General features: G+C 40.1%; 5 protein-coding genes and 1 long non-coding RNA gene across 18 annotated transcripts; 1 reads left to right on the top strand and 5 right to left on the bottom strand.

Annotated features, from left to right (window-relative positions):
- Nucleotides 1-20,408: 20,408 nt before the first annotated feature.
- LOC122875530 (hepatocyte growth factor) lies at nucleotides 20,409-41,191 on the bottom strand. Of its 2 annotated transcripts, none has more exons than XM_044194781.1 (18): nucleotides 40,979-41,191; nucleotides 39,194-39,353; nucleotides 38,767-38,879; nucleotides 38,019-38,133; nucleotides 36,239-36,387; nucleotides 34,652-34,772; nucleotides 32,962-33,080; nucleotides 30,242-30,407; nucleotides 30,014-30,147; nucleotides 29,023-29,116; nucleotides 27,651-27,781; nucleotides 26,548-26,577; nucleotides 25,872-25,977; nucleotides 23,941-24,015; nucleotides 23,534-23,683; nucleotides 23,282-23,388; nucleotides 22,673-22,815; nucleotides 20,409-22,180 (listed from the first exon to the last, which is right to left on the bottom strand). In XM_044194781.1, the coding sequence occupies exons 1-18, from the start codon at nucleotides 41,025-41,027 to the stop codon at nucleotides 22,001-22,003; spliced, it is 2,142 nt and encodes a 713-aa protein (XP_044050716.1). In that variant the 5' UTR covers nucleotides 41,028-41,191; the 3' UTR covers nucleotides 20,409-22,000. The 2 variants fall into 2 exon arrangements, with proteins under 2 accessions (XP_044050716.1, XP_044050717.1); XM_044194782.1 differs by having other exon boundaries at nucleotides 39,194-39,270; nucleotides 40,979-41,117.
- A 10,792-nt stretch (nucleotides 41,192-51,983) lies between these two features.
- Nucleotides 51,984-112,642, bottom strand: LOC122875527 (voltage-dependent calcium channel subunit alpha-2/delta-1). Of its 5 annotated transcripts, XM_044194776.1 has the most exons (41): nucleotides 112,391-112,642; nucleotides 102,135-102,216; nucleotides 101,771-101,887; nucleotides 88,746-88,805; nucleotides 87,968-88,003; nucleotides 86,903-87,032; nucleotides 82,652-82,783; nucleotides 81,614-81,683; nucleotides 80,739-80,789; nucleotides 80,428-80,527; nucleotides 76,570-76,728; nucleotides 75,565-75,669; nucleotides 74,746-74,824; nucleotides 74,218-74,267; nucleotides 74,029-74,118; nucleotides 73,825-73,899; nucleotides 73,657-73,737; nucleotides 73,227-73,301; nucleotides 68,725-68,796; nucleotides 68,397-68,468; nucleotides 67,884-67,945; nucleotides 67,320-67,396; nucleotides 66,421-66,432; nucleotides 65,055-65,063; nucleotides 64,640-64,700; nucleotides 64,460-64,551; nucleotides 63,287-63,368; nucleotides 62,665-62,727; nucleotides 61,973-62,076; nucleotides 61,358-61,447; nucleotides 61,202-61,269; nucleotides 61,055-61,093; nucleotides 60,730-60,801; nucleotides 59,348-59,500; nucleotides 58,937-58,989; nucleotides 58,473-58,528; nucleotides 58,194-58,323; nucleotides 57,307-57,419; nucleotides 56,323-56,405; nucleotides 55,908-55,987; nucleotides 51,984-54,032 (listed from the first exon to the last, which is right to left on the bottom strand). In XM_044194776.1, exons 1-41 carry the CDS (start codon nucleotides 112,477-112,479, stop codon nucleotides 53,996-53,998), a joined length of 3,261 nt encoding a protein of 1,086 aa, XP_044050711.1. In that variant the 5' UTR covers nucleotides 112,480-112,642; the 3' UTR covers nucleotides 51,984-53,995. The 5 variants fall into 5 exon arrangements, with proteins under 5 accessions (XP_044050711.1, XP_044050713.1, XP_044050712.1 ...); XM_044194778.1 differs by lacking the exon at nucleotides 66,421-66,432; XM_044194777.1 differs by lacking the exon at nucleotides 55,908-55,987 and having other exon boundaries at nucleotides 112,391-112,640.
- LOC122875529 lies at nucleotides 112,574-114,278 on the top strand. Its single transcript, XR_006377833.1, has 3 exons — nucleotides 112,574-112,668; nucleotides 113,027-113,108; nucleotides 113,668-114,278. It is a non-coding gene; the product is annotated as an uncharacterized LOC122875529 (long non-coding RNA).
- Nucleotides 114,279-117,029: 2,751 nt separating this feature from the next.
- Nucleotides 117,030-178,988, bottom strand: pclob (piccolo presynaptic cytomatrix protein b). 5 transcript variants are annotated; one of them, XM_044194771.1, is made up of 37 exons: nucleotides 178,853-178,988; nucleotides 176,050-177,292; nucleotides 174,279-175,127; nucleotides 171,817-172,605; nucleotides 170,743-171,648; nucleotides 169,592-170,548; nucleotides 168,445-169,329; nucleotides 167,263-168,117; nucleotides 165,762-167,015; nucleotides 164,159-165,436; nucleotides 162,211-163,311; nucleotides 149,272-150,168; nucleotides 141,642-148,536; nucleotides 139,587-141,148; nucleotides 139,115-139,380; nucleotides 137,909-138,737; nucleotides 136,518-137,568; nucleotides 134,523-134,591; nucleotides 134,195-134,221; nucleotides 132,547-132,635; nucleotides 132,335-132,410; nucleotides 132,100-132,225; nucleotides 130,273-130,381; nucleotides 129,983-130,050; nucleotides 129,643-129,884; nucleotides 128,641-128,688; nucleotides 128,428-128,558; nucleotides 127,500-127,526; nucleotides 126,968-127,061; nucleotides 125,986-126,057; nucleotides 125,275-125,575; nucleotides 124,687-124,881; nucleotides 122,380-122,521; nucleotides 122,168-122,226; nucleotides 121,334-121,471; nucleotides 121,073-121,218; nucleotides 117,030-120,285 (listed from the first exon to the last, which is right to left on the bottom strand). In XM_044194771.1, exons 2-37 carry the CDS (start codon nucleotides 177,025-177,027, stop codon nucleotides 120,142-120,144), a joined length of 23,655 nt encoding a protein of 7,884 aa, XP_044050706.1. In that variant the 5' UTR covers nucleotides 177,028-177,292; nucleotides 178,853-178,988; the 3' UTR covers nucleotides 117,030-120,141. The 5 variants fall into 5 exon arrangements, with proteins under 5 accessions (XP_044050706.1, XP_044050707.1, XP_044050709.1 ...); XM_044194772.1 differs by having other exon boundaries at nucleotides 129,643-129,881; XM_044194774.1 differs by lacking the exon at nucleotides 127,500-127,526.
- An 11,949-nt stretch (nucleotides 178,989-190,937) lies between these two features.
- sema3e (sema domain, immunoglobulin domain (Ig), short basic domain, secreted, (semaphorin) 3E) lies at nucleotides 190,938-212,091 on the bottom strand. Of its 2 annotated transcripts, none has more exons than XM_044194768.1 (17): nucleotides 210,976-212,091; nucleotides 202,028-202,188; nucleotides 201,642-201,701; nucleotides 201,124-201,243; nucleotides 198,884-198,977; nucleotides 198,486-198,602; nucleotides 197,811-197,953; nucleotides 197,602-197,716; nucleotides 196,873-196,942; nucleotides 196,646-196,790; nucleotides 196,085-196,310; nucleotides 195,520-195,611; nucleotides 195,047-195,088; nucleotides 194,651-194,817; nucleotides 194,243-194,313; nucleotides 193,760-193,893; nucleotides 190,938-193,037 (listed from the first exon to the last, which is right to left on the bottom strand). In XM_044194768.1, exons 1-17 carry the CDS (start codon nucleotides 211,094-211,096, stop codon nucleotides 192,537-192,539), a joined length of 2,379 nt encoding a protein of 792 aa, XP_044050703.1. In that variant the 5' UTR covers nucleotides 211,097-212,091; the 3' UTR covers nucleotides 190,938-192,536. The 2 variants fall into 2 exon arrangements, with proteins under 2 accessions (XP_044050703.1, XP_044050704.1); XM_044194769.1 differs by having other exon boundaries at nucleotides 194,243-194,310.
- A 14,672-nt stretch (nucleotides 212,092-226,763) lies between these two features.
- sema3ab (sema domain, immunoglobulin domain (Ig), short basic domain, secreted, (semaphorin) 3Ab) lies at nucleotides 226,764-270,994 on the bottom strand. Of its 3 annotated transcripts, none has more exons than XM_044194759.1 (18): nucleotides 270,829-270,994; nucleotides 250,716-251,062; nucleotides 241,952-242,112; nucleotides 241,441-241,503; nucleotides 238,714-238,833; nucleotides 237,610-237,700; nucleotides 236,705-236,824; nucleotides 235,619-235,761; nucleotides 234,098-234,212; nucleotides 233,925-233,994; nucleotides 233,674-233,818; nucleotides 233,337-233,556; nucleotides 233,094-233,185; nucleotides 232,964-233,005; nucleotides 232,045-232,202; nucleotides 230,653-230,720; nucleotides 229,683-229,828; nucleotides 226,764-229,397 (listed from the first exon to the last, which is right to left on the bottom strand). In XM_044194759.1, exons 2-18 carry the CDS (start codon nucleotides 250,831-250,833, stop codon nucleotides 228,858-228,860), a joined length of 2,412 nt encoding a protein of 803 aa, XP_044050694.1. In that variant the 5' UTR covers nucleotides 250,834-251,062; nucleotides 270,829-270,994; the 3' UTR covers nucleotides 226,764-228,857. The 3 variants fall into 3 exon arrangements, with proteins under 3 accessions (XP_044050694.1, XP_044050692.1, XP_044050693.1); XM_044194757.1 differs by lacking the exon at nucleotides 270,829-270,994 and adding an exon at nucleotides 251,173-251,539; XM_044194758.1 differs by lacking the exon at nucleotides 270,829-270,994 and adding an exon at nucleotides 251,294-251,539.
- Between the last annotated feature and the right edge of the window lie 17,364 nt (nucleotides 270,995-288,358).

Below are 288,358 nucleotides of genomic sequence, written 5' to 3'. Positions count from 1 at the left end.
GTTAGATTGTATATGTTAGCTGTGAGTATGAATGTCAAGAATAGAAGAGCAACAGGGTTTCCCCCTGCTTTTCATATAATGCAAGGATGGATAAATCAAATCAACTGAACATATGCACGTTTCTGAGAATTTATAGAACAAATATCCTTTCCATACATTTAGCATCGTAAAAATGATGAATGTGTTTGCTGCCAATCAGAGCAACAAGAAAACATTACAGATACATAATAATTTGTAAGTCGGTTCTAGTTGTGGCAATCCATCACTTTAGTCCAGACTGAAATAACTGAATTATTAGTAAAGGGATTGCCATTAAAATTTTGTACAAACATTCATTGTCCCTAGAGGATGAATTGTACTGACTTTTGTGATCTCCTGACCTTTCATCTGGCATCACCTACTGGTAACATTTTTTCACTATCTGGTGAAATATCTCACCATCTACTGGATGGATTGATGCAAAATTTGGTACAGACATTCATGGTTCCCAGATGATGAATCCTAGTTAAATGGTGATACTCTGATTTTTCCTTTAGGGCAACTGTGAAGTTGACATTTGTGGTTTTGAGTGAAATGTCTCAACAGCTGTAGGATGGATTGCTATGCAATTTGTTACACAAATTTATGCCCTCTAATAACTTTTCCATTTTTTTCCAATTATTTGTACTGTATTGATGTATTTTAAATCATGTTGTTTGTTGTTTACTGTGTCCTTGCTGTTTGTCCGCATCATTGTCCTGTATTGTCAACTTACTTCCTCTAGCGCCATTTTGTCAGGTCAAAATGTAATTTTTTTCTAGTACTTGGTTTTTGACCAAATACCTGCAAAACTAATGATATTCCCATCAGCCTCAGCTGTACTTTGTGTTGAGTACTAATTAGTAAATGTTAGCATGCTAACATGCTACAATAATAAGGGGAACATGGTAAACATTATGCTAAATATAAGCATGTTAACATTGTCATTGTGAGCATGTTAGCATGCTGACATCAGCATTTATCTCAAAGCACCGCTGTGCCTAGCATGGCTGTAGACTCTTATTGTTGTTCTTGGGGAGGTGTAACTGAGACATTAGACAGGTGGGCTTGTGACTGTTGCTGATTTGAATCCCTGGAAAGTGTGAAAAAATTTGGTCAGGAAGCAGCTACCATCACGGTGCCCTTTGGCAAAGAGTGTAACTCATAATTTCTCTTGTGTGCAGCTCTTGGATAAGTATATTTATCTGGTCTCCTGTATATTTGTCAGGTTTTGTTTGGCTTAGCTCTTGTGTAATAGCACAGTTTTTGCTCCAACTACACACTGAGCAGTGAACATCGAGTGTTTACTCTAGGAGTTCCTCTCACTCTGATTTCCAAGTGACTTGTTGATGTTAACCAGCAAACAGCTCCAGCAACCCTCCTACACACCAGCTAGAGCTGTTGACGGTGTGTTGGATTTCTTCAGGTGAGACAGAGAGAGAGATAGAGAGAGAGAGAGAGAGAGAGAGAGAGAAAGAGAGAGAGACACTGACACAGAGTTAGGAGAACTGTGTGACTGTGTGTATTGTGATGAGTGCTGCTGTGTATGCCGTCACTCCAAGTTCAGGCTTGTGCTGCTGTTTTTCTGCTGCACTGCAGAGGCCTGCGCGCCTCTTGCTCACAACTTTAGACTGGTTTCCCCGGCAACCAGGGTGTCTGCACATGGAGAGCAACCAACTTCCCCAGATTAGAGCTTTTGTCAGTACAGTCACGATCACTAGGAGAGAGCGAGAGAGCGGGAGAGAGAGGGAGACAGAGAGAGAGATGGGAGAGCACAAAGTAACTCTTACCCATATATCACTTATGTATCTTGGTGAGGCATACATTTCTATTTTTACAACCAAGTGGCCAAACCTTCCTAAGTTATAGTAGTAAAGTATCTATCGCTTTCTCTTTCTCTCTCTGTCTCTCTCTCTCTCTCTCTCTCTCTCTCTCTCTCTCTCACACACACACACACACACACACACACCAAATTATATTTTGCCTTTGGTGCTCTTCTAACTACAGTAATCTGGATGTCAAGTTTAACTCACAGGATAAAATTTGAAAAGTAATATTTCAGCCCAAGACTGTGAAGAATATCTCAGCTAGTCTGAGCTGTACTTACCGCAGCTGTATCGCTGTGTGTAAAAATAGGTGGACTTGAAACTTTAAACAGGATCCGGAAGAAAAAACAATGCTAACGGGAACCAGAGTAGAGGAGCCCTGCAGTTGTTTGTTTAGAAATAGCAATGTAACAATTTTTTTTCCTCAAGTTTATATGGTTGAAAGTAAACAGTTGATGATGGTAGTCAGCTAGCATAGCTAAGAACTGGACAAATATCATTGTTCCGCCATTATTTCAGTCATTGTTTAGTTCTTTAAGACAGTATTACACTATGTTTGCTAATTTCAGGCAAGCCTAAACCCTTGCACCATTCCACACAGGTCAAAAAAAAAGTTAGCATCCTGAAGAATATCCCAAGCAGAGCCATAGTTCTTGTGTCAGCTGAGGTGTGTAGCTCAGGTCTCATAATGCAGTACCAGAGTCTGCCGGTTATTGCAGGAACAATTGGAAACAATCTGAACTTCACTGTAAACAGAAACTTATTCTTTACCAATACTGAGTACATTTGAAAGACAATTTCTTCACATAAATAATTCAAGATTTAAATATCTTTCACAATAATGACAGTAGTCAAATATTTTGTAAAATTGCTGTTTCAGTATTTCTACTGTATATTTAAAGCATTGCTCACTATGCAGTGCAGTTATTACATTTAAAAATAAGACATCTTCCTTTTCTGTCCTCTCTTTCTTCTTCCTTTCCCCATCACTGGCTGTAAGACTCACACATTGTCTAACTGGGAAATATACTCAACCACGTTTGTGGGCACTTTCTACAGAAATGTTGTAAACACTAAATGGAAAGGACTTTAGGTCTGGAAGTAGCATAGCTATGTTTGGTTCAGGGCCATTGGAAAACAGCATTGATGAAAAGAGTAACCTGCACACAAACTCCAAACCAAAGACTATAAATAGACAATGTTTCTGAGATCAGAACATTATATTAAATGCCTTTAACTCTGAAATAATTATCACACTTATCATTCTGTCAACCTACTTGAAAAAGAAGAAGCGCAAACATGTAGCAACCAGTGTAACCTGACTTGTATAATTATGTTGTAAGTATGTCAAACAGGCTGGTACTGGGGACCATTTGTAGTGTTTGCATATTTCTGTGATACAACAGGTGTAACTGACACACGGGAGAAACTTACTGGAACCAACTGAAGAAATTGATTTGCAAAATTGTCCATAAAAAAAGTGCAACATTTTCAAGCTATGTTCGCTGGCAATGTCAATGTAATTACCTTGTTCTCTCTCCCTTCTCCAAAAAAATTAAATCTGAATCTCTAAATTGCCTCACTATCTACTGTGAAACTCCACAAACCTTTCGCCAAGTTTCACAAGTTTTATTGCAGATTTTAGTGAGGTAGCACATTTGGTGATCTGCAGTGAAAGTGAAATTAATGACCATGAGTCATTTAGTTTTGTCAGTTTTTGTGTTTGTTAGACACTTTATTGTTAGGGTACATTTTACAAAGATTCACTTTTGGGATGACTCCCTAAGTATTAAGATACTAAACCTGCAAAATGTTTCGAGGCAATTTGATGCAACAAAGTCCACCTGTCTGTCGTATGCCTGATTTCTGAACCCAAATGCCGAACACATGGAACAGAGCTGGGTATAGTTGGAACAGTTTTTGTTGTGCAGATAGTTATCGGTGTACGAAGAATTGGTTCATGGTCGCCCCGAGGACTCGACCGGACCGGGTCGAGAGAGAGACTGGTGACACTCCGGACGGAGACAAGGTGAGCTAGCTCTGGACTGGCGAGCATAGTGGGAAGGCCTGGGCCGGCCAGGCGGTGAACCCGTGAAGCCTGGAGGTTGGTCCTGGTAGACAGCAGGCTCCGGAGGCGAAGTTGGCCGGATGGCGAGGGTGACGTGGCAGTTAGCGTGGTAACAGATATCCAGAAGACCCAAGGACAGACTGAGGCTGCGATCACCGGCAGAGCGTAAGTCTGTGGCAGAGACAGAACGGGGTTACCACTAAGGCAAAAACAAGAACAAAACAACACCTTTCTTGAGTAGAGTTGGAGCCGTTACGAGGTGAGCGTACACATGTACAGAGACGATCTGGCACTGGTAGTGTGGTGGAGCCCAGTAAATAAGCGGTGGAGACTGATGATGATGCACACACAACAACGGACAGGGGACAGCCAGGAAACACAAGGAAGGGCAAATACACTAGAATATACGAGGATCAGAGGGCATAGTGGCTAACTATGACACTGTCATTATCTGACAACTGGAATCATGGCGCACTGGGCCATCGTTGTTTTTTCCTGGAATTGCCATACACTAAGATTCGTATCAAACTAAAATTTTACTGTCCTTTTATCCTGTTTGTGGATTTAATAAACACTGGGTGGTTTTTCCTCACCTTACCACTACTTAGTGTCCCTCCTCTCCCATCCAGCTGCTAGGTCAGAACAACTTAAGGCAATTAGTTCTAACAATCTGTACCAGAGTTGAGTGAGTGTATTTTGGCTGTTTGGTGGGGGAAAAAACTACAATGACATGTATGGAACTGCCAGTTATTTATCAAAGGGGAGGGAAAGCTGTTCCAGATTTTTCTGCCCAATCCTTGACAGGCATGAATTATTTTGCAGTCTGAAAAAATCCAGATATGTACAAGCTGACATGAATGTAATTGTGACAAGTGAACAAATAAAGAAAACAGATACCTTATTTTCCAGTGATCTAAAAATACACTGGTTGGGTAGAAAACCTCCTTGTGTGTACTTCCGCTACATTGTTATGTTCTGCTCATTTGTTTGATATTTGTTTTCTCCATTTGGATGTGTAAAAAGAGCACCGTTACAGTATTCTGCCCAAGGGAAAAACCTGTGCCTGTATTTCTAAAAAGTCCATAGGGTACTTTCCTACCCCAAACCACCCCTACCCTTCCACCTTCCTCTCTGTCCCTTTTACTCTCCTTGTCTTACTCCCCTGTTCATTTCTCTCCTGCTGTATTTGTCTCGATATATGACTCACCAGACTCTAAGGCTCAGCTGCAATTTAGCTTTTCTGTTTCATTCAAAACATTCTCTCTCTCTCTCTCTCTCTCTCTCTGTCCCTCCACCCACTCTCACTATCTATCTGTGTTTTGTGGCCCCAGCTGACCTCTCCTCTTATGAATAATAATGAGTTTTCCTCCGCACACATTGGTCATTGAGATCCAGTCAGCAGTTGCTTGATGAAGACAGGGCAGCTTGCTGTCTCTTTAATATAGTAATAATACGATTAATATGAGGATGGCTGTATTTGTATTCATATTATACTTGGTCGTGGCCTAATAGCACATTCATGTTTGTAGGCTGGTCATTACTGCCACTCACACACTCATAACTCTTCATTACTGCTAACAAGGACATGAGAAGCCCTGCGACAGAGACACACACAGGCACACCTCCAAGAAGACAGGGCTGTTATTGCTATTGGTGCGTGTATGTGTGTGTTCCTGGGACAACTCTTCAATCTCAGAGCAGCTTCACTGTTGTGATATACTGTCTGAACCGTTAACTCTAAAATTTTTCTCCTGCCTTGGGCCCTGGTTTTGTCATGTCAAATGTAACAAGGTTAAACTTTGGCTTATGTAAATTTTGAAATCATGATAAATCTAAAGTGTGCTCTGTTCTCTGATCTATAAATGCAGCCTAAGCCACATTGTCTTCCCTAGGCATCAGATAGGCATTATCTTGAATTGTGACACAACAACAGAGACTAGTGGACATGATCAGGCAGAAGCACAAGTAGATAAAGATCATCTCTCTGACATGACCTCTGCCAATGACACACACACACACACACACACACACACACTTGCTCACCCTCTCAAACACAAACATTTCCACATCCACAAACACTAAAGATTGTAGACAGTGTTCACAGTGGTGTCAGGTCAATAGGCTTTTGAGGGACAGGTGAGGGACACACTCTTTGTGCACATACACACACACAAGACCAGACAGAGTGAAGGACGTATAGATGTAGCCTCAAACCAGGTTTCCAGGAACAGACAAGCCTCTAGTGTAATCACTCTGATCCTGGAGGCTTTTCAGCATCTCAGAGTCAACTTTACAAAGCACTGGCTGTATGCACCAGTTGAAATCATTGGTGTAGACATCCTTAACATTCTTAGTATCTGAAGACATTATGTAGCTATTACTTGTAAAAGAATAATTTGTTTGATCACAGAAAACAAACACTCTTTTATATGTTATGTGTCTCCACTCTTCACAAACAAAGGAAGGTAAGAAAAGATTGGATGATTATGATAATCCAAGCCATTTAGAGGATGCTTTAATCTATTTTTGGGTGGCTCCACAGGCAAATCACTTTGTTTGCAAGTGTTGGTGCTATGGTGGTGATCTGCATAGGTTCACAAATGTTCTTTTTTAATGAAGGATGTCTCTTTGATCCGTCACTCTAAACTGGTAGGTGGCAACCTGATAGTGGGACATGGTTTCACTTCAAGTGGATCATGTGCATCCACGTCTTTAAAAAAAAGAGTGCTTTTGTTTTGAAACACATTAAAAGTAATCAAATTCTCACGGCAGCTGGCTATCTAGTTCTTCTCTTGTGCTGCCCTCTGATGATTCAAATCATGTGTCAAACCGTTGAATTGTGATGGCCCAGCTCTTCCAGTCAGAGGACAATATTAGGGGGCGGGTAAGAGAGCAGGATACTAGTTCTTTTTTCTGAGGATAAATTACTTTGACATGTTGAAGGGCCTTCCGGAAAGTGGCTACAGGGACAAGCCATCTGACAACCAATCATGTGTTATGCTTGGCTGGTTGGGATGACCCCCAAAAGTGTGAGGTGAGGTGGTGATGAGATCTCTGGGTCCTCCTAATTGTCATGGCCATCATCCTTGCCACCTTCATCACCATCAGGGTGGCCTGCTGGGGCTGACTTCATTCAGCCAGATGTGGATTGAAAGCCATAGTAGGAGGCACAGCCAAATACAGGATCCTGTGCCTCTCTCTGGTCTTCATTGATGCCATGTGATTTCATTGTACTAGTATCCGGGGAAGAGATAGGGGGCCTCACTGTGAGGGCAAGATGATGCCACAGCTGTGCTGAATCCAGCTCCAGCCTCTGGCACCAGTGAATAGAGTGCAAGATAAAGGCACCAAAGGATCCATCCAGGGAGAGCAGGCATCCACCAAATCCCTCCAATCCTGACATTTTAGGGCCGGTTGTCCATTATGTTGGAGTTGCTGAGGAAGAGTGAATAACGAATGAGGTCACGACTGCTCTTTTATAGGGACCCTAGGGTTGAAAGGCTCACCCAGATCAGCTGGGCATGTACAGTACATGTACATGCAAGGTCAAGCATATAGTCTGTTAGAGGGTGAAGAATGTGTGGAACAGAACAAAAGTGCTTTTGTTCTGACAAAAACAGCTGAGTGCATTTATTTTTGCATTACATTTGCAAGGAGTCTCATAATAGCATGAAGCCATCAAAGCTAAAGCAGCATACAAAAACAAAACAGTGAGCCTATCCAGAGAAACTACACTTATCAAACACAAAGCATCCCCAAGGGGGTATTTTACAAAACAGAATTAGCAAGATTATTATTATCATCCATCAATATGCATGACTGAATCATACTCCTAAAGCTAATATTCACATTTTGTGTAACAGATGCAAATCAGGGGCACCAGTATGTACAGTATTGCCAGTAGTATAATTGTTTTTGTAGTTATCTGGCTGTATAATCCTGCTTTGAAAAACACCTCTCAGCTTTACCATTAGTTCACAGATGAGCATGGAACAAACTGACTGAACATGATTGTGTTATAGTAGTTGAGACTTTGACCTAACATGACAAATCATTGGAATGCAAGTCACGTTTTCAAGAATTTCAAGAATGGCACTGACCTTTTCATCTAAGCAGTCACTGATTGAAGTGATTGCCTTTTTGATTACCTGTTCTTGATCTGGTATGCTGATTAGATCTGCTGTTGCTCTCTAGAAAACCAGCATTTTGGATCAATTAATCTTAGTTGCCATTTGAGAACAATGTTTACAAAATGGTGACCTGGTGTGATGTTTTGACTTTTGTGCAAGTTGATTGAAAATGAAGAGCATCAATACAGCTGACAATTTCTCATATTTCTGAGTCAATGTCATCACAGTGCTTTGGGGGGAATTCAATATACTGTATCAAATGATGAATAGACATTATTAACAGCAAGCATGTTCTAAATGTGTAGAAGGAGATGTTCTTAATGTTCTGTTAGAAAGATTTCAGTTTCTTAGTTGATGTGAACAAAAACAAAGAAAATTCAATTTAATTTCCCAGAAATTTCAATCAGCTTGCCCCGACCACACCCCACCAGCACACACACTCCCCTGATTAACCACACTGTTACTAGGCAACTGCTGCAGCCAAGCCTGTATTCATCCCAATCACGCTGCCCTAAGGGCTGACACAGATGACAGTATTGGTGTGTGTGTGTGTGTTTCCTCAAATAGTTTAATTTGGCGAAATAAGTTCCATTAGGGACATAAAATATGTTGGTCTGGTATTTCAATTCACACAAAATTAACCTTCAATTTGAACAGCTCTGCTTGTAAGATGTGTTGTTTTTTCTGAACTACTTGTGTGATGCCTGACCGTTAGATATTGTTAGATTTTTGTTTATCAGACGGTAGTCTGACTCACAGGAAGTAGGCTGTGGGTATAAGCCTGCCATTGTCCAACTATTTCAGTTGGAATTCTCCTTCCCTTCCACTATCTGTGTGTTACTGTTTGTTTTTTTTACCGTCACTGCATCCCGGGCTTAGCGCCGCCCAAGTCGATTGTGATTGATTTAAAGAAATACAAATAACCCAGAGCATTGTTCCCCCGTACCACAATGAAAATGTGTTCAGCCAGACCTGTCTCCAGCGCTGGCACAGCACTAAAACGAAGTGTGGAGATAGGTCTGGCTATGTGAGACTAATCAGACAGTAAAACACTGCATAGAGGTTTATCATACTATGAGACAAGATTTTACTTCTCTGGAAAGTTATCACAGCAGAAATTATTTTATCTTGATGCGGCAAAAGTCGAGCCAGGTTCAACTATTTTTACCAGGAACCCTTCTGGGTTGACAGACTGGCCTCATTCAAATGATTGAGGAGGCTGAGTCTATTCATGAAAGGGCTAAAGTCGGTCTGAACGCAGCCTAAGCAGTTGTGTGTGTCACTCCTAAAGAATAACATGGCTCTCTATATCCTTATTTTAACTTAGCTTTAAAATGGCCAAATATCTGTCTTTCTCTATCTCTTTATCTCCTGCATAACCATCTCCCTTTCTGTTTTGCTGTTTTTGGAGGTCAGATGCTTTTGAGTGTGTTTTATTTATTTTTATTTTTTTTACAGATATTGTATAACAAATTGCATTCTAACTTGCACTGTGCACTGGCTTATTTTGAGAGGCAGAGGCAGAGACATACTCAACATGAAAGATCTGAGGCAAATGGTCAACAGGGTGCAGGCTGGTCAGAGGAGAGTGGTGGGCCAATGTAAGTCCTCCAACAACACTGTTATGAACATAAACTGAGAGAACTGCCCAATCCAAATCAATAGACTACAAAGGCGACTTACACAGACTTACACACAGACAAATACACAAACATAAACATAAATATACACACACACGCACAGATAAAGAGATTCTTGTGAAAAAGTGACTCAGAGGACAAGTAGAAGGCACAGCTGCCTTCAGAACCACATAAAATCGTTTAGGAACATTACAGGTATGCATCAGAACATGGCATGTAAATGAAGCTGATCTTTCATATTCACATTTTAGTTTTAGCTTCTGTGTACAATTTAAAGAAGCAAAAACAGTTTTACAAGGGTGTACTGGGCATTTCCTTTTAGATATACAGTGCAGTGCTCTAAGAGGCTGTGATAAGGTTCTTGTGATGTTTGAGCTCTGTTTCTAAAATCTCTTTTCTAAAAATGGATTTTATGAGATCACATCTCTGTATATCCACACTCAACCTTAAAATAATAGCTAAGCAATGCAGAACATGCTATGTGGAGCAGTCATCCTCTTTAAGATGCTCAGATGAGCTGTTCATTTGTTTCAGTAACAGAAAGCATGGCCGGCCCCTGTCCAAACAGAGACTCACTCAGTGAGTCACTGTCTATGAGCTGGTTCACCCTGCCAGGTGCAGTGAGGGTGCAATCCACTTAGAGTAAGGCTACCTCAACAGCCCTCTTTGCTGAATACAAGTGGTGGTGACCTAGTGTACACCTTGTCCCTTCGTTTGATTCTACTTGCAGGATGTTTTTGGATCCTCCTCCAGGCCCTTCGCTTTTCATTTTTTTTTCAAACTACAGGTGGGTGATGAGACTTGTGATACCTCAGTCCATGTTTTCACACTTTAACTGTTGTGGTTGAAAAAAGTGCACAATCTTACTGGGGTGCACAGTTCTCATCTGCCAGATAGTAATGTTTCTAGGTTTTCTACAGGTGCTGTGTGTTTACACAGTGCCCTATTACATAAGCACCTCAGGTCTACCTGTGGCTTACCCAGCTGTGGAAAGGTGCTAGAGTGGTGCCTCACATTTGCCCCCATTTGGGTATGACGGCCATTTATACAGCCAACATCAGGAGAGATTGGTTGGCCTGTCCTTGTGTACAGAACCTGTTAGAGGGCTTTCTAGTACTAGAGTTACAGTGCATAAGCTTGGTTATTGTAATGGATACAGTGAGACCAGTGAGTTTTTGTCTCAGGTAAAGCTACTGCCTTACAATCTCTATTAAGATTAGAGTGGAAACAAATGTAATGTAATGTAAACAGATTGTGTTCCAAATTATGCGATTAGCAATGTCACCATACTATGTGATACCACAATGTTATAGCCACTTGCAACCTAATACATATTAAACAGCACTGACACCCAAGACTTACCATCCTGAATGAAACCTTATAAATAAAGATACAGCCATTTATTTCCTTTTCAGAGATAACATCTCCACAGATCTGAATGGAAATGATCAGGTCTAAGCAATGTTAGCTTATCTCTCTCCTATTCTCCCCACTCATTCCTTAAGAGAGACAAATAACTGGGCATTTCTCCAATCCATCAGTGGTATAAACTAAACTGACAGTCTCACTGGGGGCAAAAAGAAATGGAACAAGAACTTATATTATAAGAGGAAGTGGAGAAGAGATGGGGGGGCTAAAAGAGGAGGCTAATTTGAAATGCAGTCAAGTACTCAAGGGCCCACAGCTTTCTGCAGCCTGGCAGGCTATTCGCAACACAAACGCCAACAGACAAGATTTCACAGAGTGCAGCGAACTTCAGGTGAACTCAGTGGCTTTCACCAGGGAACGGGCCAGGGAAGAGGGACAAGAGCACAGGTAGTTGTGGAGCTGTCTAGTGATACTCACATTAACTTTAGTCACACACAGTCAGCACTCAGTGGGTCACATGTCTACCTCCTGCCTCAGAAGAGAATCCACGATTAAGGTAAGGCAGAATAAAGTACACAATAAGGTATAAATTGTTAGCAGATAGTTATTTGTTATAATAAATAGTTCAGTCTGTTATTTAAAACCAACAAATACAGTTACTTTTAGCAAGATGCAAAGATTTTCCATCCAGTGGTAGGGGAATCACTGGCATGCGACATATGCTTTAGCGTCCTCCCAGTGCTGATGCCTTGGATGGAAGACATGAAGCAGACCTGGGAAGTTAGCAGCCAGCAGTGCGAATGTGGCCGAGATCTGAGTCAAGCCAGCAGCATGTTTGGCATCAGTGAAACTCCACAAGGTCACCAGCAGTCAACCCACATCAGATCAGTACGGACAAATTTGAGAATGTGGCCTGAAGGGGAAGACATACTGTATATACGATTACATATGCATGCATGCAGGAGCGCAGGCACATACTGTACTCACTCAAACCAGCATGAGACAGATCGAGGGACATGCTCACATGTGCACTTACTGTACAGTTGTATTTACCGTCACAGCCATCGATGTGAAGAGACACTTAATAGATCATACAAGCTTCAACAGAAACAAAGACACAGCTGCTCTGTTCTCTAACTATCATCAGAGTAGCAATAAATGTCAGTCATGTTGTGGATGTTTGCCATTATAGTGCAGGATAATGAGCAGTATTGGTGATTGACCTGATTTTCCCCATGTCCAGAGCACTCTGCCTCTCAGTACCACAACACATGAACATATATAAAAAGACATTAAATCTTGTTTACATTTTAAGGGAGCACAGTCAATGCCATAATAAAAGACTGAATGGCTGAATGAAAGCAGGGGCTGATAAAAGAGAGAGTAGAGCAGAGAGGAAAAGAAAGAGGTCAATCCACAAGAAGGGAGGCATTCTTTATGTAAATGCCCTCTGGTGGGGTACCGTCACTTAGTGTGGCTGTGTGTTTATGTACATGTCTGTTAAATCCTACATTTAAAACATAAAGAATTGGCACAGTAATGCAATTAGTAAGACTTGGAAAAACTGCAGAGGGAGAGATAAAAGACTTGACTTGATAACATGTGCTGTGACAGACAAACCACATTTGGAGCAGATTGCGCATTCCGAATGCACAACAAACAAAATATCATTGAAAAATACTGCTCAACACAGAGAAATATATGCAGTGTTTGCAGTGACAAAATAGACCTACTTATCGGGTGCTTATTTGTCGTGCTCCAGCACAAATGCCAAAGTTGTTTTCTGCTGAGCTGTGCACATTTAAGGAGGTCTTCTCACCCTGATTTCTTCTTAGACACATATCCCAGCTACCAACTGCTTCCGTCAGCACACACATCACCACAGACACAAACACAAGTCCAAGGGCATACTCACACATGCATGCAAAGGCACATGTACAAGCATGGCATTATCACGTACACACACACACACACACACACACACACACACACCACCCACACACGGCAAATACCCCATGGCACCTGAATTATAACTGTATGGGCCATTTTTAGCTCTTTAATAATACTTATAGTTGTTACCTGAGATAACCCCAGGGAGAGGAAAAACAATTCCAGTCTCCCACAAGCCCTGGAGTTTAATCCTCTCTAGTATCCTAGGGAAATAATGCTTCCTCTAATAATTCCTTTGGTCTTTCAGTTTAACATTGATGTCCTTTTGTGTTGGCTGGGGCCATTAGTTCTGACACATGTATAATTGATTATCATATTAACAGCTAAAATCATTCAGCTCATTTTTGCTGAGGCCGTGGGGATAGACAAGGTGCATAATGGCTTCGAGCAGTTGGATCCATAGCTTGTCCCCTTTGCTTTAGTTGGAAATGTAGCCATTTGACCACAAGACCCTGCAGTGTTGTTCTTGTCTTTCAGTCAGTTTGAGCCCAGCAGTTTAGCCTACTCCAAAGTCTCATGTTTGCGCGGCCAGTCTCTGCTAGAGGAGTGGGGGTTATACTGTATATAGTGGTAGGGAGGAGACACGGTCGTCACAGAGCACTGTTCTCTTTACTCAAGTTCAAAGGTCACCAATCAACATTATTCATATGGGCTAAGGGTTCAGTCAGAGCCACAGAGATAGAGAGAGAGAGGAGAGAAGGGAACAAGAGGAAGTAGTTTCTGTGCCACCGTTCGATAAATGAGCAGAACACAAATTACTTTAAGTGTGTTGCCATGAGCCAATTCAAAGGGCAGTGCTGGGCCAGCACTCTTTGACCTTATCTAAAAGGGCCGATTACTGAGTAGAGTTTAAAATGTGTCCAGTGAGAACGCATACACACAAATGTGCAAGCGCACACATATTTATACAGACAGCTATCTGAGCAATTTCAGATTTAATTGATACTTTTACTTTTACTTTACTGTACACCAAATGAAAGCCAATTAATGTTGTTATCGAGGATTGAATCTAATCAAAGAATGATAAAGAGATGTCAAATTCCTAATGCAAAAAGGTATGTGAAGAAGGTTAACCCTCCTAGTGCCACCATCAGGTCAAAATTTTATTTTGTCCAATACTTTGGTTTATGACCAAATAACGTATGATGTTCCCATCAGCCTCAGCTGTTCTTTGTGTTTAGTGTTAATGTTAGCATTGTCATTGTGAGCATCTTAGCATGCTGACATTAGCATCTAGCTCAAAGCACAAAGCTGTACCTAAGTATAGCCTCACAGAGCCGCTAGCATGACTGTAGACTCTGTTTTCTTCCCTGTTTCGAACCTGTCTCCAGAGGGGAGTTGGATCAACTAATCAGGTTGCTAGACACTCAGCTCCACACAGCGTACTGTTGATATTTACCTTTATAAAATATAAGAAAGTGTGGGACTATTTAGAGAAAGTGGAAATTCCTGCACTATATCAGTAGAATTGTCAAAATTACATAGTTTGTAAAATAAGAAATGTTCATATAATAGTTACAAAGTTATATAGTTTATAGCCATATAAAATTATCTTATATTTCGTCTTTCTGAATTCTCAAAAAAGCCATAATGAAAGGTGACTATTTTGATGTGATTATTTGCCTGTTTGTAAGTGAGTTTAACAGAGCGAATTAATTTGACCCATGGATGTCATTTTTTTTCAGCATATTAGGAGGGTTAAAGAAAAAGCAAGGAAAGAAGGAGAGGAGAGGAGGTCTATGACGTCAAAGGGTAGTTGGTGGCATACATAGCCTTATCTGTAGCCTGTATCCCATGGTTACCATATGCCGAACACAGCTGGGAACCTGGGCCGAAGAAAGCAGGGTGACGCACTAGACACACACACACTGCAGGATGGCTGGCACCCAACACAAATGCACGTAAACGCACCTATACCCGCACCAGTGCAGTTCCACTGTACCTGAATAAAGCACTAACGCCTCGCTCACACAGTGGGTGATGTTTCTAATTCCATCCTGGGTTAGAGAGAACACAGAAGGCTAATATCTGCAGAATCTCCAACTGGGAGAGGTAACACACCTCTATCCCCACGAGATCATCCTGACGGAGAGAGATAGATAGAAACAGGGAGACATAGAGAAAGATACAGAGAGAGACGGAGAGTGACACAGACAGACTATAAAAAAAAGGAAAAGACAGTCTGATACAGTCAAAGACAGAGACAGACAGAAAGGAAAATAGGAGGAAGAGAAAAAATCACATTATCTCTGTGTAAAGTCCTGGGAGGAACAGCCTGTTTGTAGAGTGATACCTATCAGCTCCCAGGCTGTCTCGGGAGATATTACTGCACTGTGGTGTACGTTACCCAGATAAAACATCCCTGCGTCTCTGATAGAAAGACTCAGACAGATAGTGGCAAGGTGAAAGGGAAAGAGGCAGAAAGACTGTCAGACAGATTGACAGACAAAAGATTGGTGGAATGGCTGATCACTTCCTTTTAAAAATGCATGTTACAGCATAATGGATAAGGTTATGCGGAACATGTCATTTGGCAAATCCTTGTATCAAAGGTTATATTACATGACAGACAGTGCAGGCATTGGCAGCAAGATGTCCTGGCAGAAATCAAACACAAATACTGTGGCTGTATGGTCCAGAAGTGTGTCATATCAAGTCTGAAAACAGTTTCAACATGTGTGTAAAGCAAACAAAAAAATCCAAATGCATAAAATGTACAGTTCTGTACGTGTACATATACACAGCATGTTTTTTTTTCACCAGTGTGCAGTTGTCAGGGAGAATCTCATCATCATCAAATCAAAAATGCATCAAGTTTTCCATATGGAAAGTCATTTTTGAAGTGAGAAAGACTTCTGGGCATAAACTTGGATGTTGGTGATCTCCCAGACTACACTGTTTAATGTCCCCCAGTCTTTCCCCCCCTCTGATGATTCACCCTGCTGTGTGTCTGCCTGTCTGCCTGTCATGCTGCCTCTTGGGCCCTGATTGAATAACTAATGATTAATATCAAAACTGCCACAGCGACTGATATACCGCACCCATTGATCCAGACCTTGAGATGTCATGAAAAAAAAGACACAGATTAAACTGCAGGCAAGGTTTTGTGAGACTAAATTATCTCAGCTTGACAACCAAAATTTGGTATGCACTGGTAAAAATACTGCCCAACTTTTCATTCCAAGTTCCAAGCATTAGAAATCAAACCCTTTATTTAACCAGGTGTGTCATGAAAAATAAAGTCTAATTCCAGGATTGTATATGTTTCCACACCTGGTTGCTGACCACCATGAATATAATGCCAATTTGTTGGCCAATGAGCAGCTTCATTTGAACAGTTGGAGATTAACTGCTTTTCTCCAGGGTGTTTGCAAAGCAGTTGCTAAACAAAGATAGAGCACTTTATTCATACTTTCTTCTGCCAGATTTTCTAAATCCATAAATATGAAGCAGGGACTTTTTGGATACAAGTTAGCTTTTCTAAACATCAGGATAATGCCACACCAAGGTAACCCATCACTGTTCCTAAAAGATCTATCAAAACTAGGACTGAGAGTTGATTTGTGGTAAAATTAATAATTGGATTTCCAAATGAACATAAAATAGGACTTGGCAAGCATGGTTCAATCTAGTTGTATGATTGGAAAGCAAGCTGTTACAACACGGAAAAACATGTGTGCCCACAAATATGATGGAAGCTTAACGTTTGTGACTACACACCCAATTGTTGTAAACAAATTATTGCTCACCTTTCATCTCTGCTGATATAATTGATTCTTTCTTGTCCTTTCCCTTTCTTCTCTCTGCCTGTCTTACCTTCAATTATCAATATGACATATTTTCAGCAATCTTGTATGAATAAAAAAAAATTATTCAACAGTGAATATCTCCAAAATGTATTCAGGCATATACCTTTTTGTCCAAATACAACAGTCCCAACCCTTTCTATACGGAACTGAAAAACACTATTGAAACAATACTAAATGTCTAATGCCTCACGAGTGACCTCATGCCAGAGAAAAGGCCATGTTGTTACCTGATCAAAAGGATTTGCCCTCTGTACAGTGGCTATGTTGGGACATCAGACTCTCAGAACTCCTTATTATCAGACTTTTATGAGCCTCCACTTTGTCAGGAATTAGGTGTCATCTAGTTTTACTTGTCATTTGTCAGCCTCAGCTGTTGTTTGTCAGCCCTAGCTGTGCTTAAGACTCAGCTAATGTTGCCTGTTGACATTAGCATTTTAACATGCTAAAAGACTACAGTGTTGCTGAGGTCACTCTGCAACAAAGTATTAGACCAAGAGGGTCAACATCTCCCTTACGAATGCCAAGCCAAAAGTTTGGCTAAAAATTAATTGACATGGACATTATATGGAACACGATTCACATACATTCTTCTTCTTCTTCTTCTTCTTATTATTATAACCTCTTGGGGGCAGCACAACAAGCTGTAAACACAACACTGACATTATATGACATTATAACTTACAAAGTTTTTATGGCAAACATGTTAGAAAACAGTGTCCTATTTACATATTTATCAGCAGACACAACATTAGCATTCATTGAAAGTTGTGTGTCTGGCCACCTGGCGAATATAGCTTCGGTATTCACACTTGTTCTGTTTTGGCCTTCACATCAGAAATGAATAAAACTAATTATTCTAAAAAGTATAATGTGATCAAAAGAAAAAGCTGAAGAAAACATCTAAAAGGAACTCATTTCACCAAATCTGATTAATGACGCTTTGCCTCACATTTTCTTCTAGAGTTTGCTTGCTGCATGCGTCAACGAATGCATGAGCATTTCTACAATGAGATGTCAGTCAGTCTCTAGCAGTCCAGACGTTTTTTGAACACTTGGTTTGATTTGGACAGTTAATTTCATGAGCATTGTGCTCTACTGTGTGTGCTGCATATAGATTGCTCTACCTTCCTGAGTTTCTGAGTTACAATTTCGGGCAAGCTCAATAAAATCTTATTTTGTAAGTTGGTAGGAATCTTAATAACAGGCACAATAGTCTGAAAATACATTTTAAGATGTGAGAAAATTCCATACAAATTTGTCAGTCCCCAGATAAATGCTACAATTCAATGTAGTTGATGTTATTGTCAGAGTTAAACAGAGTATCTTTCCTTTCTGAAGTGTATGAAAAGGCAATACATTTCTACTGTCTTTGTTGCGTTTGACTGTCTGGTGGTTTTTAACTGAGCATACTATGAAAAGTGAGAATCATCTTGATGGTAAACTAAGTGTGAGGGTAGAAGTCACAGGATAAAATACTGATACTGGAAGGATAATTTTAAAAGCTTTACTATTATCCCACACACACTCTCTTCTGCCTCAACTGTAGTAATCCTACACGTGACAAATGTGCACACACACACAAACACACACAGACTGAAGAGTCCACAGAGAGGGGAGAAAGTGCCTAAAAAGCAGTTAAATGACATTACAAAGACAACCCAATTAGATTATGAAAGATATTCTTAACTAAGTCTGAAACTCAATGATGTGTAATGGGAGTCCTGTGGCTAATAAAAGCCTTTCCCTAGAATAATCAGACTCTCATTTTCCCTCTTTCTCTCTCAACCCTCACTCTCCCTTTCACTCACTCACACACGTGTAACACATACACATACAGAGGGATTGAGATGCCACCAGTCACACTTAGATCTCTGCATGCAATCATCCGCCAACTGTGGCAGCATGTGAGCATGCCCTGCTACTTTGTTTGAATTTCAATTGCCAGCCAGCTAGAGATTTAGTATATGAAATATATCAGGAAATGCCACATTTATCCATAACACCAACTCAGTCTGAATCAGTTCATACAGCCTTACATGAACAGCAGAAAGTGCAAGTTCTTAGGTACAAGCTGTACATTTCCCCTCTGTGTAACAAACCGCATTAAACTTTAAACATACTGAATTTACTGCTGTAATGTTACAGAAAACATCTGTATCTGTCTCCCTTTACCTGTTAATCTGTCATATTGCAGCACTGCAAATAAATGTTTTCTCTATCTCGTCTCGTCAAAAATTGCCAATAGCTGCTTTGAAGGTGATGAAGATTCTAAAGAATAAATTGTTTGGAAATTGATTATTGTTCTTAATCAATTACTTTCTTTTGGGACAATGAAACATCTAAAGGGGTTTATCCTGATATAATACATTTACTATTTGTCATATGAGTCATTTACACGTGTATAATTTTAACATATTTGTAATCAAGCAACTTTGTTAAATTAGGCTACATACTGAAAAACAAAGCCTTTTGGTTTGTGACTGAATGTGCATTTCTCCGTCTGTTCTCTTTCTAACACTCTCTCACTTGCTACAAGACACACACACACACACACACACACACACACACACACACACACACAAATGCTTTCACGCCAGCCTGAGCAGCCCTGACACAAGCCATGTTCTCTGGATCATTATCCTCATGTATGCTGTAGATCTCACGGTGCACTGAGCCAGGGTCAAGTCAGCCACTCAGTCTGTGTGTGAGTGTGTGTATGTGTGCGCGCATGTGTGTGTGAGCAATTGTCCTTCTGTCTGTCTTGTTTATATCTACATTTTCTGTCTTTCTGTCCATCTAGCTGACCTGCAGATAAAAGCAAACTTCTTACACATCATCTCCCTTTGATGCTTCTACATTATCTGTTTTCAGAGGGCTCTGTTCGTGTGTCTGTGTGTGTGTACTGTATACATGTGTGTTGTGTCAGCATCAGCGCACAGCGCACACAGTGTGCATAGCAACAGAAAATGTCGATCCCTGTGTATTTTCTGCTTGCTCTTTAAGTTCCTTAATACAGCATCAATGGATTCACAATTAATCTCCAGCTTTCAGTCCCTGCTTTCCTGCGCACTTTCACCTTCAGTCACTCTGCTTCTCACCCCGCCATATACACACACACACACACACACACACACACACACACACACACACACACACATTCTTATACCCCTCATATTTATTTTTTCACTCCCTGTCTATTAAACTCTGAACAGGGAGACAGCAGAATACTGCCATTCTGTAATATTTGATCCAGATCAGCTCCAAGTCTGAAATGGGTGGTGTGTGTAGGTGTGTGGGTCTGTGTGCATGTAAGTGGATGAGAGTGTGACTATATATGTGGGAATGTGTGTGTGTGGATGAGAGTGTGTGTGAGTGAGAGAGAGGGAATGAGAGCAAGAGAGAGAGAGAGAGAGATTATCAAGATTACCAAGACATCTTTTCTTTTAAAGTCTCTGTGCTACTGTGGTGCCATCTTCTGGTAGGGAAGCACAACAGCCTTGACTTAATTATACAGCAAGCAGGGGAACTGCCTGAGACGATAAACATTTGCATTCAGAACACTCAAATAGGTTTAAATAATTTAAAACATGAAATGAAAATGAAACTTTAGATAAAAAAAACATTTAATATAGTGACAGACATAAAACATTTCAAATAATTGCTGAAATTGGGTTTAATATTTAGCATATCGGATAAGATGAAATGGAATTTATAGTGAATGTACATTATACAAAGAACATACAAAGACAGTACTGAACAACCTGTATAATATAGCAGCTTGAAGCATCTTTCGGTGCACACACATATACACACACACATATTCTCTCACTCTTATACAAACATAATGTAGTTGTAATATGAAGCCTTCTCAATCATTTACACTGCTAAAAGAGATGTGTTAATTTGTTTCAAGGGCCATTCAATCATCTCAGTGAAGCATCCATTACAGACAACACAGTTACAAAGACCATCCCTTCTTTTCCATGACAAAGTTTGAAGTGACAGACTTTGTGACGCTAATATCCAGAGTGGATTGGAATTGGAGGTCTGCCAAGGTCTGAGTATGGGGAGAGGATAATTCATTCAGCTCTGGCCCACACGCACACACAATCTTTCTCTCTCTCTCTCTCTCCTTCTGCAGTTTTCTTTTTGCATACTGACACTGCTGCAGAAAAACTTACAAAAACAGATGCACGCGCGTGCACACACACACACACACACACACACACACACACACACACACACACACCCACACGATGAATTAACACATGCTTGTGTGTACACATGAATGTTACATTTTCTTCTTTTTTTCAAACCCTATAAAGGCTGAGCTGCCATACATTCCTTTCATCTACACAGAATGCTAAGAACATTTTCATATATACAGTCAGTGGCTTTGTGATAACATTAAAATACTGAAAATGGATTTTATTTGGGTGTATCCATACATCTGACATCATTATGACACAGAAACTTGACTAAAAGCTGAACCGTAGATAACACTGCACATCTGCCTACCACGACATTCATTTCTCTTGTCATAGATCTATAAGACCCAAATCACCTTTAGAGTGTCACAAATACACTCATTAAAATACTATGTACAGTAAGGACCACTTTATCTATGCCCCTGGAGATACATGGAGCTTGGTATGAGTGCCCTTAACATTGCCCTACCACTGGATAGTCTTGTAAGTGGCCCATTGATGTACTCTACAGAGGGAGCTGCTGAACCACTGCACTTTGGTGTTCAAAACATTCAAGTAATGCCAGGAATCAAGAGTATTCACATGCACACATACCGCTCTGGTGGATTTGCTGCTAAAAGAAAACCATGGGAAACGGATGAAACCAAATGTTTGTTTGCCCTTTCTGCTCCCAACTCAATCAAAAACATCCTTCTTTGTTACTGTAACATTCAACTTGTGTTGGGTCCCTTCTTTTACTACTTCCATTTCCTATGTCTAAGATATGAACAGTATCAGTTTTTACTCTTCATTATTACATCACAGTGTTTACCCATCCATTCATCTATTAAGAGTGCATCCTCATATCAGATTATTTATCTGTGGGCTATGTAGGTATGAACAACATAGAAACCAGGTGTCCTGAGTGCACTGCTGGATTTACAGAAGTAGAGGCTCTAGGTTTGATTTAGTCCCCGGGTTCCACTCTATTCTCTATTGAGTCTCTAGACGATTTCAGGGTTGGGGTAATATTTGAAGACCTTGTAGATCCACTGTGTGTAGAAGGGCACATTGATGAAGATGCCAGGCTGGTTTGCCCGAGCACAGCCTCTGCCATGGACACTCACTCCCACAATAACCCGGATCTCACCATCCTGACACACAAGAGGGCCGCCATAATCCCTCTGCAAAAGAAGAAATAGATAGCGCATTTTTCTTTGTCACTGGTTGAGAAATGGCTATCATCACTGTTTACGTTTATGACAGGGTTAAATGAAAGCAAAATTAATTTTTACGCTTTCAGTGACAGACAGCACCACCAGTATTGAACATGAACAGCTCTCTTCCAAAGCTAGAAACCACAAAACCCAAGGCTTTGATCGCTGATGAAATTTAGTGCAACAGTCTCCAGCTGCTCTGTTTACAGCGGACTGAATACTAAGCCTACAGATTCAAAGAACATTTGTTTGAGATGTGAATCAAACTGAGCTTTGAAAACGCTGTGTTAAATAAATTCACACTGGGAACAATTTGTTTTTCCAAAGGTCTAAAGGTCTGTTCTTGGAGGACTGAACTCACTTCTAGTGTGGTGTTTTCCTTCTGAACAATTATTTGGCCTGATGTTTAAATGGTAAAATACTTCACTAGGAAAATAATATGAACAACTAACAGTTTACCTCACACACTCCCTCATTCCTCTTGCCTCCTGCACAAATCTTGGTGTTGGTGATATGGAGATTCCCTCTGTGCATCTCTCTACACCTCTCATTGCTGACAATGGGCAGGTGGACCGCCTTTAGTACATCATCATGGCCAGTGCCTGAAAGAGTCAAAGATTGCACTTTATTGACTCTTTTCTGTTGTAGCATACACAATACAAGATAGTACAGTAATGTAGAACTCCTACATTTTTGGCATGAATGTAATATAGTGCTATACCATATTTAGCATATTTCTATTTTCAAGAGCATGAAGGGAAGTCTGAGTGGTTTATACAGAAAGCATGGCACATTTGAACTTTTATTAAAAATATCAGTCTTTCTGTATATCAAGCCAACCAACAAACAGTACTGACCCCGGGGTTGAGTGACTATACAATAACCAATTATTTAAGAGAGGACTGTGTTACAATATACTTTCTCCCTTACACCTTATATCATTTTAAAAAAGAATATACAGAGTAATCCAGGACTGCTGCAGGAGAAATGCAATATATTGCAAACCTGGGAGACTTGGAGAGTAGGTATGTACAGCTGTAGTGAATGTAGAATATAGAATGTCAGTACCTTTGGTCTCTCCCCATCCATACATTTTACATATTGTTCCTTGTGGGATGGAGCACCCAGCCACAGGTAGCTGAATTGTATGGACATTGTCTGCAGGAAGGGCAGGCCTGGACACATTTAATGAACACAGAAAGTACAAAACATGATCAACATCACACACACACACACACACACACACACACACACACACATACACACACACACACAAATATATGTCAATATATCTTTGAGATTATTTTTCCAGGTACTAACTTAGACAGCCTTATGAGGGCTAAACTGGAGCCCTCAGGACCACATATCACATGAGCTATGCTGACTTCCTGTCTCTTGGACCAGTCAGGAGCTCCCTCTCGAATATCTGAGACTCCTAGCCACACCCGATACTCACTGAGGTCTGGAACACTGTAGAGGCACAAGAAAGAGTTAAGACTTAATCAAACACTCCACATGTATTACTCTACAACCTCAGACTGATCAGGACAGACAGACAGTAGCAACTGAAGAGAGTCCGGTACTTATACTTGAATATAGAGAAATACATATGAACATTTAATCTTATATGTAATACACTGAGGGCATAAAAGAAAAATGCACTGACAGTTCAAGGTTCAAGCAAAAGGAAAGAAATGACATTAACAGACAGTGAGCATTAAAGTTACCATGAGGAGAAGCACTGTCTGTCAGTGAGTACCCACTCCTCTCGTATCAGTGAACCCCCACACCAGTGCACCAACCTGAAGAGAGCAAAAAAAACAACACAAATGACACATCAAGGACTAATCTAAGACGTCAAAAGCTGTGAAATACCGTACATGAACTCATGCTGTCATTGTTAAAAACTGTACGTTGACAATTCACAGAAATCCAGTTGTTCCCCTTATATGTAAAATTTGAGGAGAGGGATGTATAGTAGTACTATGAAAATCTAACAATACAATGTTAGTCCATAGAACCACATCAAAAAATGGCCTTGATCTAGGGGTGGGCGGTATACTGGTTTTGTTACTGTCACCAGTGTCAAGACGCAAACTCTGGTAACACAAAGATGTGGAAGTTAACATTATGAGCAAAGCATTCCAATTTCTCTGTTGTTGGCTGCAAAAACCAACACAAAAGTCTTCATCTACTCACACCATCCGAAGAAGTGAAGACCCAGTGGATTAATTTTATTTTTGATGGAAATATCCCTACAACAACTGGAAAACTCTTTAGCTTTGGACTGCTTTAGCTTTGACTGCTGTAAGTTACAAAGCAGGCTTCGCTTCAAAACTGAAGGATGGATCGTTACCAACTTTAAACTTGGAAGCTGTAGGCTTTGCCATTTTTATGTTGCTTTACTGTTTATTCTGCAGGTTGGCCTGTTGAACTTTGCATTAGCATGTTACTGGGCTAATGTGGCTAGTGTCTATTGTACTCAATGTTAGACTAATGTAATTTTGAGGGAGAGTCAAGAGAAATTATGTGAACGTAATGCCTCATTTGAAGCCACTTAAATAACTAGAGTAGTAGGTTCACGTTGCTTTTTGTGGAACTTCATACTGCAACCCTAACGTTAGCTCAGCTGTCTCTGTTGTTACACGAAAGCCCCATCTGTTCTCGCTAGTGTTACGTCCCAACTGGTTTTCAAAATAACTGGTTCCAGTATGCATGCACATGTTGTGTTCACCTAACAGAAGATTCCTTTTTGGTAGTGGCTGTGATGTAGTGCTTACTTATACAATCATATTCGCTGCAGTAGATATGAGATGCGACTTGAAAATCGGCAGTAATATGTTTGCGAATGTGTGACGAATCTGGTGACAGACCATATGTGAATGTTCATGATGATAGACATGCCCCATGGTGCTTAACCTAAATTATGGTGCAGGCTACGCCTCCCAAAACACATGTAGGCCTATACCTCATTTTCATTCCTATTTGGAGCTAATAAACACATCGTTATTTTTTTCTTTCTTAAGATATGTTACCATACACTATCAACACTGTCCCTTTTAATTTTTTTGTAATACCGTAAAAAAAACAAAAAAATACAGTGATATAAATTTTAGGTCATATAGCCCACCCCTACCTTGATCACATCTCAAACTTTACAGAGGTGGTGTATATATTAATGTATAGCATTTACAATGTTGACAGCTGTGGATTTTAGAATTCTGTCTTGAAGAGCTGTTTCATTGCATTGTTTGGAGAAGAAGTAAGAGTTCTATAAAGGTTTATCTAAACTAACTAAAATTGAGAATGTAGGCTTTGCACAACCCAAAATTGCCGGGTAATTGGCTTCTTACAATTAGCTGAGTTCTATTTCTCTACAAAGCGACTGATGGATTATGAATGTTTGGCATCAAAGCTGCTACTGTATCTAAAAACCATACAAAAACCCCCACATCTGCTCAAATGTTTGCATGCATGTGTTTCTCAACATAGTGGAAAGGCCTCTGAGACAACATTTGAACCCTCCACTGAAAACAAAAAGGAAAAGAAAAAAACAATTCTACTGAAAGTTTTATGAATTCAAGGGTGGTCTGGGCAGGATTGCCTACTGTTCTTCTTCAGTGGTCGACGAAAATGTGTAGAATATGCACCGCCGTACCCTTTCTGTATGCTGACCATCCAGCTGCCATCTGATATGCCCACCGGACCTCCTCCCACAATCCTTGTTCTCTTATGGACAAAACACCCCACAGAGGACAGCTCACCTGGAAAAGCAGAAACACACACACATACAGATTTCAATATATCTCATGTCATATAATATACATTTAATTTAAGACATTAATATGCATTCACAGGCACAGACATAATGTATTAATTGTGACATATTGTTTACACAGTCGCACTACAAGAGACACTTGAGCTGCTTAATGATCCGCCATAATCAACATTATATACGAAACATAACCAGTTATACTGATGATGCCATTAATTAAGGTAATTATTGAAAATGCTCATATAACACATGGGTGTAATTTCTATACGTCAAGAGATTGAGGGGTTCATCCTCTGTTCTTGAGTTGTTATGTGTAGAAGAATGAGTCACACCAACAGACCAACACATACATACACACTCCTTTAGACACACACATACACAGAAACAGATGCTACCATGACAACATGATGTCCTGCATCATGTACCATAATACCTGGACATAAAAAGGACTCAGTCAGGTTCTGAAAACACCACTACTTGACTTGGAGGCTATCAAATACAGATTAGCAGCTGAGCCACTCGCAAACATAGACAGACAGACGATCTGACAGACACTCACCCAGTGGAATGGAGTTCAGTGAAGCATCACCTGCAGAAAGGAGAAGAGACAAACAAAGGATCAGAGGGTATTAACTGATACAAGATAAGAGGCGACCTCACACCGGGGTATAAATTTCACGGTGGCAATACAGCCATGGCCACCAGAGCCCTTGTGTTTGTGTGTCATGTCACAGTAATTTTCGAATCTGGAGGGCTTTGATTAAATGTAACAAGCTTTAAAGCACCATACTATGTATTTGTAAGTTGTAGCTATTTAACATTTATGCTGACCATTTTCAAAAGCAAGATAAACAGTTTTTGATTTTTCAATATACTGGGCCAGCAACTGGTTTCAGTTAATTTCAGTATGAGAATCAATTAGTACACTCTTAACCTGCTTATAATGCATCATAATGAACATCAAGTTTAATATGTTGTCAACTTTTCCATTTTTCTTGCATGTTAATGCAGTTTACATGACTGTACTGCATTTCCTCACAACATTAATGGAACTTGACGCATAACAGTAGGCAAAATATATCAACATTTCAGCAGCATTGTTTAAAAAAGTATTAGCTGTGATGTGAAGTATAAGCAATGTGTAATAAAACATGCAAAATCACTGGTATGGTCTTTTAACAGCTGACACAATTCCCATATACAATTTTTAAAATTATTTTTATTAGCCAAAAGAGCCTACCTGTGTAGTTTAATATAAACACAGTACCACCAACACAGAATCATGATTGAAGACACAGGCAAACACACACACACACACACACACACACACAGACACACATGCACATGCACACAGTCATGATGCCTCTGACTCTTGGTCCATGTGGGAATAGTTAGAGGGAGTCCTCCCCTGTCTTCCTGATGAGTTGTGAATCTCCTCTGACACATACTGACCTGCTAGCGTAGACATATGTACACACTGCAAATACAGTGGGTGTGTGTGTCTATGAGACAGACAACCAGACAGACTGCAAGCAGATCTACACTAGCTCTGTCTTAGATCAAGAAGTATGACAAACTTTCAATTTCACACTGTCTCAACTGTGTGTATATAGGTATATAGGTGTATGTAGGTATTGCATGTACACACTTCCATGCACTCACATGGTTTTACATTGCAGTAGTCCCAGGAAATGGCAGAATTGTTGGTGTGACACCATGGACCATGTTTGTCTTTATCAGGGTTTCTGCAGTAGTTTCCCTCCAGGCCAGCCATCAGCATGCCCCTCTCGCCACTGGACAAACACACAAACATAAAAGATCCAATAACTTATCTTTCACATTCAGTAAGGCCCAAAAACAAAGGATTTTTTTTTCCCCTTTTAAGCAGATAATTCTTTGTTGATGAAACTAAAAATGATTTGCCGGTGATTTATAACTATTAGTAAAAGCTTAACAAATTTAGCCAGATAGGATCTGGATAGTCAAACTACACAGCTGTGTAGGCTTTGTCCCTCTGGACAAGATAAGGTGATCTGCAAAAGAATTACTCACTGAGACTGTATGCACCCACCTACACTCAGATACTGTATCTAATACATGGTCATGCAGACATATCCCACACATGAGGGTATTCTCATGATAATTTTAAAACCACAAGCTGAATTCCTTCCCACACTGAATTCCTTGACAGATAAGGTGGAGAACTCTAAGGGAAAAGCAGGACATAGGAGAGGGATGCTGGGTACCAAATCACAGCGATCCAGAGTTTCAGTTTGTGTGTGTTGTATTTCTAGCAGCTAGCATAACAGCCAGCTCTCACTGTGACTCCCTAACCCCGACTTTTGACCCCTGGGCAGGAGCCAAGCAGTGGAGCTGATTGGCTTTGAAGTGTTCCTACAAAGGAGGGGTTTGGGGTCAAAGGTGAGGAGTGAAGTGTATATCCCCCAGCCAAGTTATCACTGGGAGTCATTCCTGCAGTGTTAGGTCATCTTCAGGGAAACACTCCAGCCATTAGAAGACGCTGAAGAGGCTAGTCACAGCACCCGCAGGAGCCGTTTTCTCCTCTGAGAAACACAAAGCCTGACTTAATCTGCTAACAACAATAGGACTTAACTAGAGGTCAATAATAGGTCGCCTCCCCACACTAACCACCACTTCTCAGGTTCGCACACATGGTTCTCGAAAACAGAGACACATTCCCCTGCACACTGAGACTGTCATGCACAAGTTTGTATCACAAAGAGATAATTTCTCAAGCATTCTTTCTCTTGTTGAAACCCATGAAATTTGTATAGATTTTCTGCTCATTATCAGTCGTTTCCTTTGATCCCTTTGAGGTTTAAAAAAAACCCCTCTACATTATGTGAGACTCTCTGATGGGTTACGTGTACTAGAGCTGTGTAACATCTTGATCTCTATTTTAGGCAGAGGCGCTTGTCTGCAGTTTATTAATGGTGCAGGTCTGTCTTGTACATTATAGTGGAGTTTGGGAAAGTTATTAGGTTAGAAAGTAGCAGGGATCCAGTGGGCCGACCTGTTGCTGTGGTCTCTCCAGGGAGCACAGGGCAGTTTTGATCTAGTCCTTGTCTGCTCTCCTTGGTAATTCTCTCCAAAGCCTTCATAGCAGTCTGTATTTGAACAAAAAGAGGAAATAAAATGAGACAATCATTCTAGACACATACACATTCATGTCTGTACGACCAAACCGCTTTGAACAAAAAACATGCACAATAGGCAGTACTCAACATTACAAAGCTTCTATAAACCTGCATCACCACAACAATAGTTTTGTGTGCATTCTTTGCCATACAATATTGTTGTACTACCAAATATAAAAAAAAATGAGGCCTAGTCAATAATACACATAAGAATAAAAATAATCCTTAGTTTCTGTGTTATCGTGGTTGTCATTGGATCTAGAATATTCTGAGCTGAGGTGGGAACACAAAAACATCATCCACAATGATGCCTTAGAAAAACACCTGTCATAAATAAGGTTTTGAAGTTGTCACCCTGCATTTCTTTTCTATATGGGAACGTATTCAGCCCTCAAGGGTAGACCACAACACAACCTCAAAGAGGGTTTATAATCCCAATGCAAGGCCACGTAATCTCAAAGGCATATCCCTAAAATCCCTTGAGAAATTTGCATTTGTGTACTCAGCCATAGATCTACGTCTTTTACTTCTAAATCTCTTGCTACCCCAGAAAGAATCCCATCCAGCACTAATCCTTCGACTCCATCTTTCACTGTCCAGTGAGACCTGACGATGCTGAGCTGCTGTCAGAGTTTGTTTATGTGAGGCGAGGTGGTCAGTCCTTCCCACAGTCCTATAGGGCTACAGTTCTCCGCAGGGACGGAGAAAAACATGGTTACAAGCCAATATGTGTGGTTACAGGGTCTCATGTGAACTCCACGGTCCACAAAATATGAAAATGCAGAATATTTCTCTGCTTCAGATATAGATACAATCAGCTTTTCCTTTGCTGTTTTGAGTGCCAAATAAAGCTGTTGAGTTTCTCACCAATGACGTGCTCATTTTGGGTGCCGCACTGAGGGATGTTGGTGCAGAACATTGTGCGGACTCTTGGGTCTGTAGTAAAGCACCAGGGGAATTCTTGGCCATCTGGATTCCGACAGTAGTTTTCTCTCAGGTCCCTGGAAAACACAGAGAAAGTCTTCCTGTAATCTGCTTGGTTTTAAGTGCATGCAGGTGGGTGAGTGAGTGGATGCATGTGAGAATCTGACTCACTTGCAAGGGTAGGCTTGAGGTATGAATGTGTGGTTATGGGGATACTGAGAGTCCCAGCGTTGGCAGGTGAGTCCGGTGGGCATCACGTCTACTGTCCCCCTATAACCCTCTCCTCTGCCCTGGTAACACTCGGTTGTTTCCACCACATTACTTTTAAGAGGTGTTGCTGTGAATGAGCAAAAATATATTAAGGGGTGAGTGTCATTGGTCAAGGTAACATACAGCATGTTTATATTTACTGAAATAAGTTGTGTGAACACCCAGATTAAGGAAATTGTTTGATTAAGGTCCTAACATAGTTCTTCAGCCTTTTCCAACAACCCAAGCTTAATACAAGTTTTACAGGGTAATAAAAAAACAAGTATAGTAGTTAAGGCTCTAGATCTTGTGGTGTTATAATTGAAACATGAAAGGTATTTCAACATCACCCCAAAAAACAAGCTTTATATTTCCACATTTGCTAGCCATGCCGCTCTTTTCTCAAACGCATCCACTCAATGGCTGTTGGAGAATTAAAACACTGATAAAAATCTGAAAAGGCATATATTATTAATGAAAAGAGACATTAAAAAGACAATTTATGCTTAATCCAACTGAGAAAACTTTAAGATAGGAACAGACATTTAAGATTATTGAAACCAACAAAGACTAAACTCCCTACATTGACTTAATTCCTTCAACATACACAAATATTGAATGACTGAGTAAATGAAGGACAACACAGGTAGCCTATGATTACAGTCGTGTCACTATAGGCAACCCCCAAATTCCACGTCAGCACGAATTTTCACTTGTGATTGTACCAAAATAGAAAAGGACATTTAGCAAAAATAATTTGTCTTGCTAATTTATGTTGCGATTTGCATGGATGGAAGCCAAATTTGTTTGAAATGGTGGATGGAGAGATGTGGGAGGACTGTGAACTGCAGAGAGATCTGGGGGTAAGTGAACTTTGAAAGAGCAAGGTGAACTTCAGATGAACTGTGGCACTGCACTGAAACCTTGATGAACCGGACTATGGATTATATAATAATTCTCTGACACGCATGGCACACCGCATACATTTTCAATTTGCCTGCCTGTCTATTGTTATTTCTCCCACTCACACACATGATGTAGAGGTCCCAAATGCAGTCGTAAAAATCACACAATGCAGGACTTTATCTCCCAACTGTTAACACCAAATGGTCCAAACTGTAACAGATAATTTGCTCCGATCAGGAGTGATGCCCAAATCAATTGGCCCAAAAATTCCAGTGTGTCCGCATCCTCAAGTCTTAAAGTGTTTACATGAGAGTTGCAAATACTTTACCTTTATCTGGTTATAATCAGGTTGGTGTAGTACATGTACTGAATAGTAAATGATTTAGCAGTGAGGAAATATTCTGTGTGACAGTGCCTTTGACATGATGAATGGCTAAACAGCCTCAATGTCTTGGCCACCTGCTTTCCACAGAATAGCTCACACTATGGGTTTAGAAGAGCTACAGTATAATATGGCCAAAATTGTAAAAACAAGGCAGGACACCTTATCTGCTCTACTTTTATTTATAGAAGGGCTGCTCATTACACATGAGTTACACAAGTTCATTAGCCCGAACATTGTGCATGATTGTATCCAACAACGTGTAAAGCTGCAGATCTTCAAAACTCTAAAACAGATATTTTCTGTCAATGCAATATGTCTAAAAATAGAAATGCACTATTTGTGACAGTGAACAAAGGAGCAGGCCTTGACAAAAGAACACTTTGTCTCTGTCTCTTGCTCTCTCCTCTCTGCCTTGTTTTGATTAAGACTAACTGGGTCGTAAACTTGGTCTGTTCCCAACAAACTCCCATATCAGAGAGAGAGAGAGAGAGAGAGAGAGAGAGAGAGAGAGAGAGAGAGAGAGAGAGAGTGCAGAGGGGGAGACAATTTTTAGAGGGGAAAAAGAAAAAGCAGGGGGGAACAGTGAATCACTGGGTCCACATGGAGAAGTGCCATCTAGTAAACATGGTGCCAGGACTGCTGATGATTCTAGAAGGCAAACAGGCCAGTTACAGACTCAGGAGAAAGAACCTCAGCCCAACAATAACACCAGAGCTCTCTCTGTTTTATGTTCTTGAGGACCACAGTGGCTGTCTCCATGACTCGTCACTGATTATAGGTCAACTAAGAGCATACAGTATCTGCTGGTTTACTACAAGTGTATATACAAATAAAACACGAAGCCAGACGTGACACGTACAACTAGCTCTTACACATCAGTCACACTGCTTCTGCTAAGTGTACGAGGTGTAATAAAACCAACCTGCTTATAGTGTGTGTGACCCTGGTGTGTGTGTGTGTGTGTGTGTGTGTGTGTAACAGGAGGTTAATGTGGAGCAGTAACTGAGCCCTTTGCAGTTTGAACACCACACATGAGAGCTGGCATAGAACAATAAACAACAGGCCAGTGGTGCAGGGGAAAAATAAACATTGTGGCTATTAGAGAAGACATAACAGAGAACCAAACCTAAAAGGGAAACTCAGTGTATGTGTGTGTGTGTGTGTGTGTATTCCATAATGTCAGCTTATGACAGGGAAAGGAGTGGTGAAATGAAAGGTACAGGAAGCTATAAATGTTGGTGCAGTCAGTCACACTTCACACACCCACGCACAGACATACATAGACTTCCACTTAACATGCATGACAAATGCTAATGCGTTCAACCACACACAAACATGCATGCATGCTTACCACAAACTTTGATGCTGCAGTACTCCCAGAGTGTGTTTAGGTCCGTGGTAAAGCACCAGGGTCTGTGGCGTCCGTCTGGGTTCCTACAATAGTTATCATCCAGGCCCTTGTCAGGGTACCTAATACAAAACATGCAGTATAACAACGTTAGTGTATAGACAAAAGCTATAAAAGAGTGAAAAGCATAGCACAAAAACACTACCACACTGTTGCATGGCCCATAGCACAACTCTCTGACCTGAAGTTAAGTAATAGTGGCACAAAACACTAATTGTCACATCATTCTTAAAGGGACACTTCACCCCAAAATCAAAAATACCTGTTTTCCCTCTTACCTGTAGTGCTATTTATCCATCTAGATTGTTTTACTGCGAGTTACCGAATTTTGGAGATGTCTGCCTTTTTTGAATATAATGGGGCTATATCGAACTCGGCTTGTGGTGCTCAAAGCACTGTGGATTATCAAGATAATACACAGACCTTGTTGTGAGCAGTTTCATGTAGGAACTATTGGTAGAAAGAAAATAGCTCCTGCGTGAAAATGCTCACAACAAGGTCTGTGGATTATCTTGAGTAACCGGGTCATCACCGAGTTTTTCAAATGTAGTTTTTTTGGTGCTTTGAGCACCACAAGCCAAGTGCCATATAGTCCCATATATATTCAAAAAAGGCAGACATCTCTACGGCTGATATCTCCAAAACTCTGCAACTCACACCAAAACAATCTAGATGGATGAATAGCACTACAGGTAAGAGAAAAAGTATGTATTTTTGATTTTAGGTTGAACTGTCCCTTTAAAGTCCAGAGATACCGGCAAAGAGAATCATATTTCCATTTTCCTTCTAAATCCTTAGGAGAACAGAGTAGAAGTGCAGAGACAATTCACCATTGCATGCAACTGAGGCATTAATAACTGGAATGGTGCAAGGACTCCATCTGTGAATCTGTTGAGAGCTCAGGGGAGTGAGCAAGATAATAGGCTGCACCACTACAGGTGTTCTACAGTAAGTCATCCCAAAGTCCCACATCTCTCCAGGCCTCCAGCCTCCAGGCGTGCAGTATCAGGCTGTGGGACCCTCTCATTACATTAGTGCTATGAGCAGTCGGGGCCTCGTTTACACAAACACTGGGATGATTAAAGATGTGTTAACGAGTCCCCACTAATCCAGACCACCTGCCATCTGACTAGCTGGAACACTCTCTTGACACAGATGCATGTGCACACAGCAGACATGCACACACACATACACAAACAAAGATCATGTAAGGAATACTAATACAGACTAAAATATATGGCCTCCCTAAAATAGGTATAGGATTATCTCACAGCTGGACATGGGTCTGCTTCATAATCTACCGCAAGTTTAAAGGAATTTGAGCCAATTAAGTCAGAATGAAGAGCTTTTCCAGCATAGTGCTGCTAGAAACACACAATTACACTTTGGATTCTGATGGCATTCCTTCAGGGAAAGGCACACTGGCTGACTCCAAATCACTTCATCTCCAGAGTTAGTGCACCACAACCACATGGAATTACTGGATGAACATATTATTACATAAAGTATTCTCATGCTTTTTTCTATTAAATTATATGCATCCATGTGTGTGGGCTTAAGTGTGATTGAGCATGCACAATTTAGTGCGATGCTGAGTGATGCAGATGCATGTGTGTGTGTGAATGTGTTTTACCTCTTAGGGTGGTACAGGTGTTTGTGTGGTACATCCAGGTCCCAGCGCTGGCATTCCTTTCCACTTTCTGTGTGGTCCATGGGTCCTCTGTAATCTTCCCCATTACAGTTCATACATTCAACTATTCAACAATGACACACACATGCACACATTGACACACACAAACACAGAGCAACAGCTTAGAGAAACACAGAATCAAACAACAGAAATGCAGTATCGTCTATCAGTGATGCATTGCTTTCACAATGAGATACTTACAACTTAACAAAAACCTCCAACCAAATGATTTAAAACACAGAATGAAAATAAATCATGATACTTGTGGGTTGTAGGACAAGCAATAACCTTGAACATAGTGGATTTAATACATTTTAGGTCATGATTTTCTTTCCCAAAATTCTTATGTAACATTTTGCAATAAAGTTCTTCATGAATATTAATAGATCTCCCTTAAGTTCAGACATTATACACATACACATAATGTATGGAAGCACATCATATTATGTGGCACACTAATGAAGGCGATGATCGCTTTGATGTAGAGAAGGCACCATTTGTTGCATGGTGAGTAGTACACACTGTCTAGTGTAAACAACAGAGAGCATGCAGATTAGAAACAGATGTTTATGAGTCCACTGCTGTCATGACAGAGCACATTTAATACCACTGGCTGCATGCGTATGTGTATTTGCGCACGGCATGTTTGCGTGTCTGGATGTATGTTTCCTATTAGGACCAGTTAATTTCTGGAGAAACCCTTCCAGTAATTTTCTTCTGAATGAACGCAGGCTTTCTATGAAAATAAAAAGTTATTATCTCTGTTGTACAACTTGTGATAACCCAGTGGAACACCGTACGTCAGTTCGAGAGCAAGAAGGATTCTCATCCTCTCTTATCAAACCACAGCCTGGTTCCTCATTAACGTGATCCAGTGTCATGCAGAGGAAACAACCCCTCTGACAGCATGAATCCCCAGAGATTAGATAACAGAGGTCATTATCATCCCCTTCTTCAGGGAGACTGATCAGTGCCTGACAGTAATATTGTGTAATATAATATAGAGGCTGAAACAACGGTGGGAAAGTGTTTTTCTTTCATCACAACCGGATAAATATCAAAGTTTTACTTATACAGACCTATTACTCAAACTCAACAATTTCTTTCTTTTCTATAAAATAGCTAACAATTTATCCATATGAGACGACAGGGGATTAATATCCTCCTTAACATTCTAACACCAGCCTCTTTTGGTTCAAACCATTTACAAGACCTGAACCTGATGGAATGAGAGAGGACAGCATAAACTGAAGCACACACCTGGAAACGACTGCAGCTGGCCCCAGCAAATACAGAAAACATGTGCCCCACACACATATAGACACACAGATGTAGAGTGGAGCACAGTTAGAGCCAGCATTGCTTAGTCCAATGCCCTGTGTGATAGCCTAATTTGCTTCAGCTCATTTCAGACTATCAAGCCTCAGCTGGTGAGGCAATTTGCAACGTGAAATGGGCATTATTTTAAGATGAATGTCTGCTCAGATGGATACAAAACATATTTTGTCTGTGTGTGTGTGTGTGACATACCCTGTGAACACTGTGGTATGCCACACTCCTGGTGTCTGAGGTGTGGCCGTGGGTCAGTGGTAAAGCACCATGGGCCAACGGTGGAGTTGTCTGGGTTGCGACAGTAGTTTTCTCTGAGGTCCATCTTCTTGAACCTCTTAGACATGAATCTGTCAGGAACAGAGCTGTAGTTACACAAACAGACACATGTACCAAGACTGTTTGCCAAATAGTTCAGCTAGCATGTAGAGCAGCCTCTTTTGAAAAACACCCAAGGCCACAGTTTCTGTTTTTTTTTTATCTGCGGGAATATGATGACTCCTATACTGATTTATGACAGATTTGCTGCTCTGATGGCTGAAACCTGCCAACATGACCAGTGAAAATTGTGTAAAGAGTGTAAAAGTAATTCATGGCAACACTAAATGATCGAATCACCAATGACATGATGTTGTTAATGAGAGAAAACACATTCATATGTAGAAGCAATGTTAGTTTTCCATGAGGCTGGTTCTGAATATAGTGTAAACACATTGACAAATGACTCATATCTTCTACATCAGGCAAGCACATGGCTGTGGTCACCAGTTGCGATGATGGACACAGTGTAGTCTTTGAGTCAAACTGTGTTTTTCCACATGACGATGAAAAGATAAGGTTCTGAGGCAGCCTTTCAGTTGAGTGGGTAATGTACAGAAATGAGAAGGCCTTTGCTGGGCAATCAAAAAAGAGGAGAAACCTTTCACTGATAAAAATGCAATTTGTTCTGAGGCAACAGACTCAGCACTGACTCCCCTCACTGTGTCTGTGTGTGTGTGTGTGTCAGAGTTTCACATGCCTTTAAGCCGACTGATAAAACATACAAAGCGCCTGGGTTTAATTACCTGATCTACAGACATTAATAGCAGTCTGATAGTGCAAGTTCACTGAAGGTACAAAGGTACACTGCCCTCTTTGATTTGTCTGCTGCAGCAACAACTCACTACAAAGCAAGATATTGCACTGCAAACATAGCCACTATAGAACTGAGTATTTTTAAATTTAACATGGTGGGAAAAGATAAAATACTGTATGTTGTTTTCAAGCAAAACCTTTGAATACCTTTAATTGGACGCCATGTTATGTGTTTTCTTATTACCAGTGTCATATTGTTATGTTTCAGAAACCATGATGGCAAATTTTTCACTTAAGAGAAATTACATCTACAGTAGACTGATTATGAGACAAAATACTTTGTTAGATATTTTTGTAAAGGAAAACTGCAGTTATCTTGTTGCTTATCAGGCAATTACTAAAGATTAATTGCCTGATAAGATTATAAAAGATCAGTGCTAATTTAAGTTTCATAATAAACTCTACTTAATTGGCTCTTTTTTCTATTGGGAGCTACACTGTATCAGAAAATATTCCTGCATATTGAAAAATTTGCTTTAGCTAGGAATTTAGCTGGGGGATGTACCTAAAGCTTAACCAAAGGCTGCATATTAGATATGATCCTAATCCCAGAAACACACACACGCACACACACCTAGATCAACAGTAGGGCCACAGCAGGAAATGATCTGTGATTCTGTAAAGCATTGAGCAATGAGGTCAGTTCTGATGAATGACTGATCCCAGGAGCCTAATCAACCCCTAATATTTCATACTCATATACACATACACACACACACACACACACACACAGACTAGCCCCTGGCTACTAGCTAACTGCATCACTAACAGGCCAACACTAACAGCAAGAAGCAGCTTTAACACTACTTTGTTTGACATTGTGGTGAAAAGTACATCAGATTCTTACTTGTGTTCATGAGGAATAGGAGAGGCCCAGGCCTGGCACAGAATCCCACTCACTGTCATCAACCTCTGCCCCCTGTAGCTCTGACCTGTACCCACAATGCACTCCCTAACATAGTCTGAAAGAGAGACAGAAAGAAAGAGGATGGGGACAGACAGAGAGACAGTAAATGACAGTAAAAGAGTCATGAGTCAGCCAACAACCTGATCGCAGTGTGGTGTACACAGAGCCAGTATGGATGATGAAGAAAACAGACAGAAGGAGATGTTCAGCTATAACACTGAGCCTAACAAGGACATGACAATGCCAAAAGCTGAATCTGTTTTCCTAATCTTCTGCAATACATTTGGATGCAGTACAATAGGCTACACAGCTTGCATGTGCACTGTTGTGGTCAGTCAGAGTCAAGTTGGGTGGGGGTTTCCATCGTTTACACAAACACTGCTTAATGACAGAAAATGAACCATAATGTGCTGCGACACAATAAACACTACAATGGTTCTTCCCCTTCCTTGTCTTCCTCTTGAGGGATGCCATCATTACAAAGCTGCAATCACTCTGAAAATAGGTATTTATAGACTTATAAAATTTTCTTACATATTTTAAAACAAGTACTACACTAAAGCAATGTTGCTGATTGGAAGTGATGACTATGTAGAGATATTTTGCTTTTGGGAAAGATATGGTGACAATGGGAGACACCACTTTACTATCAGCTGGTAGAGAGACAAGGTGGAACAGTAGAGGGCACCTTTCTTTTGATAGAGTTGGTAGTTGAAGTCCTGTTGGCCCTGGGCTCCTGGTGAGTTCCTGTCGAACGACAGCCACTGGCATTTCCTGTTTTTATGATCATAAAGGAATGCTCTGGAGAATAAGGAGGAATTGAAAGGGGGAGGAGAGATCAGGGGAATAGTGAAGTATATAATGATCAGTTTTCTTTAACTTCTTGAAGTAAAAGGCAACCCAGTTAACACAGATGTTACATATACAAAGCAGTTAGGAGGCCTGCTAAACCAGATGGACAACAATGCATTGTAACTGTGAAAAGCATAATTAAGGAGCCTGAGAAACTACCACTTTACTCTTTGTGTATTGACAGCCATCCACATTGAGTTACTTTACCATGTTACAAAAGGAGCCCTGCAGCTGAAAGGGTAATTCCATAAGTGCAGACATACTTGCAGGTAAAGGGGAGTCTTCTGTTGCGGCTGCAGGCTTTGGCACACTTGGCCATGCTCAGCTTCTTGGTTTTGGTCTGGTGGGAGGAATCAGGAGACATGACAACCAGTCGTATACCATCAGTCTTCTGGTAGTCCTGGAGCGCATTTCTCCTGCCCTCTGATACACAATTACATAATATGTTCATGACCATTCAGCATTATTTACATTTTAGAGGTTTAGCTGACACATACTGCAAATTAGAGATATGCATTATGCAGGACAGAAGCTGTTGTTGGGGTCAAACCAGTTAAACTAATGACTGCTACAAGGCCTATGGCTCTGATGACAATAATGTGCCTGACCATTACAACAGGTAAGTCTGCCTACATTATGGTTTGTTTTTATTTTATTTGACCTCTTATCTGTACTATATTCTTTAAATATGAGACACATTTGCAGTTTACTTGTAAGGTGCTATACAAAGTTTATTATTATTATTATTATTATTATTATTATTATTATTATTAAACATTCACACAAACACACTAGCAAATCCCTCTCTGTGGTCTGGGAGATAATTTGGACAATCTGCTAATGAGCCCAGCCAGAATGAGAACATAGGGGAACAGCATTACAATGTGTGAATTAGTCTGCCTTAACTGTTATTAATCTACAGGACCTAATAGGATGCACAGTCATTTATCGCTGCCCCCAATGAGACCAGGGCTGACACACACACACACACACACACACACACAGTGAGGGGAGTCAGTGCTGTGTCTGTTGCCTCAGTTGTTGGCAGGTTCTCTGCATCTCTGCAAAATCAGAGAGCCAGTTAGACATTTACATTTAGGCAGAAAACTCATGTCAACTCCTCATTTCCCCTCCTACCAACTCTCTGCCTATATCCACTTCATTCAATTCAAGAGCTTTTATCAACACAGAAAAACTTCATCATATGGCGGTCGATTCTTGGAATTACGTATCATGTAAACAACAGAAACACATCAGACACCAGAGCTGGTGTTTCAGATTCAGTATTTGGGTGTTTGGGGGATGTAGTGAGCAACCTGAGGATCTCAGAGGACTAGGGGCATCACGTTTGTCCGATCCTCAACTTGACTTGACCGTCTCAGGAGTTTCTCTGCCTGAGTGCCTAGGAGCAATGATCCGCAAAATCGCACTCTGTTAGGACTACAGGAAGACTGAACCACTAGTTTGATTTTAGTGACATTGTGGGATAGTGGGTTATATATATTCACTTTATCATAGAATTTAATTTGAACCATTCAGATAATGTATGTCTTAATGCGTCCCAATGCCGTGCAATGCGCTCTGGCACAGAACGGTTGCAATGCTATGATGGCTACTGCAGGTTTAAAAAACCCTGCTGAATCGTTAATAATTGCAAAAGCATCGTTTTTATCTCTGTCCATAAGGTGACTATCTCTTCCAGGAATGGCCAACTTAAGAAATGTTCCTATGACTGTGTTCTGACACTAAGAATCACTTAAACTAGGCTACACTTGTTAGAATTAAATGCGAAAAATAACTCATCATTTTCTAAGAGGATAAAAATATCACAGTTAACAAAATACTAGCATATACATTGCACAGACGATTGTCGGAATAGTTCATACAACAGAAGATAATAAAGTTATATTAATAAAGCCTCTCTTAACTCATGTTTGACAGTCTGTTTTACACGGAGCGCAAACCAAAGCGTTCAGCACCAGCTCCAGCCCAGTGGCAGACGTTGGAGAGCAATCCGAGCAGTTGTAAATGGCTTTCACCAAACTTACCAGAACAAGAAATGATGAAGAGTCCAACAATTAGCTTGTAAATCCACATCGCCGCCTCACAAAACAACAGTTTCTGAAACAAATTGGAAATGCTGCTTGCTGCGCTGTCCGACTGCAACCAGGAGATGTTGCTTCCACCACTGCACAGATGATGCGTCTCCTCTCTAAGTACTTCCTCGCCTCCCTCCCTCCCTCCCTCCCTCTCTGTGATGTGTGTATGACTTTATCTCTCTCTCCCTCTCTCCTTTTCTTTCTCTCTTTCTCTTTGTATATCTCTTTATCCATCCTCACCCCTTCAATTTTCAATAAAGTGTTCTTTATTGGTCTGAATATCACATACAATATCGTCAAAGCTTCAGTGTTGTGACAGTGTTGAATATGGCACACATGGTCATTTTCATATCCTTATCAGTAACCTATAAGATCTTTACTGCTGTGCACTGTTTGTGTGTGTGTGTGTGTGTGTCAGTGATTAGGCTATTACCTATTGTGTGTTACTATATGTTCCATAACCAAGACCTCAAGCAGATTGTGGTTCTTTTTCTCTTTCTTTCTTTGTCTAACTTTGTTCCCCACCTTAGTGTCTTCCCATCTATACAATTCAAAACCAATAGAAAACAGCATGCTACACAAATATACAAGTTATAAGAATATTACACAAGTCTTATAGTGGCACCACACAAGAGCTGAGATCCAATAGGTATAAAAACATATGAAGCATCTGCACACTGATCTGCACAATAATATCTCTGTCAGAGTTCTTCAATAAATGAATACTACAGAGATTTAAAAATCCCATGAAACACAATAAGGTTATCCCATTCTTATAGAGGCACCCTTTAAATCCCTGTGGAAAAAATTAGAGGAATAAAATAATAATTGTATTTATTCAACCAATTCTGTGTAGATCCCTCTCTGTCACACAGCAGCATCCCACTCAATCATCATCTTGTATCTTTTTTTCCCCCAAGATCACCAAGCCGCACAGTGTGCAAAATGAAACAGATATTGGCAGGCACTTGTCAGCGACGGGGAACTCTGTGGGGATGTAAAAGATGGGGGAGGAGTGAACAGGGTTGTTTATGCTATTTTCCTTCTCCCCCCGTCAGATAAGAAGTGAAGTTACTGGTGGGGGGCCTGGATGAGGACAAGACATCCCAATCCATCTCCTGAGTGTCATCTCTATTTCCAGCGATGACAGCATGAGATAGGAGACTTGACACTTAGCTGGCCTTAGCATTTTCTCTAAACATCTCTGATCTGGCAGTCGCAGAGGAATGCTCCTGTCCTCCAGTGACAGTCTGATGGGGTGCACGGTAAATAGAAATCACATTAGTTATCACAGTGCAGATCGAGAGTTACTGTATCATGGGGATTCCCAGTATTTTCTTTAAACTCACACCATGCCTGCAAAACAAAACAGAGGAATAGATAGATAAATATGTAGGAGAAGACAGACTCCATGTCTATCTTCTCTCTAGTTCAATGAGTAATGCTTCTGCGGCTTCCTGAGAAGACCACAGAGTCATTCGCAATAATAAACAATCAGCCATGAGTCAGATACTTTCACTGGAGCGGAGCACAAGTCTCCCTGTTTCTCTTGTTCTTTCTCTTTCTCTACCTTCCCTTACGTACATACACATACAATGCGACCACATACACTGTCTCTTGCAGGCAAACATGCATTCTAGACTCTTTTTCTTCTGTCTTTCCCTTCACGTTCACAAATGCGCCTGCCCATACATAACGAGCAGCAGATGACAGGATAACCTTCACCACTTTGAGCTTGCAACAAAAAGCCCTCATCACCACAATCTCATTACTGACTCTTCTAGCAAGAATCCAGTGGGTGTTTTCAGTGCGTCTGAGAGCCACAGCTTCTGCTAGAAGATGGAAATTAGAGAGACCCAGTAGCCCACTGCTCGCTCATATGACTACCGTCACCATCCAAGACTCCTCACATCTGTGGCTGGTTATTGCTAGAAACTTCATATCTTCATGCAGCTGGTAATGGTAGGAGGAAGTTCAGTGGGAGATGGAAATGATATGGAGAATGAAGAAGTTGATACTGAGAGAGTGTAGATGAAGAGAGAAATGGATTGACTGTAGCAGGGAGTTACAATATAGACCAGTGTACTCAAGGCTTGTCTGAGTACATATTTGTGGAGAGTGTGGAGTATTAATAGACTTCCTGCAGATTTGTTTGGAAGTTTTGTGTGCATTGTGTGAGTCATGTATTATTTCTCTGTGCATGCGTGTGAATGAATACATCCATATGTGCAAGTTTTCATTTGCAGCAAATTAGCTGGACCTCATTGTGACCTCTAATCGTTCCAGCCTCTCTTCTAGATTTCAGCCATATGTACAAGAGATGGAGTGGAATGGAAAATTGAAAGAAAAGATGACAGAGGAGTAGGGGACAGATAGTGTGATAGTTTGAGTGAGACAGTGAGAGATAAGGGAAGTGGAAAGGAACTCAGATTGAGGAAGTGTGGGAGTACAGAGCAGAGGTGGCTCAGGTATTTCACTATAATGAGAAAAGGAAAAACATTTAGGGGTTGTGTGTGTGTGTGTGTGTGTGTGTGTGTGTGTCCGGGTTAGTGATGACAGTGCTGGGCCTAGATGCTGTAAACACAGATACTGTGTCAAGAGATCCTCCTTTAAACAAACACACACTTCCTGTTGTCAGTGCATGCGATTGTAGTTACTGCTCGTAATTGAGATCTGCTGACAGTTACGCGTAACACAAATAAACTACGCACACACACAATCTGTCCATACAAACAGTTTGAAAATATGGCTCCTCTTATAAGACGTGTGTAAAACCAGACTTTTTTTTTTTCATTGCAGTCCTGTGGTCTGCATTCAAGTCACATTTCCATTTCATTTTTCAGATTGTGACACTGAAAAAAGAGAGTGGGCAGCAGACATAAATGCAAAACTGGAGTTATAACACATCAGCTCATTATCATGCACATTAGCAGACTGAGTCACAGAAACATCTCTAGAAATAGCTTTAAAGAGGATCAGAGGACCATAACAGATATAAACCACTCAATATGTAATAGATTTTTTTTAAGATAATTAACTCTCTAACAGTGAACAACTGCTTTTGTCATTGTCACTGACATACAGAAACTCACTCTATTGATCACAGAAAGTATAGAGCAAAGTTTTACTAATGACACATCTCCATTATGTTGAATCATTAAAAAGTTAACAAAGTTGTCATGTCTGCAGATGTGTCTTGGAAAGTGGATCTTTTTTTTTCTTCGCAAAAGTGATTTTACTTTCCACAAAAGAACCTTTTGTGAGTAAAACTTACAATAAATATTGTGAGCCTGCAGTCAGTTTCTCATTAGACAGCAACTTTTCAACCTCACAAACTTTAACAAGATAGTTCTTATGTTGAGAGATATTGAGTCTTAAGACACACTAACCATTTCAATTCAGCAGAACACACAGTCCTTATTCAGCCTTTTGTCTGTCACTCCTCCTGTGTTTATGGGTGTTGATGTGAACGTTTGAGGCAGAACCTTGGAACAATTCATCAACAAAATGGCCTGCTGAGTTTGTATATCCACACAAACCATAACTGTTTAAATGACACATCCTTTAGCATGGTACACATGAAGTGTGTTGCACAAACACATCAACATCCCACACGCACTCTATTGTACCGGCCCTTTGACAGTAGCTGTCAGTCACTCATAAGTGCACAAGACTGAAACAAACTTGAAAATACACACAAATAGGTCTTGTTTACGTGCAAAACCTATTTTGTAAAGGAAGGACTATTTTTTACTATTGTCTTGCTTTCAGATGCCAGTGTTTATTTTTAAAAACAACCTTCCTGAAGAAAGTGGTCTATAATAGTACCTATACTTCCCTGTTAAAATGAGCTTCAAATTTAATTAGAAATATAACCGCAAGCAGCAATTCCGGCGTTCAAGCCAACACAGACTGTTAGAAATTTAAAGCTTTTGATCTGGACCTGGTCAAATGTGGCCTAGATGTGACAAAAGCAGTGAAATCTCCCTTTTTTGCATTTTCACAAATAGAATGAAGAAAACAAACAATTTCTGATTCATAGTCTGATGCGTGTTATGCCACTCCCAGTTTTTTGCATTTGTAGCACCCCCCTGGCAGTCGATTTGAAGGAAACTTTCAGGGTATGTTTAAGGTACTTCTGTGGACATATGCTGTATGATTTGTGATGATTGGCCCAACAGTTGTTGACTTTGGTCTATTTATGTGCTGAGCCACGCCCTTTTTGAAGTTAATTGGTCATTATCGTGAATACTAAATAAGATATCAACAAACTTTATACTACTTTTAATAAGCTTCGTCCAATGATGATCCACTGAAAATGTAGTAGCAATTGGACAAACGGTTTAGGAGGAGATGTTAATAGTGTGTTTTCCAAAAATTCGAAATGCCGGAAAATCTAGTTCGGCTGACTTTAGTGGTCCAACAGGATTTTTTGTAGAGCAGATTGAGCTGGACTTGTGAGAGAAATTTCAAGTCATTCGGACTTACGGTGTGAGGGGTGTGGCCTGTTCAAATAGCATTTTTGGGTCTTAATTAACAGCTCCACCATGTGGCAGATTGGGCTCATATTTCTGTGGAAGCACATGCACATCATTTACAGTTATTTGGCCAAGTTTTGTGTTTCTAGCTCATTCCAGCTCACGGCAATTTGAGCCACAGCAAGACAAATAATAATGCACAAACACAATAGGGTTTCAGCCCCTAGGCTTGAACCCCTAATTACTCAAAATAAAATGTGTCACTAACCACACACTATGAATTGAACTCCATCAAATCACTGAAGAGATTTAATACAGTAAAGTGTTTAAACATTTCACTTGCACACAAAGAGACCATATCCCAAATCTGGCTTCAATTGAAACACTTGAAGTGAAACACTTCGTAGAATTCCAAACATCTATCACTACAAAAGAATAACTACTGCATAGTCACAAAATAAAGCCAAGATAGGAAACTAAACACTGCCTGAGGAGAAGTGGAAAGGGGAGAACAGGTCTTAAAATAGTGCCCAAACCTGTGTTTCCTCATTTCTTACACATCTGCTAACAGTCAGCTTGTCTTGTCTGCTGCTTACTGCTAATTTACCCCCGTATGACTCACGTAGAACTGGAGACACACAGGGGAGGGAGGGTGGTCGGTAAAATTAAAGAACAGGGGAAAAAAGCTGCTCTGGGGCAGCAGGTACATTTCATCCCACATGTGTCTGTGACAGACCTCATATGTGTAATTAACATGATGATGGTGAACATTGTGTAGGGCGAGCGGGACAGCATGCAGCCTGGGTCTTCAGAGCCCACCTGAGTGATTCGCCAGACAAGCACACAGGTAACTTGAAGCATGAAAACACACAAAGCACATAACTATGCTCTGTGGGGCCTTTAGGAGCCAGCTGCTAATGTTTTACCACTCCACCCCTCTTAGTAGAAGGCCTGCACAGCAAAGTTGCAAGTGAGACAACACTCTCCAAAGTGTATACAAACAATAAGGTAAACTCTCTCTCTACAGTATCCATTGATCTATCTTGTTTTCCATGTGTATCTAATTTTCTCACTTAGTGTGTCAGTTTTGTGAGCATATTTATGTGGGACATGGACAAAACTAAAAATCGAACAAAGAAACAAACAAACACTTGTTTGTGGCCCAGATATCACCTTTTTTTATAAGACATACTGAGTAATGTCTTTATTAATCAATTCCACAAATAATAATGTATTTGTATAGCACCTGACCACCAGGTTAGTGCAATTCAAAGTGCTTCACAGATGACTGACAAGCTGATATTTATGTTGATAAATCATTTGTTAATACTATGTAAATCAGTCATAACAACATTTGAGTTGCCAGGTGGTTAAAAATCCCCTTGGATGGCGTATATCCGTCTCCAGCAGAGAGACAGGAGAGAAGGGATGACATGCAGCACAGGGCCACAGGCTGCATGATTAAAAATAACCTGCAGAGTTTTCTTGAAATCAAACAAAAGTTCTGTTTACATTCACTGTTACTCACCAAAAACACATTATATGTATCCTTAAACCTGCAATAACAGATTTTTTGGGGGCACTTGGGGGCAGCGGAAACAAGTTGTGACACAACATTGACATATTATCACCTTTTAAATTAATATGGCAAACTTGTTACCACACACATGTTTATTTACTCATCCAGCAGTTACGGAGCAACATCATTCATTTGGAGTCATGTTTGTGTCCACCTGGAGAATGTAAATTCAATATTCACTCTCTTTTAGCTCTGTTTTTGGTCTCTACCAACACCTGAGGGAAATATCTGGCTCTTTTGCTGCTAAATGCTCCACTATGTTCACCAGCTAATTGATAACTGTGTCTGTCTGCTGTTTGATGCTGAGAAGATTGAGAAGATGACTGTGGGTTTTAGAGCTTTTTCACTGAAAACAGCTGCTTGCTTTGATACGCAGATTGGGGTGATAATTCTTTTTTACAGCTGTTTTTATAAAGCCTAACAAATGTGTTAAGTGCATTGTCTTTGTCATAAAAGTTTACAAGGCCAATTTTTAAAAGTATTTTAAATTCTGCATTGTTTACTAGCTTACCGTCTTCTTCTTCCTTATCTTTGTTGGCATATCTATATCAATAAAGTAATTCTGATTCTGATATCTACATTTCTTTGCACCTTACCGCCACCAACTGTCGATCAGTGGAAAAGCATGAAACCATCTGCATCTTTGTGCGTGCACCATACAAACAAAACGTGGACCTAGAACATTACTCCATCGTGCTACTAATGGTCAAAAACTCACAGGGTATCTTTAAAACACATACAGTTTTAATGTCATATTCACAAAAATGTATTAATAAAGAGACTTAACAAAATACCTGATTCCATGAAGAGAATGACATCTACTCTTTAACCTTGTGCGTGCCCCCCCACAAATCTAACACCTCATGTTACCAGTTAATGTATGTCAGGCCCCACTGTAAACACAGATAAAATCCACAAATCAATCCCCAATCTGGACTGGAATGGAATGTGTCACATTGAGAAAGTTCATCTGGACAGAGTTTTCCAGTGTTACGCCTGCCAATCACACTGAGCACACACACTCAGACGCATGCACAGTAGGCTTACAATCTGAGAGAAGAGGAGTGAGAAAAACCAAGGTAGTGAGAACAGACAAATGTGTGGTCATGTTTATGGGTTTGGAAAAGCCTGTGGCATTTCCTGATAATCCATGCCAAGTCTGTGTTTGGTGTTCTTTCCAACCCCAGTTTGTCTAACACCATCTCTCTCGCTCCCGCCATTTTGCAAATATATTTTAAGATTTTCTTTGGTTTACATTGTTGCCAGATTGAGTGGGGGTTTGTAAGAACAGGTGCCAAAAAGTTTGAACAATCACAGGAAAATATCTGAAGCCTATTCAGTATCCTTTTCTGTGATTAAGAACTTATTTGACGCTATCTGTATTTTTCTTTTGCGGCATTTGGAGTTCCACAATGGTTAGCAAAAACATAAGGATTTATCTACAAATATTGTTTGATCCAAGTCTGGGGAGAAAGAGTGTGTCTCATACAGGAAAACACACAGTTAATGTACCCATGCACTCAGTCACTGACAATACTGGAAGACTTCAATGCGCAGTAAGGGATTAGTTTAGCTTTTTTACGGGATGTCAGAGCTACACTACAGAACCTTAGTGACCCTGATGCCCCTGCCCTGCTATGTTTTATGGTGACGGAAAAACTGTGACCTCTCTGTTGCTACTTACAGGAAGTGTACACTTTTTTCATAATCAGAAAAAACAAATGGTGCCAATTAAAAATATTTCAGCTAATGTAAACCACATTAAAGTTGCCAGATTGAGGGAAGTTTATTCAGACTTGGGTTGATTGCCCCAGAGGTGTCATGACCCAGAGGCTGCTGAGAGTGTTGGGGCTAAATTTAGTGCTAATGGTACAATCAAAGTGTCATGGAGTTGCAATACTGTTACAAAAATAGCATTTGCTGGTAAACGGTCTACGCAAATGGATGTTATATTACTATCAAAATAATGTTAATGAACTTTAGAGGGGTTTACTAATGACATGCTGATCCTTGCAGATCTGGTCATGGGTCATGTTGTTGATGCAGCATCAATCTTATGTGTCACTTCCTGCAATTAGTAGACCAAATTTAAAAAGCCACTCTCAGACTTTAACTTAACCACCAATGTGTCATATGAGTTTCAGTTTTGAAAGCTTTAGATTGGGTGAAATGCTCTTTCTCAGAGAACCCAACACTAATGGTCTTCTGCGTGTGCTGGATCAGCAGGCAAAAAGAAAAGCTGATGGGCAGAAAAAACATCACTGTGTCTGAAAAGTGGTATTTGGTAATGAGGTAAAAAAATTAAAAAAATATATCCGTCACTCAAATTTACATGCCTCTTTTGTATAAGGCATTGTTCTGTTTGACATCACAACAATACCAGAACAATTGCATCAACATCTTGATTGAAAAGAACAAGTCAGAATGGAGTTTTCCGGACAGTTTTTCAGACAAGTTTTAAACAAATCCCCAATTTAACACGGTTATCTAAACCATTCATTTGAATGCAAAAACAAGGGTGAACTAAAACTGTCCATTATAATCATCCTTTGAATTGTAAATCTACATGTAGATGTTTAACAGACAGACTAGGTAATTATTTTAATGTTTGTTTTTGCTTTCTTTTCCAAACATATTGTTTAAATAACATGGTAAAAATATGGACTTGTTTTGTGTTTGGCCAGAGGTCTGAGACACATGCCAATCCCACAGTTTGATTAAGACCTGCAAACTTTACTGCATTTCATCCATCTTGCTCTCCAACCATGTCACCTGACACTTTTGACTGTCAATTATCTAATATAGAAAAAATGAGAAGTTAGAATAGAACAGAGCAAAAAGGGAAGCTGTTGCATGTGCTGAATTGACTCAGTTAAACCGTGATTAGCACAGTCACTGTGGGCACACATGCCAGCAATGAAGTTTGTAAGTTGTTATAATTAAAAGAATCGATTCCCAGAACTACAAAAATAAGACACAAATTGTAAAACAAAACAACCCCCCATTTTCATTTTATAATGCAACTATTATTTTCAGTGGAGTTCCTTTATTCTCTTATTGTGGTTTTTTGATGTATGAAGTCTTCCAAATTACAAATTGAAAAGAGATGTAGAACTTATCCCTGCTTTTCTTGCGTCTGTAAGTTCTTAAGCCAGGCATGTTAAAGGGTACGACCTCGTCCCCATTTACAAGAGTATCCCGTTACAACCTCCCTTCTCTATATCGCTGTATAGCACACATACAAAGACCTCCCAGTTTGACCCATCTCCAAGAAAAACAAACGTTTTTATACTCTCCACTCCAAACTGTGGCCATATTGATTCTTAGATAATCATCAGATAAACACAAATACCATCAAGTAAAGCACACGTTACAACTACTCTGTAACTCTGGTGTTAGCATCTGGTGTTCTAATGCTGCTCCAGGCAGGAGATGGCAGAGCTGTCTGTGTCAATAATGTTGCCAGAGGCGTCACAAAATTAGAAACACAGGGCTAAGACCTCAGTCAGAACTCACTGGGACACACTTGGCCATACTGTCACATTTACAGTTAAGCTTTTCATTTGGAGGGAGCTTCTGTTGTCCTTCTCACTTTGGTATTCATGTGAAAATGTGTGTGTGCTTGTACTGGTTTAGAAATAACTAGAAAACTAATTAATGGATTTTTCAAAATGGCAAATAGGTATTCTCCTGGATGGCCATTTCTACTGTACATTAATGTATGTATGTACTATATGCACTCATGTTTGGCCAAGTGTAAAAGCACTTAATTAAGCAAGATCAAAATCATTGGACTTAAATTTTACATTATATCACATTGGAAAGAAATAAATAAAAATTAGCAGCTTCTTTGAAACTGCAAACATTTCCACATTTACCTTTAATTTAAGTATATGAATATCTAACTGAAGGGTAACTTAACCCCTAAAAATCTTCATTGGTTTAACTTCTCACCTTCCTGCAGTGATGTCGAGTGTACCCTAGGGCAGGTCTATTCAATTGGCGGCCCACAGGCCGCATCTGGCCCAGAAGCAACTTCCAGGTGGCCCAGCATACATAAATTTGATATATGACAAAATAAGTAAACTACGTATATAGGCTAGTGTATGGAACTAGCAAACGAGTGAGCCATCTCGCTTCTTTCTCATCTCTGTTGAGAATTCCACATGCACAGTACCGATCGGGTAGGATGTTTACGGATGTAGCGACACTGCCAACCATATCTTCCACAAATCAATGTCTTCTCATGTGAGCTCCGACCATGCTTAGTAGCTTTTCAAAACATCTGGCTATTGACAGTCACAAATAGGGGAGTGCTCTATTGAAAATATGTCTCTGCCAACCCTAAAACGTAAATTTGACAATGAAAACCATCAGTTTGACCCTGCCTGGACTGGCAAGTATTTGTTTATTTTACCTTCCATCTCCAAACACCTGCTATTTTTTATTACATTCATTTGCATTTGTTTAAAATTTGTCATTACCAAAAACTAAAAAAAAAAAAAAAAGGTTTTAAATAGGCTGCTGAAAATGTCTGGCCCATCTACATTTCTTGGTTTTAAAATCTGGCCCTCGCGTGGGACGTGTAAAACAGACTTGAAACTTTCAACCAGACAGGGTAGTGAAACACTGCTTTTCAGCCTGATGTTGTTATTCTTTAATGCTTTTTTTTAAAATATTTGATATTACTGGGCAGTGAAGAAATTATCAAAATGAACAGGGATATTTGACAAAGCAGCAATCACCAACACTTACTTCATACAAAGACACAGATGTGGATGCCCTTCCCTTTTTCAGCAGCTGTCTCTGCCTGCAGGAAGGATGACATGTTTGGTCTGCTCCCAGTGGAGCCAAAGCAACTGGCCAGATGTGACAGAATATAAAGGAGCACCTCAGGTCATAACAATACAACACTTTTATTGTGAATATATTATATTTGCACAATAATCAACACCATATTATAAACATTTTTCTTTTCTTTCATTTTCTCTTTTATACAGTAAATAGTATTAGTGTACAAATGTATACAAAATTTATTCAGGCTAGTCAAGTTCCACAAAAGAGTAATTCATGTACAGTATTAAAGCACAATCAGATATCCAAGGGACACGCACATGCCTGCACATAGACACGGGACCCCCGGGGGTAAAACACGAGTTAACACGCAACTTTGATAGACAGGCATAACCTGAACACCCAACACCAGCAAGTCACCATGAAGGCGAGGTGGAGAGAACTCAACTTTAATTGTTAAAATAGCTAAAATAAATAAATAAAAGGAAAACTACAATACTTGTGTGATCTTTATGAATTATAGCAAAGTAAGGCAATGCAAAATTACCACAGGTAGTAGTGTATTCTCAAAGTTCTCTCCAACAGGCCCCGATGCTGACCATGGGCATAGACAGCGTTCAAACACAGAACAAGCTCATCCCATGACATTGCAGCGGTTCGACACTGAGCCTTCAGCGTCTGCTTCACAGCACTCATAGAGCAACACAAAAAGGAAACAAGCATAAGGAGAGGAGAACATCACGGAGAAGAAAACAAAGAAACAGTCATTTTGATATGCTGATCTCATTCACAAGTCATCTTGGCTCCTGAGTCTGGTGATCCAGAAAGGTAACAGAGACAGGACTAATAAAGCAAGGTGTTGGAACGCAAGCTCAAGTCTGGTTTAGGTTTGTTTTGACTATGGAGGAAAATAATATTCCTCTCCCATAATCAAAATCACTGGTTGTTTCTACTGTTGTCTGGCCCACATAAAATAGAATAACTGCAGCAGATTTGGCCCGTGTTAAAATGTATCACTGCAAGGGCTACCCTCTCTGCTATACTGCAGCAAGCATTAGCATAGAAGCACATGGTAAGAATACAACTCTGATGCATTGCTTCATTCAGATAACAGACTGTTTGAGCTACTGTGTAGGCACTGGGAATTTGATGTATCAAATTGAAGACAACCAAAGCTGTCAGACGAGTACAAATATATTTGAAATTGTAATATCCTAATAGATTTTAATTCACATGGGTGCTATCTGATCTCACTTATTTATCAGAGAGGTAAGATATCTATCTATCTAGCTAACGCCGTAACTTGAATACTGATGCACACCCACATCTGAGGAATCTCTTAAAATAAACTAGCCTGCAGATTCTCTGTAGTAGGTTTGTGTGTATCTATGGTCCTTGGTACTGTGTGGAGCTTTGGTGTCAGAGTATTGGTGTTGTCTTTAGCTCTGTACTGAGCACATGCTGCTACAATACAACACCTAGCTAGTCACAAAATGCTAGTTGATTTTGAGTACAAAAAAAATTCTAGATAAATACATAGGTACAGTACATTTAAAAAACACTCAAACGAAAGGGATATTCTATCATTACAGCATAATGATTCATATGCAATAAATATAATAAGCAACAAACAATATTGACAACTACACAAATCAACGCTGTCAGTGAACATACAGTCTTTGAATGATATTTAGTTGGCATAGTGGGACAACTCTTCAAACCTCCACTAAATAAATCAGAGAAACAAATGAGGCAGAATTAAAGGGATAGGTTAGCTCTTACTCTTGCACCATAAGAGAGTATTAAGGAGTATATCATGGAAATGAGTGCAGCTGAGCACAGTAAATGTGTCTCCATTTTTGAAAATGACAAGGAGGAAATGAATGAGCACCCTTTGGCATTGGAAAATGGAAATGCTGATAAAAACGTCTTGTTGCAAATATTCTGCATACATCTTGGATGGCATAACTGGAGTGTCCTCTGGCCTCTTGTGAAATGAGATGATGATCAGTGTGTGGGTGTATGGGTGTGTGTGTAGGGGTCATGAGTGTTGTAAAGATGTGACGAGCCACAGCAGCAGTATTTGGAGCCCAAGCATTGGCCAAAGACACGGGCTTAGGCAGGTCCCTCCTCCACAATCAGAATCATCTTCCTGTTGGATAAATCAGTTGTCAATACATTAGATAAACAGTCTTCTCATCTAGTAGCTCTACTACAACTACCACCATCATCACTACTTCTGCTACTAACAATAATGAGCAGTTCATGATCGTATTGTATCTTATCCTATGGTATCTTACTCTACCTGCTGTGTTGTAGCGTATTATATGTCATATAAAGGGCATAGTTGGACATTTTAGGATATATGCTTATTCACTTTCTTGCTGAGAGTTAGATGAGAAGCTCAATATCACTCTCATATCATATCGTCATCTCATATGTCATAAATATAAAGCCAGGAGATGGCTAGCTTAGCTTAGGTGCAGAGCCAGGCTAGCTGTTCCTCGTTTCCAGATTTTCTGCTAAGCTAACTGGCGCCACCTTTATATCTATTGTACAGTGAGAGTGGTATCAATATTCTCATTTAACTCTCGGCAAGAAAGCAAACAACCATATTTCCTAAAACGAACTATTCATTTAAATGCTCTGTTGCAGTTATAGAGGTGTTCCGGACCTCCTTCTGCTTTTCGTGCATGTGTGTGTACGCACATGCACCTGCCTACAACAGTGTGTGGCTTTTTTGCATTTGTGGGGCGTATTCAGGATATCTGTGCATGCCAAAGTCCTAGGAGAAAGAGGTAGGAGTCTTCTGTGTTCAAAGGGCAGGAAAGCCATGTGAAGCTTCCTCTGTTTACACCAGTGACAAAATGGACTGGGCTGGACACAAACTGTTTTCCTATGAGGAGTTGAGCCAAAAGTAATGGGACAGATGGAAAGAGGAAAAGGGACGCGGCCTACTTTTACTCTGTTCATCTACTTCCTCAGCCATTCCTCCCCTTCCCTTTGCTTCCCAGCACAGTCTCTCCACAATATAAACATGCAGGCACATGAATTAGTGGCCTGTTATGTGTGTGATCTACGCCTTCAGAACACAATGAAAGGCTGAGTTCACAAAGATATGGGAAATAATTTTTCCAAATATTTAGACGTCTTATAAACTGTTCAAACTTGGGTGGTGATGCAATGATCTCACACATGATGTATCCACCTTGTTCCTTTTGTTTTACTGATTTAGCTCAAATTGAACAATACGTAAATTTCCATCAGATCTTTTCAGGTTTGAATGTTGCATTGCAATCCCTGAAACCCTAAAAGACATGCAAAATAGATCCAAATGTGCTTACATATTTCTGAAATAAATTTGGTTGACAAAGCATTTAGCAATGCTAAATAAAAGAAGATGGTTGCAGATATATTTATACATAGGTTTGTGCTGCTATTATTGAATGTCGATGGTGCTATTATATATATCTATTATAACACTTTTCACTGCCAAGATTCAATCTGCTCTCCATCTGTTGGTGTAAAAAATTGAAAAAAACCCCAAAACATAACAAAAAACAAAATGCCAAAGAAAGATGTAGCAGTATATTAGGGAGATAGGCATGCAACAGAAAATAAAACCCAACTGTGTGTTATTACAGTGTGTTATTTACTTATTCTAGTAAAAGTGTTTGAGAAAAAAATTAAAATCGTAAATGCAACATAAAATATATGGAAATAATGTGTAAATGTACATAAATCCATGTGTCTGTGAGAGAGTTATTCAGGTCGACTAGCCTGAATAAACAACCATAGAATCATCATGTTTTAGGTTGGTTATAGTCTGGAGTCCATGTTACTGGGAAGGGTAGAGACTGAATGGCAAGAATAAATATAAAATTTACATTACATGAAACCAACTGTGAGGATCGGAATGCAATCTTAGGGCCTGAGTTTCCCGTTTGCGATGGCCCAGAAACAGTAAAGATCATAGTGGTTAATAAGTCAGTAATGAAGCTGCGTGAAGCTGTGTGAGGACACTGACCCTGAACTCAGCACCAGTAAAAACATAAGAGGTGTGGGGCTCAATGTTGAACCTCTGCTGATTGGGCACAAGGGCTCATCCTACCAGTCAAGAGCAGCAGCCATTGAGATGCAGAATTATAAAACAAGAATGAAAGATGAGTGAAAAGATCATATGCAGCAAGAGAAATAAAAACAATTGAGTGTTAATCGCATGCATAGGAAATGCAATAAAAATAATTATAAACTGACAAATAAAAAATAAACTAAATGAATAAATCAAGTATGGATCAGAGTGGAAGAGCAGGCAGCCAATAGTGCTTTGAATCTATGCAGAATGCTGATGAAAACCAGACAAAAATTGACAGTGAACTGTGAAGCCTCACTAATAGCAGCAATATTCTCTGCACAAAGGCACATGTGTGGTTGTGTCTTACGTTTTCATTGTTGTCAAAACAGACGTCAGGCCCTTTGCGGTATCTGGGATTCTGAGCCAGCTCGCATGGATCTGGACCTTCAGCTGAACAGACATTCAGGAAAAAGTGATTTACCAACAGCGGTACACACTTAACACTTTTAACAACAACAATCACATAATGTGCTGACCAAAAAGCCTCATGTAGTTCCAACTCATCAGAGACACCCTAACATATTTATTTTTTCCCCAGATATTTGCTGATCTTCTATTCACGTCTAAGATAAATTAAAATAAAAGAAAAAAAGGGCAGTCCTTTAAATAATTATACGTTTATGTGGTCAAGCAGTACTATGGAGCCAGTGATTACGAGTCATAAAACAATGTATTCTTATAAAGCACAATTAAATGAATATTTATCATTAAGCCATGCCATCTGTGTGTGTATATATTTAGTGTGTTACAGCAGCATGTGTGTATTGTATGTGTGTCTGTGTGTGTTGAGTGGTGTCCTTATTAGCAACTGGAGGCCCTTGTTGTGACCCCATGGCGACTTCTGATGATGACACCTGTACTGTTACACCAGCAGGAAGCTACACTCAAGACACATGTGTCAAACAGATATCCTGAATATATATATATATATATATATATATATATATATATACACACACACACACACACACACATGCTCATATTGTACATACACACAAACACACCCCTGCTCTTAACCTTAATTCAACCTGATGGCAGCATGCAGCCCAGATGAATTTAAACAAAGAAATCTAATATGAGGGTAATGTGAGACAGGCTTTCATATGCCGTGCATCTGGTTTACTGTTCACCCGTGAACATTCAGGGGGGACCTACTGCAAACTCCTTAGGTGTGTGTCCTTGTATTGAGAGTTTAAAGCCCCGCTGTCATAAGGGTGATGGATGGAAGGCTGGAAAGTAAAAAAGAAGTGTAACTCTATGTTCGATTTTTACGAGTTGAGTACAAGGATACAGGGTTGTTCAGCCTGTCGTAGCGGTCTGGGGTCACACGACAAACACGTTGCCTTGGCATCAGTGATCAGGAACACTAAGTTGGTGTTTGGCAGCTTCTCAGCACGATACATCCTAGAAAGCACACATGGCCACACACACATACTGGTAAACAGTCTGTACAGTATTCATATAGTAATATACCTGTGGTGTATCATGCAGCTCCAATTTTCATGCAATAAACAAATTCTCTACAACAGACTGCATTTGTATATATGGTATATATTGCATACACACATGTATATGTGCAGTTGTGCACATATATACACATTCATACATCTTCTCTCCTCTTGGGATTGGCTTTTTATGGTAGTCATGAAAGTTTCTGTGTCTACAGTCATTAACATTGGGGAGTAAAGCACCAGACACGTGGGACTCATAACACCCAGTAATTACAGCCATATTTAACTCCTTCCGACAGCCCAAATTGACACAAAAGGAGGTTAGAGCAAAGTAAATGTGCAGTGGTCTGCGAATGTTTGTATTAGTGAGTTTGAAGTATAGCCAGAGAGTGAAGGAAGAAAAACAGATAAAAGAGCTTTTGTGCTTCCCTCTGCAATTCCGGTCACTGACAGATCAAGGTAATCTGTGTCTGATCAGAACTCATCAGAAAACAGCTGCCTGAAACCAGGCTGGAAAACAGAAAGAGGCCCGGAAACTAACACTATTCTGGATCCATCCCTGCGGACCATTAAACAGAAGGATGTCCAGGAAGAAGATACAGTATAAGGTGGAAAATCTTTAATGACACAACCCATTTACAGTATGAGTGGACAGAGACACTGAAATGGGAGCACATATAGATTTGTACACACACACACGCACTCACATGAAGAAACACCCACATACCTGGAACAGTTTCCACAGTCCAGGACACCTGAGTAGGATCTTTCATCATTGTCAAAGAAGTACTGAGTTTGCTCTGTGATGCAGCTTTCCTTAAACATGGCATCTGGTATGTCTTCATCTGCTGACTCCACTGGAAATAAGAGACAAGTTTAATAAAGAAAAACGCAGGAAAGGATTAGTGAGAAAGTAGCGGGATTAAAATTGATCAAATGAAAAGATAGGTTGCCAATAAGGCTGACGGCTACATTTTACACATTTTATGCAGCTGTTGTTGCTCACCTGCCTCTAGAAAGTTGGGGAACATGAGACCAAAAAAGAGCTGCTGGAGTATCGACCTAGACACAGAGAATGAAAAAAATTAAATGAGTCACATGGATGAGTCAATAGACCATCTTTAACTTATTTACAATGACCAACCAAACACTGTTTAATAACAGCAACACATCTGTTTAAGGCTAGAGTCACTGGTGATGTAAATGTCATGGGAAGTATCAGTCATTCTATTTTATCTGGTTATATTGCAGTTGGACAGTCATACAGATAGTGATGCAGTATAATGTTGTGTAACTGCCCTTGTCCTACACTGACCCAGCCAGCTTCATCCCTCAACAATATACAAGCCCACTCCCATACAAACTCCTACAAATGTACTCCCACTCTAAAACGCACACGCAATCACAAACAAACACAAAAAGTGGAAGAAACAAAACACAGAAACACAAACACACAACCTGTACACTCACCAGGCAGCACTGGAGGCCCACCAGCCAATACTGAGCAGATCTGCGATGGTAGGCTGGAGAAAGACAGGAAGAGAAAGTCATGTAGAGTAAATTCCAAAACAAAGCAGATAGGGATGGAAAAAAAAATCAATTCGGTCATGAATCATTATTTTTTCATTTGGCCATTTTATATTATTATTATAATCTCCAAATAAAAAATAAATAAACGCAATATACAATTACAATATTAGAAACTAGAAGAATTAAGAATCAATGTAGTTTTCTATCAACATTTTATTGACCAAGTCCCATCCCTTCCAGCATGTAGAACAAATGCTAAGTTACTGTAAATGCATACATGTGTAAACAATAATTATCTGAGAGAGGGTGAGTGACTGCTGTCATGGCAGCTTGTGTGAGTGAGTATCTAACCACATAGATGGAGCGGGGTCCTGCTGCAGCCTTGTTGTCTCTCTCTGGGTCGCAGACAGACTGGTAGTCATAAGTCTTGTTGAAGGAGTACAGGGAGGTGTTGACCAGGTTGATCATCAGCACAGGATCCACCTCGCCAAAGAACTGACCTATCTAGAAAAAAAACAGTCAAAAAACAAAACATACAGCAGCATGCTACTTCCTCTGACAGGGCTTTATAGTCTTAGCCATTCACCGGTGCACATCAGTGCACTGAAAATGTGCATTTGTGTGCTTAGCCAATCAGGATGAGCCCATTCAACCGTTTTGTGGCAGGCCATATAAAGAGATGGCAGTCGCCCTGTCACTCTTCCACTTTGCTTATGTCATGTCATGCTTATGTTAAGAACCAAAAGACCAGTTTAAAGGTGAAGCCTTTGTAACATAGAATAAAAGGTAACCATATTTATAATCCTACGATTACAGTCAGAACAGGCCACTCTGTAGTTTCACAAGTAGTTGAACACCTGGTGGATGAGCAATCTGGGGACTGGTCTTCTTTTATAGGGCCTTTATAGGGATGAATAAGCTTAGTCCAACTGGCTGAGCATATAAAGTGTATGAAAATGCTTAATAAGCTGATATACAAAGATGGTATGTAAAGAGGAATGGCTTAGCCCTGATAAAGGGCTCTGGTTGTGATTATAGAACTATCGTTACAGTACGTAAATTTGGCATGATCCCAAGGGACGCCAAATGTATCACAAGATGTGAAAAAAAGAGGTGCTTATTTAAATACTTGAAGACCAAAAACTGTATTTCTGACATTGTGATGGTAGAATGGATCAAAGACAGCAGATGTCCTGTCTTGACTGACATGAAATGTTTCCAAACCCACTGTATATCCAACCAGTGACAGACAGGGGCCTAAAGCAGCCTGAAAGAGTGGAGTTAACAGAGCAGAGTTGACTTCTTGCATACACAGGGGGCTCAATTCATTACAGCTTCCATGACTGACTAAAACCCATCCGAACCTTCCCTTTGATCCTCCTCCTGTGTCTAGTGCTTTACATCACCTGAGAGATGTGGATGTACTGCTGTCCTACAGGAGCTTTCAAACAGCTCAGCGCTAACAGACCATTCTCATAACTTAGCTGAGTCATAAGCCCTTTTTTGACCTCTATATGAGATTGATGGATCCCAGTGAAAAAAGGAAAGAGAAGCTAGGTATGTAGAAAGGCAGAGAAAAGTAAGAAATATGAATGCTGAATTTTCTGACTATGTGACTGAGATGTTTTATTGTGTGATGGTTTATTAATTACTGATCATTCTGAGAAAGACAACAGCGAGGTGAAGCATACATGGTCATGATAAGGTGAAGCAAAAGGTTGCTGGTAACTCACCAGGGTGATATACTCATCCTGATTGGACATGAGAAGAAATCCCCCATCATCCAGGATCACACAGTCTACATGCTGCAGGGTAAAAAGGTAAAAACAGTTTAAAAATGCAATAAGTCCAAGTGGTATAAATGAGGAAATTGAAAATCATCTGTCAGTATTTTAAAAAGAGAAACTAAACAAGCTTAAATCATATTGGCTCTCTCATGTAATGTAACATAAGATTCCTAATCAAGGCTGACAGCCATGGGTCTTAGAGAAGACGATAAACAATATGTTTAAAACAAAAAAAGGTCTCAGATTAGATTCAGTACACAATAAACTGTACCTTGTCATTTCTCAGACAGCCACAGATCTCGTCCTTACACTAAAAGGTAAAAAGTGAGCCAGACAAGAAATTAGTAATGTATACCAGTAGACAAAGGTGTCAAAGATAGTGTATACAATACAAATACACTTTATTAACACAACTTACATTCAATTTCAGTGTAGCATTCATGAAAATGTTCATCCAGAATGAGACATTGAGTTTCACTCCCACCACTGCAGCACAAACCACAAAACAACTTTGATAAATAGCTGTCAAGTCTTTTCATTTCTGTTGCATCACAAGAATATTAGCAAGACTGACCTGCTGGTTTGAGTGTGACTTTGTCAGTCGTGAGGTCCACTGCTTTGCTCACAAGAATACCTGACTCAGAAACAGGATCCCTGCCCTCTGCTGCAATTGAGAAGGAATACACAAGGGGAGAGAAACAATAATCATGGCAATTTAACTGAAATCACGTTTAAAAGTACATTTCAGAATATGAATCACAGTTAAGTGGGAATAATCGCTATCCATTGTGGAAAATTCCATACATTTTTAGCTGCTTGTAATTTATGTGAGTGGAGTCTGTGAAGCCAGTACATGTGTTAATCCAGTCAAGTGTATCTATAAGCATGGCTACATTACACTGACGTTTGCCTGTCCTGATGTCTGTTAGAGAGATCAGTGGAGATAACAGGAAGTATACAGGGCGGGAGGGAGGAAGGGTAGGGATGAGCGCTGAAAGACGCAGCGGGAAAAGTAGAAGGATAAAGAGAGTGATATCAGAGGCCTGAGAGTGTGATCTTTGCCAGTAGGTTGGGATGATGTCCAAAGGCAGAGAACAAGATGGGCTCAGTGCCAGGCCACACTGAAAATCCTCATGCACAGAAAAGTGCGCACACACATACACATACACAAACCTTTCAGAAAACTTACTGTTGAAAGATGGAGCTGTGAAAATATAAATTTCATTGTCCAGGGTCCTTTTGTAGAAGCTGGATTCATATGTCTCAGGATTCTCAGTCCACTCTTCCCCAGCACTGAAAACATTAATATTGTCACGTAATATTATATATGAACCATTATAGGCATAAAACACAGAGCAAATGTGTTTGATCTATCTGAAGAATTTATATTTTAATCTGTAGCCAAATGTTAGTCATTGAAATCAGTCACAGCCAATGCAGTTGATACATGTCAAGGGCATGATCCAGTAAAAGCAATAACTGATTGTATTTCATGTTTTATAGTCAGGATGAATATGCATTCATCTTCAGTTGGAATGTTATATTCTGACCAAGTGGAACCCCCAAGTGTAATTCAGACAAAAGTAGCAGCAAGGAAATTGAGAGAAATGAGCTGCATTTGGCTGCTGGATCTGTGGATTTGACCCATGTCCTGTTCTGGTCTGGCAAGCTCTGGGAGTTCAGCTGAAAGGGTCTAATCCTCTATGCTCTGGAAAATAACCCAGTGGAGCAGGTGAGTAAAGCAGCCAAAAGCGCTCAACCTAAGAGTATTACAGTCTGTATCCATTTTCATCTCACGCATTTACGCCACCGGATATTTGGGCAAAGCTTGCCATGCTGTTTCATAACGCCAGAGTGTTGAGAAGAAAGAGGGGAGAGTACCTTCTTGGGTAGACTCTTGTGATTCCTCCGTCTGTGGCAACAAACCTGGCCGTTATCCCATCCCTGAGAGCATGGAAAACAACAGCCAAGCATACATCAAAGTCAATCGCACTGACGATATTAGAAAAAGTGTTTGTGAACTGTGAGACCAAGCTGCAACATGACACAAATTGTTTTATGCCCACAGTCACTTGTCTCTATATGTCCTAATGTTAAACAGATACCCTCCAGTGTGTGTGTAAGTGTGTGTTCAGATTGTTTCAGACAAGTGGGCATACCATGAAAGGAAACACACTGATATAATTATTTTATTTTCCTCTCAAAACAGCATGTGTTGGCAGAGCTCAGTATGGTTGGGTGTGATGTGCATTTTGTGCTTTAACATGATCACATTACCCAGAAAAGAAAGAAATAAAACTCTGGCTCAGTTACTCAGTAAATCGTGCATTAAATAAGCATCAGCTATGTAAGTACAACGCAACAGCAGACACATGCAACACAGATTTCCATATAAAAAGAAATACTTATTCCAACAAGTACAGTTAAATACGGCAAGGTAGAAAACAAGATTACATCTTTGCATTGCTTAAAACAGAGAAGCACAGAAAGGTTTGGCACTCACACGGTCTGCTCGTTCCAAAGTTTAACCAGTTCAGCTGTCAGACCTGCATCCAGGATCAGTCGACTCACCAGGGACACATTACCTATGGATCAAAGACAAGACACACCACAGTGCTTAGTAGGGAAATATGGCAATGGAAGCAATGGCAGGCTATTGTTTACAATTCTTATGCTTTCGGCTCACACAAGTTATCACATCAAATTACTACTGATGTGCCACTGAGCACTGCACTTAACTCAACATTGTTTTCAGTAGATCTGTTCACTGGCTAACAGTAGGAATATCTGAGAAGTGTATGAAGGTGAAAGTCAGGCTTAAAAAAGAGCAGGTGTGTTCAGCCAATCTTCTCCCTGGATGAATGAGGAGGGAAGAAAATGATTTCATGGCACTTGTCAGGAAATCATCCAGCAGGGAGACGTGTTTTTGTAGGTCTTCTCCGAGTGACCACTAGACAGTCAGACAGGAGGAAGTTCTCTGTAAAGGATTGGCTGTTGTAGCTTTAGGAGAGAGATGATGCCAAGGTGCTGAGTTTTGTCAAGAAAAGTACTTTTTAAAAAAAGAACAATGTTAGCACAGAGTTTCAATACAGCTTCCCTTGAGTGTTGTTTTCAATCATGTCCATAACTCAAAATAAATTGTGAAACATACTGCACAAACAGCAACAAGAAAAGCATTAATACCTAAGTTTATGGCTTGACCTCGGGTTAAAATGGATCAAGGACACCTAGATCCATTAGCTGGATGATGGTGGTCAGCCATACTAGGGGGAAGATCCATTAGATGATGACAAATCAAACATCATGAGTCATTGTGTAGCATGACAGCATCAGGCTTCTAGGAAACTTAGTCGATCAGGCTGATGTCACTCTGCTTAGACCATACTAAGCTAATGACCAAAGTCATGCTCTGACCTTCAGATGCTGATCATCATGATATCAGAGTGGAAACTTTCACCATACTAACAGTAAAACATACCATTCATGGATACACACAAACTTCTACTCTCATTTCTGCACATATAACAATGCAACACACTGTATATTGATTTAGGTGACATTGTGTGGGTCAGTGGTATTTTAACACTCATATGAATACAAACAGTGCAGCAAACTGACATCACAACTAATGCAAATGTGTCAAGTGAAATAACAGTGAAAAAGATGCATGACTCACATGCATCTGGAGTGTTCCTATCAATGTACTGGCTGAAGTCGAGGAGAAACTGGGTGTTGTTGAGTGACAACTTCAGCTCTTTGCAGTACTCCCTGAAGAAACAGTATTGATCAGTTTCAGCCCCTTGTTTGTTCCTGTATAGCGAAAGTGGGTTGTACAATAATGTTGGGGATCACTCACCTTGGAGCGATGTAGGTGTAACCAAACTCATCAAACCTCTCCAGCTGTATGGTTTCCATGGCTTTTGAAAACACAAAAACACCTTTAGGCTCATAATAGGATTGTGGATATTCCACACTGGAGATTAGATGCTTGAAAGTGTGATCTCTATTCATGAAATGATGTAAATGCACTGGTATTTGTGCTGTAAGATGACTACATGAATCCAGAAACAAGTGGATGGTCATATCGCATTTTAAGTAATGCCAGTGGGCAATACATGAACACAGTAGTACACATACTCTACCTGAAACATCCCCCACACATGCAGACACATAAAATATTGGACTGATATGAGGTGATGGATTAGGGTAGAGAGTGTGGTTGGAGGTGCAGTTTGGAGCCATGAGAGAGTAACTGAGTGAGAAATACTTGCCTTCTTGCCCTGTTGTGAGATGAGGAGAAAGTAGGAAAGACAAAGGGTGATAAAAATGCATTCATCATCTGACAAATGATGTCATACCTGGGAAAATGTGATGAAAATTGTAGGTATTTCCCACAGTAGGTAATAAAATACTGTGCGTTAGTGAAAACATGTTAGATCTAACAGGCAAACTTTGAATATAAAAAAAGATTCAGTGCACTTTTTAGAAATGCAGAACAGGAAATGATCCAAGTTGGACTACAGCATGGGCATGCAAGGAAATAATATGTAAACATACAGCAGTAATAAAGAAAATTCCTTCCACTCTATGCTTTGTCTGTTCTGGCTCTGGATTCCATTTAAATTACTGTCTGGTAATTCGTATCTCATAAATGACATGACAGGCATCAACGGCCATCATTCACTGGTCTCTTAAAATGAAGACATTTTGGACATTGCCTTTAAAATATATTGAGTCATGTGGTGCAGTCTGCAAAAAAAATTACTGAGCACTGAGTTTCCTCGGGGTCATGGAAATCTGGTGCAGGATGAAACAATGCCCTTCACATAAAACATAACAGGCAGATTAATTGTCCCTCTGTCTCTCTAGTCGGGGCAGGGATTCTCTGTGTCCAATTGCTTTCCACACCATGCATTCTTTCTTGCTCTTTACTTCTCTGTCACCATCTCTTCAACCCCAGTATTAGGTCATTTATTCAATGCATGCAGCATTCCTGCTATATGGATGAAAAAATCTAAGTTCATCCATCACACCCTCAGCTAGGGACCTTCTCTAATGTATTAGGAGGACAAGTGGCTGCAGGAACCACCTACTGCAGGAAAGTGGTAAGATGGATCGAGGTACTGGAGGTCTGGCTCCAGTGTGAAACTCTATATGGCTGTACAGAGAACTTTAGAGTCCCAACCTCACTATCAGAGCAGCAGCAAGGCATGGTTTGTTACTTTCTTTAACAGGCCTGTAAACGTTCTGACAGCCTTTATGGCACAGTGACAGACTCACTATGGCAGAGAGGGAGTGATACAGAGGCCGGAACTCTCATTTGTTGGAATAACTGCACCATTAGCTGTTTATGCTTTGTGGTGTCACATCAAAGTTATGAAAAATCCACTAAAGCCAGATGGTTATGTGCTGATTCTGGTGTTTTTCTATTAATTATATTCCTTGATCAAAGCGACTATCCCCCGATGCATCTATAAAGTCATGATTAAGCATTCATACCTCAGTCTGTCCATCCATCCTTCTAACCATCCACCCATATGTAATCACACAAACATATAGAGGGCAAACATGCTTATGCAGTGGAAGAGCATCACATGGCAAGCGAAAGACAGAGGACACAGAATAGTAAGTACTTGCCCCAAGAAGAAGCTGTAAAATTCCAATGTGAAAGCAGGACAGGACAGAATAACTTGCATCAGAATCAAAATGTAATCAAAAGAATTGTATGAAAAGTGAAAAGTGTGTGTGTATATGAATGAGATTTGTCCTTGTGATTATTAGCTATGTTCTGAGCTGTAAGGAGAAGCCAGAGTGTATCACACAGTGAGACAGCCTTGAGATCACAAAAAAGAAAAAGGGGGGAGGGGAGAGGGATATTATGAGAAATAAAGAGAATGAGGTGAGGACAGGTTTACAGATTAGATACAGAGAAAAATAGAGAGACAGAGGGTAAAGAGTAAAGTCTGTCTGGCTTTGGATAGCCTGTTACCCCATGAAAAAATTAGGAAAGAAAAGATAGAAGGACAGGGAGGTAGATGAATGGAACTGGCCACTGAAACATTGTGAAAAGGGTGGAGTGCAGAAGAAGAAAAAATAAAGTTTGGTAGGAGAGGCGATAATGAGCAGGGAGAGGAGGTGTGGGAGGTTTTGTCTTCTCCTAAGACAGCAGGAGGGCCAGAAGAGGGGAGTGAAGAAGCAAAGAAGAGTAAAATGTTGACAAGATCAAAAGAGCTAGTGCCTGGGCTAGGTCTGGGAGAAGGAAAGCATGTGGATGAGTGTGTGTGGGAGTGCAGGGCGACTGACCAGTGGGTTACACTACAAAAGAAAAGCACCGTGGGGATCCGCTGATCTGAGCAGCAAATACAAAGGAGTGGTTGTGGTTCCAGCTAGGAGCAAATGATATAACGCAAGAGGAGATGCTCAAGAGTACGACCCAAAGAAAGTATGCATGGGAGTTGGTTGTGAGGCACCAGCAAAATTAAATCTGACTGATTTGTTTGCACACTGTTTATCATGAGGGTGTATGCTATACTCACACATAGCTTGTTTCATGTCATCCCCCAGTTTAGCTTGAATGAAGTGTTCACTGTACTTAGGCAGAGCAAGAGCCAGGCTGCAGAAAGGACAATCACAGTCACACTGGTGATAAAATTTTGTGGTTGTGGTCATTTGAGTGAATAATTTGTTTAGGAAACTGAAACTCTTCTAAGTTCCAATTAAAAGGTTGTTTAAATCATGCAACATTTTCCAAAATGTTCTGTGAAGTACTTTTAAAGACTTTAGTTGCATGTCATTATAGGGAATTTCTATCAACCAAAAAAAATGTACAACTAATTTACGTTTCCACGTTTTTCAGAAAGCCATACTTTGCTGCACGTTCAGTGAACTGCAGAAATGATCTAACTCTATCTTAAATGTATTTTCCATTAACAGAGCAGAACCTGTTGTTAGAAACAAGAGAGTGACCCCTGTTGGCTTAAGCAGTGTCCTCCATCAACTGGAGTGCTCTCAGTAGTTAGTGGTAGTGAATTGTCTGAAGTAACACAGAGACAGCTTAATGAACCATAAAGAAATATCACAAAATCGCTGCGGTGGCTCACCTGTAATCTGTTCCATTGACTGGTGCCCACGTGTAGGTCCTGACTCCTCGATCAATGTACCTCTGCCAAAGATGATATACACAGGAACAACATTCAGAATTGCTTTGTAATGTTAAAGTAAGTAGTGCTTATTTTTTTCATGTATCTGTATAACATCCAGGTAAAAAAGAGATTATAAAAAGACCATTTTCAGCTCAAACAAGGAAGTCTGACACATAATCAGCAGCTCATTTGTTTTTTCTCTCTATGAAATCTGTGGGAAAAAAAACAAAACCAATGAGCCTGACAAATGTTGGATAATGGATAAAATGTTGCACTAAAAATATATTGTTATTTCAGCCCCAGTTAGTCTATTCTACAATGTCTGAAAACATCTCTGCAGCATTACTGCAGAACATGCAGCTGCAGGGCAGAAGCATGATAGGAGACCTCTACAAAAGCATAGGAAGAAATGTAAAGTTCCCCAACATACTGTAGTGTAATATGTTAAGCACCTTCCAGTATTTTTCTTACCTCATCCTGAGTTTTCACCAGTGTGTGAATGGTACGTTCACCTGTCTCACCATCAATCATCATTCTCCGGATCTATAGGGAGAGACGAAGAAACAAACAGTATACATGTAGTTTCAGTGTCGCTGGATCTGATTCACTGAGTATCAGCTGATTTGAAAACATTCTGTCTCATAACCTCATACTACGAGTTAGGGACACTAAATAAATCTCTTGCAGGGACTGATCATGATAGCTTTATGCCTGAATACCTGCCTGGATGTGTATGCACATCTTTACCTTGGCTTTAGTGTGTGTATGTCTATGTATATGGCGGGGGTGTTCACTCTACCTCCACTTTGATATCATTCTCCAGCTCAGCATCCAGGAAGTCTAGGGTAACAGGTTCCTGGAATTTAGGATTCTGTGGAAAGGATGATATTTCAGTGTGAAGTGTGACACTATTAAAGAATACTACACACAAACAAATCTAATGACAGATAACAGGATCGATGTGAACAAAACAGAAAAGAACCCTTTACTTTAAGCTTATTCTGAGTCATTTCGCTGGAAGCAAAGTTTATTATGTAATAACAGACTTTCATATCACTCTATCTAAAACCTGCTAAGATGATAAAGTAAAATGTTATAAAAAAGCAGTGGACCATTTTACATTGTTATTCAGAGATGGGTTTTTACTATGGCAATCAGCCATAAAGAAGAATATACTTCTGCATCTTAGTACTCCCACTGCATTGAGTAACATATAGTGGACTTTAATTATTTGAGTCACAATGTTCTTTTGTATTCAATTCAGGAGCAATGCCAATCGTTTTCTTTAACACATGAATCTAATCAAATCCATGGCATAAAAGATAGAGGGTACCATATGGCAGCATTTTGACAACATATCTGTGACACCAGACACAGCTGAATCAAATTTGATACGAAGTGACACTGGACCCTATTAATGTCCTCTCTTAAAAACCCTATACGTCTGAGTGGCTTTATGGTGGTATAAAATAGTAGCAGTAATCTAGTGCTTCTCTATAAAACAGCAGTACATGGAATCTGATACCAGTCTGTCCTCCACAGCGTTTATTCACTCTGTGACTTAAAATGTGGGGTGATGCAGTGAGATCATACTGTGTTGATACGGTGTTTTCTATAGTTTCTTGTTTTTATGTTGACATATAGCAGTGACTGAAAATAAAGAAACATTGATAATAACAGTTTTAACTTGAAAGGAAGCAAGAGAAAGAAACTTAAAGCTTAAATTTCAAAAGGAACTACTAGTAGATAAAGTGTGAATCACCACACGGACAAGAAAAGCAATAAACAAAATAATCAATTAAATGGCATGAGCTGAGTTCCTTACATTTGATGGTAAGTGAAATGAAATGGAGCAGCAAAGAAAGATGATTAAGATGAAGCATCTCAACATGAAAATGAGAAAAGAAAGAATAAAAAGATCAAGAGGTGTAACACTGGGTAATACAGAATGAAACATCAAACATATATACAAGAAAGACAGGAGATAATATGGAAAGAACGCAAAATGGGAACTCTGGATGGTGTGAATAGCAAAGTGAAAGAGATCAAATGAGAGATAAGGAGTGAGAAAAGCAGAGCAACAAAATTTAAAAAAAGAAAAAGAGAGTAGGAGAACACTGTATGTCAGCAAGAGATTTGTTGAGGTGAGCTGGGGTATGAGATCAAAATAAAAATGCTACTACAACATGGGAGATTTGTGTGATGAATATAGAATATGTACAAACATAATCATATACAGAAAGAGCCACTGCTGATCCAGAGAGATGGGAAATGTTCACAGGGCCCAAGGTCACCATCAGCATCAGTATTCACACGATCTCCCATTTGGCTGATTTAATGAGACAATGATTGATTGACAGGCAGCCCTCCAAGCCTTATACACACACACACACACACACACACACACACAGACACACACACAGAGTGTTGATGGGAAATTAATAATAATAATAATAATAATGCTGTCTTGCTTGAATGCTACATTAAACTGATAGAATTCTGACAATGCCTTTGTGTGTGTGTGTGTGTGTGTGTGTCTGTGTTATAACACTAAGGCTGTTCGCAGCTGGCATTGCTTTGTATACATTAAGTTACATAAGTTACCTTATTAGTGATATCAGCTACAAAGCATAATCTCAATACAAAGTTATGACAACCCCGTCCTCTTCCCACTGTATTTTCTCTAGTATCCACATTGCTGCACTTCTAAAATCAAAGCGCAACAAGGAATGAGTACATGGAAAAAGGAGGCAGAAGCGAAGGTAAAAAATACCAAAAACACTCGTAGAAAAACTTTGGTGGAAAAACCAACAAAAAAACCTGATGTTTTGCACAAAAACAACCATTTGTATATTTCTGTTTTATAATCATTTTTTATTTTAATTAGTTAATGCTGAATCATCATATGTCTCAAATAGACCATTAAGAATAACTTTCCCCCTCATTTAGGTATGCGCCATCACCAGGATTTACTTTCTCTCAGTACCCTGTCACAGAATATGCTTGCACAAACGCATGTGCACAATTACAAAACATACTCACACTTTTGTGTGTGAGCCAGAGTGATCATTACAAGCAACAGAAGAATGCACCATCACTTTAGTTTGGGGGAATTCAGACATAGGTTTGTAGATCACATAATTGATGCATAATATCCCCTGCAAAAAATAATGATTTCCTATGGTGACTGCTAGTATATCTATTGAAAAATATATCTATGGGACTACAATACAGAAAATGCTACATTACTACCTTTAGGGACTACTTCTGCAATATACAGTACTTCTACTTTGTCTCACCTCATGAAAAGTGACAGCATACTTATTACTGAGCCTGAGCTTCCTGTTACGAATCCTTTTCTGGGAAAAGTATGAAAAGATGCACAGTGTTGCATTTTGGAGTTTCACAGTTTCATATGTCACAATGTGTGTGTGTGTTTGGGGGGGGGGGCATTTATAAATATCCTGCATGCCTAGATACCGCAGTCTACTGAACAACACCATTGCATTTTTTTCCTTGTTTACAATTATATATTTTTCACCATTGTCTCTGTACAAGTAACATCTCATTTCATGTAACTTCCAGGAGCCCAGAGTTATAGTTATATACTAATACTTGATTTACTGTGCTTTGACAACATGTGAATTAACACACCAATAAAACCAATCAAAATGAGGATCAAAATAATTGGATCCATAAGTGTTTGTCTAAATGGATTAGATTGATGGATGGGATGTAAGTGTGTGTCCCCAAGGATCCAGTGTTTCAGATCCAGGGAGGTGTCGCTCTGAATATCATGACCTCAAACACAGAACTCAGTACTGGGCAGCACATGGCCACTGTGCAGCCTGTCAGACCCTGCTTGCCTCGGGCTGAAGGTAGCAGGTTGGAACCTCTTGTGGGGTCATGGCTAATTTTTATTGTGTCACATCTTAATACCTGCCAGTGGCTAGAAGTCCTGCATTTATTTGCAGAGTTGTAAGACTACTCAAGGCCTTTGGCCGGTCAAGACAGGCAGCATAAAATTGATATGGTAATTGTTTGAGCCTTGCTGTAAACATACTTAAAATTGTTATCAAATCAAAAATGTTTAATGAATTGAACTGGCTAAAAGTCCAGTAAAGGCTACCCTAAAAAAACATATTACTCTTTTTATCTTAGAAAACTATCTATGTAAATAAGAAATACAAACAGCAGAAGCATGACATATTCCTACAGTATGTTGGAACAAATTAAATTATATTCTGGGGTGTAATACTTCACATTAAAACACATTATCTCTACTATACACTGCAGTTCCTCTTTTTATCCTTCATTCTTAAACATACCAGATTGCTGCCAAGTTAACACACATCTATTTTATCTCACATGGTAATGAGTGACCTTCTAGCCGACATCTGAGAGCTGATGATATCAAGTCATACTCTAACTGGGGAATGAATTCTCTTTACAAAGATTGATGAGGTGACGGCACATGGAAAAGTTTGAAAAGAGCCTGCACCATCTGCTTGTGGTAGTTTAAGGTTTTTCGTTTGCTGTTTTATTTTGTAGTATTCTCCTTCACTTGTGTGTCTCGTGGTTTTACTTCCTGGCTTTGTTTTCCCTCCAGTTTTGATTGTTGGCTCTTCCTTAATTGTTTGCACCTGTGTCTCGTTGTCTCACCTCCCCTAGGGTATTTAGTCCGTGTCTCTGTTCAGTGTTGGGTCATTGTTGTTACACATGGTGTTGTTCCTTGATGATGTTGGTCTGGCATTGAGTTTTGTTCCAGTCTAGTGGGTGTTCCTGACCTTTGTGTGTGTCATCGTTTGGTGCACCTTTTGTTGTACCTATTTCTAGTGCCCAGTTCCCTGGCATTTTTACAGAGTTCTGTTTTGGATTCTTTGTCTCCTGTGGATCTTGGTTGGATTCTGGATTTTTGTAATTTGCATGCTCCCTAGTGAACTGTTTGCCACCTTGGACTCACTTCCCTGCTTCTACCACTGCCAGCCAGTAACCTATCTGCCTTTTGTCTGTTTGTTTACCTGTCTGCCTACTGGTCTGCCTGTACCTGCCTGTAAACCACATCGCCCTTAATAAACACGGTAGCCATCTGGCTACTTCACCCTGATACCGCTTCCTGGGCATCTGCTTTTGGGTCCACATGCTACTACACAGCACATACGACACTGCTAGCCTGCATATTATTCACTGAATGTAAGCAGTTATTGTGTAACCTTGTGGAATAGTCAGAATATAATGTAATGCTTCAAGACATGGACCTGGTGAGCCACATAAAGTGATGCATAGGGCCAGATGCCATACCTTTGGCTGGAGATTGGGGTGCAGCAGGACATATCCGTTGGGATCAATAGCAAAGTAGTATCCATTTGGACCAATCTGAAGCAAAAGATGAACAGAGGAGGAAAGAAATTAAATATTTGTGTCCAGAAAGTCATATGATGCCAGCATAATGGCAAGACAACTGGTAATATGGTTAAAAAGGTATGTAAAAGAAGGGCCTTAGTGGCCCAAAAAACATGCAACAAAAGGATTTTTGGCATGTTTTTTATTTGTGGATGATTTTATATAGATGTTAGAAAAGAATAACACACATGGTGGAATCACATCACTCACTAATTGCACCAGAGGGAAACCTTTGTGCAAGTTCCTCACAAGTGAGCAAGTCACAAGATTTGATTTCATAAATATGTTTGTCTGCATGCATGTGATCACAAATGGCTGTTAAACTCACTGTGAAGCGTGGCGTGAGTTTCTTGATGTCATCCAGAGACACATCAATCCCCATGACGCCGAGAATCAACTGGTTCTGGTGCTGAGAGAAAGGGATGTGGAAAAACATATTCATCAGGTCTTGATACTGCTGACTCTACTCATGTGTTCAAGCATTTATTTACTGCACCTCGCCATTCCTGTCATCTTTGGTCTTCGTTTTATTGAAGACAGGTAGCGTTCCAGTGATGACCAGACCCAATTCCTGATGGAGAGTCAAGCAAATGCACTATTCAACTCAGGAATCTTATGTTAAAATTAAACAAAGCGGGGACAATATGTCATGTGTCATTTAACTTGTGGAATGAATCATAGCACACAAAAAGTGTTATACCAGAGCATCAAGGTATACATTAGTCCACTGGACTTGTTTGGCCTGCTTGTCTGCCAGAACCATTGGTCTTCCCAGGACATCCAGGTACTCCTAAATTTGACAAACACCACATTTTCCAAATTAATGCTTCCATGCCAGCAGAATCTTAAGTGCTTAATGAATGTGAAAAATAATAAATCATGCACTAACCTGTGTGTTTATTCTGATGGCCCCAATGGAAGGAATCTCATAGAAGTAACCTGGATAAATTATCAGACACAATCATTTAACAAAAACTACTGCATCACGACTCTTTGTTTAGTGTCAGGTGAGTTATCAGACACAGAAAAACAAAGTAAATTGACATCCAGGCTTTTTGCTTGTGCATGTGTGATGAGATTCTTTCCTGATTAACATATGAAAGATTATGATTAGAGTGCAGTCATCACTGTTTGAGTTGCTAAGGACATTTCAGCAGGGTAAAAAGCGCTTAAAAGCATCACTTTTGTTTCTCAAATGATGCTCATAATTACTTCACCATCCTGTCTTCTTTAAACATTCTTGAACTTTATCTGTTGTTTTATACCATCCTTGACCACCTGAGTAGGTTGAAACAAGGTATAAAATGTATTTGAAATCACTGCCAACATCTAGTCTACGCGCCTTAATCTAACACAAGGACTGTAACAAACTGATAACAATACTCAGTACGGATGTGTGTTATGATCTGTGCTGTACCTTTGTTGGAGCAGGCCATCCACTGAATGGGTCCTTTATCATAGTTGTGCTGTCCTACTGAGAAGGTGAAGATCCTCACCTGGAGCATAAGATTCAGTTCAACAATAGTTATCATAACATAACCTCTTACAATGTTAAAACATATTCTTTATAATTCTGTTAGTAAAACAGATTTTTCTCATTTCGCTTCATTTAAAATTCATTTTGGTTGATTGATGATTGTATTGTCCCTCATATAATGTTATTATATACTCTGAATACTATGTTGAACAGACAATTAATTTAAATGTGTTAGATTATTTACATATAATCTAATCTAATATAGAAAACAATCGATTTTCTTTAAAATTATTTTATTGTTTTAACATATTATGATGCTGTCATAATATTTCAGATAAACTGGAATTAGCATTCAAAAAGTCACAGGCAAAATATGTGACGCATTTCAGTTTTAAAAAAGAATTTCTCAACTGCATGTGCTGTTTTGACAATGATGTTGAAGTGTGTGTGCAACCTGCTCATATCCTCAACTTTGTGCATGTGCACATTTGTGTGTGTGCATGTGTGTGCGTGTGTGTGTGTGTGTGTATGTGTGTGTGTGTGTGTGTGAGTAGGTTTTTTCTTTCACACAATATATCTGCCTTCTGCATAAACTTTTAGATATGGAGGATATGCACACGGAAGTTGCAACCCAAAGGGAGCTCCAAAAAGCTGAGTCTAACAAAAACTACAATGGGAAAACATCTACATAGATAAAAGCAAACAATTCACAATGCAGTATCATATGCCCCAGTCTCTCTGTGTGTGTCATCAACGTACCTTTTTGTCAGCATTGTACTTCTCCAGTATAGCCTGAGCTCTTTCCTCTCCTCCATCAGTGAACAGCATGATGATCTTGTTGCAGTTTGCTCTGCTCACATTAGTCTAGTCAAAGGAAAATATGATGACTTTTTAATGAATGTGTAATGTATTTTCATCCAGGTAGCGGCAAGGTATAATAAGAACACTTTTGGTCCATCCTATTTTGGCCCAGAGAAAGATGCCTGTTCACACTCTCATACACTTTGGCATTCGTGTTGTTTTGATGACCTTGTTTAGTGTCATTATCAAGTCAAAACTCCCACTTAATCAACACTCAAGATATCTAAAAAAATAATGGTTCACAGCAATATTTTGCTGTGAATATGCATGGTCCCCAGAGAATGAACCCCAGTGTCTCTGGTGATCTCCAGAACTTTCCTTTTATCTCTACCTCAAACACATTTACGCTCCCAAGGGATACAACCTTTTGAGTTGGATGAGCAAATGGTCTTTCCTCTAGTGACATCCTTGTTTGTCCAATCCAAAACAGTGGGCTGTTATGAAAATTGCAGCTTCTAGGAACTGCTAGCAAGACTTCAGACTTATTGATCCTTGTTAACAGTTCCTATCAAATCTTACCTTATTAAGGCACATATCTTAACCTACTGTATCACTATAATTCTGCGAAAGACCAAGTTCAGAGTTTATTACACATATCACTTTAAGCAGTACTGTTAAACAACCCCACTTGAGGATAATGCTTTGCCATTTCAGGGTGGTCATTCATCTGTAACAATCTAATATTTCTTTCATTGTCTGGACAGTTGAGGCGAGGTAACACATTCAACCAGCAGATGGCAGTGAAAGACAATGTTCTACTGCTGCTGAAAATATGGCGGCATCAAAGGTAACATTCATTCAAAACTTGTTTTAAGCCTCTTGTGCTCTCAGTTACACTGTGAGACAAAATGATTAATGAATTTTTTTTTTACATTAACAAAACAGGAAACTGGAAAATCTTACTGCAGAGAGCTGCTCAAAGGCAAACTCAAAGCCTTTTGTGTAGTTTGTAATTCCTTTAGCTGTTATGTTCTGTACAGCATCCTTCAGCAGCTTCTTGTTCCTAACGTTGGCTTGAACCAGATGGTCGAAACACGCTGTCTTCTTCACCCTGGTGTTAAACTGGGGAACAGTTGGCAAAGAATTACAACCTACAAATCATTCAAACAATTACAACATGTGTGCATATGTAAGAAATTATACAAATGCAGCACGCACACACACACACTCACACATACAAACACTTCCACCTGGCCTTGGCTGTTATCAGGCAGTGGTAAACAGACACATTCATCAAGCCCCACTAATTGCTTCTCATCCTCAGAGCTCAATGATTTGGTACCCATGGAAACAAGATTCTGCTATATAAGGATGAGGTTAAGCAACAACACCATCTTTTTTATTTATTTATTTATTTTTAAAAGGTGAGACCACCTCATTTCCACCCCACAGCACACATATGCACACACACACACTCCACCCAACATTAACCAAAAGCCTACCTCCTTCTATACTGAGCTCCACCAAGTGTAACTGATGGTCCACATTTTCATTGTTAAATATCTGAACTGAACCTTTTAGATTGTCCAGAAGCGAACAGAAAGGACAAGGAGCTCACAATGACAATAAGTACAAATGACTAATATATATAATAACAATATAAATTATATAATAGAAAAGAATATGTAATACTGGTATATGAAGGACACGGGACAGCAGAGTAGTAAACCAGCACATCTATTGTGTTGCAGAACTCTTCTAAAACAATACTACACCTTGTCGATCTCAACTAATCAATGTGTCTCTATGAAATGGTCAATAGGGAGGCTGAAAACACTGATCTACACAGATAAGCAATGAGGCAAAAAGAGCCCTGATATATGTGTGTGGGTGTATAAATGTGTGTGTGTGTTTCCAAAGAGGCTGACAGCCTTACAGTTCCTTTTAGATTGACAATAACAGACACACACATCGCTATTGGTCTGAAAGGCAAAATCACAACAGCTGTGGTTTGACAAAAAGAATAAATCAAGGTGACAGCACATAAACACACACAAACTCACACAGACACACAAACACAGTGGAGGATCTTTTATCACATAATCTAAAGGAGTAGTGAGGAAGGTGAGATGGGAATGTGGGAGGGTGAGGAGCAGAAAGTGACAGGAAGAGGACAGAAAAAGAGAAGGGGGAGGGTGTGAATACAGTGAGACAGTATATCTCATATACTGTAGAAAATGATGAGCTCACAAATTCCGATTAGAAAGACACTATTTTTGTAGATAAGCCCATTATGTCAAAATAAAGAAAAAAAAAAACTACTGTGTAATTTACTGAAAAAACACATTCTTGCTTTGTAAGATAGTGTTACTGGCCTTGTACACAAATGTGAATACAATCTACCACAAATTTCACTGTTCCCTTGTGATCTTATTACAACACCCGTTGTGTCTGTCTGTGTGTGTGTGTGATGGTTCAGGCCTTGGGAATGGATTAGTGATGACACAAGGGAGAAGGCTAATCTTTAAACCCTAATCCCGCTGGACTCTCTTTCTCTGGTTTGGTACTCTGGCTTGCCCACTGGACTGACGCTGCCAGACAGCAGTGACACCAGCTAACACGGCTGAACAGGCTGGATAAAAGTGACTGAGGTTTAGTGAGGTGGGAGGGTGAGGGAGAGCCAGAATACAAGTGAGAAAAAAATAGAGAGGATAAGGACAGAGAGGGAAAGAATGAGCGGAAAGGAACAGCCATCAGCATTCTTCTGACCTACCGCAGCTGTTGAGGAAGTGTGTGAGCATCTTCCATGACCAAATGCCAACTTAGTCCCTGGGCTACTGTTAGTGAGGAGGGATTTATGGGTAATATCAGAGATTAATGATTTAGTGTCAGGTTACACCCTCAAGGCCAGATATAGGGCGCTGTGTGTGTGTGTGTGTGTGTGTGTGTCTCTGTGTGTGTGTAAGTATGTATGAGTAAGTGAGTCGATGACAGAAAAAAAACAGAGAGAGAGAGAGTGTGACAGAGAGAAAGAATAATGAGTGCTGGCAAGGCTATTAAGGGATGATTCTGATTTATTATAACTTATTGTTTTATTTTTGTAGTTTTGTAAATCCTTCCTTATAACATTGTGTTCACCCAGTTACGTGGCAACATTGCTAAAAAAAAGTCAAGATGGAGCAAGAAACACAAGCGATCACATGATCATACAGGTTGTAAACAAAGCCCAACGTTAACCAAACTTATTTGGAAAAGAAAAGTAAACGTTACAATTATGATCCAAACTGTCTGTTGTAAACATCCATCACAGTTTACAAATCTCCCTGGATCAACTTTTACATACTGTACTTCCTGTAGTTGTGCACACCCAGTTTTCCTGTGCAGTAACGGATTAGTACCAACATTTTCGTTGCGGTCACCTTCAGTTGTACCTCCAGATCAAGTGGTTTGGATAATCTGACTAAAGTGTTGGCTTGTTTACAACCTGAACTTTGTAGCGATGTCTCTGTATTTCCAGTTCTCAGAAATTACTTTGGTAAGAACAATGTTATTGTATCTAATTGCACTGGCCAAAGCTACAAATATAAGACCCAAATTGTAATAAAGCTAAATGATCCTTTTAGCACCTTAACGCATCCATGGGTGCCTTGCATCTTCCTCAGGCCACTAATGCATTACAGCACTGTAGTTTTTACAGATAGTAGCAAAACATACAAACAAAAAAAGTTCTAAGTCAAAACTGAGTTGGACTTCACTCTTTGAACTAATTTCTCTCATTCTGTCTGACTTTCTTAGACACACACCTTGACAGATTGCACATATTTGCAGAATCACATGTCCACCATGAAACAGAATACATTGTGCCCAAGACAAAGGGTGCCCGGAGAGAGGAAACAGAGTCTGAATGGCTGTCTTTGTGCAAGGAAAACGAAGACAGCTTCAATCTCTATAAAGACCCATCTCAATAAACACCTCCACAGGCACCCATCTATGCAGCACACAGTCTCCTGATTGGCTCTTTCTGAGTGTAATCACAAGTGTGGAAGGCCTAGAATAGATGGTCAGAGAATGAAAAGGTGGAGAGGGAAAGCGATGGAAGTGATTGGTGGGTGAGAAAAGTAAAAACGAAGGGAAAGAAATTGGGGGCAGCGCATAGAGGAAAGTTTCGGTATTGTATATAGAAGAGGAGAGGTGTACAGTGTACAGATCATGCACTGACACAAAGAGATGAATGAAGGTATATGGTGAAAGGCTGAGAGTAATAGCATGACTCAATGATGAAAGGAAAGAGTGATGGAGAGATCATGAGGGTGATGAATGGGTGTTTCCTAGGGTTCACTCCAGTCAGAGGTGCAGCTTTAATACCTTTAGGAGCAGTGGGAATGTACACAATTGCACGTACACGTACACACACACACACACACACACACACAGGTAAGGAGGTGGGTTGGGGGCATGTAGTGCAGAGTTTTAATCCTGTACACCAAATAGAGCTGTGGGTATTTCATTAAAAGTCTGTTTCAGGGTGGCCAGACCTGAGAGAAATCCATATTTCATTACTTGTCAGCCATCTCTCTGTTTCTGTGTGTGTGTGTGTGTGTGTGTTTGGGCATGTGCGCAATGTCTTCATGTGTATATCTTCATTCAAATGTATCTTAATGTAAATGAATGAGCGTGTAAATGCATGAGCCCATTCATGTGCACATTCTGAATCTGTCTGTCACTCTGTCCCTTTTTCTCAGCATGCACCATGGCCCCCCCATTGCCTCTCACAAACAGACCACCCAACGTTCAGCAAGTGGAAGGTTTAATAATACTCACATAAACTACATTGACGTAATCGTCATCAGACAAAGTCTCCAGCATCTCACTGACAGAGGTTCTGATCAGTTTGAGAGTCAAGCCAGACACACTCCCGCTTCTGCAACAGCAAAAAAAACAAAAACCCTGACAGCTTCTCACTGCAATCTGTCAGATCAGTTCTTGTCCTGTGAGATTTTACTCAGTGTAATTAGAAATGCTTCTGCCTTGGGAAATGCATTGCATAATCTAGGAACGCATGCATTATAATCAGGGGAAATCATGACTGATATGGGAAGGTTATGGATCAATGAGGTTTTAAAGTAACTCACGCATCCACGAGGATTAGCATATCTTTGGGTGAGGCAGCTCCTTGAATGTACCTAGATGGACATTAATGAATGAAAGACAAGCTGGTCTGAGACACATGGTCGACAACGACTTACATAATAATTTACTTTGAACGCAATATAACTTATACTGTGTTACTGAGTGTTACATACAGGGCTGGACAATGTTGCTGAAATTAATATAACAATGTTAATAAGAATATGTTTCGATATCAATTTATATTCTAATATATTTTCATATCTGAAATGATGTACGGATATAGATTACATCACAAAAAACCCTCAACTCAGAGTCTACTTACTAACTTTTTCAGAGCTTTAAAAAAGGAGCTATATGCAAGTATTGGCCACCTTGAGGTACAAAGTGGTATTACGAGACAGGACGGGCCGAGGTTAGCATGCTAACTTCAGTAGATATATCCGCAACACAATACATAGACATCATTGACACAACATTAAAACTGTTATTTCTTCACATTCTGTTGATAACTTTAGTTAAATTTTGAAAAAACTAAAATTCTTACATTTAGCTCCTTTAAACTGCATTATACAATTATTATAATTTACTTGGTTTCATTTCTAATTAAACAACATAATTCTGTAAGGCAAGTACATAATATGATTATATTGTCTCAATTCAATTCAACTGAGAGTTGATAGGCAATGATATTGAATTATTACCTAACCCTTCATACACTTACTACACTTACTATAACTAAAAGCCACATTTATTTCCTATCATAAACACCTACATCCAAACAACTAAACAAGCAACTACATAAAAGTAAACAATCATATATACACGTGAATGCATAAAATTTGAAATTTTAGTCTAGCAGTCTTAGCAGTGTTCTTACCATGGCCTCCTGCGGACGTCATACAGGTCAATTTTACTGGGGGTCTTACGAGCATCCATCCACGGAGAGGCTTTAGGAGGATATTAGATATGTGTTAATTATAATTTTTCATAATTAAAGGAAATAAATTATTAATTCTGACACCTGACTGTCAGACTGAAGTGTTGATCTGCAAATATCTGGCAATATGCAGTATCATATTCAGCCCAGCAGTGTCTAGTCGCTGTCAGTCATATTGTGTAGATAAGAAAAGACACATTTTGGGAAGATATAAAAAAAAGCCTACATTTGTGCCATAATGACAGTTGGTTTGTTGGCATGGAATCCTACATTTTTTTACACCATCTGCATTATAATATGTTTAATGCTTGAGGTAAGAGGTAAACAGCAGGGCAATAAGCTAAAATATTCATCTGAGATGCAAAGTGCAGAGCACTGGATTAACTTGCTTTGACAATAATCAGCTCTTTCTATCTATATGCTATTTGTGAGGGGTAGCATGAAAACAAGCCAGTATGAGAGCGTGTAACTGCATACTAAGAGGTAAAAAAATAAAAGGAACAAAATAAATTCAGGGCCAATGAAAATTCATGAATATTAGACATAAACTTTTCCCATAAAGCTATATAGAGTCTATGATGACAGGGAATTGAAATAGCTTGGCAGAGAAAACACTCACGGTGGAGAGCAGCACTAGACTAATGCATTCAAAGATAGTATGACACTATCTATGGCACCACATATAAAATCAATGCAATGTTGAGCAATGGAGATTATTTATTCAGTTTATTTGCTCAGTGATGTGTGAACAAAAACAAACTCATGAATATATTCCCTGGCTGCTTGTAGTTTTGATTAAACACCACATGCTGTATCTTAGGTCAACCAAATAATAATCTTCTGATGAGTGCACCTCTGATTTGATAAGGAAGGAAACACAAACAGCTTCAGTGTGATATCAGCAGATACACAAACAACTTAGGAAGCCGAATAATCTACCTCTGTGTTAAATGTTAAATGTGTTGATGTTTTTTTTACCTGGGTAGTAGCGAGCCAGGCCTGCAGCGCTACCAAACACCTGCCATAGAAGGGTCGGGTCATCCTCTCTATTCGTTCTAAACACTTCTTCCAATGCCTCCGTCCAGTTCAGCTCATTTAGCACAATAGTGGCTAGAAATCCGCACAGATACACACATCCACAGACATTTCAAAAGAAAACATATACTAGAAAAACAGACATATCCAGGATACACTGATATATAGTATACTATTGTAATTACATCTTGATTTTCCACAACTCTGCTTACGTGTGCATGTTTGAATGTGTACTCTGCAATAATGATCAAAGGATATAGCGGTGTATGTAAGCAGGCCAATGGAGACTGTCAAAGACATGTGGATATCCCAGATTAACACATTCATTAAGATTCACACACACAGGCCAGCTCAGTGTCAGCCCACTCGCCCAGTGGGACACATGAGCAAATATTAGGCCAGCTCACCAAGCCGGTGCTGAAATACAGAGGAATGGTTTTCTGGCAAGTAAAAATTAAACTGTGCTTAATTTTACCTGAAACACCGGATAACCTGTGTGTGTGTGTGTGTGTTTGTATGTGTGCATGTGTGTGATTGATAGTGTGTGTTGTGAGAGGCCACAGGCATTATGGATGTAATGACACAGCACCCAGACAGCTCAGAGCCACATAACACTCTCTATGATGGATGGAGACACAGCACATGCTGCCCCAACTCTATATTTGCTCTGTCTCCCTACTGCTCTTCTTTTTTCCCTTCCTTCATTCCTTCTTTTCTCTTTCTTTATACTAATGTAGTACTGTATATCTACAGTATATGTGTGTATGTATGTATGTGTGTGTGTGTGTGTGTGCATGTGCAAGCGTGCATGTGTGTGAGATATATTGGTATCCTGTATTGAGTGTGATGTGGCTCATTGATGTGCAACGCAAACACTGTTCATTTGCATGCAATGCCTCTAGAGGGGAGAGTTAATGAAGCACCGGTTGCCAGGAGTGCATGTTTTTTATAATAGAAAGAGAAAGAGAAAGGGAGAGAGAGAGAAAGCGAGCGAGAGAGAAAGAGAAAGAGAGAGCATGCAGTGTGTGTGCACAGTAATGTATTTCCCTCATTAAGAGTATAATTTTAAAAGGAAAGGGGGAGAAAATAACACCACAGCCCTTGTCAGATAAAATAGAAAATTACAAACTGTTTGTGTGGTTTTTGAGTGAAGACTGATGAAGACAGACAGGTAGGTGGATAGCCATATACACAATGGCCCACTCATAGCTATTTACATAGCTAGATTGTTATAGAAGATAAACAAACACATACACATACACTCTAGGCTAACAAACCGAAATGCAACTCTAAACAAGCAAACCAAAAACATCTAACCCAGTAGTAATACGTTGCTTGTTAATGTTTCCATTGGTTTTGAGTACTCCTGAGTTAGTCATAATATTTAATAATCTAAACTCCACTGCTGCTTCATAAGGGATTCAGTATCCTCTAGTCGCCCATATTGCCACTGACACTAATGAATTCCCTGGCTCCACACTCCCTGGCTTTGATGTCACACTGAATCACTCTGTGATGACTTCATCTCTGTGGGATATCAGCGGTGCAACATAATTCACTAACAAATACAACATGGATTAGCTTTTTTTTTAACATTAAAGAGTACATAATTTTTCAGTGCTTTAAATAAGGATAAGTAGTCCATCCCCTTTACACTCAAACAATCATCATATACTTTTTGTCTAGAAAAGAATGCTAGCGCTAAAGAAAACTCACTCTGATATCGTGGTTTGTTTAACCTGGAAGTGACAGTGTGTTCAATAGAGGACTTGTAAGGACTAATCACTTACTAGATTATCAAAATTCCAAGCATTCATGTTTAAAGGAATAGTTTGGCATTTTGGGAAATACCCTTATTCACTTTTTTTGGTCGAGAGTTAGATGAGAAGATCGATACCACTCCTAAATCTGTGCGCTAAAAATGAAAACTATTTGGGGAATGTCATACTGTATCGGACCGAAAAAAGATTTTTTTTTCTGTGAATTTGAAAAACTTCCTATATTCTATAATCTATAATCTATAATCTTCCTATATTAAAGGACTAGACATAAATGTAATTCAAAACTCTTTGTCTCTTTCTATCTCTCTCTGTTTTGTTCTGTTCTTATGGAAGAGAAAAACTGCTAGCTAGCATGACATCCTGAAGATGAATAATATCGTATATTCTCTAGCCCTGGGGTGTCATATATAATTGTATACATAAATTTTCAGCTTCTGTATCCAAAAGCAACACCACTGAATTCAACCACTCCTTTTCTGTCTGTGGCTTTTGGGATCTTTCTGTCATCTGAAAGTCTCCGTTTCCTATCCTACACTCGTCTCAGACACGTGATGTGCTGTGGCCTATAGAAGGTGATTTCATAAACTTGCCTCCCACTTTACCCAGAAAATCCAATTTTCTCCAGCTGAGCAAAGGCTATTCCTGGAACATTTATAGGGTGGAGATCAAATTGGAGAGTTGAAACCTCAATAACGTATGAATCCTCTGTCTCTTTTTTCTCCAGGCATACAAAATACACACTCCTGCACATGTGCCCGTATTTGATACAGTATACGAGCGTGTAGACACTCAAACACACACACATTTTTGAATACATTCATTCCTTAGCCCCTTTTCATGTGTCCAATCATAACCCAAACTAATTCCAACCTAAATCCTAAAACATTATCTCAACCTTAAAATAAACTTGCAGGGACCTGCTTTTCATGTCATCATAATGGAGATTGTTCCCATACCACATAAGTGTGCATCCTTGAGAGAAAGGGAGTGTGAGCAGTCATGGCACCCAGCCCAGATTATAGCCAGAGATATGTCTCAGGGAAGAAAACGACAAAGTCACAACGACTTCAAAAGCATGCTAATAAACCAGGCTCACACTTTTACAGATAACAGTCTCCCGACAACAGTGTGTGTTCCTCCCCATTCCTCATTTCTGCCTCTGAGCCTGGGGTCAGCGGAAAGGTGAAGTATGTAACCTTGGGGCCACACGGTTCCCCAGCAGGCTGAGGGCCATGCTGAGAAGTCACTCCATTCTGCTGTCCTTCCAAGTCACTGCTGACGCAACACATCTCACTGCACGCTAATTACTGAATATCTAAACACATACACTACCCAGCCTCACATAGCCACAGATAAAAATGCACAAGCACAAGCCAAGCAGCAACAATGCAGCCTGAAATCCTGTAATTGGACTCATGTTCAAACTCATCATGAACCATGTGTCCTGGTGAAGTATCCTTAAGTAAGGCACTGAACGCTTTATTGCACTTTCATTGTAAGTCACAGTATAAGAGCATCACCCAAGTGCTTAAAATGTAAAAAGAGAGGAAAAGAAAGCTGTTCAAATATAATACATAATTCAGACCGCAGTTAAGATATTCAACAGACCATCCTTAAGTCATTGACATTCAACTTGAGCTGTGCTAATGTCACAGGGACTCTAGAGAATCAAATTATTCTGAACCACTCAAGGTAAATGTCACCACATGATGATGAAATGATCAGAAATTTACTTTTATAACAAAACAGGGCAAATGCAATCTGTAACAGATGCACACATGTTTCATTAGAATGTTAAATTGTTTTACATAGGCCATGAACTATAATGCCAGACAGTTCAAACACAACTGACAACATGAAACATACACAGGCCCAGCAAACAAGCAAGCATGCTGATTTATTTCAGCATTGACATTACTGTTTCATAAACACAGCCAGGGATGTAGTATAGGGAAAACGTTTAGCCACCATGTCTAATTTCACAGTATAAAGTATAAGCAGTAAGTATAAATAAGTATAAGTATAAACAATTCAAAGCCTCAGACCACAAGAGCCGATTGAATCAAGAGACTCATTATCAAAACTTTCCTGAAATAAAAAAAATAAAAAAAATTAAATGAATGCCTCACACTCATGTTTGGAGGTCTGCTCAGACAAAGGCCAAAAGCACACATCAATTTCAGTTAGACGACCCTTTGTTCATTTACATCCCAAGGACACGCAGCTTAGCCAAGGGACAGTAGAGTACAGGAGAAGATCCTATTATGCTGTATCACTTTTTATAAACCATCATTTTGCCATGGGCAAATTTGCTACAGGCACAATCTGTAAACAACTTTATATGGGTCATAATGGGTTGGTATGTCAGTTGTATCTATGGTTACCACTTGGGTTTGTGTGTGTGTGTGCTCACAGCCGTCATAGATGTCAGTGGGGATGTGGACAGCCGTGTGGTTGTGATCAGTCAAACGTTTAAATGACGGGTCCTCTTTAAAGTCTGGTCGAATCCTGTATTTTCTTCCTTCTGTCTCATTTGCATCCAGCTGAGGGGGAAAACAAAAAAAAATAAATCAAAATGCAGACAGTAGTAATGCTGACCGTAGGTTTACGATATCATACATAGCCTCTTCTATTTGCGGATTCATTATTTCATGCATGAAACAGTTTGTATGTTCAGTTAAAAGACCAGGATTTTGAAGACAGTGACGATATATCGTCACCAACTCCTGTCCATGTCATCGCTGCACTTTTCACACCCTCCCGGCTCGTTTAAGAAAATATAGCATCATCGACTGTATGCATAGCGATATCTTGCTTTTTCTCCTTCTTATCATTCTCATTTGAGAGGAGTAGCAGGAAACAGCCAGATTGTCTATGCCCCTTGTGGAGATTTATAACTCATACTGTGCATTCACCAATTTACATCAATGACAGCAGTAGAGACTGGGCGATATATGAAGAAAAGCATGATGATATATGGAGGAAAGAATGCAGAGTAGAGAGGGAGTGAGGTAGAGAGAGAGAGAGAGAAAAAGCAAGAGGGGGGAGGGAGAGAGAGCAAGAACAGTTGCTTCCTAATAAAGCAATAGTGTAGCCAGCTCATACATCTCATCTGTCAATTAGAGCAGAAACATGGTAGAAACCTCTTTACCTGAGAGAGGGTGGGAGGAAGGATGACGGAGAGGAAGCTACACGGGAAGAAAAGCCTGAAGAACAGGCAAAAGAGGGAGGGATTGCAGTAAAAGGCTAAGGCAATGACAAAAAACCAAGGCTGCAAAAAATAAGACATGAATGTGGTGAATAGGAGAGGGAAAATGGAGGAGAGAAGGGAAGATGAGGAGGTGAAAGGGAGGACAAGAGAGAGAGGTTGCTGTCTAGCAAAACCAAATTACTGGCCCATGTCCGAGTGTGACCTGTGTGTTTGCAGGGGCTAAAATGGAAGAAGAGGAAATAGGCAGAAGGAAAAAAGCACACTCACATTGTCCTTTGCGTTGTAGTAGGCAATTTCATCATCCTGTAAACAAGTCACACAGAAGCACACATATCACTTTGTGGTTGCTTCTGGGTGTTGCACAAAGAAGCGTAACATTTATGTAATCATTAATCCATGTATGTTCAAACAGTTCTTTATTTTGTTAATGGCATTAGTAAATTCTCCAGTTTTATGTTAATGAAGACATGGTCTGTGCTACCAATCTTTATGAATCGAATATGAATTAAGCTGAGTCTGCAGTGTCCTCTTTTTACATCTATGTCTGCCTTCAGCCATTTGCAATACTCCAGGGAAGCATTTTCCTGCTATTGATAAAGCAATAAGGCAATTCACAGCTTAGACACATATATAACTGTCTCTGTGAAGTATTTTTCCTGGCCACCACTTTACTCTACATTATAATTGTCTGCCACTCTGGTTCTTAAAAAGCAGAGTATCTGTCATTTGAAATGAGGGGTATAATGTGTCATAACACAGTGTATAATGTGCAATAAACCTATTTACTAATGGGGCTGTAATTACTGCTAACGACACACAGACGCAAACAGATTAAATCTATCTAGACAATGAAATGAATTTATTGGCACTAAATCCACACTATGTGCATGACCATTAATGTTTGCGTACCTGTGTGTCTCCCTGTGTTTTACCCATATGCATGATATAATACACAGCTAAAACTTACACATACTGTATGTAATGTATGCACTTTTGCAGGTATTGCTATAAGTGTGCATGTCTGTATTCTGTGTCCCTCTGTTACCTCAAACTCATCTTTCCACTGATGCTGCATCTGGATGTTTTCAGCAGCTGTGGCCAGTTTCTGGAGAGTGAAATATGACAGGGATTTAGACTGGATACTGCATAAGGTACGCCTCCTTCACAACGTCAGTCTAATTATAGAAAACCTAAGCAAAAGAGAGTACGTTAAAAAGCATGATGGAGACCATCCCAGAGACAGAGAAATTATTATGATCTCACTTGCACAGCTCAAACTACAGGGCTATCATGGTCTTACAGCACTGTCTGCTAAAGGCCACACCACAGTGTCATACTGTCAGAATGAAAAGGTTGAGCTGTGTGTGAGAGAGAGAGAGAATTGAAGAGAAGGGGGGGTGTCAGCAGTGTAAGAAATGGCAGATAACTGAATAAAGTCAAGTGCAAATGGATTAGCAACTGAGAGGCTGTTAATCAAATTGAATGCTACTAAATAACAGGGGGATATAAATCTAATTAACCTCACCTTTGCTCTACTCATCTCTCTTAACACGCACACACACTCACACTGAGAAGCAATAGAGAACAAGAGAATAGTGGCAAGAGTAGTTCATTTATTGCACTAGAAAATTTCTTACACAGTCAAAGCAGTAAAAAGGACAAGCACAAACTAAACAGCACTCTGGGAACAAATGACTGCTCTGTAGACATCCAGGGACGTATTTATTTATTACTGAAACATCATGATTTTAGAATTACACTTACAATTGTGTGATGATACTGTGATATTTAGACATATTTAGACATTGCTTTCCAATTGCACAATACATTCAATGTATGGCTTTCTTTATGATCTTTCACAGTTTCATTCCATCTTCATTCTTTCCTTTGTATGGAAAAGAGGGCAAAACTGAGAACAACACTAATAAGAACACAATAACATAGAAAGGGGGAGACAGACAAATCTGATTTCTACATTTTATAGTTGATGTGTGAACTGTTATTTAATGCGTTTTTAAAGATTTTGCTCAGAATTTCACTACTAACACCTAGTGCATTGAGATGCACTGTAAAAATGCCCTATTAAATTTAAGTGAAAACATTTTAGATATGAGCTATCTTTTGCTTGAGACAAGAAAATTTAGCTAACACTGCAGTAAGTGATTTTCACTTGATAAGATTTCTTAAAATAAAGTCAGAATGTCCAGCTACCAGAAGTCTTAAAACAAGATGAAATTATTTTAGATTAGCTATATTCTTGTTTCTCAATAACAGCCAACTACCTAACCAGGTTTTGAACCTACAATCTTTACGTTAGAAGATGTGTTCAAACCACTGAACCACCATGCCAACTGACTACTGGTGTGCTGGCTCTAGTCATGCCAGTGTCGATCAGTTGGTCCACCACTTTGGTCCAGACTGACATATCTCACCATCTATTGGATTGTCTTGAAATTCTGTACAGACATTAATGTACCCCAGATGGAAGGACTTTGGCGATCATCTGGCTTTTCCTCTACTGCCACCATGAGGTTGACCTTTTGAGTTTCGAGGCAAATGTTTCACCAACTATAGGATGGATTGCCATGAAATTTGGTACAGACATTTATGAACTCATGTGAACAAAAGTCTAAACCTGGAAATTAGATATTTTGTCTCAAGATAAAATTGAGAATATACCGTCATGCAAGCCAAAAGACTAAAACTTGAAATAAGATGTTATTGTCTTGAAACTTCAGAGCTTAAAATAAGTGTCAAAGCATTCTTGAAGTCTTGTAACAGATATGCCCCTTGTATCTAGCTAAACATAACCCCAAATAAGATAATATTGCTAATTAAGACAAGGCAAGTGACATTTACTTGAATGAAATCAAACAGCCTTGCTTAGTCAGCACTACATAATCCAAGCCATTCTCAAAACAAGTCAGGTTAGATTTTAAACCTAAATATAAGATTATTTCTAAGTAGGTGAGAGAGTTTTTGCAGTGTGGAAAGGATAAGGGGTTAGAATAAAAGAGCAGTGAGATCCCATGGCAGACAGCAGACAGAGAAACAAAACAGAAACTGACACTATGACTGTGTATATGTTCACCCAGGCAAATCCCCACAGATCAAACCTTAGCCTGGCCCTAGCCTGCCCTTCTCCAACTGTACTGGGTAATGACAACACAGTGGAGGAAAGGATTGCCCTTAAATAATAAACACACCTGTCTGACACACTGACTTCCTTCACAACAGCAAGGTTACCATAGCCTCAGAGAAACTCCACTCAGGGATGTATTTTCAATTAACTGCAGCAATAAGAACTGATGAAGGTAGATTGTATTTATAGCTGAATCTACTTGTGATATCCATCTGTTGAAGTTTGCAAGTAGGAAAGTATAACATCAGGCATTTCGGATCTGTGCATGTGCAATAACTGGATGAGATGCTCATAGTATGTCATTGTGTGCTTTTACTGAGTGTGGGTATTGAATGTGTATATGTGTGTCTATGACCATGTGTCTGCTGTCGGCAATGGTTCCATTCTTGATCAACATTCCCATCTCTTTGGCCTCCACTCCTGGGCTCTGTTCCAGACCTGTCTCCACCTCCTCTGCACTGTCTGTCAGCAGCTAAATATACACCCCATTTGAGCCACACATACAGACCATTAAGTTATTCAAATGCTCGACGCTTTCACCAGACATTGACAGTGTTTAGACTATTTCAGTGATTTCATCTAGAGATTTACATCTGAATCAATAGCTCAAATTCAAGTATCACATTTTTATGAGTAATCTGAAAACATGTCTGATTTGGAGCTGCATAATGCCAACAGATATTTGGTGTCTTGTGATCCACTCTAAGAATTTACACATGGTAACAGGCCAGTAACTCCATTCTACTGTAAATCATGTGCTAGTCATACAAGCCTCTGTGCCACTGGTGCCATTGCACAGACAAGATCTAACCCTGCAAAAACAAGTATCAGTACGAGATTGCTTTGCCAATGTTTTACTGTGTTATTAGAGATTTTAACAAAATAATGTGAGGAAAACCCACATAGAACTGGGTGGTCGTATAAAATCCCACTCTTTTCTTATTAATAATTAAATTCAGTGACACCTCAGATGCAGATACATCCAAGGTTTGAAAACATTCAAAACAAAAACCTGGTTCTTCATATTTTCATTCCATAAGAAAAAAAGAAAAGATAAGATTTAAGACTGTAATAATGTGCCACCTAGGGAAAAGGCCAAGTGTAGGAGGTCTTGCCATTAGGTTAATGTCAGCTAATGTCAATGTAACATCACATCATGTTAATGTCACACCATTGAGCTAACCGAGTTTCATAAATCTAGACCATCTCTCAAAATATTTAATATTCAATTTGCTAAATACATATGTATTGTACTATCGTAGAAAAGGTTTCAGTCGTAGTCATCTGGACACTGTTTTCAGAATCAAGACGTTTCGGCTCCCATCCGGAAATCATTCTCAATTGAGAATGAGGAGCACATGATTTACAGTAGAATGGAGTTACAGGCCTGTTACCATGTGTGGATCACAAGACACCAAATATCTGTTGAGAATGACTTCCGGAACACTCCTGGACGAATGAGGGACTACACCGTCTATGTATTGTACTGTAGCAATGCAAATGCATGCAGAAACACACACATAGAGCACTGCATGAACATATGGATATCGATTACAGATCTCTTCTTTGGTCCAGGATTTCTCTCTCGGCATGATGTTGTATGGGATATGATACAGGAGTACAAGCAACAGCTGTTCAATACTTGATCATACTCAAGTAATTTGTGTTACATTAACTGAGAATATAGGACTACAGTATTTTGTGTCAATATACCCTTCTCCCTCACACATGCAAATCTGCACATACACACACCTCCTAAGAGAGCAGACCGAGAAGGCTGTTAAAAATTCATGACAGGGCTTTGACGAGGCGCCTCTCCCCTCTGGGAGATATGGAGGGGGTGTGTGAGGAACGATACCTAATTACCCTTCTCTTTTTACTCTTTTTCTCTGTATCCCTCTACACTCTCTCTTTGGCAAACACATACACACAGAGGGGTTACCAGGCTACCTAAAGAAAGCAATGCCACAATCAAATCCGCTCTAAACTACAGAGCCTTGATCTGATGAGACCACTCCCTGAGTGACAGCTAACCTCTCTAAACTGGCATAACAGTTCGTTACAGAGCCACTGCAATTTGCTGTCTCTGACAATTGATTAGAAGCCAGCATTTCTCTTTTGAAACACACAAATTTAGCAGTACAATGGTTTAGTTAATGGGAGTGCATAACACACTCCCCGTGGTGTACTTGATCTAACTGCTCATTAGTCTCCCTCTCACATATTGTAATATAGATACCACATCTCTACACCATAATGAGTCCACTCTGTCACTGGAAGACCACTGGAGACCTGAGGAGAGCCACCACACCCCTGCAGGCTTAATAGGGGAAGAAGAATACATGGATACGAGGAGACTGGGAATTTGATCTATGGCCATATGGAAGTGGAGTGGTTTAAGGAATGAGGTTCAGTGAGAAAAAGGAGCAAACAGGAGAAGGACTTCAAAATAATCATGAAATCTAATACCAGGGGGCAAAAACATCCAATATGATCAGCAGGCAGCATTTCTGATGCATGTTGGTTGGCTATATCTTAATCCCAGTTAAACATAAAAACGGCCTAATGATGGCCGCAACAACTGTTGTGCCTATCAATATTCCAACAGCCAAATAGGGTACATAATATAATATTTCTCATTTCATGCACCTTCCACTGTTCACGCACCCTGATTTATGACATCATTACACTGCAGCCACAGAGAGCACAGAAACGTTTAGAGCTGAGTGTTGGATGGCAGTGGAGTCCTACCTGCTAGCCCCACAGAGAGATATTTCTGCCCTGCTCTCACCAGTCTTAGTTGTCATTCTGCCAGGGCAGCCCAGCAGACCACCATGCATTTAGTGAGAAAGCAGAGCACAGCTTAAAGGATAGACAGGGAAGATGAGACAGGCTCTGCTAAACCTCCCAGAGCCTCCCAGACTCCCTGTGTGTGTGTGTGTGTGTTGTGTGTGTGTGTGTGTGTGTGTGTGTGTGTGTGTGTGTGTATGTGTGTGTGAGTGTGTGTGCACATATGCGTGCATGTGATTGTGCATATGTGAGTCTAAAGGCTCCACATGCCTGAAATCAATGGGCCATTCAGAGCACACTGCCTTCTCCCCCAGACAACAAAGCAATACTCACAAGAGTAGATACAGCCTAAAAGATCATTAACACCCACATCCAATTTTATCTTTCCCTTCCTCGTTTCTGACAACGTGTCCACATTCATGAACGCTGGTTAGCTATTCGCCATAATGAGCCCCAACTCAAAAGGGATGGCAAGAAAGTAAAAATGGAGATGGAGATGTGAAGGGTCAGTATGAGAAGGTAAGAAGAAAAGAGGATTATGAACAGATGGATTAACAGAAAGGACAGTCCAAAGAGAGAAAAACAATACTCTGTTTAGTGTTCCTAGTTCTCATTAAAACTTTGCTTATGAGAATGAACAGTGGGATAATAAAGAAAGAGATATATACAAGGGTGGATGAGGGTTGTTTAGTAAAGAACAATGGAAGCTTTATCCAGCAATTCTTTTGTTTGTTTCCTGAGAAAAGGACAAACAAAAGCACCCTCCTGTGTGCGGCTAATAAATACATTGTGATAGCGTTTGTGTTGTGTTAGCATTATAAAGAGTACGGTCTAGACCTGGTCTTTAGAAAAAGTGCAACGAGATAACTTCTGTTATGAATTGGCACTATATAAATAAATTTAATTGAATAGTGTGTAAAAAAAGAGAAAGAAGACAAGAGGAAACAAGCAATGGAGAATAGGGGAGATGGACAGAATCAAATGGAAGAACAGAGGAGACAGGAGGAAGTGTAAGAGAGGAGCAATACAAAAGAGCACAGAAGAGTAAAGAGGAGAGTTGGAGGGAGAGGGAAGACATATGCAGTAGGAGAAAGGAAGGAGTACGATAAGAGAGAGACAGAGGCCAGAAGAGTTAACGAATGGTTGATTTCAAATTCCAGTTTGACAGAGAACTGTGGCAACAGGTCAGGAGCAGGACACAGGAGAGATACAGTAGACCGGAGAAGGAGGGCGACAAAAAGAGAAGGATGCAAGGATTGAAGGAGAAGGAGGTGGAATGAGTAAAGGGACAAAGAGCAGAGGTAGATGCAGCTGTGAGAGCCCAGGGGAGAGCCATGCTTCTCCGCATGGCTTCTCTCAGAGGCCAAACCCTCCGATGGGAACAGTAAATCTACAGCTGCTCCCCATCTCATTCGCTCTCTTTGGCTCTTTTGCGCTCATGCGTGTATCTCAAAGATATGTACAACTAGTGTCCACTTCGGAGAACTTAGTCACCTGATCAGATTTCACAGGGAATCTGCTGGATTTCTATACAACACAAGCATTGAGAGTCTTGATCTTCTAATTCAATAGGTAAAAAGATAAAGGGACCACTTTCTAAAAAGGCCGTCTTTATCAAGGGTTTATAAGTTGTAACTACATAATTTACCAATGATTAATAAATCATTTACTGATGGTTATAGGTCATTTATAAGGCATTAATAGAAGCAACGTTTGAGTCACCAGGTTGTGAAAAATCCTATTGGCTAGTGTTTATCATCCATGCTATTTGGTAATAATGTAGTTATAAATATTGGTAATTATTAATAAATGCTCATTGGTTTTTCACCTTTAAATAAGCAATTATGTCTGCAGTTAAAAATGTTGACAAGTACTTAAGCCTGCAATAACTGATATTTTTGGCCACTTGGGGGCAGCATAACAAGTTTTGAACACAACATTAACATATCATCATCACCTTTTAAGTTGATATGTCGAACTTGATAGCAAACAGTTGCTTATTTACACATACAGCTATTATGGAGCAACATTATCATTCATTTGGAGCCTCTATAAAGTTCCGTAAAGCCGATGGGAGTTGCAGATTCAGGTGACAATTCTCTGTAGGTTCATCACTAAAAGTGATACATTTCACATTGTTTTCACATTGTCATTTTATACATTGTTATTATAAATAGCGATTATAGACACTTACATCTACAACATGTCAGTAGTTGTTAATAAATGTTAATACATCGTTAATAAATGGATTTTTATCCAGATTGTCTGTGGCCCTTTTCTTGAAATAAGCGGTCAAACAATCTAATCAGTCGAAGGGAGTTTTCACAACCTGGCAGCCCAAAAGTTGTTGGATTTGAACTGACCTGTAAAGGAATAGTAAATGATTTATTAATTATTGTTAAAGCCATTAGTTACAACTTATAACTCCTGTATATTGGGTGCCCTTTTAGAAAGACAAATTGAAGACAAAAGTGAAACAAATAAAATACAGCTTACCATTTCCTGTAAAACAAAAGGTAAAAACAATAGTGTCATAAGGCAGCAAGTTCACATGGATTGTGGCTATCTCAAACTGGTGTAAGAGAGAGGCTACTAATTATCTTGTCACATCTCAATTACTGTAATTATATCAAAGTATCACAACATCGATTCTGAAAAATACTACCTGTCACATTTTATTAATGTTGATTATTATTAGATATGAAAAAACTGCATCTGTTGACAGTGAAATGTTGTAACTGTCTCCAAATCAAGTATTCAATGGCCTACCATAAGTCTAGTTAGAATTCTGCACTGCTCCCTCCCACTCCCTCTATTTCTGTCTGTCACACACACACACACACACACACACACACACACACACAAACACACACACACACAAACATACACACACATAAACACGAACATGAACACACAGATAGACACATGATGCAGACACTTCTTGTCTGTGCTTAATATGATCAGCACAGTGCGGAGATGGGAGGTTGAGTAACATCTGCTGTGGGACTGGAATATCTCTGATCACATCACAGCCTATGTTTATTACTGCATTACGTTGGCACACAGACACACACACACACACACACACACACACACACACGAAAACATCATAATGTCTCATCTTGTGCTCATTATTATAACATTGTGACAGCAGACAACAGATTAATAAAAATTTGGTCAAACACCCGGGGCACATTAAACAATTGCACAAATAACACATCAAACACTTAACACACACCTCTAAATAAAAGGGAACTGGTGAACTGAACTGTTTCTTAAGAAATCTTGAAGATGATAACATTATAAATATAACAATTAGAGGATATAGTTGTTGTAACATGGTTACAATTTGAAAAGAAAAGATTACTGTATCGTGTTCACAATATAGGGAGAGATTCTGAAAGGCAGCACTGAATGGTTTAGTGTCTGACAAGCACAATTATTTAAGATAATTTATAGACGTATTCCAGATATGCATAATCTGGGAGCAGGTTTTTCACCTCATGTTAAACCTCTTTAAGACTATGCCGAGTACTTCAGTAGTCCTAGTACAGTCCTGAGTGGTATAAAGAATAGAAAACCACTGGGTAAAGGGAAGGAAGAAAACAAATATGAGTCCGGTTGTGTCATGCAATGTGCACGTAAGGCACAGTGTTGGTGATAAAACAGATTGCTTTTGTTTTGAAGAGCTTTTTGGTGACTATGGCACGCTGTTAATTTAAGAGACATAGTTTGCAAAGCAATCTTGTAAGCCTAAACTCTTTACACAAAATGTTTAGTGAAGCTGGGGAATCAGCTACTGTTCTTAGTGAAAAATGGAAGGTTGAATATCTAGAGGAGAGACAATATTTCAGAAAATTAAGTATGATCAAATTGTTAATGTTGTTAAATATTGATAATGATATTACCCTGTCCAGTAAAATGGTGCATGTAAACAGTTTTACATATTATATCTTACTAAAGCCTGCAACACAATATCACAAAATTTTGGAAAGAGGTCAGAAGTATGACTGACTGTATCATCTAACATGCATGCATACACTACTTATTAAGCCTCTGAGCTTTAAGGAGCACAACACATATGCTGTGTTTAGCCATATTCTTTTTACTAAGAGTGTTTGGAACATACTGATTTCATCAAGAGCAGAGAAGTGGATTCTGCCGCAGGTCAGGTTTGAGAATTTGGACATGGACATACAGTATATATACATTTATACAAACATAGAGTACATATACATGGGCATTTTTATATATTTATACTGCAGTGAAAGTGGATCATCATTGGAGGCAACTGATTAAATTCAAGTTAACCACAATGCAAGCTGTCAGTGTACAAGTCGAGCAGAAACAATTGCCAAGGTATCTATTACTAAATTCTGGCATTATTAAACAATTGTAATCACTTCATGTCCATTTTTAATACACAGATGATTGCCTCCAGTAAAATATTCCTAGTTCATAAATGACAGCTTCACTGAAGCCCATCATTCCAATCATTTTCAATAATGAACTCAACTTGTATGCCAGCACTGGAGATGGAAGCTATGTCACACTCACTTTAAGCTACACACATATACTGTAGGTACCCACAGACACAAGTTCACATACACACTAATGCACACACACACACAATACTGGGCCCGCTGTGTCCTATAGAGTTTTAGTGGTGTTGGTTGAGGTATTACTCTAAGTAATGTTGAAGACGGGCTCATTAATCACTGGATTGAGACCTTCAACACAAGCGAAGAGAGGGAATTGCACAGACACACATGTACTGCACACACACAGACACACACACACGCACACACACACACACACCTCATGCAGATTGTTCAAACAAAAGCAAACAACTGTGACAGACACATGGCTGCTGGCTGTTAGTAAGAGAAAGAGGTGGACTGTGGACAATACCTTGATATGTGTATGCGTGTGTAGATGTCTGTCTTCAGTGTTTGATCAGTTTGCCTTTTGCCTTAACAGTTCTGCCGCATCAATAATTAAGTGATTAATTACAGTGCACACAGACAGACAAAGAGAGAACAGGCTGAGGATGGAGGAGGGAGAGATGCTTTGTAGTAAATGGATCTAGCCTCGGGCACATCACACACTTTCACTATATGGTCAACTACTTTTGACAAACGTTTTCAGAATTATTTCTCTCTCTCTCTCTCTCTCTCTCTCAGAGGTAAAAGTTGACTCAAATGACACATGCATAGCTCCATACTTTTTTAAGCTGAGTACATGTCTATATTAATGTACAGTATGTATGTAGGGGTGTGCACTGCACTGTCTGTTGTCACTGCCTACTCACATGACATGTTTCTTTACTAACAATGGTAACTTAATTTGGCCTAATAAAAACTATAATATAGGTTAGGGGCCTCTGGAAATTTACAGCAAGTGGTCTGAGTTGACAGAGAAATGTGGCTCTGATTAGAGAGGACAGTCATGTCAATGGACTTCATTACAGGTAAAGTAGATATGCATACTATGTATGGCATATAATAAAAATAGGTGAAGCAATTCAGCTATACCTTTTTTGGGCCACCCTACTTGCCATTACTGTCTTCTTAGCATACAGCTACATTAACCTTAGCTTACCACATGCAACAGTTACAGTGGGTGATTATATTTATTATTATTATTATTATTATTATTATTATTATTATTATTATTATTATTATTATTAATAATAATAATAATAATAATAATAATAATTTTAGGAAGGGCACTTCAGCCAGAGAGGGAAAAGGGGAAGTGGCTACTATAGCCACTATGTGTGCACATCCCAATAGGTGTGTGAGTGTTGCCTGTTGAGCTCAAACCCCAGTAGCCATTGTAAAACCTTTGATAAAGTGATCTCTCAGAACAGTGTGCAGCCAAGTACTCATTAATAATGTATGTTACACTCTGCCACAAACTAATTTATGGAAGCATGAGTAAACACACAGACACACACTTGTTTCACACACCTGTGGCTAGGTAAACTGTGGCCTTTCAAAAGTCATCCATCATGCAGAGTTAGAGATCAAAGAAGACGAGACAGGGAGGACGAAAGAGAGAGAAAGACAGAGGCAAAGAGAGGATGAAAGTTTGAAAGCAGCTGACAACTAAGTGAAAGTGGCTCAACTGCCTTGGGCTATCTCCAATTATATTGACATTGAGAGTCACTCCCAACCTTATATCAAAGGCACTGAACAAGAAAGGATCTCCCAACTGCAATGGAGATTTATCTTCCTGTATTCTGTCTGACAAACTTTATAGCCAAATCCCTTCATTTAACTTAGAAGATTAGTCAGCAAAAATCAGCTCAAAGCACAACTTTAAAATCCACTGGGACAAAGTATGTCTAAGTTCTGATTTGAGTTTGCCGGTGTTTATTGCCACTGCTATGTGGTGTACCCTAGAAAAACAAAACAAAAAAAACACCAAAGGCAGGCAATAGGATTTTTTTTCTCTCACTGTACCATCCTGTGCACCTATCTTTCTTTGCTCAGTCTATCTGTCCATCCCTCCATGCCGCCATGGATTATGCCCTTCTTTCACATCATCCAGTCATCCATTTATCTCCTCATCCATACATCTCAGGACAGAGAATTCAATAACAGAGTGCCTTGAGGTTACTCGTAGGAGAAGAGGAGACACAAAGACGCAATAAAGAGCGAGAAGTAAACGATGTCCAGAGGTTGGAAGGACTGTCAGCATCAGGCTAGCTGACCCCCCACCCACCACCTCCTACCTACCCGTAACACACACTAAAACACATACACATGAACACACCCAACCCTCGCAACCATCTCTCTCTTCTATTACTTGGTTAATGCACTGAAGCCAAGCTGCTTACGCATCTCATGGCACCAGTACTCAGAAAAATGATAAGAACACCAGAGTGTTTACTTTATATACACAAGACAGACACTTGGCAGGGGTTGTGTTTATGAACGTTCATAAATACTCCCTCTCCATTACTAATAAGACAACAATGGTGATGCCTTATAAGGGTAGAGTAAAGGGTGTTGTGAACTGGGGGGGATGGTTCCCAGGGTTAAAGCTCTCATTATCACATTGAGTCCAGCAGAAGAAATCTCAGTCGTCACTTTCTACTCTTTTGAGTGCATGCTTCACCCACTGTTGTTATTGCATATACTATAACTATATCTATCATTCATAAAGTCACACAATTAAGTGATCTCTTCTATACATATCACCTCACCATTGAAATATTAGTGTGCTGTTACAAAATGAACATTCATATAATAGCTTGTGACAATGTAAAGGCCTCCAGAATTGTGAAGGTTGTTGACTGATTTCAACTAAGCCTTTAGGTATGGAGAAGGACTAGGGATCCTGTTGTCAGAAGATCATTAAAATGTTTTGCATGTGACTTCCTCCATTTAAAGGATGATTTCAACCAAACCCACAGCAATCACACTTGGAAAACTGGTGTGAAACCAAAGCCAGACAAATAATTAAATAAATAAATAGCCAGAGGGCAGTGTAACTGCAATGGGATGCTTGATTTTACTATTATGATCATATAAGTACACTGGAGCTAAAGCCCTCAGGCTCAGTGTTGTGGGATAAATCCAGGTCTGTCCTTTTTTGAAGTCAAACTGCCGAGAACAAAAGGCATATTTTCCAGGGGAAAGTTTGAACATTTAAATCTCTTTTCTTAGTTTACCCTATCAGTCTAGTAGTTTTACCATCAGTCCACCAAAATTCACATGTAAGCTAAATGCACTCTGCTTGTTCAGTTCAATAAAGAATTTGCCATAGATTAAAATTATTATATAATTCCTTTTAATTACCAAATTTGTGTGATTATGTCACAAATGTTGCCATGCCACAAAAAATGTAGTACTACATTATATCTTCAGTGTTTTTATTTCTCTTTCAACTTGTGCTTTTCAATACACATTTAGAGAATCAACACAATCACCAAAAAGTGGATTAAACACATGGTTCACCACATACACTTTGGTTATTGAATAAATAAGTCTACAATGTCCTAGGAAGAAGCAGATGGAAAACTTCTGCTTTCACTGCCCTGGTTAATAAAGATCTCATCCTGTATAGCTTTAAAACCAATGTAAAATTGCAAACTGACAGTTGGTTCCTCTAAGTGGGGTGAGTCTTACCTCCAAGGCAGTAGACCTCTTCCGCAGCAGCTGTTCAATTTTTGTGGCTGCTCTGGCCACCAGCTCCTCTGCGTCGTTTTGCTCCACACTGTACAGGTGTTGGTTTCTCAGAAAAATCTAGACAGAAACAGAGAGTAGTGAACGTATAAAATCACACACATAACTGATGATGTGTCAGAAATTGATTGGTTTTATTTAACATAAAAAAAATCAGAACCATATAGCAACTGAGTAGAATATAACTTTTAAACAAGAATTAGTGCAACTTCTTTGATGCACTGATATATGTGGCAGGTCCATAGCAGTGTTAAATTTGGATTGTACTCTCTCTTTATGCATGTGTGTAGCGTGTGGGTGTTTATACCTGAGTGAGGCTCTTCCCAGCTGTGGCTGCATCTGCCAGGGTGACAAGCTCTCTTTGCATCTGATCAACCCATTCTTTAATCCTATGGGACAAAGCAATGCACACAACCGATTTTGTAATTTAGATGTAACCAGTTTAGAAGAGACATCACAGACATTTCACAGTGCAAACTGTCAATCAAGTTATCTTAAGCGTATGTGGAGGTGGGTATGGGTAGCTGTCAGCTGCAGAGGGAGAGGTGGTGGAGTGGCTCAGGTGAGCAGCATCGGGGAGAGGTAATTGGCACAGCTGAAACTGGTTAATTATGCTCTCCCTAAATACAGTAGCATGCTGGACCTGAGGAGACCCACGACAGCCAGCCAGGGAGGCTGGCTTTTCTGGACACAGAGGAAGAAGCAGAGGTGCGGTCGGAGGAACGGCTGATGCTGGAATGAAAGATTGTGTGTGGAGAAAAAGAATAAAGATTATTGCCTGAAAACGTGGTCTCAGCGTGTGTCTCAAAGCCAAGGGAATTCACGGTAGCACGATTCTGCTACAGCATAAAAACAAACAAGGCCAAAGAGAATCACTCTGATAGGTCAAGCAAAATGGCAACCAATCAAACTCGAATCACCAGGAACAAATACAATGTCATCTAATCAAACACGTGTCATTGGGTGTCAACCAATCGACTTTCTGAACGTTAAAACATGAAGTCAACCAATTCGATAAGTGTCAGCCAGTGTTGTGACTAGTGACAGTGATATGAGTGGACAGGCGAAAGGTGGGAGGTGGCCAGGACCGACGTGCTTCTTTGTATATCAAAGAGCTCCAGGGACATCGGGTACAGCCTGCTGGTGCCACATACCTTCCTCTCATCCTCCTCCAATCATCTTGTCAAACCACAATAAGCTCACAGCATGCATTATAATAAACTGACACAGTATATCACTCCGTTCCTCCTGAACACAGTGGTCATGGAGAGAGATAGGCATGAGATGAATGACAAAGACCTGACTGACTCATCTTGAGGAGAACCTGGTATGAGAGACTTGCAGGAGCAAAAAAACTTGTGTCCATGTGGATGCATTAATTCACCATATATGCTTCCATGTGTGCACACACATACACATGCACACTGAGACAGTGCCATTAATATTGTATGAGAATGATAACAAGTTGGCATGGGATACAGATGTTCTTATTGCCATGCATTCACACTAACACAGACTCAGCCGTGATCCTACCCAATGGCAAAGACACATGTTATACTCACATATACAAACTGGAATAAGCATAGAAAAACACATATGCATACCTAGAAAATATTCCTCAATAATTGTCATTGCAGCAGTGTAATGATTGTCATTCAAGTTACAGTATGTGTGCAAAACATCTACTCTGACACTCAATACAGCTGAGGGAGGTTGTAAGATACAAACAAAGAGAGAAATGTACAGAAGATCAAGAAGCCAATAAAGAAATGGGAAAGCTGCATCAGGGACACAAAATTCACAGTGGATGGGTAAAATTCAGAGCAAGTACGCTTGTGGAAAAAGATGAGACACTTTGCAAGAGTGGGAATACCAGAGGTGATAGCACAGTGTGAAATCGTTTAGGAAAAGAGAGGGTAGGTGGAGATATTAGAGCAGGGTTGGCTATAATTCAGCTGCTATCCCTTAATTTCCAAAGCCAGATGGTTTAGGGATTGTGGACAACACTGCAGACTGAGGCTTGGCAGAGCCTATGTGAAGGAAAACTAACATAGATGTCCAGCTACTGTACTGTATGTTATAGTACTCATCTTGCAGCTGCCAACAGATGCAAAGGGACGAGTGATGCTGTCTGACCAGGGGCTGCCAACCAGGTGATCCGCAACCATAAAAGCAGAATTTTCATTCTGTTTATACAGTTCTAAAACATTGGAGAAACAAGAGTGGAGAAAATTGCCTGATGATACTGTATTTTTGAGGCTGATAGTATCAATATTTGACTATTTGAAAAATGTAACAATATGTTGGCCGATATTAATTTCTTTACATTGATACATAACATGCAACATTTTTGTCAAGTATTCCTTAAATTTTCAACATTTTACAGTTGAAAAATAAATTTGTCAGTGCTCTCTGGCAGTCAAACTAGGTAATGACGACACTGTTTCTTAATTAACTCAATCGTATCTTTGTTGTTTCTGTACTTCGGTTGTTTGTTACTTATTGGCCAACATATACGCCAATATTGATAGTGATAAGCCGATACTATCAATGATCTCACCAGGGTTAGCTCAGCAAGGCTTGGACACAGAAACCATGTGTTACAAACTGAAGCATGGAGTTCGAAAGGTGTGGGTGTTAACCAAATGGGGAGGGTCTAATGAAAAGACCGTATTGAGTTGCATTATGGGAAGTGTAGGATTGAGTGTTTTTGGAGCTCGAACCAAACTAGCAACTAAAAGTCAGGATATCTCCACCTCTGCTGCTCCAATTTTGACCATTCTGTCTCTTGCGAGTCCCCCACTTTATGGAAATGTAATACTAAATCACTGACATGCTCTTTTAATATGGTGGAAATGACTGTTGACTTTATTGCTACAATAAAACTAGCACACTAATCAACTAATATTAAATAAAAACAAATCTTCTCATAATGTTATAAAGAATGGACTGATACACATGTTTGCAATTGAGTGGATATGGAGCATCAATGTTCATTCTTGACTTTGGAAACAGCAGTTGAGAAAACAATATCACCACAACATCCATTTAGCAGCAGTTCTGGAGCTTTTGATCACATCACTGAGTGTGCCCTGTTGTCATGGACTTGTAGATGTTCACATTTTCATTTCTTCTGAGGACTTCTCATGCAGGTTGGCTTAAATGCGGAAGTCCATTATGACTAAGTCTATCTGCCGATGAAGATTAAGTGGACGGGCGCCCTCCTGACCTGTGCGCTGGGGTATGCACATACTGTGTGAACATACTTGGCCAGTAAATCAATAACTACAACGTAGTTATACTAACTACATCTAGGCATGAGGTGTCTCTTCTCTCTTCTCCTCTTCTCACCTCTCTTTCATTCTCTTCTCTCTTAAATTGTCTTCTCTCCTCTCCTCTGCCCCACCCTTCCTTGTCCCCAAATCTACAAACAGCAAACTGATTGTAAGGCATTTTAGTGGTGCTTGGACCCCTAAGCTCTCAAAGTCTGAAGCATTGACAAGTCAATTGTGAGTTATAGTTAATGTGTATGTGTGTGTGTGTGTGTGTGTGTGTGTGTGTGTGTGTGTGTGTGTGTGTGTTTGTGCTTCCAGGGACTTGACATTCAGAGAAGCAGAGGGCCGTCTCTCCAGAGTTTAGCTTCTGTGATATCTATTGCTACCAGTATAAATCTCTATAACAAAAACTCTCAGGTGCTGACAAATGGATGAGACAACCCAGTCTGTGGTGCAGTATGTGCAGTATGTGAGCATGTGTTCTTCTGCATGTCCAATATGGATGGTATGGACCTTTTTCTGTGCACATTATTTTTTTTTTTCAAACTCTATTTAGAATATTTTGTCAAAGGCTTCATAAAAGTGTCTGCAGAATAACTGAGCCCAATTCTCACGATACTGAATCCCTTGAATATGTATTTGCTTTGTGTGTGTGTGTGTATGTGTGTGCAATGTGCAGACAAAGAAGTCTTGACTCTAAAGTGATCACTTGGCTCATTATATACAGTAAAGGACCATAAAATACAAAGTTATGCTACTACTCTCCAAAGCTGTACGCCTGTTGCTTTATATGAATATTTGCAGTCAAATCATCACCTTAAATGCATTTCCAACCATCCCTTGAGGTCCCAACCTAGTTTAATGGCAATACTTCATAAATGCCATAAGGTGAGGCCAGCTCTCAGCCCGTCATGGTTGATCTATGTGAAGTCAGATCACCTCCAGTCAAAACTAATCTCATTTTAACTCTTTCCATACAAATACACATTAGGCGGAGTACAGAGATGCTTATTATCTTATCATCATCACACAGTTATCAGTATAATGTAAGCTCTTTTCAATGGCTAAAATAATATAGCGATTCAGAGATGCTTAAACAGTAATAAAGTCATTGTTGTTGAGCTGAGGTAGCCACATTTTTCTGCTCTGGTTGCTGGGGTTTGATTACTGCAGCCTCTGGTACAATGCTGGATAATTAAACACACACACACACAAACTCACATACAAATGGCAACTGGGTCAGACACTGCCCTACATTGTTTTTCAGACACAGGAAGAGCAAATGAGAGCAAAACAGAAAGAGAGGCGAAGAGACAATACAAGAAAGAGAGAGACAGATGTTGTGGTAGCATCACTTTGGCACTAAAGAGAGTAATGTGCTGGCCCATAGTGTGTATCTCAGTTGGAGGCTGTGTTAAACTACAGTCTAATTACACATCATTACAGAGGCAAAGACAGAAGCGGCCCAGTCCAGACAGCAAAGCGGAATGAGGCATGGTAACTCCAACAGTAATGCACCAAAACAACCCACAGTGCTCTGCTCACGCTTTGTAGCCTATACACTAACACCCAAGTGGCCAATTCAGTCCATCTTCAGCCTGGCCCAGATATTACCTAAAAGTACCTTGACATGAAGAAGAGGGTTTATGGATCAAGCTCCTTCTGTCTTTCAGACAACATCTGATTCTGAGATATTCCTGGCACAGCCAACATGAGTTAATTGTTACAAACTCAAAAAATCCCAGATGATATGGTATTTGTCCCATTGTTGTTTTTATTTACTTTGAAATGCTGCTCTAGACATCTAAGGTAGTGCAACATGTTTTTCATCTCCACAATAGTTACTGCAGCCACAGAGCTATTTAGGATCATAATGAGACACAAAACCAGCTGGTTACAATTTGCAAAACTACCTTTACAAAATCAGTATTTTTCTCTCCATCCATTTGATCATTGTAATCCAGGAGAATGCACTTGATGAATTGAATGTTGTGCCCAGTTAATTTAGATTTATTTTGGCTCATGTTGTTGATGCAACACTCTATTGCATCTCATATTACAGCCATGATAAGATATATTCCCTTCGCTATAGTGGTATCTAGCCATGCAGGCAGACAAGCAAGGTCATTAACTTAGAATATGAATTTGGACACAATCATGTATATTTACTACATTACACACACACATATATATATATATATATATATATATATATATATTAGTTGTTATTTCACATTGATATGCTCATCATTAAGCTCAGGAATATGGGGGTGGGTGGTTACTCCTACAGTGATGAACAAGAGGGACTATCTGGACTGGATTGAAAAGAAGAGCCTCTTCTTCTAATAGAAATTGAATTCAGCAGCCACTCAAAAAAGAAGAAAGGGCATGGAAATATAAAGATGGTGATATTGAATGGTCACCATCACCATAGCAAACCCAAGGCAGACTGTCAGAGCTTACTGTAATGTGCAATTAGAATGGATGCTGGTTTTCTTAGCACTCAAATCCAAAAGAAGCATCTGAGGTCTTCATGCTACAACCCACAGAGAACATGAAACTGTACATAAGCAATGTGGGTGAAAGGCACAGTCAAATGTTATCTTTTTTTAATTGTATATATCTCATGAATCAAATTTACCTGCAAGATGATGGATGCATTTTGTAAATACGAAGCACCAAATGGTATTGACTTTAAAATGTATTCATACACTTACTAATTCGCAGATTCACACTGAGCATCCAGCAGATTTAGCACAAGGGGCTGTTGAGTAGTTCTTCTTTGCTTTTGTCACAAAGTGTAGCCAGGAAGCTAGTGTTTGTCATTTTTTTACAGTGTAAATATTCTTGAGTGTGGTGTTTTTCATTTTGTTGTTTATTTCTGCTTTGCCTGGCAGGCAATTAAGACACTCCCCAAACACACCTGAGACAGATCACATAATCAAGAGATATGTATGATATTGAACAATACTGACAAGCACTCTGCTTGGGGAGAGCAGGACCTGGTGTGGTGCGGCTCTTGGAGAACAGCAGACAACCACTTAAGACGTCCAGCACAACAAACAACTGAGCTGGCGTGGATGTTGCCGCCGGTGACTCGGAAGTTGAAGTAGAAGTTGCCCCTCTACTATTGTTTATGCAAAAGAAATTGTTTAATTGATGCTGCCTCTTTTAAAAGACATATAAAGATATTTTAAAACCATAATCTTGCTGTGTTTGTGTACGTGTCCCCAACAGCATCCCCCGCTGGGTCTTCCACCCAGGGCCTGAAAACCTCCTCCTCTCTGTGGTTCAAAGCTCCTGTGCTTGCGATGGAAATGAACACCAACACTGCCCCGGTACTCCAAGCTCCCAGGCCGGGTAGAGTCAATCATTATGATCGTTAAATTAGGTAACTAGCTAATGGCAGTTAGTAGAGTTAGTAGCAGTGCGCCGGTAAGTGACTTCCTGTACTACAAGTATAAACGGTCTGTGTTGCAACAATCCCCTGATAGTTTCGTCCTGGTAACAAGGTGCAGCTCCCGAATGGAGGTTGAGGGTCGTCTTTTTTTCTGCCTACGACTACCCAACTAATGAAAACGTGGTCAACTAAGACTCTTCTCATTGACTAACGGTTTAGTCGAATATTAGGGGGCAGCCCTACAAGACTAGGGTCCAAAATGTAACCTGGTAGTGTCTACTTTTTGATACTAATTTTTCTTGCCCTTGTCAGCAGGATACCCCAGTTCCAGTCTGGAAGCAGAGTCATCACTAAAGAGCTCTTTTGTCAGGGAATGTCCAGCAGTAGAGGTGTTGGCGGGAGGAACACACATCCCCTGTGTTTTGGACTCACGGGGTAACCCTGTTTAGCAAAACCTTTTTAAGGACTCGTTTTAATGATTTAGAAGCAAAGAGAGACACTAAAATAAATTGGTTAAATTTGAAAGCAGTAAATGGCCTGTAGATTCCTTATGTAGGCTACACAATGTTGGATTTTAAAGTGGAGGGGGTTTATGTTCCACAGAGGGGGATCCTCATTGTTTCTGATGATTGCATGAGCCCCCACCAAGGGCTGTTGGGCATGAAGAGCAGTGTGGGAGGCTGTAGAGGGAGGGACTTGCCCAGGATTCAAAGCCTTTAAGTCCACCTTTGATCCACATCTTTTTCACCTAGAACAAGTGTTTCAGAAACGTAAAGACCACGGACTGAAATTGCAACCAAAGTGAAGAAAAAGTGCAAGGTGCAAGCTGTTTCAAACCGAAGTGCATTATTTGGGACACCTAGTGAGCCAACAGGGAGTGTTCCCTGACCCAGAGAAGGTCAAAGCTGTGATGGATTGGCCCCTACCCACTACTGTATGTCAGGTATGTTACTTCCTTGATTTTGTGGGCTACTATAGACGTTTTATTCTTGCCTTTGCAAGAGTTGCTGCCCCCTTGCGTGCGTTGACACATAGAGCTGAATAGCTGTGTTCAAAGACCTAGTCTGTTGAGTGGGACTCCAGTTAACAAGAAGTCTTTAAAGAGCAAGTTAGTATGTGCTCCTATTTTGGTTTATGCAAATTTTAACCTGTCTTTCAGACTATACACTGATACTAGTTTTGATGGCTTGGGGTAGTCCTTTCCCAGGTGCAGGAGGACGAAGAGCGGGCAATAGCTCATGCAAGCCGATCCCTAAGACCTAATGAGAGAAATGACAAGAACTACAGCTCGTTTAAATTGGAACTGCTATCTGTGAGGCTCTGAGATTACTATTTGAACACTGCAAATCTTGGGGTAGCTGAGCAGAGGTGGGTGGCAGAGTTGGCAAACTTTAACTATGTCCTTAAATATTGCCCAGGGAAAGAAAATACCAATAAGGACACCTTATCATGTCCTGGAGACCACCCGAGGCCTCTGCCACCATGGCCATCGCACCAGAAGATGCAGAGCGCCAGGAGCAGTTGGAGCTTTGGGCAGCATGCGAGCAAGACCCCACATTAAATCTTGTGAAAGCCCTGATGCTGGAAGGTAAAAAAATTTTGAACACACTCAGGAACACAGGGTGAAGTTGTTGCAGCCCTATGCCAGGTCTTGGGCCCAGTTGAGTGTTAAGGGGGGTGTTCTATTGAAGACTGCAAAGGACAAGGACACTGAACTGCTAGAGCAAATTGTAGTGCCCCCAGTGTGGAGAAGACTGGTATGGAAACAGTACCATGAAGCTGTTGGTCATTTTGTTGGCACAAACACTTTATCTGTGTTGCAGTGCAGGTTCTATTGGCCAGGCAGGGGGAGGATGTCCACCAATGGTCAACCAACTGTGGCCACTGCCTGCACCAGAAATTATATCGAGAAGTAAGGACACCCCTAAATTCCACCTCTTACCCAATTGAATTGGTAGCTGTGGAATATTTGGCATTGGGGCGGCCTGGAGAAGTGTAGCCCTATATCTTGGTTTCAGCGGATGTGCTTTCCAGGTTTGCGTGGGCCATATCACCAAAGGACCAGACGGCTGGTACGACAGCCAAAGTACAGTGGACACACACACAATCAACAGAGAGGATCGGTCCAGGCACACCACCGGACACTCAGAGGAGAAATGGCAAACTATTGGGCAGTAAGAAGCGTGTACCAAAGATGTCTGGAAGGATCGGAATGCCAGAAAGGAGGTCTTTTCAATCAAGAAGTGTGTGCCAGTAACTGGACAACATAGACAACGCCCCCTCTTCCCCTGCCTGTTGTCAGTAGTAGTGTAAAGACTGGGTCGTTATTCCTTTTTTCTGAGCTTAAAAAACACTGTTTGTTGAGACTGCTTTTTAGAAGTTGCCCCTCTACTATTGTTTATGCAAAAAATATTGTTTAATTGCTGCTGCCTCTTTTAAAAGACATATAAAGATATTTTAAAGCCAGAAACTTGCTCTGTGTGTGTGTGTGTGTGTGTGTAAGTAGTCTTTACTTTTTGACACTTTCACCATCAGGCTGCACAGAGGGAGCAGATCTGATGTTGAAATGACTGGTCAGCAGACCTGAGTGACCTAGTTAGGGTATAAGGGGTTAAGAGGTCAGATAGGTAAGGGGGAGCCAGTCAATGAAGTGCTTTGTAGACAAACAGTAAGGTTTTAAAATGAACTCTAAAACAGACAGGGAGCCAGTGGAGGGAGGCAAGTATGGGGAAAATATGCTCATGCTTATGGGAACCAGTTAAACGCCTCGTAGCAGCGTTCTGCACAATCTTGCAATGATAGGAAGGATTTTACTTTGGCTAAGGCTTGCAGTTGGAAAAAACTGCCTCTGACCTTGGAGTTTATCTGTTTGTCAAATTTAAATGCAGAGTCAAAAATCATCCCATGGTTATTTGCATAGTGGTTCACAAAGGATGACAGTGGGCTGAGCTTCGCACACAGAATGCTGGTGGATTGAGGGGGGCTAAAGAATGAAACATTTAAAAAAAGAAATTAAAAAATATATTTATTTGTGGTTATCTGCATTAATCTCTGATCCAGATGTAAATAAAAGTGCAGCCCCACCAAGCACAGTTAAATATTTTCTGATGCTGTTAAAGTTTTGTTTATAATTGTAAACACAGCATGCTGTTTTCCATCTATGACTCAAACTCTTGAATTATATGTGAATACCTCAAATTAATATGGTCACAAAATTAGGCCCTACTGGTTGAGCCTTTAATGCTGTAGAGTGGCTCTGAATTAGGTGTTCAGGTGAACAACCCAAACATCCTGAATGTGAACTGGATTTTAAGAGAAGTTTGTATGGAATCTAAAATGCAAAGGAACATATAAAAGTCCAATCGCTCTGATTTTGCAAATTAATAATAGCCTAAGGTTATTTTACCATATTTGGGCAGAACATTATTTTATTATTACAGGGGAATTAATAAATTCACAGACAAGGGCCACTTTTGTCATTTAACATTAGGGATCAGGACCAGGCGAAGCCACTGTAACTCCTCTACAACTTCATAGAGGAGCTGTCACGGCGCTCCGTGGACACAGCCATCCACCGGCGACAAACTGCCCATTATGGTAACCAACATTAATCACCGGTTGGAGGCGAGCTGCCAGAAGCTGAAATATTAACTACCCTCAAGCGTGTCTTCCTCAAGATGACCACTGGTTAATGAATGAAACGACCTGTCCAACTCACTCTCACACCCCCAAGCGCGCACGTATTGTCTACTGTACAGCACTACACACCGTGAGTGGCCCATTAGATGGAAGCTAATACTTGTCTCTAAACGAGGAGCACTTGAAACAAGGAGTCTGCAAACCAGAACATTTATTGCTCGAAATTGGATTACAAGGGGCTATACTTACATGAGCTGTGTCGGAAACTGCGATGCCAAAGACCCGTCCTGCCATAACAGGACCAGAAACACCCAGGCTCGTACCCTGCAGGTATTCATTGTAAAAAAAAAAAAAGAGGGGGAAATTCCCCGACGCGCGTCAATAAGAAATGTGCCTCGCTCCCCTTCGCCGCCGATGAATGGGAGCGGTGTGCAGAAGCAGCGTGAGTGGCAGTCTGACGCTCCCTCACAGATTAACGCACCCTGACGCCTCTAATCTGATCACCCAGCCATCTAGTGCTGTAACAGGTACTGAAGCTGGATATTGCAGTCTCTCTCTCTCTCTCTCTCTCTCTCTCTCTCTCTCTCTCTCTCTCTCTCTCTCTCCCCCCACCTCTCGCACTCTCTCACCCTGTTGCCCCCCTCCTTTTCAATGTAGCGAAAAAAATCACATATACTCCTTTTATCTTGTAATATGAATTTTGTCAGTGATACTCTGTAGTGACTTGACCTAATGCAATTTAGACTATCCCAATTTCTGTATTTTATACGATCTAATAATGATAGTAATATAACCAAAACATTCAAATGTCTGTGATATTTCAAAAGAAGCTGTGATATTTGTTTTGGTCCAAAAAGCATCACTCTATTTTTTCCGTTCCTCAAGGTGTACAGCATTCCATATTGGGAGCAACACATTTTTTTCTCCCTATAAAGAAACACCTGCTAAAAGGAGGGTCTCACTACAGGTACCACACACACAAGTGCATGCAAACTGAATACAGATGCAGGTTTGGCTCTTTAAAACGCTCTACAACCTTACAATTCCTAAAACCTGGAGGAATGGGAGAATTTACTGGTTGCGATAGCACAATCTTTGCCAGTCACCATCAGTCATCCTGGTTGCATGATTGGCAGCAAGCAGAGAAACTGTCCCACATGGGAATCAGTGCTAGTGTGACAGATCTATTGATTTCACACATATAGTATAAAATCGTATGAGCAAAGTACAGTAAAAGCCCAATAAATCTCAGTGCCATCAATCATGCCAGTTTTATAAGATTGAATTTGCAGCTATGTGCTGCGCATCCCAACGTGAATGTATAAATTATAGAACATACACAAGCTCCTGCACCACTGCAGTATCTAAAATCACAGTTTCTGCCATCATTTTAAAATAAACGAGCATGAACACTTTGAATTGATTGAATAATTGAATAACAAAGTGAGAACATAAACCTACTGTGTGTGTGTGTGTGTGTGTGTGCGTGTGTTTGGTGTGATCGTGTGTGTGTGTGTGTAATTCAGGCCTGGAGGGACGGCAGGGCAGCACAAGCAGGATGCTTGGGGATTTGGTTATCAATTGTTGCTTGGCAACCACACACCATCTCTCGTGTCCTCTCACCCTTCTCTCCTCCCTTCCCCCCCATTTCTCTCTTTGTCTCTCCCATCCCCAACTCTCCCCCTGCTCTCACTGTACTGCACTGTTGCTCTCCCCCCCTCAGTTTTTTCCACTATTCTCATCCCTTCACTCCCTGTCACACCACCCTCTCCACATTCTCTCTCAATGCACCTTTCACACTCATTTCCCCCAGCAGAGGAACAGATGCACCTGCTGATGGGATGGAGACAAGAAAGTGAATGGTGAGAACCGGAGAGGTGGCGTGGAGGAACATAATAGCAAAGAGCTGTGTGAAGAGGATGGAGAGGTAGAGGCCTCCTCTGCAGACATTCAATACTTTTTTTATTAATTGGGAACATCTTACACTACATCCCGAATAGGAAGAAATGTCAGACTAATGCCTGCACTGTAACACCTCTCCACATGTATATAGTCTAAGAAATGGATAGTAGTAAAAGACCAGAATAAAAACTAATGGCATCTTTCTGACAGACCCTGACAGACAGTGTATCTCTGTCTAAAGCCTGCAACACGTGACAACACTGATACATTTCATGGAGTCTATATGGTTACGTGACTCCAATTACCAACTATAATACAATTCATTTCACTTGTAAAACAAAAATGCTTAATGCAACAGTTTTGTTTTACATATAAGACTAATAACCTGGTTTGTCCTATATTTCTTTACTCCACACAAAGTGGGAATTCACAAATAATATAAACATAACTATTTTTTAAACATATTAATGGGTCCAAAATGTATAAGCACATGATATATATATATATATATATATATATAGGCTAATCCTGACTTCAGAAGAGAGAACCACCTGTAGACATGGACAGCTTTGGTAATGATATTAATGTAATAATGTGTTAATGCACCACTGGTTAAAGATCAGTTATACTCTACAGTGGAGGTTGAGGTTATTTGATAGAGCATACTGCCATCTGGAGGTAATTCATTAAAATCACAAGAATCAGTTGCTGTTAAAGGCCAATGCTTTAAACCAGTTTAAACATTACTGTAAGTTGGAACATAATCTTTTTACCTCCGTATCTTCAAGATGTTTGTTTTGTTCTTTTTCTATATATATGCAGTGTGCAGGTACAATAACAATATTATAAATCATGGAATTTCACAAACATAAATAAAATATATTTATAAAATATGTTCATATCCATGCACACATACTGTATGTTGTACATATACATGTAGTAAATATTCATATTTGAACACCCATTATATATATTTATAATAGTATAACAAGTAATGAAAACTAACAATCCAAACATGAATGTAAATTTTTATATACAGTGCCTATGAGGCACTAAATACTCCTTTCAATCTCCCAAACCCACACAAGTCTTGTTGTCATGACCCACTATTACTGTAAACCATGATTCTGTTGGTTAGATAGAATCAATTAAATTAATACAAATATAAATAAGTAAATACAATTAAGTCTAAAAGAACAGGAACTAGCTCCTTTAGATATAAAAGCTAAAATAAATATATGTTAAAGTCAGGAATTGCCACGCACCTGCTTGTTTATTCCTATGCATTAATTTCACCATGATAGAGTGTTTACCTTTCTACATAAAGCATGTAATAATGTTTAAAATTTAAAGATATCCAATATTTGATAGCAGAAAAGCAGAATGTCCAGATGCAGGGTGTCCAGATTAATTGGTGTGATCATTATATTTTTTATATATATATATCGTTATTTTATTGTCTTAATTGATTATGCATTAATCAGTTATGCATTGTCTGTAGGAGGAGCTTCCTATTTAAAAGCAAGGAGTAGAACCTCCTCCAGGTTTTTTTTTTTTCATTGTTGGAGTTGAGTCAGTTCAGGTCAGGTGCAGAACTGCTGGAAGCCTGCTGCTAGCTTGCTGCTAGTTGCCCAATAGCCATGGGCCTAGCTTAACTTTTCTTTGCTGACTGATTTTTTGTTTTTTTCACAATCTCACCAAAACCAGAGTAAACTGTTGTTGGTGTTATGTAAACTACAAATAAAACATACACTGGGTGAAGATTACTCCAGCTCTGTGTGTTCTCCTTCCTCCACTCGGCCAAACCTTACAAACATTTACATTTATTTGATCACATTTAAATTCATCCAACTCTATAGAAACACTAATGTTAGAGTTAAGACTCACCCTTATATGTTGTTGGCCTTTGGCTCATCCTTATTTTAGATTTATCCCTTCTTCATTTGTCATATCAGGATCACAATTTCCAACAATCATCAGCTTTCTGCTTTGCTTGACCCTTAAACTCCTGCTTGTTTGACATGTTGTTGATTAAACCATTTAAGTCCTTAGTGCTGTTGTATGCAGTGACTGTGTGAAAATAATTTTAGTTTAGTTAGAGTTTTGTTGGTATTTCCCAATTATAAGTCCTAAGATGTATTATTATTATGAGTGTTATTCTGGTACTTTAATACCATGCACTGCTTTTAGAACCAGGAAGCTCTTCTTGGCAACAGCCAAGCAGTTTCTCAGATGTTAGCTTGAGTCGACTCTGCCTCAGAGTGGCCATGTTTTCACATTACAGCTAAATAAAGCATCATAAAGACATGACCAATAATGGATGTTGTCATATGAATGAAGTATGTGACATTTTAGTTCCAGGTTCTACTTTACAGTAGTAATGGCACTGACTTGAAACTCAATAAAAAGAAAGGTAAAGTATGCTAGGCACAGTCAGTTTAGTCTTTTTAGTTAAAGCTGATAAAGATAGTGATATGGAGGATAATTTCATCCAAAAAAGATCATTACAAAAGAGAAAATGTGCCATTAGAAAAACGATTAAAAAAAAAGATTAAAAAAAATCTATATTACTGGGAACTGGCACCTTATAGACAGCACCACAAACTGGCAGCAAGGCTAGGTCCACCACTCTGTATGCAGCTCTGTTAATATATCCATATTTTCAAGTTCCACAGTGTACATACCTCATGTGAGTGGCTATTTGCAGAGCAGTGTTGCAGAGGGATTAGTTTGTTTTTTTTTTTTACTGTAACTGTGTCCTTTATAATTAAAACCACAATATACATCACTTTGGCACCTTCTGGTGGTTGTATCAGGAGTGACACTGTGGCAGACAGGGCAGACTTCTTTGTTGTCAAAATGTCTGCTCTGTCTATTATCATAGAAAAAGCAGTTTGGCCCTTATGTAAGAACAGAAAAATGTTGGTATACATTCTTCAAAGCTCAGTTTCATAATTCAAAACAAAACCAAGCTCAACTCTGCGTGTGTAATATAGCTCTTCTTAATATTTATTCTTTAGACTCAGGGGAAACAGCTGATTTTTTTACAGCACAATTTGCATAATATCTCAACACATCCTGTGTACAACCACAAAACCATAACATTAGATTCTTTCTTTTTACACTGAGTGAAAAACAAGACAATTTTACAAGCATATTTCTTTACAGTCAGCATACAGATAAATCTATACATATTCTGTCTCTTTTTAAACATAATCTGTAGGCAAAATATACTGACAAACCATCAACAAAACATGCAACATCCAAAACAGAAAGTCTCAGACAACTATTGAAGTTGAATAGATTTTTTTTTCCCTTTGTGTTGTTTCAGCCGTTTACGGGACGCGATTGCACAGATAGTCATTGGTTGACAGCACATGTTTTGATTACACAGTCAACTCCCCTTATACAACTATAGACTCACATTGCTGTACAATTATTGAGTCTTTTGTGATTTTTTTCGACACTCACATGCTCAAACTTCAGACATATAAACATTCAGTCTTTGTAGAAAATAAACACTTTATGTACACATGTCAAAGGACTTGAGTCACATTCACACCCCTCAGAACAACAACAAATAGATGGTTTCACAATTACAGGCAACAGTTGATCTTAACAGTATTTAGCTTGAGGGAAGTCTAATGAAACACGAGGGGTTAAACAGTCATGACTGAGCATTAAGGGACTATGTCTTATTTACTGTACTTTACTGTTAAGTAGACTATGAGCAGGATGTAGTAAGGGTGAATTCTCCCCAGATTGTGCATTGTGTTTAGGAACCCCATGTCTGCATGTTTTTCTTTTGCCACATAGATACAAAATGCACACCACAATATTTTCTGCCAACACATACACATGATTCAGTTCATTTCAGTGCAGAAACACAAAACACATAATCTTGCAGGACAGTTAAGATGAGACAAGAAAATAAACAATGTAATCATAAAGTGCACAAGCAATTGATGTTAATAGCTGTTAACATCAATTATATTAAAATCAGTAAAAAATCAATATATTTAATATTTCATCTTTCAATGATGTACAAATTAAAATTTTTTTCTATAAGACATATTTTTAGACCACATGTTCACAGATATAACATTTAGTTAAAAAAAAAACCCAAATACATCCAAACACATCTGTGTTGCATAGAATTAAGAACCAATGGGTCTGGAATAAAAATAAAAAAAATCAAGGTTGGCACAGCAAAATAATTAACTGAAAAATCAACCACATTCCCTTTCTTATTATATTCTCTTTTTTGTTATCCTTTGCTATAAGATTTAAGTGACATCTTGTTCTAAGTGTTTGTTGTTTCCTCTGTTACGTTTGATTATTAAAAAAATTGCATCAGCCCTGTGATATGCCTAAATACACCGACAGTAGTTCTGAGGGTCACTTGATAGTGTTTTTTAAATTCTGTAGATATGGTGGCAAAACCTTACAAGATGGATACATTGGTCACCTGCTCCACATTAGTGCTGAGATGTGGCCCCATGTGTTCTTTTGACTTAAATATGACTGAACCCAAGTGGGCCTGAGTGAGTTTTGGTCACAGGCAGTGAAAGAGGCTGGTTCACTCTGTTGCAATGGGAGTCACTGACACAAAACTGCATGGTGAGTTTTACAGCACAGCCAGACACACAGAGGAACCTTTTTTTCTTCATTTTGAATTTATTTTTAGGTCAAATTCAGACCAGGGGGCTTTACTAATACACAGAAAGCAGAGCTGTCACACTGAAGTAATGACAGTTACAGATCTACGTGTGGTTTTGACACAACAACAGCCATAGAGGAAAATGTTATACACATGACACATGTGATAAACTCTTGTCATCTACAGTTGGCTTGTAACATTCAACACAAGTGTTTTGGACTTTAAAACACAAAATGCTGTTCATGTTATTGTAATTATAACCTGCCTTATACAATAGCATGCCAGTGAAGTAGGCATGCTATTGAAGAAATAAGTCACTGGATGTTTACCTTCACCTTTGAAGTTTTAATCGATCACAGACCTGTTGAATATCTAGTGGTGCATCAGTATGATCAGAAGACCGAAGGAGCTATTTTTCATGAACATCCTTGAGCTCACATAGGTCCACATTCACATAACAGCTATTTAGACTGCCTACACCATAGACTAAAGGAGTCTACTGGATTGTCAGTGCGCCACCCACAGCCTCAATCTAACAGAGATTATATATCTGTATTTTATTATATATAATCTAGTGACAAGAGAACAACTCCTATACTTCATATTGTATTTAGATATATTCTGCATCTGATATATTTGTATATTATATAAACATCACACTGTACAATGTGATTCTCTGATATTCTCTGTAATCTGCATGTGTGATATGTACAATATGAAGTGCTGTACATGTTATCTTCATCCCATAGCAAAAGTCAACTGTCTGACTCTGTTCTACATTTTGTTTTCTTTTTACATGAAACTAAAAGACTATCATATAAAAACATTATGCATTCCTTCATCATTAAATATTTCAAGACCACTGATCACATACATCACAACCATCATTTGGGCATTACAACGGTGACTCTCGTATGAAGGAAACACAATGCTAATTCAGCTGATGATTCTGTGATCAATGTCAAATTCACCTTTTTTTATCTTTACCTCTGATAGATATGTTAGCTCGTTTGCACAGAACCAAAACAACAAAGTCTCATGCCTATTAAGGAATTGGAACTATGGTAAGAAAGACATCACAGCTCTCAATGCCATATTGCTGCTGATTCTTCTTTCAGTGCCTGTTGTGGTATTTGCATGTTTGCATCCTACAAGCAAAGTCCACAGCCAGCAGGGACTCGACATGGGAAGAGGTGGACATGTGTGCTGGCAGTGTTGGACTGATATAGTTATTATGATATTAGCACATAATTCCCTCCTTCTTATAACTTATGAACTGAGGAAGTAAATGAAAAATGAAGGAATTAAATGGATCTTTTCAGCTCCTCTTCTAGAATTTTTTTGTTTTCATCTTTTTGTCAAATCGGATCTCTGAACTAGTACATTCTGACTTTACCTTTCATTGATCTATCGCATCTCCATCTTTTTGGTGCGGTGTTCAGGGGTTAGTCTGAGTGGAACTGACGAACAACTTGTGCCAGCTAACCACTCGCTTCCTCATGTCCACCTTGTCCAGCCAGATGTAGGCTTCTCCTATCAGGGTCTTCTTCATGAACTTGCCTCCATTGGATACCAAGAAAAGCTGGAAATACATTGAAGAGAGAAACAGATTTGTCATGGTTTATTCTGTTATCTGATTGTTAGTGTTTAGCTCATGCACCCATTCCATCTTGAAAAGTGCACAGGAAAAAGTATGTTATCCAGCATGAAAAATGCAAGCACCACTGGGTGAAGTGGTTAAAAGACAACAACATCTGATCTGCTGATCAATATATAGTTATATTCCTATCTAGAAATAAATAAACAAGTTTAACATTTCAATTAGGATGAAATATGGTCATATTGGTATTATTCTTAATTACAAATAAGACTATAAATAAATGCATTAATATTTATTACACATTCCATTTTTTTAACCTTAAAAAATGTTGAAAAAGCAGTGAGTCAGTGAGCACGAGATTGTAAGATTTGCCAGCATTCATTAAACTACAAAAGGCTGTATAGAATTAACCTTTTATAGACACTACCAGCTACTTTTAAATGTTCATATCCTGCAGCTCACCAGGAGGTGGTTCAATCTCCCACCTGCTAAATGGCGGCAGACCAGTTTATAAAACTTCCCATAATGAGGTTTAAGACTTGTTTTGTCAGATTTTACAAACCTTCAGTTTTAATTAGCTGTAATGAGCCATTTTGGAGATTTAAGGAAGTTTCTGTCAACAGAAAAATGCTGGATGTAAACGGAATTGGAACAATTGAATGAATACACCACAAATTACTGCAAATCTATACCTGGAATGTATTTTCTATGATTATGAGGCCAGGCTTGACAGGTGGACAGAGCTGTCTTATTTCAGATCCTGTTGTACCTGTATGGAGTGTCCAGTTGGGTTGAGGGGGAATCTGAAGGTCTCATTGAAAGAGGGCTCTCTGTCATGTCGGCAAACTCTGGTCTTCTTCTTGATGATCCTCTTCTGAGTGGCTACATTCACCACATACAACTTCACGTACAGGTCTGAGGGCAAATTAGATAAATGATGAACATCGATTCGTAAACCTGCAAGTTAATAAAAACACACACCCATATACTTGCACTAATGCTTGTGCACAAATGCACACTACTTCCTGACCTGGTAGATGATCTGGGCTTTTAAACTTGTAAGTGATGTTTCTGCATTGAAGGATCTCCAAGACCAGTTGATCCCCTTCTGTCTTCACCTCCTTCTTGAGAGCGACCTTGATCTCCCCCATTACCTGTGTTTTACCACCTAAAAACAAGAATAAAAGAGAGTTGTGGGTGATCAGCTTTTAGAATAATGTTCTCCTAGTGTCACTAAAGATTATTAAAATTATTTAACAATTGTGCATCATTAAACCTGGGCTCACAGCAAAATGAAATCAGATCAGGGAATGTCTTTGCAGTCTCACATGGGTCTTAGCGACTGTCATGTGTCCCTATTGATTTAAATGTAAGGGTTTTACTAAGACAGGCTGAGTTAAACGAGTCGTCAGGCACCATAGAAATGACCTCCTGGCCCTCATCTGTGTAACAGCTGCCAGGCTACAGCCTAAAATGACCTTGGGTTCTTTGTTACAAACTGAAACTAGAGATGGAAGGGAGGCATCATGACACCTGAGCTACATGAAACCTAGATATAGTTATGACAGCGGGAAGGATAGTGTGACATCCACTTCTCTTCCACCATCCAAAGCCATGCATTAAGTCATTAGGTTGGGGAAATATTGTTACTTGACAATAAGCACTTTGCTGAAAATTCTTTATGAAAACACAGTTTAGAGGTGGTTAATTGAGTGGCTGGGTAAACAATAAAAAAATAGTTTTGTTATACAAGATACCCAGCAGGTGGAGACCTACGACCAAGTAAGAAAACATCATAAATCGTGTTTTTCTTCCACAGCCTCAAGCTTTTTTACGGTAAACAGAGGACATTTCTGGAACTTGCCTTCATTTTCTGGGGTCCCAAGTTGATTTTTGTCGGTGCCGTTAGGAATAGTCTTACCACTGTGAGAAAAAAACAGATGAGCACTGCTTTATTCACAAGAAAGTGTGACATCATCAGATATATTGAATGACAAAGAAATACTAGGCATTACTGTCAGCCTTAAGCATTACTGGATGCACACTGTGCTAAAAATTAGCTACAAATGGTCTTACATGCGTGGCACTTGAAAAATGGCACTGTCCACTCCAGTGCCCGCCCCCTCTTCCCCATCCAGACCTCCATAGGCGTCTCCCACAAGACTCGGGGCAGACAGCACCACTGACCCTGAGACATCACCCAGTCGGTGTCCTGGTCCTGAGGGTGGCAAGAGCGAGCGTGATGGTAAGGAAATATCTATCTATCTATCTATCTATCTATCTATCTATCTATCTATCTATCTATCTATCTATCTATCTATCTATCTATCTATCTATCTATCTATCTATCTATCTATCTATCTATCTATCTATCTATCTATCTATCTATCTATCTATCTATCTATCTATCTATCAGGAAATTATTTGCACACAGCAAAGAACACAGAGCATCTTCACTGACTCAGCTTTTACCACACATCATACATGCATGTTCAACAGATATGCTGAAACACTTCACACCCCAAGCTATCGCTCACTGACAGTGACACTGTGTGTCACATTTAACTTTGACTGAGCAACAGATAACAGCATATCAGTGGAGGAACAGATGAACGTAGATGACACCTCGCCCTTGCATTTAGCAGTGCGGTGTGTAACCTCAGTTAACAAATTCCTTCACTAGAAATAAATGAAGGTCACTAATTTTAATTCAAAAATGAAAATGAATGACAATGTGGATGTTCTTTCATAGACATTCCTTCTTTTCCTGGCTGCTGTTGAGTTATGCTCATACAATATGAAAGAGTGTGATTAGTTCAGGGAATATGTGAAGTGTTTCTGTCTAGACTAAGGGTGGATACATTCTTTGTCTTCATGGTCATAGTGTCCACTGCCTATATTTGCTTTAGAATGACGACTAATAGTAATTAGATTATGTTTGAAACACAATCTGTGACTGAAAGGCAATAGCTGGAAATTCCACTTCTATAGCCATGAAAACATGATTATATCAATAACAAAAGTATATTTAAAAAAAGATATACAGACACACACACACACACACACATGCACACTATCAGACATTCACAGACTTATGTACATATATGAATATCATTAAATGAGAATTATTTTGTTACTTTAATTATTTACACATTTGATTATGGTAGACTTGATTTTGTTTTGTTTTTTATCTATCTTTAGTTTTTAGTTTTATTGCATTATGGTTAATAAGGTAGGATTATTTGTATTTATCAGTACATTTTTCTTGTGTTGCCTCACCTTCCCTTTACACTTCTGTTCCTCTCATGGTTAGCTGACCGCTTTACTCTCATTGGCCGGTGAGTGCAGAGTGAGCCTCCTGTTGACTTTTGAACCTCTTGGTGTGTCTTTTTTTCCTGGTTTGACTGTTCAGTCTCACATTTGTGTCCCCTTTGTTTTAGGCGGCGGGTTTGGGAGAGGATTGGGTAGGAAGGGGAGCCTGTGTGCCATACCTGTGTGTATCTGTGTTTTGTGATTTTTCTAAGGGTTCATTCATATGGCACACACATGCACACACAGAGAGAGACTGCAGCATCACAAAGTCCTCAGTGGCCAGGGAACAGCAGCCAGGGAAGCTGCAACTGCATGCTTAAATAGTTCTGATACTGGGCTAACTTATCTACAACAACATAATTCTTAATTTTTAGGACATCACACTAAAGATTATGCATAAACATGAATGGATATTGTTTAAATCATGTTAATATGGTACAAGACATGTGAGGGATTGCCATCCCAGTTTGGTTTCTACACTGGGGTTGGAGATCGCAACACTGGGGTTCTGTAGAAACCATATGCTTGGGATTGGCACATGCACATATCATGTAGAAACAGAGGGGTCTGGGGATTTTATTTTGGAGCCAATTCTTCTTCTGTGTTCATAACTTACAGTAATGTATCAACTTTATGTCCTACTTAAGATACCCAAAAAGGCAGAAGAGATGTTAAACAGATGGGAAATATAAAATACTGTATTTGATACTGTATATATTTAGTGCACTGATGCCAGATTTATAAATATTTAATTTTAGATTAAAAAACTGAATGAAATAAGATTTTTACAGCAAGTTTAGGTTTTGATATAGTTCTCTTTTTCATAAGCCTTGGATTTTGTTTAGTGACTATATTAATAAGACTGATCTAACTTACATGACCAATGATCAAAACAAATCACTTTGTGCTCAAAGAAAAAACGATGAGGAGAGCAGAAGGCAAAGGTAAAATGTTGAGGAGGTGAATGCACATCGGTCCAGGTTTTAATCAAACAAACTCAATAAAACTTTCATGCGCAGGAAAAAGGAAGCAAGTCACAGGAAGTGTATCACGGGTAGGGACGGGATTTACTTGGTTGCAGGCGGGACTGTTGCACAGCAGCCTCTGCGGCAGCAATGGCTATCCCAGCATCCTCAAGGTGGGCCTGAGTGACGCTGCTCTTGCTTTGGCTTCGGGAGGGGCCATGGGAGCGCAGTTGGCCATCAGAGGAAGACTTAGAGCTGCCTGGGCTGCTGTGTGACTTTTCCAAAGGTATCATCTGCATATCTGGAGGAAGATGAAATGGAGGGTTATCAACGCTAATGGGACTTGAGAAAAGAGATGAAGATGAAAATAATCCACACTTTTAACAGTATTTAATATTTTCTGCCCCTCAGCGATCCTGATTGTGCCAAGCAGCAGTTGACAAGCTTATGTAGTGTAATTAAAGCTGTCACGAAATTATTAGCATTTGTTTCTATGGTAACAACTGAGCAACCAACTTATAAATAAATATACATTTTTTGTTGCAAACCTGCTAAGAATAATGATATCAGTGTCATGATTCAGAATAACCAGTCATATAGAATAAACTGATTCATGAAAATTATGGAAATTGAGGATGTGTGTGTATTAGCAGTTCCCAGACTAAAAACACATATATATGGGGGATTATTTTACCTTTGGCTGGATCGGGGAAGATTCCATGGCTTCTGCTCTTGATCACAGAGTTCTTAGGTGAATCATGACTCCCGTCTCCCTGTCCTGGTGCTTGACCCTGTCCCATACCATGCCCAGGCCCCATCCCAGGCCCTGACATGTGGCTCAGACCTTGGCTGTGTCCCTGACCTGACCCAGACCCTGGTGGGCCTTGAGCAGCATGGTGGGCTCTGCTGTGCTCAATGCTCTCACTCTGCTCCTTCAGAGGCAGCCAGCGAGGAGTGTTGTCTAGCTGGGTAGTGTTCGACAAGTCAATCAACACCTGAGACACAATTAACATACACACACAGAGTGACATTGAGAGAAAGAAAAAAATTACATAAGACTCTAAAACCAAGTCCAACACTCAAGTACAACATGTAGAAAAAATTGTATAAAGGTAGATAATAAGCTTCACAGCACAGTGTATACAGTCTATTTGCTAAAGAATTTTAATGCATACTGCATTTAGCACAAGATAAATAGCACTGCTCACTATACAGATTTACAGGTATGAAGCAAAGCTTGACTTCAGAGTTTGTGAGAGGTGAGGGATGAAGCTGACATTATTAGGTTGTTTTAAGAAAAGCTTGTCAATTGAAAAAAGAAAGCAGCAGGAACCATTTGTATGAGGTTAATACTAAATGCTTCTGACATTTTCAGACACAGGATTCAGATTCAAAAAGCACTCACTTCTCCAAGGAAGTCATTGGAGGAGGATCTGTCATAGTCCCATACTGTCACCTCCAGCGTCTTTTTCTTTAACTGGAGTGAAAGAAAGAGTGAAGAAGAGGAGAGAGGGGTGATGATGAGGAATCGTGTGTGCATATGTATGTGTGAGGGAGAGAAATGTGTGTGTGTGAGTGTGCCTGTATTTGTGTGCATGTGGGTGGAGGAAGCGTGGCACACTGTATGTGCAGTGCATGAATGAATGCAAAGAGGGCAATTTACTGTAATCAGCAAGTAAGAGAGGAGTTACATTAGATTTGGTTTGTTCCAATATATGTACACTGATGTGTGCATGTACCTTTGAATGTGTATGTGTGGATAGGAACGTGTGGGAGGAGATGGAAACATATCTTGGGGGGGGGGGCGCGAATGAGCGATCCGGCAGCATTATAAGGCTGCTCTGGCCAGCAATGAGGCATGATTAACAGAAGAAAGCTCCAGAGGAGCCAATGAATCTCCCTGCCTTCACAGAAGTCCTCTATTCTCTGACCACTAAAGCTACCGCATCTGCTCTCATCCCTCACAGCTGTAATTACTGTCTGGGTGGTATCTCTGTCGCAAACAACACATGCTCTTAGCAAACAAAGACACTCAAGAATAAACATACACATCCAGTGACAGACAAGCACACAGGCACATGATTACCAAGTTTCTATCTTTTTGTTAAAATGAAACTGTGTGAGAGCAGAAATGATGGTTGTTAACTTGAGTCTTGGGAGTGCTGATAAGAGGTTGCACAGGGATACTGAGAACAGCCCTGGGGACAAGACACGAGGACAGAATCCTAATAAGAGTATAAGACATCCACTTCACCCAAAGTGGCCCACAGCACATACAGTAATTGCACAAGCAATACAGAGTGAAAGTCTGTGTGTGTGTGTGTGTGTGTGTGTGTGTGTGTGTGTGTGTGTGTGTGTGTGTGTGTTAATGTCACTCTGCATGGTACCTGCTCCAAATGAATGTTCTTGTAGATGACAGTCTGGTTCCATTCTGGGTTCATGGTCTTCTGGGCATACCTGGTCCTTCTCTTGTTATCAGCACTGAATAGTCATGATATTCAGAACGATGGGTTGTCAGTAATTAATTTAAATTTCTCTTCCCTGTCTGACCCCATGGCAAACATTTACCAAACTGTGATATACTCAATAAATGTGGACTGAATAGATGCTTGTAAAATAGTTAATCTCCTGTTATGGGGACATAAGAAACAAATTCAGATGTCTTTTTTTTATTGTCTGTTTAGACTAAGATGCTTTTACAAAATCACAAATTACTTCAGAGATAGATGCTGAGGAGAGTTAAAAGTGAGAGGCATGGATAGAAAAAGCGATGATAGTAGTGTTCTTAAACACCATGAAATAGAGCAGATAATTGGACGGACAACAAAGGCCACAACAAAAGGATGGAAAACCACTTTGGAGACATAATTTACAGAAAAACACAACACCAACAAAAAACAAAGATCAGCACCACACTACCTTGCATTCTGGACAACCATGACTTGGCTGAGGGAGTCCAGAAGAGGAAGAGGAGGGCAGATATCACGAACAAGAAAAGCAAAAACACATAAAAACAGTCAGAGAAGCCCAGAGAGCTCAAAGAAAAGGCAGTAAAGGATAGAGAGCTGAGGCAATCAATATTCTCTGCAGTGTATATCACTGTTTTTGTGCCCAAGCAATGTATGTGACGCAAGACCAAAAAACCTCACAATGATTACATCTGGCTCATGGGAGAACAACTAATTCCCTATTCTGAACTTTTGCTGAGATACCGTGGCTGTGCACTTTACTGCTAATGTCAGTCTAATACATTTCAAAATACTCTTCAAATGAAACAGCAGGAGAACAAAAGTGCTCTCCAATGGAGCTTCCATTTCTAACCTATACAGCGTGTAGGTAGAGAGGGCTTATAATCTCATAAACAAGTCTGATGGGGTCATTATCTAAGAGCAGATACTGTTACAGAACAGATAAAGGCTGTATTGATCCTTTCTTTTGCTATTCACAGGCTCTTGGGAAGATGGTGGAGCAGACAGGGATTAGAGGAGGAAGCCCGGGACATAATGTCACTGTCAATGTCACAATGTTTGCATACATGTAGGCTGTCTATGACCAGGTAATTTGGCGCATTATAATGTTGCAGTAGGGCAAAGGATCTCCTCTCCTTTGTATGAAGTCTAAAATACCCAATGATTCATTGAATCAAATTACACCACAAATGACTGCCTCATATCATCATGTCCAGTCTCATTCTCTCATATAAACTCAAGTAGTTAGTCAGTTCCAAACAGCACAGTCAATACAAAGTCAGAAAGAAATAGGGGGAGAGAACACAAGACAGACACAGAAGCAGAAAGGGAGACACAGACCAGACATACGTTAACACTCAAACACACTCAGAGCTCACCCTCTCCCAGGTAAGAGGTAGACCTTGACAAAAGGGTCAGAGTAGCCATCGTTGTCCCTCTGGGCCAGGTTTCTAGCCTGTAGGACATGAACGATCAGGTTTCCTAGATTCCTGTCATAGTTGATCTGGAGCTGAGGGAAAAAAAAGTAGAGTTAAAGCTGTGTGAAAATGACCAAACTATAGCTGAAAAAGATTCTCTAGTACTTTTTATACCTGAATTTCTCCAGTGATGGGATGAGGTGTCTTCATTACCTCTGTTGGCTACAAAATAAAGTGGGGAAAAGCATACAATGGTTGTAAATTGATTGTTTCATGTTTTGTCAAACACACAGAAAATGCTGACAGACCTGACCTGACCCACAAAGAAAAGTTCATACCAGACTTCAGCCATTACCCTGAGATTAGGTTGCAGTAAATGGTGCTCTGACTTCACTCTTGAAAATATATATTGTCAGCTTACAGACGAATGGGTTGTCCTTGTAGGGAAGATGCCGAGTAAAGATTTCTCACTGGATCTATGAGTCTCAGGAGAGATTTGACTATCTGATCTGTGTAATTGACTGGAAAAGTCCTCCAGTGAAGTTTGATTAGGTTAATCAATTATTTGAGATACTTAGACATTAATAAGAATTGTCTATTTCCGTTTAGATGATTTACAAAGTACAAATACATTTCTACTGTCTGTCTCATATTTTATGCTAGGTACCATTTGTGTTACATAATGCATCCTCTTTTTTTTCTATCAGTGTGACATGCCTTTCAAGAATTAAGCATTTCAACTTTGCTCATAATGAAGCACTTATGCATTTATTGCTCATTTTATGTGTAAAAGGACACCCACACCCAGGGTCATGCACTGTACCACACTATTTTCTTGTTTCATTATAATTGGCCTGTCACTCTTGGATAAACACTGTCACACCATTCGACCTTCACATGCAACTTCAACTTTGTGGTGTTGTATGATGTAATACTAATGGAGGTGCGTGTTAGATCACACAGGGTTCCACAGACTGCGGCTTTAAACAGATCCATAATATTATTCATTTGGACTAGAATTCTATTTTACACATTGTATTAACCTCTGACATATGAACCAGTTGTTCACTATTTATATTCCTTGCTGTCATCCCATTTTAAAGTGAACTCTTCACAACTGAAAAGTGTGTCTGAGATGAGTAAGCAGAAAGCATGCTAACAAGTCAAAGCCACTACCTTGTGTCGTTGTTTCTTGTTTATGGCAGGGGACGCAGGCTGGCCGGGGCTTGGCACACCACTGGAGGCAGCCGATCCAGTACCTGAGTGGAGGAGGGCAGAGCGCTCTAATGCAGAGAGGACCCCCAAACCCCCAGGCCCAACCCCTGTTCCAGCCACACCAGGAGCCTGCTGCTGGGACACCTTCTGCAGTTCTGCAGCCAACTGCTTAGGATCCACACCAGGGGAACGCTGCCCACCTACTGAGACAAATGTGTATAGTAATGCACGTTGTATTTATGTGAAATAGGTACACAGCTACATGCATGCATACAGCGTATCAACAAATCCTTGTACATACCAGCCTTAAGCTGTACATGGTGCTCCAGGGCTTGTGGGTGCTCAGGGTCAGACAGCATATTAAGGTCGCTGTATGGATCCATACAGGAAATTTATAATGGAATATCAACCAGTGAATCTTAGCAGTAATCAGTCAAAGAGTGATATTTTTCAGATGTAGGGGTGTGGAATGAAGAGAAGGGAAAGGAGGGAGGAGAGAAGGTCTACATGGATGCAGAGTTACCATATTGCGACTAAACATGTGGGAGTTTCAGTGGGATAGAGGTGTAAATGATGACAGATGTAACTCACAGTCTCACACAGAGCTCCGCCTCGGCACATGGTTGGCCCATAAAGCCCTGCACTTCTTCATAAGTCTTTCCCGTCAGAGGGACTCCATTCCACTCCAACACCTGCATTCCTGTGGTGTGATGAAGGCAAGCAGGCAGATTCAGAGATAAAAGGGTGTTATCAATTCCCAGACAATATGTTATAGCCTGTGGCAAATTCATTTCACCCCATCTCTACATATGAAACATGATTCAGTCTGGATAGTGCAAACTACATGCTCACATAGTAAAAGTAATACTTCTGTATGTAGTACACTCAGTGGAAAACTTTAATAATTCAATTTTCAATTTGGTTTTTGTGTTGGTTTTGTCATTGCATCTTTGTAGCATTACACCCACAGCACAACAACATGAAACCAGAGTTTTGCACACAATCTTGTTTGTTTTTACTTAAACAAAGAAGTGTCTTATAGGTACAAGAAGTAAGACAAAACAACACATCTCAAATAGTAATATCAAAATGTGTATATTAATGATATAATATAAAAAAATCACTGCACAGCAAACTCAGACTTCCAACCCAAGGCCAGACCTGTATGAGCCTCACTTACACAACTGAAATCTGGTCTTCAGATAAGACTTCTGCTTACGAAGCAACTCACCAGCTGCTGTGACAAAGGCTTGAATTAATATCTCCATATACTTCTTGATAAACCAGTGCTCATTTAGATTATTCCCTCTGCTCTCTCTCTATAATTCACTGTATCCTCGCCCACTTTATTTCTCTTTGGACCTAAAGGCATGTTCCGTTGCATTCTCTTTCAATGAAACATAAACATCACATTTGCATAGTTACAATTCAGCATATTCTAGAAAGTAAACATTGTCTGAACACTATTCCTATATCTTTATTATAACTAATAATGCCATGAAAAGGGAATCCAGTCTAACATTTTCCAAACAACAAGTATGAATGAAATGTATCAGACCAAGAAGAAATACATTAGCTGATCTGACCCCCCTCCCTTGTGCAATAGCAAAGTCATGTCAGTCCCTATGGTGGAGTTCCCATTGAAGAGACAAACTAGAACCAATTTTTTTCCTAAAAACACCCTCAAACTGTTGGAATTAGCATTAATATTCAGGCTCTTCTCTGTCCAAACAACAAACATTAGAAGATCAGCTTTTAGAAAATTCTAATAACTTCACATACAAATTAAGTAGGGATTTTTGAACCTTCATAAAGCTAATTATTGTGTATGTATTTGTCTGTGCCTGCCTTTGTGTATTTGTGTGTCTGTAATGATACTAAATATAGCCTAATGACTAACACAGCCTAGTGCTCTGGAGGGTGAGTTGACAGGCTTTTTCTGTGTTTGGATGTGTCGGGGAATGAGACATGACAGACCACAATACAGAAGGCTACAGCAGCCTCTCACATTTCCATCTGGAATTCAATGATTCAGGCAGGGTTTTTTACTGAAGGTTTACACTGCCCTAGAATTAATAATAGTTTATTGATTTGTATTTACACCATTACTCACTCAGGCCTCAGAAACGATGTTTCTTACCATCTACAGCATCTTACCAAGGAACAATGGAAATATGTTGCTTTTTTCATTCTATTCCAAAATTAACATTGAATTTTCCATTTTTTCATTCCAAATGTGAAATTTGTTGTATTTCCTGATTTAAAAAAAATAATAATAAACAGTAAATAAATAATAATACTAATACTACTACTACTAATAATAATAATTATTATTATTATAATAATAAGAAAGCCGATAAACACTAATATTAAAATTACTAAAATTATACCACCTGCCTTTTCTAATTCTCCTCTTACCCTCTACAACTTTTCCTGTTTGCTCTGCCACACCGCCAGGGATAACCTTGGCAATGTAGGCTCCAATCTCTCCTCGGCTCCCTGGAATCTCCTTCCCACCTACCACACGGATCCCAAGTCCATTCCCTGAGGAAAAAATAAGCATACAAATCCTAAAAAAAACTGTGATAGAAAATGATAGGTGTGCATAACCGTTGTATTATATGTCTGTGTGTGTTCTGTGTTTGCCTTATACCTGACACACTGGTGTCCTTCAGGTCTCTCTTAAGCTTGATGCGAGTGTGAGGGAAGGCATAAGGGACCAGTTTCATCTGAGAGAGATTTTAAGGAATTTACAGTATGAAGAAAATAGATTTCTTAACAGAAAACATTTCAGGTTTACATGCTGAAAATTTAAGTAAGGAAACAGCATAGTGTGAAGTTGAATGTTGTTAGCTTGGATCTCACCTGTCTCCTGTCTGACATGTTTCCGCTCTGCGGATTCCCTTCTCTTGGCTTATCAAACCAATCTGTGTCCTCTCTCCTAAGGTGGTAAGCTAGGCAGGGAGAGTTAGTGGTTAAAAGCCATGCACATATAAACACACACCTACTGTATGCCTGATAACTTGGTAATCTCTGCTTTAAACATAGTAATGACAACTTGGGCTGAGATGCATCTTGCAATCAAGCTTTAGAAACAGTTTCCAGTATGCATCACAACTTTTGTCACGCATCCATCCCCATTTGCTCAAATGTAGGAAGGTCTCTGATCTGTCCTGACTGGATAGGTGAAAGCAAAGAAGTATAAACTCTGTTTCACCCTATCCATACTGTCTGTGAGATTAAATGATCACAGCAAACACTGAATGAAGGATGAATAAATTTCCAGAGCGGCTATTTTTTGTCCATGTTTTCATAGCTGCTGTATATGAAACATTGTTGTTGAAAGAAGCACTATTATGTTTGCTATTTCATAATTTAAGTCAAAACACTGTAGGTTCGAGTTGTCCCATTGTGTGTTTTTATTCCAGTAATAATAATAATAATGATAATAATAATAATCATAATAAACCTCAATTATATATCCATTTCCCAAACAGTTGTTACTGTATTTTTTCTTAAAATAATTTGAGGAGTGAAGGAGAAATATTCACACAGTAACTTAGTCCTTACCTTCCACTGTAGCTTATTGTATAAGATCAAAAAACATATAATTGTGAAGTGGTACTGTACTATGTTAATGTATTTATGTAGTATTTTAAGTGCAATGCACTGTAAACCTCCCAAAGCACATTATACAGACATCTAATACCTTTTAAGCATGACATGTAACATCTGAAAGATATTGGATGTCTTGTGTCATATTTTAGCATTATCATTTCAAAGCTCAGAAAACTTTATATATCTATAAAGTATAAATAATCTAAAGCCATGGTAACAAGGCAGGTTGGTGGGGAATGTTCAACATTAGAAATGTGAATCATCACTTTGGTGTTCAATGCAATAGATTGTCACTAAGGATAGAATGTGCACTGGTCTGACAAATGTCTCTTTGTATTGCCACTGATCTAATTCCAACAAGGAGATGAACCAATAATGATGAAGAGAAATGGCCTGATGACCATTTACACTGAAGGTAAATGTTGTCTGTTATCTATCTTGTATAAAGATTTGGATAAAATGCCTTAACATATATGCACTGAATAGCAAACTTATCTTTGTGGCAACACTTATGCATGGTAAAACAATATACACGTGATTTCTTTTTTTTAGTGCATGAACATGAATACTGGAAATGGGTCTGATATGCTTACAGAAGCACTGTGATGTGCAGCCATTCCAGAATGATGTATAACTGAAGTCACTACAGAATAGACACATAAAAGTTATCTAGTGCCATTAAGATGGGGTTCATTCCAGAATGGATCTGACATATCAACTACTAGAGATCTGCTAAATGACATGTATTGTATACTATTGAGATGTGGGTCATTCCAGAATGAGTCTGGTATGTTTACAAAATCAACCAGAGAAGTGGATCATTCAGAACCATGATATGTGGCATGGAGGCATACAGTCTCTATGTAACTACATGGAAATTGGGATGCTGTCTCACCTTCTATATTCCAGTTTGGGCCTCCAGCTGGGGTACAAAGTTATATGTTTTTTTCAGAAATGCATTCAACATATGTTCATTAATCTAACAAACTACCAACTGTACTATGACTAGATTTGTATTGTGAGAAATGTACTTCAGCGCATGCACTGAAAGCAGTAGTCAATGTAAGATACATGCTTGAAATTACTGTAAGTCTGACATTACTAGCCTGTCAGACAGTTTACAAATTTAAGCAGAAGTATTATTAAAAACAATTAATGTAAGATTGAGCCACAGTAGTACCATGGAAGTAAGGATTTTTAACTAGTAGTAGTAGATACTCTACCGTGTCTGATACTTTCATGAAAGATTCTGGCATCATCTCTGTTCAAAGTCAGCATGGACTCACTTAGTGCTGTAATCAAGGCAGATGGACACTTTTACATGGGGTGAGGACAAATATCACCTTATTATCAAGAATTTAACTATACTAATCCTTCGTAAATGGTCCAGAAACAAAGCTAAAGTTGCTAAACATATTTGTTACTGTTATTCCTTGTGATATTTATCTGTATATAATCAATCTGTATGACAGTAAACTCCCTTAAACTTCCTAATAACCAGACCTTTGACCTTTCATATTGTATTTCCTGCCATGTCTAAGTTGACTTGTTAAATCTTAATAGTAATGAACTAACTTTTCATATGGTATATTGATAGCTACAGAAATGGATTTACCTAACCTAATGGAACATTACCATTCCCACACTTACAGAGATGAGGATGGTACATGTCAATATTTGCTGTCAATCACTAGGGAACACGGACATCTCACATAGCAATGAGACATCCACAGCAACAACCAACAAGGAGAAAACATTTACTTTATTAAGATGGAAATGGAAAACATATGTATTGCACAACATGCAAGGATGCAAAATCAGATACAGATAGAAAATTAAAGATATATTGAAACAAAGACATACGGTTAACAACACAAATGAGACACAATAATATGATGCTAAATGTATTTTTGCATTGCATTGCAATGCATTGCAGTATGCAGTAAAAAAACTCAAACTGCAAATTGGATTACTTTTAAATTGGCCGATGTGTGTAACTGACTTGCCAGGAGTAACTACACAAAGTGAATGCCTTGACTGCACCTGCAGAACACTTAAGTGCATCTAGACACCATGATTCAGCAGTATTTCTGTAAACTTACTGCTGCTAGTTCTTCTCCAAAATAGCTGAAAGGGTGCCTTAGAAAAGTAAATATATTTCTTTCTGAGGCGATGACCTACTTCTCACAAAGATACCATTTTGCTCTGCAGATTGGTGGTGGAGGGCTGGAAAAAATAAAGAGAGAATCCCTAGGCACTCCTTTTCATACCTTCATGTACAAGTCCTTTACTACAGGTGTCTCCAACTAAGACAATTTCCAGATGGTATATACAGTATCTCAAACACTCTAAATGTCATAAACCAAACATTTTGAAACATATATTCCATATATGTATATGCCATGCATATGTTTACCTTGTTTATGTTTATGAGGCACTTCAATGACTTACACATTTTAGGGTTTTTAAAAACACAAAGCTTAACCTTGTATGTAACTTGTACTAAAAGTTTCCCTTGGTATCTCACTTTTAAAAATTAAAAGACACTCTGACATTCTAGCCCTGTCAGTAAGTTTCTGAATAACCGCTCATGGCTGCTATTATGTGCCACAACCTCTTTTAACATTAATATTTATGCGAGAGTGAATTCTCAATAACTGTGTTATATCTACTATGCATTCACTGAATGTGCCCAGTGTAGATACTTTGTTTAGGGTGACTGTAAAATATGTATTATATAAAGTTTGGGCTCTCACTAAGAATAAGGCAGCTGTAATGTGGACAACATGTATGAATAAGTTCAAGCCCATAGAGTTTGTGCATACTAATTGTGTTACAACTGAGTTTTAGGAGTAAGGATGATCATTCAACTGTGAAGAAGTAAAGCCATGGTAAAATAAAAAGACAAAGCATGCTAGTGAAATAACACAGAACAAACATGGGTAGAACTGATTAGTGACATACATAAACTCAGGCCAAGAGTATTATGTATCAGTGAGTAAAATATTGAAAAGAAAGGAAATAGCATGCAAACATGTAATGGGAATTTTTTTGTGACAGAGGGAAATATAGTAACGAACAACCAACAACAATTGAAGAACTGATGATTGAAAAAGAACCAGTTAATGCACAAAGTCAGTAATACCACTAAGTATTAGCATGCGTCACAAGCAGGTCCACACAGTTGAGTTGCTGCAACAGTCTCAGGCTCCATTTACCTTCGCTGTCAGACATGGCGCCTTGCAAGTCATCCATGATGAATGCGATGTCTCGATCATAGCCACGCGTTCGAGATTCCTCTCTCATATGTTGCTGTACCTCTGGCAGGGAATGACTAGACCCAAATTGGTCCCTGGAGTCAGCAGAGATGGGAGGGAGAGGTCCAGCTGAGGCTCTAGCCATACCCATAGGCTGCCCCACTGGGCTCAGAGGGCTCTCCTCCTCAGAGTTCTGAGCCACAATGGGGATACGGCCCCGGCTTTGGCTGATAGGTAAACTGGTAGGCTTTGCTCTGGCCACCCCAGGGGCAAATGCTGCATCCAGGACCTCTCCCTCTGTTTTAAGTCTAAGTGAGGAGCTGGATAGGTCCCCTTTGATAGATAGATCCAAGCCATAGACAGAAGAGGGGCGGGAGGAGGGGCGTGATGAGGGTCGGGAGCGGGTACCACTTGGGTAGGTGCCATCATCCTGGGCAGTGGCCCTGATAGTGGATCCCAGTCCAAGGGATTGCCCAAGATTAAGAGAACCAGCTAGGTTGGCCCCCAGGGAGGAACCCAAATATTTTTGCTGCTCAGACAAGTTCTTTCTTAGCCCAAATGTAATCTCATCCTGAAGCAACCTAGCTGTAGCAGCCAGATTGGTCACAGAGGAGGCCCCAGATCCCATGTAGCTACCAAAGTCAGGCTCCAGGTCCCTACTCTCCTGAATTGGGGAGAATTTAGTAATGGCCTTAGGGTCTATTAGGGCCTTTTTGTTCTTCATCTGTTTCTGGTAAAGCACAGCTGCTGGGAGTTGCTTTGCAGCCTGTTTTTCAAGGGTGAGCCGGCCGATGCTATATTTCTCACCTTTAGGGAAATGGCGAAAACTGCTATCACTGGGGAGATACTGAGGCAGGCCCAGGCCTGTTAAGTGTTCTAGTCCCTCAGCTCCTCGTCTGAACTCCTGCTTGATTTGCTGCTTCAGTAGCTTCAGCTCATAAGGCTCCTCCATAGTGTCATCGTCTCCTTTACCATAACCTTGAAGCCGAGATGAGCCTAAAAAATCTGCCACCTAAAAGGGAAAAATAATATGCCATACATTAAATGTTTTCTCAACAGTAATGTGTGTCTGTATTGAAATATGCAAAGTGTGAACAGATGGATACTTTTCTTTGGCCAATACCCTGTAGTATCAGCTAAAGCATTGTTTTGCTGCATCATTTTGCTGCATTCTGAACAGGCTATACTAATTGCATCATAGGAATAAAAAAAGCAGTATAGCAATGCTCTTGAAATGTTGGATGTTCAGTCACAGATTAGTGAAACTGCACCCTAAAAAGCAAACTAAAAATAAAGGTATATACACAAGGTATTGAGAAAGATAACATAGAGGGTAATGTAACAGTATTTACCTCTGCTGTGCGCCTGACTTCTGCTGCCCTGAGTAGTCTGTCTGCCTTGGATAACTCCTTATCAGGCAGGTTGAATCCAGAACCCAAGTTGGTGTTGCTCAGCCCCGTTGAGGCCTTGGTGAGCTCCCCTATGTCCTCTATCAGCACATAGTTCCTTGCATTGTGGTGGTCAATATCGGCATAGAAGGAATCAGCAGAAATGCTAGACATGGGACTAGAGGCCATGCTCCTCTCCTCTAGCCCTAGCCTCAAGTCCAAGTTGCTATACTTGCTCCCCAGATGAGCCACCCCATAGCCACTTTCTGTGGAGGTTGGCACAATGAGCAGAGGCTGGTTGCGTATCACCTCATAGTTGGTGGTGATCTTAGGCTCTAAATCAGTCAGGGTGGTTTGACGCTGCTTTCCCTGCTGCAAGAGCAGAGCATGTTGGTAGCTGCTGGGCTGAGCCTGTGCATGGGAGAGGGATAGGGTTGGGTAAGGAGACACCTGTTGGTGGTAAAGGGACTGCTGCTGATATAGGTTCTGTTGGGTGTAGTGGCTGGTGGTTTGGGTCTGGGGAACATACTGGGAATAGTGAGAGTAGGGACTAGTTAGTGTGTTATACTGGGAATCAGCTTCTGTCTGTGGGGGGATGAATTGGTCAAACTCTGACTGAGGAGCTGTCCGTGGTCTCTCCAGGCCATCACCCCTGGCCTCTCTGATGTTGCTAACCTCACTATCTGACATGTAGTCTCTTTCCTCCGCTACCCCCTGGAGATAGGCCCTCTCTCTCTTCTCTCTCTCCTTCAGCAAGACTTCCTTACGCCGGTTGATACCCATCTCCAGGTATCTACAGTAAGAAACAAAAAGGATACATATTCAAGCACTAACAATTCTATTAATGTTACAACCAAAGAGGCAAATAATGTTCTGGGTTCTCACACGTTAGTACCTTCTACTATGTGTGAGTGTGGAGAAGTTTCACTGAGTGATGTCAAGGCAGCCTTTTAGACCATAAGCTATCAAGGTAAGAGGGGAATCATGTAGATGAATTAGGAATAATGACTGCATGAGAGGGATGAATGTAACGATATTGGTTGTAATCAATTTACGACATATTATTTGGTAATGAACATTATTTGTTAATGAATTAATGTCACAGGGTCTGAACAAAAGCGTAAGCCCATATCCTATCCTTGTGTGGTTGTTAAATATGTGGCATCTCACCGTAGTTTGGCATCAATCTCCTTTTCCTCTTCATCTAGCTCAGCCTGTTTCTTGCGAAGTTTGGAAGATTCTCTCTCCACCAGATCAAGCTCCTTGTCAATGTCCTGCAGGATCTTTGCCCGAGCCATTGTTGTACTGCGGGCAAGACGGCGACGAGCAGAGTTGGTGCAGTAGCCTGACCGTCCTGTCAGGGAGTCATCCTCAGGAGGGGGGTCTGGTAGTGTCCGCTTTACCTTCTTACCTGTACCAGAGGGAGAGCCTCGGCCCTAGAACATAAAAACAAATCATAAATCTGTCAATCATTGAATGATGATTAAAAACACTTTAAATTAAATTGCAATTCACTGCATACTTCACTAGAATTTTTGTATTTAAAGCATGTTCATAACATAATCATAAGTACAGTAATTATCATTATCAATAATGATAAGATAGATCTTATTTTGTCCATTTATATTCTGCCATGACTTACAGAATAGCTGTCTGCATAGTATCCACCCATCCTGTCTTCTGTGGTAGGACTAAGGGATTTAGGATCCGATAGAGACTTCTGACCAGCCTTTAATATCCGAGGGCCAGAGGAAAATCTGGTCGGGTCAGCAGTCAGCATTCTCTGCCCTCCAAGTGACTTTTCCGGGGACAGAGGGGAAACTTGGGTGTAGAAGATTTTAGACTTAGAGGGGACATCTGCTGTTAGGTGTGTGCTATAGCCCACCTCAATGGGTGTGTGCCTTCTGTCTGAGTCTGTCTGACAGCTCAGACTGCCACCTCTCTGAGAATTCTCTGGAGCTGAGATATGCTTGATGATTTCTACCTTAGTGTCCATCTGGACATTGGGTCGTTTGATAGTTCCGGAGTGGTCAGTCTGGACAGATATCTCTGCCACTGTCTGGATAGCAATGCTAGAGACCTTGGAGCCATGTTTCCCATCACTGCTATGTTTTCGAGAGCGTCGTCGAGCTTTTGTGGGAGCATCCCATTCATCTTGGTCCTCATCATCAGTCTGAGCTGAGCTATCAACATTTCTCTTATTCTTCTTTCTCCTTCCTACAAGCTGCTTCTCTGCTGAGTCTTCATCATCTGTCTGCACTCCACTATCAATAATTTTTTTCCCTGTGTCCTGATCAGCTTGAAGCCTCTTTACTAGATTAAGCTGGTCCTTACTTTCATCTAACTGTGTCCCAATAGATGGAGTTGTAGACTCATCTTTGACAGGCCAGTACTGGCCACTGTCACCTACCCCTGCATATTTAGCATCTAGGAGGTTCCCTACGGTACCAGTGCTACCATAGTGCTCATCTAGCTGGCGCTGGAGTTGCAGTTGGAGTTGTTGGATTTGCTGCAACTGCTCTTTCTGCTGGGCATAGGTCTCTTGCTGGGCCACCATGTGGGCATGGTGCTCTTCCTCTTGCTGCAGGAGAAGCTGCTGTTTCAGAGCCTGAAGCTCCTCAAGCTCCCTTTGAACCATAAGCTGCTCTTGTTCACGATAACGCTGGATCTCTTGCCTCTCCCACTCCAGCTCCTCAGCAAGACATAACTGCTTAAGTTTCTCTAGCTCTAGAAACTCCCTCTCCATCTGATACTGGGCCATCTTGGTGTTGTCTAAGCCAGGGAATATTGGGGAAGAGGATAAGGCATCAAGAGAGGCAGCAATTGCTTCCAGGGTGGTGTCTGAGTACATGTCTGGATAGCCTGTTATGATGTCAGCCAAAGCTGTGGGTAGAAGCTCCTTAGGTAGCCCGGTGTCAAAAGGAATCATCTGTCCTGGGTCTGCACTGGGAATGAAGCCATATGGATGTGGCAATGACTGGTTCTGGACTGTAGGTGTTAAGGTAGTGCTAAACACAGAGCCTGGTTGAGTTGTAATTGCATATGTCGATGGAACTGGGGCAGCAACAGAGGAGTAAACTATTCCATCTGAGGTTCTTAGAACACTATTTACACCAAAACCAGCTGCAGGGACCTGGGAGTATGGAGCAGTAGTCATCCCAGGGTAGCCTCCAGTAGCTTTGCTAGTGTAGTCTAGAGCTTTACCTGCCACAATAAGTCCAAAAATATAGATTTTACTTTATCAAATACATTAGAATTTTAGAAACAAACATAATGTACTGTATATGAGTTGAAGGTCATGCAATTTGGATTTAAAAAGATTCTCATTGCACATGCAAATCAGGAGTCATTTTGGCTAGCAAGATGCAAAACCAAAATATTGAGGCAGCACACGCAGACACACACATGCATCTGTATGAAGACAAAAGAAAAAAAAAAACAAGCAGGTGTTAATATTTAATGAAAACATGCATATTAAACAGCAAAGCATATTAAACAATTAAAGGAAATCATGATTAATAAACATAAAGGGAAAACAACCACATATGTCTTCAGTAAGCAAAGTATTGAACTGTAACAATATAAGTTAAAGACTAAAGGAACTTTGCTATTAAATCAATCAAACGCAAGCCCATAAAGCAAGCCTAGCGCATGGTAATAAAAACCTGCAAAAATGCAGAAATACCCCCATACTCACCAGCAGAAAGTTTGGTAGCAGTGAGGTCTATAGCGCCATCTGAAGATCCACTAAGGTAGTCATAGTTATTCTTGGGATCATAGGAGAACAGTCCTGCCTCTGTCAGATTGGTCTCAGACATTGAGGCTTTTATACCATTCATGCCTTTGATACCATACAGTCCAGCGTTATCATATTGGTAGTGGTCATCTCTATAGCCAAAATGGTTGTCAGGCTGGGTTGTAACGGGGGGCTGTGTTCTGCAGCTTCCTGTAAATGGTAGCTTGTAAATGACATCACAGCACACACTCCTCCTACCAGCTGTGAGGTCGATTGGAGTCCCATCATCCTCTACAACGGTGGTCACCACTCCTGGGGTTGTGCCAGACAAAGCTACCATAGCTCTCACTGGTCTGTAGTTTGACAGATCCATGGCTCCTGTGGGCTCGAGAGAAAGGACCGGACCTCCATTGCTGATAGCTACTGGGGCTGAAGTAATAGGCTGTTTGCCTCCTGAGGGGATAAGAGCTCCAAATGAAAGATTAATGGGTATGTCTTGAGCTGTGGATGCTACAGCATTGACTACTGCCTGGTTCACAGGTCTGTATACAATCTGTGCTAGCGGTTCGAATGGTTTGTATGTGGTGAGAGGCAGAGGCAATGACGTAACAGGGCCCTGCAAATCAAGCGGTTTCTCTGCTGGAGTGTTGTTGTATGAGGCAATGGTGGCTGTGCATGTGACTATTGTGATGCTGTCAGTGACAACAGACAGTGTGGTTGTAGGGGTGATCTCTGCACTAAGATTTACTATCTCAGGCTGCACTGCAGTGATTTGACGCCCACAAGAGTCACTTGAAAAAGACTGTCGACATGACTCAGGTGGTGTCAGGTCCATGCCTTGATCAGTCATCTTTATGCCAACCTTCATGGTTCGTAAATCGATAACATCACCAGGGTAGATTATCTTCCCATTCTGTTTCGACAGAGGTTGGACTTTAGCTACGTCTGGTTGTATAGTGATTGCGACACTGGGGGAAGGGACCTGTGGAAGTCTTTCATGGACAACAGAAACAGTGGTCCTCTGGACCTCAGTGGTGACAACCTGAGTGACCAGGCTAGACAGGCTTTCAGGAGGCTGACCTGAGGTGGAAATTGAAGAAGAATACATGTGACTCATACTGGAGACCACCTTTTCTGGTCCTCGAATCTCCTGGCTCTCAATAGACTCTTGCTGAATTTTAGTGATGGTGACTGGAGCCACAGATACACCCTGTGAAATGTCCTGTGTAGTGGGCATAGAGGGTCTCCTGGTGTACGCCTCAGTTGTTATTATCTCCAGAGGGTGATCATATTCCATGGAATAAGTTAATACCTGTGGTCTTTGTTCTGTTGAAGGAATAGATCCTCTCCTACAGGGGACCTGAACAGCATAACCAGCAATAGGAACATCTTTTTCAGCTGGCATGTTTACTACCTGTGCCAATGGTAATGGTTGCTGCATAGTTATGGATTCTCTCCTGGTGGCAGAAAAGGCCTCAGTTGTGACCACTTGTGTGGGCGTTTCATACTCGGGATAGGTAAATATCTCACTTGTGGTGTATGGTGGCTGCATTATGGACGATATCGATGTCCTCCTCCTACTAGTGGTAGGGAGTTGAGTTGCTGTAACTCCAACTGGCATCCCAGGCACTGCCTGAGCCTGCATCACTGATGATGGTATTGAAGCTCTTCTTACATCGACATCCTTTGTTATAATTTCTGTGGGTGTCTCACGTTCAGGCTGCAATGCTATGACCTCCAGTGGTGGTGTTGAATGTGACATGACTGAGGATGCAATTGCTCCATAGACCTGTGGAATATAAGTAACATGAGGTACTTCTGCCTGTACTGCAATTTGTTGGACTTCCATCACTTTAGGTGATTGAGTTATCATCTGACCACCTGTAGTTAGTGGCATTAACTTATCTACTTCAGGTGTTGGGGTAACTTCACCTACTACAGTTAGAGGATGAGGTACTGGAGATACTGTTGCTCCTGGTATTCTAACAGCAGTTTCAGTTGTAGTAACCTCTGTAGGTAATTCAAACTTTGTAGAGAGGGTCACCACTTCAGCTTCAAGAAGTGGTTGCTGCGTATATAGCTGCTCTGTTACTAAAGACAGAACTTCTGAAGGCTGAACAGTTTGTGGTACGGATGGTAGTTCAGCAATGGTGTGAGTATTGCTAAAACCTGTAGGCAATTCTTGCTCTGTAGAGTGAGTCACTGCTTCAACTACCGTAAGATGCTGTTGAACAGGAATTTGCTGACTCATTCCTGGTATTGATGATCTTATCATAACTGCCTCGGTGACAATGACATCAGTAGGCATATCCTGTTCTTTTTGTAGCATTTCTATTTGAGTTGAAACTTGTGGATAAAGAACAGTTGAGGGAACTGCAGTTGGCCTATCTTCAGGAACTAGTGCATCTAAAGGTACCTTAGGCTCCAATGATACAGCAACAACTTCTGTCAGAGGCAGTGGCTGCACAGGTACAGTTGGTATTTGGGCCTGAGGAACTAATGCTTCAGCTAAAACCTCTGGTGGAACTGTTATGACCTCTGTGGCTATGTTTGGATACTGAACAACACATGGTATAGACTGTACTCTTTCTGTGGCTTGTAATGTTAGTGGTTGAATAAAAACCATTAGTTCTGGGGGCATTGTGATGACCTCAGACATTGTTTTAGGGGGTGGCAGTGGCTGAGTAATTGATTGTTGTTGTGGCACATATGGTTTCTTAATTGGAAGAGGTAAACATTGTGCCTGAATTGATGTGTCCTGACCTGATGACACTGTGATGACATCGGCCGCAGATGGTGGTGGTTGCAGTACAGAAGACACAGAGTCTCTCCTGGCTTGCACTTTAGCAGCCACTACCTCATAGGGTGTCACTTGCTCTACTGCTGCAGTTTGTGCAACGGGTATTGGAGGTGGATGCCTTACAGTGGGGACCGATGCTCTCCTAACTGTAGCCTGAGCTGAGAATGCCTCAGTGGGTGTTTTCATCTCTGAAGGTGTGGTCCGTACCCCTGGCACCTTTACAGATGGGATGGAGCCTCGTCTTACAGGTGCCTGGACTATTATGCCCTCTGTTGGTGAGCCAGGCTCAGATGGAAGGGTTATCACCACATAGGTTTGCAAACATTTGGCATGTCTAGGAGACAAAGGTGACTTAGGAGATGTTGCACCCAACTTAGACTCCACAGGTCTTGTCAAGCTAAGTGACAGAGCATTTGGAGGTTCTTTGGTCCTGGGCAGTGTTGCAGCTTTGGGGGCCACAGGAGGTGGCTTGACACTTTCTCCTGGCTTGTGGCTGAAAACCAATCCAGCTGGAATTGATATAGGCTTAGGTGGAATAGGTGGAGGAGGCTTGGCGGTTTGACTAGGGCCAGTTATTGTAACAGAAACCTGTGCTACTGTTGCTGTAGCAATCGTCACTGCAGTGGGAACTGGTGGCTTTGGATAAACAGTTGGCTTGGGTAAAGTGGTAGAAGGTGGTGTAGGAGTATCTGCTACAGGTATTTCTACTGTGTCTATAACTTTTGTCCCTGCTATAGGTTTAGGCAGAAGTGGTGGAGCTGAAGCTACTAGCGCTGCTGACACCTTAGTGGATAGTGAAGCTGTATCTGTGCTGGGTATGTCTGAAGCAGGGTGTGTGCCTATTTGACTACTTTGTTGCAAAGATGCAGTGGAAGGTGTTGACCCTGTGCTAGCTAAGTCTTGTGGGGTTTGTCCAAGCAGAGATATGTTTTCCACACTAGGCACTATGATGACTACATGCCCTTGTCTGGTTGGGGACACTACTTTGGGTACAGCTACACTATCTGGTAGTATGTATTCTATTCTTGGCTGTATATCCACAACTACAGACTGCATTGGTTGGTCAGCCACTGTGGTTCCCATAGCTAGGGTGGTGGTCAAAGCAGGGGGGGCATGCTGAACAGTCTTTACAAGTGGCAGCTCTTTGTTAGGCTCAGGTAATGACACTGAAGTAGACCGAGGGGGAGGAGGGGGTGGGACCTTCTTTTTGACTATAGTAGTTGATGCTGGAGCTGGTGCAGGCACCTGGGCTGTTTGAGCCAGAGCTGGGACTACCACTGGGCTCATAGATGGGATGGCTGGTTGTACAGGGACCACCTTGGCTTGGGCTTGAGGTGGGGTAGTTATGAGTGCCGAGACTGTTAGTGGGGTTTGTGCAGAGATTGGAGATGTAGTTGAAACCAGGTCAGCCATCTGGACTATGACTGGCCCAGGGCATGAGGCCAGACTGACAGAAGCAGAAACAATGTGGACTGAATCTGGGGTGGAGACTGCAACAGGTGTAGGTTGAGCTGAGACAACAACAGCTGCTCGACTCAGTGCTGAGACCTGTATAACAGCTGGAGCCTCAATAGGCACCTGAGATGGAGATGAAACCAAGTCTGGCATTTCAACCACAACAGGTACAGGAGTAGACTCCACTAAGACTTGATTTGGGGTTTCAGCTGTAGAAGCCTGAACTTGAACTACTGCAGTTGTTTGAGCTCTGGCTGAGTCAGACACCACATCTGGTATTGTATCTATAACTGAGGTTGGAGTGGGACGAGAGGCTGAGTCCCCACTAGACAGTACGGCTGGAATTGTGGCAGGCAATAGTGGAGAGATCTCTGGAGGTGATTGGGATACAAATGAAGTTGGAGGTGTTGGGGTAGACAGTGGATTTGAATCTGATGAAAGAGGTGTTTGAGCCTGGAATGAGGATGAATATGTAGCATTAGAAGCCAAACTGGAATCTGGAGTGGCTGGTGAAGTTGGAGGTGACAGTGGTGATACAGGGGAAGGTGTAGTGGTTAGTTCTGGGGCTGATATTGGAGTTGGAATAGGTTTTGGCTCTGGAATTTCACAGACCACACAGACGGGCTCCATCTCAGCAGTTTCAGACAAAGGTGAGCTTATGGATGGATCTTCTTTAGCCTCAGAGTCATCACTAGGTGTAATGTCGGAGGAAATACCAACACCATACTCGTCTGCAAGACTGTCATCCTCTTCTTCCCCAGATGAACACTGGGTAATCTTGAGGTCTGGTATAGGGAATAATGCCTTTCTGAGTGCAGGATCTTGAGGAACCATAGGCCTAACAAAACCTATAGATCCACTAGGAGTACTGGGAACAACAGTCATCTCAGATCGCTTAGGGGGTTCAGAAGGGCGTGGTGGAGCTGGCCGTTTCTTTTTCTTCACTGGTACTTCACTGGAAATTTCACTGCCTGCAAGAGGCATATCAATTTGTCCAATGAGGGATGTCTCTTCAGTGAGTATGGTCACCACACAGGTCTCAGCAACGCTGGGAAGCCCAGCGACCGAAGTCCCTGAAGAGGAAGATTCCATGGCAGTCTGGGCCTGTTGAAACTCTTGCTCAATCATCATCAGTTCTCTCTTTTTCTGCATCATCTCCTCATAAACCTCCTCTGGAGACCTGAGTTTTCTGAGAGATTTAGAGCCAGTATCCTGTTTGGGTTCTTTCTGTTGAGATTCATTAATCTTAATTTCAGGTTCCTCAACCAAGGATTCGTAAAGATAGTCCTCTATTGCCATTCCTCCATAGAGTGGCTCAATATCAGGAGGACTCTCCCCTGGAATAGCTTTTGTCTTCTGAATAATTTCCTCATATGCTTCTTCAGCACTCTTCAAAGATTTTGTCACAGTATCCATGTCTTTAAATGGATCAGAAGAAGTATATGTCATCACTGTTGGTGAAGGCTTACGTCCTCGTTGTACAGCTTGTCCAGTCTCTGGTTCCGATTCAATACTGGCAGTGTACTCAGAGCCAGATGTTCTATTGGTTTCATCCATTATGGTGACCTGTCTCAGATCCTCTGTGGTGGAAACATCTTCAGTTGGAGACAGTGGTTGGCCATGGGCCCTAAGTTCATCTTTGTTTTTCCTAGACATCTCTTCCTCCCTCATCTTTTCCTCCTCAGAGGAGTCTTCAATTGTGGGGAGAGGCTTTGTTGGCTGCCTGTGCTTACCTTTGCAATGCTGTTTGTCCCCACTGACTTTCCTGTGACTTGGGCTGCTATCACTGTCCTCTTCCAGAGATGAGGCTGATGTAGGTGAAGATCCTGGAGTAAAGCTAGATGCCTGAACACTAGATGATCCCTTTGACAGGGATTCTGTGATGCTCTCTACTTCTTCATCCGTGCTTTGTTTCTGTCTCATGACTGGAATATCTTTCTTGAAAGTAGTGCTGGGCATTGTTTCACGAACATCTTGAATATTTGCAGTGTCTGTTTTCGGAGGGGCTTTTATCCTGGCTGGGCTGTCTTCATTATCTGTGCTACTTTTTCTAGACAGTGATTTGACTGAAACATTTTCAAGCTCAGCCTCTTTGATAGCTTCCTCATTTGCCAAATTCTTTTCATTCTCATCTTCTGAAAGAGACATTTCTTCTTCATCACCCATTCCCATTATCTGCTTGCGTATGAACTCTTCATCTTCCATAGAGGAGTCAGCGCTTTCAGTTTTGATGTCCTCACTGCTGAATGAAGCATTGCTCACGTTCAGCCTCCTCTGGACTTTAGGCGAGGGTGAGGGTGTGAGATCACTTCCACTGCTCTCACCCATTGCTTGGAAACTTAGGAGCCTTCTCTCATCTTTAACCTCCTCCTTTACTGACATGGATGAATCTGTATTTATATCATTTTTACTTATATCAACCACCTGCCCATCCTTTAATTCCTGTGATATGGGTAAAATCTGGGGTTGATCTTCATCATGCTCCTCTGCTTTGGATTTAGGCTTAGCAGCTGTCGGAGGGACGTTTTCCAGTTTAACCTGCCCAGTAGGTAGGGAGACCTTTCTTTCTTTCAGTGGCTCTTTTTTGGTCTCATCCTGCTCCTAAAAATGTGAAAAGACAAGATAATAGTAAATACATTTCCTCGATGAAAGAACTAGACTTTTTGGGACAAACACTGCCATATATTTTACCATGTTTTTACATGTAACTGTTATTACTGTTATTAAGAGTAATTCTGAAATGGTCTAATGCAGTGGGAAGATGCATCATTCACCTCAAAGTGTAATTGTAAGACACGTCATTCCACAACAGTCATAAAAATTCCATCAGTAGTTTTTGGTGTCATCACACTAATCGTTCTATTGTCATCATATGGTGGAAATGAGGGACGAAGTAAACTAACAAATGATGGATGAGCAAGTAATGAAAGTGGTGTTCACAAAAATCTGCGATAAAATTCAGTAAGATAGTAATGATGAAAATATAACATACATATTGAAATAATGCTTGGTGCACAACTTTTTTTCAATAGCAGTCTTCCCTATTATTAGAGGAAACATAACATAGGTTGCACATAGTTTGTCAGTTTTGTAACCAAACTTTAATTTCAACACTGCTAGGAAATAGATGCCTACATGTTTTAAAGACAATATTGATATTTAATCTTCAAGTAAATTTTAATCAATATAGGGAATGTATAGCCAGTATGGTGGTAATGACAGAATGGTTCTCCATAGTATCTAATTATTTTCTTTTATACAATTTTGATTTTATAATGTTAAATTGAACATTTGCCAATACAATAATTCTTTTTAATCAAAAGGACCCATTCTTACTTTTATGATGATGTTCTTTGTAGATACTGGTTGTGTGTCTAAAGTTGAGGTGACGTCAATAACGAACTTATCAGCCACTTCCTTGCTGTTAGCTGCTATGATTGGTTCTAATTCCAATACCAGCTGTGGTTTTTGTGACTTTAGTTGCACCTCAACTTGCTGCAAAGACGTTGCTGGCTCTGTCAGTTTGATATGATCATCAGGCTGTACTTCCTTAATAATCATCTCTGGAGCAGACAATTCTGGCTTTGTTTCAGTCCCTGGAACAACTCCAGCCATAGCAACCTCTGCAGCAATACTGGAGGTGGGTACAACTGTAACCTCAGTCACTGGAAAAGAGGAAGCTGCAGCTACACCTGCTTCAACTTTGACTTTTGAAAGGTCAGGTTTAGACTCTTCAGGTTTGGAAAATTGTGTCACACTGAGCTCCATTTTCACTACCTCTTCTTTATTTTCCACTGTTACAGTCTTGGGAACATCTGTGTTTGGCACTTCAACCTTTGGTGTTACTACTGTGGATGCTGCTAAAGGCTGTTTTTCTGCAGCAATAGGTGAAACATTTGCTGTTGTGGGTATGAGTGTGGTTTCAAGCTCGATTTGTGCAGAAGCTGTTGTGGCTGTAGTTTCCATCTTGTCAGATGTAGGTTCCATCTTTGCTTTTGGGGTTGCAACTGTTCGTACTGCCTTGATAGGGGCAGGTGTGGGCTGTGATTTTGTGGCCGCAGGTGTGGGCTCTGCCTTTGAAGCGGCAGCTTTGGGCTCTGCCTTTTTTGTTGCAGGTGTGGCCTGGGTCTCTGGCTTGGTAGATACAGGTGAAGGCTGGAGTATTTTTCCTGAGTCTCCCAGCTGTCCCAACAAAGCCCTTTGAGTTTGGCAGTTCAGACACAGCCATTCCTTCTGTTTCAAACAAACAAACAACATATGATTAGAAAACACACTATACCCAGATTAAAATGAAAACTCCTCAAAGGTCCAATTTGTTATATTTTTTTACCTGTGGTATATCACATTTTCAACTGAAGACTTTCAGTTATATAATAAGTAGATGCTCTCATCAGATCACAATTCAAAGTATAGGTGTAGAGGGGTATTTCATAAAGGAGGATAAGAAAAGCAGGGTTTATTATGAATGCTGGACTTGAGTGAACCTAATTTACCTAACTGATTCAGGATTAAACTCAACTAATCTCATCAACACTGAAGCCATGCTTGGATTAGCAGATTAGCATCAGCTACTTCATTCATGCTTTACCATCAGTGTTTCATTCATCAGTTGCTTAGCTACCACCTAACTAGTACTGTAACATACAATCATATTCATAAGGGTGAACAGCACAGCTCTGGCTTTTGTAACCTGTTACTTTTCATTTACTACTGATACACTCATGCCAGTGCTGTTCGCTGCTGCAGCTCTATCCGCCACTACAACCTCCTAATCATATGCTAGATTTTTGGTATTGTTGTTAACTATAATGTTCTGATATGTGTTTGTTAAGGGTGGATTAGTTCTCCCTGCAGAATGTTTGTTGCTACTTGGATTCTTTGAGAATTCCCTCACAAAAACAGAGCCCTTTCCTTGAAACTCAAAATGTGACTTTTATTGAGGATGTCATCTCATATAGCAGTCTAACGTTAGCCCTATTATGAGACACGTTGCTGAGGTACTTGTGGCTAGCTACCCAGATAGCAAAAGTTGTTAATTCAACATTGAGTTATGGTCAGAAAGGTTGGTATATGGTTGTGTTTGAAATATCTACTTTAAATCAACATTTCTACAGCAGTCACAGTTTAATTGTTGAAAAAATTGAATCAACAATGTATTTGAGTCTTGTTTTCAACATTGAACTACTAACATTTAATCAATATTGTCTCAATGTGCCTACTGACAACTTTCCCACCAAAATATTTTAAATCAAACAAGGACCGGGGAACAACCATTTTAGGGGCGTGTGGGACACTTTTGTTTTAAATAAAGCACTTACCTCACTTTACTTCTTTAACTTGTTTGGTTTTTTAGATGACAAAGAAAACTAAATAATTTATATGTAATGAGGATAACATCTTAATGTCGCTTTTGGAGAGAAAGGGCAAAGAGGAGGGAGATCCAAGCCCTCCACTAGAAAAAATGCTATATTCAACTGCTCCAACTGCCCAACATTTTCAGAATTTCTCACCAGTCTGTGGAGAAGGAGGTATGTTTTAAATCTTCTAACTAAGGAAAACACTATGTCAACTCATAGCTGCATGTCTTGGCAAACATTGATTGTAATAGTTGTAATATTTGAAGGTGATCTGGTGGGGAGCAAGCAAACAATAGGCTAGTTTGCTCAGTAAAGGAAAAAAAAACAAATCAAATGGATGCTAGCCAACACTCATAAAACAGGTAGGTGAGTGAAAAGAATTTTAGGTCAAAACAAATGTTTCACAATATTGTATTGTGGAGAGCTGCTTGAAATGTCCTTGTTTGCCAGCAATGCAAAGTCTGGGCTGCATACTCATACTCATTCACTTACTACTTTATTACTTTACTTTACTACTTTAAGTACTGGCTGCACTCAGGAGATACTTGGGGGAAAGCACTAGTCTGTCAGAGTTACTGTATCAAAATTAGTTGTATGGTCATTTCTGAGGCTATGGTTGTTGATATTTTTTAATGGGATTGTATTATACTGTAAGTTATTTTGTCCACAAGCACATACTGCAATCTAAGTGCATTACATATTGGACAGATGTTACTTTCTGACCACCCCCTTAGCTACTCCAGCCAACCACTCTCTCTCTCCAGTCTGTCAAGGTTGGACTGCAAGGTGATCTACAGAAAACGTCCACCACTACAAACGGTCTACCGCGAACTTCAGGTAGGAATGCAAGGCAGACAAGAGGCCCTTCAAGGAGACAGTAAAGAAAGACTGCATGTTATGTGAGTTTGTACCACAATAAACTATGGATAATATGGATTAATTAATTAATTAATGCCAATTTTAGCCCAATTACAATAAATGATAAGATAATTATATTTGGTTTTGTTTAATCTGGTTTGTTAGCAAGAATAACATAATTCATACTTCAATTTTAGCAATATATGTTGACACCTGAATAGTGACTGTATTGAGTAATGTGAATGATAACTTGTGTGTTGACCACAGATCAAAACATTGAACAGTGTTGAGATCTGAGATCTTGTTTTTAATACTGACTTAACTAAACTCTAAAGTTTTGGATGAAGTGCATTTACCCTGGAAATTCAAAAAATGCCTCTAGAATTTCAAAAAAGTATCAACATGGGCAGTGCTGGTTGCAATTGGATAGACCTACAACCAATCAGAGCAACAAAATGTAGCACTGAGTGACAGAGAGGTGCTTAGTCGGTTTTCAAGCAGGAGAAAAATGGTGGCTTGGTCACAAACTTTCTCAAATTATAGTACACTAAAAATGTGTTTCAAAACATTTGAGGTGGGAAACATTTGAAGTGGGAAATAGGCATTGCAGTAAGAGAATCTGGATTCATATTTGATCAGCACTGCCTAGTTTGACAGATTAATCTGAGTTTCGTGAGCCTGGTACGCTTGGCTGGACGGACCTGCAGACTGCCCAGACCTATAACCAATCAGAGCAGCGAAACTTGTGACATGTGACTTTTCAAATAGAAGGAGGCAGGGAGGGGGGGTTGGTTGGTGACGAAAGCTGCCACCATATACGTCACCTGCCTCCAGATCAGCCAATAGCAAAATTAAAATGCAATACCCAGGTTTAAACCTGTAGAGGGCAGTCACTATGCATACTTATAACACAAAATGTAAAATTCAAATACTTTGCACTGAAATGTCAGAATTTGAACCTGAATCCATTAACAACACTACTAACTACCCATATACACTGGTTTTCATCTGAAAACCAATGTATATGGGTTTGGGGGTTTAGTTACTCTTTAAGGTTTTAAAATGTAAAAACTGTTCTATAAGTATTTCACTCACTGTTTAAAAGACATGCGGTGATATTATATTTCACTTTATATATTTGATCTGTAAGTTTCATAAATATTCCAAAGCACATTTAATCATTTTGTTAGTAAATATTATATTAATTTTAAACTGATCCTAATGTCATTGATTTTTTGGGGGGAAATGTTTGAGTTAGCTAATTTTCTTATTTTTTATTAAAGCAAAAGTTTTCTTAAACTTCATTTCCATTTTGAGAACAATGTCATGTTGTACAAATGTATAAATAAAGAAAATGCCATGAAAAGGTCTGTTTTATTGTAGTTAATAAGTGCAACATTGTTTAAATATATCAAAATCAACTAAAATTCAACCCCATGAACGCTTTTAGATAATGGGTAAATCAGTGTTGATTCAGTAACATTGTTTCAATATATAATCAGCTAAAATGTAGCTGCAGACTGACTTTTAGGTGACGGTTGAACCAATGTTGATTCAGTGTCAGTTATGGTTGAAAATCTGACGTTTATTCAACATCAATCGTATCAAGCGCTTTCAATTTGGTTTTAATGTTGGGCGTCAACGTAGATTAAATACTACGCCTGACGACATTTAAATGTTGTTTCAATATGATTTTGCTATCTGTATAGCAATATAGCCAGCTGCATTGAGCTCAACAGCTACGGTACTCACGTTAATATAAGAATCTGAAAATACTCATCCTTTCTCCCTGCAACCATTGTTGCTATGTAGCGCTCAGCTGTTTTTTTTATAATCCACTATGAGATTGGCTTTCAGCAAGAAAACACTTTGACTAATGTTAGGTCAACACTACACTAATACTAACTCTAGCTAACGTCAACTTTTACTGTAGCTGTCTGTCAAATGTCGAGCGCTGTGGGTTTTAATAGCATACCTATAATGTACTGTACTGCACTCTTTAATTTGATTAAAATGTAAATATTTACCTATTGTCTTATAGTGTAAGGATGATTGAAATGTCATTTTACGCTCACTGCAATATAGGGCCCCTATAATTTTTAAATGATGGGGGAAAAAGGGTTACCTAAAGCTAGCTAGCCATATCCTAAGATTACCATATATTTCATCAAAGTGGCTGGATGTTATCAATGTTATCAATTGCATCTTTAAGTTTCAAAGTTATATCTAGTTGTCTGGTGTCTAGTCTTAATATTAATATACCTGTTATTGAATTTGTAAGTAATAGTAGGTTCCAATTATGACTTAGTGGGGCATATTTAGTTCTTAGATTGTAACTAAAGTTGAAAAAAAAGTTGTAACTGTTGTAGACTGTAAGGCAAGTTGAAATGATAAGTAGGTGAAATATTAGTTTTTAAAAAATCACACTAACTGCATAATGTCATTTGTACCAAAGCAATGAGGTATTGTCAGGTGTTGCAGTGGATAATAACTCATATTTTTCATATTTTCAACTACTAAATTCACCTTTGACTTGTTATAAACAAGAGCATTATACAATACAACACTCTTATGCTGAGTAATACGATAGTACTCGAGGGAATATAATTCACTCTTTACCCTGCACTATTGTTGCTGGACAGTTTAAACAACCAAAGCATTTACACAGAAATATTAACCATAAATAACATTTTCAATGGAAGGATATGATCCTTAATATTAACATGCTTGCTGCTATTACACTAGAACTTACGACACTTGTAAGACAGCAATAAAAATGCTTACCTTGCAAAAGACCTAATCACATTTTAGTAATTCTATTACTTTAAAAATGTAATCCTCTGAAGACACATTTCTTATCACATCTAAGCTCTATTAATGAACAGTTTAGAAGGAGAGGAAGGCATAAGCTGTCAATAGATAAAGCAGTGTGTCTGTAGCAACCTAGTAGACCAAATCACAGCAATGCGCCTGCCTCTGCAGAGCCAGGGAGAGCAGGTCTGATACAGAGGACAGAGGAGGAGATTACATCGCACACATATCCTGTTTGTGAAACACCATTAAGTTTTAATTGCTTTATCCATGTGATTAGTATTAGAACCTATACACATTTACTGCATCTTAATTGTGGAACCACAATTACCACATGTGCACACTAATGTTCATGCACTTTATAAACAGAAGTATCTGGATGTGTCTCTAAAGACATACATTGTGTCTTGGAGATTAGCACTGATTCAGGATGCAGTGACATAAATGAATAACATAGTTCATAGGCTCATGTGCTGAGGTGAGCTTTAGTGATGTAATATAACCTCTGTCATTCCCTGGCTTAGGCCTGCTCTTACAATCCAGCTGTACTGGACATTTCATCTTTGTTTTTATAAACAAGCCTAAAATGTCACACTAACCTGTTATGATCATACTCCTAAAGAGAAAGACAAGGCAAGAGGGAATACTTATATATGATTGGTCAAAACTAGTGGAATATCATCAGTTGAAGTAATATGTATTTTTTTTGTCCTACTTCTTTACTGAGATTAGATATTTGTGAATAAAATCATGTTATAGCATAAATCTACTGCAAATAGAGCATGGCTCAAAATATAAACGCTCACATTCTACCGAGACTGTGGGCAGCAGCAACACTGCAAGAAAAGCATGATTAGCTGCATTGCTGTAAAATGCTTTCACATATTCATGGCAAACAACATTAGAGCTAATGAGAACATATACCGTCTTGATAAATAAAGTCATAATTAATGCAAAATATTGCTTGATTTAAGAGAAAACTGATACTGACGCATCCAGTTTTATTGATACAGAGATGCTTTTGTTGAGTTAGTTGTGGTTCAGGAATATATATACACAGGATAATCCTATTGGTTCCCAACAGTAACAAACAAACCCTCATCAGCCTAGGGCATGATGCTGATCATTTAAACCAATAAATCGTTCACCTCAATTTTTATGTAATCTGACGCAAGCTCAGCCTCACTAAACAAAAGTTATATGGGTCCACATAAAAGCTAAATATTACTGAGGGTAATACATGTTTCTTTGTACAAACAAACAAAAATGACGCTGTCGAGTTCATTATTAAGGCTAATCTTTATTGTTAAATGACAAACCTGTAAATCTGTAAATTTCTGCCTTAAACATCCATATAATTCCCACACATCCCTCTCCTTCTTCCTCCTTCTCCTTCATAATAGCCAGGTTTCAACTATATAACTATATAAATAAATTTAATTATACCTGTATATAATTGCCATTTTGGATGAAAATATATTTAAAAACCTATTCATTCTTTGTAGATGAAATCTTGATACTGCCACAATATGACAATATGAAAAAACACAATGTGAATAACTCATTGTTCGATTTTAGATAGGAGTGGACTACGTATGTAAAATCAGATCAATTCCCCAAGAGAGACTGATTTAAAATGCAATAGCCAAAACATAATTACTGTAGATTTCCACATTCTTAACATGTTTATCATTGCCATTTCACTAATCAGTTGCATCATAGCACTTACTTTATGAAAAACTGGATAACCTACATTCATTTTCAGCCACTGAAGATAAATGCACACTGAAATTAACACATATTAACAATATACAGGTTGTTAAAAAGCCACATTTGCATAACTCATTAAAAAAATCTGACATTGTGGCCTATTCCCCATTCTACTTCTGCTTCCCTTTAACAGGACAAACTTGAAAGAAGCTATTAGGAAAGACTGATAGAGAAGGATCAAACAGCAGTGTTTGCAGAGTCTTTACTGGTCTTTACTGGTTCTCCCTCTCTTACATTCTAAATATAGCCCTGCCCCTCACACCTCTCTGGGTGCTGGTATCACACAGGTCCAAATCTCAGCATGATAATTGACTTTTTTCAACCCAAGTGAAGAACAGATGGACAAAGCAATTGCTGTCATGGTTTGAAACTTTTGAGTTTAGTCATTTCCTGTTTTATTTTGTATACTCACCTCTCCTCATGTCTTGTGTAGCTTCACTTCCTGTCTTTGTGTTTTTCCCTCCAGTTTTGATTGTTTGCCCCACCTTGATTTGTTTCACCTGTGTCTTGTTATCTTCCCCTAACTAGAGTATTTAGTCTTGGTGTTCTGTTGTCTTAGTGGCAGTTTGTCCTAGTTGCAATGTTGGCGCTTGCTTTTGTTTTCTACCACTTGCACCTGTATCTAAGTCCCTTTTTACTGCGTTTCTACCAACTTGTGTACACTGTCTACTACCTATACCTGCCAGTAACCTACAAATAAATCATTGAACTGCACCAGTCTGCCTGTACTGTCTGTGTTTGGGTCTTTCCCCTGTTGCCCTGCTTGCTAATCTGTAACAATTACAGAAGTATGCAAATGTAGGGTTGCACTATTATATGTGTATTATATGCACAATTAATGGCAAACTGCTAATTCTAAATCAGACTGCAAAAATCAAAACATCTCAGTCAACAAAAAGACCTAATCCCATCACATTCCCCTCCAGCACCAGTCACAGCTTCACAGCCACATAGTCTCAGAGCCATGCATCAGAGCCACAGGGTTTGGAAAGTCGCCATCATCCTTTTGTCTAATTAAATCTGTTTTATGAGTAAAGAGCAGGAGCCCCAAGCAGAGAGCTGTGGGAGAGGCTGCTCCCCACGATTAGCTTGTGAGCTGGATTACCAGACCTTCACAATGACAACAGTCAGGAAATTATGCTCTTGATACACAGGCGTGCCGCATTAGGCTGGATCTGCGAAGATTTATAAATAATTGCCCAGTTCACTTTAGTCACAGCAAAAGACATTATGCATTTATTCAACACCTTAGGAAAAGAACCAATTCACATCAGGCACAGATTACCTTAAAGCTTTTTTAAGATACCTAAATATTTCATACTTTTATTTAAATTACACAAATGTGTTTTTTGATTCTCATACACACATATGGCACATTCCACCATTCATTTTGGATAAATGACAGGGACAATAAATCTTGGGTCAGCGTTGGGTATGACAGGTGTTGGTTCAACAAAGACAATGTAAATCAAATATATTCAAATGCACAAACATCTATCAAACTGCTCTAAACAGCTCACTCCACTCACTTGCATTTCCACACTAATGAATCAATCCAGTAATTTGAATTTATATTAATGTACAAACCAACACCTTCTTATGACACCAGTCTCTGGGTATCCAAGTGGTCCTGGAATTTACATTTCATGATAGCTAGACTGAAGGCATGGCCTTTGGGCTGTGGACTACACCACTATTTCTCAGCCTCTCTCCTGCTGTTGATATTGGAGCTGGTAAGTTTCTTATTGATTTTCTGGCAGATGCTTTTGGCACAAGCTGTAGCTGGCTAATATACTTGGCTTTCAGCAGCCCCCACAGAGCAGAACTCCTTATAAATCAAGCTCTCTGATAATAGAGAATGTTGACCCACTAATCTGTAATAAGCAGAGTGCTTCATTCTAAAGACAAGGAAATACACCCCCTGCTTTTTCCAATCTGACAAATGGCGCATCAGCAAACTTCACTTTGATGGCAGGGTTTAATGGGGCGAAGATTTGGGGAGGGGGGCATGGCAAAAGTAGAAAGCAAAGACACTAGCAGGTACATTGACAAAGCCAAACCTCTTAGGGGAGATCCTTTTCCTTCTCTTCTGACAGAAAGTCATGTATTAAAATAGCAACATGGATCCTTTTCTCATATTCAGGGAAATCATTGCAGCTTGAGGGATAAGTGTCACAGCCTTTGAAATGTCATGAAACATCAAACATACTCTAAGAGTAGTGTTAATAAATAAATACAGAATGCACTGCTAGCCTCATTGTACCTTCTAAAAGAGGCTGTGAAAAAAGAGTAGAGATGTAGCAGTTAGGCTGTGCTTGGTGTCTCCTCAGAGTGACTATTTTTAACATTGTCATGAATCAGTCTCTCATGGAAAATGTTTGTCAGTTTTACCTTTTACCTTTGATTGGTAGGCACAATTCCTCCAATGGATGTAATGATAAACTAATATTTTAAGACAGAATATAAGGTGAAGACTGCTTTGTATTCGAAAAACAAAATAAAAAAAACCAAACATTTTAAGCTAAAGATATAGCCACATGGTAACATTTTATAAAAATGATGAGGAACTATCATTCATACTGTCTCGTCTGTCACACACAAAGCTTTAGCTGGCAAAGCAGGACACACGTGTGTCCTACTTATCAAACAGTCACTCCCAGGCTTTTGATGGCATCAGCTGAAGCAGAACAGGCAAAAGGAAAAATGGATAGACTTGCTGCTAGCACTCACTTTGCCTAAAGTGGCCTCCTCTTCTTTTGAACCTTACAAGTCATTTTCATATTATAAAAGGACCCATTTCTGCCATTCCACTAAAAAGCCACATACATTCATGATAGAGCCCCTTTGGATAAAGCAAGTCGTAATACAGCAATAAGTATGGCAGCTTATCCTATCCAGTTATGTTAAGGCCAAGCTATTTCTGTTTTCCACGGCTATTAAGAGAAATTAATCTATGTTGTACACACAGCAGCAATCATCCATGCTTGTAACTTCCCCCATCCAACCTCTACCCCATAGGTTCTTCCCCCTCTCTGGTGTCCACGGAAAATATGAGAAGTGGCAATTACATAAGAGGCACGTCACTTTCGTGTTATTTCTCCATAAAAACTCACCATTTGGGCTGAGCATGTGGTAATCTGTCTCTGGTAAACCAAATTGAAGCCAGAAATAAAGAAAAGAGAAAAAAAAATTAACTCAATCACTACAGAGATGAGTTTTCTTGTTTACTGAGAGTCAACAGAATGTAAGAACATTGTCCCCATTCTCATACAAAAACCTGTCAGCCAGAAATACTTATTATACATTATTATACATTCCTATGTATTATACATTCAATGTATTCATAGAAAGTAGGAATTTACTATTGCCAAAAACTGAATACAGGGTCACATTATTTCAATAAATGCATTCGTTGCATATTTTTTAGATTTACTGTAACCAACTTTTTTTCCTGTTTAATATGATCTAACATTATGAAAGTAATAGCATCAAAGATGACCTTATTCGAGCCTCTAGTAAAATTACTAACATGACTGACATTCATTAATGAATTGTACCCACATTTTACTTGCAGCTCAGTGTTGTGTCATTTCAACTCCAATGGTCCTTTAAACTGACCATTGAAATAAATATGAGAGAATGAAAAGCCTTAAACGTTTTCACCAAATCACTCTAGATGGGTCTGACAAAACTCATCTACAAATTGAACTGTTAATACTGTTTACCAGAAAAACACACCAACCCCATAGTAATATGTGAACTGTTCAGAGAGGAAAGTATTACTGCATCTAACATAAGATAGGAAAAGGCAAGGGTACACAGCCTTGCATTCAACAATGACCTGCACGTGTGGGTACATCACAAAGCAGGTATACACATGTACTATTGCCACCCACATAAATTAAAGAGGAAATTATTGATTTACATGGAGCCACTAATATTTGAGAGAGCAGATGGTCTGAAAGGAAATGTCTGCTGCTCTAATGTACTGCACCATGTTGTGTTGGACTTAATCCGTTTCACCTCTGCTTATTGGCATATCACACGGCTTTCCCATCTCATATCTCATGGGGGCTGGAGATTCCCTGTTCGGCTATGGCAGCAGATCCCATCTCACTAATGCTGTTGCACAACCCTCAATCACTTTAATACATTTTCAGTGCTGCTGGTCTGCTGAAGCACTCTTCTCATGAGTCGTTATGTAATAACTCTGGTCACTCTAGTGGAGGGATAGCAGCCTCCACGTACCATGTATGGTATGTTTTTGATTTTGTTTGAGAACCTCTCAAAGTAGGTCAATAATTCAAATAGATTACATTAATTAACTGCACACAGACCTATGTTCAAAGTCACAGTCTGAAAACCGATTCAAGCAAGCTCTCCATACAGTATTTTCTCTGCTGTGGTCCCTTCATCTATCATTCCACCACACTTTTAAGTAATGGTCTTTGTCAAAAATAATCAATTCTATGGAGTGAAATTCAGCCTATTATGTGAAACACTTTCAGTAGAAATAAAAGGCTGTATGACAGCCAATCTCCCAGCTTCTCTACCCTTTACAATGCAAAATAATATTTGAAAAGTAAAAAGACAAAAAAGTACTAAAAATCAATTGTATTGCTTGCATACTCCAACCCAAAATGTGTGCTTGACTACACAAGAATTAACAATAAACAACAACAACTATATAAACTTGATAATACAAGAAATAGTGCTCTAAAAATAAATAAACTGTTTCATGAACTGTAATGCTAATATGTCATTTATATGCCCAGATGTCCATGTGGCTTTGCTTATTGAAGGGAAAACAAAGAGAGCTCTGACATGTATATTACATATCACAGAACATAAGTCAGCTATTTATGGCTATTTATGTTGTGCTTTACTTTTGACATGAAAGCAAACCATGTACCAGCAGCAACATTGTGATTTACTGATGCTGAACATGTTCAAATTTCTCCAAGTGGAAGCGGCATTAGTGCTATACAAAAGCACTGAGGAACATATTAGACATCAGACACTATGAAACCTGAAGATCTGAATGATGCATTTTCTTCAGCTGTATTTTTTATAAATTTGCCAATTCATTGGTCTTTACTCTATTTTCATTATATTTCCAATCTCCAAAATATTCAAACTTTTTGTATCGAAATAATTTGTATAGTATGCTTTCACTATAGTACTGTGTAAATTTAGCTCTGAATGGTGTTGAACCATATGAACTACGCAGCCTCTCAGTCATTCTGAATTATCCTTACTAGTGTTTTACTACTCAGTATCAGACATGAATTCTAAAAACTGGTGCCCTCATTACAGACCAGTAAGACTAATAACACCAAGTCATAATAATCACTTCTGTCAATTGAACTCAGTTGATAAAATGAAATGGAAATTTTTGAAGGCAAAAAAAAAAAATCCTTAAAAAATGACAACAAATGACTGTGAAAATGACATGTAAAATTAAATGTATTGCACTTACCGCTGCTGTATGAGGCATGGGGTTAAATCCACAAAGACTGCAGACAGTGTTCTTGCATTCGGTGCAGATGTTGTAATTTGGAGTATCCTTGGAGCTCATGTTGAGTTCGACCTTACAGAGCGGACAGGTGGACAGACCTGCTTTAGGAGCAACATGGATCACTTCTGTGGTTTTTGGAGGCTCTGATGGAGCTTTCTCTGCTTTGGTCTGTGCTGATGGAGCAGGCTTGGCCTGTTGAGGTGGCTCTGATTTCTGTGCAGCAGGTTGTTTGGTCTTTGCAGGGGACATCTTAGGAGAAACTGGAGGTGTAGTTTTAGGAGAGCCATGTGCTGTAGTGGACATCTTACGTGGAGTAGGTGGTGTAGTTTTAGGTCCCTCCTGAACAGCTGTGGTTATCAATGTAGATGCAGAGCTGAAGATAGAGGAACCAAAACCAAACATCTTCCCAGTCACTGACTCAGCAGACTTTGCAGAAGCAGGTTGTGTTTTAGGGCCACCAAAACCAAAGAAGCCTCCTGATTCCTGTTTAGCAGGCTGAGCTGGTAGTGGTGCAGATTTGGCAGGAGGGGTCGCAGACTTAGAAGGCTCTTGTGGTGGTTTTTCTGATTCCTGTCTAGCAGTCTGAGCTGTTGGTGGTGCAGATTTGGCAGGAGGGGTCACATATTTGGAGGGCTGTTGTGGTGGTTTTCCAGCTTCTAGTTTTGCAAGACCTGCCTTGACTTCTGGCTTTGTAGTTTGAGAAATCTGTACTTCTGGGATTTTTTCAACATACTGCTGCTGGCTAGCAACATCCTGACCTGGTGTCTTTTGCATAGAACCTTGTCGTGGTCTGTCTGTCCTTTGGACTGCAGTTGGCACTGGAGCCTCAATTTTGGGGATTTCTTTTTTGGCCGGAGATGCTTGAGTGACCTCTTTTTCGACTGCTGTAGATTCTGTAGACTTCTCCTTCTGGACTAATGTCGGTATATCCGTCTGTTCAGAGCCAGGAGGTGTAAAAACCTTGCTTAGGGAAGACTGCGGTGTCACTACTGGACGTCTAGTGGGCTCAGATGCTCCTAGGGCTCTCTGCATCTGGCAGTTCAAACAAAGCCATTCCTTTACCTGAAAAAAAGTGCAATGGAATGTATAAATAATTCAAGCAACAACACAGTGTTTTGAAACAAAGGTGCAAATATTCTACAGGACAAATTTAAACTGATTTCACCACTAAAAAATTTGAATGCAGAGTATATTCAACCACTTGAAGCATGCCACATGTATTTATTCACAGAACATTATTTCCCATATTGTAAAGATACAATCTGTTGATTCTTAATTCATGTGGGTCTGGCATTTATAATTACTGATAGGATGAACAGAAAAAGCCTGCTGTATAAACCATGAAGTTAGTAAACCAAATGTATGTCAAGGAGTTATTTTTCAGTGGCAAAGACTTTGTGTGGTATTAAATTAAAACTCCTTGTTTTAACCAGAAGAATCTGCTGAGCTCATGTTTCATTTGCTCTGGCAGGTACATCTAGACCTCCCATTCAAACAGATGTCCACCTGTCCTGGATTTGATTGGGCCAATGCACAGCTATTTATCTAATACGGGTTTGATACAATTATAATGCCCCTTGAAAATCGAAAATTAACCGATAGGTTCCAGACTAATAAGCATTTGCAAATTTGTCTGGTGATGCCAGTCTAGTCAAAATGCACTTAAAATTCTAAACATCAAAGTGAATGTTATGCTATTTAAACCTTGCAACATAGTGATCATTAAACAATATTAAAATGTCATATCAATTCATGAGCTGCCACTACCAGGCCCATAAACAATATTGACCACATTTGTAAAGGGCTAATTTAAATCAATACATAAATAAATGCTTTCTTTACTTTCTTTTTTAAAATAATTGTAAGTCAAATGAAAGCAAAGGCAACACTTGTGGAGAGAGTGATTTACCTCTGCCACATTTGGCATTGGATTAAATCCACATTGGTTGCAGACAGCAGTCTTGCATTCTGTGCAAATGTTGTAGTTGGGAGGATCTTTGGAGCCCATGTTGAGGTTGACCTTACAGAGTGGACAGATGGACTGATTTGCTTTTGGAGCACCTTGGGTGTCTGTTGTTGCCTTGGCGTGCTCTGATGGAACTTTGTCCACTTTGGCTTGGGCTGTTGAAGGATTCTTTTCCTTCTGTGTTTTCTCTGGTTTCTTCTCAGTTTTCTGGACAGCAGGTGGCTTGGTGTCATTAGCAGGTAACATTTTAGGAGAGGCTGGAGGTGTAGTTTTAGGAGAGACATGGGCTGTAGTGGACATCTTACGTGGAGTAGGTGGTGTAGTTTTAGGTCCCTCCTGAACAGCTGTGGTTATCAGTGTGGATGCAGAGCTTAAGAAAGATGACCCAAAGCCAAACATCTTTCCAGTAACTGACTCTGCAGACTTCACTGCAGAAGGCTGTGTTTTAGGACCACCAAAACCAAAGAAGCCTCCTGACTCCTGTTTAGCAGGCTGAGCTGGTGGTGGTACAGATTTGGCTGGAGAGGTATCAGCTTTTGGAGGATGTTGTGGGGGAGTCTTTCCCGCTTCTCGATATGGTGGAGGAGCAGACTTAGCAATAGAAGTCACAGCTTTTGGAGGCTGTTGTGAGGGTGGCTTTCCCGTCTCTGGATCTGGTGGAGGAGCAGACTTAGCAATAGAAGTCACAGCTTTTGGAGGCTGTTGTGGGGGTGGCTTTCCCTTCTCTGGATCTGGTGGAGAAGCAGACTTAGCAATAGAAGTCACAGCTTTTGCAGGCTGTTGTGGGGGCGACTTTTCTGCCTCTGGATCTGGTGGAGGAGCAGACTTAGCAGTAGAAGTCCCAGCTTTTGGAGGCTGTTGTCCTTTGGGTGTTTCTGCAGAAGGCTGTTGTGAAGCCAGAGAAATATCAGTCTTTGTGATAGTGGATGGAACAGTTTCGTCAGACAATGAAGCAGCTGTAGGGGTAACTTTCTTTGTTGGCGCACCAAGGGCTGGGGATTCAATTTCTTTGGTTGTGGCGACTTTAACAAGCTCATTTTTGGCTGCGGCTGGTTTAGGGATGTCTTCCTGAGAAGTTGACATTAGGGTCTCTTTCTTCTGTGTGGTAGCAGGGACCTCTTTGCTTGGTGAAGGTTGGGATTTTATCATGGGAAGGCCTGGAGGTTCAGAAGCTCCAAGTGCTCTCTGCATCTGGCAGTTGAGACAAAGCCATTCCTTCACCTTAAAAACAAACACAAAACATGAGTAACATTCTTTGCATTTGTTAATAATGAACTCTCAAAACAACACTGATGTATTGGTCCAAATAAATGCTATGTTTAACCAGAAATGACAACAGAGATTGGAATAACAAATTTCCAATAAATTAAAAGGAGATGGGAACATAGAAAATCATTTTACAATTGATCAACTTCACAGTCCTTTTTATTTCAAAAGTCTAACCAAAAATAAAACCTATGGCTAAATAGCTAATGCAGTTAAATACTTATTTAGTTAAATATTTATTAAATTAAATATTTAGTTAAACATTTATTCATTTAATTACCTCTGTTACATTAGGCATTGGATTAAATCCACATTTGTTGCAGACAGTGGTTTTGCATTCAGTGCAGGTGTTGTAGTTGGGAAGATCTTTGGACCCCATGTTCAGTTCCGCCTTACAGAGTACGCAAATAGACTGGCCCACTTTGGGAGCAACTTGGGAAGCTTCTAGTTTTGCAGACTCTGATGGACCCTTGTCCACTTTTTCCTGTCCTGATGGAGGAGCCCTGGCCTGCTGAGGTTGGTCTGGTATCTTTTCCAGATGTGGTTTCTGAGCAGCAGGCAGTTTGGCCTCTTTTGCTGAAGTCATTCTTGGAGAAACTGGGGGGCTGGACTCTGGAGAAATCTGTGATGCTGACATCTTGTCAGAGACTTGCAGTGGGCCAGACATTTTGCGGGAACTTGGTGGTGTTGTGTGGGACTCCTCCCGAACTGTAGATGTTATCAAGGTGGATGCTGAGCTAAAGAGGGATGAACCAAATCCCAACATCTTCCCAGTCACCACTTCAGTTGTTTTTGAGGCAGCACGCTGAGATTTTGGACTATCAAAGCTGGAGAAACCTGATTCTTGATTGGTTGGTTGTGCAGCTGGAGGAGCAGATTTGGCAAGTGATGTTTCAACAGGGTTTGATTCTTTATTTAGGGCTTGTTGGGGCTGTACTTCATCAGAGGATGTGACTGGTTGATCAGCTGATTTCTGAACTATTTCAGCTTTATCCTCTTTCTTTTCTGATACTTCTTTAGTTGCAGGGAAACTTGGTGGAGTGATGTCCCGTTTCTTCTGGAGAATATCTGTGTTGACAGGAGAAGCTTGAGCAGGCAGTGGTTTATTGAGGTCTGAAACTACAGCTGTCATCTCTTTGGTAGGAGGTACAGTGGAGGTTGGAACCTTCTTGGTAGGTGGTGAACCAGTTTTCTCCTCTTTTGTTAGGGTTGAAACAGTACCTGGGTTCTCTTTTGCAGGCGGTGAGGCAGTGGTTGATTTGGTTTGGGTAATATCCATTTGAAATGGGGATTTAGTTTCTTCCGTATTTTGTGGTGCACCTGGTGTTGGCCTGTCCTGATTTTTGTCTGGCACTTCTGCTTTTTGTATGGAAATAATGTCTTTCTTTTGGTTCGCAGTGGCATCTTTTTGGGCAGCAGCAGGTGTGGACACTTGTGTGTTGGGTGATGTTGGGGGTTTCATCAGTGGAGGCTCTTTTGATTTGGTTGCTGTGAGAGCTCTATTCATCAGACAAGTCAGACACAACCACTCCATCTGTGGGGAAAACCATATTATTTTGAGTAAGGGTGTCTGTAAAACATTAAAGTGTTTGTACAATAACATTATAGTATAGTACAAGAAAAGGCAGTATTTATGTATTTCTATATTTTATTTTAGGTACACCACATCATCAATGTTTAGACTAGCATTATATATTTTGAGTGTAAAATAAAACCTGTATAAAAATGTAGATATTATATGGAATACACTTCATTAATACACACATCTGAATCTCACTTACTTCTGACACATTTGGCATGGGGTTAAATCCACACTGGTTACAGACAGTGTTCTTGCATTCAGTGCAAATATTGTAGTTAGGCAGATCCTTGGATTCCATGTTGAGTTCATCCTTACAGAGTGGACAGGTGAACTGACCTTGTTTGACAGTAGGTTTGGAGGTTGCTGCAGCCTTTGGAGGCTCTAATGGAGCTTTTTCCATTTTTGCCTGGACCAATGGAGGTGTCTTGGTCTGCTGGGGTTGTTCTGGCTTCTTCTGTGGTTCTTTCCTCTGGGCAGAAGGGAATTTGATCTCTTTTGCTGGGGACATATTGGGGGAAACTGGTGGAGTGGTCTTGGGCTGGTCCTGAACAGCTGAGGTAATCAAAGTGGATGCAGAACTGAAGATGGAAGAACCAAAGCCAAACATTTTCCCAGTCGCTGACCCTGCCGGCTTGGCATCATCGGGTTGAGTTTTACCACCACCAAAACCAAAGAAGCCTCCTGACTCTTGCTGTGTCGATGCTGTGGCATTATTCTGCTTACGTTCAGTTTGCCTTGTCTGGTCTGGCGTTTTGTTAGGACCTGATGTTTTCTGGGGCTCTTGTGGCCTTTTCTGAGAAGGAACTGGGCTGGGCTGTTTCTGACTCTCTGGCTTGTTAGCAGCCTCAGCTGTAGCTGGCTGTGCTGTTACAGATAGTTTCCTCTGAGGTGAGTGTGGTGATGATGACTCTTTCTTTTCAGGTTCAGCTGGGCTGATGATGTCTTTCTTTCGGTGTTTTGCAGGTATCTGGGAGTTGACAGAAGCATCTTCTGGGATCTGTGCTACTCCTAGAGCCCGCTGCATCTGGCAGGTGAGACACAACCACTCCTTCACCTAAAAAAAGGACAAAAAAGGTTTCGTTATAAACTGTTAGGTAATTTGTGTAGAATTACTCAATTGTTTGTGTTTATGTAAGGCAATGAGCATTGTTATATTTCAGCAGCTGTTATAAATCTAGTAACAGAGACTAATTGGGGATTTCGATGTTTAATATTCCCAGAAAATTATGAACGAAGGCATACATAATTTGAACACTATGCAGAGGCAGCATGAGACACTTTCAAAAAAGTAAATGTTGTGTAACACATTACAGTCTGTCAGCTGTCAAATGTTAAATGAAATTGTATAAAAAAAAATTGTATTTGTTTTCTCTAGTCTTACCGCTGTTTCATTTGGCGTAGGGTTAAATCCACACTGGTTACATACAGTGTTCTTGCATTCAGTGCAGGTATTGTAGTTGGGTAGATCCTTGGAACCCATGCTGAGTTCGACCTTACAGAGTGGGCAGGTAGACTGGCCTGGTTTGACAGCTACTTGGGAAGGTGCTGCAGTCTTTGGATTCTCTGATGGGGCTTTGTCCAATTTGGCCTCTCTTGATGGAGGTGTCTTGGTCTGTTTCGATGGCTCTGTTTTCTTCTGCTGCTCCAGCTTGATCTCTTTTCCAGGAGATATCTTGGGAGAAACCGGTGGAGTAGTTTTGGGCTGGTCCTGAACAGAGGTTATCAAAGTAGATGCAGAACTGAAGATAGAAGAACCAAAGCCAAACATCTTCCCAGTCACTGAGTCTGCAGGCTTTGCAGCATCAGGTTGAGATTTAGGACCCCCAAAGCCAAAGAACCCACTTGACTCTTGCTGTGTAGCTGTGGTGGCATTACTCTGCTTATGTCCAGGTTGGCTTGTCTGATCTGGTGGCTTCTTTAGACCTGTCTTCTGTCTTTCCTGTGGTGTTTTATGATCAAGTGCTGGGCTGGCCTGCTTCAATGTTGCAGCAGCAGTTTCAGGTTTGCCTGACTGCACCAATGGTATAGACTGTTTTCTCTGTGGTGAAACTGGTTCTGAGGTCTCCTTCTTTTGTACAGCAGGGCTTGGACTGTCCTTCGTTTGAGGTGTAGTTAGTTTGGAAGAATCCTTCAACTGGACTGGTGTAGGTGCAGGTATAGGAAATTTACTGGGTGATGTTTGGGACGTCATTGAGGGAGGCCCTGGGGGCTCAGATGCTCCAACTGCTCTTTTCATCTGACAGTTAAGACATAGCCACTCTTTTACCTAAAATACAGTAGACACCTGATTATGTGTTGCTTTGGAATTAGGAATTGCAGTAATTCACAACGACATGAGTATTTAGAGGAACAGACTCCTCAAAACTGCACTACAGGCCAATGAGGTATTGTAAAAAGGTCACAGATCACAGGTCAATTAACAAATATAATTTTAAATATGCTGCCTGCAAATATAGTGTAAATGCATACAGTATATGAGGAAATAATTACTTTTGTCACAGAGGATGATTATTTATTCCTTCACTTACCTCTCCTATAGGCATTGGGTTAAATCCACATTGGGTACAGACAGTGGTCTTGCATTCAGTGCAGGTGTTGTAGTTGGGAGGGACCTTGGAGCTGATGTTAAGCTCAACCTTACACAGTGGACAGGCAGCCTGGCCTACATTAGACGTTTGGAAGATTGTTGCTGCCTTTGGAGGCTGTGATGGAGCTTTGTTCTCTTTGCTCTGGAGGGATTCCTCTGGTTTCTTCTTTTGCTCTGGCTTCTGAGCAAGAGTTTTGGGCTCTCTTGCTGGCGACATTATGGGAGAAACTGTCGGTGTACTTTTTGGAGAAATTTTGGGCACAGCAGACATCTTTGGAGAGACTTGTGCTGGTGCAGACATCTTACGAGAGCCTGGTGGAGTAGTACGTGATTCTTCCTGAACAGTGGATGATATCAAAGTGGATGCTGAGCTAAAAATGGAGGAACCAAAGCCAAACATCTTCCCAGTCACTGTGTCTGCAGGCTTTGCAGCATCAGGCCCTGTTTTAGGACCACTCAAGCCAAATAGGTTTCCTGACTCCTGCTGTGTATCTGGGGTGACCTTACTCTGTTTTAGTCCCGGTTGTCTTGCCTGGTCAGTTGGTTTCTGAGACCCTGATACCCCAGGGATATCCAGAGGAGTTTTTTGACCAGGGGTTGGGGTAGCATGTGTGTCTCTATCTGGTCCTTTAGCAGTCTTAGTTGGCTGTGTTACTGCTATAGGCTGTGTCTTCTTTTGAAGTGTATGTGGCACTGGAGTCTCTATATTTACTGATGCATCAGATTTTGATAATTCCTTCATTAGAGTTTCCACTTGATTAGGAGCTGTTATTTTCTGATGTACAGCAGATGGAGAAATTTTGTTAGCTGCATTATGAGGTTTCATAGGAGGTCCTGTGTGTTCAGTTGCACTAAGAGCTCTCTGCATCTGACAGTTCAGACATAACCATTCTTTTACCTGCAAAAAGAAAATAATGTCAAATTAATATTTGAAAATTGTACAAACCCTGCACTCACTTCACTATGTCAAAATATGTACTAGAGTTCATGGTGTATTCCTGTTCAAATATAGGCTGTCATATGTTAGTTTTACCCTTCATAATTATGTATCTTACAGTAATTTCAATGTAAATTAGGGATTGCTTTAATTACCTCTGACACATTTGGCACTGGATTAAATCCACATTGGTTACAGACAGTGTTCTTGCATTCAGTGCAGTTATTGTAGTTGGGAGGTTCCTTGGAGCCAAAGTTGAGTTCCACCTTACAGAGTGGACAGGTAGATTGGCCTGATTTGGGGACGGCTGAGGAAGCAGCTGCATCATTTGGAGGCTCTGATGGAGCTTTTTCTACTTTGGCTTGTAGCAAGGGAGAGGTCTTGGGCTGTTGGACTTGCTCTAGTTTCTTCTCCTGCTCTTGTTTCTGAGCAGTAAGTGATTTGGTTGCATTCACGACAGGTATCTTGGGAGAAATTGACGGTGTCATTTTGGAATCATCTTGGACAGCTGAGTTTATTAAAGTGGATGCAGAATTGAAGATGGAGGAACCAAAGCCAAACATTTTTCCACCCACTGATTCAGCAGGCTTTGCAGCATCAGGTTGAGGTTTAGGACCACCAAAACCAAAGAATCCTCCAGATTCCTCTTGTGGAGTTGAGGTAGTATTAGTCTGCTTACGTCCAGTTTGACTTGTCTGGTTTGGTGGTTTATTAGGACCTGTCTTCCGGCCCTCCTGTGGAGTTTTCTGACCAGGAGCTGGGGTAACCAGTTTCTGGCTTTCTGGTCCTTTCATGACTTCAGCTTTTGCTGGCTGCTCTGGTGTTGGTGGTTTCACCTGAGGGGAGCCTGATGTAAAGGCCTCCTTTATGTTAGATTCAGCAGGTGTTGGAATGTCTTTCTTTTGAGGTTTATCTTTCAGGGGTGTTTCCTTATTTAGGGAATTAGCAGACACAGTGACTTTATTTGGTGAGGCCTGTAGTTTCATCATTGGAGTTCCTGGAGGCTCAGATGCCCCTAGTGCTCTCTGCATCTGGCAGTTGAGACATAACCACTCATTCACCTATATTAAAGCAAACAATTAATAAGTTCAATTTAGATTAGTGTTGTTGTACAGTGGAATGTATTTGACTTCTAACAATATATTAATTACATTATTAATGAAAATCATAATGTAACAATCATTGTTCCAGTAACTTTTCTGTAATCTACAGTACTCTTATTGCCTTACCTCATTCACATTTGGCATGGGATTAAATCCACATTGGACACAGACAGTGTTTTTGCACTCTGTACAGATGTTGTAGTTGGGAGGATGTTTAGAGCCCACATTGAGTTCCAGTTTACAGAGGAGACAAGTAGACTGGCCTGCACTGGAAACGACTGGGGAAGCTGAAACTTTCTTTGGTGGAGGTTTGTCCACTTTCGGTGGTACTGATGGAGGACCCTTGGCCTGCTGAGGTTCTTCTGGATTATTCTCCAGTTCTGGTTTCTTGGCAGTGGGAGATTTGGAGTCCTTTGCAGCAGTCATTTTGGGCGAAACCGGTGGTGTAGTTTTGGGCTCATCTTGAACAGCTGAGGTCATCAAAGTGGATGCAGAACTGAAGATGGACGAACCAAAACCAAACATCTTCCCTGTCATTGACTCTGCAGGCTTTGAAGCAACGGTCTGACTTTTTGGACCACCAAAACCAAAGAAGCCTCCTGACTCTTGCTGTGTTGCTTGTGCAGTTTGGTTTGTGTGTTCTGGTTGTTTCTGAGGACCTGTCTTCCGGCTCTCCTGAGGTGTTTTCTGACCAGGAGCTGGACTGGCCTGTTTATAACTGTCTGGTCCTTTAGCAGCTTCAGCCTTGGGTGGTTGTGCTACTGGTGTAGATACTTTCTTCTGAGGAGAGCCTGGTGCAGGCTGTGCTGGAGTAGTTTTTTTAAATGATGAATTGACCAAACATGTGTCTTTCTGAGGTTCAATTCCACCAGCAGCTCGTTTCACCTGGCAGTTTAGACAAAGCCACTCCTTTCCCTTAAAAAAACACAATAAATAAACAAATTACACACGTACATGTTTTAATAATAACAAATTATAATGAAGGCTCTAAAGTAAAAAAGCCAGAAGAGAGAAGCTAGGAGTTGATGTGTCCTATTCTGAACAGGAAAACACAACCACACACATACCACGAATTCTGGAATACAGTAAGCAGACTCTGTAGGTGGCTACAGCAATTTAGATGAAGACAGGACTGGGTTACTCCAAATATTGGGAGTGATAAGGCATATATAATCTTGATAAGCTGTATGATGTGAGAAACACACCACCCAGCTTAGTCCTTGTTTGTGCTTTTGGTAACCTCCACTATTTACCACAGTATTTGAGAAAATTGCATATCATATTTTTGTATTTTATTAAAAGTTTAATTCAATCAACTAATTATATCATCACAAAAGTGCAAAGCTTATAAAAAAAAGTAAGCCAAGTGACAGTACTGTCAGTTTTTTCAGTGGTTTAGACTATACATGTTAAAACATCCACTTTCACAGAGTGCATGCAAAATGCACAGAAGGATCTCTCCATCCTGATCTTGGTTCACCACTATTTTAGTTTAAGCAGTTTCACAAGATCAAGCCTTGGACTGTCTTTGGCAAGGTAACCTACTAACTGTGCATTGAATTACAGAGTCAAGTGTCAAATCCTGTGTGCTTCAGATGGAAGATGTCATGTCCATTTACCCTGTATGTGGTATTCCCTACAGGGCAATCCCCATGAGGTGTGTGTGTGTGTGTGTGTGTGTGTACGTGTATGTGCATTTTGCCTACAAGTTTGAAAGTAAGTCTCTTTGACTAATCTCCAGCAACAGTATTTAATACAGTGTGAACAGTCAACTAAAAGCTAATAAACAGTATTCCAGGAAGTGTGGATCAATTATCTTTCAATTAGATATGTAGAATGGTTACATTATTATGACAGTGACACTAGACATGTAGAGTTGCTTTGGTATGTGAGTGTAGCCCTCGCCTGCCAGGTCTGGCCAAGGGGTCTGACTCACAGCCTTCTGTCAATCTCACTGTTTAGGGACCTTAGACACTGTGAGTAGAATATGGAATGAAAATTGCTTTGCAACTTTGAAACTTTAGTTCAAGGACTGGACATTGTAATGGGTCTGCACAGCAAAAACAAATACCACTATAATTTGGATGCAGTTTATATCTGTTTGGTGTAACTTATCTGTTCATACAATTTCATGAGAAAAAAAAAAATTCTAAAACATGTCTCTGTCATAATCTGGACTTTAATTTTGTAACTTGAAAATTATTGCTGCCATGTCATCTATTCATGTAAATGACCATTTGGGAATAGCACTCCAGACAATGAAATGAAAAGAAATCTACTTAAGCAACCACTCTACATCAAAATGGAACTTAACAGCTTCAAAGAGCTTAATTCACAAGTATCATGAGCATGTTACAGCACTGTATCTAAGTAATAGACACTTTGGAAACATTGAGGCAATAATGTAACAACCCAGGCTGAACCATCTGACAGCTTCTCTCACGAAACAAAAACAATTTGCCTTCGATAATATAAAATTATATAGTGATGTTTGTAACTTCACTATTTCAAATTTCCCTTCCTCCCTTTCTTAAATTATTCATTCTTTCCTTTGTTAGTTAATTTAATCAATATCACATATGTCTTACCTCTTTAACATTTGGCATGGGGTTAAATCCACATTGGTTGCAGACAGTGCTTTTGCATTCAGTGCAGGTGTTGTAGTTGGGAGGATCCTTCAAACCCATGTTGAGTACCATCTTACAGAGTGGACAAGTGGATTTGCCTGCTTTAGGAACATTGTGGGAGGCTGCTGCTGCCTTTGGAGTCTCTGGTGGAGCTTTGTCCACTTTGGCCTGTCCTGCTGGTTGAGCCTTTGCCTGCTCGGGTTGCTCTTGTTTCTTGTCTTGCACTGACTTTTGGACAGTAGGGGGTTTGGTCTCCTTTGTAGACTGCATTTTGGGAGAAACTGGAGGTGTGGTTTTGGGCTCGTCCTGGACAGCTGAAGCTATCAAAGTAGATGCAGAACTGAAAATGGAAGAACCAAAACCAAACATCTTCCCAGTCACTGACTCTTCAGGCTTTGCAGCTTCCGTTTTAGCACCACCAAAGCCAAATAAACCTCCTGACTCCTGCTGGGGAGCTGGGGTGGCACTGCTTTGCTTGCATTCAGTTTGACTCGTCTGGTCTGGTTTATGAGACCCTGATGTTCTCTGGGTCTCCTCTGTCATTTTCTGAACAGAAGCTGGGCTGGCCTGTTTTTGACTATCTGGTCCTTTAGCAGCTTCACCCTTGGCTGGCACTTTTGCCAATGTAGACTGCATTTTCTGAGATGAACCTGGTGCTGATGTCTCTTTTTTGACAAGTGCAGCAGGAGGTGTCTGGTTTTGAACAGTAGAACCTTTGTTGGGCGTGGGCTTTTTCATGGAAGGTCCTGGTGGTTCAGAAGTTCCTTGAGCTCTCTGTATCTGGCAGGTAAGACACAGCCATTCATGCCCCTATACAAAAAATAAAAAAGATACATACATTGTGACAATGATGAAATAGTAAGGCACACAAACTACAATTCCCAATAGCTGTGACCACGTATGTGAGTGCATTCACGCTTTCATGCATTCACACACACACAACCTCACAAGAGTGTACGACAAACGGTTCATGAGTTATGAAGGGTGGGTGGCTAAATTGTAGGGGTGGGGCAAACCATCACCAATGGAAAAAGAACTCTGCTTAGTCCAATGATGCCTCCCACAAGTGTCTACAACAACCAGTTAATGAGTTATGAAATGGGTTATGGCAAAATGGTGTGTGTATGTGTGTGTGTGTGTGTGTGTGTGTGTGTGTGTATGTCTGCCTATCTGTGTGTGTGTTTGTGTGTGTTTTTCTACAAAGTTTGGTCATGTAACGTGAATCCGTTTAGAGGTTATGTGCCTTTTTCTTATAGGCCACTCCCACTGCCTCACCCCCTTTTTTCCAGCTGTCCTTTGGCTCATGACCAACCTTTCTACAAAATATTGTGGTTTTGAGCAGTAACTACAGTTATTCAACGCCAGATTAGCCATGCCAGTTAATTCATTGTTCATTTTATCTTAATTCAAAACATCCTGAGAAAGGTGTTGAAAATGTCGTATACTAATTAGTATTACAGTATAGATATGGTGCAGTGTGTAATAACAAATCTAAATCATATATGCAGTGAAGTTTCCTGTTGAATGATCTTTCACCAATTAAGACTGGACTGAGTAGAACATTAATTTTCAATTGTCAATCAATAACTATATAAAATCAATAGCAAAATATATGTACTGTAATATATACTTTACAGATATAAAATACATGCACACTTAGTTTGAACAATGCATAGTCATTAGAAAATATAAAAGACATAATACACAGGCAAACTACTAAGCCACTACTTACATCAGAGTCTGGAGGGCTGAAGCCACACAAGCTGCACACTTCAGTTTTACACCGTGAACAGGTTTTATGGTTAGGTGGTTCCTTGGTGTGCATATTAAGTTCTGTGGTGTTACACACTGGGCAAAGGGACTTAGCTACTGCTTTTGACTGAGGTCCGGCTTTGGTTGCTCCCAGTGATGAAGACCCTGCCCGGGACATGCGAGGTGTACCAGTTCCCTTAGGGCCTTGTGGCTGAGGCCCAGGCTTATCAGAGGACTGCTGTTGGGGTGTAGGCCTGAAGCCTTGCTGTTGTTGTCCCACTTTAGATGAGCCCTGTTGTTGCTGTACAACTTTAGGGGAGCCTTGCTGTTGCTGTCCAATTCTTGGTGACCCCTGCTGTTGCTGTCCTACTTTAGGTGACCCTTGCTGTGAGCCAGTTTTTTGTGACCCAACCTTTGTGGACTCTTGCACCCCAGTCTTTGCAGGTTTTTGTTGCTGTGCACCAGTCTTAGCAGGCCCTTGATGTTGCATCCCTGTTCTAGGTGGAACCTGTTGTTGTGATGATGCCTTTGGAGATTCTGGTTGAACTCCAGGCTTAGGTGTACCTTGCTGTGGTGGGCCCTTAGGTAGATTTTTTTGTGGCTCTCCTTTAAGCTGGCCTTCAGGCTGTGACCCTGCCTTGGGAGCAACGTGTTGCCCACCAGGCTTGTTTGGGGCTACAGCCTGTCCATTCCCATGCAGCTGTGTTTTAGGGAGAGGCTGAAGAGGCTTTTGCATAGGAGGACCCTGGCCTGATTTTTGGGGTCCCTGTTGCTGTTGAGGGCCTTTCCCAGGGCCTGCTCCTGGCTGTTGTTCTCCAGATAGCGCCACCCCCTGCTGGGAAGGGGATTTCTGATTTTTATTCCCCTCCCCATCATCTCCAAATAAACCAAACTTATTCACAGCAGAGGACACAGCATTGAGGGGGTTGCCCCCGCTAAGGAATTTGGAGGAGAACATAGTTGGGTCTTCCTCCCCTTTCTCACCCTCCTCCTCCTCCTCCTCCTCCTCCTCCTCCTCCTCCTCCTCACAGGAGCTGGAATCTACAGGACTGTCCAAGTCAGAGCAGGAGCTGTCTCCTCTCTGTCCTGGCTCTCCCACAGAGGCCTGGGGGGGGGCTGGGGCCTGAGCTGTGGAGAGGGCATCTACAGCCCCACTGCTGCTGCTACTGCCGTTGCTGCTGCTCCCTGGGCTCTCCTCTGGCTCAGCATCTACATCAGACTTCCTAAATGCACAAGAAACAGACAGAGAGGAAGTGTAAGATGACAGGCAACAAGACAAGAGGGAGGGATAACGAAAGAGAGCGTAAGAATTTGTGATCCACATTTACATTACTATCTGAGCCAGTATGCTGTCTGGTAAACAAAATAAAAACCTGCTGCGACAGCATGCTAAAGTATAATGAATGCAGAGGAAACATATCATTCATCCAATGATTCACTGTCTAAGGTGGGTCTTTGATCCTCTTTATACATATTGAGACAGAATTGTAACCAAGTTATCTCAAATAACTCCCTAACTTAGGAGAGCATCAGTGTGTGGTGTGCATCTTTATCTAAATCCATAAACTGCACATTTTACAATAGAGGAATGTACATTTACACTGTAAATGTGACGAAACTGCACACCACTGTGCTTGACAAATAAAATATACTCTCATCTCGGCTGAAACAATTATCATTTGCATAGCAATCGTCGCCTCTATACAGAGAAAGCCATTAATGATTCAGCCTCACTTTGATTTACTCCGCTCCGACTGCTGCTTTCAGGACCATGGACAGGGTAAGAGCCGCTCTGTTGATCACAGCGTATACAAACCCCAGAGATCCCTTTCAGCCAGAAATACAATACAGACCAATGTGCAACACAGGAGGCGGATATCGCTCTCAAAAGACCCGGCTACTACAAACCCAATTCAAATGACCATTCAAAGTGCACTCACAGGTCGAGATTACTATTTTTTCTACCACCGTCAAATAATTCGACTTTCTCTGCTAATCACGTCCTCGGGGTTTCCTCATTTATCATCAAAATAACACCGAGTGTCGGGGAGTGAGAAATCTCATGCAGGACATGTTTTACAGCAGCAAGACGAGTAAACACAGGAAATCTAGCGCTCTCTCTGGAGGAACTGCACATCCGGGTAGGGGCCTATCAAATAATGCATGGGATGTGAATTCTGATACTTTCCTTTACAAAATCAACATCAAAGGAAGGTTACAGGTCTGTGATGAGTAATTGTCAGCATGTATAACATATAATATGTAGCTTATATATAATATGGATTTAACGTTTACTACGCAGAGCCCACTGGCAGCAATAGTTCACCCAGAGGCGGTTAAGCGGATCTGATGTATCCACAGCGTTTTTTTGTAATGAAAAAGCGGTGCTATCATTACGCTCGACCACTCTAAACCCGATAACATGTTAGTCCGCAGAGAGCACGAGGTGATGACAGCTCCGTGTTGCACGGGTGAGCGGAGATTAAAAGAAAAAAAACACATTCTCACCTATTTGTGTGCCCTTGACCAAAGCGTGCTCAGATTTCGGAAAAGTATAAATGTTGTAGGCTACAATCCTGAATTATTTGAAACCAGCCTAAATCAGCGGGGAAACCTAGCAAAACCCCTGCCATCGGTGGCATTTCCCGAAATACCATCTATTATTTGCTCCGTGTCCCCTCACTCATCTCCTCCCATCCTGCAGCCGAGCATCCGTCACCCTCTACGGTCACAATGTCAAACACTGAAGCGCGGTATTCCAGTGAAACCGAAGGAAATTGTACCTTCATCAACAGCAGATCTGTGTCCCTATCCTCGGCCAAACCTCCTCGGGTATCCCCTGTCCGTGTCTGTCTGATCGCCGAGGGATGGAGGGCACAGGGCAGCAGATAGAGAGCGATCAGCATCCACTCCGCCTCCCACTCCAGTGCGCAGGCGCCGTATCTTGACAGGTGATCACAATATATATCACGCACGGAAATTGAAATTAAAGGGGACAAGGCGATTTATTTCCTCCCGAGTCACGTGTGATCAGCAGCGAAGACCTTAAGATTTACCCTCCTACGTGATATGTTGAACATTTTCTCAGCGACCGTTGACATATTTGAAATGTCAATGTGGTGATCATGAGTAGTATGGGGGGATAATGTGATTTTAGCTCCAAGTGTGCTGAGCCACGAGAGCAATAACAGATGTATTCTGTTCTTGAATTCCATTTCACATGATTATTTGTATTTTCTAGGCAAATAGTCGTTTCAAAACACCACAGTCCATCATGATGTTCACTTGCTGTTTTATAATGTACATATTTGTCTATACCTGATATGGTAAAACAAGAAATATGGTCATCCATACAGTAATGGGTCATCTATCTCCATCTTACATATCTTAAACATCATCCACCCTTCAACCAATACAAGCACACAACACATCTCAGCAGAAATCAGTACACCTCAGAAGTATCATTACAATTGCCTTTTCATATTACTTTCTCTTTGTCAGTTTAGCAAACCTAATCGCGCCATCCATAAAGAACTTGCCTCCAGACTTGCTACACAATGCACAATATGCTGGATATAATCCACACAGTTTCCAGTTTTGGACATCAGTCAGTATGTTTGTAAAGCAAAAATGTCTGGAGGATACACTGTGTACAGCTAATGGCATGTTATTTGATTTAGCATAAACACATTTTGGACTAGATGCCTTTCTTCAGTGTGTGGCAGTTCTTCCCCTGTGCAAACACCATCTAGACATTTCCTCGTGGGCCTAAATTAAAGGTTGTTGCTGTTGGTTGCATTTTAGTTTATAGAATATTTAATAGAGATTTATGTAATAGGAAGTGAACACCCACAGGCACAAAGCACCCCTTCAGTCTGTGTAACCTCTCTCTTCTTCCTGTGCTGGCCTTCTTATTCTGGCATCTCTCCCACAAGAGTTTTTCTACAGAGCAGATGTGATGTGAAGAGACAATCTGGGCAATCTTATGTGCCGCTGTCAGAGTGATAAAAAAACTTGCTGGCTTTCGTCTTTTCTCCTTCCAGCTATGGCCAGATGAATCGACATCCTGAATGCTGAGACTTCTGTCCAACCATGAACTGACCATGATCTTTGAAAAGCATTAGTATCTTTACACAACTCTGGAGAATTTAAGATTTTGTTAAAAAAAAAAACTTATACAATGTAAATAGCACAACCTTAAATGCATTAAAATACATTAAAACATTTACTTTCTACACCTCCTGTGATTTAGTTTACAGAATACAATCTGGAGGGTTGGAAGACTGGATTGGGAAAAAATCTATACCCTTCTGCCGTAAGAAAGATAATTCACCAGCAATGATTACTTATCATCAAAGAAAATTATTTATCTAGAATTTTTGAGCAGACACGTGACCCCCACACTCACATGCAAATTTACACACGACATACAGTAGATAAATTCCTATTCAGTATGTGGTAAGCATGAGTGAGATGTGTGGGAAGGATGGAGCGCAAAGTGGTGTGTGGGCGTGTGGAAGAGTTACGTCACGCGTGATGTATGAGTGGCAGAATCGCTATGGTCTCTCTTTGGAAAGCGCCAGATTTGGCTTCATTGCAGACACACACACGCACACACAGGAAACATTCATCAGCACAATCTCCATCTGGGGATATAGGCTGTAGCTTTGCTGTGGGCTCGTACATGGGCCGGAAATCCTTAAACTAATCTTAGACTGCTTATAACTACCTCATCCTCCACAATCTGGTACTTGAAAATCTTTTTTTTGGTGGACATAATAAGTGATGATCATCTTCCTTTTTTGTGGAGTATCAGAATAGAACTTGTATCAATGCAGGCCTTATGTCCTTACATGCCACTACTTATTATCAAGTGGGAGAAGTAACTATATGTTTTATCTAACCCATGGACCATTATCTATCCTGAGAAGAATGCTGGACTGCGGTGCTATGGCCTGTTATTTTAAAGCACTTGACAGTAAACAAACAACTGTCTAAAAATCTGAGTTTATGATTAATGTTTTTTTATGTTGTTAAACTGTTTTCATCCTGCTCCACAAGTGAGTCGTGTTTGTCAGTCAACAATGTTATGTAAGATGTAAGACAGCAGATGCGGTACCATCATGTTCTTTTCTTTTGATCTCCCCCCGCTTGTCAGTTTAAATGCAATAACTACAATCTCCACTGTCACCATCCTTTTTTCTCCCACGCACTCTGATAACGCCAGACCAGCCTTAAATCCTGCTCTCACACAGCTGAAGCATCATAGACCCAAAATGAATTGTATGCTCTCATGTGTATTGAGGAGTGAAAAGAATTCAAGCTGCTTGAAATGCTTGAATATTAAAACATGTTTCACATGTGTGTTCCTTTGTCTGGCTTTACCACATGTGTAGTGAATACATTTATATTAGGAACTGAGATAAAATGCCTTTCAAAGGCTGTTTTAATATCAGTTTGTTTCAGTCCCTAAGAAAAAAAGAATTCCCAGCAGGAATTTCAAGAGATGAACAGCATCAGTCACTCTGCTTCCTTCTCTGCGGTGTGATTTTGCAATCCTAATGGAGACACAAAGCCTACATTAATTTACCAGAAGCTTGTAGTAATATATTTCTTTCTACATTCACCCCTTCAAGTCACATGATTTCTTCAGTTAAGGTATACAGTCAAAAGTTATGGCTAGAATTTGATATAATGACTGAATAGTAATGATGATGAGTGCTAGGAAAGACTGCTACCTGTTCATTGATAAGCCTTAAGGCTGTCTAAAATCTTCTGTGCTTCCATTTTACATTTAAATGAAGCACAAATTAGCACTCCAGTACATACTGTTTAGCTAAAATTGAAAGCTGATCTCCATGAGAAGAAACCTATCCTGTTCAAGATTCCTGTGTCTATAAAGCCTACAGGGACAGAGGTGACAAATACAAGCCTTTTAGTAGTTTGCAGTGCACCTAACCTGCAAGTCTTTTGACTGTGGAAGGAAACACGTGCAGGTTTGAACCTAGCACCCGCTTGCTAAGAGGCAACACAGAGTCCAAAGTTAAAGTTAACTTTTAATGTACTTATCCTAGATATCCATTTTCCAAACATTAATATAGACATGAGGTCATGTCCCATCTGACAGTTGACCAGGTACCTCTGTGGTTCTCCTTTCTGCAGCATTGCCTCTCTGCTCACTCAGGCATACACCATTAGAAAGACATCGCATTTGTACAGCATTTGTATTCTTCTCTGCACAGTCAAGCCTGATCCCAGCACCCACGCACACACACATCTCTCTCTCTCTTTCTCTCTCTCTCTCTCTGTCTGACTCTCTCATACACAAACACACTCAAACAAACAGAGCTCAGAAGCAGTACTTATCTCACTCTCATTTTAATTAAGCCGACACACTGGAGCATAATGCTGCCTCGCAGTTTCTAACTCCCTCAGCTGTAATTCTCATGGATGAGACTGCAACTTCCACAACAACAACAGCCAAACAGTCACTTACAAATGCCTTTTTTTAAAGCATTGCAAAAATTTGCAAAAACACACACCTCTGACGTTGACCCTTGAGGAAGGCAAAGCAGTTTTTCCCCGGCATGATTTTCTCTGGAGCAGAGCCGGAGCAATGTGGAGTGGTAACCTGCATGGAGCTGCATTGGTGTCCTCTCCAGGTTTCTAGGTCTCTGTGCCTGTGTGTTTCTCAGGGTCACCATGTAATCTATACAGTAATCTGATCACACACACTTTGCCAGTGTCATTAAATTTACATATCTGCCCTGAGAAGGGGAAAATATGGACTTACAACACTACACTCCAGATGGAACCAAAAGGCCGCTGGAATGCACCAAAATGACAAATAGAAAATTTAAGTCAACAGTTAATAAATTGGTTTTCAACTACAGCATTTAAGACTAGATATAATTTGTACAACGTGATCTGCTGTATTGTTTGTATCATATTAACTAGCCAGTATATAAAGCCACTATGTTGGCTTTTCCTTGCCTGAGTGAATAATAATGAAGTATGGTGGACAGGAAAAATGAAGTTGGTCCCTTTTCCTCTTGAATGCCTGGTTATTCACGGACAGATTCAAGCCAGTACAGTGTCACACTTTATAAACGTTCCAACAATGTAAATGACTGACCAAGTTACCAAGCCTCGGCAGTCTGCTGTGTCACTAGAGAGCTTTGCCTTCTCCCTTCCTCACTCGCTACACAAGTCTCTAAAGCCACCCAGTCTTTTTTTCCTGACGAGTGACCACTGTTATGTGCCACACTAAAAATACTCTTAAAGAAACAGTGTCCACAAGACATCAGTACAACCTTATCGCTACTTCCCCTACTCTTATCTCGCTTTTCCCACCAGCCCCTCCCTCTGCTGCCATGTCATGGGAGAATTCTAAGGACAACACAGTTCACGGCCCCAAATCCTACAAATCAGTGAGCAGGAAATCACTTCTGATCAGAGTCAGACTGGCAAAGGAGAGAAGGATAGTAGAGGAAGAAAATGCCGTGGGTAGGATAAAAATACATCTAGTCTGATAATGGAAATGAGGACACTGAATTGATAATTACCATAAAGATGAGAGAAATAAGTCAACGGCAGATGTGAAAACAGGAATGTAGTGGAAAAGGAGTCTCAGTGATCGCTCTAAATAGAAAAGGGAGGTAGACAGACCTGCAGCAGCTTTAATGCTAATGTAAGCCTTTCTTGGAGCTGTCAAATGCCTTGAGTTCGAAGTCCGTCTTTCTTGTATCAGACACATCTAATATCTGTAGCCAGTAGCAGCCTCTAAGATTCAAAGGCAATGGAAAGTGCACACATCTGCAGTGAGTTCTCAGCAATGTTCTTCCTTTTTATGGCAGAGTGGGAAAGCCTATGAAATAAAAATTTTAACCATGTAACAGAAAATCACTGAAACAGGCCAAATTTATTCACCCTACCACAGATAGATGATACTATAATGGTTGTCGGTATGGAGTCCGAAGTATTTTGCTGTTTGGTGAACGGTGTTGTTTGTTCGGCAGGGAGATGGAAATCAGAATGTTTGTAGGGGTGCTGTGTTAAGGTCTAGACAGCAGGCTGTATATAATTGAAGAGGTGTAAAAGAAGATGGGGTTTTAGACTACCTGAGGACTCAGACTGCCTCACCAGTGTACAGTGTCGGAAGCAATCTTTGTTCACTTAACAGGCAGATACTGTACCCATAATGCATATTTTCCTTTCAAAGTAACCCAAACGGTTTATAAGAGTACTCTTTTAAAATATTCAAATTCACATTTCTATTTCGGTGCGAAGGTATGATTTATGAATCAGTTCATTTAGGCTTTCCATCATATCTGAAAGTGTTCACACCTCTGAAGTGTATTTACGATTTAGAATTTTAAAAATAACACATACTGCTAACCATTTTTTAATGTGAACTATTGTGTTTTAGATTATTGACTTGTGTTTACCACTTTCCATTCATTTCACAACAGTGAAAAACAACTTGTAAATGCTTGAAACTTGCTTTCGTCCATCAAAATGAACTCCATGCCTGATTGTTTTGTTGTCAGAGGTGCGTTACCTCCTCTGTGCTAAACTATGCTGATGCAGTTATAAGTGCACATTTATCTGAAAAGTCACCACTGCAGTGGCACACAGAAAATAAATCAATCAAGCCTCTAAAAAGGTTTGTAATAAATGGGCTAAAACATTCAAAATACTGGTATGGTCCTTCAAGTGTGGAATGCTACAAATAGTGGAAAAGGTGAATATAAACGAATGGACAAGTGCACTTGTAATTTGTTTCTAAACATCTTTGTGTGTGTCCCAATGATTTCTAAGATGGAGTAAGACTGTGGAACAGCAGAGAAACTGTACCACCTGGTGTGTGTGTACATATGTGTATGCCTGTGTGCGTGTGTGTGCTCATGTGTGCGCGAGTATGCACACTGTACTCAACCTGCCCAGCGAGAGGATCCATTCTCTCATCAAATATTCACAGGCTCCCAGCTGCCCTGCTGCCATAATGCAAACACATTGCTGTGTTATTGGTGCCTGATGTATTCACTGAAGAAAGTGCCCCATAAAATGTTTGAACAGTCCATTTTGAGGAGCATTTTTCAAGTTTATGCAGCTCAGCTTCAAGTGTAACTGCCATACACCTACACCTGGATACAGCAAATCTCCCACTTGAAGCAAGCTGGCTGGGTTGCTAAATTGTGAGTAGAAAATCAATTTTTAGGTGTAGATTAACTCAAAAACATGTGGGCTGCTCTTGCACTTCCAGAGTATCTTGCAGTTGTTTGTATAATATCACACCCTAATGTGCATGTAGTAGTATTGATTAACACTATCCAATAAAGCTAAAGTTGATGTAAGATGTATGAAGAGTTTGATAATACATGCATTCATAAATGACAGTACTTTGAAAGGAGAAAGAAATGTATGTGACTCAAAACTGATATGGCTCAAATGTGAACCTATAAATTATAAATGTCTAAAACTCCATAACCAAAAATGGAATTTTGTGCTGAAGTGCAGTGACGGAACACCAAATACACAGGGAACCTAAAATGCTTGGGGTATTACAATGAAGAGCAGAAATGTAAATAACGCATTGTCTTTGTATAGTAACAAACAGTAAGTAAAGCGATGATGTTGCTTACTATATGTTGCATAATCTTAACAGTCATGCCTAAGTATAACAAACATACTGTAGATCACATCACTAAATTTGATTTTGTTCCAAAATTATACATAAATTATTTTAGTTTAGTCAAACAATATTCCATCAAAATTAATGAATAGTATTATAATACTGACATAACATACTCCTTTACAGATACTGAACCAATGTCAAAGAATTTTGTAATAGACCACAGACAAAGATACACAGCATACAATATCTAGTACCTATGTTTAGTGATATTCCATTGGAGGAATTCATTTCATAGCTGACTTGTTTCATGTTATCATGAAATGCTGTCAGCTCAGACTGCTGCAAATAGAAGTATAACCAATTTTCAATATTATTTGCAAATATGGATCTTTGATGAAGTCTTTTTAGAGGCAAATTTGCAAAATTAGATTGCATTGACATTTGTCTTGTTTACTGTAGTAGAACTGGGTGGTAAAAGTAAAGCTGAGAGTTAATCAGTGATGTATTACATTTGAGACAAATGTAATTTAATCACTAACGAAATATAAGTGTGCCTGTGCCACAAGACGCTTTGAAGAATGTTTCTGAACATGTCATAAAGGGTAAACAATCTGCTTAATACTCTTAATTAGATCAGTCATATTAATCCTTACTTTTTCTGTGGAAGAAATTCAGTCAGTTACAACAGTGGTGGAGTACTGTACTTAAGTACAAATTTGAGGTACTTGTACTTTACTTGAGTATTTCCATTGAATGCAACTTCTACTCCACTACATCTCAAAGCAAATATTGTACTCCACTACATTTGTCTGACAGCTTTAGTTACTAGTTACTTTTCAGATTACATTTTTTCATCCCCTTCCTGTCCGGTGAAAACCTTGTTATCTCCAAATGTGATTTTGAATTTGAAGGTTTCTGATAAACTGAAGGAATAATGCTGCATTCCAGACAACTCAGAACTCAAAAATATCAGACCTTTTACTAGAAAAAGTATAGTGAAAGACCACTCAAAGTCAGAGTTCCTACTTCTGAACTCGGGGCAAATCCATCTACCCCGACATGTTAAGAAGCAGTTGTCTGACATCACATAGCAATGGCAGCACATTGTAAATGGTACAAACAACTAAAAGGCAACCTAAAGTATATTTGCCTGTATTTAAATAAAATAATACATTCTATCATATCATATCATTCTGCATGTTAATTGATGTCACAATATGTCACAATGTCATTTGGTAGCTGGTTACAGTAAACAATCTCTGAAAGTCATCTTCTCTGCGCAAAAGTTATTCGGGAAAACATTAAAAATGCCCAGAAAATGTGAAAACATTGGGAAATATATAATAGTGTGTCACGGTCAGACGTTTTTTGTTTACGTTTGGCGTGCACCTGGAACGCTTGAAAGTGGGAAGTTGGAAATATCAACTGGGAAATTCCATCGTCACCCCGACTGTGACTAGACTACCACATAAGTGTTCCTTTATAGGTTGAGAAAATTATCCTACTTCCTAAGATAAATAAACTATTTCAAACCCCCCTTAGATTTTTCTGAGCTCATGAAAAGAGATACGTGGTTCTCACAGGACAGCGATGCTACAAGCATGCGATATATGCTTACTTGATCAAATATAAGGTCTTGAATATTCAATACATGCATTTCTTCAGCTATAAAAATCTTTTGGGATCTCAAGCAATAGGTATAGAGGAATTTCTAAACTGCATGCCTGAGTGTAGAGCTCCAAGCATTCATATTTCATAGTCGAGCTTTTGTAAATGATCCTCAAATGTAGCCACAGTATCGTATGTGTATTGTCTTGTAGCTTTTTGTGTATAATGCCACACTTTCTGATTTCTGCTCTTACTGTTTTCTCCAGCTTGTAGTGTCAATATGGTGTGTTGCTTTACTGCACGTGCTGTTTGTTGTTTAACACACTTGGCCAGCTGTTGGGGCTGCCACAGTGCAAAGGTCAGAGTGATGTAATGAGAAAGATGCAGGGATGAAAAGAGATGGATTAGAGGAGAGAACAACTCCCACAGGGACACGAACATAGTGATTACACCCAGATTAATGACACAGCACTATGTCACACACATGCACACACATTCATGGCATGGCCATTACTTTCACTGAACATAATGTACTTTATTACATGCAGACACAGAGACATGCACCCAAAGTTGCACAGATGGATTTATATTGAGACATTCTGCTTGAAATGCATTCCAAAAACAAAAACACATGACAATGAACCATCGTTATTTTTTAGCTGTGCTAAACAGCATTACTGATTTATACCTGTCTGACATGTTTGCTTTCACCGTATTTTGGGGCATCTGTGTTTCTAACTTGCATCAGGTACCTGTCCCACTTCTCTTGGCAGACTTAGAGTTCAGGTTGCCAGATGAGGCGGCAGTATAATTCAAAGACTCGTTGGTCCCATGAGACGCAAAACCCCAAGATGAGGAGAGCGCAGAACTTAACATCACACACCTTCCTGGGTACAAGTACCTCTGTTCTCTGTTTCCTTTTCCTTTTCACTGCTTCACTCATGTCACACTTTCTCTCTCACTGACTCACTCTGTTTTCTCTGTTTTCCCTTGGCTATCAGCAGTAGGAAAAAGCCAGATGATCTACGCCTCCTATCTTTCTCACTCCCTCGGCTGTCCTCTCTAAGCCTCTTGTGTGTTGTGAGGTATGTGAGCTGTGGGAAACATCACAGGATGATGGGTGGTAGGCATCTTATGCAAACTCCTTCCAAGGATCGTGGAGAGGCACACACACGTGTGCAGCCTAGTGAATCATGTTGAATGAATGGATTGAATATTAGGCTGTATGGGTTTCGTATATGCTTTTGGAAGGCATATGTGGGACAAAAACAAAAATCATGGACACACAGATGAATAAATCCACACATGCACAAAATTACATTTTTGCAGGGGTCATCAGTGCAACCTCCTCTTCGTGCTGGTTATTTAATGTACTGACTGCTAAGGGGAAATACTGTACCACAGTGAGATAACACCAAATGCATGTTTACACGCTGCTTGTGTGTACAGTGTGTTGATGTCTATATTATTTCAGATTCCCTTTATGTATTTTGTGTGTTTATCTCTGTGTGTGTATGTTGTCATCATGTTTATTGGTGACAAATATACACCTTATTTCAAAACTGGAGTCTATTTTGTCCTAACCTGTTATGCAGGGCAAGCTACTGCCTGTGGCACTACTTAAATAAGTTCCCCTTTACTTATTGGATCATTTATCGATGTGGAGAGTATTGTATTTGATGTTTAACCTTACCTTGCATCTACTTACCTACATCTAGAGATAAAAATGAAGGCTTACTCTGTCTGAACACATAAACAAATAGTAAAAAAATATGGTCAAAATGGTCATAGATTTGAGCAAATCCAACAGAGAGAGAGAGAGAGAGAGAGAGAGAGAGAGAGAGAGAGAGAGAGAGAGAGAGAGAGAGAGACATCTATCTATTCATATCTGCAGGGTTTTCATCCTTATTTACACCGACATACCAATGAAGACTTGCATGCAAGCGCAGACAGATGTCACAAAAACATGTCCACATACACACATACAGTATGCTGTACACATTGACAACATGTGGAGTGTTACTAGCTGTAGAGGCTGATTTACTGTTTGTCCTCCAAAATAATTTTCCACTGCCTCATAACCTCTCCTTCCCCCTCTGACATTTTCACTTGTAATAAAGCGTTCTGGTGCATTGGTTCCTGATAGAAACAGCGCTGTGCAGGGACAACAAAGGCGACAGGAAATAAGGGAGAGGGGTGCCAATAGAGGAAAAGGATAAGCACTGTCATCTTCACACAGTGACAGAACCATGTATAGCCTGTTTATTGTAGTGGCCTTTGACCTTTTGATCCTTTTGTAGATCAACAAATGGATTTATAGTATTTCTTTACATTAAAGGTGGGGTATGCAATTCTGGAGAAATCCAATACCATCACAAATACCATGATAAAGAGTGAACAATGACACAGCTAGTAATATAACTAACGTTATCTAGGTTGTGGGTTAGCAAACTGTCCCTACAGTTGCTGCTGCCAGAGAGGACGAGACGATTTCCCAGAGCCAGCAAACCAGCTCCTGACAGCGATACTCATAACTCTCCTGCTACTGTAGCTAACATCACAGGATATCTTGGCAAACTAGAAAGTAAGCTGAATGTCTGCGGGCAAGTCATTTAACAGTACATGACACACAAATCAAAAAATCATCAGCAAATCATGACTGGAATAGTGTTGTGTGGCCCGGTCCAAGCCACTTTGTTTATTTACAGTTTACAGAGCCAGGGCTGTGTACAAACACTGGAGTTTTTTTTTTTTTTTTTCAGTGCATGCACTGAACAGACAGCTAGTGTACCGTGAGGAGATATTTGCTGAATTTGACAAAAAGATGTGTATTGGATTAGAATCGCATACCCCACCTTTAAATTGGCCTCTTGAATCTTATGATTTCAGGAAAAAAAAAAAGTGCAGCTCCAGATTCTAGCTCTATTTTTGCATCTGTTCCCAACGCTGCTCAGACAACATCTATCTGTGGTGTCAGAAGCTCCATCCAGCAGGCAAATGCCAGCTTCAGTCCAAGAAGAAAAGAGGCCACTTTTAAGCTTAGCTAAGAGGACCAGTCTCATATTAGGGTGTCACATGAGTGTCTAGAGTGACCAATGGCTAGATGGACCCAGGAGCCAGCGTAACAGTCTTAAAACTTGACAGAGAGAGAAGAGGGAGCTTTAATGAGGAGGGGAGCTGAACTGGTTCAGAGCCTGTTGCTATGGTAGCCATGTGGAATAAATCAGCAGCATGAATTCCATTCTCAAATGCCTTCAGCACCCTACCAACTCAGGTAGACCTAGACAGAATTTGAATGAGCTCACTGTTGTCAAAAAAATCATAACCAGTCCTTACTGGTATTTCACCAGCATATGGCACATTCCATGATATTAGGAAACAAAGCAACTTTTTAAATGTTATGTTGCCTTGCCTTGCCAAAAACACAGCATTACATAATTACGAAACAGAAAATATCTCTTTATTTAGTTTTATTTCGGTTTTAATTGAAGTTACTACTGACTACTACACTAAAAGAGGCTTAGTCTCTCAATATGTGTGTGTGTGTGTGTGTGTGCGCGCAAATGGACTGACTATACTTTGTCATTATTGATGGCTAAACCACAGAGGTGACACCAGGGAAGGATGGTCGATCTTTTTTTAATGGCAGGTATAGCAGACACAACATTTTCAATCTAAGTCAAAACTCGTAGTTGAAGAATATTCAAGGAAAATGATGAGTGGCGATATAAGGCCTTGACAGAGACCAAGCGATTGTTTTTAACCAGGTCAAAACTATAAAGTGACAAAATTTAGAGAGAAATAAGGCACGACATGGAAAAATAAGTGATCCTCCAGATTATATTATTAGCACAACCACTACAATGCTTTTCGCTGTAACATCAGGTTGTTTGATGTTTCTGTCATCTCAGAATTAACTGAATATTCATGAGGCTGACTCATCAATTTTGCTAAAGACATGCTTGGATGGTCACCCTAACATTTATTTGTCTTTTTTTCTTCTGAGGGAAATGTGGTGTTCTACAATGTTGTTTGCGGTGGTAATTATGAATCCCATCTGCAACATTGTTACAGACAAACATAAATGGGGGGGTTGATAAAGGGAGGAAGGGAGAATGAGTAAGAGAGAGAGAGGGAAAGAGGAGGGAATAGCCAGGATGGAACAGAAGGATGACTTTTTGAATACACAGTTATAGTTGCCAGATGTGCACACGAAGACCACCCTGAATTTTAGATAAATACAATATACAATACACACAATACTGTTGGTACATTTGACCACAGTTGTAGATGTAAATGTTACTTTCAATAAACATAATAGCCACCGATAGGACCACTTTTCATCTACTGTAACAGTTTTTACAAGTGCTCAGTTAAATAGTAATTATTTCCATTGAGGGCTAACTAAAACATGCCTCATATCCATATCCATAATAGTGGCATTGCAACATCTTACTGTATGCATTGTGGCCATTGTAACCACACACACCACAGCCATTACCGCATTATAATAAAATTAGCAGTATCATAAAACTCAAAGCATTTTTCACTGTACAAAAAAACAACACTATATTTTCCAGTTTATGACATCTAAACAACTACAGAACTCAAAGTACAGAAGAAGAAAATAAGTTATCATAGTACCAAAAAAGATTAGAAGGCCATTACCTTTAACATAGTTGTTTTCTCTCATAATAGATACAGTAAGAGTTTGTCATTTTGAGCCATTGAATGAGAGGTGGAGCAGAGGTTTAGTGTAGAAGTCTCTGTGTGCGTTTGGATTGACAGCTGGGTTTGGCTGGGTCAGTCCACAGGAGCTGATATATTATATTCTGTCTCAGAGGCAACATTGCTTAATCAGTTGTCCATCTCCTCCCAGGGCCTCTGGTCTGTACTGACACTGACATTTAGAACATTTATCCAGGGTATGCACCAGATACCTGATACACCACACAAAAAGGCAAAATGTTGCTTTTTAAAATAAGTGGAAACATCACATTCAAACTACTGAGTGATAAATGTAGCTACAATAGCTAGACAGCCTGCTACTGTTGTTTTTCTGTTACTGCTCTTGTTGAAAGCAAAGTGACAACCTTTTACATGGTGCAAACACTGAGTGGGAATGACCTTTAGACTACCTGTGTGTGTGTGTGTGTGTGTGTGTGTGTGTGTGTGTGTGTGTGTGCGCATGTGTTTGTGTGCGTAGTCTGTCTCTGTTCTCCTCAGGTGTCCGAGGTGTGCCTAGGTGCTCGGTGGGAGTTCTCCTCTCCCCTCCCTTTCGCTTTCTTCTCGCCACCTGGGGGAACATACTTCCTTTTGGTCTTTTTACGCTTTTTATCAGAGCACCACACTCTCTCACAGTACTCTTCTACTCTCTGGGCATCCCCGTAGCCAATCAGCTGGAGAAACTCCTTGTACCACAGCCTGGAGTGGGGGCCCGGGACTGAGGATGGCACCAGAGCCCTCGGGCTGGTGCTGGGGCCTGGTGGAGGGCCCATGGAGGAGTGGCATGGAGCTGCAGCTTTCTCTCCCTCCCTATCATTAGCCCTCTGGATCGCTGACTCCACCCTCTCCCCTCTCAGAACGTGTAGAGAGACACGTAATAATGTGTGCACATATCCATGTTCCACAGTCTGGCACACGTACACACCAGAATCGGAGCTTCTCACTCGTAAAAACAGCAGCCCGTGAGACGTCATGATAACCCGCTCATCACCACGAACCTACACAGAGGAAAAAAAGAGAAACGATTTTTTTCCTAGCCAAAGATGTAGCCATTAAGTCCAGCAATGTAGACATTTGCGGCACTGCTGCTGCATTTGTTCTTCTCCAAAGAGGAATTTTAATTAAAAAACCTATAGAACTAAACAAAGTAAAGGATGCATTAAGGAATGGTAGTACTTCAATAGTGCAATCAATGACTTCTGTACTAGGTTCTGTGAGGTATATAACCATTCCAGGTTTCTGTTTGCTGTAATATAAAACTTCAGTCACAACCCCAGTACAATCAAGGAGAATGAAATTTTGTTTGTGTTGCTCTAGGCATTTATAAAATTAAATATAATACCCCAAAAACAACATCCCTTTCCAGAAACAATGTCCCAGTTACTCAGGACAGTCCACAAACCTCACTATGTAAATATAAGCACTTATTACTTTGAGTGCCCCTGTTCACTGTTCACCCCAATTGCACTGAAGTAGCAGCAGAAATCACAGCTGCAAGTCAAACCATCTGCACTGCTAGACAGATCTATAGGGGTAAGAAGAAAAATGTGTTTTTGAAAGTGGAGTACACAATAGGAGTAAGTGGCAATATATGATGTTTCAATACTTCACCTGCACTCTGCTACTTTTGTTTTTCCAGTGTCTTGTATCTTGTATCTCTTGCAGTGGAATATATGTTCAGTATGTTATGATATTTCATGTATAAGTCCATCAAACTCACCTCGTGTTTCTCTCCTCCTTTCTGTAAGAACCAGAGGACTGTGGCTTGAAGTGATCGAGGGACACACTCAAGTAAAGTGCTGTTGCTCTCCACACCGTACACCAGCCTCTCCTCAGCTCTGTGCCATTGTTCCTCTACACACAAAAACACACACACGTCATAATAGATAGTGAGGCAAGAGAGATGGCAAGGAACTGCCATGACCTTTAATTAGCTGACAAACATAGAGTAGATTGTTCTACCCCAATCTACTGCCACAGTAGAAGCACCCTAACCTCTCTTACCTCCAACTGCAATGACACATGGAGAGTTCATACTTTTTCGTATTCAGTCTAGTGCTTCTGAAGAACTGCATCATTTCCTTGCTTATAAACAGTATTTGTCTGACAAAATGTTGCGATATAAATACACACAAGCATGCCCATGCACACACACACACACACTCACACACACACACATCACACAGTCATTTTATACACTAACCATCAATTTGCAGCCCATTGCACAGCTGGACGGCGTTGCCATGACGAACATCCTGCCGCCTGAATCGTCTGCTGAAATGGGAGAGAGGGAAGTAAAGAGAGAGTCATTTTGAACATGTAATGAAAGTGTTAGATTCGGGTGAAACAAAGAAAGAAAGCAAAGAGGGAGAAAGAGAGGGGAAAAGATAAAAAGAGGAAGAGAAGTGATCAAGTGCATACTGATATGCATTACATAACACCTGGCTGTCATGTCTCTTTTAGAGCCTTTGTCAGTGAGTTTGTAAACCAGCCTCAGACTATTGTGACATTCAGGGCAAGATTCTTTGATGGAATAGAAGTGTACTGGTAAAGGTGTGAACAGCTGATATCACACATACACACACCTGTCTCGAAGTGTGTGTGCTGTTACCTCTTGGTGTAGACTCCAGCTGGGTAGAATCTGGAGCAGGTGAGACCATCCCAGGCGCAGTAGGGGTCTCTGGCCAGACAACAATCAGCACATTCTGAGCCATAGAGGTCACACTGATGCAGCCTGACTTGTGCCACACCCACTTCTGACCCCACATACAGCTGTTGCTGTGGAACCAACAGCATGGACCATTAATATCAAGACACATTTTGATTGGAATCAAAGTTTATGTACATGCTTTCGGTCTTTGCCTCATCCAACTGGGTTACATAGCCACAAGTAGGCTACAGCCATGTCAATACAAAGTAATGAAAAGTGTTGCAATGTTAACATCTTGTGGCAAAACAACAGAATTGCATGAATAAACAACTATCAGGATTCAGATGGCCCTCTTACCCTTTTAGGTGATATTATGATCTCTCTTATTGGTGCTGGCACCTGCAAATAGGAAACAGTTTACTGTTATTTGAAAATGAAGTTGTATCAGTGGTTCATCATGTGCTAAAAGAATAGATTAACAAGAGCTGACATACAGTTCTTTGTCACTGGAGGCCTCCCGTCATGCTTTTATCCATCCCAAATCAGGTCTTAATTAAAATGGCAGCAGCCACTGCTAGCAGACTAGTTTTCAAATGTAACTGATCTAAGTACAATTGATAAATTCAAATCATTATGAAGATATCTCTGGCTGCACAATCATACTTGTGCCCCTCTGATTATGGAAAGGACGCAAATCAGCAATCAGTGTTTTCAAAAAATCCTTCTTATAGTGTAACTGCAGCAATAACGGACTATGATATATATGCAGTGAAATGCAGAGTTTACAAAGTCTACTTTGCTTTCACATTTTGTAGTTTTAAATAGAGTACCTTGAATACTTGCAGCTCTTCCAGCAACACCTCCTCCATAGTGTCTGTGTCTTTGTTGTGGATGGTGATAACTTTCAACACCACTGAGTCATCTAGTGAATAAAGACATTAATATTACACTGTTGCTTACACAAACGTTTTACAGGTAATGGCATAAAACTCAGGTTCAAAACTGCCTCAGTATATGCAACAACTGTTGTATTAGTGTTACTTACCACTAATATAAAATATAAAAAAAATTATAAAAAATATAATACCTGTATTATAGTGAATTGTATTTTTTGCTTAGTACTTCTATTCCTGACTGACGTAATAGTGAGCTGCTGTAACAAAAGAGTTTCCCCTCAGGGATCAAAAAAGTATTTCTGATTCTGATAATGTATATAATTTGATATGACTCTATACTGTCAAAATGTCTCGTCAAATGTGTTTGAGCACCCAAATGTTCAGAGTATCTCCAGTTTGTGTTTCATTTTGCAAATAGTAACATGCATATTTTGCAAAGAGTCATGCATTGCATTCTGAATTAAGCATTATAGGTATTCATTCTGCACAGTGTTTGTACCAGTGCCAATATAGAGAACATGGTAGTGTCCATCCTGGGCTTGGACTCTGTCCACAGCGATCTGGGTCAACTTTCTCCTGCCTGAATCGGTCTGCAGCAGGACAGGTCTACGGTACAGGGGCAGAACTGGACGATACATCACAGGGTGAGAACGCACAAACCGCAAAACCTCATCAGGAATCTCTTTAGAGCTGGAGAAGCCACCACCGTTCACTTTACTGGCACACTGTTAAAGAGATGGTGTGACAGAAATAGAGAGAGTAAAGGGAGGAGCAGGGACAGAGACAGAAGAGGGCCCTTAATTGCGTCGGCACTATGTGTAGTGTAGAAAAAAAGCTGACATGCTTTAGTCTGGTTCAGACTGTCCCTGTATGACCTGCTGATGTAGTTACAACAGTGCTGACATTCACCAGAGCTGTCCTACATGCTCTCATCACTGTCCCCTCTCAAAGGACATCTGTTGTGGACACAGACTAATGGAGTGTGCTGTGAATGCATAATGTTGGTGCATCAGGGAAAGAAATCTCATAAACATTATTTTATTCAGACGTTAAGACTCACAGATCCAGGTCGAGGGTAGGGGACTCTGTCCTCATAAGGTGTCCAGTGATGCTCAGGTCTCTCTCGGTAGGCAAATGGACCATTAAAGGCAGCTCTGATATCATCCATGTGATAGACACACACTGCATAGCCTTTAAATACCGCACTGAAAAAGAAGGTTTTATTAGTGATTTGATAAAGTAAAATTGTGACTGTATAATGAAATGCTGATGTCGTCCTTCACTCACCTTGTTGTGCTAAAGAGGCCAAATATTTCTGGGCTTTTCCCATCCTTATTCTTGAGCACAAACACATCCTCTGAAACACAAAATGTATAATTTAGTCATTGTTTGTTAGCCACACTAGGTTGACATGTTTCTGTTTTTGTAAAATGTCTCGACAACTTTGACGTGGTGAACATGGTAAACATTATACCTGTTAAACATCAGCATGCTAGCATTGTCATTATAACAAATATACATACAAATATCCCAAAATAGCACTTAAGTATAGTTCTTGAGTAAATGTACTCCGTTACTTTCCACCAATAATTATGCCTAACAGGTTGGGAAACAGGTTAAAATCTTTTTCATCCTACAGCAGATAGAATATATTTTCCATCCAGATAGTTAAAGGCTTTATGGATTTTGGAAATACCTTCAGAACAGCAGGAAGCATTGTTAAACGACTTTCTGTTTTTTTCAAAGATCACTGTTTATCTTTTTTTTCTGTAAATTGAATGCTTAGCTCTGTGACTCGGATGTAATGGTAATACATGAGGCACACACTGGGGTTGTAGTCACTCTACACTTACTGGCTGTGCATCTTATGGAAACAATCCCAAATGTTGAAATGTGTTGCTTTACTGCTAAATATTGGTTACCACTACGGCAGGTCATACACACAATGTAACAAAAACTCAAAGTTTAACAATATATAAATAAGCTGGCATGCAAACAGTCTCCTAGGAGCCCTACCAAGATCATCAAAGTGTGTATCAATGCCATTTGGTCCAGCCACAGAGCAGATAAGACGAGTTTTCAGGAAGGAACTCCATCTATTCACCAGCATTCTCTGTCCTCCTTGGTCATTCTGAGGGATGAAGGCATATATATAATGTGAGTGCAGTACTTTGGCTTTGGCTGGATTATGCCCAGAAATATTTCTACAGCAATAGCATTCTCACCGCACAGACTCGCCCAACACGAGTATAAACAGCCTTGTTCACTCCCTCAGCATCCATTTCTCGCTCAGTGAAGAAGAAGTATACTTTATCATCAGCCCTGTCATCGTTGTCAGGAATAACTGCTGAACCCACAAACTTAGGTTCTGTAGAAAGAATCATTTGTAACAAAAGGCTTGAAATGAATCACAGAGTTAAAATGTAGTGGAGGAGCAGTAGTGATTAGGTACTGGAGAAAACAGTATGCCCTTTATAAGCTGTATTCATTTTATGGGTGGAATCTCTTTAACATAATTTAATATTTCTCAAGCCAAGTCTGAGAAAAATATCTCTGTGTGTAAAGATATTGTTTAATTAAACTATACAACACAAGCTCATGAATCCTGAAGTAGAACCAGTCCTGATGAGAACAGTTATATTGCCATCCAGTGGAAGGCATACAATATCTATCTACAGTACATCTTGGCCAGTGTCACATTTTCTTTAACATTTAATGGCCAACTAATTTAATTTGATTATCAACCATGAAACAACTAGGTTTGGGAAGGAATATACATACAAAACACATCTAATATGAATAGCATCTCATTTTCTGAATGTCTTGATGTATTTTTGAAAACATTGCACTCCCCTGCATTTAAAGGGAGATGTGATCATTTTCCTGTAATGTACACCAACCATTGAGTTGCTGCCTGTCGTCTCTTTCAGTGCGTGTGTAGGTCTGGTTGTTAAGTCGACACAAAGCACCGTCATTCTCCCAGTAATCAGTGTACAGGCCAATATACAGCTCTCCTCCTAATGTAAACACACACACACACACACACACACACACACACACACACACAAACCTCTCAATGAATGTATATATTATTAAAAGTGCACCCCCCTTTTGCTGTGATTAAAATACTGATATGAAAAAAGACCACAAGATGGCAGTATTGACAGGTTAGAGGAATGAAGAATTGTATGGTATGTATTCATCCAGCTGAAATGAAAACATACATTGTAGTCTCACAACTGTGCTTTTAGCTCAGCTGATGGTGAGGTGATGAGTGACAGAGTGAGCAGTGTCTTACTGGAGAGCGTGGACGTGCAGGGACTGTTGGGGTCGTACGGACAACGTCCTCTGCCACTCATAATACTGTCTTCTTCAAGAGCAAATAGCCTGTCCTAAGGACAACACACAAGACACACACACACACACACACACACACACAAACAGAGAGATACGGGCATAGTTATTCATACACAACAATGCATGAATATAAATACAGCAAGCACACACTCAAAAGCTGTACCCTGCAAAGGCTTTAATAACATCCAGACAAACCCCAGGAGGTGATGCGTGGAGAGAGAGGGGAGAGGGGAGAGGTGAATTAGAGAGAGGCAGGATCAGAAAGTGATGGATGAGAAGGAGGAAGAAAGATAGATGAGACAAGGAGTGATGGATGACCAAATGAAGGACTGTTGTCTAAATGTACATAACTGACTATGCTCTGCTCTTTTATCACAGTGAATTCACTACTTCTACTCTTGTGATCTCGTTGCCCTGCACAGCAGGTGGCAGAAACATACACACACAGACACACACACACACACATCCCCCCTCACACACATATACATACATACATACATACATACATACATACATACCCTGAACTCCCTCTAGAACCACAGCTCATATGTTGTTGGCCTCCACAGTGTTTATGGCTGTCACTGGCAGATCAGAGGGGATGTCACATATTGATTTATGAGTAGCCACGGAACCCTACTGTGCCGTGACTACCGCCCCATGTATGACTGTAATAGAAGTCAGTTTTTAGGTTAAACTCATCCATCATATAATGTGGTCTATCAAAACCCAGTGGGAAATAGGTAAAATGTGGGGAATCAATATTACTCTGCAATACTCTGAAATGTGGGCTGTTTTTTTAAGTGTCTGAGCCAGTAATACTATTGCCAGATAAATGGCAATAGTATTTTCTATCATAGTTTATCATTGTGTAACTATTATTCAGCTCAAATTGGGATGGTAATGCTAATTGTAGACTAGAAGTAATCTCATACACCAAGTATGACATTTATGTGAGGCAATTTCGTAGAGAGATTAGATTTCTAATATTGATCCGCTTTTGCTCACTCTATGAGCCTTCCAATAATATGAGTGATCGTTGAGGGTGATTCCTGTTTGGAAGGTGTAACTGGCCTGTTCATCCTACTGGACCAGTGTTGGAATGCAGGGTGGAAACCTCCTCCCCTCCTCGCTCTCTAAATACACCCCAGACACACACACACACACACACACACACACACACACACACACACACACACACTTAGGACTCTTCCATGATTGACATCTGGGAGATATGTGTCATACTGTAGACAAACATGCTCGTGCAGATGCATGGACACCAGTATGCACGCAAAACACTCCTGTGCACCCAAATCCCACACAGGCAGCTGACACACACACACTTGAATTGACCCCTGAGTGAGAACAGGGTCTGATTATTGTTAACAAAAACTAACAAAATAAGGAAAACTAAATGTGAAAAGATTTTCATTAACTGAAATAAAAAATCGCACAAGAAGACTAACTTATCGTACCTTAACAAGGTAAGGGAGAGCGCGAAAGAGAAGCTAGCGTTAGATCCAGGCCACGCAGTATGAATGTACTGTACTGTAATATGATGTTTTGTTGAGTTTTTACTACACAATTCTTTTTCTGACCTTTTTGAATCTCACCTCTGACAAATACCCCATATTACAAATAAAAACTAAAACTAACACTGAAACTAATAAAAACTAAACTAAAACTAAGCATTTTAAGAAAATAAAAACTAAACTAAACTAGCAAACCTGCTTTAAAAAACTAAACTGAAATTCAAAAACAAAAAGTCAAAACGAAATATAAATAAAAACTAGTGAAAAATGCAAAACTATAATAACCTTGAGTAAGACAGAACATTAGTCATCCCTGACCTCAAACTTGCTCCTACAGAAAGCAGCTGCTGGCCTGTTCTCCCTCTTTACCCAGACAGTAGTGGTGTCAGCTTCTTTTTATATAAATGAGAACCTTGTGCCAAACAATTCTCTCCCTCTGAAGAAAACAAAAACTCCACCCTCTCTTACTCACTGTCTTTTCCATCGCCACCTCACATTACTCCTTGTTGCTAGGAGGATAAACTCAACTAGTTTAAGAGAGTTTAAGAGTTGAACTGCTCAGCAGTCCAAGCTGTACTAAGAGTTATAGGAGCTCCTAATATATCAAATGTGTGTTTGCTAAACAAACCCTAATTCTGTCTTTGGGACTCACCTGCCCTGTGTGTCCCACTCTGACCAGGGCACAGATGGGGTGAAAGGCTCCTGTTCCACAGACCAGCAAATGGGTCTGGTTGTACAGTTGCAAGACCTTGATGTAGTTTGCACACTCCGGCTGTTGAAATAGATACAGAGATTAAGCAGTGGGTGGATAAAGTGGGGTAGTGGGGAGGATGGTTGGGTGAGGGGTCATGAGGGCAGATTAAGGCCAAACAGAGAAAATGGTGTAATGGAAAAAAGCCAGGATTTTACTGCATCATCAATACCATCAATACTTCAGGTTAAACAAAGGTTAATGAGCACAGTGCAATATGTAAATAAATCCATAAATGCTGACAGCATCTGTATTATAGATCTGTTTACCTACTGTATGTAATAAATTGATTATACTGTATATATAAATGCCAAGCATTATCAGCTGGGCATTTGTGCTTTGCCCTTGATAATCAATCTCAGCCATACTACCAACGAGAACATATATTTATATGCAGTCATGTAGAGGGTGTCCCTTACCTTTTCCCTCCCCTTCATCAAACACTCCTCTATCTGAGATTCCGTACTGGCCCACTGGATCTGAAAAAAAACACACAGTTGCAATCATATTTACAACAGTGTTGTTTCACCATAAATTAAAAATAAATAAATTGTGAAATATTTTGTACATACATAGTTAGGTGTACAGTTGAAAATTTAACCAAACAACCATTATCTCCTCTGCATTATTATCCATAGCAAAAAAATTCACAGGGTTATTATGCCACCTTTTCGGTTTCTCATAAAAACAGACCTATGAAGACATACACATGCACACTAGGGTTGGCTAACCTATTGCCCTATGGGTGTGTGAGTTCAATATGTCTCACTTCCTAACAGGCATGGAGGAATGACAACAGGCCTACTTCTCTGTGGTGTATGTTAACCCAATCCAGGCTAAGGGAGAACAGAGTATTCTTGGCCCCAATATATAGCCTCTCGTGGCCCTCATCCAGCAGCATGGTCTGGGGCTGAAGAGACGCTCCATGTCCCTGGAACACCGAGGTCCTGTTCAGCTGCCAAAGCTCTGCAGACAACAACATGCACGGAAAGAGAAAAAGACAAAATAATTATAGCAACACAATAGAAGTCTGCAATTTAGGTAGGGATAGATAACTGACAAGCTAGCTAGATAGATAGTTTTCATTTCTAACGTGGATTCTCTTCTTGCTTCTTGCCTGTACTAACCAGCAAGATCAAATTTGACGAAACCCTTTTCTCAAGGGATTTCTAACTGCTCCAGTAACCAACTGCTTCCATGGCCAAGGGCACTTTGCAACATGTGTTTCTGATTCATAGCTTCGCAAAGAGAATAGCAGAGAGCAACAGCAGGGTTATCTTTCCATCTCATCTCTTCCTCTCGTGTGGCACCTATGCCTCCTCTCACTCAGTTCAGTTACGCTTCTATTTGACATTGGCTTGGTCATAGAACTACATCAAATCTTGTTTTTCTCATCAGTTAAAGTTCACGACATAAAAGAGTACAGGCTGACCTCCCAGGCACCAGTACGTACCAATTAAATTGCTTTAAGGACTACTGCTAACCCTGACAAAGCTCAACTGAGAGGACACGTTGGCAACCACAAAGGCACTTTGCAGAAGCAGGGATGAAATAAGTGGGATATGAGTCCTGGGAAAGATGTTGTGATTAATGGGAGGGACATGGGATGTACACAGTATGACCTATGGTCTCTTTTACCAGGAGGAAGCAGTTTTATCAGACAGGAAACTGAACCAGTTTCTTTATCAGCCATTAGTTTGAGCTGCCACTCCCTGTCAATCTTGCTTTAGGTGATTTGAAATCCTTCTTTAAAAAGGAAGCAGTGGACTATGACAGATTTGTCATCAAATATAAACACACACTCATCAGAATAACTACAGAACGAGTAGACACAGATAGTTTGCATGGTAACATACACTCACACATGTAACACACCCAGTTGTATCTACATGATTGAGCCTGACAGGCTGCTCCTCTATACCATGCTCTCTGTGAGCTTCTGGAGAGGTTGAGGGTGAAGGATTTAGTGCTGAAGCCCCAGAGGTGCATTTCCTCTGGGTTGCACTGCCCTGAAAAACACATGACCAGGTGTCCTTGAAAAAGAGGAAAGGGGGATCCGGCGTGTGTTAGCAGAGCTTTTGAAATCTCAGACAGATTCAAGCAGACAAGACTTTGTTCCCAATGGGAAATTCCTTTCCACAGCACAACAACCCAGGGTGTGTGATCAAATGTGTAGCACTAGCACTGCACGGGCTGCATTCTCTCAGGCCGTCCACGCACTGCTCTTCAGCAAACTCCCTTTAAATGAAGAGAGCACAAAAAATGGCTACCATCAGCTATACACGCATGAATGTAATAGTATGCCAACCTTTCACCCTTAAATAATGCTGAGATTATCTACATGCTGTGGTTGCATTGCAAGGGGTAATTGTATGATTTGTTTTTCTAGCATCTGTATATTTTTAGTGATACTTGATCTCCAAGACAGAAGGAGAGAGTGTTTTTCCCAAATTTGTAGATTACTCATAGCAACAGCATACACTCTGTGGAAGGTTTTATTTGTTTAACATGGAATTAGGTATCCACAGAGGAGCTGGAGACTGTGTATATTTTGTTGCAATATTTTGTTAAGATTTCTATGTTGGAGACAAGTGACTGTTTGAGTAGCAGATCTCGGGTGGTTAGGTGGCAGAGACTGAGGGGATGTGGCTGTGGTGTTCTGCCAGGGTTTCAGACATGCTTCCTGTAATTATCTAATCCACACACACTTGGAGCTCTTTTTCTTTCTCTCTGTCTCACACATACACCGTCTCTCTCCTCTATCTCCTCACAGTTCCCTCTCAGTTAAGCGGAACTTGGATCAAGGACAGCCCTCTAACATTCCACTCCAACTTTTCTACAAGTGTTAGGCTGGCTCTCAAACAATCAGCTACTTCTTTGTGTGAAGTCAAATCTGCTAACACTTATTTAGATGACTTAGATGGCTATTTAAAGTGATGGGGTAAATAATCCATAAGCCAAACCCTTTTTTCCATCTACTTTTCACTTGTCTTTGTTAATAATGATGAGTGGCAGCTGATTTATATGGACACATACACACAGCGAGATGAATGGACATGAACAAACTCTCTCTCTCTCTCTCACACACACACACACACACACACAAGCAAACAAAAATGCAGGTTCATTTCATTGTTTAATTTTGTTTATATATGTAGAATTGTAAATATGATATTTCAAATGTATAGTGCTCAACTCTGAACTGGAATGTTTCTATGCCACACTCATGTGATTAAACAAAAGGAGGAAACTCTAACAATAACCAGCCTGAAACTTGAAATTGAAAGAAAAAAGGAGAGAAAGCAAGCAAGCGAAAAAGAAAGATCCATTCCCCACAAGTATGTGGAATCTGTGTAAAGTGATAAGAAACCATAATCACATTTATAATAAAAGGTGTTGAGTAATCGGCTTAACTACACGTGATTACAGAGTTACTATAAAACACAACTGGTGGATGTGATTATACTGACACACAGAGATGCCTAAGAGCGCACAATGCTGTTTAAAAGGTTTCTCCTCTGTCATTATGTGCACTAGTTACAGACAGCTGCAGCAAGTGCTCAGCCTGAAGAAGGGAAAGGGGGGATTTCCACATCCCCCTCCAAGTTTTTCTTGCCATCTGCAGGCAGTGAGGGCTTCTTAGTCGTCAGCTAAGGAGCTGAGAGGAGGAGGAGGAGGAGGAGGAGGAGGAGGAGGAGGAGGAGGGTGTTTCTCCATCAGCAACTGAGCCAGGGAGACACATGGCCCTACTGTGATCCCACTTCAAATGGAAAACACAGAGAAAAAGGACTCCCTCAAGACAGACTTGGCTGTCTGAGGAGTGCTGAGAGATGCATGAGAAGATTTGGTGAAGTGAAATCAAAATAAACTTTCTGATCTCTTCTTTATCCGTGTATGGAAACACTGTTTTGCTGCACCAGGGAGAACAATATGTGTGTGTGTGTGTGTGTGTGTGTGTGTGTGTGTGTGTGTGTGTGTGTGTGTGTGTGTGTGTGTGTTTGTATGTGTGAAGTAGCAAACTACTTTTGATTATATGTCTCTTAGCAGCAGGGGGGAAATATTCATGTTTAGTCAAAGACACCAAGATAAATGCACACAGGAGTTCATAAAAACATTCCTCAGGAAACTTAAAAACACAAATTAAATAATACTAAGCACACATTTCATGTCAGAAATTAAACTTGCGGTAGGCAGTCTCATATTTCCAGAGAAATAAGACTATGGAGGTTTACTTATTGAGTAATGGGACTTGTGCTGGAACAGAAACAAAGAGAATAATTGGAGTGGGCTGGAGTTAATGGGGACAAGAATAAGGAGGGAGTCTGTTCTCCTTGTGCCGTCGAAGCCTGAGTGAGACTGTGGAGCCCCTGGGGGTGGGGTCAGGAGCTGGAGAACTGGGGTGTTATGCCATTATCGGTATACAGCCTTGTGTTCCTGTATCCTCTGTGTGTGTGTGTGTGTGTGTGTGTGTGTGTGTGTGTGTGTGTGTGTGTGTGTTTGGGGTGGGGGTGATGTCATGGAGCAAAATGAAAGCCACATGGAGTGTCTGAGCCGAATGAGAGAGAGAGAAAGAGAGCAATGTATGCTTCTCTGTGATAAAGAGAGTGTAAGTCTGTAACCTGATTGATAACATCAACCAGGAGTATACATTGACAACCGACAGTTCAGTTGTAATTGGCCCAAACAGATATATACCTCTTAATCAAACAATGCAGGTATTCACATACAGTACGTATGTCAACTTTTAATATGCTTTTCAAATAAAAGAGTGTGCTGTATTCGACTGATATTTAATCAAAGTCTAACCCCATCTGTTCCAACCTATACTGCCTCAACCATACATGTATTTGACCTTGAGGCCCAAATGAAATAGTTATTGAAGTGGCTTACTGTGTGTCAATGTATAGCTATAAGTCAAAAGCCCCATAAAGTGTAAACTGAATTTTATGATAACTAATTTGTATAATATCTAAAGAAAAATGAAAAAAACAGACACATGTTTGCTCAAATGTTTAAGTAGCAGAACACATTAAACAAACAAACTTGCATATAGATTTCTTTGCTGAATTTGTTGGTGCATTAGTTCTTCAGTTTATTCTGCTTTTTAATGTTATTGTAAGTTTAACAACAACTTGTGTAGCCACATTCCAGATGAACAGTTCTCCTCTATGCTTCTTCTCTGTCTCCCACAAGTAGCAAAATAAAGGAAAAGCAGCTTTGCTTAGCTTTTAACTGCCAGCCTACAATAAACAATATCCACTTGGCATTTCTGTGTCTTGAAATGCTCACCTCACTTGTCATCCTTCATCCCCCTTTTTTATATCATTGCACCATACTCTCTGAAGACTCAAACAATCATTGTGCCTTCTCTCCTTTTCCCATTTCACAAACTTAACTCATCTCCTCTCCCCATTCCCTTCACTGGGAAAAGGTCAGAAAGGATATTAGAGTTTCACCAGCTGCCTTCCCCTCTGGACATCTCATTAATGAACTAGAGAGCACACACATAACACAATGGGAGAGAAAAGGACGCTGAGATGTACACAGACAAAATGAGAAAGCGAGAGAGAGAGAGAGAGGGCAGTGTGGAGGGGAGGGGGGGTTGAAAAAAGATAATTTTTCCTTTGCTGACCTAAAAGGTGTTATTTATCTAATCATCAACATACCCTCCATTTTCTAGTGGTTTGATATAAGGTCTATGACTGCCCTATGGCTATGATTCAACATGGTAAATGTTAATCATAGGTCCCTCCACATGTAGGTGGAAGAAAGTTAATGGGACTCCTCACTTTGCACATCAGCTTTATATAGAAAAAAATGTGAAAAAAATCCCCACTTCATTTAATTTCAGGCAGACACAACTTTAGGCCATACTGGTATTCCCCATCTCACCCTCAGAAGAAAGTCACCTACAGACAAGTCATTTCAAGGTTGTAAAATACTGTATATAGAGAAAGCTTTTTCTTGACTGGAGAGGAAGGTTTAAAATTACAGCTCAAAGGGGGGTTTCATACATCAGTAATTGCTACCTGAGTAATACCTGTGCTCACACATGCAGGTATCTCAGCTTCTTCAGGTGAAATCTCACAATTTTACAGTAAGTGCTGAAGAAAAGAAATATCTAAAAAGGTTTAGCATTTGTTGACCAATGTACAAGCTTCATGTGGTCACCCACATTCTCATTCATTCAGTTTTAGAAGAGTATATGTCTCCCACACACATATACAGTATACACAAATAGTATATGAGTAAATTCAGCTGTCAAGTGCTTTAACCATCTTTTGTTAAAAATTTCATGAGGTAAATGTTGGGTCGAAACAGGGAAAGCACATGTGTTTATTTATATAAGCGAACATATACAGTATAATGTTAACCCTGTCAGAACATTTTTGCATAACCAGATAACTTTATTCCCCTTTACAGACCTTCTGAAGAAAAATGTTTATATCTTACTAAACCATTACGACTTTTAAGTAAACACATCTTTGGCAGACATGCTGAATGAATGCCTGGTCAATTTAATTATTTTGAAATAGTTAAGTTTTATTCCATGTGTTTGCCATAGCTGCACTCATGAACACTTTTACTAAACTCAGACTTTTTGGGAGCGACAAGCTTGTCTGCAATAACCTGCTAACAGATACAGTTATTTTTCAGGAATGTGAGAAACTATTTTTGGAATTTTTCAAGATGATTTCTTTTATTGCTACAACCAGGAGCATTTTGTTTTAATATTGCTTTTTTTCTCCATGTTCTTTACGAGATAATTGGTTTCTGTAAGTGCACATTGCCAGGGCTGTTCCGGACAGGTATTTGTTATGTGGGTAGGGTGAAATTTTAAGCTTCACTAAACCAGAAATGCATTATTCTGATTTGTCCAAAACACTGCAGAATTGAAATGAACTGACATGACTGAATTAAAAGTAACAATGAAACTATTAAACTATGAAGAACTGAAGAGTTTTTGGAAGTGACTTTGATCTGATTAGGTCATCACTATTATGAAAACTGCTGTATCACGCTCGGCAGCTCAAGCCAAGCATGATGCCAATGCTGTAGAGGCAGGCCATCTACTTGCAGCCTGACGGAACTCTGACACATGCTAGCTGTGCAACAGATTAATTAGCAGCAGAATTGATGGTTGTCCTAAAAGAAGAGCTCATTTCACTCCACAGGCCTGGAGATCTGAAGCTGCTGCCAAGAGCCTTGAACGATGCAGATCCAAATCTCATGGATCTGTGTCAAAAAGGCACACAAAAAAAGCACAAAACAAACAGTACATTTTAATTTCTGTTCTAGAGTGAGTACATCTCCCTGCAGGGCATTAATACATAAAATTAACCAGGATTTAGGGAGTTTGATTGGCCAAGTCCAAGCAAATGAGGTGTATTACCATCTTTAGCCTGTGTTTATGGTCTTTGGAAGCTGTGCAGTCAAAGATTAGGGTCAATTCTCTCTAAAGACAGCAAAGTCTGTGATTGTAACTCAATACGCCATGTGATTTAGGTAACAACATTTTGGAACTGAAGTTAATTGGTGGTGTAAGCAAATGAAAGGATGACTGGGATGAAAGTGAAACAAATGTGGAAATTTGGAAAAATCTTCACTGGTCCAGAAGTCTAGACGAGAAGATGGGGAATAGATGAAAGAGAGAGTGAATAATAATTCCACACCATGTGTGAGGTGTGGCTAACATCAAAGCATGCAGAGATCCATACTGCATGGTAATAAGGTCGTCCTTGAAACACATGATAATGTGCCAAGGGAATTTATTCCCAAAAACCAGGAGAAAGTTGATCTGATATTTTATTGTATATTTCAGCACTGATATCATTAACTTTTATTTCCCATTATCAATCGTTCTCTCAAAGAGGAGAATCTAGTTTTTCCACCCTGTTTTAATACCAGATGTTATGGTAATATTGTCTTAGTCCTAAGGGTGAATAGTTAAAACCACATCCCTCTCCATCTCCCTGAACTGCATCCAAGTCAATGGCGTGTGAAGAATTCACACGATTCTGCCTGTGGATGTGTGTATGTTACTGTCTGTGTGTGTGTGTGTGTGTGTGTGTGTGTGTGTGTGTGTGTGTGTGTGTGTGTGTGTGAAAGTTTGTGTGAACTTAAGGGTGTGTGCAAAAATCACTGGCAGAACCCATGAGGTATATATTAAGGCTTAGATGGTTTTCATTCCATAATGATAGGATCCAACTGCAGCCTTTTCCTGGCGATCTGTGCTAGCCAGAACATGTATCAGAGGAGAGAGAAAGGGAGAGAGGGAGAGGTGGAATGTCAATCACTACAGCAGCTTTCCCCTTAGGCAGTTAATGAATTGGCTGATATATGAAAGTCACGATCATAACAGATATTGATGTGGCATTTATGGCTAAGCACATCAGCACTGCTCTTCTCACTTTTGTTGATATATTAACTTTGCATTACTGCAGGCAAAAGTGGCTATCTCTTTTTCTCACCTTTTTCTCTCAGTTTATCTTTCAAATTATTTTAGTTTCTACCTCCATTTCCATTTCTTTTCACTGGAAAACACCATTTTACTCTATGTATTTTATTTATTGTCTTGTGGCTGACAAATTCCACTGTGCAAAAAGGGGAGAAATAAAGTATACAGTACATATGATAAAACAGCAAACCATCCTCACAGATGTAACTGACGAACCAGACTTGTCAACTCCCATAACAGACTCACAGCACAGTATTTATGAGTTATTGACCATCCAAATTCCTCACCTATATTCAACCATGACTAACAGGCTTATGTGGAATCATCGCCTTCTGTTGCTATAGAGATCAAAGAAACTGTGAAAAAAGGCAGTGTTTACTCAAGAGTTTTATCTACAAAGATAAAACCCCCATTATTGTCCAAGAGATATACAACAATCAGTCCGCATACCAGTGCATGCACATCCATATCACACACTCCCACACACACGTAAACAGCCACACACATAAACATTTTTTTCTCTCTCTTACTCAGCTTCATCCATTCCCATGCCCACAAAAACCTCCTCCACCTCTCTGCTGCTATGGCATGAGAGAAAGCCACATTGTGGATTCTCAGCCACCATGGCCAAGGGATCAAAACATGAACATCAACAGTGAGCTAAAAATATGGTATGCACTCTACAAAGTCAGAGCAGAAGTCACCCCTCTTAGATCCAACCTTGCATGGCCTCAATGACCATCTCAAAACATGCTAATGACAACCTGCAGCTTCTTTTACTCACTCACAGAGGATGCCACTTCTCTGACTTCATTTTGTTGACAGCACATTGTCTATATTGATGCATATTTTTTTATGTTTTCTTGGATACATATTCACTATTTTACATATATCTTGAAGAGAAAGATGTCATACATTTGTTAAATCAGTGTAGACAAGTAAAAATAACTATCTTTAACTATTAAGTTAGCTAATTTTAGTGGTACCAACAAAAATGCTGCAATGAACACTGCTATAACGTGTGAAAAATTCTGTTCTGTTATACCTGTTTTATTCATTATGGAATGAAAACCATCTAAATCTGCATTGAAGTCACTGAACAGATAATGCTGGTTTGGATTGAGGCTGCATTGACTATTCTTGGCAGTTTAACTCACCATGCGGCATCACCTGAAGGCTGTCTTTGCCTTTATATTGGTGGAACACAACAAAATATTTGAATTTGTGCAACACCACTATTTATTGCCAAAGTAGGTTAAAGCTAATAACAGAAACACACACTCTGGATTTCTTACCTTTGTAGGAGAGCCGTATCCTTGGGTAGATGCTGTGGGCTGTATGAGCCGTGCCCAGCAGAACAAAATACAGCAGCATCACTGTCAGATACACAGTCCTTATGCACTCTGCCATCCTCATTGAGACACACACTCCACGTTCATCTACACAGAAATCCTGCAAGTCCACTCAACATGGGCAGCAGAGTCCATGAAAAGAAAGAAAGTCCACCGTTATATGCCCTTCACGTTCCTGCAAACAATGTTTAATAAGAGATAATCTTAGATATAACAATCCAACAAAAGTCTACTTGGAAGTAACAGTCCATTTTCTGATGATCACCACAATGTGGATCAACTAGATGTATCTCTGCAGCTTCTATACAGTCTCTGCTTTCCCCTATAGCAGTCTGCTGAAAGCTGCATCCACCCACTACCTCAGTGGACAGGATAGTGCTCTGGCTATTATCCTTGTTTGGTTTTAGTAACCACAGAGAAGAGAAGTCCAGTTGCTACATTCACGCCGCAGTGCCCAATGCTCTCTGTCCATATGTCAGTCCGTCTGTTTGTTTGTCTGTCTGTATGCCCAGCTTATATCCAGTCTTTCTGATCTGATGACAGAAAAAAATGAATTAAATAAATCAAGTCTATTTATCCCACAAAGGTGTTGGAGCTGCTGATTTGTAAAACCTCAATGCATTTGTCTGTTCCAGCAGGCAGGCAGGCAGGGCTGGAGCTGCTGTTCTGTATCCTCAGGCTGCATTCCTCCTCTTGGGTCCACTGGAGCCAGTCATTCTCTGGACAGGAGCCCAGGAAAAGGCAGAGTGGGAGAGGGGGGGAGTGGAGAGCCTCGTGCCTGGCGTGCAGTCTCTCTGCACTGGGGAAGAAAGTGAAGCTCCAGCTCCTAACTCTGCTCACGCTCGAACGGTCAGGGAGGATCCAAACCTCAACTCAAACCTCAGTGAGTCAATTAAGATGGCTTCTACCACAGCTACTGATCTGAGGTCACCTGCCATAGTGTGTCTGAGAAAAAGCCTGTGTGTGTGGTTGGTAACGTGGGGAGTGTGTATCAGCTTGAAGGTAGCTGGATTAAATGTGCGGTGTCTTCCAGGCAGGCTCTGTAAGACTCTCCCTGGAAGAAATACTGCCTCTTATGTCACACTACAGACCACCCCTTGCTTCCCCTCTCCCTTTCCCCTCCTCCTTCACCACCTTCTTTTTGCTCCTACCTCCGCTGCATTAACATGAATCTGAGCCAAGGTTTTCAGTCTCTTAACTCTGACACTTCTTTCATTTTCAGTTATTGTCCTCTTTGTGTTTGTTTCCATGTGGCTAGTCATTATCACTGTTACCATGGATTTTTATGTACAAGGTTTCTTTCATGGCGATTTTCTTCTCCCTTTCCATCTAATCTCTCCTTCTGTTTATCTCTCTACTCATCTCTCACAATCCTCAGTTCCGTTAAACCTAGTTATTAGTTCGTCCTTGTGTCTTCCTTCCTTAAACATACTAGAAGGAGTATTTAACTGGTTTGAAATAGTCTCAACTTAATGCCTCTATATGACCTACATATGCAAATGAGACCATCAGTGAGAAGACTGGCTATTTCTATGTAGTTATTCTTATGCCTGTCATCAGGTCCGAGCCTAGCGAAATCAGACGAAACAATTTACAGCAAGCAGATCGGAAGAACCTATGTTTACATTTTCCAAGGCAAAGTTTCACATTGAGTAGTACGTTAGCCAGTTAAAAGGAAGCAGGAGATTTTTCTTTAGAGAATTTTATTTTTTATGTTATATTTTGTGGTTATGGCTGATACTGGGGCAGGATCAGCAAGGAGAACAAAAATAACTGATCGAAGAACAAAAAAAGCTAAAAGCGATCGTGATAGAGCACGGGTGAATACACGATCAGCCTTGGTTGGTCATTCAACAGATGGAGAGGGATTTTAAACGATTCAAAACCGATCCTGAATTGGCCCTCTTACTCCTAGACAGGTATGTAATATGTTTATTTTATTTGGCTGTGTACAGTCCATGGAGGTATAGGTCACGGTGGACATTACTGTAATACAACTTGCTCATAACATGACATTTTATGACGGTGTAGTCCCTCATTTGTCCAGGAATGTTCCATCGTAGAAAAGGACTACGACTGAAACCTTTTCTATGATGACATTTTATGTTGTCCTAGCTACCGAGCTATATCTTGCTGTTGGCTTATTATTATGAAGACATAACATTACTGGGAGATGTTGATAACTTTAGCTTTTCTCACAAATTACTATTACAGAGAAACCAAATCTGTTAGCTGTAGGCTTACATGTAACCTAGGTGTATCAACAGTACTAAAACAAAGTTTACTTTGTTTCACCATCGTCATATTACATTTATTAATCTTGCATAGCCACAAATAAATACATTACCTCATCGCTATGCATCCTGCAAACAGCAGAAAAATAGTATTAATAATAAGTTACGCCTTTCTTTCACTAGCCAACCAGATCAAGATCTTTACAACACAAGGCAATGGAAACACTACCACTTTTGTCCACAGGGGCCGCCAGAATCAGCACAAAATGAAAGTTCCTTTTAGTTGCTTTAATGTTTCATACCATGTCTGGCATTTCCACTTATTTGTCTTTGTTTCTCTACTACTCTATACTATCTGAATGAGTTAGTATCTGTCTGTTTCCAGTAGTGTTTGTGTATGTGTACCTGTGTGTGAGAATGGGTTTTCAAGAATTGCCAGTTGTAAAATATTTATGTTGAACTCATTGACATGCAGTCTTGTATTGTGTCTTTGTAGTCTTTTGTTTTGTCTCAAGGTCCAGAGCTTTCTGAATCTGATTAGCAAACACACACTCTCAAAACAAATTGTACAAGATGTGACTGGAGTCATTATTGAATTTGCACATATCCCACAGGAAAGTCCCACAGGCATCCAGTTACCAGAGCAGAGCGTTGTCTGTCTCCCGTAAAGCTTGTTGTAATACATCTGTCTCTCTCTGTCTTTGTCTCATGGCTGTGTGGTGACACCAACATTAAGTCATGCTGATCCCTAAAATGGAAGCATTCCATCAATCTGAAAAAAAAAAGTTTCCCTTTGTTGTTCTCAAATCTGTGTCTGGGTCACACTGTGGTATAATTGTTTTTTAATTTGCAAAACAGGGATTTAGGGTTGTTTAATGAGAACATTTCCCAGTGTAAATCCTCATTCATAATTGAGATCTCTACATTGATTAACAGCAAAAATAAAACTGCACCACTATCACAAACCCATACACAGATAAAGCAAACATATATTACTGAATACATAGGATGAATAGCTAAAGGGAGACATGAGATGAGATATATATGCACAGTGTTAATGTGAGTGTGAATATATACCCATCAATAAATGGCCAGCTTTTAAATTAAGACACATACAGTAATGTGGAATTGGAAGTGATTGCATTAGGCTCTAGCAGCTGCACCCCCACCCCCTTGCACCACCCTGGGATCTGATGACTCCAACTCCCACGTTGCACCTGTTCCCTGCCAGAACAGAAGGACTTTGTGTGTGTGGAGGTCTGGTAACATACACTATCTCTGTTATTCCATTGCCTCGTGCAATTATAGACTCTCATCTGTTGTTGAGGGTGAGGCAACTACTCAATGTCAGCCTCCCATGGAGCTGACACTATCTGACTTACTGTGACACACAATTTCATCACTTTGAACCTAAGCATTAATGTAAGAGCATATTTTAGCCTCCTGATGAAAGGTGCTCTGGAAGATTTTCATTTCCGATCTCTTAAGCCACTACCTCAGATTAATAGCCATTTAAAGAGGCTAATGCACATAGGCCAGTAGGCACAGCAACCACTACTTACTCACATCGGCTCCTCTGTGACTGAATGGGTCTCTCCTTCCTTCACCCAGTCTAATAGCAGTAATCAGTCAGAAATCTGCCTCAGACCAGAAACAGCAACAGCTCAATCCCCCACCTTTCCACTCCTTTTTAACTATCCCTCCCTCACTCTGTCCCTGCTTCCCTTCCCTTTTCCTGATTTGTGTGTATACTTTCAGCCCTTGATGTTTCCATTAGTATGACTTTGACCGTGCTAGAAGCTTGCACCATACACAGCAGCCATATACCCACTTTCTTCCCACCTCCATTGAAATTCTGTCCTCTTACATGCGTCCCTGGGATTCCATCAATACCTAGAATATTAATTCAGCATGTAGTGCACTGCAGAGATATTTGCTCTTCACTATCTGAGTTCTGTGAATGCGTCAAATTTCAGAGATGGTAACATTCATGGCCACAACGTTTGACCTGTCACATCACTAAATGCCTTGTTCCTTTTGCTGCTGTTTTAAGAAACTGGCATGTATGAAAAGACTGTTTGATTGAGTGATGATGTCTAGCCTTTGTTTGAACAGGCCGTGTCCAAACGTCTGGCAGCGATCCTTTCATGCTGTCTGAACACAGAAAATATTTTCATTCATGTTAATGCTGTGTCAATATCCGCCCCGTTTCAACAGAAGCCTCCCTCACCTCCTGTTTGACCCGCAGAGACAGACATGTACACTCCTCCTGCCCCCCAAAATACACACCCATGCAAGTGTCTAATAGTTGTGTGCAGTGTTACAGTGTAAGGGAGGAAGAAATAATAGGAAATAAAGAGATTAAAAGATAAACTTAACTGGGTGAGTATGCGTACATGCATTTATGCATGAAACTGTGTTTATATTAGTGTAGGTCTACCATTGACCGCCTGCAGGGCTCCCCTCTCATAAAGAGAGGTCAGGCGCCCTGGTCTCCCACGGCAACAGAAGCAGCACTCTGAGGATCCAGTGTTTCAGAGCCACTACATACTCCAACCGTTTACACAGGTGGCTATCATATTGCCAGTGAAGTTTGTCCCCATGGCACACACTGACTACAGAGACATCAGTCAGAATTTGAAGGCAGGTTTCCTTACCATAAATCAATGATTACAGTATGATACAACTTTAGTGGCTAGGTAACAAAACCTCACCAAAACACACAAATGTTTATCCTGTTTGTGCAGTTTGGAGATTCTATCAGAGAGCTCATGATGCATTGTGTGTGATACCACACAGCGAGAGAAAGTCGCTGTTAGCCACAGATGAAGGAACTGGGGGAGAGGCAAGCAGCGGCGGAGGAGGTGTAGACCTACTCTGACTGAGAAGGTGTGTTATGGTTGGCTTAGCTGTGCCTGCTGAGTGTGAACATTATGGTATAAAACCCACTGCACACCTTCACGCATATGAAATCATACTTGTAACCACTTCTAACATATGTTTATAAGTGGAAAGAAGTCTGTATATATTCTGTTACACTCCATTATTTCCTAACATCTCTCCTACTGAGTGCTGCTAACCCTCAGGTGAGGCCCTAAGTAGGTGCACGTTTCGCATGTGTTTCCATGGAACCAACGTGTTGTAAATTCATTCTCTCTTTGCCAAATATGATGCCAGAAACCACAATGTATCATCCATGCTTAGCTGGTTACAAAACCGCTATCAAAAAAGCTACATGGCCACAATTTTGGCTTTCTTTGCTTCCTGTGATTCATCTCTCAGGACATATTTCTTAGTTATAGGGTTAGTAATGGGAAACCCAGCCCAGGCCAGTGTTCTGCAGTCACAGATGGTGAAGAGGAGGAATGGGTTACGCCTCTGGAGTGATATGTGGACGTGACCATCTGGCCTCATGTGTATTCTCATCTATCATCATGGTAACGGTCACATAAGCTACAGGTGTGTGTGTGTGTGGGTGGGTGTTTGCTTGTGAATGCATGTGTATTGTGTGCCTGTGTTTTTGTTCTTTCAGGTGAATTTTGGCATGTTTTTGCACATGTGCACAGGGCGAAAAAGCTCACCGACATGTGGAAGTAGTCATTTATTTTCCTGTGCATTGTCATCCGTCATGCTTGGCAGAGTGACATGAGTGTATTTATGTACAAAATTTTAAGACTGAAAAACCAGGCCGCTTGAAAAGCTTTTTTAATGTAGTCTTGTCATCTGTCTTGACAATTTGTCTTAAACACGCTTAGACCACTGTTAGCAGACAAAACAGAGATAGATATAATAATAATGGTGACAAGTATAGACTAAACATCTGCCTTCAACATGTACTTCTGGCTGTTTTTTCTAGCTCACTGGTTTGTGATTTATACCCACACGGAAATGTCAGACACATTTCATTCAGGGTTTTCTCCGCATATATTTCACTAAACTGAAAAAAACTGTGGGTGTAAATGTATGCGGTGCCTGTCACTGTGTGTGAGTGCATGACGTCTGTGTGTGTGAGACTCCATACATATGTTTATGCGTACACCTCTGTGTTTATGAAATATGAATAGTGACATGTAAATTGAATCAGACTGCTCCGATTCTGCTGCAAGGCAGGACCACCATGTGCTGCTGAAACAAGGGCCATGTTGTGGCACTTTTTCTCTGCCTCCATTTTCTGACAGTCTGCTTTGAAGCGGCTCAGAAGCAGTAAGAGTTCCTCAAACTCCTATATGGAATGATTGTCTGTGACCAATAAAGGCTAGCTCTCATGTTTAAACCCTGTCATTAATTGCTCAACCAATCTGACAAATAAACAGTCAACCATATATAAAACGAAACCCCTGTGTGATGTAGACATAAAGTGAAAACAAAATTAGTTTAATTGAGACCAAATGCTTGAAAAAGTAGTTCAAACAGTATCCACATCCGTGAATTAAGAGTGTGAGTCATACTTTGGGTGTATCTGTAAGATGGGATGTCTCTCTTGGTAAATTATGGGCTAGTGTGTGTTGTTTCCTGCATTTTTTCCTCTTACAAATGCCAGGCATGCTTTACATCAACACCTTGTCCTTGTCTGAACTCAAACCTTACTTATCAAGAGGACAGAGGTGTGAGGCAACCCTTCAATACTAACAAGTTTCACTGTGCTTCAATAACTCCCATTGCTCACACACTGACGTGCAGTAACCTATGTGTCATCATTGTTAAATGTGAGTAAAAATGTCAGTGGGAAGATGACACTTGGGTAGAAGGTATCAAGCATAATGCTTGTTACAGATGTGTTGCTCCTTCTGGCAGAACTATCAGTTAACCCGCTAACCTACACTGTATCACTCTGACCTGTGTCAAAATCTCCTGTTAATCCATCTGCAGATGTCACTAAGTTTACATTTCTCCCTAACTGAGATTAATAACCTTTAGCAATGTTTTAGATCACAATGAGACATATACCAGAGAAACACAAGCAAGCTTATATACTGTATGTGTAGACATGTATATGCACACACATACACACCCACACACCCACACAAGAATGTGGTAGGCAGTATTATAACCTTGGAAAAACAAAGATAGCCTTTGCATTTTTCCCCAGCTGGACCAAATACATTATACCTTAAAGGAATAGTTTGACATTTGGGGAAATACACGTTTTAGCTTTTTTTGCCGAGTTAGATGAGAAGATTCTCGCATCTAAACAGTAAATATGAAGCTACAGCGACCAGATGATTATCTTAGCGTAGCACAAAGACTGGAAACAGGGGGATTCAGCTACTCTGGCTCTATCCAAAGGTAACAAAATCCACCTAAAGCTCACTAATTGTCACATTATTCTGTATCTTGTTTGATTAATTCGTACTAAAAGTGTAGAGTGTAAAAACATGTGCCGATCCCTCTGCCTAAAACGTGCAGTTTTTAGCAGTCCCCTAAACTTCCACACCAATTAATTCTTACAAATAAAAAAGAAACTCCCATAAGCTATAAACCCATTAATAAGTTATGGTTTCAGACTGACGCCAGTGAGGCACTAACCAGAGCAATGCCAGTAAGACTGGTATCTGCATTGTCTGACTGTTTCATGCCTCTGAAACCTCAGCCACCTTTGTTTGTCACTTCATGTGTCCATAATTACTGGACTAACAATTCCACAAAAACCATGGCGAGATCTACTTTGACTCTATGGGGAGAACTGGAGGTAAACACTGGGGGTTTTTCAAGTCAGTAAAATCAACACTTTATGTCAACTGACAAACACTTTTCCTGGAACAGAACACATTTGTTTTGGGTTACATATTTTGAGTTTACAGTGTATACTCATCAACATAGTCTTGCACAACTAGCATGAACTGTGAAAAGTAGATAGTGGCTGCGAACATTTCTTTCCTCAACCACTAATTGAATAATGTGGCAATGGCACAAAACAGATGTGCTGTTTTCATGTGTTCACCACATGAAAAGGTTAGCTAATGCTTAAATTTAGACAAGAAAACACCTTAAAGCTAACACCTGTAAAAGCTTCTGTTAAACAGCACTTTTACTGCAAAATCATCTTCACATTCTGACAGCTATCAATAAATCGCAATACTCTGACAAAACAAGCCAGTTTCTGAATCTCCAAGACTTAAGCCATTTGAAAACTTCACAGCACCTGCATTTTAACAACCAGCCGGATCAGATTGGTGTAAGGTGGTGGTGGCATGTCTACTTTTTTATTGTACTTTGTGCCTTATGCATCTCTTGTTTGTCTTCTCTTTGTTCTGTGATTGACATGACTTGGTTGCTGTAACAAGACAATCTCCCACTGGGATTAGTAAAGTACTCTGTCTATCTATTAACCTGTCAATAACATACTGTATGTACAAGTCCTTCTGGTCTTGTGATACAAACAGCAGAGAGAAACTATGTCCAACAACAACAACAATTTTACCTGTGAATGTACTGTATCAGTAACAACTAGACTGAGCAAGCAAAAGGGTGTTATGCATAAAATGTATGGAATTTGTTTGCTCAACGCCGAAGGAGTGAAGCTTGATCACTGACAGTCTTACATGTACTCCTGTATGTTGTTTTTCCTTTTCCAGCTTGAAAGAAAATTGAAGATGGAAGAAACCGTAAAGAAAATTGATCATTCTTAGCACATTAGTGCTGCTTTGTAAGCACATAAAGGTCAGTGTCCAGTAGATTCAGAAATGCAAATGTATGCTGACAAATATTTGTTTTGCCGTCAAAGGTTTTAATTACATTAAGACTGGGATAGCTCACATGGATCGAGGGGTTACACAAGGGAGGGAACAGAGATGGAGATTTATTTGTGTATACTTCCAGATTCCTGCAAAGTTTTGGCAATTTTGAAAAATTGGTAAAGTTTAGGGAAAGTCTTTGCTCATGGTTATAGTAACATACAGAACTCAGAATCAGACCTTTCTAATTCATTTTAGTCAGACTCTGTTGCTTCCAAATGAGGAGACACTGATTCTTTAGCCTTCTAATATTCAGTGAAGACCAGGCCAGAATGACAGAGCGCTAAGCCTTCCACTGGGTGATGTGTTCCAGGAGCTCCAGCCAAACCTTGCTTAAGCAGACTTCAATCAGTTACAGATTAGAAGTGTGGAAGTGAGCAGCCAGGCAACAGTCAGACACCAGGCAGGCTACCGAGACACATTTCTCTGGATAAAATGACCTCTGCTCTTTGGTGTACAGACCTTTGACCCATCTCAGGGTAAGCTAAGGTCAAGCCAGGCCTCATTCATCCATTGTCTGATCCTATCTTGTCTGCTCCTTTCAACAGCTTTCATGCTTTTGTTGTCATTGCTCCCTCTCATGCCTTTAGTCAGACATCTGCTTTAGTCAACAGCCTTTCCTTTGAAGGCTTTTCTTTTATTCTATTTTTCTGCTTTCTTTTGAACACATTTTACTGAAAACATTGTGAAAATCTTGCAATGTCTTCAAGGTAAACTCATACCCACATTGTCCTCCATCAAACTGACCATGATGTGGTAGATAAACACTCACATTCACATTCTCATTTAGAGTCACCCAGTCTCACATTCTTGCCAATGCTAATATTGGACTGTCTAGACATTTACATTACACAGTACTGTACACATACACTGATTTACTGGGCTTATATATCACTGCCACTGGAAAAACAATTCAAGGAGCTTACAAACAGACTGAGCATGATTGACCATTCATGGGGAAGTTTATTCCAATGTAATTGTATGTTTAAGGGAACTCGATGAGTCAAGTGTGAGCTAGTGAAGGTGAAGCAAGAAAAGGTCTTCACTTTTCTTTTGTTTACTTGATCTTTAAGATTTTTCAAAACAAACTTAAGTAATTTCCTAAATGTCTGGTGGGTAAAAAAACTGACAGATCATCTGATTCAAAAATTTGTTTTATATTTGTGAACTGGCAAAACTGTAATAGTAACACTTGAGATGACAGCCCGCAAATTACAGTGTAATTTTAAGGGAAACCAATAAAATACTTATCATATTCACAATTATATTGCATGTGACATGGTAATCGTTCTTTTATCTCATCATGTCTGGCTTAGACGCCGCAATTTATATAAGGTTTAGATGTGTGTGTATCTAAATTTTTATATTAAAATGTTTGTGTGTGAGTGTCAGCTCGTGTGTTCACAGGTGAAGAAAACAGGTGATTAAGTTTTGTATGATATATTGGCATGTATTGTAAAATAAACGTCCACAATATCAATACATTTTTGTTCCATAAAATTAAGTCGACTACGCTATGAGTATGTGACAGACATAAAAATAACACTACTGCAGGTCTTTTCCACATAGGAAATGAGCTAAAGGTCTTGTCATACCTCTAGTCTAAACCTCTTGTGCCATGCTGTCACTCATAGCAGAGAGGCACTCGAGGATCCTGCCAACTGTACAGCATTACCGCTGCCAAGATGCCACAGCTAAATACTCTGTCCTCTGTTTTACCCCAGGCAAGGGATGTGCCCCTGCATGCTAACACAATGCTAACACGCTACCAAAGTCTGATGGAGAGCAGCACACACAGACACACACAAACCTTCAAAGCATTATCCATCGATGATCTAGTAACCACCTTCAGCCTGCAAAATTAAGTTTTCCCGAAAATATCTTTACATCCCCCCACCCACCACTTGCACTCGTCGTACTCACATACACACACGTCCACCACCATTATAGACACTATGACTCAGACAGGGACAGTGCCAGAAATCTACAAGCCTTTGATAAGTGACAGCTGGAGGGAAAAGAATAGATCATTACCTCACTCAGAGAGCTCTGTGATATACCATACTCTGCTATAAGGTGACAGAACCCAGTTATGACACAATAATGTTATTTCTCGCCTGACGCCCTAATGGTCTGAATGCTGTCAGGGATCATTATTCAGTTGAGTGAATGTCAGACATGTTGTGGCTGAGTGTGTCGTGTTTGGCTGCACTGGAGCTCTCAGGTTGATGCAGCTCTCTCCGTGTCTCCCAGCTGTGTGGTGTGTCCTCCTTTGAAAAAGAGCTAAACTGTTTAGCTATACTAAATATAGCTAAACTATATAAAAGCGGACTATCCATGTCTGGGGTTTGCATTATGATCCAAACATCAACAAAATATGTGGATGAATTTGCTAAAACATGGTGTTGAAGCTTCTGCTTTTGGAATTTTCCATCAATCTTCCGGTTTCTTTTGCACTTTGCTGGTAAGGTGGATGTCGATAAATTTTCTTCAGCTCAACTCAAATAAAACTGAATTCCTTGTTATTACGCCTAACACATCACTAAACAAATACTGCCTTCTACTGGTAACCTGTCACAACATATCAAGCCTGTTGCAAGAAATCTTTGTGTCCTGTTTGATAGCAATTTATGTTTTGAGCAACATATCACTAAGCTTGTCCAATCATGTTTTTATCACCTGCGAAATATTGCAAAAATCTGATCTATTTTAAATCTTACTGATGCAGAAACTGTTGTACATGCTTTTATCTTCTCACGCCTTGATTATTGTAACAGCCTGTTCACTTGTCTTAATCAAAAAACTGACTGCAAATGACTGCAGACTGTACAAAACTCAGCTGCTAGGCTTTTAACCAGGACCAAGAGGTACAATCACATCACACCTGTTTTAGCCTCTTTACATTGGCTCCCTGTTGGTTTTAGGATTGATTTTAAGATCTTATTGATTACTTTTAAGGCTCTTCATGGCCTGGCTCCAGACTATATTTTAGACCTTGTAATCCCTTATGAACCTTCATGTACTTTGAGATCTTCGGGCAGGGGTCTTCAGTCTGTTCCTGAGTCCAGGATGAAAACTAAGGGGGACAGAGCTTTTGCCATCAGGGCCCCGAGGCTCTGGAACAACTTGCACGAAGAAATTTGGTTGTCTGAGTCAATGTCTTCTTTTAAGTTTCTTCTCAAAACACATTTTTATTGGAAAGCATATCCTGATTTTACCTAAACAGGCTATTTTATTGCTTTTGTATATTTTATATATTTCATGTCTTTATATTTCATCATTCACTGTGGTATTTTATTTATCTTGTTGTGAAGCACTTTGTAATTTGTTTTGATAAGTGCTCTATAAATAATGTTTTATTATTATTATTATTATTAACCAACGTGTCGTCTCTCAAGGTGACCCAGAACAGACCAGCTGGAACGTACCAGTGATCTGTGCATGTATGTGCACATAGAACCCTACTGGGCCCAGTGAAGCATCAACCCAGTGTATTGTCACTAGTGTAAAATAAATGACTCTATCTCTGCTCCATTTCACTTTTTCCAAGCCTCATGAAAGGAGGGAATACACTTAAGCCTCTTCCCCACAGCTGCAGTAAACGATGCAGCTGCAGTAAAAGATGATGAGTGTCTGAGGGAAAGAGTCTAATGCACTGTGTGTCTCCATGCAAACATGTGCTCTTACATATTCACTCAGCTGCCTGCCAGATGACTCCTAATCCACATCTTTCTTGTCAAGAGTCTATATTGGGGCAAGATGAGTTTCACATAATGAAATAGACAAGGTGAGTAATCACACTCAAGTTTCTTTGAAACTCTCTCCACTTATTCCATTTCTACATTACATGCAATCTTGTAAGATTTTCTTTTCTCTAATCATTTCTCAGATCATATATTATGTTGTTACAAATATCCACTGAGTGTAGTATATTTTAGATGTTTTAAATGTGTTGTGTGTCCACAAATGGAGCTCCCAAAAGAAAATCATAGTTCTTTGAAATGAACTTTCAAGCCTTAAGGACATAAAGACCTGGATGACCTGCAATTTTCTGATGTTAAACTTAGACAAAACTGAAGTTATTGTACTTGGCCCCAAACACCTTCGAGACACATTATCTAAAGATATAGTTACTCTAGATGGCATTGCCCTGGCATCCAGCACCACCGTAAAGAACCTTGGAGTTATCTTTGATCAGGATTTATCCTTTAACTCCCACATGAAACAAACTTCAAGGACTGCCTTCTTTCACCTACGCAACATTGCAAAAATCAAGCACATCCTGTCTCAAAATGATGCCGAAAAACTAGTGCATACATTTGTTACTTCTAGGTTGCACTATTGCAATTCCTTATTCCCACATTTAAGAGTAGGCTTAAGACTTTCCTCTGTGATAAAGCTTATAGTTAGGGATGGCTTGGGTGATCCCTGAACCAGCCCTTAGTTATGCTGCTATAGGCCTAGATTGCCAGGAGACTTCCCATGAGACTTTCCTCTCTCCTTCTCTCCCTCTTCATCTGTATTAATTTCTATCCTATTACTGCGTGTTACTAACTCGACATCTTCTCTCTCTCGTAGTTTTGTGCTTTCTTGTTTCTCTCCTCTCTCCTTCTGTCGATTTCAGCAGGTATTTCTGCCTCCGGAGCTGCAGAGACCGGATCTGTGGTTGTGGGCCAACTGCTACTGCAGTTGTTGTTATTGCGGCGGATGGCCGCCCACCATTGAGTCTGGTTCTGTCCAAGGTTTCTGCCTGTTGAAAGGAAGTTTTTTCTTGCCACTGTTGCCAAATGCTTGCTCATGGTGAGATTTGTTGGGTCTCTTTAAATAATATTATAAAGAGTACAGTCTAGACTTGCTCTATAGGAAAAGTGCAATGAGATAACTTCTGTCATGAATTGGCACTATATAAATAAAATTGAATTGAATTGAACTGAGTTGTAATAACTGAAAGTGTGAAGAGTGAAGATGTGTGATAAATGTGATGTGATAAATGTAACTCATTCAGCTTTACTGACTAACAATGTCCACAAACAAACAGGCTCAAAGTATCTGAGCAGTTTCAGTGCAATAAAAACAGCAGCAAGTAGGTTATTAACTTCTCCCTAATCTCTGTATTCTCATTCACCCACTCTGTCATTCATGTATCAGTTTTTCCACTGAGTGTAGTGGTCCTTTGTGTGTGTCAGGGCGGTCCTTCTCACTCATCCATGGCCTTGGCTGGGAGTCAAAGGGGGAGCTGCTGTTTTCCATCAGGCACAGTGCTATGCTAGAGCTGAACCGTATTGAAAGATGTCCCTTCAGCCACCGGAGGGCAGTCATGCTCTGTGTTACAGGTATGACTGCAATGCCAAAGAGAAATCTTATCAAGGACCTTTGTGTATGGAGGCAAATGGGGAAAAGCTCTGAAAAGCTCTACTTTGCTTAGACCCTATGATGACGTGATCAAAGTGTGTACTGTATGCTGCAATTACATCCATCTCTGTTTTTCGGTTTCTGCTCAAGCATTCTCTGCATTTGTTACTGCATAATGTTGCTGCCAGCTCACATATAGTGGTGTGTCTTAATAACAACAGTGGCTCATTTCAAATATTGTCATTAGAGCACCTAAAAATGAATATTATCCATATTTATTTCTCTGCTCATATATCACACTACTATTGATTTTTGTGTGTGTGTGTGTGTGTGTGTGTGTGTGTGTGTGTGTGTGTGTGTTCTCCCAGCTGACACTATCAACACTAGAACCTCTCAATAATGTTCCCTTTGAAGCGTCTGAGGCAGTTAGGACTGAAACTCATGAGGTCCCACAGCAGCAGTTGAACTGACTACGGAGGTCAAGTTGAAAGCCCAGGTGAGACAAATGATGACCAAAGGTGTCAAAGAAACTCTTTTGTGATAAAACAAGTCTGTTGTGTGTTTTGAATTGCAGCTTTGGGACTGCCATAGCTACACCAAGCACCTATAGCTATCACTATATGCTATATAAACAGATGGAAAATGTGAAATCACTTTTTTCCCCATGTGCTGTATGGATGAATATGTGCTTTTCTACCATAACCACCAAAGGGCAGTAATAAAGCACAGTACATATTTTGTTGCAGGATCAGTTAAAATGAAGTTCTGGCAGGCCCTTGAGAATTTATATATGATGATGTTGGTTTTCTGTTTTTTTATATAGATTCTACTTGAGTTGCCGACACTGATAGCCAAAGTTATATCATATCTTTAACCACCAACTCCTGTCGGTATGCAAATACAACAGCTGGGTTTCAGTTAGAGACTGTAGGGGACCTCATTTATTATTCATATCACATCGCACATCAAGGTCTTAATAACAATTTACAGTAATTCCTCTACTGCCTGAGCAACACCATAGTACACAGCTTCACTTTTCAATAAACATTATAATATAAGACGCATTTCAGCTGGCTAATATTCTTCCTTAACCACTTTGATATTTAATATGTTATCAGTTATGTTAATTACGTCAGCTAATCAAATCATTAACTATCCAATTTTTCTATGTTAGTATACAGTACTTGTCAGTACATAACAGACAAGTAAAGCATTAAATAAATCCCAATATTAAGGATAAGTTATACAAGTTTATAAAAGTTTTTCTTATTAATATAGAAATGTATGCAGCAAGGTACTCCAAAATCTAATCTGATCATCTACGATACAGGAAACTTTTCTTTTCACTAACCACATACCATGATAGCAGCAGGACATAGCACATTAAAAATAGATTTAATGAAACCAGGACTTTATGAAGAGACATTTATTAGATCAGTAGAATACATCACCACCATTATCACCATGCCAAAAAGCAGCAGCAGCACTTCATTTCCTCACTTTCATTGTATGTCCAAGACAGATGCAGAGGCACCCTATATTCTCTTTTTTTATAATGATCTTATCATATGCCCATCTCTACTGAAAGTTCCACAACTCTGGTGTTCAACTTGTCTTGTCAGCCTAAAATCACTTTCTCAAGGCTGGATCCAGCTGTTTCTCATCGTTCTTCATCATGGCTTCCAAAAGCAGATGAGGTTTGCAAACACTCACCAGACAAGGTCTGACATACTGATGTGTTGCAATACTCAACTGACATTGTTCATTGTTGTAAACAGGTCTGTAGACATTTCAGCATCCACAGAGAGATCCTGTTTCGATCTTGTTTATGTTTTTTACCTACCTTAGGAATTATCAGTTATACAGCTAAGAGTCCTAACAGAAATAGTATGTACATCTTTGAAATTGTTAATATTGTGTACTGCATAAGCAAACAACAGAATAACATTGACAACACCAGACTAGTATACATTGCTATAGCAAAACAGGAACACTACAATAGTATTCACATGCATTAGTACACAGTGTCTTACTTGTCAAACATAGACCATAGTATTTATATTTACATAATGTTCACAGCTACATTCCAGGTTTGTGTTTGTGTGTGTGTGCATTGTATAATAAAGGTTATAATCAGAAAAAGAGTTTTTTATGTTACATGCAGTGAAATGAAGTTTTTACACTGCGCTGCCTGTGAAGAATATGGATATGAGACAATAAATGTGGAAGAAATATACAGTATGGATACTGGGTTATTGCTCAGTGCATTTGATATGTGATGCATGTAATAGTGACCGATATCAAAGTATTTGTGATAATACAGTTATTTTAAGAGATTGGTGATGTAAATCAAATTAATCAAACCAAATGATAAATTGCAAGAAAAAAATTTACACAATTGTATATCAATAAATACACATGTAGTGGAAACAAAGCGTACACAAATTAAATGAACATGGAAGAACTCAGTATGACATTTCGTGCACTGAGATGATGCAGTTGGCAGACATCCCTATAAAGTGACAGTCACTTAATGACTGTTGATAGTGAAAGGAATCTGATGATTGGAAAATAAAAGGTAAACAAAACAGAATAATAAAACCTGACATTGTCTGAGAAGCTTATCTGGGGCGTAGACACACAGACTAGTACAAAATCTCCCTGTTATGACTGCTTTCGAAAGACTTTTTCTTAAATAAATTTCTATCTGGGTAAACAATGTAAAGCAACAAGACAACTGCAAGCCATTCCCTTTAGCATGAGGAGACATCATCGAATACAGTATTTACACATCTCAGCTACATAATTATATTTGTCGACAAATGGTGACTGCTGCTCCCAGTTTCTTGCAGTGCTTGGGCATTTTTTTTCTCATGTTGACTGATTTAACCATCTATAATACCAGAAATGACCAAATATCCCATCTTGTGCTTTCTATGAGCTTCACTTATTTTGTGCTTGTAATTCCACTCCAAGTCCATTTACCCTCCACACTGTTTTTAATACAGTCCCACCTCCTCTTTGTGAAGTAGAAAAGAAATTAGGTATTTTTAGGTATCTACTTAGTTTCACACTGATACAAACACCTAACTAGCATGCCATGAGACAATGCCATTGACACAGCCATCTCAACATGGAGTCAGTCATGTCTATAGGGTTGGTATATGTATCCAGTTCTTGTGCTGGTTGACACTGCCCCTCTGCAGTGTTCAGGCCACAGAGGCCAGCTGAGATAATATGCTCCAATGGTCTGGCGTGATACAACATCCTGTTTCCTGCAGTCCTCTGTCCTGGCGTACTGTAAACATGGCTGCCCACGCACAAAACACACCAGCTGGCAGATCAGGACAGTATTACCTTTTTCCAGTTTAACTTTTCTATCCAGTCTTTGTGGAAGAAGTCTGTATCTCAGTATGAAGGAGACAAGTAGGTAAGTTAATCACGGTTACAGAATGAGAACTAGGTGTGGTTTCAGGTTTGGGTGTTAAAAGTCAACATTTATAGGTCAGACACTGCGGGGGGCCCTCTCCAGTTCATGGGTCCTGCGGTTGCGTCCCTTCTGCCTCTCTTGCAGGTGTTTCCACTTGGCTGCCAGCCCTTGAGCATGCACGTGGGTGTGAGGGTTCCCCACAACCTTCTGCGGCTGCTGCTGTTGCTGCTGGTGTATTTGTACTTGTTGCACCAGGTGAGCTTTCTGCCTCCTGTGCTTCCTCTCCCTTTTCCATACCTGCTCACAGAACTCGTCCACACTGTTCAGAGTTGGGTGATTGACCAAAGACAGGAAGTCTCTGTACCACAGCTTTTGATTGGGAGATTCCTGAGGTGAGGAGCGATCCTGGGCAGGGACACTGGCTGCAGCCTCTTCATCGCGATGTAGCAGATCCTCCAGGCGCTCGGTGTCAATGACTTCTAAGGTGACCTTTAGAAGCGTCTGCATGAAGCCGTGCTCCACCGCCTGGCACAGATAGATCCCAGAATCCTTCTTGTTAAGCGTGCGAATCAGCAGGCCCTGGTCTGTGCGGATGAAACGTTCTTCTGATTTGATCTACAGGATGAGAAAATTGGAAACGATAGAGACAGAGATAAAGATGGGAAAGATATGAGACTCAACATTTCCCAAAAATCTAATCAGCTATGCCTCAAGGTTTGTTTTGATTGCACAAAATTTATTTCACTTTTGCACTGAAATTTTAATAAAATATGATACTGTATTATCTAAACTAATTTTCGTTATGAAGAACCATCTATCATTATTTATCTTGTCTGCAGACAGATTGTATCTGAATCTATTTCAACGAAATAGTGGAAGTGTGTGCAGAGGTGTGCCAACCTCTTGTTTGCGGTCATCGGCAGAGCGCTGATACTGCCAATATGTCAGAGCTCTCTGGGACTTGGGACTGCACTCAAGGAAAGTGCTGCTGTTCTCCACACCATACACAGTTTTATCCAGGAGAGTTGTCTGCCCACTTAGTTCATCTAGATAAAAAATCAGAACATATTAGTCACACAAGTTTGTTAAAGTAAATGTTTATTGTAGTTTGTTGCGGATATTATCGGTTGTGGCAATGGTGGAATGTTATGTGATTTATTTTACAGGCAAAACATTGGAGACGGCCCTAAAGGCAGCTCTCTGACTGATATGTAAAAAACATTGTTACATGTCCAAGTACAGCCTGAGTTAGGTGCCTGGTTTTAGTTTCTTAAATGACATGCATTTTACATTATGTTGTCACATTATCCTTTTCTTATCACACTCAGTCATGTGCAGAATAGGCAGCTCCCACCACAGAGGCAGTCATTGGAGGAAATGGGCTGTTACTAAAATCTGGGTTTTATACAGTCAAGTACATGCACTGCTATTCAGTCAGAGAGTTTGTGCACTGTAAGGTCAGTCTTCTGACTGATCTCCTAAATTATGTTGTAAATTTAACAATTCAGACTCCAGTGAAGCCTGCTACAGTATATTGTTATTCCCTCCTCAAAACACGTTTTTCTTGTCTTCTTTTCTTTATAGAGTACTGTGTCTGGTATCTGGGATCTTTGGCTCAAATGTACAATCAAAAGTGTTGCTGCCTACTGAGTGGGTAGCAACAGGTAACGGTATTTTTTGTGTGTCTGAGTTCCTCCTCCTCAAATCAGCAGCTTTCGATAACAGTTTTGTTCTTTTGTTCTTTTCGTTAAATGAAATGTATAATGACGAGAATGAGACGGTGTATTAGAAAGCAGTATGAGTCCAGCTTTTGGACTAAGACCACTAACAGGGCAATAGAGTGGAAGATATATTTTTTTCATTTATGTACCATGGTGTTGCAGATCTGAGCATTGTGTGAGTGGGTCTCCATTCCTGATATCTTGTCTCCTTGTTCTCCTGCAGAAACACACATATAAACACCTTCATGAGTCAGCAGACACACCGGCTTCTTTGTATGTGTGTGTGAGAGACAGAATGTGTGTGTACAGGGAGTTTGTGTGCAAGTAGGTGTGTATTTGAATGTGGTTTGGATGTGCAGCAATCGTGGAGGCCAACACAAACAGATAAACTAACAGCAGGCAGCCCACAGTATCGTAGAAGAGCTTTAATTACAGGGTGTGTGACAGAGGAATTCAAACCTAATCAATTATTTCAGCCTAACGTCTCTCTGGGTTGCAGATGCAAAATAGATGGAATTTCAAGTACAGTACATAGTAGAGGATAGTTTCTGTAAACAATAATTGAAAAAAACTATGGAAACACCAAAGCAAACTGGTAACTTCTCCCCCTCTGCTTCCCATTGTTCCAACCCAGTGTTAATGGGTTTGTAATTGGAGGTAAGAATTTAAGTTTTATTTTTGAGTCATATTTTTAAATGTAGAACTCTGAAGTCCAACTAACAGCGAGAACAGGATGCTGTGCAGCTAGCATTCAAATCAATAAGCCCCCATGGAGCTATGAGTGGGAGGCAGCACACAAAGTACACACATACATGAACACATACAGATCAGTTCACTACTGCAACCACACTGCCACAGAACCTCTAACACCTACCTCACCCCTGGTTCACCCAGACTGCCTCCAGACATCACTGGCATTGGCTCACATTTACAGTAAATGCATGAGGCAGGTTACATTTCTAGCTTTCTGATAGAAACACAACCCTATACCTTTAGGGGTTTTGGCAAATATACAAAGTTTGCACTAACAAGTGTGCCCTAACTCCAGCCTGAGTGCATATGTGCTTAATCTCTACGTGAAAACTTTTCTATATGTGATTTCACCTCTGCAAAACATGGTATGTTAAACAAAAACAATTCTTAAACAAGCATGATTCAAACATTTGTTGTATATTTAGCATGTATATATCTAAAGCAGGTTGCTCTTATGCAAAACACAAATACACCTTTCTGTTGATGTTGTTCTTTTCATAAACACACATCATAACTGTGCTATTTGCAGTGTGTTTCTGTTTGAGCATGTGTTGATTTATCCAAAGCATGCATCAAATTCAATGTGTATACCTAGCCAGATATGTTCAAATATCTGCTGTTGTGCCTTGTTAGAAGTATCATATTGCATTATAGGCAAACCTCAAAAATACCTGCTGAATGCTTTGAAGCGCTGATTGGTCACTGTGTACTAGGTGTTGAGCAGCTTGTAAAACACAATGACAGGATGGTGACATGACAAATATGAATGTGGAGTATCTGTTCAGTACCTCTTAGCCATGGGAAAGTATCTGGAGCACTCAGTGCCATCCCATGCACAGTAAGGGTCCCTTGCCAGGCAGCATTCAGCACAGGCCTTCCCATAAACCTCACACCGATGCAAAGGCATCTGGGACACACCAATGTCTGAGCCCAGGTACAGTTGTTGCTGTGCAGGTAAAAGAAAGAAAGACTCAATTTTCAATATCAGATATTTTGTGTCTTAGGAGCTGCAATTTAGATTTTACGCCTGGATAGGAGGTGTGCTTTGAGTAATACACCTGTGTTTGGCTCAGATTATGTTTGTCAGTGAAGAAAAAATACAAGTCAGGAATGTGGACAGACCATCTTACTACAGGTGTTCAGCACCCTCCTACCTGTCAATTAACTGACTCATTTTGTCTCCCCCTGCCATTTAAGTTGACGAGTTAACTGTTGTTGAAAAGCCAACAATTGAGATCTTTGTGTGATAAAGTGTTTCATCTCAAAATGTTTAAAATGTGCAGACAATTGTGTCTTTGTTCTGTATTTCAGCTGTGCAGCAAGGTGTGTCACCTACAAGGAAAAGCTCTCACTCTTAAGAGACAGGTTTTTTCAGATACACACATGCAAAAACAGTAGTCACTTGCAACATTTTTCATTGTGTCATATCTCCATATGTTTTCTCCCCAATGAAATCTAGGAGGCTTATCTCCAGCCTTCACAGAAGTAATATACTGAAGAAATATTCTTTGTCAGAATTATCTTTATTTATGTTGTATGCTAATGTATCTAGGTTCTGGAGGCACACATAATGCACTCTGTGGAAACGAATGTCCTCTTATCTATATTGATATAAGCTTGAAGTCTCCTCTTTGGCTACAGTGCTTTGTTCTACTACACATGTTGCTATAGTTTCATTTTACATGAAATAAGAATTACAATCAATACCTGTTTTGTTGAAAGTTCCATCGCTGTAATGGCTGTTGGCTCCTGTAAGAAATAACAAAATGACAATAGAACATTTTACAGTCATCCTTGAACCAGGAGAAGTAATAGAGCTGATGAGAGAAAAACCTACTCTGAAGACAGTCATTTCTTCCAATAGCACTTCCTCCAGGTCATGCCAGGAGCCTCTTGGGATGGATACCACTTTCAGTATCGTCCCCATGTCTAGCACACAATGGAAGCACACATGTCTTGAGTTAATATCTACTCTGTAGTATGCTTATCTATCTATTTCAATCAGTTAATCAATCATGTACTGTGACAATGCTCCAGTTTACAGTATACAGTATGTATGCAAATGTATATAAGTGTATACCTGTGCCTATGAACATGACATCATACTGGCCATCTTCTGCTTCTACTTTATCCACCACTATCTGAGTGAACTGGTAGTCCACATCTGTTTTGACTATGATTGGTCGATTGTTAATGGGGTAGACAGGGTTGAACATGGCTGGGTGGCTTCTGGCAAAAGTTACGACTTCATCAGGAAGGTCCTTGGTTGTATCAAATCCTCCAAATGTTTTGCTTGGGCACTGTGAAGAAAAAAATGAATTGTTATAACAATTACATTGTAGGACAGAAAGGAGAATAAACTTTCAAGCTCAGTTAATAACACACTCGCATCCCAATTAAGAGCATACTGTACTCACTGTGCCAGGCCGTGGGTAGGGAACACGTCCTTGAAAGGGCACCCACTGATAGTTGGGTCCATCTCTATGAGCGTAAGGACCCAGGAACACTCTCCTGATGTCTGTCATGCTGTACAGACACACAGCTGAACCTTTGAAGATGTTGCTAATGGGCAGAAAGAATGAGTCCAATAAGGAAAGGGCGGCTTCTTGTTCAGTCAGTTGCAATCAGTGATTATGGCCAAAACCCATTTCAATGTCAGCCACTGTACCTGGAAGTGGTAAATACTGCATAGATAATTGGGCTCTTCGGATCCTTGGTGCTCATGAGAAAAACATCTTCTGAAAGCCAAAAAGAAGGCATTATATGTTACAGACATATTTTCCACTGAAACATTCAGAAAATGTGTGAAACACATTTTGAGGAGAGGGGGAAATCACTCACGTAGTTCATCAAAGTGTGTGTCTATTCCATTACTGCCAGGCACGGAGCAAATAAGTCGAGCCTTTAAGAAGGTTGTCCACTTATTTACCAGACTCCTGTGACCTCCCAGGTCATTCTGTTGGACAGATCACATGTAAAAGTTCAGCAGGGAAGTTCATTTATTTGGAAATTACAGAAATACTGAGACTATTACTGTTTTATTTTCCACAGTCACTTTCCATTTTTAATATCATAGTATTTTTAGTACTTTCTTTAAGTTTTTGTATTTGTTTGCAGCTTTGTGTCTTGTAAAATGGAAAAAATACTACATAATGTTAATGGAGGACTTGCATTGCCTAATTTCATACGCTGCTGAACTGAGAATATATCCCCCTTGTTTCTAATGGTCTTTACATTGACAGATTATTTCCACTAACTAGATTTGAAACGTACACACGATGCACAGACAACTCTGTGTATAAAATATACTCCGGGACGCTTATTTAAAACACATTAGGCAGACTATATAAAACATAAACTTTTCATTTATGGTGATATGAAAATTTCAGTGTGGGATGTGTTTTCTCTTAATTACTAAACATGCCTGTCAATCAACCAAACATCCATAATTGCCTCTTTAAAATGTATTTCACATAATGAATAATTGATTTTTAGATGTTGTGAAGAAAGAAGACTGTTTATAAAGTACTGTACTTTCCAGTACACACCCTAATAATATTAAATGCGTGCCTCACAGTACAGTGTTTGTTTTCCAGAACATAGCACACAAACACAGAGGCACAAAGTGCTGGCTCATAAAAACTTATCCTACTTGGTGTTGATTTATGACCATAAATTACATTGTGTCCAAATATGTATAGGCCCAAATTAATACCACATCTTGCACAATGGATGGCTTGTCTTGTGTTGAGCATAGCAGATTCCTGACATTCTGGGTAATCAGGCTGTTATGACAGAGGCACGATATGCAGCGAAATGGGAGGTTGAGGCTGGACATCACTCACTGATCTGCAGTCAGCTTGGTGGATTCCTGCTTAATGAATAAGAATAGTATTTGGAACGTGAAAGCTGATACAAGGCCAGCGATTTAACATAACCATCCCCTGCAGCTGGAGGGTGTAGCAGACCCAATCAGTGCCAAAGCCTGGCATTAGGATAACAGTGCTGCCATTGACAGCGTCTTTGCCTCTCAGGTTCTGGTGACATTTAACATTTCTCTCAGGTTTCTGTCTTCGGGGGCGATTGTACCACATACAACAAAGCTCACTCTTCTCCAGGCTAAAAATAATCACAGATAACAGCCCCTGAAACCTGCCATTATAAAAGCCACTCAGACACCCGTCAAGTGTTTTTTCCAGATACAGAAGCTATTTCACATAATGTCTGTGTGAAAGTGTGTGTCTGTGTGTGTCATTGTCTCTCTCCTTTTGTGAGTGTCTGAATATTCCTTTGTGAGAGCCAGCTTGTGTGAGCGTGTGTTTGTATGGATATGTGGCTGTGTGTTAATGTGTGTATGCGTACTTTGCAGAGCTGTCCGATGCGAGCATGTGTGGCCTTCCCAGCATGCTCCCCATCCATAGCGTTCTCTTTGAAGAGCAGGTAGATTTTGTCATCTTCTGGGTTGTCGCTCTCTGGAATCAGATGAACACCCACAAACCTGGGATCTGCAATTCACAGAGAGATACACACATTTGAGATAAATGAAATCAAGTTAGTAAGCAATTTTATCTCAAAGTGTTTATTCCTTTAGCACTTTTCAAAGTGCTTCAAAATAAAAGCATTTAGTACGAAATACCAAATAGGCAGGATAGTAAACACAAGAGCAACAACGACAGCAAATGATTGATATCTCTTCATTTTAAGCCAAGCGCAGTGAACATCAAGTAGATGCTAGTTAGCCGGCCGGAGAGACTTAAAGTTACTATACAGTGACAGCAAATCAGAAATGTACTCAGGGGCTTCACCATGTAGAGCCTGATAGATAATAACAAAGGTTTTATATTGAATTCTAAACTCCTGTCAGCCAATGGGGGGAAGCCAACATTTGAGTAATGTGCTCCTTGTGCTTTGTCTTTGTTAGAAGACAGGGTGCAATATTTTGAGCCATCTGCAGACAAGCTATAGCTCCTGAAGCAGGAGTATAATAGATTACACTAACATAGTTGTGAAGACACAAAAGGATGGATTTATTTCTCAGTCCTTTCAAAAGATAGAAAATGTTGATATGAACAGAAAAATGGATATAAGAGTAAAATGTGACACGTAAATTCTTTCTGTATATACAGCTTGATATTAGAGGTCCCGGGGACTGCTGCAGGGTCATTTGAGCACTCGCTGGGTCAATAATAAGGAGCTCTGTTTTATCTTCATTTAAACTGAGAAAAGTTTTGGGACAATGTCTTTCACAGTTCATAGAATCCAGGCGGTTCTTTAGGTTAGTTAGTTTGCTGAGATCATCGTGATTGACAGACAGCTGAGTGTCATCTGCATTAAAGTGCAAAGCTATATTAAAACTACAAAATCAGGGACCCAAAAAGTATTGCATTTTTTAAACTAATCATGAATATGATCAAAGAATTGGCCAGTGATTTTCCTCTTCTCTCTCACCATTTAGCCACCGGGAGTCATGTTGCTCCGTCCTGATAGGGTGATGCTTGCCCAGAGTGCGAAAGATGGCAAAGTCCCGCCCCATGAAGTCAGCTGATGTCCCAGCATACAGTTCCCCATCTGAGAGTAAGAGAATTGAAGTGTGTTAATGTAGTAACAATGGATGAGAAAACAGTCTGAGGTAATTTCTCCCCAGTGATGCAGGTGTTTAAGTCTGAGGAATTGTTCAGGGGCTTAGCAGTACAGGTAGGTTTGGAGTCCTGAGAGAACACAGACAGTGATGGACGTGATGAACATCAGGAGTGTGAAATTGACATTAACACAGTAGGCAGGGCTGAAAAGGGAGGCAAGGGAAGGCTGAAAGGATGGAGGGACAGATGAGGAGGGACAGGACAGAGGTGTGAGACAGGGGGAGTACATAATAATGCTGGTGAGAGGGGAGAGAGAAAGGAGAGAGGAGATGAGGAGTGATGGGATGGAAAATGGCCATCTGCTAGGTTAAACGGTGTGATATAACACAATGTAACATGCAATAATTGGGCGTAGAGAGGAAAGACATGCTCACATAGACTTATTTACCAAAAATGGGGTTTCAGTGCAAAGAAAACTCAATAAAGTGTCATCTGTCATGCACGCCCAGCACTTAAAGGAGGTAAATTCAGATTGAAATAGAGTTTACAGTCCTGCCAATGAGGGGTTCCCAGGGTGTAAATACACATTACAGAGCAGATCCACTTGTAATGAATGGCAGGAATGCCCTGTTCTGTTATTCACATTAACTTTACACCCTATATATCTGCTGAAATGAAAGAGCAAGGCAGAGGGTGTTTTCAGGACTCCCATGTTTTTATATGATCTTGCTCTAACACACAGAAGAACAGCACTGTATCTTAATATAAACTCACCAATTAGCATGGAAGCAGTGAGCAGCTTGGGGTCATAGGGACTCTTCCCTCTGCCATTTTCTACGTGAGGCTCCAGTCTGAACACGCTGTCCTGGACATTAAGAAACAGAAAGTCACATGAGTTGTAGTGAACTATCAAATGCAGGCGTTCACATTATTTTCTGGCATTGAGGATGCAAATTATACAGGGGAAAAAAAGAGTTGCTGCAGTATGAGTGGAATTCTTTCTCGGGAGAGAAAACTGTAGTATTTCATGAAAATGAGCATTGTTAAGACCCACAGAATTTGTATTTAAAATTTTAGTCCAAAGCATGACGTTGCCAAAAGTTTCATAGTGAATCACAGAAAAAAAAACTCCAAAAGGGCAGTGTTTTAAATCCATATCTTAATATGCATGATTTTGCTTCAAATAGTTTATTAAATAAGCAAATAAAGAATACATTATGTGATATTGCCAATGTGGGAAACATGTTTTAAAAACAAAAAATGAAATTTGAGGAAATTTGTGAGACCGTTGCAGTTTAAAATCATGTTTCCACCATCATATACTCTAACAGGAAAGGACTGAGAATGAAAAAGTCTCATCACTCTCTATGACTTGGTGACCTCGACACTCATGTAGAAAACCCAAAAGATGAATTACATTTCTAGGTTATGATCTATATACAGTAGATGGCTTTTCTCAGAGATATTTCCTGCCTCTAACTGTCTGTAAATAGCCGTCTAATGAATAGGAAACACACATTTATAAGTCTGACATTTGGAGAAGAGAGCAATTTCCTTCACTCATACTCAAATGAATACACACATACACATACAGCAGTTCCATATTAGAGTGATGAATTGGAAATCCTGCAGACTATGAAGCCCTGTGTTTAATTTTCCACCTCATTTTGCTGAATGAAACCATTTTTATGTACTTAGCAAAATCATTAGGGAAATAATGCACTCGCACCTGACTAGACATGGTCCTTCACAACTTTAAATACTCAAACTTTACTATGATATGAAACTCAGAATAGTTTTTATATCTTAATGCTTACATGCAGTATTGTTTTTGACAGCTAGTGGAGGCAGTAAAGAAAAGGTTACGTGTGCCTGTACCTCTGGTTTCTTGCCCACCTCCAGGTAGGAACACACAGGGTGGAAGGCTCCTGTGCCACACACATAGAGATGGGTCTGGTTGAACGGCTGCAACACCTTGATGAAATTTGAACACTCCCTCTGTTGGACGAGAGACAGAGAACTGATGAGGCAGGATGAATAATCAGCCTTTTCAACCTATTTCAAAGCCACAATTTTTACAGTCTTTAGTGCCATAGTTGTCCAAAAACTTGTGATAGCACCTAGGGCATTTGGGTCAGTAGAGAAGTGGTGAAACTGCTGGATAAATAACCAGGTCAGACCTCACTAAGAGCACATGTCACAGAGGAAAATCTAATACTTAAATAGAGAGATCTATGATGATAAGAGAGAGCAAAGCTTGCTGTAATCTACTGTAATCCCCCAGAGAATGGCCTTTGAACCCCAGCACTGTGCTGAGTAATAATTCTGAAAAAATAATATTATGACCAGACTCAGCATTATCATCCATGACCCACCACCCCATCTCCACAGTCTTTCTCTCTGAACTCAGTGACATTTTTCACAGCAGGCTTCAGAGCTTTTATGCACATGAGCTGTGTAATTTCCAATAATTGTGAAATCCACACAGGAGGGAATTAGACTGTAGAATAACAAAAGAGGCAGTCAACAAACGTCAACCATAATAATCCTATACCAGTCAGAGTAATGGAGGCCAACTTTGGCCTGGACTCAGTGAATTTAAACCTTAGTACTTACTTATTACTTGTAATGTTGTGTGTGGCACAAAAGCCATCTGTAAGTGTTGTATGCAGTGGTTCACTGCCATATGGCATATTTCCTCGTTCTCTGATATCACGTGCCTGAGCAGACCTGACCTCAAATAAAACTGAATGTGTCATCACATATTCAAAAAAATAAAAAAACTGAAAAAAGAGAATAGCGCCACAAATTATGCATGACTAAATTAATCTGGCTTTACTAGGTCATCAGCAGATAGCAGCCTCTGTTTGTGTAAGCTTTTGTTGTCATTTAAGCAGCTGTATTTATATGGCATGTGTGGATGGGTTTATCTAAGTAATGAACATCATTGTTACAAGCAATAACACACTGCTTTAAGTATCGGCATGATATTTACACTGTGGTACCTGCCATACCTCTGAATATTTAGCAGGATGATGCAGACAAGATGACTCAAACCATGCTGGTGTGTCCACTATGCCATACCTTACATTGATGTTTTTTTTTTTGTTGTTTATTTAAAGATTCTTTTGGGGGGGGGATTTTTGCCTTTATTTGATAGGAACACCTGAAGAGAGACAGGGAATGTGGGAGGGAGAGAGAGAGAGAGAGAAAATGACATGCAGCAAAGGACTGCAGACTTGATTCGAACCTAGGCCACTGCAGTAAGGACTCAGTTGTGCCCCACAATTCAATCAGCAAATATTATCCACATGGCTTGTTTGATTTGATTTAAGATTTTGTCTCAGCTGAGAAAAAGTGAGCGAAAGCATTAAATACATGGAACTACATGTGCAGCAGGAAGCACAAAATTAGAATACTGAACTCATACAGCTGTAAATGTTTCCTTTATACTGCTTGGTAAACAATTTGTTTAGGGATTTTCACGTTTGGCATTCACTTCGTGCACATTTGTTAGGCCATGCAATAACTGCAGTTTTCCTTTTTCCCTTGTGGGTGTACTGCCACACCTTTCACACCCATCTCTTTCTTTCCTCTCTGCTTACAGTACATCAGGCGGCATCAGCAGGCTCACTATCCATCGCTCTCCACCTCCCTTTAATTCTCACTCTCCTCCAACTCTATAACAGAAAGCCCACCCCTCAGGGTACCTTATTCATCCTGCCACAGTGTTTACAGAAAACACACACAGGATTTCATTGCGCTTCAAATAAGCCATACAGAAGGCTAGAAGGGCAGGAGAGCTTATGCCCAGGCAGTGAACTGAGGCACAAACAGCATTGCCATGATTTTACATTCCAGCCTATTGCCTTAGGCCCTATTGAAGATAGAATTTATAACAGCTTGCAAGGAGAAGAGACAACCTCTCAGCATGTTTACACAGAGTTTCACCACACCACACAAGCTGCTCTAAAACTGTACTCGGCCAGATACAGGGAGATGTGATGCTTGGCTTGTCATGCAAGGGTTGAGTGAGGCAAGGAGTCTGAAAGAGCCCTGGATCTTAATGCCACAACAACTAATTTCTTGTTTCAGATCCAGCTTTAAATTGAGCTCATCCAATCTAATAAAACATTCTTATCCTGAACAATTAACTATACTGAACAGCTTTAGAAATCCCAAAAGTGTTTGTGTTTTGATGTGCTCCCTGAGGTTAGTCTGAAAATACTTAAAAAGATGGGGATGTATGAAAACACAGAAATTTAAGAGCACACATGGAACAATTACAGTCTAATAACATGGGAACACTAATTCCTGTGATCCCTGAATATATGACAGCACTTATTATTCATACTGTGATACCAGTAAATCTGTCAGAAAGCACAGTGATTTCCCAGGCCTCACGCTTGATAAGTGATTAAGGTTAAATGATGGTCTCAGTCTTGACACTGAGATTATGATCAGACCTACGAGGTTTACTTTAAGAGCAGTAGAGTTGCACATCTTTCATAGTACAAGAGAACAAAGATATTTTCAAAACATCTGTGAGAGTGGAGGGTCAAAATGTTGACACCCACTAGCAAGATGGATGGTTTTAGCTCTTACCGAGAGATCTTTTCCTGCCCACTTGCATTCATCTCTTCTGGTGGGAGAAGCTGGCCAAGGGATCTGCAACAAAAACACAGTTTCTGTACATGTTAGAAAAGAATCACCCCCTCTTCGAATCAATATTACAGAGTGAGTCGATACAGCTACAGCTTGTGTGCATGAATGTGTATGTATGAGGGTTGAAAGGGTCACAATGCGATTTGTTATCCACTTTGTTTCAGTTTGCTCTATTATTCATCCAGGTGTGCGGAGAGCAGCTAACATGCCTGGCACAGCGTGTGATCGTGTGCGACAGCCCTGGACTGAAATATTCATTAGGCACTTTTCTGTAGAAACAGAAAAGAAAGTCCCGAGACACCTGAGGCCCTGACTGGCACTTTGGATGGAGATGCACACTCAAGGCAGATATTAAGTCGGTCAGAAATGCAAACAGACTTAAAGTCATGATAAATGGATAAATGGATGAAACCGCCAGACCAACAGACTGAAAATCAAACATTGGTTTTACCTGTGTATAGTCCCTGCTGACATTGAGGAGGTTAAACGAGAAGATGTGGTCCTTGGCTCCCACCACGAGTCTTCCTTTCTCCTCGTCCAACAGGAAGGTGTGGTAAGCCGAACTGTTGGCCAGGCCTTCAAACGTCACAAGGTTGTTAGACTCCAACATGTCTGCAGAGAAACATGGAAAGAAAAGTGACGATCAGCATAATATGATAATCACTTTGTGAAAATCACAGCAACTGTGGGCAGCATGAAAGTCAAATAAAAATCCATCAGGCCAATATTTATTTCAATTATTTTATTAAATTTTCAGGGGGTGTTTGACAGAAACAGTCTTAGTTTTAAGAGAAAGAGAAAGCTTTCAACATTTCCAACCACCTAGAATTTCTTTGACCACCGATTAACCTCTCCATTCACTAATCTGCCTGCTCAGTTGTACTGTACCACATACACTGACAGTTAGAGGATTACTGCTGTGAGGCTACACTGACTAGATTAAAAAAATATATATATTGTTAGGTTGTTTTGGCTCTATCCCTAATAAACTGGTCCTCTTCTTCTTTTTGTCAAAGCCTCCTTAACAGCATTTTATGTTTTTATTTTTATGTATATGTTTTAGTTTTCATTCTCTTTACAAAATGAGCTCAGGACTAGAAATTGTGCAGCTTGGCCAAACAAGGCAACTGACAGATAGTAAAGAACCACTGCCAAGCCAAATTGGACTGGGCAGGTAATGCCAGCACTGGGAGCCAATGATCAAACTGTCTGCATGGGGAAGTGACCTTGACCAGAGCAGCCAAGCAGAACTTGGTACACTCACAGCGGAAAACTGGGAGGAATATGTAATGTCATATGACTGCTAATATTTCATAGTCCAAAATGCAGGATTTCTCTAAACCACATCAGCTATTAGGAGACGTTACTATGGGCTACAGCTCACGTTTTGCAGTGTAATGCAACGGTCTGCCAAGTCTGGCAAAGAAGCGACATTTGCTTTCACAGCAGAAAGCTGAATTTGTCGCAAACAGACATTAAGGATCTCATTACCGTAACGACCTCTAAAGGTGGCATTATGGCTATGGCATTATAACACCTTTTGTGTAATATGTGCATACACACACACACACATTCATGCTCTGTCCTTCTCACATTTTGTTCTCACCCGCAAAGTCTAACCACACTATGACCCCCTTCCATTGACCACCCACACAAAAGGGTGGAGAGTTATGGAACTGGAAAACTGGTTCCTTTGGTGCTCTCTTTCTCTCTCTCTTACTCTTTCTCAGGGAGTAAATAACAAAAACGTTCATGAATGTTTTAGCAAGGAGAATGCCCCCTCTCTGAAGTGTGTCAGAGCCCGAGAGAATGAGAGGACACATGCTGGAGCAAAGCTAGCATAAAAGAAAAGAAAATTGGAGAAGAGAGAGCATCACACTGACTGCTTTTACTCATTCATAAACTACCAAATTTCAATAAGAATTCCCAGGTTAAAACATGGGTCATGAAAGTTGTCCAACAAAACTGTAGCTGCAGCTGTAATCTGAGAAAGGTTAAAAATTTAAATGTGTTTTTTATAATTTTTAAATCCAGCTATTATAATAGGCCACTTCAGCCTCTTATACAAAAATTACACGAGATAGCAGGCAAAAAGCTAAATGAGAAATAGAAGTGACAAGAGTAATGTAGGTTGTAGGATCTAAGGAAGACAACAATGGTGGCATTTGATATTTTTTACTTTTCACTATTTATAATTCACCTATTTTAAAAGCATCATCATAAAAACATCATGGGTGAATAGTATAAAAGTATACTTATTATTGAAATATATACACATACATATTGAAAATATTATGACAGCCTAAATGGAAATCAAATCAATATTTTGTATGTATTTTGATGTGGTTCAGTTGTGTTAAATTAAGGGGCTCTGGAGAGTTGAGTTTAGGGGTGTACTCGTTATGGGGCCAGTACGCTTGTAACAATAGCCATTAACAGGAAATGAAAAAACAGAAAGGGTGACGAGATGAATAAAAAACAACCCACTGGATTTGAAAACGGAAGAGTGTTAAAAGTGTTTAGGAAACACTAGAGGACCTCTTGGCTCTAGTTACAAACTTCCTTGTCTTCATGTAACATTTTGGCTCTGGCATTCAGTCAAACACAAACCTTTTTTTCCCAAACATACATGCATGTAGACACATTCAAATGCTCCACTCACATGCCCACTACTGTACACACAAGATAGTAATATACAATGGTTTGACACCCTGTCTTTATTTTCATTGTCTGGGTGATTTAGTTGGTTTCCTGTGCCTTAGCGCTGATGGGAAGAGATTTAGACGGTCTCCTAAATATAAGCTCACGGTGCTGTGTGACCCAGCCTTCAGGCTCTCTGACTCCCCAGTCCTCTGAGAAGCTGACATCAAACCTGACTTAATAAGTCCATGTGGATTTGAAAAGTATTCTTGAAGTCGTAAAGAACAGATCTCGTCTGTAGCCACTTGGATACATAATGGGACTGGTTCCAAACCCAAAAGTTGGTTAAGATATACAGTAGCAATGCAAGTCAAAGCAGTTTTATCTATGAATACCTTACACAATTTCAATTATGATTCAATAAATAATTCTAGATATTTACAGTATGAACTTCTATGATGTGTCTTTATGTGTCTGTAAATCACAGACACAATTTTGCTTGATTTGGGACAAGTTACAATAGATAACTCTATTTGTATTATATTGTGTAAATTATCTTGGAATATTAGTAATTTAATTTTATAAAGGCATTATTGGGCTGCACATAACACAGTCACTTTCTTAAGAATAGAAAGAAGCTCAAGGTCATAAAAAGTTGCTGTAAAAGTATTGCTTAGCCCAGTCCAACGCTGTGTCCCAGATTTATGTTCCTCTGTAGCCTTGGTGATCAATCATTAGTGGATCCACTGTAAGCCCTTCACTGACAGCACAATAACACCCACCTGCTACCCCTGAACCTTTTTCACCTGCAACAAGGCTGCATTTGTGTGTGGGAGAGAAAGACGAAAACAGAGAGAAGGCATTTGGTTTAATCTAATATTACCATTAAATTAAATAGAAACAGGTAGTTTAGCATTTTTCAGCCCTGATTCATGATTATTACACAGAAACTAATGTTTCCAGGTAACAAGTCACAGCATTAAACATATAATTTGAACAGTATTGAAACAAAAGGGAATGTTTGGAACATGAATTTCAGCATTGTAATATGGTAATTGCCATATTATTTGACTTCCAAGAATTTTCATGTGATTTTGAAAGTATTATGCTGATAGCACCCCATAATATTGTGAAATTAACCTTTATTACCTCATTATTATCAGGTTATTGCCCCATTAATGTCACAATATTACAATTTTTTTTCATCCAAATATTGCACTGATACAACCATTTTATTGTTAGCACGTTACCATAATGTTACCAAAATATTATTATAATATTACTAAATCGTTTTGCCTCATTGCTATTTTAAATGTGTTTCCCCATTGTTACCCTTTGTTTTGGCCCCTTATTACACATACATTTTAGTCTAATATTACCTAGATATACTCATTATTAATACCAAGCTATTACCTGGTTACTTTGGTAAATATATGGTATTACTTAATTATACCTCTTTATTATCAAACTATTACCCCACTAATAACCATGCTATTACCGAGCTGTAAGGTGCTACCAGTAGTTTTACTTATGCTCCATAGACTTAGGGAATACTTACGATTTAGCAAATTCCTTCCTACTACCTGACATCCAGAAGGAAATTATACACACATTCACACAAAAATGCACATTGATGAGTCACCTGGAAAAACAAAAAGGAAAATCTCTTCTGCTTCTTAAAATAAACCCCCAACAACACAAACAGTGTGTCTGTGTAATTTCTATATAATCTGTTTATTTAAAGGAAATAAGTAATTGCCCACAGAATGATATACTTGTTTTATAAACAGCAAGGTGTCAAGCAGCTGTAGGGAAACTGCACAGACATGATGACTGTACCCACATCCCTGCATGAGAGAATGGAGAACAGCATCACCACATCCAGCCACCATACACATACACACACTTCTCTAGTTTGTGAAAATTGTCTATGGTAGTAGTGTCCATGGCAACAGACCATTCAACAGAGACTACCGCTAAGTTATTAAAAGCTATTCATCAAGAGACAGATACTCTATGGGTATTGTGTGTGGACCTGTGTGTTTATGGAGCATGCTGTGATGTGTGTTATTGGAAAGAAACAGGATGTTTCCAAGCCACGCCAGAGGTAGTAGCCTATACATGTCTGAACTGGTGTCCCATCTGGTTAAATATACAATGGGTTGACACCCTGTGCATAGATAAAGCAACACTTGTTTTTCTGCTACAACTTCAAACCAAAAACCCAAGTTTTTTTTCTGCAAAGTGGTTTGATACACCAAAAGCTCTGTGACAGTTTTACAGTAATAATACTGTTTTAAGCCTGTCTGTAATGCTGTGCTACATAGAATATGCTTGGCTGTATTAAAAGAGATACAAACACTTTCACACAGACAAACAAACAGAAAACAGATAAAGACATGCAGACTGAAAGACAGGTGGATAGGCAAATATATGGCCTGTAACAGGTGTCAGCTGCTGCACTGCCATATTTTACAAATTTTCTCTTTTACCCCGTAACTGTTGAGGTAGGCCTGTGAAAAATCCTGCAGATGTCATTTTTTTCCAGCTGTTTTTTTCTCCCTACTTTCTCTTTCACGTCCTTTTTCCTCCTCCCATTTATTTTGGTAAAAAACAATTTTCCAGCTATCCTCCCATTCTTTCTATTTCAATCTCTCCCTCTCTCTCTTACCATTACTATATTCTGTAACAATGAATTTGTGAGTGAAGGACAGAGACCGCAGAAGAGCAAGAGGAAAAGTGAGAGAGAAAGAGACAGAGAGCGAGAAAGAAATAAGGGGGCAGATGGAATGGATGCAAAGAATCAACAGTCCCATGTGAGACTGATAAAAATAAACTCTTTTACCCTACATTCTTTCCATCTTTTTCTTTTTATCTTTCTCGACTGGAGGGCACAGGGAGTGTTATCTAAGTGCTTCCTAAGAATAAGCAGAAACACGTCTTAACAATAACCCACGTGTTGCCGCACTGTGTATAGGAACACTGATGTTTGCCCCTGGTTCAGTAGCTTCATTGACGTTCATTATTCTTATGACTGAGTGTATGATTGCACATTGGCAAAACACAACATATCACTGCGTCACTTTTAGTGTATACAGTCACTGACTCATCCATGCCTGAGGGAAAACACCACAAAGCTTCTTCAGACAAGTAATTTGTTCAGTGTCAAGCAGAAATGCAGGAAAATACCTCTCTCACATATTGCAGGCTGGTCTGCAAATTTGCCTGGTTTGAGGTTTAAGGTGATTGCTTTAGCTATCAATGAAACGGTATACTCATTTAATTTAGCATTTTTAAGGCAATAAAGTTAGTGTAAAAGATTCAGAGTTACATATCTAGCGGTTGGTCAATAATTCAATATTGCCATGTATCGTCATATTGGGATGACATGGTCCTACTCTGTTATTGTTTAACAAGATCTTCTAGCTGAAATAATGTTTCCATGCCAATTGTAGTTAAAACCTAACAAAAGTAGTTACTGAAGTTTTTGTTTAACACAGTTTTATCTGATGTAATGTATCATAGTGGAACAAAGTTCACAGCATTTTTAATACATTTCTCATATCATGATTTGTATTGATACTGAAAAATGTTCTTATTGATATTGTGATATTAAATTTCAACCATTATGCCCTGCCCTACATGACACTGCCTGTTTGTCAACCAATAGCCATGAGCACTGGAGATTATGTAAGCAGACGTATTCAAACTAAATGAATTTATTCTTCAGAGTATCTGATGACTAGGTCAAATGACTACAAAATTTTCCCCTTAGAGCTCCTGGAGAAACAAGTCAAGCCGAGGAAGCCTCCTAACATCCATAGTGTACAGTATACCTTCCCATGGCCATTTAGGGCCATACAGAGTTTATACTGTACACACCACGAGAAATCCAACTCCGCTCCAAAGATTCTTAACGTGCTTATGGATAAAAAGTCTTTAAAAGAACTTCTCCATTCTCCAACTCTGATTAAAAGTCAATTCACACCACAATGAAAACAAGAATAACACAAAAACAAAAACAGCTGAATGTATGACTACTAGAAGAAGAATTTTGTGAATAGTGAAAATTAAGAGTTTCTAGTGTAGTTTCAGTTTTCTTGGCTCTTTTCTTCTTTAGTATTTAAGAGTAACAATTTGTTGTGCTGCTGTCAATGTATTTGCCCTTGTGTGTGTGGATATGTGTATGTGCTTGTGTGCAGGCTCTTGGCTCTGCTCACAAAAGGGGTGGACAGGTCGAAGAGAAGGAGTACTTTTGGCAGTACACCCACGTCCTGTAAAACTAAAGTACCCTCTCTTCTCTTCCCTGGACAGTAAACAACATGTGCTCTACTTCTTGTGGCCTATAAACTTGCAAACCATATGGATCTCTGTTTACTCCCTAGAGGATCAATTTACCCTGGGGGTGTGAATCGATCCCATATCAGTTAATGTCAAAGTATAACATTTGTGAAGTGACTCCATTTCTGGTGCTGTGGTGTAAATGCATGGCCTCCAACCACCTCATCATCACCCAGTCACTTAGTTGTTGATACAGTTGGACCTTAGCTCATGTTTAGGCAGCCATGGGGTACCATTGTTATCTTTCCCCCTACTCCACTGCCCTTCTGCCCCTCTACCCTCGCTTTCAAAGATCTGTTGGAATCTCCTGGAGTTCAGCGGGGAGGTTGGAGATGTGTGTGTGTGCGTGTGTGTGGTGGTTGGTGAGAGAAGTTGGTATGTATGCTAGAGAGACCCTACTGCTGCTCAGGTTCACACTTTCGAGATAAACACTTCCCTGCTGTGTTCATATGAGTTAAGTCTTCAGTGGAGTCAAAGACATGTGGAAGTGTGTGGATGCCTGCACCCACACGGAACACATCAATTTGGACACAGATTTTCCCAGTATTCCCAGTGACCTGTAGGGGTCAGAGTTCCTTCACCTCACTGTCCCATGTGTCACTGATCAGACGTTCCTTGCTTAGGACTGGACAACTTCTCAGGCTGTCTAAGCAGGTACTGTTCTGTAATTCACCACAGAGAATCATCTGATTTCTTCCTTTCCATGAGTAAATCTGAGTCTGCTTCACCTATCACAGGGGTAATAAATAATTTATATTATGATATAAATGATTCATAATGCAATAATCCCATGTCACTTGCCTAAAGGGACCTACAGTGGATAATGTTCGATGAAATTCTACAGTATTATATGAATAATATTTCCAATGTTGCAGGCATGAAAATTATAACTGCCCATCATCCTTTGGCTAGAACTCCACAGCCAGGAATGGTGCCAAATACTGTCCCCACCAGCCAAAATGCGAATGAGGTCTAATGGAAATATTGAAAGTGGAGAATGTGGCAGCCAAATAACCAAGCTGGGCTGCTACCTGAAGGCCTGACTTCTAATAGAGATATCACTGCATGGGCGTGTTTCACCAAACTGACAGCATGTTATTTTAAATGACTGATACACTCACAGGTATCATTAGCTATCTACAGATGGCCATGTATGTGTGTGTGTGTGTGTGTGCGCACACACATGCATGTGTGTATGCGCATGCTTGCGTGTATAATTATGGATCCCCCAGTGCTGAGCGAGAAACATTTCTCTTTGGGAAAGCCATCTGCTGAAACAGACCTGCACCATTCATCCTGAGTATAATTACCATGCAGGAAAGAACGGAGCGGAAAAATGACATCCAGGAAAAAAAGAAAGGGAGAGAGGGATAAATGACGCTCAACTGCCAGGGAATCCATGTCTGGCACCACTTTTCATTGCAAAACTGACAACAGCAGTTGATCAAAACAGGGACAGAGAGACAGGAAGAGAGTTCATCAGAGACAGACTTCTGTATTTAACAGTTAGACAGAAGAAATTCTTCTGATTTGGCAAGTGAAGTTACTTTCCTAAATACCACTGAACTGCTCTCTTCTTGGCATAATAGTATATATAGTGAATTATTAATCATTTTTATTATTATTATTATTAATTCCTATTTATTAGTCCCAGCTGATTTTTTTTACTGAACTAATTTAGAACTATCTATTTTTTAACACTACCACAAGGTTTCCATGAGAACAGCATATTCTTTCCAGCTAAACTGAGTGTAATTCAACATAGATACTATATTTGGAAGAGATCTGCATGACTGAATAAAGATTTTATGAGAACTTGCTTTAGAGACATGCAGATTATCTAACATCATATAAAACAGTTTTCATGTTCAAAAATGGACTGTAACTACCTGACAAAATCATACAGAACAGATATACATTATTTTCTGTCACACAACCAGCACATACACCTGAAAAGCCATAAAGTTGGACAAGCCTCCTAAAGAATTGTTTCAACGCAGTTTACTTTGCTGGTATTTTTACAAGTAATCAGAGTGAAAGCATCTCTCTGCCTTACAGGGACATCTAGGATCTCACAGTTACTACAACTTCTGCAGATACTTTTCTATATCACTTCAATGTACATCAGAGGCAACTGGGCTCTAGAACATGGGCTCTACCTCAGACAAAATAGTGAGCTGAATCATTTAGTGATTTACTATTTATAACGGACAATACAAATGCAAGGAACTCACCTTTATAGGAGAGTTTTAGCCGGGGGACGTTGTTCCTGGTCTGTTGGGCTCCGCTGCCCTCCATCCTGAGCAGAACCATCCCACACAGCACTATAATGCTGCCCCAGATAGAGCCCATGGTCCTGGGGCAATAGAGGCCAGAGAGCTCCTTAAAAACACGCCTCCAGTGCGGTCAGTCTCAGATCTGGTGTAGTAGAAGAAATGTTCCTGTCCAATTATGAATAAATGCTGGTGGGTCAGTCCAGACTGGTTCTCAGCAGGTCTCGTTCCCTGCCAAATCAAAAACCCTTTCCTGTTCCAGGGGTTAAAAGCCCCAAATTAGAGTCCAACTCCAGGGGAGACAGAACCTGCAAAGCAGAGTTGGGTGTTATGGGTCAATGTCACTGCAAGTGAGCCTACCACACCAGTAAGTCCAAGGCAAACTTAACCAAACTAAGCACAAATAAAAGATCTTCACCATATTAAATGCTAGGAAGAGTGAGAGGGTATGGGTACGACGGCCATAATTTTCTGTCCTGCTACCTAACCAGCATGCAGCTCTGTCTAAACAACCATCCACGTTATCGCTGAGTCTCTACCTTCAGCTAAAAAGAGAAAAACAGGTCCAGTTTGTTTCAGCTGTTAATCCAGTCTGCTTGGTAAGCACAATCTGCACTGACTCTCTCTCTCTCTCCCCCTTTCACTCTGTTTTTTTTCTATCTACCTCGCTCTCTACTTAACACTGCTCTGGACTAGTTCAGCCCCACTCAGCGCAGCTCTGCCCTGTCCCCACAGCACAAGGCACACAGTGCAACTGAGAACAGCTGAGGCAGACAGCATAGTCAGAGTGAGAGAGAGAGAGAGTGAGAGAGAGAGAAGGCTTGAGAAAAGAAGAGAGTACAGTGAGGAGTAGGAGGGAGAAAGGGTGAGAGAGAGCATAGAAAGCATGAGAGAAAAGAAGAAGAGTGAAAGCTAAAGTAGTAGGAGAGGAAAGCTTAGGGCAAGGCAAGAGGTTAGAAAGAGTCTGAAAACAGGAAAACACAGCAGAACATGAAAGCGGAACATTCTGGGGAAACTCATTCATAGTAAAAATTTTAGATTTAGTTTTTCGGCATAGTTGAGACTCTAAAATACTGATTATTATTTAAATAACTAACAAAACATAGGAACACACAAAAGAAACATAAGAGTCCTAGTCCCACAAGATGTAAAGTACACTGAATTTGTCTCAAATCAATCCATTATATGTTTACCACATATGACATTTTCTGTGTTCAAATTTACCTTTAAGATAATATTCTTTGCCTCACAGTTTTCCTTCCCTCTATCCTTTGTTGTGCACAAGGTGTCTTTCCCATTTTATTGTGCATTTTTACAGTTCTTATGCATTATGCAGGTATTCGGATTAGCTGCTAGAAATCATTATTAAGTCAGCTGAATGCCCTCTGTTGTTTCTTTCTTGCACTGTTCATATCTTTTTTGTGAAGACCTGCATAATACTGAAAGGAATCCATTTCATAATGATATATTTCCCAGAAGACAAACTGTATCATAAATTTAGTTATACATATTTATAATCTCACTTGTGTTCAAATGTATTATGCTCTTGAGTCAATTCAAAGGAGTTATGTGGTTAAAAGTCCATTACTTTTATTTTACTGTTATTTAATGTATCAGGAAAGACAATCAGTGATTCCATTACAAGTAAGATATAGTTTTTCTCTGCTAGGATACAGCAACATGACTACACTAACTGCATGCTATTTAAAGGTACAGTTTGGGTTTTTTGAAGTGGGATTGTATGAGGTACTTATCCATAGTCAGTGTATTACCTTCAGTAAATGGCGGTTGGCACGTCCCCAATTTGGAGAAGCAGAGAGTTGTACCGGCATGGAAGCTAAGCAATGTACTGCTGTGGACAGGGTCAGCAGCAAAACGTATTTTTGCCACCTAAAAGAAGGCCCACCGAAAAAAATCAATGTCATTTCAAGTGTATGCTATATTTTGAATATTTTCAGCGCTTTACCTTGCCGTCAAACAGCAATTTCCTTCGGAACTATATTTTCTCAACGGTAGAACTTCCGTATTCCTGTGTATAACGTGGCCGCGCACTGTATAACGATGCCGGAGATCAGCTGTTTGCGTCAGATTTTCAGCAGTTTATGGAAGAAACAATGAATGAAAGAAAATTTAAATGAGTCACTATGACAGCGACGATGAAAAGCCGTTCACTGTGGAAACAAGGGGATACCTTTTCGAGCCCAGAGAATACAGAAGAAGCACTTTTGCAGAAGGACACAGAACGGGCTAAAAGAGAGAAAAGGGAAACTTCTGTGGAAACTGGAGGCCCATGCCCACAGACCCAGGGAGCTACTGCTGCCAGGAGTGGGACTTGGTTACAACACAACTTCAGGATCTTTCTGAATCAGATGATGCCAGCGTCTCACAGACAGTCTGCATCTGTTAAATCTTTAGAAAAGTGAAGTTTGATTTCAGTCTGATCTCGCAACAGCATTTTCTGACCTAAATAGCTGATCTCTGCCGGTGTTATACAGTGCGCTGCCAAGTTGTAGTTATGTGTCAGAATAAAGCACTGAAAATATTCAAAATATAGCATACACTTGAACTGATACCGATTTTTTTCAGTTGGCCTTCTTTTAGGTGACTAAAATATGTTTTGCTGCTGACTCAGTCCACAGCAGTACATTGCTTAGCTTCCGTGCCGGTACAACTCTCTGCTTCTCCAAACTGGGGATGTTACGACAGCCATCGACTGCAGGTAATACACTGACTATGAATAAGTAGCTCATACTTCCGACTTCAAAAAATCCAAACTATCCCTTTAACTGGCTCCTTTGCAATGTAAAACATCAGCAATCTAGTTTACTTGAGTCTGGTGGATTAGTGGTGAAGATGACATTGCAGTGCTGTAGCTCATGGGTTATATGGAACTATCTGGACAATAGACAAATGCATCTTGTCAGGTCCATCTGTCTGCAGTTGGCGCCACTTAAGTTTCAACATATCACATAGATCAATGCACAAGTTCCTAGAATGAAGTTATTTTTAAGCTTAACTTCATTTTCAAACTGAACAGTCTGCTTTATGGGTTAAAGGGTGACAAATCCCATTCTGTGGAAAAACAAGAAGTTCTAGTTCTGAGCAAAGAACAGCATTCCCAGGGATGTAGTATAGTCAGATACAGAAGTAAGTTTACTAAATGTGGGCACTGACATGAACAAATGTAAAAACTCTTACACCATGCACAGATAATCCACATTTTACTCAAATACAGTGTTCCAAATGACATTACAATACCAGCTTGACAGTTTTACATAGTCATTTAAGCATAAAGGCAGATTGATTGGGGATTTATTGGCTACTCCATCATAGTCTGAAGGGGAGTTCCCTGTCTTTTCTCTTAAACCATCCCAAATGAGAATCTCACTCTAAACAGCAGACCCTCAGTGAGCTGATTCCTTCTCGTGGTGAATGATAATGACTTTAGTGGCAATGGTGTGGTTAAGACCTCTAACAGGCTCTATCCATCTGGATAAAGAGCCATCAGACAGTGGGAGGAGAGCTGAACTAATCCTGTAGTGAGTGGATGGGCCTCACGGTTATGCTAATGTCAATTGCCGCTTGGAGGTTCCAGGGAGAACACTGGAGACTATGGGGAACAAGTGTCACGCTCACGCCACTCTCTCTGCTTCCCAAACAGACTGGATTATGGGCTGGAACAGACAGATCCTTTTCTTGGCTATGTGGGATTGGCAGTGTTGAAGTGCCAGTTCATTATTCCAAGAATCATGTAACAAAATCTGCCATAACTAAGGCCAGACGGAGCGATTGTTTGAGGTGAATTAGGAGTGAATGGCCCACTTGAGAATGTTTCTCCACACTTCTACTGGCCATACTCCTTGCATGTTGATAACAGTTTTTTCATGCATTTGATGTTCAAATGTTAAGTGGATGACGGTAACTATAGCTTCTTTTACTATATATGACATCAATTATGCCATCTAAGCTCTTAGTTGAGGTACTGTCACTTCTGATTCTGTTTGATTATTATCAAAAATATATATGCAGACTTCAAAACTGGCAGTTAAATCCTCCTGCCCCCTCCTCAAAGAGAAAAAAGAGAGAAAAAGTGAGAATGTCCCAGTTCCTGACATAGGGGAGGTATTCAGAGCCTCCAACTCAAGAGTGCTCTACTGCGCCACTGAACCCTCTCAATTCACATCTTATTCTAACTCATCCATTCTGTGCTCTCTCCCTAAATGTTTCTCTTGACTTTTTTCATTTCTGGCCTTTGACCTTGCTCTTTATCAACCCTCGAAATTGTATTTATTTCTGAATGCCTGGAAACTAAGTTTTCTGTGTGTGTTACCTTACAGATTAAAATTTTTCTTCAGCTTTACAGTCTTGTAAAATTGCTGAATAGTATCCTCCCTTGCCTCTCACTTCTCAGCCTTGCTATGGTTTACAAATAACCTGAATAACATTGGTCCAATAAAAAGAGGGACACGTCCTTGACTATGTGTGGGTTTTTACAGAGCCCAGCGAGAGTTGTGTGTTTCAAGGAGAATGCCCCTTTCTGAAGCACCAATTCAGCCTCATGGTCTAAACTCTTCTATTCACTAAGACAGAGGTCCCAGAATACTCTGGCCATCTCAGAGTTCATCAACTCATATGTGCAAGTGCAATAGGGGAGGGGGGGCTTCTTTAACTTGTGGAGAGGCATGGTATGTTTGGAAGTGGGGCTGATGAGGGCTGTGGAGTAGGAACAGCAGTGGAGTGGAGATCTGTTGATGCCCATTGAAAGCTAGAGCCCCCCATCAGAGTTCACTCAGCCCTCCTTAAACAATACTCTCCCCACCTCACCACACCTCCTGCCCACACAAATACACCCCCAACCCTCAGATTTCTCCACAGACAAGCTGCTTTCCTCTTCTGCCTCTCTCTGAGCATCACCTCCCCCCACTCCACACCAGTACATACATTAACTTCCATCTGCTGCCATGTCTCTCCATCCCTCTGCACCTATAGCCCACACCAAAAACTATTTCCATCACTGTATCCTTTCCTCTGTCCATTTATCCTTTTCTCTGTTTCATCCTCTCTGACCCCCACCTACACTCTGCAAGCCTGGGAACATAATCCCCTAAATGAGAGGATTTGGCTCAGCAAAATGAACCACAAGCCCAAGACAAGCAAATTAACCACATTTGCCGCCCACCTACCCTTTACAATACCAGCCTGCATAGTTCACCCCTGCATCCACCCACCCAGCTGTAGTTAAGATTAGCTTCACGACAGGCAACACTGAGTGATTGGAACAGGCAGCATGCAAAAAAAAAAAAGAAAAAGCTAATATTACAGGTTTAAATATGTAATAGCCTGTTACGAAGGGTTTTAGAAAATGATTCGTCAAGGCATTCATGTTCCATCTGCCTTCAGTTCCTCTGAGTGGAATAAATTACTATAAGAGAATTTAAATACCATTGTATGACATTTTATTCCCATGCCCCAGACAAGATGAGATATACGATGCAATGACGCAGTATGCTCCACTGCCATGGATATTGGGTTGCTGCCTATGACAGGACTGATGTACTGGCATTGTGGTTATTATGGGCATAAAACACACACACAAAAACATGCAGTGATGGAAACCAGCTGTGTGAGCCGGCAGGTCTTGGTATGAAGTAAAAAGGGAAGGCCTTTCTTCACCTTGGGAGCTACTGGGATTGACTCAAGTACTCACCAACTCACCCCTGGGGCATCCGGGAGACAATATACAAGAAAAACATAAAATCTGTTGAACACTAGTTGTACTATTTGAAACACTAGTTTGGACAGAGTAAAATCATACGTGAGTGCATCTGTCACTGCTGTCATCAAACAAAGTATGCAAAAACTCTTTTCCACTCCAACTCTTCTATGTAAGCAGACTCATGAGAGTATGGCATAAATAGACAGAGTTTGTCGTGCACTATTCATGACTGAATAAACCACATACTGTTGGTGATTTACTCTTTCTTAATGAAATATGGATGAAAAATACAGCAAAAACCTCAGAGTTATGAATAAATTACTGGGAACAGTGCATCGACTTCAACACCAAAGCAACCACACCCTTGTTGTGGCAACCAGAGGGTCCACTATAGCAAAACTGAGTGTGCATTTTGCCAGTTCATATGATGATGCAGAGAAAACATACATTCTGTAAGCACATCAAAATTCGGAGCATAGTCATACAGCGTCATCAAATTTCTCTACATATTAACGAGAATGCAAACTCTCTTTAATTCACAACATCGCTTCTCTAGAAGACAATACCATTTTGCCACAGATGGGCATTAACACTAAGATCAGAAGACACAATGCCTATTTGGATGTGCTTCACTCTTTCACCAGCCACATGAATTTATCATTATCCATCAATATTTCAACCTTCAGGCTACCTGCTTTCTCACCTCCACAGGGAACAACAAAAACACACAGCCTCTGTCTGACTCACATGGAAACACCCAGAGATTACATGAACAAGGACAGGGGCTGTGGTAGCACCTTTCTCGGTCATATACTCCCAGAAATAAAGTCACGTATGGAAAACAATCACCAGAAAATCCTTTAAGTCATTCAAAACATATTGGTGTATAAAGTAAGACATCTTTTCACCATGTGTTTGTGTTAGAGAAGACACCATGTGGGAAACGTGAGTAGGGTGGGTGATATATGATATCATATTTGTGAACTTTTGATGACTTCATGAAAAGCCTAAAAGCCACACAGTGTTAATGTAATGTGATACTTTTTGTTTGCCTTCCTTCTTGGAGGTTATAGTGCAGGGTCATCTGCAGTACACTGCCCCAGGAGCTAGTAGTGTTTCAGGGTTTTACTCAATATTTCAGCAGTGTGGACTCATTGCAGGATTTCTTCTCTAAGCACTTTATGTCTAAAGGTCCAACTTTTCTCAGATATAGTAATGATATTTGGAGATAGGCATAGGTGCTCAACACCAAAGCCTTTCCACTTGTGGTTCCAAATCCCTTGGTGATGTTGTGCAGCACCACTTGGCAGACACATTTAATATCCCTTACAGACTTTTCCATGCTTAGGCTTCTGGAGGTGTTCCCTTTATAGCGATCTGCTATCATAATGAATCAGCTTCTGTTCTAAACTGTATTTGTCCCAATGGTAGGGAGATACAAACAGACATATAGTTCAGCTTAAGTCATGCACCATTTCTGTCTCAGCTATCTATTAATGCATTAACTGGAGAATAATATTAGTGCTATTGCTTCTTTAGACAGAAACCTGCCCACTTGCTCTACGATCCTGTAGGACTTTTCCAAATATCCTTTCATAAATGGAGTTTCGCAACTGTGAACTATTCCTCTTACAATGGCTTGCTGATGATTATCTGCACTGACCCTGACAGCACACAAAAATGCTTCCTTTCTACGAAAAATGCAGACACATATTAGACATATGCGTGACTTTGTGGCTCTGTCTCAAAATATTAAGAAATTCAATGTTATCACACCAAAACAATCCCTGTATTTAACTATAAATAGGAAGTCTACAACAAATATACATTGTGGCAAAGAAGCAATGAAACAACAGTGAGACCCTCACAACCAAACTTGAAACACAGTCTGCACTTTCTGGAAACTCCATGTTCATAACTTATGTTGTTTAGGCTGTTTTACTCAATCATTAAATCCAACATCTGTCACATAAATTGTATATTTTACAAGATTTGTAAAACTGCGGCAGTTTTGCAGATTTACTGTGCAAAAGTAATAAATCACTTGAGAATAAAACACCTAGGTTTGCAAAGCTGATGTGTCAGAGGAGAGTCTTGCTTTCCTGAGAGGGGGGAAAGGGTATAATGAGAGAGAAAGATCAGGAGAATGAGTTGCAATGTGTGTTAGTTTCTGTTAACATTGTGTGTTTGTGTGTGCATGTGTGGAGGTGGAGACAGACAAGCTGAAACTCATCACTGATGCTGTTTATTGACTCAGCTCAGAGTGACAGTGGTCTAGACATCACACAGTTCACTTCTTTCTTGCTATAACAAACATGACATGACCATACACTTCACTTTCTGTCTCTCTGTCAAACTACTGGTGGTTAACACAGCAAGCCCTATGTAGCTCGAGGTGTGAAGAAGAAAAGGTTGATTAAGAGACAGAGAAAGTACCATAAAGCACTAAACCACAGCCCAGCATGTAATGGTATACCTTCTGGAAGCAGACATAACAATAACTTCTTCTAGGCAAACGTGTGACCCACTTAAACCACTTTTTTCCCCTCATTGTGGGCAGTGCCAATGGCAAAATAGTTAGCAAGACACACAGGAGCTACTGTTTCTCCAATTTCAAGATGTTCCAATCTGCTGATAGACTATTCTTAGGACAGAGGCATCTTTCCCTGCTTGTCCGTCTCTGCCAACCCATATAGAGTCTAGAAATAATAATCAACATTCAATATTTTCTAATGGTTTTGTTCCATGAGGAACAAAAATATAACCGTTTAAACACAAGCACCAACATGACAGCCAAACTCAGTCGTCACTCAGTGACTATTGTCATGGTATGCTGGGGCTTATTGGGGGTTAAAGGTTAGACTTCATTAAAAACCAATACTGAAGACTTGGGATTATACCCCTGCTGAGTCTTTGAACAGAAAAGAAGGGGGTCAGCTAAGAGCCTGTGTCACTCTGGGTTAAGCCTAACCTCTAAGCCTGTAACTCCACTAGTCAGAAAACAATATCCCTCATCAGTGCAGTAAAAATTACGAGCAGAATTAAAATCACCAGCAAAAACTCTGTACTGATATAATCATCCGTATAGTTCCGAGAGTTCCTCCCAATCAGCAGGACGACGTTGTTTGTCTCTTCCCTTGAAAATGATCCATATGACCATTACAAACATGATTCCTATGAACATTTCTCATAAGCCACCTCTGTGGTTACGGTTTAGTTAAGTTTAGGCAACCATAAACTGCTTGGCTGGTAAACCGAATCCAACAGTGACTGTTAGTAGGAGACGGGCTGTGAACCGCAGTCAAAGTCGGATACTTTTTTTGATATATATTTGTCTGAATGAATATCAGATAAGCTTTGATGAAAAGAACATTGGTGAAAACTAAATCATTATATTAGCACACAGATTTATGCTTTAATGTTTACCTTGCTCACTGCTTCCCAAAGACTATACATGTTGAATGTCCTTGTAATGCTCCTTTGTGCATTTTAATCAAATCGCTTTGCTTGCCACAGCTGACCCCTGAATGTGCATATCAGCAGTGTCAATTGAGCCCATAAACATTGTGTGTTCTGACATTTAACGATGGATTAACTGACCTTGTCAATAGCAGGGGAGTCTGGTGGAACGAGGGTTGATCGATCGATCTGGAGCGTCTCTTTGATGGGGCTTGTGGTGTTAAGCTGAGGTCAAACAGAAGGGATCCGTCAGCCTCCATCCTTCCACCCAGATTTATACCTTCAATCAGAACCTTGACTCTGACATAAACCCAATAATCCCCATTCAGCCTTGGACTGTTCTGTCCTAAGATAATACAATCTACCTACTCTAAATCACTGAGGGCCACCAAAGATGAAGTGAGGGAGAGGCGTAAAGGGAGGACACAACATGGATAGCAACAAAACCAAAGAAAAAGAGGAAGTAAAAGTGTGACAAAGGAGAAGAAAAGTTGATACAAGACCATTCAGTTCTGTTGAAGAGAATGGACCAGAGGACAGGATCATTCATTATTTGATGTTTTTGAGGAAAGAGAATAATTCGTGTCTACATCTGAACATTAATCAACACTGAGTTCATTTTGTCACTGTGCAGAAGCATGCTGCTGCATGGCTCGAAGGCTCCATCAGTGCTCTTAACATTACCTGAAGTGAGATGCATCTTTCTCAGGTCATTACGAGCTGCTGCTTTGACAGCAATGAGAACAAAAAAAAGGGCTTGTGTTTCAGCCCACATTGCCCCAAATAAAACCTGTTGGTTTTATTTTGGGCGCGACAGAAGACATCAACCTTTCTTTGTTGTTCACACCTCTCTGCCCCTGTTTTGCCTGTGTCTGTCTATACTCATCCAGACCACTTCCAGCATTCTAGCTCCAGCTAGAAGCTCACTTCACCGAGGCCCCAGGGAGGTTGATAAAGCAGCAAAATTCCACACTAATTAGTCAAGAGGAAATTGCACCTCATTTTAGCTTATTGCTAGACATGGAGCAGAAATGTGACACAGCATGTGTTTCATCCTGCCCAGTCAGGCCAGGTGTTGACTCTAAATTTACAATGGTACAGTCCCATCTACATTTTTTAAGAATAAAGAAAAGTATATATTTTTCACTTGAATGAATCTTGTGCATTTTTCCCATGTAAGACTAACAAGTCCATCCTTCATTCCACCTCTGTCCTCTTATATTTTCCCTTATCAATAGGTATGTCTTTAGACACTCATGCTTTGACTTCAGCTGCAGTCTGCCAGGTGCAGCTATATAATTTTAACAAGATTTTTAAAGTCCAGCTCATAAATAATCTTGTGGCAAGTAGCATTTAGAATTGATGTTCGTATAACGCCTTGCCACAATTACAGCTTTGCAATGACCCTACCATTTCATTGATGTAAACACTTAACATATAAACATGTTTTTAATGGATCAAATTTGATGTCGCATAAAAAGCATTTATCAAAATGAGTGCCCTGCAGACTAAAACAAGTCATGAAAGGATAGTGTGTTTAGTTTCACTTGTAAGTAGAAAGCCTGCATTCCTGTAAGTTAATATAGGGCACTCACTGACCACGAAGAGTTTCTGCTCCAAATTAGGTAGGGAGAACCCCTACAAGCTGCAGAAAGAAAAGTGGGTATTATTGTATGACCCCCTTAGCTAAAGTATCAATAACTGCTGGGCTTGTCACGGTCGAGTGAGAAAAGCTGTTACCTGGAGGGAAGAGAGAAACATCCATCTCTCAATCTCTGATTACAGCACTGATAACACTCCACTCTGAAGTAATGTCAATATTGGGCAAGCAAACCTGGGGAAGAGTAAAGGGGAGTGCAGAAATCATTGGAGAAGAGAAGAGAAGCTTACAGCATCCTCTTTTGTGAAAATATGTGGGAAAAAGGTCCAGCTGTCCAATTAAGCAGAAGCTCCAACCCAGAAACTCATGCCCAGGAAGGAACCCTTGGCCCTGCTTTCAGTACCCAGTGTATCACGCCACATTAGTCAGGCACCAGTCTCTGCCAAGGCATCAAACACAACGCAGCCACTGCTCTCCAAGCCTAAATTCTTTATTTATCCATCCTTCCTTTCCCTAACCCCTTTATCTCATCCTCATCCAAGCCTCATGTTCTTCTGCTTGGGTGCCTCATCATGGCACCCATAGATGTATAGTCTTAAGTGACCCATGGGTGAACGAAGATGAAGGTAACCACTGTTACAGTGATGGGACACATTCTGGTAATGTTGCTGATTGCATACAAACACAAACAAAGGAACTCAGCAAACCATCCCGACAGACACAGTCATATTTATTTCTGTCTGTGCCCCATTTGCCTCTCTGTTCAATGGCTCTGCCCCGCTGCCCATGATCACACAGGGTTAGAGTGTCCAACCTGCCATCTCCAATCATACCAGTGTTCTGCATCTTTCATGTGTCCATCCAATTGGGAAACATTGTATAATGCATCATTTTGTTTTCATCATTATGATGGACCCATTGTATATGACCACTCTGAGTGTTGTAAACATGGGTTTAAATGATTGTTAATGAGGGCTTAGTTTTCTAATCTAGTTTTGCACAGTGTTCCCTGTTTCAAGTTTCCGCTACATACTCTAGCTATAAAGCCATCTGTATGTGAATAACCACTTTGTATAAAACATGGCAGTCTCTCCAGTACTAATGATATGCTTTCTTTTGTAGATACAGTACAAACTAGTCCAGTGCCAAACCTTGCACCACTACTGAATATTTTGCCTTGTTTGTTTAAAACAATCAAATTGAGAGGAAAAAGGACACACTGAACTTCACCACTATGAATATGTAACAAAGCATAATTGAGAACACAATGTTAGCTACATTGTTAAATTGAGTAATTAACCAAACCCGCAGCAGTGTATTATCATGCTTGGCTCCCTCCCTCTCTGGTATGTGATCCGCCATTCTGCTGCATAATATATTGTGTTGTGTTGGAGTTTGCAGTAAATGAGAAGAAGCCGCTCAACTCCAACTCAATACATGTCGAAAGCACAGCTCATGTAAAACATGAGACCATATTAAACCACAGAAAAATAATAATGAATATAAAGTTATGAACAAACACAAACACTCAATTATATTTATGATTTGTAATATTTCTTCATGCCACCGCCTTCACATGAGGTTTCTTTTCTTGTTCCTTTTGTCTTTGCTAACACTGACTGAATTTTTTTTGACTGGAAGCAGAGGTATTATGTAGCTTTTGAAGACATAAGTGACCTTTTGACTGCTGTCACTCACACCTGCACAGACAAGCTTATCATAACTGCCCCACCCCGTCACCCTGCACTCCATGGGAAGGAAGGTCAGAAATATAAGGGGGAGGAGCAGGGATTAATTGCACACTTAGAGAGTCTGTCACCTTCTCTTCATAAACAAGCTTGCAAGTTGTAAAAGTGTGACTGATACAGCAGTGCTCAGTGTGCCAGATCATTCAGATACAGCTCACAAAAGGAATAATAATGGAACAATATTATAGCACCAAATACAGCAAAGAAGAATGCAGAGCATAAAATGCTCAATGCAAAAAGATAATCAATTCAGGGTGAGTAAGGACATGCTGGTCAGCTTAGCTAGCTATCTAACAAGCTTATCAGCTATTTATTTCAGTGAAGATAGCAGTTCAGGATACACTCAGATTCACAGATTCAATCCCACCCAGCAGCAATAGAAGTCCTTTCCAGTTACCAATACACAAAGTGAAATGTTTGTTTAAAACTGGAAACTGCAACATTGGCTGCACCAAACCTACCATAACAATCTCTAACACCACCTTAAACAATTAAACATTTTACTTACCCATCTCAAGGCTTATGAAGTTAAAATAGTCTATATTAAATGTTTATATTAAACTTTAGTTTCACATAAGCCAAGTTTCACATAGCAAGCTAGTTTATCAATCACCTCATCACTCGTGCCCGTTCAGGTACATTTCTCATGAGTGGGAATTCTAAAACGTTTGGACCTCTGTGTTGTGTTCTGGCAACAGCAGTTCCAGGAATTTACTTCATATGTAGCTAAAGAAACAAGCTGCACACTGCTTTTTTTCTGCAGGCCTGTAAGACATTGTTACAGAATAAAAATAATGATGGTGATCTGTAAAAGTACTGAGGTAAGCTAAAGAAAACTCACTTCTCTTGAACTCCCTGCTAATGTCAATCTCTAAGATAAACCAGTTGGATGACACTTTAATGTCTAATTTCCAGGCGGTATTCTGCAGTAAAAGCAGATAAGCGCGATAACAGAGAAGCAGTAGATAATGTGTTAATGGGTGTAACAGACATGTCAATTCATCATGTCTTAATTAGTCTTACCTTCATTAACTTTATCTTAATAACGTTCTGCTAAAATTAATGACTCATTTAGCTAATTAGGATATCTGAGTGTGTGTAATTCTGTGCCTTGGAGCCTTGTAGCAAATGCCAAATAATCACTTAAGTTAATTTAAAAAGTATTTGTCCTTCAATGACATAGACTTTTATTCGGAACAGCAGCCTAACCACAGAGGGTTTCACTTACTCAGAATGTATGCTGGTGCTTGGTGGGTGAGTGTGTGTGTGTGTGTGTGTGTGTGTGTGTGTGTGTGTGAGAGAGAGAGAGAGAGAGAGAGAGAGAGAGAGAAAGAGAGCATGCGCAGGCATGTCTATGTGTCAGTGAAGTGGTGCACCATGGGGTGCGATGGGGGTGTGATAGGTAATATGGAGGAACATGCCCAGATCCCCTGTTCCTCCACGCTGCCTGCACCTAGAGAAAAGGGTGAATCTGATACTTTGTCACAGTTTGCAAACAGAAGCGTCCGGTGGGGCAGAGGGGTTCACCTTATGGGTCAGCTAGCATGAACTACCAGAGTACCCATCTGTGTCAGCACCAAGAGGGCTTTGAGATGAAAAGAGGTGTGCATTGGAACAAGATATGGAGAGAGGATGAGGGATTTTTAAAAAGAGCATCCGTATTGAAACAGGGAGCACATAATCCTAAAGAGAAAAGATGAGGTGACTAAATGGGAGAAGTGATGGCGTAGCAGATGGAGATTAAAAAAAAAATACACAACAGGAGCTCTGTGCAAACTCCAGTTTAGCAAAAACAGTAAACAAATACCTTACTGCAAATTGCACAAGCACATGTTTGCACTAAATCAGACTTCTGTTATTTTCAAGATGAAAGGCTGCTGTAAAAGAGAACTACTATGTTGTTCACAATTTGAGGCAGATCCATTAGTTGGGAAGTGACTTGAAGGAAATCTGAGCCGGTGTGAAGGGGGTAGTTTTTCCAAGATAACCTTGGAGATAGTAACTGACAGTGAGTCAGCGATTTAGACACAGTTAAGATACATTATCACATTGATGTAAGCTACAAGGAGGATTGTGTTTCAATAATAACTAACAAATCTATCAAATAAGTTACAATATCAAACCTATTTTGTATTACAATTGTGAAAATAGTCAAATGACATGAGGGCATTCATGTATGAAGTCTGCACTTCCTGACAGGCAGACTTATACTAAAAGCATCAATACTGACACTGCATTGTTTTGCAAAGAATCCTAGACCAAAGAGTAGAATCCATATGACTTTTAAAATATGAACACTGCTGACTCCCACCTATGTGTTAAAATACAGATTTGTGTTTGAAATTCTTTTTAATTGCTACCATACTGCAGTATTATCTTACTGTCAAGAAATTAGCCATCATAGTGCAACATGTTTTATCAGATTCTTTCTCACCGAATCACCCGGCCAAAGCCTCAGCCCTCAGTAAGTCCCCACAATGACACAGTGAAAGCATAATGTGATTGTTTTTCTATTTTTTTCTAGAAAATATTGTTATATTTTCAGGAAGACTGTCTGCAGTAGCAGTAATTTGTTCTTAAATCGCCCACTGTATTAGAGAATCTGAAAATTAATCAGAAAATATGAAGAGAGAGCTTACATAATAAAATGTGATTCTAGGTGTATTTATGTCAAATTATGTGCATTGCTCCTTGGTGAAAGAGTTCTTCACAATTAAATGTGTTTGCTATGATACTGGTGTTGGTATCAGTATTAGCAATATCAGCTGTGACAGTCCTTTATATTGGGTCAAAAAAACAAAATTTTCTGGTATCACCATCATTGCTCTTGATGCTAGTCCAACCTAATGTGTTGACCTTGTCTATTTCAGCAACAAGGAAGTGCTCCGACTCCATAATCCTGTCTACACCAGAAGTGGGAAGGTGTCACGTTACATAGACTGACATCTGCTGCTTGTGATCACCTTGCGCATTTTAGCAAATATCTGACCAGTTTTATAATATAACAGCACAAAGGACTGGCAGAACTGGAAGAAAATGGAAGACTTTTACAGTAGTCTGACAAACATCAGACCGATATACAATCATACATTATGTTACGGTGATATTCACAATATACAATATGATATGACAGAGGTTGGCTGATGTGGCCGTTCAAAACGTGTGACAGGGGTTAGTTACTACACACAGTCGTTATTACTGTGTAACAAGCTATTTATTCCAAATTATATTATCAATAAAATGTACAGTAAATGCTATATATTTGGGTGAAAAGTTGTATTTTAATTCATATTACTATAAATTAGCTGTTAGACCACCAAAGTAAAAATAAGCAGGTTTTGTGATCGTTTGTGGTACCTGCAAATAATGTTAATAAGTTAAGTTATTAACAATAACCTGCATCATCGTACTGATTAGCATCAGTGCTCTTAGAAACATCAAGCTAATGTACTGCTGCACACAGCAAGCTATTAAGCTAGTTGGAAGCTTTTTAACACTGTACTTAACTTAACCAAAGACATATGGTCCCAGCTCTGAGAAATTTTAAGTAGGCTGTGTGAACAATCAGGACCAAGACTTTTGACTTGAGTATAAGATAGCCGACCAGAAGTTAAAAGAGAAAACCAGCAAACAAACCAAACAAATGGCGGGCCACATTAAGTCAATAAGAGAATCCTTATCACCTTTCCATCAAAAAATAATACTTCAAAATATGTCACCTTTAAATGTGTGTTGTCACATTTTTATTTATTTATTTAGGGCATCTCCGTTAAATATTAGCAGTTTGTAGGTTATAACCACAGACTGTATAAAACAGGTTCTAACCACATGCCACAATCCACAGTAATCAAATGCAGAAATCAATTAATTGCCCTAGCATCATTTTTATTTCATTTTGGGTAATTTTCCAATCTCTGGAAATTATTAAAGGCCATGCCGAAGAAAACCTTCATATATCTGGAGATTAAGATACAGTATAAGAAAACCTGGAAGCTTTCTTTGGGAGTTCCTCTGTCTACCTCTTTCAGAAATTAACCAGCTGACTACTGCGGACTGATTCTGTCTGGATCCTTAACAAAGAGTCTCTGGGGAGAGAAATATTTAACTGCCAGCAAACATTCAAAAGGAATTTCTGTTTCATAATGAAACCATAACCAGCGTTGTGCAAGTTCACAAAGCTCAAACTTCACACATATTAAAATGAACTAGTTCACAGTTTACAATTTTGAATTTTGAACTAAGTTCACAGTAGCAAAAAATGAACTTGTTCACGGCCATTTCTTCAATTTTTTTCCCTTTACAAAAAGTTTGACTTGGGTGTTGTTGGCTCGTCTTACCCTTTGTTAATGATTTCTTGTGATCATCATTCAATCACAGATATTTCCCAAGACTGGCTGGATGCTTCAGGTCGCTGTGTCGTTTCACAAGTCTGTGACCCATCAGATTTGCAGCCAATTTTTCCAGTGGCCACTCGCGGTATTGCAACGACAAATACACCTGCAGCGCAAAATGCATTTTCCCCATAGGCCACCTTTATAAAAGAGACGTCTGTAAAACTGTTGAGAGGACACCTTGAATTACAAACAAGGTCAATTATGACTCTTTCTATTATGAATTTTTGATCAATGGAGGTTTTATATTTGTAAAACTTTCCTTGAGCCGAGAAAAGCTATTTAAAAATCTGTGATGTCATCGCAATGTAATGTCTATGGGCTGAGCGGGAACTCATGGGCGAGGCCAGCAGAAGAAAGATGACTGCACATATTCAGTGGGCCACATACCCCGGAAGTAAACCCGGAACCTAGAAACCTTTTTGGTGTATGCGCCAGGCGAACAATTCTTATTGGAATGATTAAGCACCATTCCAGTTTTTATGATAAATCCATGCCCAAAACACTGGCATGCCGGGTGCCGTAAAACACAGTACGTGAGCGTAGTTAACTCTCGTGGTAACTCTCACGGGAGTGAACAACACTCACGTTCATGTTTATTAGTTGTAAACGGATACGTTCAGTACACTGTTCATCAAAAACATGTGTGTTCAATGGAGCAAACTGGTAGCACATTTCGTTTGAGCTATCCTAAGGCTCAATTAGCCTTCTGCACACTGACCCTAATGCTGTGTGTGAAGCGGGTGTAATGAGAGGAAATAGCATAAGTAATTCCTTGCTTTCTGCCACCCTACGTAACGACAATAGATGGTTGGGGAAGCTTTCCAGTTGTTTTCAACAGAGGTGTTGTCGGCAGTATCACGTTAAGGTACAGCACCAGTACCTGATATTATTCTAAAATTGAGTAATTCAACTGTGCTCTTTAAACTTCTTATAGCCATTTCACAGTGTGATCAGAGAAATTTCAAAGCACCACATAACTTCCCTGACTGAACTAATATCTCTCAGTTCCTTCAAAGCTTGTAAAAACAAAAGCTGTTTTGTCTTGCTACAGTTGTGTTTTTGCACATTTCACATTCAAACATTCAGCTCCTTTTTCTTAGGGACCATTCAAATTTTACTGGATCTGGTTGAGCAGAAACAGAAGAGTTATGCTAACCCCTCTCAACCTCACCTCCATGTGGTAATGGTCAGCTACACCTAATGAGAGGTATACCGTCGCATTGTGCCCAGAGAAAACAAAAATGTGCATGGTTCTGGCTTTGCAACAGCTGACCATGTGAGAGGAAAAATTTAGACTAAATGTCAGGAGACAATGCATTTTCAGTTCAAGCAGGCCCAAATATAATGCCTCAACAGAGATTCAGCACTTTGTGTATCCCAGAAAGCAGGCTGCAACTTTGCAGGAGCTGGTACACTGATAATGACATTTGCTCTATTTGTTAAATTCGACATCATGCATGAGGCTGTGATTTAATAATGTAACAGTAAAACAGTAACAGTTTGCTCCCTCTTTTTGTTTTGCTTTTTTCTTTCATTCTTGTTGTTAGTTTGTAATTATGTGTAAGGTAGGGAGTGGTCTTGTTTAGTAGTCTGTTCTCCCTCTCTCTCTCTCCGGAGACAGGGCAGCTGTGCACTATCTATCTCTCCCTAATGGTGTGTGCATCTGTGTGTGTGTGTGTGTTACAGTATTTGGACCAGCATGAGCCACTGTCAGCACCTTTAACTAGTCCCCACAGTGCATCATGGCAGTAAATAAGCTTTCACACCTTTCAGCCTCTCACTTAAGAGAACACATCTCTGTACATAGCTTTTAATTAGAGACTTAAAAGATCAGTGTAAACACATACAGACGTGAGGAATAACATCCCTTAGAGTACTGCACAATTTGCACGTTCTGTGGTACTTTTAATTTCTCTGACTATTCTGACAGCATACATCATCACAATGAACCCCAAAGGCTGATTTTAATAATTGTTGTCATTACAATTGTGTCTCATTGACTATCCTACTAACCTATCCCCTCGGGGCTGATGGTCGGGTAAAGATAAACTCACACAAGTCATGTTAGGGGTATTTTAATGCATCATTAGGTTACAGAAGCAGGATATCTGATCAAAGATCCTCAGTCACGGGGCGCTGCGGTAGCTGACAGGGTAGAGCACACGCACCATGTACTAAGGTTGAGTCCTTACAGCAGCAACCCGGGCCCTTTGCTGCATGTCATCCCCTCTCTCTCCTCCCCTTTCCTGTCTCTCTTCAGCTGTTCGTATCCAATAAAGGCAGAAAGCCCGAAAAAATAAAAAAAAATAAAAAAAGATCCAGTCAATAAGATATACAATAGGTGGGGGGTGCACTTGCAGGTTTGTGTACATGTGTGTGTGTGGTGTACATGCTCACCAATTTGCTCAACAAAATATGCAGTAATTTGATCAATAGTCATGACCTGTACCCTCTGTAGTTAATCATGTAATATCTGGTGGAATTATGATTTCTTTAAGTTCTAAAATATATACTTAAAATTTGAAATTTGGCTCCCCAGAAACCAAGAAAACAATGATATGGGAAATGCAAAACAAGTGTCACATTGAAGAGACTCCCTTGAGCTTCACACCTAAATGAAACACAAGAGCTGTGAGTGTTTTCTTTGGCTAAAAATCCCCGTCTAACTCCAGACCAATATGCTAATCATGAGACTCTACAGACTCCATAAAAGCTTTGAGTTTATTGCCGAACACTGAACACTTCATAATTCCATAAACTGGGCTGCCATCATAAATCACACACAAGCACACACACATAGTGTTGCTCTCCTAGTTACTACACTGATGTGATGTACACACACAGAAAAACATCAGGTTGTGTTATGAGATCGCGTGGTATAACACCCCCTCCAGGTTCAGGTTCAGTCTCCATTTCTGTTACTCAGCCCAACAACACCAACAAACTGTAAATGAGACTCATTTTATTGCCATGACAAAAGATGCAATCACTGAACTCCTTACCCTGACAGCATGATATCAGCGATGACAAGACAATAGACCTCTCTATGGAAAACTAACAACAACTGTCCTTTCGCTTGCCCAAGATAGACATATCAAATCTCCTGTAATAATACTGGAAGAATGCTGTTGAAACAAACAAAAGGGTGTACACTTACAATTATTAATCCAGAACGATGTTTGTAAAGAGTCCTGTGTATTTGAAAGAGTGTGTATGAGAGCGAACACCTTTGGGTGTGTGAGAGAGACTGTGGATGAGTCCAGCCTTGTAGTAGTGTTGAGGGTTGGAGTAACAGCAGATGAGTCTAAGTGGGCAGTGATATCAGTCCTCGCTACATCACTCTACCATCTGCCAACTACTGATCATTAACATCTCTGTTTCTCTCTCTCTCTCTCTCTCTCTCTCTCTCTCTCTCTCTCTCTCTCTCTCTCTCTCTCTCTCCCTCTGTCTTTCAAACATTTCAAACATAAACACAGTTGTGCTTGTGTGTGTGCATTTACACACATAGTTCCTTCCTTAGTTACTAGTCTGATGTGAAAAACCTTATTGGTGTGTGAAAGTGTTGATGTGTCTCACAGAATCACCTGGGAGAAGAGTAGTGACGCTAGCCACTCTCAGAGGAGGACAGGGGCTGGCAATGAGCATGCCCGCCTGCTGCCTGCCTCTGTGGGGAACCTGGGAGTGTACAGTATTTGGCAAAGAGTGATAGCAAGATAAGGAGATACTGGTAGACAGGTATACAGACTGAGTAGTAGAGTGTAGGTGGAGAATCACAGATGCAAATGTCTCCCTATGGACAAAGGATGTGCCGGGATTCAAACATCGTACCACAGAGATCCAGCCAACAAAGAAAGACTCATGTGTGACTGATTCATGGAGACTGTGTGTGTCTGTGTTCCAGATGCCACAGACACATAAAAAGGTTACAGTATGTACAGCCTATGGTTCCCAAATAACAAAGATTTACAACTCTCCAAAGTACTGTACACAGTAGAACAGCCTGCCTGGTAACCATTCAGAATATTCCAGCAGAGCAGCAAATCTTTCCTTTACAACAGTCCAACGTATGACTTCATTCAGAAAACACACACATACAAGCATATCAATGAGCATTAATTTGGAGACACGTGTCATCAAGTTGAATTAATGCAGTTCACTGTCAGAGCCTATTAATAAGATGTCCACTAAGCCTAGACCATAATCCATTTAGCTTGAGCTTCCATAAAAACACACACACAAAAATGGAACCACATACAGTCTTGGCATTGCATGTGGTTTTCATCAACACACACTGTCACCACCATGCGGCAATGGAACAGCCACATATCCAGCACCTACTGCCCATATGCATTCCTTTATGTGTACATCTATGTGTGTTTGTGTGTGTGTGTCTGTCTGTAAATGAATCCATGCGTGTGTACGATCTCAAATCATTAAGCAGCTCCCTGTGCAGATTCCAGTAAACTCAAGATATTCCTGCTGGATTTGATGACATTCAGGCCCAAAAACAGCAGTGCTAAAACAAACAAATGGTGCAGCAGGTGTGTTGCTACAGGTAAAAAGCTCAGTTTAAATTATACATCCATTAATTTGAAGGCGTATCAAATGCCAAATATTGCACAGTGATTTATAATATTATGAGATAGGATTTTACAACTCTGAAAAGCTATCAGCGGTTATTTTCTTGTTTGTCTCAACAGTTGAAATGTAAGTAGAGTTGCTCTGGCCATGTTAAAAGATACAGTATATCTTTGTGCACTTGCGCATATTTGATCACATTGAGTCTACATTTTTTGACAGGGCCCTCCGTGTCGCCACCCCTGCTGTGCCAACAAGGTGGTTGCATTGAAATGAATGAGCAAGCCACATTTTTTGATGCATTGCTAATGTTGGTCTGAACACAGTTTCACGCCTCACAGTACAATGATGTTTAGCTCACACTACTAAGGTGATCTTGAGCACAGCCAAATGGCAGTGAGACACCTGACAGCATGTCAATATTGTCAGCTCAGGACAGGGTTTAGCCAATCAATAGTAAAGACACCAAGCCACAAGCTTTCACTGAGCAAAGACAGAGAGTCAGATCTGTTTTCATCACTCAACAGCTCGTAATGGAACTATGGTAATCTGATACAAGAGATGCATTTTTAACCATAAATTCGTCACATACATGTCAGCCTTTCAGTCAGAGGATTTGAAGTAGAGAGTACCCATTTCAAATACTATGCAGTAAGCACTACTTAACTGGCAGTCAGCACAGTGGTGAAGTCCCAACAAATACATACAATCACATGCACACACAATGCACTCGTGTGTGGCTGCTATTGATATTGTCCAGGAAAGTGGGTATTTGGTTCTAAAACAGGCAATTACAGAGACCACAGCAACCAATGCAGACTTGGCATATAGTGCTTGAGTAACTGTTTAATTTTTTATTTTTGACAATATTTCACCACAGAAATGTTTTCACTACATGATCAATAGTTCCATTATGTCCCCACAATAAATGATTGATCAAATGGTGAAAATCTGCAGTAGTAATTCAGTTCTTTCAGATTAATTTTTCAATGAAGTGTGTGTGTGTGTGTGTGTGTGTGTGTGTGTGTGTGTGTGTGTGTGTGTGTGTGTGTTTGTGTGTGTGTGTGGAGAGGGAGTTGAAAATGAAGTGGGTGTCTGTCCTGGTCCCTGTCCCAGGCTGTGCTCACCAGGGTCGTAAAGTTATCCAGTGTCACCACAGGACTATTGGATGGCTGTCAGCACGCTAAATTAAAAACCACAAGCACGCAGTGTTTAATTTCTGTGTTTTTACCCCTAACGGAGTGGGACTGCCTGCCGCCGTGATGCTGAGAAGTGTGTGTGTGTGCACATGGATGAACACATGTGTGTGTGTCTGTGTGTGTTTTCCTGGTTATCTTTACAAAGCCCCTCTGTACTAAGTGTTCTACTGTCTCTCCAGCCTGTCTTCCTATGGGGAGAGCCAGACAGACAGGCCCAATCTAATAGCATTACATAAAACAACATGGATGAATAATTTGTCTGTTATGAAAGTGATTCTCTTTTTATTATAATAGAATAAAGTACATAATGAATGGTTGAACTGAGGCATGACCCGTTCCATCAGCAAAATCTCATTTAAATCAAATTAGTCCAAAAGACAATTTAGCCTGACCAAAAAGTTGCGAGTCTAATGAAATTCGAAGAACAGAAGAGCCAGCGAGAAATCTTAAGAGATAATTATGTGTCTGTACAGATTAGCAAACTGTTGGTGAACTTGGTAAATAACAGTTATTCAAAGCTCCAGTGTGATTAGTGGCTTAGCAACAGAAGAGCAGTAGACCAAGTTGTACTGTTTAAAAGCTTGAAATTAAACTTAATAGCCTAAATTGGACACTGTTGAGCAATCAAAGTTATAAGTACAGTTTTTCATTAAAAGTCAGCAAAGCCCAATTGAAGAACTAAAACTTTTGTAAATTCAGCAGATATGATTGAATGAGTGGAGTGTTCTGTTTAATAAAATAAGTGAGGATATAGATGTGAACTTTTATGTACTCTGTGGTATCCAAATTCATGGACCATAACAGACCTTTCACCAGTAATCAAGCATATTACCATTCAGCCATTTCAAATAAGTGACATTTCTTTGACCTCCATTTTAAAGAGCACTGCACAGCGGAGACGCTGCAGATGCCCTTTAACAACCTGCACCATGGTAATGCAGAAGTGAAGAGAGAAACGGATGTGACCAGACAGGGAATACAATTCTGATGACAAAACTTCTAACCTTGTCCCAGATTTATACAAAGTGGAATGGTGTGTATAATCTAAAGTCATCCTGTTTAAACAGAAGGAAACCAGCTCCAAAACACAATCTGAAATCTGAAGTCTAAAAAGTCTTAAAATAAAGGAAAAGCCCTCCCTCACCAGAAAAACGGTCATATAGGTCATTTATGCAAGCAGCTTATTATGAACCATATTTACGTTATTGTTAAGTGGCATCCTCTAGTGGCAGTAGTAATTGTGACTAGAGCAGTCAGTGTATGGAGGTGGTTGGGGTGGATTGATGGGTCAAACAAACACTGGACTTTCACCCAGGAGACTGGGGTTCGTGTCCCGTGAAGTATTGTACTTATTTTAACCCAAACCATAATCTTTTCCTAAACCTAACCAGACTGCATTTCACAACGTTAACCACATGTCTAATGTTACACCTGTTGCTGTTTTGGGGAATGGTCATATATGTCTTTTTGGAAGTCATTGGCACTCAACCTATTTTGACATTTAGGTATGAGGATGTGTTGATATTTTTACATTAATATGACTCTGTGCTGTACAGTGCATTAGTAATCAACAACAATATCCACCCATGAAAACGGAAGTATGGTTTATAGCATGGCTTCATATTTTTTCTGTCTGTCTTAAAACAATAGTCAGGTGCCCACATGAGACAGGTTTTGGTTCCTGTAATCATTCCTTCTTCTCATATTGGCCATTAACAAATTCTTTACTGCAATTTCAATGTGATGGGAGACAAAATCCAGAGTCAGATAATAGAATATAACATGTAGCTCTGCGGAAGATAAATCAAGTGGTATCTTCCAAAATTACAGTCTTTATAGTAAACTGTGTTACCATCCCTCCGCCACAGCTCAGCAAGGAAACACTGGAGAGACAAAAAGTGGCAATTTGGTACTAAAAAGACTTTAGAAGTAACTTTGGAAGATCCCTACTTGATTTGATTAATTCAGACTGCTGAGGCCTCATATTCATTTCAGGCAAACTTTGGAATACATCTTTGCAAGGAACGAGGACTGTGGATTTTGTCCCCAATCTCTTCCACTGGAAGCTTGTTAGGAGGGGACCTCTTAATGGCCAGTATGAAAATGAAAAATGATTATCAGAATCAGAATCAGAAGTACTTTATTGATCCCCGAGGGGAAACTCTTTTGTTACAGCAGCTCCCTTTCAGTGCACACAGGAATAGAAGTACTAAGCAAAAAATATAATACACTATAATACAGGTCAGATAAACAGCAAGCAAAACCTCTTTCGATGTACATATGGGCACCTGACTATTGTTTTATGTCAGACTTGGAAAAATGTGAACCTATCCTTTAAGTTTGGTAACTAAAATTTTTTGCTTAATTTTAGAGAAAGACTGAGGTCATGGTTAAAGCTGGAGTGCGGAACGTTTGTTTCCCCCTACTCAACACAGAGTAGCTTAAATTTCTGAGTTCTCAGACCATTTTCACAATTGAGAATGACTTCCGGATGGGAGCCGAAACGTCTTGTTTCTGAAAACAGTGTCCAGATGACTACGACTGAAAACTTTTCTACGATCTCCCCCTTCTGGCAGTGAGAGTAATTACATAAACACTGTCGACGAGTGCTTATGATGTATGCCTATAGTGAGCTCGCCCCAGTCTCGTGTTCAGAAATCGTTACAAAAATACAGACAAATTTCCACAGTTCCAAGACAATAATCCATTATTTATGTGAAGTAAATGTAATAGCCATTCCAAATATTTTACCAACCTGTCCAGGAGCAGTAACTTGACATCTGTGTCTGGCCTCAGTCCCTTCTCTCAGCGCTCTCCAACAAGGAAAAGCTAAAGCTAAGCCAATGGTTTTCCATGTTTGTCCTTGCTGTCGATCGCTTTCTTTTTTTGACTGTAATCCTTCTTCTGAATTCAATTCAATTTTATTTATATTGCGCCAATTCATAACAGAAGTTATCTCATTGAACTTTTCCTATAGAGCAGGTCTAGACTGTACTCTTTACAATATTATTTACAGAGACCCAACAAATCCCACCATGAGCAAGCATTTGGCGACAGTGGCAAGAAAAAATTTCCTTTAAGAGGCAGAAACCTTGGACAGAACCAGACTCAGTGGTGGGTGGCCATGCCGTGTTAGGTTTTGAGAGAGAGAGAGAGAGAGAGAGAGAGAGAGAGAGAGAGAGGTTTTGGGGAGGGGGTGATGGTGGGGAGAGGGAGGCACAATGCGAATACCACCTAGAATTTTTAAAATAGTAATAATGTAATTGTAGTGGTACCATTAATATTAATAAATTAATAATAATTGGAATGGCAGCTATAGGAATAATAATGACAGTATTAGTAATAGCAACAGTAGTAGCAGTTGTCGAGCAGGAACACGGAGGCAGCAAGTGGCCCACAACCACAGATCCAGTCTCTGCAGCTCCGGAGGCAGAAATACCTGCTGAAAGCGACAGAAGGAGAGAGGAGAGAAACGAGAAAGCACAGAACTACGGGAGAGAAAATGTCGAGTTAGTAACATGCAGTAATTGGATAAAAAATGTATGCAGATGGAGAGGGAGAGAAGGAGAGAGGAAAGAGGTGCATCATGGGAAGTCTCCTGGCAATCTAGGCCTATAGCAGCATAACTAAGGGATGGTTCAGAGCTCACCCAAGCCAGCCCTAACTATAAGCTTTATCACAGAGGAAAGTCTTTAACCTACTCTTAAATGTGGAGATGGTATCTGCCTCCCGAACCCAAATTGGTATCTGATTCCACAGGAGAGGAGCTTGATAACTGATGGCTCTAGGAACCACAAGTAACCCTGCATCCTGGGTGCGCAGTGTTCTACTCGGGTAATATGGTATTATGAGATCTTTAAGATATGATGGTGCCTGACCATTAAGAGCTTTGTAGGTGAGGAGAAGGATTTTAAATTCTATTCTGGATTTTGCAGGGAGCCAGTGCAGAAGCTAATGTTGGAGAAATATGATTTCTTTTCCTAGTTCTTGTCAGTACATGTGCCGCAGCATTCTGGATCATCTGGAGAGTCTTAAGGGAATTATTCGGGCAGCCTGATAATAAGGAATTGCAATAGTTCATCCTAGAAGTAACAAATGCATGCATTAGTTTTGCTGAACGCTGATTTTCTTTTTTATCTCAAGCATCAGAAACTTTTCCTGGACGTTTCTTCGATTTTACTCCTAGTTGCTGTAGCCTACTGCGTCGCTACGGTTGCGCCAGATCCATGTAGAGAGGGAGTTGTGTCGACTCTGTTCAATTTCAAATCGAGTGGCTTCATTGGCATGACTGCATACAATACAACGTTGCCAAACTATACAATCATAATAAACAAAACAAACAATAAACAATGCTCAATAATAAACATTCTCTCCAATGGACCTTTTTTTTTTTTTACAGCAATGGCGGATCGCGGTGCTCTCTACATGGCTCTGGGTTGCTCCCTGCTTCCGTTGTGGCAAACTAAATCAAATCAAATCAATACCAAACCAATGATTGCTGGTTGGCGTAAAACGCATCATTACCCATGCACCAGCGTGGGAATGTCACCACACACATTAGAGTTAAAAATTCAGTATACTGCTAAATACAGAGAAGTTAACCTGGCGGTGATAGGCTTAATCAGCATTGTGTGAACTCGTTTGGCAAGGGCTTGAATATAATGGATGTTCATTTACATGTAAAAGTCCTGCACTCTAGCTTTAACTAAAAGTCAAGACTTAGAATGGGACAAAAATGCATTGCGTTAAAGACAAACAATACTATACCTATCCACCACCCTGAAGACCACATTTACGTTTCACTGCAGTGAGCTATGATATTATATATTACATGTGACTGCCACACTCCATCTTGTGTTTCCTCTAAAACAGTGGTTCCTAACCTGTGGGTTGAGACCCCTTCAATAGTTGTGGTTACATGGACAATATTTCTTCAACCCAATTGAAATCATTCTGATTAAAGATTCCAATTTAACTGTAATGCAATAAAATGTGCGTTTAAAGGCATTTAATCAGAATATAACTCTTTTTTTGACACGCACAAGTGGTTCCGCCCGCTGTGAAGCTCTAATCTGCCAAATATAACAGAAGTTCTGCTGTTCTGTTTGTGTTTCAATTATTGCTGCATTCACATGGATTCAGGCAGGCATTTTAGTGGACGAGACGGTAAAATTAGGTATCAGTACAGCGCTGGGTGGAATACCAGGTAGGTAATATGGAAAGTGTGTTATGCTATATTATTTTAGCGAGCTATCTGGCTAGCTATTAACTTTGTGTAGCCGACATAACCATAGTAACATATCGTCATGCATGTTTTTTTGCCGTCCTGCCATTCCGTCGGACTGTTTGTTTTTCCCGTGCCGTCCAGCAGGTGTTTTCCACCTTCTGCCTGAATCCATGTGAATGCAGCGCAGTCTCCAACAAAAAAGTTTTATTAGCCCCAGACCAGTTTTGTTTTGCTACCACCATGTTTCTGTCCCTCCCAGAAACTTTTTCACATTGTTACCCCCACGTGCAAATATGCTGTATTTAATCCAACTAGCGTTAAACAATTGATTAACTGTTTACATGGTTATTAGGTGCTAATATTTTCCTATTGAACGGATTATCAAAGGTTTACACCACCCCTCTCAACCCGATTGAAAATTCCTTCCGATCGGGCCGGATCGGGCCAGTCTCTTCCGACTGAGGTGGTTACATGAGGCCTTTTTATTCTGATTGGGCTATTTTTCCGATTATTAGTGGAATATTAGGGTCCATGTAAATGCAGCTATTGGGACACAAGAAATTGAGGGGTCACAAGATGACTAATGGGATAAATAGATTTTTTCTGACTTTTCTCTCTGGATAGTTTAACATTGTCTGGTCACTAAAAACTATACGAATGAAACTATCCAAAAAGTTTAAAGGGCTGTTTGGCAGAATTGCTCACAACTCATGAACAAATGCAACCTCTGACGAGCAGTTGGAATTAACTAAATAGGTTCGGAACCGCTACCTTAAAACGTCGCTAACGCAGAAGTTTTGTTGGTTTTGTTGGTTTGTTTGGTTTTTATATTCAAAGGAAATTGAGCTGCTTTCACTTAATGTGGCTCTTTGGTCACAGAAATAACATATGTTCCTTAAAGAAAAAGATCGAGCAAAGGTGAATCAAAACTTGCCCTAAAATACATCGTCCTGGTTGACAGAGTAGGGGCTTTTGTGCCTTTCTTTCAACTTTTCCTCTGCAGATGAGATATTGAACTCATTATAATCTACATCTAAATGTATCTTTTCAAAGCTGATTTTATTCCAAGTGACATTATCTAAAAGGTTTCAAGCACAGTGAAGACTTTTTATAATGATGTTTCCCATACTATCTTATAGTGTCTTATTGTTCAATATTTGGGGAGATGACTGACAGTTGTAGCAGGAATGTTTGGAAAGGTTTTGGACATCCTCTCTTCATCCCCAGCATCAACAAAATACTGAGGGTCAAACAAGCACTCAGAATGCATGATACACCTACAAAACAGTAAATAACGAGACAAGCTCTGCTTACCTTAACCCGGCTCTGCTTGCTTACTCAGTGTGGATATCTTCATTGAAACTTCTACTGCTATCTTTTCATGACACACCATTCGATCTCTGTCATGGCTGTGTTTTAGGTATAGATGTTAGAAATACAGTATATACCACTACATACCAAAATAAACTGCTTTTTAAAAATAGTACTTAAATGTTTTGGGATGGATTTTTCCTTTAAATTGACCTACGGTAGCAAGATAGGTTGGAATTAAATCAAACTTGGTAATGATTTCAGTGTTTTTCACAACAGCTTGAGCCAGTGAGATCTTTTGTGTGCACATTTTAGACTATGACAGGCTGATTATTATCTGACACAGTAAATCCCTGACAAATTGCTGTATAAAGTATCTCCTTGAAGAATGTCTACACAAACATTATCTATGGCCTGGTCGGGCTTCAGGATATCAGATAGCCAAGATGGTGAGAGAATGGCGAATGGAGTATAAAATCCCAGGTCAGCCTGTTTAAATAGAAAACCAGTGCCAAAAAGGCTGGGCTTCAAACAATGCTCCACTACAGTCTGAGATCATCCTATATAAAATCATTTTAGTTGTTTTGTGACTGTTACTGTATATATCTACATCTTCTTTTTCCATGTATGGTGCTTAACAGTATTTCTCAACCTTCCTCATCTACTTCTATTGTATTTCACCTAATGATTTTCAACATTTTCAAAAATGTTTTTAGACATTCCACAAAAAAAAAAAACCCTGCCTGGACTTGTTGCAGCTGTTGGTTTTATAGAAGCAGGAGAGCACAAGTCATAATCGTGGAAAGAGAGGATGTTTATTCTGGTGGATTTCTGTCTCTGTGACTGTTAAATGTCAACAGTCTGGAAAGAAAATAATTTTCTTGTGACATCCACTTGTAATAAAGATTGTTTTCTCCTGGAGACTTTTGTTGACAGGAAATATATTACGACCAGTTCTTTTTATGTGAACTGTAATTGCTTTACTCTGAACTTTTCCTTGAATGTGACCCAGCAAGGGTCAATGGTTAGTGATTTCTGTATTTTTCACAACAACAACCTGAATCAGCGATAAATGTTGATTGCACACTGTAGACTATGACATGCAGATTATTATCTGCTACATGGTAAATCCCTGACGAATCCCTCTATAGAGTCTATCCTCCCACAAAGTCTACACAGGCATATCAGAGGTCTGGTCAAGTGTCAACATATCAAATAGCCAGCATGGAGAGAGGGTACGTCCTGTAGTTGACTAAAGTGAGTTGAACCATCTGTAGGGCATTAGAGCTTTAGTATGCAGGCCTTGTCTGTATGAAAATACACACCGGTCTCTCTAATCTAACCTGCCCAGCCTTACTATTTATTATTTCTACCTGAGACGGAAATGTTTGGTAACCGGACCGGCACTGGACTGACAACTGCATGGACTGTAGGTGACTGTAGAAGATGAGGAACTTTAGATAGGTGTGTCCAGGGCCACTGCTAGCAATTATTGACCCCTTGATTTTTTGGGACCTGAGCAGGCATTCAGATACAGTGTGTCTTCAACAACTGGTGAGACATGAAATATGATCCAGGAAATCCAGTTTGAGAAACTGATGAGTTTGAAGGCTTATTGGATGCCAAAACACTGCACAGCGATTTATAATACTCTGAGACAGGATTTTACAACCCTGGAAAGTTATCACAACAGAATTTATTTTATCTTTTGTCGCAACTATTTTTGCGAGATAGAAGTAAAATTATACCATTCATGCAATCAAAGTAATCTACCAGGAATGTGTGCTTGCACTTATTTGGCTACCATAGCTCAGCCAGATTCAACTTTTTTGTCGGCTTGCTTTTTTTTCTCTGGAGCCCTCTGTGTTGGCCCTGCCACTGCATCAAAATAGTGGTCCTATTGAAATGAATGAGAGGGCTGTCTTTTTTTTTAAGCAGGGCTAAAATCAATCTGAACCTAATGAATCATTAAGAACTTGTCCCCCATTTAGAGTTTGCAATCCGTGTCAATAAGATATTGTATAGTGATGATATCTGATGTGTGACATTTGTGATCCCGAATGAGTAAATGTGATTGATCAGGTGAGTGTCTGTGGTTGGTACATAAGGGAAAAAGCAGCTGGACCACAGAGAGAGTGTGAGAGAACGTGTGTCTTTGATTTGTTACAGTGCGACTGAGGCCATGTCCACACTACACACTACTAATTTTTTTTTTAAATCCTCTACATTTTAGCCTTCCATCGACATCCACATAAGTTAGTACTTTCTCCTTATAGCTTTTCAAAAACGCTCTCTGAAAACACTGGTCTCCCATCATTCCTACCCTTGAGTTTTTCTCCTTTTGTGTTTCAAGGGGTAGTGGAGCAGCATCTGTTAGTGACACTGCAGACTGGTGTCTGCATGTGTGTGTTTGTCAGTACATCTCAGGTATATGGAAAGTGTGTGAGTGGAAAGTGTCTCCTGTCACTATTATTGTTATTCAATCGCTGATGAGTCACGTGATGATTGAACAGCATAGAAAAGGAAGAACCGGAGAAGAACATCTCTCTCTCTCTCTCTCTCTCTCTCTCTCTCTCTCTCTCTCTCTCTCTCTCAATTCAAATAAGTTATATTGGCATGAATGTTAAAGTTACATTATCGGCAAAACAAAATGATATATTATTGAATAAATATAGATTTTACTCCACAAGTCTCTTTTCTCTAGGCCTTTTGTCACAGGTGGCTATGAGCTGGTGTGTGCGACAAGGTGTTGATTTACACACACAGCAGGAGCTCCACATGGTGACCAGGACCAACCAAGAAAGAACAATAAAAACAACACCTTGTGAGTTAACTCTGTAGAGAGAGCGAGAGGAAGAGAAGGGGAGGGGCATTAACTCAGTAAAGACTGAAAGTTAAATAGCATAAACTTTTTCTTGGCCCTATGGCTATTGTGTAATATTGATGGCATTGTTCAAACTGTTGCAGTAAAGGTGTTGTTTTGCAGTATGAGCATTTACCACCATTATAAATCAAGTACTGAAAGCACAAGCATTGAAATTGGAGTGTCCTGGCATTACCTCTTCCTTAGTTTTCTTCACACAATATGCAAGTGGAGTTTTAGCAGCAATACTATCACATCTTGAGCCATAGCTGTATATCATGTCTGCTGTTATTAACACCTGACCCTGTTAAATTTGTATTAATGGTAAAAGCAGCATGTGTGAAAGTCCTTGCACACACATTCACACACACAGAGACTCGTTGCAGGTCATCTGTCTGGCCTCAGCACCTGGTCACTGAGAGGAAATGTATTCAGGACAATGGCCACAGTGTCCATCCAGCTCTGACCTTTCACACACTCACAGCCAGTACACAGAAAACACTCACAGCGCCATGGGAGGCCTCGACCAATTGCGCACTGCACTGGCCTCTGTGACACTGTCCATGCATCCTGTTGCTGTCAGCCTCCTCTCTCTCTCTCGCTCTCTCACACACACACTTTCTCTCTCCGTGACCTTGCAATCATTTAACCCACCACCATTACAAACAAGTCAGCACAATGAAAAACCTTTGAGGAAAAACTAATCCCATGGATCCATCTTTGTCCACTACAGCAGATTTTGCTTCATGTATACAGAGATATAGCCTAAAACCTGGTGGTATGATCTCTGCGTGAAGTGCACGTGGCCCAGCGAGAGAAGGAGAAAAGATGGAGCTGAGAAGGAGGGTATTAAAAAGAGAAAACCCCTGGATGAAAGTGCAGCTCCATGCGAGCAAGGGACATGGTTAACAACTCTTAAAATCCATCAACCCGCCGGCGACCTGCTTAAGGATTAGGGTAAGGGTTAGCTATGTTTGAAGTGATGTAGATTAGTTTGTGTTTTAGCCACATACTAAACATGCACATTTAAATTCTATGTCTATGTGTGAATGCATTGTAGGGATAAAGCAGATCTGAAGCAGCATCAGAAATAATGTTTAGCATTTGGCTAAAACACAGCCTAAACTACATCAATTCAAACATGGCTAACCCTAACCCTAACCCTAACCGGGTCTAAAGCGGGTCAACGGCAGGTGGGTGGATTTTAAGAGGTTAATATATATATATATACGTACTGGTACGGCCGCCCTCAGCACGTCATGATATCACAACTACCCTTCCCAAGTTGATTCTATGTTTTAAGGCTATGTAGGAAATCAGGAGATGTGTGTGCGTGGAAATAATGTTGAAAATAAAGACCTGTACACATTTTTCTGCCAGTAGGAAGTACCTCCAGGTACTCAGAACTAACAGAGCTTCATGATGATCAACAGAAGTTCAGTCAGAGCTCTGTGGAAATGCCAACAAACACTCCATTAAGTGCACAAAAATGATATATATATGAATATTTTTTCCCGTAGCCATGATTATGGGAGTGCAATTGACTAACTGTTGAACCTGAAGAAACTTGGCTGTTTGTGTGTGTGTGTGTGTGTGTGTGTGTGTGTGTGTGTGTGTGTGTGTGTGTGTGTGTTTTGAAGCAGATTTTGTATGTAGTAATAAAACTAAAATATATGTTACTGGCATAAACAGTAAACAGATTCCCGGCCTGAATTACTATCCCAGCATACAGTAGAATGTCCTTTTAGCGCATGTGTGAGGGAAAATTTCAAATGCAGCCTGGGTGTGCATTTGGAAGTTTCTGCTAAGTCAGTAAATCAAAAGTGCAAAGGAAACAGTATATTTATGCATATACAAATTAAAACAACAATCATGACAGGGAGTGAACTGATATGTTACGGTAATAGCTATCCCACTAGACTGCTTTGTGCTTTTCATTTTCTCTTGAACCACTTACTGTACTGCTCTGCCAAACCACTAACTAAAAACAAGGGATGTAAGAGACGTGAAAATGTGAAGAGGAAAGAAAAGCAGAACCAAGGAGGTGGGTGTGAAAACAGGTCATGAAAGCTGTAGAATGTGTTTGCGTACAGCCCATTCACCAGAGCAAGAGGGGGGTGAACAGGCTCTATATATAACTGCAGTGAGACTTTGGTGTGGCTGCTCATCTCTCTGCCCTATAACTGACTCCAACTCTATAGACTACAGAGGTACTAAAGTACAACCACAGCTTCCTGTTAGCTTTCATTAAAGCCCATGCTAAACAGAGACTGAAAGCTTTGCTGTCTTTTCAGACTCATTCAAAAATCACTTCATCTCTAATATCCTTTTTTCCCTATAGAAAGTATATGGTCATATAAAACAATTTTAAAGGTATGACATAGGCTATATATTTGGCTCTGCTCGTTCCAGCACTTCATTAAAAATCCATCATACTAAGTGGAATATTCAAGTCCAGATACCATATTTTATTATTGCACCAGTAGGAGAAATGGAAAATTCTTGTTCTTCGTGGATCATTTTATACACATTTAGTAAAACTTCTGAAACTTTGGAGCAATGTTTGTCTGTATACAACAAGTTTATCATGATGGACCCATGTAACTTCACTTCTGACCTGGTTGATCAGAATTCAGAGTGGGCACTTAGAAGTAGATTTTGAACCTTGAATGGTCAACCGCAACCTCAGCTTGCCTGAATGGGAAAGAATGGCAGAGAAGGTGAGGTAGTACCCTGGTGTCTGTGATTAATGGGAGTGAATGTGACCCTGAACTTGATGGTGGACCTTTGTAAACTGGAGGCCACATACAGAAACCAGAAAAAAAAAACACACACACACCACACGTGTACAGAAACCGTGTGAAATAAATAGCTGCATGTGTGAGGGTGGTGACTGTGTACAGCCAGAGTTGCATTTCTGCATTTGTGCTTGTGATAGCATTGCAAAAAAAACTTTAGACCATGTTGCTGGAAAATTAATTATCACATATTCAGTTTAAGTTTGGTATTTATGGTTAGTTCCTGTATAGTTTGCTCAGCAGAAATTCGTATTACTATATAGGGATGTTGTGTGGATAAATGTCAAGTTTTTAGCTCCAGTCAGACATATCCCATTGAACAGCCCATCCATCAGCAGGAGTCAGACTGGCTGCAGGGCTCTGGGTCACCTTACATCATGTCTCACACCACAATCCCTGTCCTTCTCTACCTTTTTACCCTTGTCAACTTCTTTCTTCCCCATCTCGTATCATCTCATATCAATGCATCATTCCTCCCTCCTTTCATCCTGCTAACTCTCTCCCATTCCTTACTTCTGTTTTCTCTCTCTCTCTGTACTTCTTCTTCCCCCAGGCGCCATCACTCTTTCCCTTCCTCCCTCCCACAGGCTGGGCAGTAAAACAGGAGCGGGCACTTGGGAGGCCATTAACCACCAGAAACGCGGCATTAGTGCTCTGCTCCAGAGCAAACGACTGCAGACTCTTTTACACAACCACTGAACTAAGTATGGCAGACCAGCACTGTGCAACAAATGGTACTTCTGACCCTGCAGTTGTACACTGTGATCAGTGATCAGTAATAGATCAAGTACATATTTTTGTATCCAACATGCTGATGACAGTAGAGACTTAAACAATTATGAATTTATTTAATGTGTCTTAGCTCTGGCTACCTTGATCTAGAATACACAAAATACAGAACAATATTAGGCTTCTTTTTTGCTAGTTAACATTTGCAGTTTTGTACTAGTTAAGTTTAAATTATTGTTTTTTTATACAATGAGTAGCCTATGTCTTGTGATCTCAAGATCACAAAAACAATATAAACATCATCACATGAAAAAAAGTTTAATGAAAAAAAATGACAAGAAAATCAAAAAACGGCACCAAAATTGAAGTAAGTGAACAATAATAATTGTGGTCATCCTGTAGTGCCTAATAACCTTGTGTTCTTGCTTATTGCAGCTACCACTGCTTGACACTGTAGAGCATAGAGCCAATGAGTCTTTGAATCTGTAGTTGTGGGATCGGATGTAATTTTGTTCCCTGGGTTTGGGGTTTGACAAAGGAGCTGGTCACTGGCAGACAGACAATCACAGACCCTGATGTTATGATCCCATTCATCCTACTCAACACACAGGGAACTGACTAAACATGGCCTTTTTTGGTGCAGTGATTTAAGCTTTGAATTAAGAGCTTTGAAGAATACCTTTGGATTACCGCAAATTTGAGTCTGTTGCACAGATCCTATTGCCAAAAGCTTTGGCAACAAATTATCCATGACCAGAAATAGTCATTTGATTTATCACTAGGCATTTTAATTAACAGAATCATCAGTGAAAGGTCAATTATCTTCGGCAAATCTGATTTGGCAAAAAGGCCAAACTGCACCATCTGTGATTCTGTTGAAAATTACTGGCATACACATACATTACGGGAAATTACAACTTTAAAGGTGAGATGTTTTTGGAGAAAATTATTTTCAAACTAACTTTTGTGTTGTTTTTACAACCATACTGTTAAATACAAAATTGAGTTTAAAAAATGTTACAATATTCTCAGGCAAAGCACATACAGTAGGTTCCTTTTAGGTTCCACCAATGACTTTAGTGTGATTTAATTATCTAACTGAAATTATTTAAAACATTTTATTAGGACCTGTTGCACAGAGAGTGTAGTATTTGTGCCAGAGTGCTCGTGAGTAATGTGTGTGAAGTTGACTGGATGAGTGCAGAAATTGCTCGGCCCTCACCTTCGGTCAGGAAACCTGCAAAAAAGACATCATATCTCTTCCTCTGCCACACACAGCAACACATGGTGGATTTTCTACCCTCTGCGAGGCTTTAGCTGGGTGCCAATCTTGTGTGTGGTCTGTAAGGCAATGCCCTTGTTATGAAGTGCTACGTGCTCGAGACGCTTACCTCAGGATTTACATGAGAGGGAAGTCTCAACTGTACTCCTGATCCAGACATGTGAACCCACACACACACACACACACACACACACACACACACACACACACACACACATTCACAACTGCCACCAAAGGCCAGGTGGTACTGTCTCACTAACAAACACAGGCAGGCTTATTCTCACATCGTGTGTGATGGGAGTAATACAATTGTCATAGAAAGTAGATTAATGCCACACACATGCTGTCTAAAAGGAGGATTGGGTTACTGTTACTGTTATCAGGCCATCATTGAGAGGCTACGAGGCTAGAGTTACCAGGGTTGAAAAAAGGGGCAATAGCATCAGTTTTTGTGTTGATGTGTCACATGCAGTCAACCAGGGGCAGCTTTCTGTGTCAAGCTATAAACTAACTTTACCTTTTCTCTGCAAGAGCACTGAGCAGTTTGCAGGAAGAGCGAAGCTGTACAAGCAAATAGATGCAAACAGGCATTTTCACCTGTGAAAAACCTTACGTTTCATTGCCTCAACGCTAACCTTAAACTTTACCATCAGCAATACCACCCCAACCTAACAATATGACCCTGTAAGGATATGAGGAT

Source organism: Siniperca chuatsi, linkage group LG4 (genome assembly GCF_020085105.1).
Source record: "Siniperca chuatsi isolate FFG_IHB_CAS linkage group LG4, ASM2008510v1, whole genome shotgun sequence".
In the NCBI taxonomy this organism is placed as follows: Eukaryota; Metazoa; Chordata; class Actinopteri; order Centrarchiformes; family Sinipercidae; genus Siniperca; species Siniperca chuatsi.
This window is presented reverse-complemented; position numbering and strand designations above follow the sequence as displayed.

Bases quoted from the DNA above. Each gene is read 5' to 3' on its own strand.
- LOC122875530 (XM_044194781.1), bottom strand. From the start codon at position 41,027: ATGTGGATTTACAAGCTAATTGTTGGACTCTTCATCATTTCTTGTTCT. The intron at 34,773-36,238 runs GTATGTCACACA...ATTGTTGAATAG, and splicing joins CATACCACAGTGTTCACAGG to TTGAATGTATGAACTGTAAT. The intron at 24,016-25,871 runs GTACGGCGGTGC...TGCTCTCTTCAG, and splicing joins ATGGTCAGCATACAGAAAGG to GTTGGTGCACTGGTGTGGGG.
- LOC122875527 (XM_044194776.1), bottom strand. From the start codon at position 112,479: ATGAATACCTGCAGGGTACGAGCCTGGGTGTTTCTGGTCCTGTTATGG. The intron at 73,302-73,656 runs GTGAGTTTAACA...CTTTTGCTTCAG, and splicing joins AACTCACGCCACGCTTCACA to ATTGGTCCAAATGGATACTA. The intron at 62,077-62,664 runs GTACTCTCCCCT...TAATGTTTTCAG, and splicing joins ACAAGAGTCTACCCAAGAAG to TGCTGGGGAAGAGTGGACTG.
- pclob (XM_044194771.1), bottom strand. From the start codon at position 177,027: ATGTTCTCCTCCAAATTCCTTAGCGGGGGCAACCCCCTCAATGCTGTG. The intron at 148,537-149,271 runs GTAAGAATGGGT...TCACATTTTTAG, and splicing joins CAAAGAACATCATCATAAAA to GAGCAGGATGAGACCAAAAA. The intron at 122,227-122,379 runs GTAAGACCATTT...TTTTTCTCACAG, and splicing joins ATTTTTCAAGTGCCACGCAT to TGGTAAGACTATTCCTAACG.
- sema3e (XM_044194768.1), bottom strand. From the start codon at position 211,096: ATGAGGATGGCAGAGTGCATAAGGACTGTGTATCTGACAGTGATGCTG. The intron at 196,943-197,601 runs GTAGGGCTCCTA...TTTGTGTTTCAG, and splicing joins TACACACTTTGATGATCTTG to AGGATGTGTTTGTGCTCAAG. The intron at 195,089-195,519 runs GTACTCTATTTA...TCCTATTTGCAG, and splicing joins AAGAGCTGCAAGTATTCAAG to GTGCCAGCACCAATAAGAGA.
- sema3ab (XM_044194759.1), bottom strand. From the start codon at position 250,833: ATGGGCTCTATCTGGGGCAGCATTATAGTGCTGTGTGGGATGGTTCTG. The intron at 233,995-234,097 runs GTGAGTGATTTC...TTTGGCTTTCAG, and splicing joins CACACACTTTGATGAACTAC to AAGATGTTTTTCTCATGAGC. The intron at 233,006-233,093 runs GTAGGTTTTTCT...TATTTCTTACAG, and splicing joins AAGAAATGACTGTCTTCAGA to GAGCCAACAGCCATTACAGC.